Source organism: Coregonus clupeaformis, chromosome 36 (genome assembly GCF_020615455.1).
Source record: "Coregonus clupeaformis isolate EN_2021a chromosome 36, ASM2061545v1, whole genome shotgun sequence".
NCBI classification, from domain to species: domain Eukaryota; kingdom Metazoa; phylum Chordata; class Actinopteri; order Salmoniformes; family Salmonidae; genus Coregonus; species Coregonus clupeaformis.
Window position 1 is genome coordinate 2065608 of NC_059227.1, and position 259200 is coordinate 2324807.

At 44.0% G+C, this 259200-nt stretch overlaps 3 protein-coding genes, 1 non-coding gene and 1 pseudogene across 6 annotated transcripts; 3 read left to right on the forward strand and 2 right to left on the reverse strand.

Moving 5' to 3' along the window:
* Positions 1–15085: 15085 nt before the first annotated feature.
* Positions 15086–19023, reverse strand: LOC121552107 (annotated as a pseudogene).
* Positions 19024–32740: 13717 nt separating this feature from the next.
* grm1a (glutamate receptor, metabotropic 1a) lies at positions 32741–99095 on the forward strand. 3 transcript variants are annotated; one of them, XM_041865426.2, is made up of 9 exons: positions 32741–33054; positions 34016–34904; positions 45087–45339; positions 85513–85748; positions 87432–87678; positions 88263–88431; positions 89210–89336; positions 94635–95565; positions 98219–99095. In XM_041865426.2, the coding sequence occupies exons 2-9, from the start codon at positions 34178–34180 to the stop codon at positions 99048–99050; spliced, it is 3522 nt and encodes a 1173-aa protein (XP_041721360.2). In that variant the 5' UTR covers positions 32741–33054; positions 34016–34177; the 3' UTR covers positions 99051–99095. The 3 variants fall into 3 exon arrangements, with proteins under 3 accessions (XP_041721360.2, XP_041721358.2, XP_041721361.2); XM_041865424.2 differs by having other exon boundaries at positions 34037–34904; XM_041865427.2 differs by having other exon boundaries at positions 34037–34904; positions 98254–98463.
* A 3676-nt stretch (positions 99096–102771) lies between these two features.
* Positions 102772–131304, forward strand: LOC121552283 (ras-related protein Rab-32). The gene is made up of 3 exons (XM_041865080.2): positions 102772–103152; positions 121490–121767; positions 130394–131304. Exons 1-3 carry the CDS (start codon positions 102939–102941, stop codon positions 130541–130543), a joined length of 642 nt encoding a protein of 213 aa, XP_041721014.1. The 5' UTR covers positions 102772–102938; the 3' UTR covers positions 130544–131304.
* Positions 131305–142714: 11410 nt separating this feature from the next.
* adgb (androglobin) lies at positions 142715–237105 on the forward strand. Its single transcript, XM_041865892.1, has 36 exons — positions 142715–142887; positions 144205–144364; positions 150653–150745; positions 154171–154242; positions 154449–154631; positions 158192–158331; positions 162457–162543; positions 174544–174725; positions 175061–175159; positions 178886–178980; positions 179454–179628; positions 179894–179978; positions 182484–182634; positions 191230–191272; positions 193944–194100; positions 194215–194278; positions 195009–195122; positions 196744–196852; positions 198359–198494; positions 199753–199867; positions 200624–200791; positions 202222–202366; positions 202451–202576; positions 206383–206476; positions 209834–209965; positions 210128–210281; positions 212551–212738; positions 212943–213109; positions 221077–221252; positions 222230–222341; positions 226350–226501; positions 227629–227784; positions 227941–228031; positions 228177–228294; positions 236143–236326; positions 236661–237105. The coding sequence occupies exons 1-36, from the start codon at positions 142808–142810 to the stop codon at positions 236850–236852; spliced, it is 4695 nt and encodes a 1564-aa protein (XP_041721826.1). The 5' UTR covers positions 142715–142807; the 3' UTR covers positions 236853–237105.
* Positions 159148–159202, reverse strand: LOC121553016. The gene has a single exon (XR_005997391.1). It is a non-coding gene; the product is annotated as a U7 small nuclear RNA (small nuclear RNA).
* Positions 237106–259200: the final 22095 nt, after the last annotated feature.

Consider the following 259200-nt stretch of genomic DNA (forward strand, 5'->3'; position numbering starts at 1 on the left):
CCAAAACAAAGGTCATGTGGTTCCAAAATAAAGGTAGTAATCACCGGTGTGATTACTACCTCTGAGGGTTTACAGCTTGAGGTAGTCACCTCATACAAGTACTTGGGAGCATGGTAGACGGTACACTGTCCTTCTCTCAGCACATATCCAAGCTGCAGGCTAAGGTTAAATCTAGACTTGGTTTCCTCTATCGTAATCGCTCCTTTCACCCCAGCTGCCAAACTCACCCTGATTCAGATGACCATCCTAGATTACAGAGACGTCATTTATAGATCAGCAGGTAAGTGTGCTCTCAAGCGGCTATGTTCTTTACCATTTGGCCATCAGATTTGCCACCAATGCTCCTTATAGGACAAATCACTGCACTCTATACTCCTCTATAAACTGGCCATCTCTGTATACTGTCATGACTCTCTCCTTGGTGCCAGATCAGCTTGGCAAATGGCTGACAGATAGCTAGACCCCAACTTGAGTTGGGCCGGTTTTATGACTTAACAGCCGGTCATAAATAGTTTACAGAAAATGACTCCTTTTGGTCTCTAGTATGGGAAGAAAGAAATCTCTTTATTACAGAGACTCTTGCTGCCTAAAAACTCTAACGTCTAAAGATTGGACATTGGAACATTATTCCTGACCACCAAATGTTTGGAATGGTCAGTGGGGATCTAAAGAATAATCATGTCATATGTCAGGATGGTATCAATAAATAACTGTACATATTCTGTCTATCAAGTTTACATCTAAATGTTGAATAAAATATATAATTAAGTATGAGAGTTTTTTGGTGAAAATAGCAATGTGATTTTAGTCTTCTAATGAGATAATAGTTTTTCATATAAACTACGCACAGTGACTAGCCAAGCCCCGAGTGACATCAGAGATTGTGTCATCACGATGGAACACCCCTTGTACCCAGAGGGCATAAAAAGCCTTGAAAAATGAATCAACCTTTAGACCAGGAAGTGTGGAGCAGTGGCTAAATGGCTTAAAATGGTTAGACCAGAAAGACCAGCCGACGTGCAGCGGGAGCTGAACGTTACAAATGGTTGACACTCTACAGACCAGAAAACGTGAGATGGTAGTCCATACGTTTGAAATGGAGAAACTCTGAAATGTTCAATCTCTATACGAGAAGAAGACCACGCACTAGACCTTATCATATAAGTCTGCAGCTGATCAAGGTATATTTCTTCATGTGTCCGTGCGTTCTGGTAAACATTGTAAAAAAATAACGCAGATTAAGGGTGAACTTGAGACGTCATTAGTAAACCCCTGTTCCCTTGTTAAAGGGGACCCTGTTGTGCGTGGAAGTGAGATTCTTGTACAAGTAGGGCTAGCTTTGCACTAGTTGCCACACAAACCATTTTCAGGGTGATCATTTGGATAAGGACTATTAAATTGTTCCAGCCAATGAGACATTTGTAACTTTTCCACATTAACCTCGATACAGCGATGCTTTCAGGTTAATTAACGTTTAATTCCCAGATAGCCTATACAGGTATGATTGATCATTAACCTTGATTTATCAATTAAGTTTGCTTTTGCAAATTCATTCACGTCCAGCTCCCACATTACTGATCCAGTATTAATGGTTCATTAACGCCTATAAATAGATTTAAATCGTTTTTGCAGCTTCCAATGACTCAAAACCCAAACTTTGAAAAAAAAAAAAAATATATATATATATATATAATGTGCAAGCTATCAGATGGGATGGTCCCCATTACCCCGCTAATTAGTGAACCCTCACCCATAAAAGGATTGACCGCTGACCTCAGCAGCGATACAAACTCTGACTATGCCATTAGTGGAAAAAAAGCAGAAATTGCGACAAACACTCTCCAACATCAACCATTGGGCACATGCCTTGTAAAGGTTCTCTCCAGTTTAGCCCTGATGTATGGCCATCAGAGATTGGCATCTCTCCAGTACCTCAGTGCTCAGCAGAATCACGAGCAAGAAATGGTTGATATGAAGGGACAGGTGAAAAGGAACGGGAAACTAATGACAAAAGCAGATAAGGAAAACATTCTTCTAGCTGAGGAAAGGGTTTGAAAACTGAACAATTAAAAGTAATTGCAAAAACATATGATGATGAACGAGCATAAACTCTTCAACAAAATCGTCTTCTACAGGAACAACTCGATTTAGCCAAAACTAAATACGACGAGGTCCACACTAAATTAGATAAATCTGACAAGTTATCTACAAACAGGAGCGTGCAACTTCATAACATGCATGCAGTTTTGATGAACGTTACTCAAAGCAATAATGTTCTAGTCCAAATGCTGCAGACCAAAGACGATCAGTTAATGAACACAATGATGGATGACAAATCAGCAGAACTCATTGAAGTCGCTGACCAAATGAATGATGAGAGAACCCAGGTGATGAAGATGGAAATATTGATTTCGAAGCAAGTGGAGGAAATCTCATCACTGAATCTCTTGCTCTGTACTCAAGACCTGCAAACCATGACAGATAAGTGTGAGGCCGAACGGAGCAAGTGCGACACTCACCTGTCTAAAATATGTACTCTAAGCGCTCAAGTGGACTCTGCTATGCAGCAGAATACCACCCTTAGGTACCATCTGGAGGAATTCCAGAACAGTCACGCGCTACAGCGTGACTACACAGTCAAGCAACCAAACTCGCAACCGGAGCACGGTACACAAAGGACTGAAGACGACAGAAGGTTTCAGACGTTGCCTCTCTCAGGTGTCCCTCAGTCTTCTCCTCTTGGCCATTCGGCACAGAGTAATATGGCGCCTCCTCGCCAACAAAGCCAAAGCTTGGTTTCTAACTCTTGGCCTTTCGGCCCACAATTCCCCACAGGATGAAGCCAACCCTCTCCACGCACTTGGCACGGAACGCCTTGACAAACTCGTCAAAAACTTGCGCACCTTTGACCCCATTCCAGGTAAGCTAAAAGACACAGATGTTCCTAGCAGACATCGAGGACGCCTTGGATGGCAACCCGAAAGCTACGGGTTCTGACAGGCTTTACCTGTTAAAGCGAACGTCGAATAGACACGTGACAAGGTTCATTTGTCTAGAACAGCAACATGTGCAAAACGACTACGCTAAACTTCCCACCGCTTTGAAAATAGAATTCAGTGGTTCTGCGACTCGTAAGCACGACAGCTCACTGGCTAACACTCTCAAACAAGCTCGGAATGAACACCCACAAGCTTACTATCATAGGCTTCGTTCAGCTTACTTTGGCCTACTCACTGAAACAGGAATGGAAGACCTATTACCATTCAAACAAATGTTTCTGTCGAACATGTATCCCACCTTCATTACCTACTTGGGTCCTACAGCCGACGTTGGTTTGCCAATCTCAGATCTCAGAGAGCTTGCGAGCACAGATTTTGAGGCATCAAACGTGCACAACGCTAAGAGCCCTGTAATCTCGGGTTTGAAGATTGAACAGGAGCACTCACTCCAGTTAGCGGGTGCGTTATCAGGTATTAAAGCATTGAGTGATGACACACGACAACGGTTTCTACCACGAAACCAGGATACCAATACCCGCCATGGTCAAAATAACTGTAAAGTACGCCGCCAGCGAAACGACTACCGCTACAATGAACCTGATCGCTACGTTCCTGCACCCAACCCACACAAAGTGTCAGGGCACAAGGGTAACAAGGGTAACAAAGGGTTCAATGACAATCAAAACGTAAACAGATTCTCTCTAGAAGTTCTGCTAAGAGAAATACAGAAGCGCAAACATTTTGAGAAAGGGGAAAAAGATAAGTCACAATGACTAGACGTGGATTTGTCGGACAACAGGTCTGCCAAAATTTACACCTTTTGCGAGGATTTAAACGATCAACATACTCCCGCTCGATCTAGAAACAAGCCCACAGGCTTTGTCTATAGACTCTGAAACAAATGTTGCGAAGCAAAAGGTCAAAAAGATCGCAATAGCCAATTCCACTCAAAACCCGATAAGACTATCTGTTTTTACCATGAACACTAATGACACATCACATCATTGCGAACAAGCACTCCACTTTGTGCGGAATATGACCACAAAATGTGACTCAAACAGCCCATACCTGGAAACAGTCCTGGAGGACTGCTTATCCTGTCATGCGCTAATTGATTCGGGCTCGATAATATCGCTCATCTCTCAAACATTGTTCAATGATCTCAAAAGGGCTTTGAACCCAACTAAATGTTGGTTAAAAACGGAACGATGCAATATTAAACTTTGAGGTGTCACTCAGACTACCTCGCCTCTCACATTGAGACTCCTGCTGAAACTACACTTCCAAGACGTATCACTTGTTCACCCTATGTATGTTACCAGCCTTGAAAGTCAACCCCTGCTACTCGGAGCAGACTTGAAGGATCGTTTGATCCCACTGATGGATTGGAAAACCAACCAAGTATGGTCACAGGTAACCATGCCGTCTCCACTGACCACACTGTCTTCTCCGAACGTTAACTGCAACACAGTAATCCACAAGGGGTATCTATCGAAAGAACCCAATGGGAAAAATACATGTCGACACCTCTTGGTGCAGAATATTACCCAAGGAGATATTACGATATCTCGTCACATTCAATCAGCAAACCTGATTGACCATTCTTTCCATGATTCCGAGCCAGCAGTCTCTGTGAGTGAGCAACTTCCCTCCTCCTTGGAGTCATGCGATACTGTAGCTGAGATGAACTTCCCTTGTCCTTCTGACACTTGCGCAAGCACTGCGGCCGTCTCAGGAATAAAAGCATCGACGTGCAGAGTGTACTCCCACTGGTGAAACGCTGTGCCATATCGCAGAAAGATATTCTCGTCACAGTTCGCAGGTACTGGAACGGTTGCCACACGCGGACGCTGTCGTGACTGACATGCCACAACAGCCACTGAGCGTTTTCAAGCACAAACACCAGGAGATTTGGTTGAAAGGTTACAGCCAATCTAACACCACGGATGCTGGCGAATTGTTCAAAGGGTTCAACCTTTTCATTTGTGCCTCGAACACCAACACCAACCGCTGGTGGGGGGGTCCCGAGACACAATGGGGGAATACTAGCCCAGACCCATGATGAGCCTCATCGAGGCCGGTGGGGGGTCGAGACTACATGCAACACTGTACGAGGCTGCCAGAGCAGGAAACAAATCTAGTTGTAAACTTCTCCATGAGAACAGAGAGGAGCGGACAAGCCCCTCGACGGGGATAACACATCTGAGATATCACTGAGATGTACCACACTGGTCGTAAAAGAAGTCCAGTGGACTTTGCACCTCCAAAACAAATGGCAACAATAATCATTCCTTGCCATGTGTAGTTTCAGCTACAATGCAACTAGTAAAATGCTCTAATCATGTATTCCGGTAGAATAACATTTCAGAATATATCGGTAGGATAGCTGGTCCCCTTGAGTACAAGTACGAATGCCAGCAACAGTCAGTTCAGCCACACTCAGTAAGAAGGTCGAATTGTCCTTGATAACAGCGACAGAGGAGTTAGTAGTCACTCAGATTGCAACACATGGAAGGGAATCTCCCAAAACACTCTTCTGATGATTAACACACATGCCACAAATAAATAGAACCCTCCATTCAGGAGGAAAGTTATTAGAAGTCATGAACCACGATCACACCGCGTACGACTGGTTCAGTGCTTATAGAGTACTTCCGTCGTGAGGTTAGCTCCTCCATGGATAACATAGCTATGAAATAGACTCCTTCATAACTATCGCCACTACAATGGTGTAAGATACCTTAACTTGTAGTAAAACCACTGCAGGTCCCCTTGGCATATAGCTTGAGGTCGGCACCGATTCTTACTGACCTCGAGTTATTGACATGGAAATTATCTGATGACATCAGACTCATTCTGAACAGGTTGCAGACTACCAGGATACCTGGTTTTCTTTCCGTTGGCATGAGCGCTTGTGTAAGCATAAATGCACATGTACAACGGAACATTTAATGAGGATTTATACTATGATCACTTAAGGGTACGAGAACAAAACCCAGCCTTGGTAAAGTTGAAAATGTACCCTGAGGCCTTTGACTCTACAGCTACAGTACTCACCAGTTCCTCCCCAGAAGTCCATAGGTCATCCCTGTAGACTGTCCAAAGCTGGTGCCTTACAGCTGTAGACTTATCATGTACAGTGGGGGAAAAAAGTATTTAGTCAGCCAACAATTGTGCAAGTTCTCCCACTTAAAAAGATGAGAGAGGCCTGTATTTTTCGTCAACTTTGACAGACAAAATGAGGAAAAAAAATCCAGAAAATCACATTGTAGGATTTTTTATGAATTTATTTGCAAATTATGGTGGAAAATAAGTATTTGGTCAATAACAAAAGTTTCTCAATACTTTGTTATATACCCTTTGTTGGTAATGACACAGGTCAAATGTTTTCTGTAAGTCTTCACAAGGTTTTCACACACTGTTGCTGGTATTTTGGCCCATTCCTCCATGCAGATCTCCTCTAGAGCAGTGATGTTTTGGTGCTGTCGCTGGGCAACACGGACTTTCAACTCCCTCCAAAGATTTTCTATGGGGTTGAGATCTGGAGACTGGCTAGGCCACTCCAGGACCTTGAAATGCTTCTTACGAAGCCACTCCTTCATTGCCCGGGCGGTGTGTTTGGGATCATTGTCATGCTGAAAGACCCAGCCACGTTTCATCTTCAATGCCCTTGCTGATGGAAGGAGGTTTTCACTCAAAATCTCACGATACATGGCCCCATTCATTCTTTCCTTTACACGGATCAGTCGTCCTGGTCCCTTTGCAGAAAAACAGCCCCAAAGCATGATGTTTCCTCCCCCATGCTTCACAGTATGTATGGTGTTCTTTGGATGCAACTCAGCATTCTTTGTCCTCCAAACACGACGAGTTGAGTTTTTACCAAAAAGTTCTATTTTGGTTTCATCTGACCATATGACATTCTCCCAATCCTCTTCTGGATCATCCAAATGCATTCTAGCAAACTTCAGACGGGCCTGGACATGTACTGGCTTAAGCAGGGGGACACGTCTGTCACTGCAGGATTTGAGTCCCTGGCGGCGTAGTGTGTTACTGATGGTAGGCTTTGTAACTTTGGTCCCAGCTCTCTGCAGGTCATTCACTAGGTCCCCCCGTGTGGTTCTGGGATTTTTGCTCACCGTTCTTGTGATCATTTTGACCCCACAGGGTGAGATCATGCGTGGAGCCCCAGATCGAGGGAGATTATCAGTGGTCTTGTATGTCTTCCATTTCCTAATAATTGCTCCCACAGTTGATTTCTTCAAACCAAGCTGCTTACCTGTTGCAGATTCAGTCTTCCCAGCCTGGTGCAGGTCTACAATTTTGTTTCTGGTGTCCTTTGACAGCTCTTTGGTCTTGGCCATAGTGGAGTTTGGAGTGTGACTGTTTGAGGTTGTGGACAGGTGTCTTTTATACTGAAAACAAGTTCAAACAGGTGCCATTAATACAGGTAACGAGTGGAGGACAGAGGAGCCTCTTAAAGAAGAAGTTACAGGTCTGTGAGAGCCAGAAATCTTGCTTGTTTGTAGGTGACCAAATACTTATTTTCCACCATAATTTGCAAATAAATTCATTAAAAATCCTACAATGTGATTTTCTGGAGAAAAAAAATCTCAATTTGTCTGGCATAGTTGACGTGTACCTATGATGAAAATTACAGGCCTCTCTCATCTTTTTAAGGTGGAGAACTTGCACAATTGGTGGCTGACTAAATACTTTTTTCCCCCACTGTAGTTATCAACTTAGGATAGTGCCCTAAGCAACACACCGCTAAGTAGGAACGCCCTAGATATGACATCAGACAATGCCATGATAGAGTCGTTTAGCCAAGACTGTGGACGTACATAGAATACAGTCCATTTAAATCAAATCACATTTTATTTGTCACATGCGCCGAATACAACCTTACAGTGAAATGCTTAGATGATTAAGTTGTGGTAACTATTTTGTATATATTTTGTTTATGCTTTTATTCATTTTTGTTTAATTTTCTTTGACACTTAGGAAATGATAGAGCCATAAACAAGTTCCCCATACAACCATTAGTTAGTGCCACAGCGCCGCTCATTTGGGGAAGACATGTAATGATGTATTTCGTGAGTGTTGTGCGTTGTTAACATCTGCCTAAGTTACTGCCTAGATCTACCAGCCTGGACAACCGGGCGACAGGACCACAACGGCGATCCCCAACCTGGACATCCCCTGGCCATTCTTGTGGTGGTCTGCAGCTTGCAGAAACCCTACCAGGGTAAACCACCAGAGGGGGACGGCAACGATGATCCACAACCAGGACATCCCGTGGCCATTTTTATGGTGGGTTGCAACTTGCAGAATCCTTCCAAGGTTGAACCCACCAGAGGGGGGTGAGGATCAAAGGTGCCAGATCAGTTTGGCAAATGGCTGACAGATAGCCAGACCCCCCCCACCCCCACAGGAGAGGAGAAGGGGGAGTTGGGCCGGTTTTATGACTTAACAGCCAGTCATAAATAGTTTACAGAAAATGACTACTTTTGGTCTCTAGTATGGGAAGAAAGAAATCTCTTTGTTACAAAGAGACTCTTGCCGCCTAAAAACTCTAACGTCAAAATATTAGACATTGGAACATTATTCCTGACCACCAAATGTTTGGAATGGTCAGTGGAGATTTAAAGAATAATCATGTCATATTGTTTATTATTTTGTGATGTCATTAAGGATGGTATCAAGAAATAACTGTAACTCGGAAAGTGTACATATTCTATCTATCAAGTTCACATCTAAATGTTGTATAAAATATTTGATTAAGTATGAGAGTATTTTGGTGAAGATAGCAGTGTGATTTTAGTCTTCTAATGAGATAATAGTTTTTCATATAAACTATGCACAGTGACTAGCCACGCCCCGAGTGGCATCAGAGATCATGTCATCACGATGGAACGCCCCTTTTACATAAAAAGTATTGAAAAACAAATCAACCTTTAGACCAGGAAGCGTGGAGCTGTGGCTACATGGCTTAAAATGGTTAGTGTTACAGGAGGGGGTCGCAGTTTCGGAGGGATCCACTAGGTGTCATCCTCCGACAACCTTAGGCACCTCCTCACTCACAGTCTGGACTAATCATCATCCTATTGGTGTCGCCTGGGTCTATCTGTTCACCTGTGTATTTATGCCCTCACTTCCTTGTGTTCCCTTGCTCAGTTTTCTCTGCTAGTTTCTTGATGTCCAGCAGTACTACTCAGTGTCTGATCGGAGACCTATGTACAGGTACTTGAGAAGTGTTCTCCCTGTTTCGTTATTTGTTTCTGTCTTAGGTAGTATTTCGTATTTTGGCTGTCAGCCGTTTTTTTGGAGACTTATTTGCTCCGCCTTTCTTTTATCGTGATAAGTCCGTTATTTTGTATTCTGGCTTCGGGACCACCAGTAAAGATCCTTGTTTCACCATTTCTGCCTACTGCCTACTGTATATCCTGCATCGCACCTGGGTCACACCTCACCCCAACCATTACAGGTTAGGCCAAAAAGACTAGCCGACGTGCAGCGGGAGTCTAGAACTTTGACTAAAGACACGAGGTGGGAAGGACAATCCCTCTCAGGCAACCATTGGCACATCTGAAGTATCTATTCCCACGAACACTCCATTCGAAGACAAGCCGAGTCTCACCGAAGTGGGATAGGACACCCAAACCCTTTTTGAGAAAGTGGTTCAACAGAGAGACGACAATCAAGGACAGCTACGCGTAAATATGCATTGCATTTCTTATCCGAATGAGCGGTGGTTTCCAAATGTAACAACGGTAAGTTGAATCTCTGTCTCTCCCTTTCACTCTCTTTCTATTGACCCCTCCTTCCCCTAACCAAGCAGTCATGCTATTGTTAGTCCAGTCCACTAGGGACCTGTTTTCATTGTATTACGTTAGTAATCAATAACCTATACCGTGTGTGTGTGTGTTTGTATTCTGTGTTATTTAGTTAGTTAATAAATAAATAATTAAGCCAATTTGTGTATTGCTAATTCATCAATAAGGTTAGGGTTCTTGCAGGTTCAAGGATTATGTGACGTTCAGAATGAGACTGATGAGATAATGATTGAATAAGTGACTCTTATTGATATATAATATATATACAGTTGAAGTCGGAAGTTTACATACACCTTAACCAAATACATTTAAACTCAGTTTTTCACAATTCCTGACATTTAATCCTAGTAACAATTCCCTGTTTTAGGTCAGTTAGGATCACCACTTTATTTTAAGAATGTGAAATGTCAGAATAATAGTAGAGAGAATTATTTATTTAAGCTTTTATATATTTCATCACATTCCCAGTGGGTCAGAAGTTTACATACACTCAATTAGTATTTGGTAGAATTGCCTTTAAATTGTTTAACTTGGGTCAAATGTTTCGGGTAGCCTTCCACAAGCTTCCCACAATAGGTTGGGTGAATTTTGGCCCATTCCTCCTGATAGAGCTGGTGTAACTGAGTCAGGTTTTTAGGCCTCCTTGCTCACACACGCTTTTTCAGTTCTGCCCACACATTTTCTATAGGATTGAGGTCAGAGCTTTGTGATGGCCACTCCAATATCTTGACTTTGTTGTCCTTAAGCCATTTTGCCACAACTTTGGAAGTATGCTTGGGGTCATTGTCCATTTGGGAGACCCAAAGTGAAGTGCACCAGTCCCTCCTGCAGCAAAGCAACCCCACAGCATGATGCTGCCACCCCGTGCTTTAAGGATGTGATGGTGTTCTTCGGCTTGCAAGCATCCCCTTTTTCCTCCAAACATAACGATGGTCATTATGGCCAAACAGTTCTATTTTTGTTTCATCAGACCTGAGGACATTTCTCCAAAAAGTACGATCTTTGTCCCCATGTGCAGTTGCAAACCGTAGTCTGGCTTTTTTATGGCGGTTTTGGATCAGTGGCTTCTTCCTTGCTGAGAGGCCGTTCAGGTTATATCGATATAGGACTCGTTTTACTGTGGATATAGATACTTTTGTACCTGTTTCCTCCAGCATCTTCACAAGGTTTTTTGCTGTTGTTCTGGGATTGATTTGCACTTTTCGCACCAAAGTACGTTCATCACTAGGAGACAGAACACGTCTCCTTCCTGAGCGGTATGACGGCTGCGTGGTCCCATGGTGTTTATACTTGCGTACTATTGTTTGTACAGATGAACGTGGTACCTTCAGGTGTTTGGAAATTGCTCCCAAGGATGAACCAGACAATTTTTCTTTCTGAGGTCTTGGTTAATTTCTTTTGATTTTTCAATGATGTCAAGCAAAGAGACACTGAGTTTGAAGGTAGGCCTTGAAATACATCAACAGGTACACCTCCAATTAACTCAAATTATGTCAATTAGCCTATCAGAAGCTTCTAAAGCCATGACATCATTTTCTGGAATTTTCCAAGCTGTTTAAAGGCACAGTCAACTTAGTGTATGTAAACTTCTGACCCACTGGAATTATAAGTGAAATAATCTGTCTGTAAACAATTGTTGGAAAAATTACCTGTGTCATGCACAAAGTAGATGTCCTAACCGACATGCCAAAACTATAGTTTGTTAACAAGAAATGTGTGGAGTGGTTGAAAAATGAGTTTTAATGACTCCAACCAAAGTGTATGTAAACTTCCGACTTCAACTGTATATCTTCTAAGAGTTTAATTCGGGAGATGGTAACTCGTTAAACAACTTCTTCCGTGGTGCCTAATGAGTTAATTGTTACATGGTTAATTTAATTGAGTGGCAATTAAACATAGTTAGTTCATTCAATAAGTAACAGTCTTCACATTAATGTAAGTCACAAAACCAACTGGTTGATGCTTATTTATAAAACCTTCCTAGGCCTCACTCCCCCCTATCTGAGACACCTACTGCAACCCTCATCCATTTACATTTTAGTCATTTAGTAGACGCTCTTATACAGAGCGACTTACAGTAGTGTATACATTTTCATATTTGTTCGTACTAGTCCCCCGTGGGAATCGAACCCACAACCCTGGCGTTGCAAGTGCCATGCTCTACCAACTGAGCCACATATAACGTCCATTCAACACCCATTCTGCCAGTCACATTCTGTTAAATGTCCCCAAAGCGCACACATCCCTGGGTCGCTCCTCTTTTCAGTTCACTGCAGCTAGCGACTGGAACGAGCTGCAAAAAACACTCAAACTAGACCGTTTTATCTCCATTGTTGTCTCTACCTCTTTGCCCTTCTGTGCCTAACAATGTTTGTACAATGTTTGTGCTGCAACAGGTTGTGCTGCTGCCATGTTGTGTTGCTACCGTGTTGTTGTCATGTTGTGTTGCTACCATGCTGTGTTGTCATGTGTTGCTGCCATGTTGCGTTGTTGTCTTAGGTCTCTCTTCATGTAGTGTTGTGGGGTCTCTGTTGTCGTGATGCGTGTTTTGTCCTACATTTACATTTGTTATCCCAGCCCCCGTCCCCGCAGGAGGCCTTTTGACATCATTGTAAATAAGAATTTGTTCTTAATTGACTTGCCTAGTTAAATAAAGGTTAAATAAAATAAAAAGTGTTGCCCATTCACTTGAAGTAAATGTGCCATTGCTAAAGCAACTTGAATTGTCCTAATGGTCCTCTCTTTGTAGCTGTTTTCATTTTTACTGGTCAAACCTCAACTGAACGAGCCATGTAAAACTTTTGATTGTACTCAATCTCTTACACTAGCACCTCTATTGCAGTCTCGATAATTGTTTAATTATACACTTTTTTTGGTTGCGCCGTTGAAGGCTATTTCATGGTACTGCGTTGTATATTTCCATCGGCTTTAAAGGGATGAGTTTGACCATATATGGTTAATTAGGGGCGTTTTAAAAATAGCCAAGGTCGTGCATGAGCAATGAGGCTGAAAGGATAGGTGGGAGCTGGACAGCCCGCCGTGCCCCTTTGTGGATAACGACTTCCATTGTTAGGGCGGAGAAACATGTATCTTGTCAGTATATCCATAATCTTTGATAAATCACACTTTTTCTATGTGTACGATCTTTCTAAATTCCTTTCGTAAGTAGTATTTTATAATCGTTTCCACGCAACATTGATAAATGAGAACCGTGGAAACAGACTAGAGATGTGAAGATTAAGTTAGAAGTCTGGTCAAAAAGAGTATGACATTGTATGACATTGTTGCCGCCCCATAGCATTGAATGCAAGGGAAGACAGCAAGCATTTGGCCTCCCTTTATATATTTTTGAAGAAAGTAATAGCCAGTCAGGATTGAGCTAAACTGAGTGAGCTCAGCTGTGAATGGTCGTGGCGCACCAAAAAAAGTGTCAAGGGAAGCCCGTTTGGATTTGGCTTCAGACCAATCAATTCAGAAGCCAAACATCATTGACAGAAAAATACTTGAATTGTTGCATCTCGTTGTGTCATTGTCCTCCAGTGTCTAGCTAGCTAAAATCTGCCCTTTTCTAAATTGTGTATCCATGTGAGCCGGTTCATGTTACTACATGATTGAGCAAAAATGCATGCAAGCCCAGTAGTAAAGGACGTAGGAAGGAATATGCCCTGCTGCAAATCTGTTACTGTAATTATGAGCATTCAAGTGAAAATGTAATTTAACCTTTCTGTTTTTTTACCCGGTAAATTGACTGAGAACACATTCTCATTTACAGAAACAACCTGGTGAACAGTTACAGGGGAGAGGGGGGATGAATGAGCCAATTGGAAGCTGAGGGTGATTAGGTGGCCATGATGGTATGAGGGCCAGACTGGGAATTTAGCCAGGACACTGGGGTTAACACCCCTACTCTGATGATAAGTGCCATGTGATCTTTAGTAATAATTATAATAATTAGTCATTTAGCAGACGCTCTTATCCAGAGCGACGTACAGGAGCAATTAGGGTTAAGTGCCTTGCTCAAGGGCACATCGACAGATTTGTCACCTAGTCGGCTCAGGGATTTGAACCAGCAACCTTTCGGTTACTGGCACAACGCTCTTAACCACTAAGCTACCTGCCGCCCAACAGAGTGTCAGGACACCCATTTAATGTCCCATTTGAAAGACAGCACCCAACACAGGGCAATGTCCCCAATCACTGTCCTGGGGCATTGGGACATATTTCTTTTTAGACCAAAGGAAAGAGTGCCTCCTCCTGGCCCTCCGACACCACTTCCAGCATCATCTGGTCTCTCATCCAGGGACCGACCAGGACCAACCCTGCTTCCTTCAGAGGCAAGCAGGCAGTGGGATGCAGTGTGGTATGCTGCTGGCAATGGACTGATCTTGCCACAATGTCTTATGTGATCTCATTGTCCATGTTTTCTTGCAAGTGTTAATGAGTGAACTAACATTTTTCTCCTGATTGAGCATGTTCATATGTACTTTTAATGATCAAATAAATCAAATCAAACAGCTTGTCTGATTCACTGAAGCTTCATGGTGCTGATAGAAAAACAAACGGAATACATAGCGCTATACGAGCACAACGAAGATCATGAAAGGTGGTATTAAAGACCATTTTTATTAAATGGCAACAGAATCACATGCACCTTGTGTGACTTCTCTCCCTTTGTTTCAGTTTTGTGTTATGGTCCGATTCTGGTCCAACCCACCCAGAGAGCAGACTTGTCCTTCAGATTCATTTCATGGAGGACGATTTCTGTAAATTGAAAATGGGTTTAAGAGTGACCAGGGACTTGCAAAATTCATTAAAGTGCTAGCATAACTCTCTGTTATGCAAAAAATTGTGCGATATGGCAAACAACTTGCTCAGCCCATGGATATGAGTGAAAAACAAGAAAATATGTTTATTTCTTTCTCTGTATGGTCAGTATCTCACAGAAAATAACTAAATAAAACTGCAACTATCGCATGTTTCTCTCTCCAAGAAAATCATGTTACCAAAATAGGGGTACGATTTAAACAACACCAAATCATGCGAGGTAAATTGTTAAACAATACTGATTTACACCTTCTATTGACACATTGCAGGTCAAGAATCCTACTGGAACCGTGTGTCAAGCAGGTCAAGTGTTATTTCATACATTAAGACTCTTAACACGGCCATATAACACGGGTCAGTCTTTTTCAATGAAAAAAATTAATGTAACATCAAAACCTAAATTAAATTAGACAGTGTAGCTAACAGAGGTTAGGTAATGTGTTGCTCTTGGAGTTTCAAGACGGAGAGGAGGGATCTGTCTCTGGCTGTGCACATGGACGGCAGTGGAACGGCCTCCTCCTGCGCTCAACTGTGTTGTAGCGGCACTTCCTCAGGTGGTCAGACATACTGGAGACTTCGGCGAACCGCCACTCATTAACGGGGCTAAAGGCTGTGCTGAATCTCCACACCTGCCCGAACAGAACAGGTAAGAAAGCATTGGTAAAACAGGAGAGTTCAATCCAGTCAAGCTAACATTTAAAGGGGTATAGGGTAAGGAAATCAACATCAGTGCTATTGTACATACAAAAAGGCCTATATGGTGGCAGTGGCCCTTTAAAATCCTAGACTGGGGATGCAAATCCTCACATGGGGGTTATAAATATGGTTTTATACAACGGGTGGGTCTAATCCTGAATGCTGATTGGTTAAAACCACATTCCAGCCGGTGTCTATTCCACAAGTTATCACCTGACTGCGCAATCCACTGTCTCATCAGCCCTGCCAGGCAATTTATAAACATGATCTCCACTATAAAAAGCATCTAGATATTATCTCACATTTCTTTTAAACTAACATTTAGTTTTCAACAGCGGAGATTTGTATAAACCTTGCTGTCTGTCTCTCCTACATTCGCAACATTGTTACAATATTCAAATTCGATCTCCAGCTGTTGCATAGTAATGAACGTCCCGGGAGTCCGGGATGAGAAAGACAGGCAGTCGAAATCATGAATCAGCATAATTTTTTGGAAACAGGTAAAACGAAACAAAGTGCAGCTAGTTTGCAGTCTCCAGCTTCAGTTTGAAGTGATTGTGTTAGCTGTGTTGTTGGCTAGCTCCTCTGAACAACAGTGTCCTGATGCGAGAGCACATTTTCTATGCCAGGTGAAATCGTGACTCATTATCTCATTGTTATGGGATGTATCCAAATAAATGTCACTAGCAAACAGCTTAAACAAATTCAAATGCAGCTACTTTGTTGTTATTCTGGCTACACTGTTTGACGTGACCGTAAATTAGCCATAATTGGCTAGCTAGCAAGGGATGAGAACGTTGCCAGCCAGTATGGCAATAGAACATTTAGAACGAACGACTGGGTCGCGTCCATAGATACAGAATAAAAATACTTAACGACTGGGTTGCGTCTCTGGCAACCGAACTGATTGAACGAACGACCGGCCGGCTTGGGTAGCAACCCTAGATTTGTGTCGGGACTATATCTTGTGGAAGGATGAAATAGTATGAATAAATTAATCAAAATAAAGTTTCTAATGAAAATATGTAAATCATTATTTGAATATGTTGGTAACCCGTTGTATTAAAGTGATAATGCCCTCGAAGCCGGTGTTTGGAGGATATATTGGCACAGTTTGCTGGCCCTCGACTTTGTCTCGGGCCTAACAACACCCGTGCCAACATAGCCTCCAGACACGGCTTCTTGGGCATTATCAATGAAATAAACTATAATAATGGCGGTCCAAAAGGCAAACTTTTGCACATCTTACACATACTGTAAGAGTAACGAGTTGACATCACCTGGTGGCACAGTGTCAGCCAACAAATGTGAGTTTCTTACCCTGTCTTTGATCTGCCATGAGAAAGTGCCGTTTGGGTACTGCCTTCTCTCCCACCGTAGTTCCACTATTACCCGGGACTGCAGCAGACTAGCACACACGTCCCTCATGGTCCGCGACACCATGGACAGCTGGCACAGGCTGAAGCCATCCAGGAAGTGGGCCACATGCTGCAACACCTCAAAGGGAAGCCCACTGAACTGGTCTGATTGGGACTCGCCCAACGGTTCCCTCCCAACAGGGCTGGGCTTCACCCCGAATGACCTAAGGTTCAGGCTATGGATGACCTTTGACCCCTGGGATGAGGGGCAGAACCTGCACTGAGAGTAGGTGCAGCCGTAGTAGGCCAGGGGACAGCGGTGCTCCATCCAGCCGTTGAGGCCGTGGGAGGAGTACTCGTCCCTGCGGAATAGCTGGCCACAAATGAAGGAAAACATTTACTGGAGCCGATTACATGGGATGTTCCAGATCTGTGGAACCTCCTCTAGAACCAGGTCCAGGCGGAAAGGTGCGGAAGGGGCTGGGATAGGAGAGTTGTGGCGCATAGTCACAGGCAGCTGCCGACGCCACGTCGCCAACCCTCGTGCTGGTCACCAAGATGACCGCTGGGAAGGTGAAGGTCTGTGTCCGATGTTGACATGGAATCCGTCCACATAGGTAGTGTCGGAGATCCTGGGGCACTTGTGGGACTCCTTCAGGCAGAAGAGGATGATCAGGTGATCAGGTCAATCTACCCCAGGCCTATGGGGTCGTCCTCCTGCTCCAGGTCTGACGTATCCACTGCCTTGTCCTCCATTTTGGGTTTAAACCTAACCCGGACACTCCGTCCGTTGGACAGAGCAAACTGGCCCAAGCCTCTGAGCAACTGGTGGTTCTGGAACTTCCTCTCCAGCCCCTTTCCTCTAGGACCACATGACTGGCCCTGTGTGCAATACCCTGGTGGATTTGCAGGGGTGGTGCTAGTCGAGTTGCTGGGTGAGACTGGGGCTGCTGTGGCTGTGACTGAGAACCTGAGGGCCCTTGAGGCACAGGTGGAGGATTCATGTCATCTTGCACCTTGACTGGGCAAACTGCTTCACTGGAAGACCAACTGGTTCCAGGCTGATGCTGGTCTACTGAGTGTGAACCCAAGGCCTGCTCCCCTGGTCTCTTCTGGGAGCCTTATCCACTCAAACAACCCTTAGCTCTGTTCGTCCAGCCCCTCAACACTCCTCGAAGCCACACCTGAAAGCTCCATCCACGTCGCCATCTGCAACGACCTCCATAGCAACCTCACTGTCAGTTCCGCTGACCACTCTGAGCTCGCCGACTGATGACCCTGCCTCAGCATCTTTCATCTCAACATTCATCAAGTCCGCAGCTTCCGATTGGTGGAAGCTGCCGTTAAGCTCTGCTTGCGGGTGAGAGGGGGCTCCTATGATTGGGTCTGTATATTTGACTGTGTTGCCGAGGTCGCCCAGGACTGTGACCAGGCTCCTCCTCAGCTGGACCGCACTCCTTCACATCCAAACCCTCAGCTACAGGACCTTTGACCTCCAGCCTGTTGTGAAGCAGCAGCTCCTCATTCCTGTCACTGCTGTTCTCCATTTCCTGAGGCTCCATCACTGCTCCTCTGTTGATGTTGATGCGTTGCTCTGTGCTGTTGTCAGCACTGCTGAGGACGTCCAACGCTGCGGCAAGGCTCCGAGCCGTCTCCACCGTGGCCTCACACAGCTTGCTATACCGCTCCTCGTTCAAACCGTTTATACCATTAGCATTTTTTATCCTTCGCTGAGCTCAGTGGTGGTGACTGGGATGTCAATGGTGGTGATGACTGTGTCGTCAATGGTGGTGGTGACTGTGTCCCCAATGGTGGTGATGACTGTGTCGTCAAGGGTGGTGACTGCGTCGTCAACGACGATGACGAATCAGAAATGGCAGCTATATGGTCAGCCACCACTGGCACAGCTGAGTCCGAAGCAGTGTCCTTTTCACTCTCGCTCTCTACGGCGACAACGGGTGGCTTTCTCTCGACCGTGGGCGCCATGGGGGACTCGATCAGCGTGTGCTGGTCCTGCAGGGCCAGCTCCATGTCCAGCTGCTCTGTCTCCTCCACCCCCCAGCTCAAGCTCTTGTATGACGTGTAATCCAAGCAGCTGATAGACCACCTGTTCCACTCCATGGTGCAGCACACCACACCCGCTGGGCACACCTCCAGGTGCGCGGGCATCCGGGTCTGCATCAGAGTGGCAGGGCAGCCAAAACCACTGTTCAGGCAGGGCACTCTCTCCAGGGGGTAGGAGATACCAGGTTCAGGACTGGTCATGCACCTCTGACTCAGGCAGGTCACACAGTGGATATATTGCTGCTCCATCTTTAAGAGGGCAGGGAGGGTATTTAGAGTGCTGTAAGGTGGAGCTGGGAGTGGTGGTGGTGGGACCAGGAGGGTCCGCAGCTCTGTGAGGGAAAATACACAGGACTTAATTTAATTGAGTTTTGATGCATACAATACAAGTGAAGACATTACAATACAGTCAATACAAGAAGTATTCAAATGGAATTATGAGCTTTTTTTCAACACAAGTAATTTGGGTGAAAATGTACCAAAATGCAGCAATTTATTGTCAGAATCATGCAAGTAGCAACAGTATATCAAATAACAATTTGGATAGGAAAGTGGTCTGTCTAGCTCAGTTCAATACGTAAGCTAAAGAGCAAGCTAGTTTAGCTATGTTGAGTCATTGTAACACCAAATAAATAGTCTAATAACAACTTGACTGACCAGCTAGATAGCTACTTAGCATATATTAGCCGCTAGTTAGCCAGATTTGTCAACAAAGGAAAACAAGCTGAAGCTAGCTAGCAAATTAGCAATGTTCAGCTTGATAAACCCAAAGCAAACCTAACGAATGAAGGAATACTATTTGAGGGACTGATTTCATAGACTGGCCATGCTGACGTTGAGATTCAATGTAATTCATTGTTGAGATTAACTGTAGACAACTCCTAACAAGAAGACAGGGTCGCAGTATTAGTCGTGACGAAAGAGCCACCAACTTTCAGCTGTCCCATGAACAACTCAACAAGAAACTTCTATTCTTGGCTACCTACAGTACCGTGGCATTGATGTGACCCGATTGTTCAAACTCCACGACTATAGAAACATAGCTACTTTTCGGTTTATCTTACAGTGTTACAACTGGATATAAACTTGTTTCTATACATTTTTCCTATTTTCTTTCAATCAACCTCCTTTTGCCTTGTGTGCCTTTGTCGTATATGAAGATTATGACTTTGTTAATGTTTCTAAGTGGAACCTGAGAGGATGTTTATTTTAGTGTCAGAGGGAATTGTTTTAGGGTGACGCCACATACAACCGACAGGAAGTGTGTGTTGTGGACAGGGGATTGGACAGTAGAGGGAGCCACCCATATCTTGGGAAGATTATATATACTGGGTAAAAACGAAGAAGAGGTTAGAGCGGCCATTGCAATCTGGGACGCCGTTCTCCGGGTGATCTTGACACCTGTAAACTCATGCTGAAATCTTGTGATATGAATAAAACGTATGATCAAGGTTCAGTATGAGCGGACTCCTTTGTTTGACAGCAATAATTACCAGCATTGACTCGATACTACACCTTCTAAACTGAGAGCAGGGGCATATTCATTATGCCGATTGTGTTGCAAAACGTTTCTTAAACTGAAGCAAACGGAACGAAAAGGACCTACCTGAATTTGTCCAATAGAAACTCTTGTTTTAGGAACATTTTGCAACTGTTTGGACTAATGATTACAGGTCGTCACTAGTTACGACAGCCACAAAGTCAATTTTTGTTTACATTAATGTTTACGAAATAGCCAATTTTAACTTTGTGTCTATGGTAACTAGTGGAAACCTCCAAAGAGAGATGTGAGTTCCCATTGGACAATGAATGTCATGTGGGTCAGTGTTCTTTCCTTTTTCTTGTTTGGCCTGTGAAGTTTTCCTTAAACTATTTCACCACTAAGTAGTCATATGCCATATGTCCATAACACATTTTGATATTAGCTAGGTAGTAATGAGATTCGTAATTAGCAACTTGAAATTAGGAACTTGTATCATTTAGCTGAGACGCTAGTTGATGTCGTCATCACGCAGCAGTCACGTAATGATAAAATCGTCAACATCCGATTCGGGAACAGGCATGGCTCATTGCAGTGTAGCTAATGGACGGATCGAAATTTACAGAATGGTCACCTGGAGGAAAATGGAGGAGGGTCATGCTTTTTCAATTTCAGTCAAGGGGAGGGTTTAGTATTTTTTTTTCAATCTAGTCCAGGGGAGGGTCATGTAATTTGTAATTGATGACATTTCAATATTTCTCAGTGTTTTAGAATGAGTTGCTTATTAGGCTATATATTCATGTGTGCCAGATGCAGCCTCATCTCTGGTGCGGCCCCTCATCTCTGGTGTAGCCCCTCATTTCTGATGCAGTGTGCCTATATACATTTACATTTACATTTTAGACATTTAGCAGACGCTCTTATCCAGAGCGACTTACAGTTAGTGAGTGCATAATTATTATAATTTTTTCATACATTTTTCATATATATATATATATTTTTCATATATGCTATTTATTGTGGTCTCAATCAAATTATCCATAGCCTATAGGCTATAGACTACGAAGTGCATGCTCTGAGAAGCACAGAGCAAAGTTATATTTCTAAGATAGCTGCTGGGATGGTGTAAATAAAATTAGGCTGCATTACACACTGCAATGGATATTCCAACTCTGAGCCCCCACCTGCTCTGCTCTTGCCGATCAAAAACATTTTTGTGTGCTGCTTAACCAATGGCTGTGCTGTGCCGTAGCGGTGGCAGATCAGGAGGAGAATCAAAGGTTTCTTCCAACAATTATTTTTGGTTAGGCCCAGTCCAAAAAATGCATGAGGACTAACCTATAGCCTACGTTCTGTACAGTTTGAGAAGGAGAGCGCAAAGATGAGAAGGAGGACCGGAGGTCAACTTTGACAGCTGCTATTACTATAATGTATTTTAGTAAAAACAATATGTTTCTTGCCCATGATGTATTAATCAGAGTTATTGACCTCACAATAAGCCAGATTGTAGTAATTTACATTGTGGTGCTGAAACCTGAAGCAGCAGCCGTGGCACAATCAATCGGAAATGGACAGCTCATGGTGCTGAAAGTAGGCAAATTCTAGTAGGCATAATAGATTTGTCGGTCAATTCCTCCACCTACCATGCACTCTTTAAATAGCCTACCTCCATGTCAATGAAGGGTTGTTAAGTTAAAACTAAGACTTGAATGGAGGGGGTATGAGAGGGTATGCCATAGGCATACCTTTTATTAAAGAAAATGGCAAAAAGCACAGGCATTGTTAGCTTAAGATTTTGATGAAAATAAAACTGATCCGATTATATTAAGTGCTCTATAACAGCGCTTTGGTCCACGTTGCTTTATGCTAGAAACAAGCTGTAAAATACCAGGAAAAGGCGTGACTCCGATGCATATGGGGATATCATTGTTTAATTTCTTTGACATTCAGAGGCTGACTTTGCTTGGGAAGTAATCTAATTCTGTTACTGTCAATTGATTAAGATATTCACTTTCTGTACAATAGAAACAACCCAGACAGCTTTTAGGGAAACTCTCGCTGGGTTAAGCCACGGAAGAAGAGTAGCCAGCATTTGAAGCTTACATTTTTCTGTGTCGGTAGGCCTACTCTGTCTGGGGTGGAAAGGTAGGCCTAACTTTTGAAAGTACCATGCTCATATTCCTAATGATGTCTCAAATTAAATTATTTGCTAACAGGGACAGTTTCCTTGCAAACGAGACACACTGATTTGGCATTGGAGAAATATGATGAGATGAACACATAGGCCTATCTCTCTGTCCATTCTTAGCCTGTAATTTTTGTAATTTGTGTGGAATTAAAAAATATGTAAAATTACGTAGAATTGCATGACATTTTTATAAAAGTCAATTTTTTCTTGGACCTGCAAATACGATTGTAGAGTCATGCATTGCTTTTACTATAAAATAGATATTTCCACCCCTACTCTTGTCCACGGTGGTCTGCGAACCCACAACCTTCTGGTCCGCAGCCCTGTGCGATATCAAAATTCCCATGTTGTTATGTAATGCTTAATGGATGAAGAACAGTTTCTAAAACATCATATCTAAGGCTCAAGTCTGTCCAAGAAGTGAGGTTGAATGGTAGACGTGTTCTCTGCTATCCACTTTGTTTTAATTATTATTTTGGGTATAGGGGAGGGTCACTAGTTTTCTTTTAGAAGCATTCAGGGAGGGTTTATATAAAATATATTTTGCTGAAGGGAGGTCCGAATTTCTCCATATAACCCTTATTATAAATAACGTTCAGAGAGGAAGAGGCGAAGCGAGAGGCCCAACTCAACCAAAAATATGTCTTCTCCAGCAGGTGGTGTTGTTTTGTTTTTTCGCTCACCAAGCGAGTTTTTGCATGGAGGTCAATGAGAAAGTGTCGAAATTTGGTCAACAAAAAAATGTAATGGCTTATCTGCTACTTGAGGTTTATTTGCTTAGGTTCCTATGAGTTTACTGATATAAGTAGGACACGTGACATCCTGGCAACTTTGTGAAAATACATTTTATATCGGAGTTGTCTCGTGATGGCTATGCATATTTCATGACATGAAGCTAGTAACATAGCATTTCTCGCCATTGAATGCAGGCGGTTGGCGTCAACAACCCTCATCGAATATTCCAAAATGTATTAAAATAATGAGATGTATCCACCAATCCAAAGAAAGGAATATGCGGGAGCTTGACAATTTGCCGTGCCGCTTTGTGGACAACAACTCCCATTATTAGGGCGGAGAGACAAGTATCTTGTCAGTATATCCATAATCTTTGTATAGAGTCATTTGTTAGTACAGTGATCAATTGTAACAAATTAATAATAATGCATGTCGAAATATAAACCTATTGATAAAATAAAAAAGAAAGGCTAGACCCACACCTATGAATGCAGTCTTGAGAATGAATCTGCCTCTCCTAAACGTTAGCTAGCCAATTCAGCAAAGCCAGCACCACAATCGCAGACCTTCAAAGTCAAATTGCTGTACAGAATAGCCTATTGCAGTTTTTTATTAGCTATTATCTCTATCATCTTTTGTTTTGTTTACTACTGGTATTCCAGACCACGTGATAAGTAGACTCCACCTCCAGGGAAGGAATTTTCATCAGAGAGCTAGCTAGCTATGAATCTCTCTGCCTGTAAGTTATTGCATAACTACAACCTAGCTTTGTATTTTAGGTATATTGATATAATATGACTGATTATTGTTTTAATAGACTTTACCATTACAGAAACAATGCACCCTCAGTAGCCAAAGGAAAAATCTGAAGTTGACCTAGCTATTGTGGGAAGTAGTACGACTGCTGTTAGCTCAAGGGATGTAGCTCTCTTTAACGCCCATCTTGTCACCCAGTATTTTAAGCTCCTTGATGTGACCCTAGACTCCTACAATTTTATAGCTAAAACCCAGACAGATCTACAGTGAGGGAAAAAAGTATTTGATCCCCTGCTGATTTTGTACGTTTGCCCACTGACAAAGAAATGATCAGTCTATAATTTTAATGGTAGGTTTATTTGAACAGTGAGAGACTGAATAACAACAAAAAAATCCAGAAAAACGCATGTCAAAAATGTTATAAATTGATTTGCATTTTAATGAGGGAAATAAGTATTTGACCCCCTCTCAATCAGAAAGATTTCTGGCTCCCAGGTGTCTTTTATACAGGTAACGAGCTGAGATTAGGAGCACATTCTTAAAGGGAGTGCTCCTAATATCAGCTTGTTACCTGTATAAAAGACACCTGTCCACAGAAGCAATCAATCAATCAGATTCCAAACTCTCCACCATGGCCAAGACCAAAGAGCTCTCCAAGGATGTCAGGGACAAGATTTTAGACCTACACAAGGCTGGAATGGGCTACAAGACCATCGCCAAGCAGCTTAGTGAGAAGGTGACAACAGTTGGTGCGATTATTCGCAAATGAAAGAAACACAAAATAACTGTCAATCTCCCTCGGCCTGGGGCTCCATGCAAGATCTCACCTCGTGGAGTTGCAATGATCATGAGAATGGTGAGGAATCAGCCCAGAACTACACGGGAGGATCTTGTCAATGATCTCAAGGCAGCTGGGACCATAGTCACCAAGAAAACAATTGGTAACACACTACGCTGTGAAGGACTGAAATCCTGCAGCGCCCGCAAGGTCCCCCTGCTCAAGAAAGCACATATACAGGCCCATCTGAAGTTTGCCAATGAACATCTGAATGATTCAGAGGAGAACTGGGTGAAAGTGTTGTGGTCAGATGAGACCAAAATGGAGCTCTTTGGCATCAACTCAACTCGCCGTGTTTGGAGGAGGAGGAATGCTGCCTATGACCCCAAGAACACCATCCCCACCGTCAAACATGGAGGTGGAAACATTATGCTTTGGGGGTGTTTTTCTGCTAAAGGGACAGGACAACTTCACCGCATCAAAGGGACGATGGACGGCGCCATGTACTGTCAAATATTGGGTGAGAACCTCCTTCCCTCAGCCAGGGCATTGAAAATGGGTCATGGATGGGTATTCCAGCATGACAATGACCCAAAACACGGCCAAGGCAACAAAGGAGAGGCTCAAGAAGAAGCACATTAAGGTCCTGGAGTGGCCTAGCCAGTCTCCAGACCTTAATCCCATAGAAAATATGTGGAGAAAGCTGAAGGTTCGAGTTGCCAAATGTCAGGCTCGACACCTTAATGACTTGGAGAAGATCTGCAAAGAGGAGTGGGACAAAATCCCTCCTGAGATGTGTGAAAACCTGGTGGCCAACTACAAGAAAAGTCTGACCTCTGTGATTGCCAACAAGGGTTTTGCCACCAAGTACTAAGTCATGTTTTGCAGAGGGGTCAAATACTTATTTCCCTCATTAAAATGCAAATCAATTTATAACATTTTTGACATGCGTTTTTCTGGATTTTTCTGTTGTTATTCTGTCTCTCACTGTTCAAATAAACCTACCATTAAAAGTATAGACTGATCATGTCTTTGTCAGTGGGCAAACGTACAAAATCAGCAGGGGATCAAATACTTTTCTCTCACTGTATAGCTGTGAAGGATGTTGTCTCCAGATGGGCAGAGATCAAGCAGACCAGGGCACATTTTCACTGATGGTCTGCTACAATGCTGCAGCAGATGCAATACCACCCAGCATCATCTGCAAAGGGTCGGCCCAAAGTTATTTGACTCAGCTTACCCTGATGAATTTTTCCACTGGACTAAAAGATTTTCAAAAGGTGGCAAAATAAAACATTTATACTTTGCCGTGAAGGGCCTTCCTCTTGTGCTGATTGTCAAAGGAGAGACAGATCTGCTTGACTCTTATATTATCAATGAAGCGTACAGAGACAGTCATATTGTTCTGTATCTACCTGCCACCTGACGTTCCCCCTTTCCTGCAGCCACTAACCATGGAATCCTTTGGGCTCTTCAAGGCAGTTTTCCAGGGATGCTTGTGACATCCTCTCCTTATAGGGTTTTTGTCCATAGGCACATGGTTGCCAAAGTGTTGAAGCAGACGTATGATGCTTTTGAGACTGAGTGGACCGTAAGGATGGGTTCAGGAGGACAGGTATCTTTCAAATTGACCCACGTGTCATGGCTGGGTCAGTGTGGTGTGGGAGGGAAGAGATGAGGCCTGAGGTCTGATGTCAAATCTGATGTCAAACTGGTGCTGCCTGGATCGTCCCTGCCAGTTTCTATGCCAACAGAGTCTGTTGTGAAGCGAGAGGAGATATTAGAAGTAGTGCTTAACAAAGAGGAGGAAATTAAGGAGGAGGAGTTGATTGTTGTGTCAGACATATCCTCAGTAAGACCTTCATGTCACAGACTCCGGTGAGGTGAGGAGACAGAACTGCACAAAAATGTTAAATAATGCCAATAGTCAATGTTAGATGATAATTATCAAGGAAAGCCTATCGAGTGGGAGGGCAAAGGGGCAGGTGCTCAGGCACAGGTAGACCCCTATCTGTGCATGTGCCTGGTTTACAGTGTGGTCTAAATAAAGTAATGTTGGATCTTTGATTGAAATTCAAGTAGACCTATTCAATAAAATGACATTTTCTAAATCTCAATTCACTCGATAAGCTATGATGACGTATCCTCTTTAGTGCCCTATAAACTCTTCATAATAGTTCGGATGGGCCATCAATCTCATTGCAGAAAGAAATAACAAGTGTAACTTTGATGGATGGGTGTAGACTCGCCGTTTAAAGCCAGTTCCAGATGTCACTGATGACGTCAGGCCGAACATGAAGGATTGTCCTCTTAAAAAGGTGAAAGATTGATTGATAGGCCTTCACTTCACACCAGGACATTAAACGGCAACATAGCCTATGACTTGTTTTGAGATCAGACCATTTGTCACAAGTCGGGTCTAGATAGTGACATCAATATTGTTTTATTTAGAGGGATAAAACAATAGCCTACCAAGGCCACAAAAAAGAATGTGTGGCAAGAAGATGACATTACTTCACAGTTATGCATTCACTTGATGTAGGCAGTCTTAGCTATTGTCCTTGGACATTTGCCCATATGTTGCTATGTTGCAGAGACCGCATGTAAGCTATTTTCAGGTGGACCGTTCTTAATAATAGGAGCTGTATCTGGACTACGTCAGCCTTTAACCTCAAAGGAACTCGCCACGAAAAACACTGAGGTCCCCCCAAGCACCTACTCCACGATGTCTCCCTCCCTATCCCTCATAATGTCACTGTTAGTCTGGATTAATATCAGCTCTACGACCCTGGGGCAGCAGCGGTGGCAGTGTCATAGCGTCTAGTCTCCATAAATGTTTATTTGTGTTGTGGAGCGTAGGGCGGACCTGACTCACAGCTCGACCCTATCAAGCACAGAGAAGCGGCGGCCATACCCCGGGGTACGGGTGACCGGGTCGCATCTGTCTGGGGTCTGCGTGGGATGCTCCCGCGGGTTGTAGACTCACTCAGTTGGCATCGTCATTGGTGACCGAGAACCACATTTTTTCACTGTAGGCTAAAAATTTAAATAGCCTAATAAAAGTTAGCCTACTTCGTAAACTTGGTCGAGGAAAAACATAGACCTAGAGTGCTTTTTCATAATTAATAGCAAGCCTAAAACTATCTGACTGTAGCCTATTTGATGATTAGGCATAGTACTTTATCAGTAAAAACTTGTACATTTTCATGACATTTATTATTTAGGCTAAACGCCTGTCAAATTGTGAGACCTATGATGACTTTGTATCAGTGTCTGTGTGTGTAGGCCTACAGGCTGGTTGAAGCTATTTTGATTTGATTTTATTAGGATCCCTATTAGTCGACGCCAATGGCGACAGCTAGTTTTACTGGGGTCCGACACAACGAAAAAGACATTACAGACAAAATACAATTGACATACATTGAAGAACATGAACATGTAGTGTGCATGTGTGCATCTATCAGTTGCACACAGTGTAGGCCTACATGTCAGTACATACTGTACACACAACAAGTAGGTCACATGGGGGTGAGGCATTGTGCTGTAAGGTGTTGCTTTATTAGTTTTTTGAAACCAGGTTTGCTGTTCACTTGCGCTATATGAGATGGAAGGGAGTTCCATGCAATCATGGCTCTGTATAATACCGTTTCCTTGAATTTGTTCTGGACATGGGGACTGTGTCTGGTGTGGTATGGGTGTGTGTCAGTGCTGTGTGTAAGTTGACTACGCAAAGAATGTGGTATTTCCAACACATTCATGTTGCTTATAAAAACAAGAAGTCATGCAGTCAGTCTTTCTTTAACTCTTGGCCAAGAGAGACTGGCATGCATAGTATTGATATAACCACAAGAGGGCGAAATTGTGTCATAAACGATTCTTTGCTCTCAGACGTTCAGAAAGTTATTTGGCGAACACCAGAGGGCAGTCAAAAAGAAGGTGTATTGAGGTAGCTGTCGTTGGTGCTGAAACTGTCCAATTCACATGAGGTCATGGCTAGAAGGGATCCAGCTTTTGTCAAATTAACATCAAACCTTAACCTAATTCTCCTAACCTGCTATGCTAATTATTCTAACCTGCTGTGTAAATTATCCTAACCTGCTACTAAGAGACAAATATGTATGACCAATTCATGATGCCTGAAACTAATTTGAATCTGTGGATAAGAGTAGGGTTTTTTCTTCTGTTGCAGTAGGCTATACAGTGCCTTGACTTTTTCCACATTTGTTGTGTTACAGACTGAATTTAAAATGGATTTTAAAACATTGTCACTGGCCTACACACAATAGCCCATAAGTGGAATTATGTTTTTTGATTTTTTTTACAAATTAATTTAAAATGAAAATTGGAAATATCTTTAGTCAATAAGTATTCAGCCCCTTTGTTATGGCAAGCCTAAATAAGTTCAGGAGTAAAAATGTGGCTTAACGAGTCGCATAATAAGTTGCATGGACTCACTCTGTGTGCAATAATAGAGTTTAACATGATTTTTGAATGACTACCTCATCGCTGTACCCCACACATACAATTATCTATAAGGTCCCTCAGTCGAGCAGTGAATTTCAAACACAGATTCAACGACAAAGACCAGGGAGGTTTTCCAATGCATCGCAAAGAAGGGCACCTATTGGTAGATGGGTAAAAAAATATATATATATTAATTACACTTTGGATGGTGTATCAATACACCCTGTCACTACAAAGATACAGGCGTCCTTCCTAACTCTGTTGCCAGAGAGGAAGGAAACCGCTCAGGGATTTCAGTTTAATGGCTGTGATAGGAAAAAAATGAGGACAGATCAGCAACATTGTAGTTAATCCACAATACTAACCTAATTGACATTGTGAAAAGAAGAAAGCCTGTACAGAATAAAAAATATTCCAAAACATGCATTCTGTTTGCAACAAGGCACTAAAGTAATAATGCAAAAAATGTGGCAAAGCAATTCACTTTTTGTCCTGAATGTTATGTTTGGGGCAAATCCAATACAACACATTACTGAGGACCACTCTCCATATTTTCCAGCATAGTGGTGGCTGCATCATGTTATGGGTATACTTGTAATCAATAAGGACTGGGGAGTTTTTCAGTCTAAAAAATAAACAGAATGGAGCTAAGCATAGGCAAAATCCTAGAGGAAAACCTGGTTCAGTCTGCTTTCCACCAGACACTGGGAGATGAATTCACATTTCAGAAGGACAATAACCTTAAACACAAGGCCAAATCTACACTGGAGTTGCTTACCAAGAAGACAATTAATGTTCCAGAGTGGCCGAGTTACAGTTTTGACTTAAATCTCCTTGAAAATCTATGGCAAGACTTGAAAATGGTTGTTTAGCAATGATCAACAACCAATTTGATAGAGCTTGAATAATTTTGGGTAAGCTCTTAGAGACTTACCCAGAAATACTTACAGCTGTAATCGCTGCCAAAGGTGATTCTAACATGTATTGACCTAGGTGTGTGAATACTTATGTAAATGAGATACACGACAGGACCTAAAGTATGTGGATACCTGCTCGTCGAACATCTCATTCCAATGTCATGGGCATTAATATGGAGTTGGTCCCCCCTTTGCTGCTATAACAGCCTCCACTCTTCTGGGAAGTCTTTCCACTAGATGTTGGAACATTGCTGCGGAGACCTGCTTCCATTCAGCCACAAGGGCATTAGTGAGGTCAGGTACTGATGTTGGGTGATTAGGCCTGGCTCGCATTCAGCATTCTAATTCATCCCAAAGGTGTTTGATGGGGTTGAGGTCAGGGCTCTGTGCAGGCCAGTCAAGTTCTTCCACACTGATCTCAACAAACCATTTCTGTATGGACCTCGCTTTGTGCACGGGGGCATTGTCATGTTGAAACTGTTTCGCCAAACTGTTGCCACAAGGTTGGAAGCACATAATCATCTAAAATGTCATTGTATGCTGTACTGTTAAGATTTCCCTTCACTGGAACTAAGGGGCCTAGCCCGAACCATGAAAAACAGCCCCAGACCATTATTCCTCCTCCTCCAAACTTTACAGTTGTCACTCTGCATTCGGGCAGGTAGCGCTCTCCTGGCATCCACCAAACCCAGATTAGTCCGTCGGACTACCAGATGGTGAAACGTGATTCATCACTCCAGAGAACGCGTTTCCACTGCTCCAGAGTCCAATGGCGGCAAGCTTTACACCACTCCATTCGACGCTTGGCATTGCGCATGGTGATCTTAGGCTTGTGTGTGGCTGCTCGGCCATGGAAACCCATTTCATGAAGCTCCCGACGAACAATTCTTGTGCTGACGTTGCCTCCAGAGGAAGTTTGGAACTCGGTAGTGAGTGTTGCAACCGAGGACAGACGATTTTAAGCGCTTCAGCACTTGGCGGTTCTGTGAGCTTGTGTGGCCTACCACTTCGCCGCTGAGCTGTTGCAGCTCTAGCAGGATAGAAATTTGACAAACTGACTTGTTGGAAAGGTGGCATCCTATGACGGTGCCACGTTGAAAGTCACTGAGCTCTTCAGTAAGGCCATTCTACTGCCAATGTCTATGGCGATTGCATGGCTGTGTGCTTGATTTTATACACCTGTCAGCAACGGGTGTGGCTGAAATAGTCAAATCCACTCATTTGAAGGGGTGTCCACATGCTTTTGTATATATTGTGTATTTCTGTATTTCATTTTCAATACATTTTCAGAAATGTCTATGAACATGTTTTCACTGTAATTATGGGGTATTATGTGCATATATTTAAACCATTTTGAATTCAGGCTGTAACACAACAACATGTGGAATAAGTCAAGGGGCACTGTATTTTTCCATCAAGCAAAATGAATTCAAGTCAATGTCAATTGATTTCTGATTGAGGGGGGTTGCACTAGGCCTATATTGCTTTGTGGTTCATCTAAAGTGACTCAGGCTGTCTTGACTGTTAGGCTAACGGGATATGGTTGAGGGGGACAGTCACTGTGTGATAGTGACTTATACAGTTATTCTTGTGTGTTTTCTGACGGTTCTGTCTGGTCTATAGCGTCCAGTCTCCTAAATCCCTTTGACTCTTCTCAGTAGGCTATCAAAGAGTCAGGCTACATATAGGATAACAACGCATGACATCCGTTCCTAATAAGTTACGGTGTGTGTGTGTAATAGTGTATGTGTGACAGTGTGAGAGAGATTTGTTCGTCTCGATTCTATCTATCTATCTCTCTCTCAGACACACACACACACACATAATTACGCTTGCTCTCCTTGTTCACACTCCACAGGGCGCGTCAGGAAGACGTCCTAGTGTGCTCGCCGGTTGTTTACTTATTAAACGCCTGCTGCTGCTGCTGGCTCCCCGCGTGCCCACGCAAAGCAACCCTCTCTAGCTTTGTGGACTCCTTATTCGTTTTTCTTGTTTTTCCACAAGCAGTTTGATATATGTCGCCCAACCCCATTTCTTGGTGAAGAGAATATGGCACAGATAATATGGCACAGAAATAACCCAATTCTAAACCAAGCACTCCTCCACGATTTGGAAGACTTTCGCCTTTGCAAAATAACACTGTTGACCTTTGCCAATTAATTCAATCTATATCTTCTACTTTACTGTAGCCCTACAAGTAAGGTCTTCAACTTCAACTATAGGTGGGAAGACCATAGGTTTTTCAACCGTTGAGGTGCTTCGTTAAAATATCACTATTTGGATTTAAGTCAGACAGGCCAGTCGGAATATCTGGCATCCATCCCGTGCCCTCCGTTTTTAGAGGTCATATAGTGGATCAGAAGACATATAGCCTATAGGCAGATTAGCTAGGGTGAACCAGGACTAAGTACAATGTTGGACTCTCAATCCTTAATAAGAAAAGTAACATTTGATTGATGATTCCTCCATTATCTGGTCAACCATTGACAAAATAAATCAATGTATTCTCACACTGAGTGTTGTTGCTGTGAGACGGGTCCCGTTGAGGCATGGGGTAATGGACCGGATCACAATGCTGTAGACAAACAACATCTATATCAGCTGTCTAAGCGGCTTGCGCGCTGCTTAACTCTCCAATGCGGCACCACTCAGGTTGAGGCTGATTAACCCTCGCATGAAGAATGACACGACTATCTAAGAATAAGTTACCTGTAGTGTGGTTTTAAACGCCTACAATTTTGCCCTATTAAGACTGCAGCTTTTATGACCCGGATTTTGAAATGTGGTGACAAACTGGCAAAGAGAGAATGGAGATGAAGCCGAGGAGGGGTGGGGGGCTCTCGTGATCTCACTGAAGAGAGAAAAAAACGCCCGCTCGAGCGATACAAACTCAACTATCACAGCCAAGGACCACGCGGCACAGAAGACCGAGCAAGGCACGCGATATGTCTCGCAGATTCAGGTACGTCCCAAGTTCTTCCCCGAATTCATTTATGAGAGAAGAGATGTGAAGGCTAGAGCAGATGTCGGTTTTGATATGCTCGTGACACCGGCAGATAAAGTCTAAGGAGTGCGTATTGGCTTCTCCACCTTGTAATCATCCTTTTTCGATAATGGCATTTCATTGAATGTTTTGATTCAGGCCACGGAGGGTTGTGAGTGATGCATTCGGATGGTTGAGAGTGGAAAATATTGCATGCTGCGCATTGGATCGTATAGTGCATGATAGCCTATATGTTAGCCTATACCAAGAGGCAGTGTCTTGGAAATTCGATTTATGCTCAATTATAATTCCACACCACTCAGTGCAACGATCTCCAAAGCTCCATGTCATCAGACTGGGTATCAAGGATTTGTTCAGTAGTGTCTAATAAAAGGAATATACATTGCCATTGATTGGTTTAGGAACTCAGTGAGATACTTTCTCGACCGTGGAAATACCAGCACATAGCTCCAGTAGCCTACATAGGTTATCAGTAGCACCTACCTGTACGAAGGCGTTTCCTCAGTAATTGGCTGAGTTAGTGAGTGAGCTCTCCAGGGTGCTGAAATGTGCTTCTTGGCAGCTCGGGTTTCTCAATGGACGGTGGGAGCGATGCCATACGCTCTGGAGAGAGGGGGTGTGGGGGGATGGACATAATTGCCCCTTGTGGAATTAATAATAGTATATATAATTGAATCGAATTCTCGTTTTCTGTTATGCAGTCCATAATGTTTGCAAAGGGGTAAGGTATTAGCCTTATTTCTAGAAGGAATGTTGTGTTGGCCTACAGGCTATGAACCTCGTCAATCCAAGAACATCCTCCTGTTCATTGTGAGGGCCACCATTATTTTCAAACCCATGTAATGTAGAGACTATATGATAACTTAAAGGTTGCATATCTGTTACTGCCTTCACAATCTTGCTTAATATTTTATGACAGTGTGTTTTGATCTCTCTCCAGGTGTGTTTGGATATGCTCAGGGCGCTGTGTTCCCAAATCATGGTCACTGGGTTAAACGTGGGTATACTGAGAGACAGCCAACATTCCTGCGCTACTGCCAGGAGCGGATAGTATGCCCGCACAGCTGGCACCACTCACACGATGTGGAATATGGCAGACGTAAAGATGGCTTTCCTCATGCTCCTGTGTCTCCCGACGCTATTCTTCGATGTACTAGTGCTGTCCCACAAAAGCAACATCTTTGAGCGGTCGGCTGTTCCGAGAGCCGCGCCCCGCTCTGTGGCCCGGATGGATGGAGACGTGATAATCGGGGCCCTCTTCTCCGTCCACCACCAGCCGTCCGCCGAGAAAGTGGCCGACCGAAAGTGCGGGGATGTCCGGGAGCAGTATGGCATCCAGCGGGTGGAGGCCATGTTCCACACCTTGGACCGGATCAACGGCGATCGTTTCCTGCTCCCCAACATCAGCCTGGGCTGTGAGATCCGGGATTCCTGCTGGCACTCTTCCGTGGCTCTGGAGCAGAGCATCGAGTTCATCCGGGATTCCCTCATCTCCATTCGGGACGACAAGGATGGCTCCAAGTGGTGCATCGATGGGACGCCATCTAACCAGCCCCCGCCCTCCAAGAAGCCCATCGCCGGGGTGATCGGGCCGGGCTCAAGCTCCGTTGCTATCCAGGTGCAGAACCTGCTGCAGCTCTTCAACATCCCCCAGATCGCCTATTCTGCGACCAGTATCGACCTGAGTGACAAGACACTCTTTAAGTACTTCCTGCGGGTCGTGCCCTCTGACACGCTCCAGGCCCGGGCCATGCTGGACATAGTCAAGCGCTACAACTGGACCTATGTGTCTGCGGTGCACACGGAGGGTGAGTCACTCAACTCACTCAACACATGGGTTCAACTTCAAGGATAGGATTAGACCAAGTAGGCATAGTAGGACTAGCACGGATTTGGAGAGGTTTTGCACATGCTGTCAAGTTGATTTTGTCTTGTCTCTGTTCGGGTTTGAGGTTGAGAAATCTGGGATTATGATAAATAGGTCTAGCTATTGATATGTTTGTGGATTATGAGGGCGGTTTGTAAACAGTTAAGTACTTGCACCTAACTTTGTGTCCTCCCTGTGTGTGCTCCTGTGTGCATTGCATTGGAGGGAAACCGTAAAATGGAATTCACTCTCTCCAGACAAAACTATACATCCTATGCAGTATAACTATCCATACACACACCCCAGGCAAAGTATGGGGTTGTGACCTATATTGGATGTACGTCACAACTATCTGTTCTTCTGCCTTTTATCACATCCACACTCCAGCAACGCATCCAATCTCTCAAGCCACAATTCAGTCTTATTGTTGTCAATGTTCTCTGACTGGAAATGCATTTTGGTGTTTATTTGTATCTATTCATATTAGAGGAAATTAGATTGGACGCTAGATAGGAAAGAAAATTAGTCAGCACTGCTCTCTCTCTCTCTCTCCCTCTCTCTCTCTCTCTCTCTGTCTCCCAGGATGTTTAATTTGATGCTAATTCTATTCTATTAGAAAATAACAGGCGGGCTCCATCATCTTCATTATTTGCATTTCTAAGCATGTCTTACTAAATCAATCAGCCTATCAATATTTAACAGGGGCACTAATGGACTGTTTCCCCTCTGCCTTTGCTGTTCTTGTGCTGTGTAGCATACTATCAGGCTGGGGTTACAGGTGGTGGAACCATATAATTCAATTGTAATTTAATGTATCTCTATGCGAGGAATCATAGAAATAGAATCCGTCTGGTCCACTCATTTACATAACACTTGAAAAAAATGTCTGCTCTAGTAATTCTAATTCTATGGGTGTAATTAATACCTCCAAACGTCTCCCCCTGTTTTGGATATCGATATAAATAAACTCCCAAGTGTGTTATTTCTATTCAGATGTAGAGGAATTACTGTGTTGAGTGTGTTTCCATCCTATTTAACCCATGGTTGTGAGGGATGTCTAAGCACAGCTTGCAAAGGGGTTCTGGCAATGCCCCTCAATGCTGGAAATATCAGCACATTGCTACAGCAGCCCACATTAGCTTCTCAGCAGCACCTGTCTGAATGCGCTATCAGCAGAGTTTGTCAGTGCGCTGTCCATGGTGCTGAAATGGTTAATATACCAGTAGCGCTCCACAACGCAGACACACACTGCTTAAGCTTGAATCGCATAAAACTCTTCCATCAGTTTAACCACTACTGTAATTGGGAGAGGATATAATTAGATATGGAGATAGCTAAACTGTAGTTACAAGTAAATCTCTGCCATTAGCCATTAGCCGAGGCTCCTCAGCCTAAACCTTAGTGAAATGTAACCAGTGGTATGAGCAGGTAATGATTGACAGGCAGAGTGCATCTCTGCTCTGTAGTGGCCACTGATGAATTCTGGGAGTTGTTAGAGGGATATGTGATAGACAGGCCCTAAAGGGAGGATGGAACTTTGGAACACCTTGTAAAGGCGGAGCCTAGAAACCAGTAGGGGAGTCACAAAAGTTCAGCGGTCACGGTCAGGTTGAGGGGCATGCAGGCAGGGCCAGGAGAGAGTGGAGGTGAAGTGCCATGAGGCACAGCTAGGGGGTGCCAGGGATCTGATCTTCACCATACCTGCTAGGTAGAATATTGAGTGTATAGGGTAAGGTAAAGCGTATTTTGTGCACTTTGAGGAATGGTTACTGATGTGAAAATTGTGGTGGCTGTGAGATAAAACATATGGTGAATGTGTTAATTGATTTGAAAAATGTGACTAAAGTGTCTCTTGTTAGACTGAAATATTTTAATTGAAATCCTATGAATCGAAGGGGTTTAGAATGTATCAACCATAAAATGAATTCACCTGTTCAGATAACTGTCTCTCCCGATAGCTTTAAACAGTGGTCACAACGACAGACAGCACCTCCCCATGCAGCCATCTCTCTCCACCACCTAAGACAAGTAAACATGCAGCATGTTGCCCATAGCAACAGCTAAGGATCTGCGATTGCATAAATTACCTGGATTACCTTCATTAACATCAATTGTTTCAGTGAACGGGCGTCAATATACCTCCGCCTGCTTTCATCCATCCCTCCCTCCAAACTTAATCGAAAGAGAAAAATAATTGGATGTCATGATTCCCATTTTCCATCAGGAAAACAAAACGAGGGAATTCAAAATATCATCAGAGGCTGTATTGGAACACTAACAATTGTGGCCCAATCTAATAGCATCCCAGGGTAATGCATTAGTGTGCTGCCAATTCAGACCTTTTTTCTCATGTCAAACACAACCAGACTGTCAGAAGAGCACAAGGTGCTCTGGAAGATGCCTCAATTTGTCAGAATGAGACAGGTGTGTTTAAGGGCCATGATTGTGTAAACAAAGGTACTGCATTAACATTGCAGACAACATCTTTGATTGAAGCCAGCACTTTGAATATAACCAATAAAACAGAGTCCTCTGTGCATGACTAGGACTGTTTCCAAAATGGCACCCTATCCTCTATAGTGCACTACTTTTGGCTCTGGTCACTACATAGGGAATAGGATGCAATTTCAGATGCACCCTATGTACAGTGGGGCAAAAAAGTATTTAGTCAGCCACCAATTGTGCAAGTTCTCCCACTTAAAAAGATGAGAGAGGCCTGTAATTTTCATCATAGGTACACGTCAACTATGACAGACAAATTGAGAAAAAAAAATCCAGAAAATCCCATTGTAGGATTTTTAATGAATTTATTTGCAAATTATGGTGGAAAATAAGTATTTGGTCACCTACAAACAAGCAAGATTTCTGGCTCTCACAGACCTGTAACTCCTTCTTTAAGAGGCTCCTCTGTCCTCCACTCGTTACCTGTATTAATGGCACCTGTTTGAACTTGTTATCAGTATAAAAGACACCTGTCCACAACCTCAAACAGTCACACTCCAAACTTCACAATGGCCAAGACCAAAGAGCTGTCAAAGGACACCAAAAACAAAATTGTAGACCTGCACCAGGCTGGGAAGACTGAATCTGCAACAGGTAAGCAGCTTGGTTTGAAGAAATCAACTGTGGGAGCAATTATTAGGAAATGGAAGACATACAAGACCACTGATAATCTCCCTCGATCTGGGGCTCCATGCAAGATCTCACCCCGTGGGGTCAAAAAGATCACAAGAACGGTGAGTAAAAATCCCAGAACCACACGGGGGGACCTAGTGAATGACCTGCTGAGAACTGGGACCAAAGTAACAAAGCCAACCATCAGTAACACACTACACCGCCAGGGACTCAAATCCTGCAGTGCGAGACGTGTCCCCCTGCTTAAGCCAGTACATGTCCAGGCCCGTCTGAAGTGCATTTGGATGATCCAGAAGAGGATTGGGAGAATGTCATATGGTCAGATGAAACCAAAATATAACTTTTTTGGTAAAAACTCAACTTGTCATGTTTGGAGGACAAAGAATGCTGAGTTGCATCCAAAGAACACCATACCTACTGTGAAGCATGGGGTTGGAAACATCATGCGTTGGGGCTGTTTTTTCTGCAAAGGGACCAGGACGACTGATCCGTGTAAAGGAAAGAATGAATGGGGCCATGTATCGTGAGATTTTGAGTGAAACCCTCCTTCCATCAGCAAGGGCATTGAAGATGAAACGTGGCTGGGTCTTTCAGCATGACAATGATCCCAAACACACCGCCCGGGCAACGAAGGAGTGGCTTCGTAAGAAGCATTTCAAGGTCCTGGAGTGGCCTAGCCAGTCTCCAGATCTCAACCCCATAGAAAATATTTGGAGGGAGTTGAAAGTCTGTGTTGCCCAGCGACAGCCCCAAAACATCACTGCTCTAGAGGAGATCTGCATGGAGGAATGGGCCAAAATACCAGCAACAGTGTGTGAAAACCTTGTGAAGACTTACAGAAAACGTTTGACCTGTGTCATTGCCAACAAAGGGTATATAACAAAGTATTGAGAAACTTTTGTTATTGACCAAATACTTATTTTCCACCATCATATGCCAATAAATTCATAAAAAATCCTACAATGTGATTTTCTGGATTTTTTTTCTATTTTTGTCTGTCATAGTTGACGTTTACCTATGATGAAAATTACAGGCCTCTCTCATCTTTTTAAGTGGGAGAACTTGCACAATTGGTGGCTGACTAAATACTTTTTTTCCCCACTGTATGTAAAATAAGACAGCTTTGCAGTGCTTGATTAGGATGTCATCATATGACTAGAATGGCGCCGGAGGAGATGGCTAACTAATTGTGCTATTGTGTGTGTTTTTTTGCGTAATTTGTAACTTATTTTGTACATAATGTTTCTGCCACCGTCTCTTATGACCGAAAAGAGCTTCTGGATATCAGGACAGCGATTACTCACCTCGTACTGGACTAAGATTTTTTCTTTAACGAGTCAGACGCAAAGGATTTTCTTCAGACACCCGACAAGGCCCCGTCATTCGCATGAGAAAGAGAAGGATATATCGGGGACGTAGGTCGGGGTGCCTTGTAAGGATCCGACGGCGAGTGGGTAATCTGCCTCTACCATCAGTCCTATTAGCCAACGTACAATCATTGGATACCAAAATAGATGACCTATGATCACAGATATCCTACCAATGGGATATTAAAAACTGTAATATCTTCTCTTTCACCGAGTCATGGCTGAACGATGAAATGGATAACATACAGCTGGCGGGATATACGCTGCATCGGCAAGATAGAACAGCTGCCTCCGGTAAGACAAGGGGTGGTGGTCTGTATATATTTGTAAACAACAGACGGTGCACGAAATCTAATATTAAGGAAGTCTCAAGGTTTTGCTCGCTTGAGGTAGAGTATCTCATAATAAGCTGTAGACCACACTATTTACCAAGAGAGTTTTCATCTATATTTTTCGTAGCTGTCTATTTACCACCACAAACCGATGCTGGCACTAAGACCACACTCAATGAGCTGTATAAGGCCATAAGCAAACCGGAAAACGCACCTCATGGGTGCGTGCTCAGTCCCCTCCTGTACTCCCTGTTCACCCATGACTGCATGGCCAGGCACGACTCCAACACCACCTCCTGTACTCCCTGTTCACCCATGACTGCATGGTCAGGCACGACTCCAACACCATCATTAAGTTTGCTGACAACACAACAGTGGTAGGCCTGATCACCAACAACGATGAGACAGCCTATAGGGAGGAGGTCAGAGACCTGGCCGTGTGGTGCCAGGATAACAACCTCTCCCTCAACGTGACCAAGACAAAGGAGATGATTGTGGACTACAGGAAAAAAAAGAGGACTGAGCACGCCCCCATTCTCATCAACGGGGCTGTAGTGGAACAGGTTGACAGCTTCAAGTTCCTTGGTGTCCACATCACCAATGAACTATCATGGTCCAAACACACCAAGACAGCCGTGAAGAGGGCAAGACAAAGCCTATTCCCCCTCAGGAGACTGAAAAGATTTGGCATGGGTCCTCAGATCCTCAAACAATTCAACAGCTGCACCATCGAGAGCATCCTGACTGGTTGCATCACCGCCTGGTGTGGCAACTGCTCGGCCTCCGACCACAAGGCACTACAGAGGGTAGTGCGTACGGCCCAGTACATCACTGGGGCCAAGCTTCCTGCCATCCAGGACCTCTATACCAGGCGGTGTCAGAGGAAGGCCCTCAAAATTGTCAAAGACTCCAGCCACCCTAGTCATAGACTGTTCTCTCTGCTACCGCACAGCAAGCGGTACCGGAGTGCCAAGTCTAGGTCCAAAAGACTTCTCAACAGCTGCTACCCCCAAGCCATAAGACTCCTGAACAGCTAATCATGGCTACCCAGACTATTTGCACTGCCCCCCCACCCCCACCCCCCACCCCATATTTTTACGCTGCTGCTACTCTGTTAATTATTTATGCATAGTCACTTTAACTCTACCCACATGTACATATTACTTAAACTACCTCAACTAGCCGGTGCCCCCGCACATTGACTATGCACCGGTACCCCCCTGTGTATATAGCCTCCCTACTGTTATTTTATTTTACTTCTGCTATTTTTTTCTCAACACTTTTTTGTTGTTGTTTTATTTTACTTTTTTATTAACAAATAAATGCACTGTTGGTTAAGGGCTGTAATTAAGCATTTCACTGTAATGTCTGCACCTGTTGTATTCGGCGCATGTGGCCAATAACGTTTGATTTTATTTTATTTTATTTGATTAGCCACTAGACTCCCTATTTACAGTGGCTTGCGAAAGTATTCACCCCCCTTGGCATTTTTCCTATTTTGTTGCCTTTTGGGGGGTTTGTATCATTTGATTTACACAACATGCCTACCACTTTGAAGATGCAAAATATTTTTGGGGGTAAAACAAACAAGAAATAAGACGGAAAAACAGAAAAATTGAGCATGCATAACTATTCACCCCCCCCCCTTGGGGTATGTCTCTATAAGCTTGGCACATCTAGCCACTGGGATTCCCAGTCTCAAATCTCTGGAAGACAAACAGGTTTCCCTCAATAATTTCCCTGTATTTAGCGCCATCCAACATTCCTTCAATTCTGACCAGTTTCTCAGTCCCTGCCGATGAAAAACATCCCCACAACATGATGCTGCCACCACCATGCTTCACTGTGGGGATAGTGTTCTCGGGGTGATGAGAGGTGTTGGGTTTGCGCCAGACATAGCTTTTTCCTTGATGACCAAAAAGCTCAATTTTTGTCTCATCTGACCAGAGTACCTTCTTCCATATGTTTGGGGAGTCTCCCACATGCCTTTTGGCGAACACCAAACATGTTTGCTTATTTTTTTCTTTAAACAATGGCTTTTTTCTGGCCACTCTTCCGTAAAGCCCAGCTCTGTGGAGTGTACGGCTTAAAGTGGTCCTATGGACAGATACTTCAATCTCCGCTGTGGAGCTTTGCAACTCCTTCAGGGTTATCTTTGGTCTCTTTGTTGCCTCTCTGGTTAATGCCCTCCTTGCCTGGTCCGTGAATTTTGGTGGGCGGCCCTTTCTTGGCAGGTTTGTTGTGGTGCCATATTCTTTCCATTTTCTAATAATGCTCCGTGGGATGTTCAAAGTGTTGGATATTTTTTTATAACCCAACCCTGATCTGTACTTCTCCACAACTTTGTCCCTGACCTGTTTGGAGAGCTCCTTGGTCTTCATGGGGCCGCTTGCTTTGTGGTGCCCCTTGCTTAGTGGTGTTACAGACTCTGGGGCCTTTCAGAACAGGTGTATATATACTGAGATCATGTGACAGATCATGTGAAACTTAGATTGCACATACAGTGGGGAGAACAATTATTTGATACACTGCCGATTTTGCAGGTTTTCCTACATACAAAGCATGTAGAGGTCTGTAATTTTTATCATAGGTACACTTCAACTGTGAGAGACGGAATCTAAAACAAAAATCTAGAAAATCACATTGTATGATTTTTAAGTAATTAATTTGCATTTTATTGCATGACATAAGTATTTGATCACCTACCAACCAGTAAGAATTCCGGCTCTCACAGACCTGTTAGTTTTTCTTTAAGAAGCCCTCCTGTTCTCCACTCATTACCTGTATTAACTGCACCTGTTTGAACTCGTTACCTGTATAAAAGACACCTGTCCACACACTCAATCAAACAGACTCCAACCTCTCCACAATGGCCAAGACCAGAGAGCTGTGTAAGGACATCAGGGATAAAATTGTAGACCTGCACAAGGCTGGGATGGGCTACAGGACAATAGGCAAGCAGCTTGGTGAGAAGGCAACAACTGTTGGCGCAATTATTAGAAAATGGAAGAAGTTCAAGATGACGGTCAATCACCCTCGGCCTGGGGCTCCATGCAAGATCTCACCTCGTGGGGCATCAATGATCATGAGGAAGGTGAGGGATCATCCCAGAACTACACGGCAGGACCTGGTCAATGACCTGAAGAGAGCTGGGACCACAGTCTCAAAGAAAACCATTAGTAACACACTACGCCGTCATGGATTAAAATCCTGCAGCGCACGCAAGGTCCCCCTGCTCAAGCCAGCGCTTGTCCAGGCCCGTCTGAAGATTGCCAATGACCATCTGGATGATACAGAGGAGGTATGGGAGAAGGTCATGTGGTCTGATGAGACAAAAATAGAGCTTTTTGGTCTAAACTCCACTCGCCGTGTTTGGAGGAAGAAGAAGGATGAGTACAACCCCAAGAACACCATCCCAACCGTGAAGCATGGAGGTGGAAACATCCTTCTTTGGGGATGCTTTTCTGCAAAGGGGACAGGACGACTGCACCGTATTGAGGGGAGGATGGATGGGGCCATGTATCGCAAGATCTTGGCCAACAACCTCCTTCCCTCAGTAAGAGCATTGAAGATGGGTCGTGGCTGGGTCTTCCAGCATGACAATGATCCGAAACACACAGCCAGGGCAACTAAGGAGTGGCTCCGTAAGAAGCATCTCAAGGTCCTGGAGTGGCCTAGCCAGTCTCCAGACCTGAACCCAATAGAAAATCTTTGGAGGGAGCTGAAAGTCCGTATTGCCCAGCGACAGCCCCGAAACCTGAAGGATCTGGAGAAGGTCTGTATGGAGGAGTGGGCCAAAATCCCTGCTGCAGTGTGTGCAAACCAGGTCAAGACCTACAGGAAACGTATGATCTCTGTAATTGCAAACAAAGTTTTCTGTACCAAATATTAAGTTCTGCTTTTCTGATGTATCAAATACTTATGTCATGCAATAAAATGCAAATGAATTACTTACAAATCATACAATGTGATTTTCTGGATCTTTGTATTAGATTCCGTATCTCACAGTTGAAGTGTACCTATGATAAAAATTACAGACCTCTACATGCTTTGTAAGTAGGAAAACCTAAAAATCGGCAGTGTATCAAATAATTGTTCTCCCCACTGTAGGTGGACTTTATTTAACTAATTATGTGACTTCTGAAGGTAATTGGTTGCACCATATCTTATTTAGGGGCTTTATAGCTATGGGGGTGAATACATATGCATGCACCACTTTTCCATTATTTATTTTCTAGATTTTTTTTTTGCATGTTATTTTTTTTTCATTTCACTTCACCAATTTGGACTATTTTGTGTATGTCCATTACATGAAATCCAAATAAAAATCCATTTAAATTACAGGTTGTAATGAAAGAAAATATGAAAAACGACAAGGGGGCTGAATACTTTTGCAAGGCACTGTATCTGGTTATGTCAGAGGATAGATAAGGACTGCCGCACAGTCAGTCATTCACAGCCTGACGTGTCACAGTCATCAGACTACGACAGTGGTTTTGGCCTAAACTCACCAAATACGAGCGTGTGAGGCGTGTGTGTGATTTATTTTAGAATGCATTGTTTTGAATTATAATGACCCAACCGAAGCCGGACGGGCAGGTTGTCCTCATTGACGCCTCGCGTTTTATTGCTGGCACTGTAGTCACACAAAATAAATAGAAAATTGTCATTCACTTTTTTTTTAGCATATTTTAATTGGAAGAGCTAGCTAAGGGTTGAAGCTTTACCATACATGCTAAATAAGACCAAATCATCCACTTATGGATACACAACATCGCTATCAGCAAAGATGATTGGAGATATGGACTATCCTGCTAACATACAGTCACTGCTCTCTCTGCCTGTCCCATGCTTTCCACCCACCTCGCTCTGCTTGCTCCGCCCGTCCGTTTCTGGTGAGTTTTTCGCTTTAGTGTGGCAGAATCCAGTCACTGTCAGCCTGGAGGGCCTTGAGGAAGTATATAGAGAAATACTGAAATCAGTGCACACTGTAATAGACAGTTAGCTACAACTCAGTGAAATAGACAGTTAGCTACAACTCAGGCTTGGTTGAAATGAAAAGTAATGGTCATAGACTACATTCTTCTCATGATGATTCTGTGCTACGATTGTTATCCATTCCTTGATGGGAACTTGTTATGTAGGTTGTGTTTTCTATAACGACAAAACTTCCATTGTGGGTCAATGATGAGGATTTATTTCCTTTACCTGCTCCAAAATGGTGACTCCTCGTCGGTCATTTTGTGTGTCCAGTGGTGATTAACCCCTCTGTTTATCACTCCACCCTAGGAAACTATGGGGAGAGTGGCATGGAGGCCTTCAAGGAGCTGGCCTCCCAGGAGGGTCTGTGCATCGCCCACTCGGACAAAATCTACAGCAACGCCGGGGAGAAGCACTTTGACCGCCTGCTTAAGAAACTCCGTGAACGTCTGCCCAAGGCCCGCGTGGTGGTGTGTTTCTGCGAGGGCATGACTGTGCGCAGCCTCCTCATGGCCATGAGACGTCTGGGTGTGGCTGGAGGAGAGTTCCTCCTCATTGGCAGGTAAGGCACATGGCTGTAAGGTACTTCTTTTTGGGTAATGTGGTTTTTGTCTTGTATTCAACGGTGGGTGCAGGGTGGTTTTGTGCTGCCTGCTTCCCGACACACGTCACCAAGGCAACTAAGTGGAATTGGAGCAGATACAACTATTGCCAGTGAGAAATGGTCACCGGTAATGAATTATTTGTATCTCTGTAGATTTTGGAGACCTTGACAATTGACAAGGGCACATTTAAGTGATAATGCCAGAGAAGCCAGTGTTTGGAGGATATACTATACAATACAATACAATACAACTTTATTGGTACGGGTGGTCGAGGGCCGGCAAACCATGCCAATATATCCTCCACACACCGGCTTTGAGGGCAATATTAGTTTTATACAACGGGTTACCAACATATTCAAATGATGATTTAAATATTTTCATTAAAAACAGTCTGTTTTATGAATTTATTGATACTATTTCATCCTTCCACAAGATATAGTCCCGACACAAATCTAGGGTTGCTACCCAAGCTGGTTGGTCGTTCGTTCTATTGGTTCGGTTGCCAGAGACGTGACCCAGTCTTTTTGTTCTAAATCTATGGACGCGACCCAGTCGTTGTTCCATTGCCATGATAGCACACCCTTTGACTTTTTCCACATTTCATTGTGTTACACCCTGAATTTAAAATGGAATACATTTAGATGTTTTTTTTTGTCATTGGCCCACACACATACCCCATAATGTCAAAGTGGAATTATGTTTTTCATTTTTATTTTTTTATTTTATTAATTAAAAATGAAAAGCTGAAATGTCTTGATTCAATAAGTATTCAACCCCTTTGTTATGGCAAGCCTAAATAAATTCAGGAGTCAAGATTTGCTTAACAAGTCACATAGATGCACATAAGATGCATGGACTCACTGTATGTGCAATAATAGTGTTTAACATTATTTTTGAATGACTACCTAATGTCTGTACCCCACACATACAATTATCTGTAAGGTAAGGTCCCTCAGTTGAGCAGTGAATTTCAAACACAGATTCAACCAAGGAGGTTTTCCAATGCCTCACAAAGAAGGGCACCTATTGGTAGATGGGTAAAAAATAAAATAAAAGCAGACATTGAATATCCCTTTGAGTATGGTGAAGTTATTAATTACACTTTGGATGGTGTATGAATACACGCACTCACTACAAAGATACAGGTGTCCTTCCTAACTCAGTTGCCGGAGAGGAAGGAAACTGTTCAGGGATTTCACCATGAGACCAATTGTGACTTTAAAACAGTTACAGAGTTGAATGGCTGTGATAGGAAAAAACTGAGGATGGATCACAATACTAACCTAATTGACAGAGGAAACACTGGTTCAGTCTGATTTACACTGGGAGATGAATTCACCTTTCAGCAGGACAATAACCTAAAACACAAGGCCAAATATACACTGGAGTTGCTTACCAAGTGAATTATCAATTGAATGTTCCTGAGTGGCCGAGTTACAATTTTTACTTAAATGTACTTGCAAATATATGGCAAGACCTGAAAATGGTTGTCTAGCAATGATCAAAAACCAATTTGACAGAGCTTGAAGAATTGTGAAAATAATTATAGGCAAATGTTGCACAATCCACGTGTAGAAAGCTCTAAGAGACGTACCCAGAAAGACTCATAGCTGTAATCGGTGCCAAAGATGCTTCTACAAAGTATTGACTCAGGGGTGTGAATACTTAAATGTAAATGAGATATTTCTGTATTTCAATTTCAATAAATTTGCAAACATTTCTAAAAACATGTTTTTACTTTGTCATTATGTGGTATTGTGTGTAAATGGGTGAGAAAAAAATCTATTTAATCAATTTTAAATTCAGGCTGTAACAAAACAAAATGTGGAATAAGTCAAGGGGTATGAATACTTTCTGAAGGCACTGTATCCCTTGCTTGCTAGCTAGACAACTTCAGCTAACACAGTCATGTCAAACAGTGCAGCCAGAATAATAGCAAAGTAGCTGCAATTGCGTTTGTTTAAGCTGTTTTCTAGTGATTTTTTTTGGGATACATCCATAACAATGAGCTAATGATGAACGATTTCGCCTGGCATAGAACATTTGCTCTCTCGCCAGGCCATTGTTCAGAAGAGATAGCCAACTACACAGCTAACATAATCATTTCAAAATGAAGCTGGAATGACAGCAAACTAGCTGCATTTCGTGTTTTTCTATTGACATTTCTTTGTATATATCCTTAGAAATTATGCTTTTTACAGTGTTGATCTAGTATATAAATTGCCTGGCTGGGCTGATGAGACAGTGGATTGCGCAGTCAGATGGAACAAAGTAAATAGGCATTTCAACGTAATAGATTTAGCCGGTGGTAACTTGTGGAATAATATTGTATAATTTAGGATAATCACCTATATCCACTACATAAAACAATCCATAGAATAAGGAACTACCAGTATCACATACCATGTAAATATGCCAAAAGAAAGCCTTGATTTGTTTGATTATTGTTCATTGTTTATCTTTCTTTATCTTTACAAATGCATCAACAAAGCTTCCAGTTGCTCTTTGAAGTCGAGTCAGTCCCTCCCCCTCTCAATTCAATTCAATTCAAGGGGAGTTATTGGCATGGGAAACTTATGTTTACATTGCCAAAGCTAGTGAAATAGATAATAAACAAAAGTGAAATAAACAATAACAAATTAACAGTAAACATTACACTCACAAAAGTTCCAAAAGAATAAAGACATTTCAAATGTCATATTATGTCTACATACAGTGTTTAAACAATGTGCAAATAGTTAAAGTAAAAAAGGGAAAATAAATAAACATAAATATGGGTTGTATTTACAATGGTGTTTGTTCTTCACTGGTGCCCAATAGACATGGGAGTTGATCAAAATTTGATTTGTTTTCGAATTCTTTGTGGGTCTGTGTAATCTGAGGGAAATATGTGTCTCTAATATGGTCATACCTTTGGCAGGAGGTTAGGAAGTGCAGCTCAGTTTCCACCTCATTTTGTGGGCAGTGTGCAAATAGCCTGTCTTCTCTTGAGAGACAGATTTGCCTACGACGATCTTTCTCAATAGCAAGGCTATGCTCACTGAGTCTGTACATAGTCAAAGCCTCTCTCTCTCTCCTCCCCCACCCCCCTGTCTATCCTCTGATGGGCTCTTCCTTATGGCAGAGGGCACAGCCATGGTTGTCTGAGAGGCACTCCAGTGTCAACGCTGGTTGACACTGAGTGACTCCAGCTGTAATCTCTTTCATTAGAAGAGGAATAGGGGAGAAGGGCAGAGCAGCATTCACAGTGTGACAACCATCATTCGATGGGTCTGACAATCCTCTGTTGTCATCAAAATATATGCCTAAAACTTGACCTCCACTGCCACGCCACCTTTTTTTATTGCAAGATCCTGTCTATTTCTTAAAGATGTTTGGGGGTGAAGGTTGTTGTATGGCATTTGTCCTTCTGACTGTCAGGCTTATGTCTGAGGAGGAGGACATTGATGAGACAGGCAGAATGATAGGGAGGGAGTAGACTCAGAGCCAGGGTAAGCACCATTCTCAGTGGATTTGCCGAACTCTTCTCAAATGCTTCTCAAACACTGCTCCATCATCATGGTCATCTTCTTGGAGAGCCCTTCTGTTCTTCCTCTTATCTAGATGGAGGCTGTTATGTCTAAACAGCAGGGATGGAGGGAAAGCACTTGCTGTTCCATGGTTGCCGTGGTGCCTAGTGTGTTTTTTATCTGCATTGTTTTTATCTGCCCTCTTGGTTTCACATAAGAATAAGGAGACTGTTGAAAAGGCCTTAAGCAGCGAACTGACTAAAGTCAGTAAGTGATTATCCGACAATAAACTGTCTCTGCATTTAGACAAGACAGAATTCATCCTGTTTGGTTCCTAACACAAAGTGAGAAACTCTTCCAACTTCTCGGTCAAGCGTAATGGTGTAGCGGTGAAGGAGAAATGCTCTGTTACATACTGTACTTGGGACATGAACTGGACCAACACATGACAGGTGTACTCATGGCTCTGAAGGTCATTGGGAAGGTTCACTCCAGGATAAAGTTCCTCGCAAGGGTAGCCACGTTCATGGATACGGAGACTATGAGGACCCTGGCAACATCTCTGATACAGTGCCACTGTGACTATGCTTGTATCTCAAGGTTCAGTGGTATAACAAAAAATCTAAAGGACAAACTTCAAATGGCCCAAAACAAACTGCTGAAAATTATACTCAAGCTCAGCCCTAGGACGCAAATTGGTCCTAATCATTTCAGGGAAATGAACTGGCTTTCAGTAGATCTCTGTGTGGTGCAGATCAAACTGTTGATGATTTTTAAAGGTCCCGAACAGTGAAAATAATGTTTTTCATCCAATTGGATGATATTAGGATGAAACCCGTTCAAAGTAGGGTGATCCAATTATGAAAAAGGACTGTAGCTGGTACATTGATAAAGTTTGATCATAAAGTTACTGGTCCCCTCCCCCGTGTCAAATACATGGATTCAGGAGGCAGGCATTACCAAGGATTTACTTCCGGCTTTATGCAACGTCACATAAAGCCGGAAATGTAATACACCAATGGTAGCATCTTACCATCTTAACTGTAAGTCGCTCTGGATAAGAGCGTCTGCTAAAAAACCAATTATTATTATTATTATATTATTATTATTATTATTAACTAATTTAAATATGTGTCGGCTTAAAGCCATCATCACACGTGCGCCTACATCTTGCTTTGGCTTTGTTTACAAACCTGGAAGCTAGCTACTAGCTAGCTACTAGTAGCTAGCTCAAGCAGAACGTACGACAGTGTGCTTTTGCATGCCAGCAAAAGCACACTGTGTTGTGACTGGATGCCATAGTGTAAAATTAACCTTACACTATTTTCCGAAGGATGAAGACATCTGACATCTTTTCATTTCGGGTGGACAGGCTGCACCAATAATTATGATCATGTCACGCATGTGCAGTGCACATTTCGAGTGAAGTTGCTCTATCAATTCGGGAGAACATTTGATGGGTCTTGTCAAGAAGCTAATCCTGAAGACTGATGATGTACCATCATTGACAGTGGATCTTGCAAGCGCTGACCATAATGTAAGTATCAAAGTTTGATGAGTCTGACATGGTAGCCAACATTTTGGGGCGATTGGGGGGCTAACGTTCGATAATGCAACTGTGGCTGCTTTGACTTGTGAATGGTATATTTTCTGTAACACACCTGATAGTCACTATATGCTTTTTGTTCCTCCATCCCTAAGCCCCCTACATTGACTCTTAGAACTGCCAGCACACAGCTGGCACGAAGGAATGTTATCCACAAAAAGAGTTGCAGTGTGTATAGTATTTGTAATTTACCCCTGAAAATCATATTTTGCCATTCCATTGTGTGGGTTGTTATCTTACAGGTTGATGTAAGTAATTTGGGATAATCATGTCTTTCCACTATCATCAAGCTGTAATGATAGACATTTTAGAAAATTCAACATCTACTCTGTCTGCACAGCTTCCCAGGCAACCAACGCAGCAGGAATGCTGTGATACAAAATAATTTTTCCCAAGGCAAAGAAGGGGGAATATGCTGTGAACCCAACATACTGTAAGTCATAGTTATTCATTTAAAATCTGTATCAACTGAGCATTTCAGGCACACAAAAATTCTAAATACAAACATTGAAAAGTTTCACAAAAAGTGCATGACCAAATATTGCATATTTCAAATTGAGTACTTACAAAACACCAGAAAACACATTGTAGAATGAGTAGATCACTACATCATTGAATTGATAGCATCATAACTCAGAACAGTAAATAAAATGAAATTCTATTTGCTATCATTTAACTAACATTTCCCTTTTCAAAAACATTACAGGCTCCTGGATCTCCTCTTCAACAAGGTCACTTTTGATCCAGCGACGTATGTGGGGAAGCTGTTTGAGCTGTCCATCCCAGGACCCCTGTCTGACCAGTGTGAGAGCCCTGACAAGGAGGAGCCCATAGCTGGATTTGTCTCCCGCTTCAATCTTGGGGGTGACTGAAGCCAAGTAGGTGACTGAAGGCTGCTTGATTGAAGCAGGGTACATGGGTCCCCCTCTTCTCCCGCTCCCCTCCCCATCAAGCTCTGTAGTTGGTTGCATTTCTTAAAGCCTAAGTAATTCACTTTTTCGTGATATCACATTCTGTTACTTTGTATTGTTTTTTTTAAGCATGTGGATGGGAGATGAGTTTTACAGCTTGTACGAATCAATGGGTCCTGCACACTGTAGGGTGGTCGGGTACCTATACTAGGCTTATGCCTCTAATATTTGTTTTCATGCCAAATGATGTCTCCATTATTTCTCACTTTTATTTCTCATGAGTGTTCATGTTGATCAATATTTCGGCTATGCTGGCCTATTGTAAAATATCAAATAAATGTCTGATCATAACATACAATTCTGAACATATTGACTTTGTCATTTATAATGCTAATGCAAAGGCACCAATACATTTTCCAGTACACTTATTGTATGCTGTTTTCATGTACTGTACATTCCCTTATGTCTAAGCTTCTAAGGTGACTCAGGCACATTTTTGTGAAGAAATGTATCAGTGAACTGTATTCTGTAATTAGTGACAAAACAATAGAAATCCAGTTGTGTATTGATGCTGTTTGTCTGATAGCCAACAGTCCATGATCAGCTCTGTTGGCCATGAGAGCATTTTGCAGAGAAAATGGGTAAAGGCATACAATTTAGGCTCGGAATGACATGTGGCCCATTGTTTACCTTGTCATCAATGACATGTGGCCCATTGTTTACCTTGTTACCAGGCAATGACCACAAGGGTGTTTCAAAGAGCTGTCAGTCAAGGCGAGCTCATGAATATAAGCTCCCCGCCCACTCAGCCTGTTCTGTCAGGCTTCCTGATAGTTAGAGGAAAAGGTAACATTTCTTCAATTCTGAGCATTTTAATAGCATAACAATTGTATGGGGTGATTTTTTGATAATTCAAAGGCAATTTTTACATGGGAAATAGGATGATTGTGCGGGACCTTTAAAGTTATGCATGACCTTGCCCCCAGTTACCTGTCTGGTTATTTTCATTTAATTAGAGACTCTCATAGCTATCACACCAGAGCCAGTGTTGCCCTGTGGAGGCTCCTCAGAGGAGGAAGGGAAGGACCATCCTCCTCAGTGAATTAAAAAAAATTACAAAATAAACATTAAAAAAGTTATCCTTTTTAAATAAAACTATATTAAATATAATCACGTCACCAAATAATTTATTAAAACACACACTTTTGCAAAGAAGGTCTACAGTAGCCTCAACAGCACTCTGTAGGGTAGCACCATGGTGTAGCCGGAGGACAATTAGCTTCTGTCCTCCTCTGGGTACATTGACTTCAATACAAAACCTAGGAGGCTTATGGTTCCCACCCACTTACATAAACTTACACAGTAATTATGACAACTTCCGGAGGACGTACTCCAACCTATCAGAGCTCTTGCAGCATGAACTGAAATGTTGTCCACCCAATCAAAGGATCAGAGAATTAATCTAGTACTGAAAGCATAAGCTACAGCTACAGTGGGGAGAACAAGTATTTGATACACTGCCGATCTTGCAGGTTTTCCTACTTACAAAGCATGTAGAGGTCTGTAATTTTGATTTTGTATGATTTTTAAGTAATTAATTTGCATTTTATTGCATGACATAAGTATTTGATACATCAGAAAAGCAGAACTTAATATTTGGTACAGAAACCTTTGTTTGGAATTACAGAGATCATACGTTTCCTGTAGGTCTTGACCAGGTTTGCACACACTACAGCAGGGATTTTGGCCCACTCCTCCATACAGACCTTCTCCAGATCCTTCAGATTTGGGGGCTGTCGCTGGGCAATACGGACTTTCAGCTCCCTCCAAAGATTTTCTATTGGGTTCAGGTCTGGAGACTGGCTAGGCCACTCCAGGACCTTGAGATGCTTCTTACGGAGCCACTCCTTAGTTGCCCTGGCTGTGTGTTTCGGGTCATTGTCATGCTGGAAGACCCAGCCACGACCCATCTTCAATGCTCTTACTGAGGGAAGGAGGTTGTTGGCCAAGATCTCGCGATACATGGCCCCATCCATCCTCCCCTCAATACGGTGCAGTCGTCTTGTCCCCTTTGCAGAAAAGCATCCCCAAAGAATGATGTTTCCACCTCCATGCTTCACGGTTGGGATGGTGTTCTTGGAGTTGTACTCATCCTTCTTCTTCCTCCAAACACGGCGAGTGGAGTTTAGACCAAAAAGCTCTATTTTTGTCTCATCAGACCACATGACCTTCTCCCATTCCTCCTCTGGATCATCCAGATGGTCATTGGCAAACTTCAGACGGGCCTGCACATGCGCTGGCTTGAGCAGGGGGACCTTGCGTGCGCTGCAGGATTTTAATCCATGACGGCGTAGTGTGCTACTAATGGTTTTCTTTGAGACTGTGGTCCCAGCTCTCTTCAGGTCATTGACCAGGTCCTGCCTTCCTCATGATCATTGATACCCCAAAAGGTGAGATCTTGCATGGAGCCCCAGACCGAGGGTGATTGACCGTCATCTTGAACTTCTTCCATTTTCTAATAATTGCGCCAACAGTTGTTGCTTTCTCACCAAGCTGCTTGCCTATTGTCCTGTAGCCCATCCCAGCCTTGTGCAGGTCTACAATTTTATCCCTGATGTCCTTACACAGCTCTCTGGTCTTGGCCATTGTGTAGAGGTTGGAGTCTGTTTGATTGAGTGTGTGGACAGGTGTCTTTTATACAGGTAACGAGTTCAAACAGGTGCAGTTAATACAGGTAATGAGTGGAGAACAGGAGGGCTTCTTAAAGAAAAAACTAACAGGTCTGTGAGAGCCGGAATTCTTACTGGTTGGTAGGTGATCAAATACTTATGTCATGCAATAAAAGACAAATTAATTACTTAAAAATCATACAATGTGATTTTATGGATTTTTGAAGTGTACCTATGATAAAAATTACAGACCGCTACACTCTTTGTAAGTAGGAAAACCTGCAAAATCGGCAGTGTATCAAATACTTGTTCTCCCCACTGTAGCTAGCACTACAGTGCATACAATGTGGTGAGTGGTTGACTCAAAGAGAGAGAAAGACAATAGTTGAACAGTTTTGAACAAATTAAAATGAAGGAGAAGCAAGAGAGAAATAGAGAGAGAGATTTTGCAAAAAAATTTCACTTTCAGTTTCACTTACTTAGCTAGCAAATGCAGCTAGCTAGTTTAGCCTACTGAAACACCCTGCTCAAACAGAGGGATGCTATGTTATCTAGATGGTTATCACTATCCAACACAACACTGGAACTCTTCCAAGTCAAGGTGAGCTTTTGGTTTTACTAATTTATTGCCACCGGGGCCCGCCAGTGTAAGTGCTTACTGACTGTACACTGTAACGTTACTGCATGATTGTAGCGGGTTTACTAACATTTTAGTTCTATTAGCTATGCTGACTATGACGTTACTTTAGCTAATATGGTGACAACAATGTAGGCTGTGTGTAGCGGTTTGGCTTGGATAGGTTTTTTTCGCCTGGTCACATACAGCTGATGTGTTGTGCATTGAAGTCCACAAGCGAAGGGAAGAGGTGAGAGGAGGAGAGCGTATAGTTGCGAGAAGGAATACAACGTGGCTGCTATGAAAGTGAACTGTGTTTACGCGTGATCAAGGGTGTATTCATTCCGCTAATTCTGTTGAAAACATTTCTTAAACGGAAGCAAACAGAACAAAACGGGGATAAACATACCTGAATTTGTCCAATAGAAACTCTCGTTTGCAACTGTTGGACTAATGATTACACCCTATTTCAGCCAGATGCAGGCAAGCGTGTGCAAGGCGGTATTGAATGTCACTATCTGTCCATGTGTCACTATCTGTCACCTCAAATTTGTCTCTCGACCTGTGTGCACCTACATTGTAAACTTTCATTCATAGGCTAGGTTGTAGCAACCTCATGATGGGTATAAGGAACATTTGAGTATCATGTAGCCTAAAGCTATCGCTGTTACATTGTACTGGGTGAATGGAATATGATTGACAGCCAATATCCTGTAATAGAATTAAGGCCATGCTCATGAAAAAAAAATTGTCCTCCCTCATCATAAACGGCACTGACCGCCACTGGTGTTGCCAAATGTGATGAGGTGATGTCGAAGGAGTCAGGCGCAGGAGGGTAAATCACAGAATAACAGGCTTTATTCTGCAAATACAGAGTTACGCAGAAATGCGTCAAAACACTTTAGTGCGCAAAACAGGCGCACTGGAAAATACAAGGCACATAGGGAAATATACGGATCTCCACCGAGCTTTACTAACCTCCACAATAAACAATCACACACAAAGACAAGGGGGCAGAGGGAACACTTATACAAGTACTGATGACGGGATATGAACCAGGTGTGTGTAATAAACAAGACAAAACAAATGAAATGATGAGATGAGGAGTGGCAGTGGCTAGAAGGCCGGTGACGACGAACGCCGAAGCCTGCCGGAACAAGGAGAGGAGGCAGCTTCGGAGGAAGTCGTGACAGTACCCACCCAGCAATAGGGAGGGTTCGAGGATATCCCTCACCGGAACCCAGCACCGCTCCTCCGGACCGTACCCCTCCCACTCCACGAGGTACTGAAGGCCAGAGGGGGCGGAGGAACCTCCCGCACCTCAGACTCCTGGAGCGGACCAGCCACCACCGGCCTGAGGAGAGAAACATTGAACGAGGGGTTAATACAGTAATCTGGAGGGGGTAATAACCTATATGTAACCTCATTTATCCTCCTACGGACTTTGAACGGCCCCACAAACCGCGGGCTCAGCTTCCGGCAGGGCAGGCGGAGGGGCAGATTCCGGGTCAAGAGCCAGACCCGATCACCAGGTACCAAGACCGGGGCCCCTCTGCGGTGGCGGTTAGCGTTGGCCTTCTGGTGACGCACAGCGCGCTGGAGGTGGACGTCAGCAGCGTTCCACGTCTCCTCCGAACGCTGAAACCAGTCATCCACCACAGGAGGTTCAGTCTGGCTCTGATGCCACGGTGCCAGAACCGGCTGATAACCTAAAACACATTGAAAGGGCAATAGGTTAGTGGAAGAGTGGCGGAAAGAGTTCTGGGCATATTCTGCCCATGGCAAGAACACTGACCACTCCCCCGGCCGGTCCTGGCAGTAGGACCGCAGGAACCTACCCACATACTGATTTACCCGTTCCACCTGCCCATTACTCTCGGGGTGTAAACCAGAGGTCAGGCTGACGAGACCCCCAAACGTTCCATGAACGCCTTCCAGACCCTGGATGTAAACTGGGGACCCCAGTCAGACACTATGTCCTCTAGAACCCTGTAATGCCGGAAGACGTGAGTAAACAGGGCCTCCTCAGTCTGCAGGGCTGTGGACGACCGGGCAGAGGAGGCGGCAGGCTTTTGAAAAGCGGTCCACAATGACCAGGATGGTGGTGTTACCCTGAGAGAGGGGAAGATCAGTGAGAAAGTCAATACACAGGTGGGACCATGGCCGTTGTGGAACTGGTAAGGGCTGTAACTTACCCACTGGGAGGTGCCTAGGTGCCTTACTCTGGGCGCACACCGAGCAGGAGGAGACATACACCCTCACGTCCATAGCCAAGGTAGACCACCAGTACTTTCCGGTCAGGCAGCGCACTGTATGACCGATACCTGGGTGACCAGAGGAGGGGGACGTGTGTGCCCAATAGATCAGACGGTCACGGACAAGAGACGGCACGTACTGCAGCCCAGCTGGACACTGAGGTGGAGATGGCTCTGTGCGTAACGCCCACTCTATGTCCGCGTCCATCGCCCATACTACAGGCGCCACAATACAGGAGGCCAGGAGTATGGGGTTGTTGTCTATGGGCCTCTCCTCTGTGTCGTACAGTCGTGACAGTGCGTCTGCCTTCACGTTCTTCATACCCAGGATGTATGTTAGTGTAAAACCAAACCGGGTGAAGAATAGGGCCCACCTGGCCTGACGAGGGTTCAGCCTCCTCGCTGCCCGGATGTACTACAGGTTACGGTGGTCCGTCCAGATGAGGAAAGGGTGTTTCGCTCCCTCGAGCCAGTGCCTCCACACGGTCAGGGCTCGGACAACAGCCAACAGCTCGCGATCACCAACGTCGTAGTTCTGCTCCGCCAGGCTGAGCTTCTTGTAGAAGACGGCACAAGGTCGGAGCTTGGGCCGAGCGTTGAAATAGGACAGCGCCTATCCCTACCTCGGACGCATCCACCTCCAATACGAACGGTAGTGATGGATCGGGATGGGCCAGTACCGGGGATGAGGTGAACAGAACACTCAGGTTACTGAAGGCCCTGTCAGCCTCAGCAGACCAGCGGAGCCGGAACGGCCCAACCCTGTGATGGGAGCTGCGACCTTGCCAAAGCCCCGGATAAACCTCCGTTAGTAGTTGGCAAAACCAATAAAGCTGTCACAAGAATTTCTATCTCTAATTAATCAAACTTACTGCTCTGAATAATTCCCAGAGGGTGTAAGGCTCTGGTTTAATTATGAATTAAACAAAGGTCCACAACCAGCAAGAATGATCTGTATGTTTAATCATGGAGAGCTCTGCCGCCAAAAAACACATATACAGCTTTTATACCCCTTGACACACAAAGGCACTTTGCTCCGCCCACCTTTAGGAGGCCTTTAACCAGTTTCTCAGTCCCCTTCACCCTGGAATGTTTGTCTCAGCAGTTTCTAACTCACCCCCTCTGTTAGTGGGTTTATAATGATAACCCTAACACAGTTCACACAGTCATCATCAGAATTGGGGTTAACAATTTTAGTCATAATCATAATTCCTCTATCAAAAGCACTGCACCTCCTTAAACGTGGTTGAGTCGGCCAATTACGCGCGGCTGAAATGAGATCTCCCACCATCTCCACACCTGAGGTGGTAATGCGGTATCCGAGGAAGGAGACGGACTGTTGGAAAAACAGACACTTTTCTGCCTTGGCGTAAAGGTCATGTTCCAACAGTCGGGCCAGCACTTTGCGAACCAGGGACACTTGCTCGGCGTGCGTAGCGGAATACACCAGAATGTCATCGATGTAGACCACTACATCGCGATCAAGCATGTCCCGACACACCTCGTTCCCAAAGGACTGGAAGACTGATGGAGCATTCATCAAACCATACGGCATCACCAGGTATTCGTAATGCCCCGTGGTTTTGCTAAATGCTGTCTTCCACTCGTCCCCCTCTCGGACACGCACCAGGTTGTACGCACTCCAGAGATCTAATTTTGTGAAGAAGCGCACCCCATGCATGACTCGATCATAGATGGAATGAGGGGTAGAGGATAACTATAACGTATTGTCCCCTTGTTCAGTGCTCGGTAATCAATGCAGGGGCGCAGACCCCCGTCTTTCTTCTACACAAAAAATAAACTTGAGGAGGCGGGCGAAGTGGAGGGACGTATGAACCCCTGACGCAGGGACTCGGAGACGTATGTCTCCATCGCCTCTGTTTCAGCCTGCGACAGGGGATACACATGACTCCTGGGAGGCACAGCGTCTACCTGGAGGTTTATTGCGCAATCCCCCGCCTGATGAGGTGGTAATTTGGTAGCCTGCGTTTTGAAAAACGCGTGTGCCAAATCGAGGTATTCGGGGGGAATGCGCATGGTGGAGGTAGTGTCGGGACTTTCCAACGTGGTTGCACCAACGGAAACTCCTAGACACCTACCCTGACACTCTCACGACCACCCCGTGAGAACCCTCTGCGGCTATGAAAAGGTGTGTGATTCTGTGATGAGGTGATGTCGAAGGAGTCAGGCGCAGGAGGGTAAATCACAGAATAACATGCTTTATTCCGCAAATACAGAGTTACGCAGAAATGCGTCAAAACACTCTAGTCCGCAAAACAGGCACACTGGAAAATACAAGGCACATAGGGAAATATACGGAGCTCCACCGAGCTTTACTAACCTTCACAATAAACAATCACACACAAAGACAAGGGGGCAGAGGGAACACTTATACAGGTACTGATGAGGGGATATGAACCACCAATATCAGACCGCTGTGCTATAGGAGCATGGCTAGAAAAAGCGCTTTTTCCTTAACCCATAACAGTCTAAGCCCTGTCTAAGCTTGGGGAGGGGCGGGGGTTCTACTAAGCTATATGGAATTGTTTTAAGAAGGTCATACCAATCATACTATTTGATTTTGAATTGTAAGACCCCTTTAAGTTTCAAAAAAATATAAAGAAATTTGGCCTTACTGCTATTAGCCCATACAAACACATTGAATAACATATTCACTACATGGAACAAAAGATAGTAATCCCAAAAAAATCTAAAGGAAGTTTGTTCTGAAGTGTTTGTCCTATATCTGAGAGATATAAGAAAGATCAGGAAACATTTTTTATTTTTTTTTACATGCATTTAACCCCTTAGTTTTGGCACTAAGCAGTCTCCATAAACTGTATACTGTACTTCCATACATGTTTTCAACTGGTACCAGGGAACGTTCAGACGAGTCTTGTGAGGCCTGTGGGCATCCTAGAGCGACATTTATGTGTTCGTGAGAGTCTCACCTTTCCACAGAGGGGTCATATTGGTGTGTAGCCCAAACTGTTGGGACGCTACACACAGAAGTTGGCAGATCGGCTGTATCAACTTCAGACTAGTCCCAAAACGCTTGTGGGGGTCGTAGAGTAAAACGGAGAACACAATCGTTCTAATTTTTCCATAGAGGGGTCATACAGACGGTTTTGTAAGAAGACCGATTTTCGGGGTGTCTCATGGTCTGACAAACACCGCTCTAGCTCGGTCACCTTTCACCGGTTGGGGTGGATTGAGACGCACCCAATGCAGACATCCCTAGTTTAAACTGACAGATTTTTACGGGGATTTTAAAAACATATTTAATTAGATTTCCGCGGGGGCGCGGACATCGACTCTCAGGGGTTTTAACACTGGTACAGAGAAATGGAATGGTGTACCAAACCATATAAACCATACCTAAGCTAAGGAGTTTTAAGATAAACCTTAGGAAATGGTTTATGGGCAAAATGCTTTAAAACTGCTCAGGCTCAAATAAAATGTAATTGTAACAATAAACGTTAAATGTATTTGAGATGTATCATGTTTTTATGTTGTAATCTTTTGTATATTTTGTATATTTTGTACCTCTCTTGTGGTCCACTTGTATTTTCAAGTGGACCACAATGGAAAATATAGTTATTTTAAAAACGTGTTTTGTGTCATCCTCAATGATTTTAATAGCATTGTACTTTATCCACGTGTGATTGTATTGTGCATAAAATTGTCAAAATGTTGTGTTGTTCGTGTCATATTCTATGGAAATTCAATGCAAAGGTCTTTAGATCATGCCATGTGAATTATCCATTTTAATGAAGCTCCAGTGTTTTCCCTATCTAGTCTCTACTCTCTTACGTTCAGTTTATGCTCTCGATCCCTCCCTAAAGTCGGAAGTTTACATAAACCTTAGCCAAAAACATTTAATCTCAGTTTTTCACAATTCCTGACATTTAATCCTAGTAAAAATTCCTTGTTTTAGGTCAGTTAGGATCACCACTTTATTTTAAGAATGTGAAATGTCAGAATAATAGTAGAGAGAATGATTTATTTCAGCTTTTATTTCTTTCATCACATTCCCAGTAGGTCAGAAGTTTACATACACTCAATTAGTATTTGGTAGCATTGCCTTTAAATTGTTTAACTTGGGTCAAACGTTTCGGGTAGGCTTCCACAAGCTTCCCACAATACGTTGGGTGAATTTTGGCCCATTCCTCATGACAGAGCTGGTGTAACTGAGTCAGGTTTGTAGGCCTCCTTGCTCGTATACGCTTTTTCAGTTCTGCCCACAAATGTTCAATAGGATTGAGGTCAGGGCTTTGTGATGGCCACTCCAATTCCTTGATTTGGTTGTCCTTAAGCCATTTTGCCACAACTTTGGAAGTATGCTTGGGGTTATTGTCCATTTGGAAGACCCATTTGCGACCAAGCTTTAACTTCCTGACTGATGTCTTGAGATGTTACTTCAACATATCCACATAATTTTCCTTCCTCATGATGCCATCTATTTTGTGAAGTGCACCAGTCCCTCCTGCAGCAAAGAACCCCCACAGCATGATGCTGCCACCCCCGTGCTTCACGGTTGGGATTGTGTTCTTTGGCTTGCAAGCAGCCCCCTTTTTCCTCCAAACATAACGATGGTCATTATGGCCAAACAGTTCTATTTTTGTTTCATCAGACCAGAGGACATTTCTCCAAAAAGTACGATCTTTGTCAGTTGCAAACTGTAGTCTAGCTTTGTGCAGTTGCAAACTGTAGTCTAGCTTTTTTATGGCGGTTTTGGAGCAGTGGCTTCTTCCTTGCTGAGCGGCCTTTCAGGTTATGTCGATACAAGACTCGTTTTACTGTGGATATAGATACTCTTGCACCTGTTTCCTCCAGCATCTTCACAAGGTCTTTTGCTGTTGTTCTGGGATTGATTTGCACTTTTTGCACCAAAGTACGCTCATCTCTAGGAGACAGAACGCGTATCCTTCCTGAGTGGTATGACGGCTGCGTGGTCCCATGGTGTTTATAGTTGTGTACTATTGTTTGTACAGATGAACGTGGTACCTTCAGGCGTTTGGAAATTGCTCCCAAGTATGAACCAGACTTGTGGAGGTCTACAGTTTTTTTTCTGAGATCTTGGCTGATTTCTTTTGATTTTCCCATGATGTCAAGCAAAGAGGCACTGAGTTTGAAGGTAGGCCTTGAAATACATCCACAGGTATACCTCCAATTGACTCAAATGATGTAAATTAGCCTATCAGAAGCTTCTAAAGCCATGACATCATTTTCTGGAATTTTCCAAGCTGTTTAAAGGCACAGTCAACTTAGTGTATGTAAACCTCTGACCCAATGGAATTGTGATACAGTGAATTATAAGTGAAATAATCTTTCTGTAAACAATTGTTGGAAGAACTACTTGTGTCATGCACAAAGTAGATGTCCTAACCGACTTGCCAAAACTATAGTTTGTTAACAAGACATTTGTGGAGTGGTTGAAAAACTAGTTTTAATGACTCCGACCTAAGTGTATGTAAACTTCCGACTTCAATTGTGTCTCCCTCCATACCTTCCTCCATCATTCCCAAATCCTTCCTCTTTCTCTCTGCTCCATAGGAGAGAGGACATTTTTTTTGCTGGTGTGTAGGTCTCAATGGGCGAGAGAAAGAAGTGGTGGCTTAGCTCTATATGCTTCTGGGTCAGAGAGAGAGAGAGAGCGAGTGAGAGGACATTGAAAGAGGGAGATGAAGAAAGACTGACGGAGCATCGTTCTGGGCCAACACACATATGTGCGTGAGTGTTTGTGTGTCTAAAGCTTGGCTACAGTGTCATGGTCACACAGGCTTGGAGGTTGTCTGACAGATATTAGCTGATCAAAACACAGCCTGCTATTCCATGCTAATCTGTGCCCTTGCCTGCCAGCCGAGTGAGAAGCTGTTGATGTGTATGTGAGAAAGAAAGACAGAGAGAGAGGAAGAGAGATGGATGGAAATGGTATTAGACCTTAGGGTTGAGGGAGTGTGAAAGACAGGCAAAGATACAGAGAGGGAACATGGTTAGGCTCATAGTTGAAATAGGGAGCGAGATAGAGGGAGAGTGACTTGACTGAGACGTAGAGAGAACGAGAAGTGAAGAGAGAGATGACGAGAAATGGAGAGATAGAGGATTTCTTCCTATGACAGACAAAAATATTTAAAATCACAGTGAGAGAGCGAAACAGACTGAGAGATAGAAAGAGAATCAGACAGACAGACAGACAGACAGACAGACAGACAGACAGATGGGCAGGTTTAGAGTCTGAGAGCTCTTGTTTTAGAGCTCTGCTGTTGAACACTCGCCTGCTCTTCAGAGGAGCGCCAGGTGCACTCCTGCAGCCCCAGGCCTGCTTTAACACCCTACTCACACCACTCACTCTCCTCTAGTGTTATATTCTATTCTCGGTCAGATGGCTTGTCCTTTGTCTCCATCTCCAAGTGAAGTTGCTGAGGGTAACTAGCGGGGGAGGGAATCAGACAGTTGCAGATAAATCATCTCCATGGTTTCGCTACATCTCTTGCTCTTACCATTGTGTCAATCTTTTGGGTCCTGTCACAATCTGTGAATGACAGCCAGGTCCGTCTGTAGAGATCTCCAGGGACTCTAGTGCCTTCGTCTGTAGTTTGAATCAAGGTATTTTTCATGACTTCAGTCATTGTTTCATATCAGCATACAGTAGATAGATAGATGTATTCAGAAAGAGAATGTGATTCATGAGGAATTTCATCATGCATCAAGGCACAGCTAAAAAACAGTGGAATGTACTGTAGTTAGTTGAATGTAGTTAGGTTGAGAGCATTTTGTTGTATGTTTAATATCTCAGACTATCTCCCTTTTGACTATCATACAATTATGCAGCACTAGATCACAATAAATCAGCAATTTTTCATTGATGACATCCAACAGCCAAGAAAAGGAATCTTCCCCCTTTATTTTTGGATGAACATTAAAACATTACTCAGGATCATGTTAGGTAACTCAAATATTTACTTTCTTAAACAAAGTTTTGTGGAGCTTCATTTACATGGAGCACTTTTGATGAAAATGTGTCACCCATGGATTTGCCTTTCAAAGTGAATAATCCAAGCAGATATTTGAATGTCTGGTTCACTACCTTAGATTGTCTGGGTTGGCATGTGCCTAGCAATAGCATGAAAAATAGATTCCTTCAAATGAAAGAAACCAAAACAACTCTCCCTCTGTATCTTACAAAACACAAACCTCCATCTGTTTTATTTTTTTAAACATTTTTTGTCATTTAGCAGACGCTCTTATCCAGAGCAACTTACAGTTAGTGAGTGCATACATTTTCATACTGGCCCCCCGTGGGAAACGAACCCACAACCCTGGCGTTGCAAGCGCCATGCTCTACCAACTGAGCTACTCAGAGGTTAGTGAGTGTGAGGATATTGAAGCGAGGAGGAAATTTGTAAAAGTTTCAGGCCATTCTATCATTAGAGAGCTCTTGGATTTCCATTGAGCGCAAACAAGAATACATGAAGAATGCAATTTCAGCTCCCACGCTGAAATATGTTACTTGTAGCCTTATTTCTTCAATTACATTTTTGTGCCATGGCCGTCACTAGATAGAAAATTAGCAGAGAAAAATAAATGAATTTGATGCTGCCCGCTGTGTGATTGGCTTTGTCTAAATAGGTCTCTGGTTCTGTATGGGTTCCATTGTTCTTATCACTGCCATGAGTACCAGGACCGGCCCTGATCTGTGGGGTGTATGGTTCTGATGAGTGATTTGACCAACTAGCTCTCACAGTCTCACGTCAGAATTAGACGTTCATCCATGTTTCTCAAACATAACAATGTCGAAGTTGTTGCAAATGTCAAATTTGGAAGTGTTTAAGGTTAAGTTTAGGCATTAACTCTGAATTTTAAGGTTAGGGTTAAGTTTAGGCATTAACTCAGAAATCTTAAGGTTAGGCATTAACTCTGAATGGTTAAGGTAAGTGTTAAGGTTTGGGATAGGCTTAAAACAAAAATCTCAAAAATAACTTTCTATCACTGGAATTTAACTTACAACCTTTGGAATCAGAGGGAGATGTGCCATCCCCATCCATAACGCCTAACATGCTGTCCATACCGCTCGCGTCATGTGTGCGAGCGTTGCAAAATAAATGTACACATACATGTTATTCAATCATTGCACCCACACTGCTCGCGCACGTCAACGAGCGTCTGCATAGCCAGGTGCTAAAATAGAACTTGGTTCTATTTGTGACGCTTGACGCGCTGCAAGTCCTGCCTCTGCCATCTCCTCATTGGTTTTTAGGAGCATATACCCACGTGGGTGATTGAAAGATGAACTGAGGTACACTCTCCAGTCCAGTTGGTGGGGGTAATGCACCTTAAAGTTGGTTGCCAACCGCCATATAAAGTCCAAAGAAGAAGAAGAAGCCTGAAGGAGGAGAGATTACTAGAAACAAACTCTGTTTACCCTTTTATCTGTGGATTCATTGTCAGAGTAGAGGACCTTGTAGAGGACCTTGTGCATTTCAGGTCAAATATATCCCAGGACTAATTAGCTAGCAACAGCAAGGTAGCTAGCTAAATTGCCATAAATGTTTAATGCTTTTCGACCTGTCCCCAAATTAATATAGTTTGTTCAGAGTTCGTTTTGATATTTCAACCTGCGTGTCCTGATCGCGTCTGATGTGGGTGGACAAAATCAACACGCACACGCCCGGTCTGGTCAGCATGTTAGCAAAACCGAAACCTACTTGAAGGTAACAGCTCTCACTGTTGCCCCTAGTTTCCACGTCATCTCCCAATGTCCTCAGACACTAGATTGATGTCAAATACTGACTTGTATCACGGGTGATTTGATGTCTGTGATGTGATGTCTCGGGTGGTGTTGGAGGTATGAGAGGGACTACACACTGAGTTTACAAAACATTAGGAACACCTGCTCTTTCCATGACATAGACTGACCAGGTGAATCCAGGTGAAAGCTATGATCCCTTATTGATGTCACCTGTTAAATCCACTTCAATCAGTGTAGATGAAGGGGAGGAGACAGGTTAAAGAGGGATGTTTAAGCCTTGAGACAATTGAGACATGGATTGTGTATATATGCCATTCAGAGGGTGAATGGGCAAGGCAAAATATTTAAGTGCCTTTGAACGGGGTATGGTTGTAGGTGCCAGGCACACTGGTTTGAGTGTTTCAAGAACTGCAACGCTGCTGGGTTTTTCACGCGCAACAGTTTCCTGTGTGTCCAAAAAGAAAGGAGGACCAAGGCACTCTTCATGTAATTAATTAAAATGTATTTATTTGCATGGCATGTTCAATGGAAAACTCCAACACGTTTCGGCTGCATAGCCTTCATCAGGGAGTACAAAGATACGCTAATACAATGTCTTCTTTTGAACAGCATTTTCCAATTAACCCTGATTTGAAGAGGGAGTGGTTACAGAATTCATTGGACAACACCTACTAAACAATCCTATATATTAAAAAGTGAAATAGATATGTAATCAAAATGCAAATCAAGGCTAGAAGCATTAGAACCACTAGTAAAGACAAAGTAGTTCTAGCCTTGAAGGGGCTGGGCAAAGTGATGAGAGTAGGAGAGCCATACATTTTATGGGACACTAGATCACAGCAAACAACTGTGTGTATCAAGAATGGTCCACCACCCAAATGACATCCAGCCAACTTGACACAACTGTGGGAAGCATTGGAGTCAACACGGGCCAGCATTTACAGTTGAAGTCGGAAGTTTACATACACTTAGGTTGGAGTCATTAAAACTTGTTTTTCAACCACTCCACACATTTCTTGTTAACAAACTATAGTTTTGGCAAGTCGGATAGGACATCTGCTTTGTGCATGACACAAATAATTTTTCCAACAATTGTTTACAGACAGATTATTTCACTTATAATTCACTGTATCATAATTCCAGTGGGTCAGAAGTTTACATACACTAAGTTGACTGTGCGTTTAAACAGCTTGGAAAATTCCAGAAAATGATGTCATGGCTTTAGAAGCTTATGACATCATTTGAGTCAATTGGAGGTGTACCTATGGATGTATTTCAAGGCCTACCTTCAAACTCAGTGCCTCTTTGCTTGACATCATGGGAAAATCAAAAGAAATCAGCCAAGACCTCAGAAAAATAACTGTAGACCCCCAGAAGTCTGGTTCATCCTTGGGAGCAATTTCCAAACACCTGAAGGTACCACGTTCATCTGTACAAACAATACTACGCAATTATAAACACTATGGGACCATGCAGCCGTCATACCGCTCAGGAAGGAGACGCGTTCTGTCTCCTAGAGATGAACGTACTTTGGTGCGAAAAGTGCAAATCCATCCCAGAACAACAGCAAAGGACCTTGTGAAGATGCTGGAGGAAACAGGTAGAAAAGTATCTATATCCACAGTAAAACGAGTCCTATATCAACATAACCTGAAAGGCCGCTGAGCAAGGAAGAAGCCACTGCTCCAAAACCTCCATAAAAAAGCCAGACTACAGTTTGCAACTGCACATAGGGACAAAGATCGTACTTTTTGGAGAAATGTCCTCTGGTCTGATGAAACAAAAATAGAACTGTTTGGCCATAATGACCATCGTTATGTTTGGAGGAAAAAGGGGGTACTTGCAAGCCGAAGAACACCATCCCAACCTTGAAGCACGGGGGTGGCAGCATCATGCTGTGGGGGTGCTTTGCTGCAGGAGGGACTGGTGCACTTCACAAAATAGATGGCATCATGAGGAAGGAAATGTATGTGGATATATTGAAGCAACATCTCAAGGCATCAGTCAGGAAGTTAAAGCTTGGTCGCAAATGGGTCTCCCAAATGGACAATGACCCCAAGCATACTTCCAAAGTTGTGGCAAAATGGCTTAAGGACAACAAAGTCAAGGTATTAGAGTGGCCATCACAAAGCCCTGACCTCAATCCTATAGAACATTTGTGGGGCAGAACTGAAAAGGCGTGTGCGAGCAAGGAGGCCTACAAACCTGACTCAGTTACACCAGCTCTGTCAGGAGGAATGGGCCAAAATTCACCCAACTTATTGTGGGAAGCTTGTGGAAGCCTACCCGAAACATTTGACCCAAGTTAAACAATTTAAAGGCAATGCTACCAAATACTAATTGAGTGTATGTAAACATCTGACCCACTGGGAATGTGATTAAATAAATTAAAGCTGAAATAAATCATTCTCTCTACTATTATTCTGACATTTCACATTCTTAAAATAAAGTGGTGATCCTAACTGACCTAAGACAGGGAATTTCTACTAGGATTAAATTTCAGGAATTGTGAAAAAACTTAGTTTAAATGTATTTGGCTAAGGTGTATGTAAACTTCCGACTTCAACTGTATGTGGAATGCTTTCGACACCTTGTAGAGTCCATGCCACGACGAATTGAGGCTGTTCTGATGGCAAAAGGGATGCAACTCAATATTAGGAAGGTGTTCCTAATGTTTTGTACACTCAATGTATATTCTCCCTCACGATGTGGTTGGGGGTAAACACTGAACAGATGTCCCATCACAAGGGGGCACTAACACCTCATGTCAGGACAGGGGACGTCCCATAGAGGGAACCATAGATTTAGGGAGAAGGTTTGAAGGGAGTATTATCACACCGTGTGATGAGCTCTGAGCCCCGTAGAGAGCTGTGTAGAGAAGCACATCTGTGGCTCTAGAACCCTTGAGAGCTGTCTCCTCTCACTGAAGTATAACTACCTTGTATGGAATAATGTGCCTGATCTGCTTACTGACTTTACTTCATTACCCAGGGGGGCACAGAATGGGTAATTAACACGTTGTTACAGCAATCACTGAAATTCAATAGGCTACAGTTCTATTAACTCAACGGTGAATCACTCTTTTGACCATGATTGACACACAAAACTGCTAATAGATTACTTTCCCCAACAGCGTTGGCTGTTAGTTGCATCATATCTACCTTTAGTCACCACCACCAGCGCCTTTTCCATCCACTACCCAACCTCCCCACATTAGAATGACTGTGTGTGGGGAGCATAGTCAGTCACACCCACCCACCCACACGTAATTAGCACCATTCCTCTAGCTCCCCGTCTAATGCTGCCTGCCTCAATGCTGCTATTACTACACCCATTTGCATAAGCTGCTTTTCCAGTAATATTCTCTTAGAACACATGAGAATACTGATAATACAGTATTTACACTGTACTTTACCTCACCTCTGTAATCACTGATAGTGGTTAGGATTGAAAAAGGACCTAGGTAGTCAAAAGGCTACATAAGGAATATGTGATCGGGAGACTTTTCACCGTCTTGGCTGATTTTCCTCTGTTATGTTTACTCCTGTCCTTGCATCCATTTTCACCAGTGTTGCATAGGTATGCCTGGGACAGCCGAGGACAGCCTTGGCTACCGGCATGGGGTGCATTATAGTGAAGTAGGTCAGTATAGTGGGACAGAGGGAGCCTGCCTGCCTGTGATTCCTGCCTTACAGATTATATTTATACCATTTTCTCAGAAAAGGCTGTGAAGTGAAGGGTGCTGTTCTTTATGGGCGGCCCCTTCTCAGCCCCATCTCAGCCTTATAAAGATGATCTCTAAGTCTCTATTTCCCCCCTTAGGATTATCTCCCGGTGTGTGTGGCATGATCTCTGCGCCTGACAGGACCTGTGTGTGTGTGTGTGTGTGTGTGTGTGTGTGTGTGTGTGTGTGTGTGTGTGTGTGTGTGTGTGTGTGTGTGTGTGTGTGTGTGTGTGTGATTTAAGAGGCCCAGCTCGCTTTCATTAGACATATATTTTGAAGACATTACTGGCTGTTCCATTAGTCATGAGGATGGATGGATGGAGAGAGAGAGAGAGAGAGAGAGAGAGAGAGAGAGAGAGAGAGAGAGAGAGAGAGAGAGAGAGAGAGAGAGAGAGAGAGAGAGAGAGAGAGTTGAACCCCTATCTCTACTCCTCTCCTCCTTCTGCCATGTTGCTACCCTTTTAACCCATTGTACAAATCTAGGTTTAGATTCAGTTTATTGGGGCATGTTGTGGGGGTGTTGGCTAGTCGAGTGATGTCCCTTTCATGTTATAACTGTGATTTGTGTTTTTATTGAGAAAGTCAATTCTGCTCCCTGAAGTTAGTGTGTTGCTAACGTTACAATCACCATGGAGATTTGGTTTTGTTTGATGAGAGGCTAGGAGACTTGGGTGAATGGCTCTGAGTCTAGGCCTGTCAGTCAAACAATAGCCTCTCAGGAAAATATCTCAACACTGAAAGTCCACAGTTTTAAGATAACAGCACAGTTCTAGCATATATCACATAGAATGCCACAGAGGAAGCAACGATAGGTCTACAGCTTTTTTGTGGGATTATACACAATAGTAGTTCCACAAAGTCTTTCACAGTTGACTTATGAGTCTAAATTGCATCTCTTTATGTTTCACTGAACAGTAGGCTTTACATGTGGAATTTGAATATTCATAATTATACACAGACTTGAATTGAAAAGCAGAAAACATTGTCAAGGACATCTCTCTCTCCAATTGATGCCTTGTTTTCTTTCTAGTATGAAGGACTGGTGAATGACATTGAAATGATCAGAAAGAGCATGCTGGGTTGGCATCTGGATGTCATTGTCAGATCAGGACACACTGAGGCTTAAACAATTTCCTTGATGGCTCCCTAGCTCACTTTCCCCTTGTTATAGTTCTCACACATGCAGTATGCATGAATATGCATGCATACATGTGCATGCACACATACACAATTAAACAATTTCACACGCTGTGACGAGGTGTGAATGAAGGAGTCAGGCGCAGGAGGTAAAATACCGAAGTCCAGAGTTTAATCCGTTTACATAAATCAAACGCCCCAAGCGTCAAACAAAACTAGTTTGGGGCGTTTGATTTATGTAAACGGATTAAACTCTGGACTTCGGTATTTTACCTCCTGCGCCTGACTCCTTCATTCACACCTCGTCACAGCGTGTGAAATTGATCCACCTTGGCAATAACACAGTGAAATGTAGCTCAACCGAGTTACACGCTCTCACAACAAACAATCACTCACAAAGACAAGGGGAACAGAGGGAACACTTATACAGATACTAATTAGGGGAATGAGCACCAGGTGTGTGTGATTGACAAGACATGACAAGTGGAGTGATGAGAATGGGATCGGCAGTAGCTATTAATCCGGTGACGATGAACGCCGAAGCCTGCCCGAACCAGGAGGGAGGTACCCCCCTCCCTGACGCGCGGCTCCAGCAGTGCGTCGACCCCGGCCTCGGGGACGGCCAGGAGGACGCGGAGCAGAGCGAGTCGGATGGCGATGGTGGAAATCACTCAACAGGGAGGGATCGAGGATGTCCCGCCTTGGGACCCAGCACCGTTCCTCCGGACCGTACCCCTCCCACTCCACGAGATACTGAAAGCCCCCCACCCGACGCCTCGAATACAGGATGGAATGGACCGAGTACGCCGGGGCCCCCTCAATGTCCAGAGGAGGTGGAGGAACCTCCCGTACCTCAGACTCCTGGAGCGGACCAGCTACCACCGGCCTGAGGAGAGACACATGAAACGAAGGGTTAATACGGTAATCAGGGGGGAGTAACAACCTGTATGTCACCTCGTTTATTCTCCTCAGGACTTTAAACGGCCCCACAAACCGCGGGCTCAGCTTCCGGCAGGGCAGGCGGAGGGGCAGATTTCGGGTCGAGAGCCAGACCCGGTCCCCCGGTACGAACACCGGGGCCTCCCTGCGGTGGCGGTCAGCGTTGGCATTCTGACGATGCACGGCGCGCTGGAGGCGAACAAGTCTCCTCCACGCGCCGAAACCAGTCATCCACCGCGGGAGCCTCGGTCTGGCTCTGGTGCCACGGTGCCAGGACCGGTTGGTAACCCAAAACACATTGGAAGGGTGTTAGGTTAGTGGAGGAGTGGCGGAGAGAGTTCTGAGCATATTCTGCCCATTGCAGGAACACCGACCACTCCCCCAGCCGGTCCTGACAGTAGGTCCGCAGGAACCTACCCACATCTTGATTCACCCTTTCCACCTGCCCATTGCTCTCGGGGTGAAAACCAGAGGTCAGGCTGACCGAGACCCCCAGACATTCCATGAACGCCTTCCAGACTCTAGACGTGAACTGGGGACCTCGGTCGGATACTATATCCTCTGGTACCCCGTAGTGCCGAAAGACGTGAGTAAGCAGAGTCTCCACAGTTTGTAGGGCCGTGGGGAGACCGGGCAGAGGAAGGAGGCGGCAGGACTTTGAAAAGCGGTCCACAACGACCAGGATAGTGGTGTTATCTTGGGAGGGGGGAAGATCAGTGAGAAAATCAATACTCAGGTGAGACCATGGTCGTTGTGGAACTGGTAAAGGTTGTAGCTTACCCGCTGGGAGGTGCCTAGGTGCCTTACTCTGGGCGCACACTGAGCATGAGGAAACATACACCCTCACGTCCTTAGCCAAGGTAGGCCACCAGTACTTCTTGGTCAGGCAGCGCATTGTACGACCGATACCTGGATGACCAGAGGAGGGTGACGTGTGTGCCCAGTAGATCAGACGATCACGGATAAGCGCAGGCACGTACTGCAGCCCAGCTGGACACTGCGGTGGAGATGGATCTGTGCGTAATGCCTGCGCTATATCTGCATCCATCGCCCATACTACCGGCGCCACAATGCATGAGGCCGGGAGTATGGGGATGTTGTCTCTGGGCCTCTCCTCTGTGTCATACAGCGGAGACAGTGCGTCTGCCTTCACGTTCTTCGTACCCAGAATGTATGAGAGTGTGAAATCAAACCGGGTGAAGAAGAGGGCCCACCTGGCCTGGCGAGGATTCAGCCTCCTCGCTGCCCAAATGTACTCCAGGTTACGGTGAGCTGTCCAGACGAGGAAAGGGTGTTTCGCCCCTTCGAGCCAATGTCTCCACACCGTCAAAGCTCGGACAACAGCCATTAGCTCCCAATCACCAACGCCGTAGTTCTGCTCCGCCGAGCTGAGCTTCTTAGAAAAGAAGGCACAGGGGCGGAGCTTGGGTGGCGTGCCCGAGCGTTGGGATAAGACAGCTCCTATCCCTACCTCGGACGCATCCACCTACACTACGAACGGTAGTGATGGATCTGGGTGAGCCAGTACCGGGGCTGAGGTGAACAGACCCCGCAATCTACTGAAGGCCAATTCAGCCTCAGCAGACCAGCGGAGCCGGGACGGCCCACCCTTCAACAAGGAGGTAATGGGAGCTGCGACATTGCCAAAGCCCTGAATAAACCTTCGATGGTAGTTGGCAAAGCCAAGGAAGCGCTGCACCTCCTTTACCGTGGTTGGAGTCGGCCAATTACGCACAGCTGCAATGCGATCTCCCTCCATCTCCACACATGTGGTGGTAATGCGATATCCGAGGAAGGAGATTGACTGCTGGAAAAACTCACAGGTCTCTGCCTTGGCATAAAGATCATTTTGCAGCAGTCGGACCAGTACCATGCGAACCAGGGACACATGCTCGGCAAACGTAACGGAATACACCAGGATGTCATCGATGTAGACCACCACACCGTGACCAAGCATGTCCCGAAACACCTCATTCACAAAGGACTGGAAAACGGATGGAGCATTCATCAAACTGTAGGGCATCACCAGGTATTCATAATGCCCTGAGGTTGTGCTGAATGCTGTTTTCCACTCATCTCCTTCCCGAATATGCACCAGGTTGTAGGCACTCCTGAGGTCTAATTTTGTGAAAAAACGGGCCCCATGCATTGACTCAATCACTGAAGGAATGAGGGGAAGAGGATAACTAAATCGTACTGTCACATTATTCAATGGTCGATAATCAATGCACGGGCGTAAACCGCCATCTTTCTTCTTCACAAAGAAGAAACTCGAGGAGGCAGGTGAAGTGGAGGGACGTACATACCCCTGGCGCAGGGATTCGGTGACGTATATTTCCATAGCCTCCGTTTCAGCCTGCGACAGGGGATACACATGACTCCTGGGAGGTACAGCGTCTACCCGAAGGTTTATCGCGCAATCCCCCTCCCGATGAGGTGGTAATTTAGTCGCTTGCGTCTTGGAAAACGCGAGCGCCAGATCATGGTATTCGGGGGGAATGTGCACGGTGGGGGTACCGTCTGGACTTTCCACCGTGGTCGCACCAACGGAAACACCTAGACACCTACCCGGACACTCACGCGACCACCCTGTAAGAACCCTATGCGGCCATGAGAAATTGGGGTTGTGAAGGGCTAACCACGGGATACCCAAGACTACAGGGTAAGCAGGAGACTCAATAATCATCAAGGTGATCTGCTCAACATGCGTCTCCTGCGTAATCATGGTGACTGGTACCGTAACTTCCTTAACCAACCCGGACCCTAATGGTCGACTATCAAGTGCTCTGATGGGGAGTGGAATGGTTAGGGGAACCATGAAATGCCTTAACGGTGTGCAAATACCCTGTCCATAAAAATCCCAGCTGCGCCTGAATCGACTAGCGCCTTACACTGGGAACCTACCAAGTGATCGGGAAAGGAGATAGATAAAGTACAGTGCGCCGCAAAGGGCTCTGAATACGTTTGGGTGTTCGTTACCTGGGGTGATGCGTAAGTGCCCTGCCTACCGCCTCCAGACCCAAAAGAACATTGACTGCGACGTGAGATGGATTGTCCCTTCGTGCCACCAGAGTGGCACTTTCGCTGTCCTCCTGCGCTCTCTCGACCGGCGGCTCCCCCCAGCTCCATCTGCTCGGGGTCAGAGTCGTCCAGAGTGGGAACGGGCAGACCCCTACCAGGACGTCCTCTGGCTGCTAGCAGATTGTCCAGCCGGATGGCCATGTCCACCAGTTGGGAGAACGATAGCATGGCATCCCGGCAGGCTAGCTCCCGTCGGACGTCCTCCCTTAGGTGGCACCGGAAATGGTTGATCAGGGCCCGCTCGTTCCACCCAGACCCCGCTGCCAGCGTCCGGAACTCCAGCGCGTAGTCCTGAGCGGTCCTCGTCCCCTGCCTCAGATGAACCAGTCATTTGCCCGCCTCTCGACCCTCAGGCGGGTGATCAAAAACAGCCCGAAAGAGGCGAGCAAACTCCCTGTAGTTCTCCAACACGGTACCTCCCTCGTTCCACACCGCGTTGGCCCACTCCAGGGCTCTCCCACAAAGGCAGGAAATGAGGATGGATACCTTCTCCCACTCCCGGGGCTGCGGCCTGATGATGGAGAAATACAACTCCAGTTGGAGTAGGAATCCCTTACATCGCGCTGCCGTCCCATCAAACGCCGGTGGCCGGGATATCTGGATCCCTCCAGGGGCTGGGGTGTAGGTGGCTGGATCCGGTTGACCAGCTGGTCTCGATAGATCGGATCCTCTCCTCTCCAGGCGTTCTACCACCTGAAGAACCCGATCCATCGCTTCCCCCAAGCTGGCCAACATCGAGGAATTCTCCTGGACCCTTGCCCCAACTCCAGGCATGCGGTCTTCTCCTGCTGACTCCATATCAGATCAGGTGAGTGATTCTGTGACGAGGTGTGAATGAAGGAGTCAGGCACAGGAGGTAAAATACCGAAGTCCAGTGTTTATTCCGTTGACATAAATCAAACGCCCCAAGCGTCAAACAAAACTATACAAGGGAAAACATCCACCTTGGCAATAAAACAGTGAAATGTAGCTCAACCGAGCTACACGCACTCACAAAAAACAATCACTCACAAAGACAAGGGGAACAGAGGGAACACTTATACACATACTAATTAGGGGAATGAGCACCAGGTGTGTGTGAATGACAAGACATGACAAGTGGAGTGATGAGAATGGGATCGGCAGTAAATAGTAATCCGGTGACGACGAACGCCGAAGCCTGCCCGAACCAGGAGGGGGGGCAGCCTCGGCGGAAGTCGTGACACACGCATGCACGCACATACAAACACACACACACACACCCCCCAACCCAAGGCAGGAAAACATGAAAACAGTCACTATGGTTTGTGACAACACTTTTCCTGGGTAATAATCTTAAATATGGAGAACTGCCGGCAGGTAGCCAGCTAGCGGTAAATCTGGCTCTCCCAACAGTGTTCGCCATTGGTCCAAGGCAGAGAGATCTGTGAGATAGATCTCCAAACTGGGGCGTGATGAATAAGTAAAGGCTGCTGGATCTGGTTTTAATGGATCCCAGCTTGGCCAGGGTCGTTGAGCTACCTCGGGAGAGTTCTGGCCTGCCTACCGTCATCTGGCTAACAAACTGCCACTTCGCTCATGCAAAATGAACTGGATCAGGAAGAGAAAGGGAAGAGGGAAGAGAGAGTGAAGAAGAAGAGAAGAGGGGGGAGAGAGTGAAGAAGAAGGGAAGATGGCGGAGATTGGGAAAAATAGAAAAACAGGGGAAAAGAAGACAAGAGGAGAAAGAGGGAAGAGGGAGGGAAGGAAAGAGGGGGTGGGTTAAGATTGAGAGAAAGAAAGGAGAGAGTGAGTGGGAACTGAGGGGTGAGGAGAGGAGAGAGGCATAGGGTAGAGGTAGGGCTTGGCTCTATACATTACAAACGTTAATGTGGTTTGAATATAATCGGGTCAGTTGGCATTCTACTGGTCTTTAGACACCTGCATTTGTTTGGGTATTCTTATAGAGTGTCTGCTTGTGTCAAATGAGCCAAAACAAGGGAACAAGGGAACACATAATTAATCTCTTCCTTTTCTACTTTTTAGGAAACTATTTTAAAATCCATTCTCTCTCTCAGGAGATGGTGCATGTGATTAAGGCTCTACCCCGCCAGTTAATTCATGGCTTCATAAATATACAAATGCGTTAGCTATCAAACTGGAACTAGATCATCTGAAATAGTCAGGGGGATTTGTTAGTTTGTTCTCTCTCCTGGCACTCAGACCACTCAGCTGAAAGCTCTGTTGTGTTTTAGCTATTAATTATCTAACTGTTGGCTCAGAAGCTCCTCCACAACATTGTCTCACAACACTAAGCATCAGTCAATCATCTGGCCAATGTTCACACAAACACACACACACACACACACACACATATCTCTAATTGACCACTTGATGCATGTGTTAATTTGGCCTTGAGTATATTTCTCTAGGAAAACAGTTGAATTTGATAGCAATTTACTGGAATAACAGGGAGGGAATATGCTAGAAACGATGCTGCCTCCAGTAATTCAACTAGCCTAGCTGTGGTGTGCTGGGAGTAATAGTAATCCCATATGGAAAATACATAGACGAATCTAACAATATTCTTATATGGAACTTATAAGTACTACATATGGCAGCAAATACACATAACAGATTCATACAAAAATAATCATGAAAATATAATTATAATATTGTATGGCAGAGCAAGATAATTTTTTACAAAAAGCTAATAAGTAATCTAATAAGTATCTGATAAGATTATTTATGTTTTGCCTTATATGTTAGTGGTGTATTTGTATGTGTTTTTACAGAGACCTTTACAGAGAACATACACTTTATTACAATATTCATTGATGACTCATAGAATTAATATATTTTGACTCAAATATGTCGTACCATATCTATGTACCACAATCATGTATTCGGTTGTGTTAACACAAATACACCACTAACATATAAAGCAAAACATACGAAATCTTACCAGATACTTATTAGATTTTCTTTTACAAAACATCTTCTCCTGCCATACAAGATTCTTATGAGATTTTCATGATTATTTTCCATATGGGATAGCAGTGGTATGTGTTTGATAGTATTAGTGTAACTGTGGTGGGTCTGTGTTTTCATAAATATTTGATAAAAATGCTATTAACATTAGTCATGATACATGAACTCATGAAACTTAGGTAGGTATGAATTCAATCAAATTTGTCCTCCACTGGTTTGACTGTTTTGATGAGGTATTTAAACTAAGTATATACAGTACAGCAGGATCCAGCGACGGCATGAAGAGAGGGAGAGAGTGTAATTATTTCTTTATCACAAACTCCGATGTGAAAGCAGCAATGCATGTCTACCTTGGCAACAACTCATAAATTATTCATTGGGACGTTAAATAAATGCTCCACACACACACACACACACACACACCGATCTCAATCTCTCTCTGCCATAGTCTGCTGTTGCAGTTCTCCACGTCTGGGGACAAATATTGGAGGTCTGTATATAACACTGTATCAAATTTAGCACATCAAATGCAGTTAGCTACCTTGGGGCAGGGAATGGACTAGACTAGTGATGGGGAGGGAGGGAGGGCACATGGAACAATAATTTTGGTTGTTGGGATTGTGAATATCTGATGGGAGGAAGAGTGATAGTGGTTTGGGATTTGAGCATAAATGCACACACACACACACACACGCACACACACAAAGCCTCAGAGGAAAATGTGACAGTGACAAATCAGATGCATCTGTCTCTGGCCTAAACTCAATTAGGACAGGGAAAGATATGATTCTGTATGGCTAACACCCAGAATTCAGAAGTGTGTCAGTGGATTATCTAGTGGCATCACCTTAAATGAGCTCGAGAAAGCGGGGAAACATTTCCCTGTGTCTTTATCAGTGCTAAAAACCACTCCAAAATATTCAAGCAGCCCACTATATCACTCCTTATGCTTCATATCCCTTGGATTACAACGTTTCTCTCAGACCTCGTTTAAAATGGCCAAACATGACACACACCAACCTGGTCTAAGAGCATTTAGTATAATTCTGTACGTAAACCCGAGACGCCCCATTTAGTATGATATGTTACGTTTGGTATGGGTACATAAGACAGATTGTTACTTAAGGCGAACGTCTACACTCAAAAAATTAGGGGTTCAACAACGGTTCTTCTAAGATCCTCAAAGTTCGAAGAGCCTTAAGGTTCTTGGCACTGAAAATTGCCCCCAAAAGGTTCTTCCAAGAACCCCATGGGAGGTGGGGTTCATTGAGGAACCTCCTTAGTTGGTGGGGGTTCTTGCAGGAATCTAACTGTCCAACTGAAACAAAGGACAGCAGGTGTAGGAACTTAACTGAAAAATGTAAAGATCTCAATTTAAAGTAAGGTTTGTCCCTTGTATGATCTAAATTGATATTGTTTTATGATGATACCATCTATCTTTTCATATTTGTGCAAATCTTTCTTGTCACGACTTCGGCCGAGGCTGCCTCCCCTCCTTGTTCGGCAGGCTTCGGCGTTCGTCGTCACCGGCTTACTAATCACTGCCGCCCCAATCATCATCACAATTGTCTTGTCTTGTCAATCACACACACCTGGTTCCTATCCCCTAATTAGTCAGTGTATAAGTGATCCCTCTGCCCCCTTGTCCGTGTGGGTGATTGTTATTTGTGAGAGTCGCGTTGGAGGACTACGGGGAGTTCGCTCGCATCTTTCGGGCAGTCTTCGATCACCCGCCCGAGGGTCGAGAGGCGGGCGAGCGGCTGGTCCACCTGAGGCAGGGGACAAGGACCGCGCAGGACTTCGCGTTGGAGTTTCGGACGCTGGCAGCGGGGTCCGGGTGGAACGAGCGGGCCCTGATCAACCATTTCCGGTGCCATCTGTGGGAGGACGTCCAACGGGAGCTAGCCTGCCAGGACACCATGTTGTTCTTCAATAAACTGGTGGACATGGCCATTCATTTGGACAACCTGCTGGCAGCCAGAGGACGTCCTGGTAGGGGTCTGCCCGTTTCCACCCCGGACGACTCGGATCCCGAGCCGATGGAGCTGGGTGGAGCCGCCGGCCGAGAGAGCGGAGGAGGACAGCGACAGTGCCACTCTGGTGGCACGAAGGGACAGTACACCACACGTAGTAGTCAACGTTCTTTTGGGCCTGGAGGCGGCAGGCAGGGCACTCACGCATCACCCCAGGTATCGAACACCCACACCTGTTCAGAGCCCTCTGCTGCGCACTGTACCCTACCTATCCACTTTCCCGATCACATGGTACTTCCCCAGTGTAAGGTGCTAGTCGATTCAGGCGCAGCTGGGAACTTTATGGACAGGGCATTCGCACGCCGTCAAGGCATTTCATTGGTTCCCCTATCCATTCAACTCCCCATCAGAGCACTCGATAGTCGACCATTAGGGTCCGGGTTTGTTACGGAAGTCACTATACCAGTCACCATGATCACCCAGGAGACACATTATGAGCAGGTTATTTTTTAGATTATTGAGTCTCCTGCTTTCCCTGTGGTATTAGGTATCCGTTGGCTAGCACTCCACAACCCCACCTTCTCATGGCCGCAGAGGGCTCTCACGGGGTGGTCGCGAGAGTGTCAGTGTAGGTGTCTAGATGTTTTTCCGTTGGTGCAACCACGGTGGAAAGTCCAGATGGTACCTCCACCGTGCGCATTCCCCCCGAATACCTTGATTTGGCGCACACGTTTTCAAAGACGCATGCGACTAAATTACCACATCATCAGGCGGGGGATTGCGCGATAAACCTTCGGGTAGACGCTGTACCTCCCAGGAGTCATGTGTATCCCCTGTCGCAGGCTGAAACGGAGGCTATGGAAACATACGTGTCCCAGTCCCTGGACCAGGGGTATGTACGTCCCTCCCCTTCACCCGCCTCCTGGAGTTTCTTCTTTGTGAAGATGAAAGACGGCGGTCTGCGCCCATGCATTGATTATCGATCACTGAACAAGGAGACGATTAGATTTAGTTATCCTCTCCCCCTCATTCCTTCAGTGATTGAGTCAATGCATGGTGCCCGCTTCTTCACTAAGCTAGATCTCAGGAGTGCATACAACCTGGTACGTGTTCGGGAGGGGGATGAGTGGAATACAGCATTCAGCACAACCACGGGGCATTATGAATACCTGGTGATGCCCTACGGTTTGATGAATGTTCCATCCGTCTTCCAGTCCTTTGTGAACGAGGTGTTTCGGGACATGCTTGGTCGCGGTGTGGTGGTCTACATCGATGACATCCTGGTGTATTTCGCTACTCGTGCCGAGCATGTGTCCCTGGTTCGCAAAGTGCTTGCCCGACTGTTGGAAAATGCAGAGAAGTGTATGTTTTACCAGCAGTCCGTCTCCTTCCTCGGATACCGCATTACCACCTCAGGTTTAGAGATGGTAGGAGATCGCATTTCAGCCGTGAGTAATTGGCCGACTCCAACCACAGTTAAGGAGGTGCAGCGCTTCCTTGGCTTAGCCAACTACTATCGGAGGTTTATCCGGGGCTTTGGCAAGGTTGCAGCATCATTACATCCCTGTTGAAGGGTGGGCCGTCCCGGCTCCGCTGGTCTGCTGAGGCTGACCTGGCCTTCAGGAGACTGTGGGGTCTGTTCACCTCAGCTCCGGTACTGGCCCACCCCGATCCATCACTACCGTTCATAGTGGAGGTGGATGCGTCCGAGGTAGGGATAGGCACTGTCCTGTCCCAACGCTTGGGCATGCCACCCAAACTCCGCCCCTGTGCCTTCTTCTCTAAGAAGCTCAGCCCGGAGGAGTAGAACTACGACGTTGGTGATCGGCAGCTGTTGGCTGTTGTCCAAGCTTTGACCATGTGGAGACATTGGCTCGAAGGGGCGAAACACCCTTTCCTCGTCTGGATGGACCACCGTAACCTGGAGTACATTCGGGCCCTATTCTTCATCCGGTTTGATTTTACACTGTCATACATTCCGGGTATGAAGAACGTGAAGGCAGACACACTGTCCCGGCTGTATGACACAGAGGAGAGGCCCAGGGACAACACCCCCATACTTCCGGCCTCCTGCATTGTGGCGCCGGTAGTATGGGCGATGGACGCGGATATAGAGAAGGCATTACGCACAGATCCATCTCCACCGCAGTGTCCAGCTGGGCTGCGGTACGTGCCTGCTCCAGAGGAGGGTGACGTGTTTGCCCAGAAGATCAGACGATCATGGATAAGAGCAGGCACGTACCGCAGCCCAGCTGCGTACCACGTACCGCAGCCCAACCTTTACCAGTTCCACAACGACCATGGTCTCACCTTAGTATTGATTTTTTGACTGATCTTCCCCTCTCCCAAGGTAACACCACCATCCTGGTCATTGTGGACAGCTTCTCCAAGTCCTGCAGCCTCCTTCCTCTGCCCGGTCTCCCCACGGCCCTGCAGACTGCGGAGGCCCTGTTTACTCACGTCTTCTGGCACTACGGGGTGCAAGAGGATATATTGTCCGACCGAGGTCCCCAGTTCACGTCCAAGGTTTGGAAGGCGTTCATGGCATGTCTGGGGGTCTCGGTCAGCCTGACCTCTGGGTTCCACCCCAAGTCAAATGGGCAGGTGGAACGGTTAAATCAGGATGTGGGTAGGTTCCTGCGGTCCTACTGCCAGGACCGGCCAGGGGAGTGGTCAGTGTTCTTGCCTTGGGCAGAATATGCCCAGAGCTCTCTCTGCCACTCCTCTACTATCCTAACACCATTCCAATGTGTTTTAGGTTACCAACTGGTTCTGGTACCGTGGCACCAGAGCCAGACCGAGGCTCCTGCGGTGGATGACTGGTTTCGGCGCGCGGAGGAGACGTGGGACGCTGCCCACGTTCACCTCCAGCACGCCGTGCATCGTCAGAAGGCCAACGCTGACCGTCACCGCAGTGAGGCCCCGGTCTTCGTACCGGGGGATCGGGTCTGGCTCTCGACCTGGAATCTGCCCCTCCGCCTACCAGCTGAGCCCGTGGTTTGTGGGGACGTTCAAAGTCCTGAGGAGAATCAACGAGGTCACGTATAGGTTATTACTTCCCCCTGATTACCGTATTAACCCCTCGTTTCATGTGTCTCTTCTCAGGCCGGTGGTGGTTGGTCCGCTCCAGGAGTCTGAGGTGCGGGAGGTTCCTCCACCTCCTCTGGACATCGAGGGGGCCCCGGTGTACTCTGTCCGTTCCATCCTGGATTTGAGGCTTCGGATGGGGGGCCTTCAGTACCTCGTGGAGTGGGAAGGGTACGGTCCGGAGGAACGGTGCTGGGTCCCGGTGAGGGATATCCTCGATCCCTCCCTGTTGCAGGATTTCTACCGTTGCCATCCGGCTCACCCTGCTCCTCCCCTCCTTGTTCGGGCAGGCTTCGGCGTTCGTCGTCACCGGCTTACTAACCACTGCCGCCCCAATCATCATCACAATTGTCTTGTCTTGTCAATCACACACACCTGGTTCCTTTCCCCTAATTAGTCTGTATATAAGTGTTCCCTCTGCCCCCTTATCCTTGTGGGTGATTGTTATTTGTTAGAGTAGTGTAGCTCGGTGGAGCTACCTGTAACATATTGTTGCCAGGGTAGATTTCCCCCTGTGCCTATGTATTGTTGGATATCCATTACAGTGTCTTTGCCAGGGATGATAGTTTCCCCTGTGCCTGTTTCATTGATCGCTATTTGACCGCATTTGTGTGTCTACGAAGCAATAAACTCTGTATTCGGTGATTACCCTCCTGCGCCTGACTCCTTTCCATCACACTCAAACAGAAAATGGACAATTCAATGGATAACAATCAACAAAGAGGTAAGAATATGTAGGCTATAAGAATATGTTGAAGGCTAGCTGTATTGGGTGCAGATGACTGAACTGCTCATTGATGTGTCTGTGTCTGCAGGTATACAGACAAGGAGGCATATAAAGTTATGTCAATTGGTATTGGTATGTTATGCAGACCAGATTTACCATCCTCTTCCCTTATCTCTTCAATGAATATCCCATTGGCCTCTACATTATGGACAAGGTATGTGTATGAAAACCATTATCAAAACTGTTTTTTTTTCATTCACATTTACCACAAATACCAAGGTATGAATACTGCCGTGTGCATGTTTTGTTAATCATCTGTATAATTACTATTTTTTGGATTCACAGACTACCCTCCCTACACCTCTGATGAATATAACAAGAAACCTGTTCAATCACCATGCACTGCAAAATCATTCTGGATATGGATACGGAGAACATCAACACATTAGCATCAACACGCCAGATGATATACCCATTGGATTTGGGGCTCTGCTGGGAGTTTACCTCATATTTGGATTTTTTTAAATTCTGCTTTGCCACTAAAATATTGTGTTATTGTTATGCGTAATATTATTATTAATAATAATAATAGGGGAGGGGGATAGTTCAAAAATTAACCCCAGAATAACTTATAGGGGTTCCCCCACAGTTTCAATTTGAAGAACCTGTAAAGGATACTCCAGGAACCTTTTCTTTTTAGAGTGTAGCAACCCAAAGGTTGCAAGTTTGAATCTCATCAGGGACAACTTTAGAATTATAACTACTTACTACTTTTTTTAGCTACTTTGCAACTACTTAGCATGCTAGCTAACCCTTCCCCTAACTCTAACCCTAACCTTAACCCTTTAACCTAACTCCTAAACTTAACCCTAACCCCTAGCCTAGCTGACATTTTCCAGCTAGCTAACGTTAGCCCCCTACCCACCTAGCTAGAATTCGTAACATATTGTACGTTTTACAAATTCATAACATATTGTACAGTTTGCAAATTCTTATATTTTTACATGTGCAAATTCGTAACATATCATATGAAATGGGTGATGGAAATCCACAACTTAATACATTCCAGGCGAAACGTAACTTATCATACTAAATGGAGTGTCTCGGATTTACTTACATAATAATATGAAATGCTCTGAGACCAGGTTGCACACACTCCTCACACACACACTCACATATGCTCTTGTCTGTCAGAATATCCCTTCTGTGTGTGGTAATTGGCTGCTGGCTCACTTACTGTCTAATTGGAGGGTAGCTGTCAACTGTACAGGTATTCAAGGCTGCTGCATCCAGAGAAGAGAAGAGCACAGCTTAGAGAAGCTCTGTATATCTACTCATTTATTTTCTTTATCTCTGTCCCTAGTCTTTTTTGTCCATCCTTCTAAGGCTCTCCAGGCTTCAAATGCATGTCTAAATGAGCTTAGTTTAATGGGGATTCTGACACAGAGGGGAAGAAAACAAACAAACAAGGCGATTGGTGGACTGTAAGTAGAGCTGAAAATTAAGATGGAAGCCATTTTTGTCCTGTCTTTGATATTATCCACACCAGTGGAGGCTGGTGGGAGGAGCTATAGGAGGACAGGCTCATTGTAGTGGTTGGAATGGAATAAATGGAATGGTATCAAACATATGGAAACCACATTTTTGACTCCTGCTCATGAGTTAATGGGGAAATGTAACACAGACAATTATATTTTATTGTTTTTCCATTGTAATTAAAGTTTTTTTTATGCAGAATGAACTTGCTCTTCCCTCTCCAAAATATTGAACTGACTGTGCAGTGTGTGCACCAGGGCCCTGATTAAACTATGAAATAGCTTGAAACATTTATTATACTATATAAAGCTTTTCTTCATAATTAATTAGTTAACCATGTTTGATTAAAGTTTAATTGGGAGTTAAGTGAAATGGGGTGTTTACCAAAAAGTGCCTGATGTCCCTTTTATTGTCTTACATAAGCTTTGATCCCTCTCACAATCCAAATACAGTGCTTTGCCGGATGTAAAGTTCATTATCTGTGTGCTCAGTATTTTTTCTCTCTCGCTCTCGCTCTCTCTCTCTCTCTCTCTCTCTCTCTCTCTCTCTCTCGCTCTCGCTCTCTCTCTCTCTCTCTCTCTCTCTCTCTCTCTCTCTCTCTCTCTCTCTCTCTCTCTCTCTCTCTCTCTCTCTCTCTCTCTCTCTCTCTCTCTCCCCAGTGATGGATGGGCAGATCGAGATGAGGTGGTGGAGGGGTACGAACAGGAAGCAGAAGGTGGGATCACCATGAAGCTGCAGTCAGAGGAAGTGAAGTCATTTGATGACTACTTCCTGAAGCTGCGTTTGGACACCAACACACGGAACCCATGGTTCCCAGAGTTCTGGCAGTACCGCTTCCAGTGCCGGCTGGCCGGACATCCACAGGAGATTAAGAAATACAAGAAAGTCTGCTCCGGTGAGAACCACTAAGAAACGACATTAGGCTACTCAGAGTCATGAGGACTGAGCAGGGGTTAGGTTGGGAGGAGGAAGGAAATGCATATTTTAATCAACAAAAGCAATGGGACGAAAAAATATATAGAATCGTCAGATAAAGGTCATACAGTATTTTCTATTGCAATGTCAATGCATGATGAGTTAGGCTGAGGACAAATTAATAGTTCATGTTAATGTTTTGAACATAGGCTAGCAATTGTATGATCATGTATTGTCTCCCTTTTTTCCTCTCCAAATACGTTCTCTGCTTACGAACAAAAGGTGATCTAGGTAAATTGAGTTGTTGCCCCACCAAAATCACTAACAGATTTATTATGGATATTATTCACAACAAATCACAATGATTGACATAGTGATTACATTTAACACATGAAATTATGCTTGATAAGTATGCGTTCAAACATTTTGTTAGAAAAGCTATTTTAAGTATTGATGTTATTGTGAGTGTATTCACCTCAACATGAAGGTATTACACATGTACTACTGTGTAATACCCGACTCTCTTAAGACTTAAGTAAACCAAGCATGATCTAAGCATTCAAAACATTACAAAATTGCAGAGCAGTGTACTGTAGCTATAGTTTGCTGTATGTCTTATGTTATTTTCTCTTCCTAAAGATCTCCAAGGTGGTAAGTGTAAATTTCAAGATTAAAGAGATGATGACTTTACCTGCACCTGCACTGTACTGTATAAGCACTTCACTTTGGCAAGACTTGTAGAGTTTGACTGGTGCTAGCGCTGAGAATTATGTTGGCCTGTACTACCTCTAGACCAGTGAAATAAATAGAAAGCTCCAAATTGGCTGCTGTGTTCAGAGAAAGCCTGGGGTAGGGTCAAATCAGTCAAACTCTAATGCATAAACTCTTGGGTTGTTTTTTTAAAAGGTACTGCAATGTGGAGAGAGAACAAGGAAGAATGAGTCACTGAAACACACTGTTCACAACCCCTTTCGTTAGAACACCACTGTATGAGAGAGATGTGTTCTATATAGATTATCCCCTCTGCTGCCTATCTGCATGATCACCACAGGCAAACGACGGCCATTTTCTAAATGTATTGAGAAACAATGGGAAAAGATGGAGAGAAAAGTGATGAGATTTAAGCAGTTATAAGAAGAAAACAAATATGGAGTGGCACCTCACCTCATAGAAGGGTGAATGAATATATCTTTTAAAAAATGTCACTATTAGTGCTATGGTTGCCCTGTGCCTGACAATGCTTTCAGCTGGCTGACCAAAAATGCTCGTTACTCACTATGGTGTCCACAGACTTTATTGTTGCTCCCTCAAGATTTCTCCATGTTCTGTATCCTTTGGGGAAAACATGAATAAGCCTCTGGACACCTTATTATGATCTACTGTATAGTGTGTGCCAATTATATTGTGCTGCAAAAGAGAGAGATGTTTTGTTGTATTTTTTTGATTCAATTATAATTCCAAACTCAGTTGTTTATGGGTTGAGTGAGAAGGAAGTTGTACAATTCTTTTGCCGTACAATATTATGTTTGCCTACATTTACACATTGATACGACACTGTAAATCCAGCACAAACAAACAAAATGGCCACAGTCCTTAGAAAAACAACATCAACCAATCCCAAACCCCCATTTTGACATTCTGGTAATTTCCCACTAATCCCCAGGCAATGAGAGTCTTCATGAGAACTACGTCCAGGACAGTAAGATGGGATTCGTCATCAATGCTATCTATGCCATGGCCCACGGCCTCCATGACATGCACAGTGAGCTGTGCCCTGGCCAGCCAGGCCTGTGTGAGGCCATGGACCCCATTGACGGCAGCAAGCTGCTGGAGTACCTGCTCAAGACCACCTTCAGAGGGGTGTCAGGGGAGGATGTGTACTTCGACGAGAACGGGGACACTCCTGGCAGGTGAGGAGGGAGATGGGGATGGATGGGAGGGGGGGGACCAGATTCAATGTATCCATGTGCTGCAGCAGTCATTTCTACTTACAGTATTTGCAGTCAGTCCTCTCAGTGTCACAAATCAAATCAAAATCAAATCAAATCAGTCCCTGACAGACAGGTGAAAAACAGCCCCAGTCACCTGTTATTCAGCCAGATGTCAGGGCTAGTACTCAGACATGGTACCATAATCACAATAGATCTGGGTTCAAAGCCCAAAGCGGATGTTCTGTGCCCTGGTAAGTAGCTTTACCTGAAAAACGTTTAACTATATAGAATGTAAGATGTTAAAGTGATTTTGGACAAAGGGGTCTGCTCTAAGCAAGGGACTTGTTATAATTAAATCACCTGCTTCTTCTTTCCTTTTCCTTTCTCCATTTCTCTCTGTATCTCCATTTCTCTCCCTTGCTCTGTTTTTCTCTCGCTCTCTCACTCTCTCTCCCATAATCTCGCTCTGTGCCTCTCCCCCTCTTTCACCCCCTCCATCCATCTCCCACCAATCTCTTTAACGGTCTCTCACCCCTTCACCCTATCTCCTCTCCCCCTCTCAGGTATGACATCATGAACCTGCAGAGTGTGGGTGACGGTAGCTATGACTACCAGCAGGTGGGCTCGTGGCACGAGGGCATCCTGAACATCGATGACTGGAAGCTGTGGATGAACAACAGCGACATGGTCCGCTCCGTCTGCAGCGAGCCCTGCTCCAGGGGACAGATCAAGGTACAGACACAACCTGGCCAAACCAGGCTGAGCCAGGCTGGGCCAGGCTGGATTGGTTAAGGTCCTGAACCAGTCCGTCAGGAATACCCAGAGCCCAGTTTCATAGAGAACTGCTCTGACTATTTTTCTGCTCTGACGCTTTTGTTTAATTTGATTTGAACTAAGTTAGCTCTGTAAATTGATCCCTAGCCTAGGAATTGATGTGCAGATTCTGTCCCTGGTTGAAAATGAATGATTTTAATTGTGTATTAACACAATGTTGTGGAGCCTTCAGGATCTTGAGGAAACACCTTGAGTCTCTCCAACCAGGGCCAGTATTATTCAGCCTAGCTATACGCCCCCCATAGGGTGCATGCACACTCTCCTGTCTGCTTTACCTGGGCCTGCTAACACTTTGTTTACTGCCCTGTGCTGTGCATCACCTTGTTTTACATATCACATCTCTGAGAACATCCACTTTAGGAACAGGATCATGTAAATGCAACTGAGCTTGTCTTTTGGAATATCATTTGTGTGCGACTAAGGGAAAACTGTTACATCATATAGGTTTTTATAATATGCACCTGAATTGACTTATTTGTTTTAGCTCGGGGTGGAGCAAAGGGCCTAAAAATGCACCATCAAAGCCATATTAGACGCTAATACCTGTCTTTATATCTGATTGGAGTTGGTACTGTGTGGGTGTGGGGGTTGTGGTTTGTTGTGGTTTGGGTATTGTTATTGTTTTGACTGTAAGCTTGTGACTTCTGGAGTTGACCCCTGACCTCTGTGTGATCAGGTTATCAGGAAGGGCGAGGTGAGCTGCTGCTGGATCTGCACCACCTGTAAGGACAATGAGATCGTCCGGGATGAGTTCACCTGTCAGGCCTGTGACCTGGGCTGGTGGCCCGATGACGAGCTGGAAGGTAACTAACTAACAGGAAACAATCTATCTACAGTGGCTTGCGAAAGTATTCAACCCCCCTTGGCATTTTTCCTATTTTGTTGCCTTACAACCTGGAATTAAAATTGATTTTTTGGGGGTTGGTATCATTTGATTTACACAACATGCCTAACACTTTGAAGATTAGAAATATTTTTTTTTGTGAAACAAACAACAAATAAGACAAATAAACAGGAAACTTGAGCGTGCATAACTATTCACCACCTCAAAGTCAATACTTTGTAGAGCCACCTTTTGCAGCAATTACAGCTGCAAGTCTCTTGGTGTATGTCTCTATAAGCTTGGCACATCTAGCCACTGGGATTTTTGCCCATTCTTCAAGGCAAAACTGCTCCAGCTCCTTCAAGTTGGATGGGTTCTGCTGGTGTACAGCAATCTTTAAATCATTCGACAGATTCTCAATTGGATTGAGGTCTGGGCTTTGACTAGGCCATTCCAAGACATTTAAATGTTTCCCCTTAAACCACTCGAGTGTTGCTTTAGCAGTATGCTTAGGGTCATTGTCCTGCTGGAAGGTGAACCTCCGTCCCAGTCTCAAATCTCTGGAAGACTGAAACAGGTTTCCCTCAGGAATTTCCCTGTATTTAGCGCCATCCATCATTCCTTCAATTCTGACCAGTTTCCCAGTCCCTGCAGATTAAAAACATCCCCACAGCATGATGCTGCCACCACCATGCTTCACTGTGGGGATGGTGTTCTAGGGGTGATGAGAGGTGTTGGGTTTGCGCCAGACATAGCATTTTCCTTGATGGCCAAAAAGCTTAATTTCAGTCTCATCTGACCAGAGTACCTTCTTCCATATGTTTGGGGAGTCTCCCACATGCCTTTTGGCGAACACCAAACATGTTTGCTTATTTTTTTCTTTAAGCAATGGCTTTTTTCTGGCCACTCTTCCGTAAAGCCCAGCTCTGTGGCGTGTACGGCTTAAAGTGGTCCTATGGAGAGATACTCCAATCTCCGCTGTGGAGCTTTGCAGCTCCTTCAGGGTTATCTTTGGTCTCTTTGTTGCCTCTCTGATTAATGCCCTCCTTGCCTGGTCCGTGAGTTTTAGTGGGAAAACCTCTCTTGGCAGGTTTGTTGTGATGCCATATTCTTTCCATTTTCTAATAATGGATTTAATGGTGCTCCGTGGGATGTTCAAAGTTTCTGATATTTTTTTATAACCCAACCCTGATCTGTACTTCTCCACAACTTTGTCCCTGATCTGTTTGGAGAGCTCCTTGGTCTTCATGGTGCCGCTTGCTTGGTGGTGCCCCTTGCTCAGTGGTGTTGCAGACTCTGGGGCCTTTCAGAACAGGTGTATATATACTGAGATCATGTGACAGATCATGTGACACTTAGATTACACACAGGTGGACTTTATTTAACTAATTATGTGACTTCTGAAGGTAATTTGTTGCACCAGATCTTATTTTGGGGCTTCATAGCAAAGGGTGTGAATACATATGCACGCACCACTTTTCCGTTATTTATTTTTTAGAAATGTTTTAAACAAGTTATTTCTTTCATTTCACTTCACCAGTTTGGACTATTTTGTGTATGTCCATTACATGAAATCAAAATAAAAATCCATTTAAATTACAAGTTGTAATGCAACAAAATAGGAGAAACGCCAAGGGGGATGAATACTTTTGCAAGACACTGTATATGCCATGATGACTGACTACTGCCTCTACCTGGCTGTAGCTCCCCCAGCTCGTACCCCTTTTAACCCTACCATCTTCTCTAACCTGCATGTCTGCCCCCCTGCCCTCATGTCCTCCAACACTCACCTCACTAGTCTCCCAATCCACCATCACACACTGACAGTTATCTCCCAAGTTTTTTTCTAAATCCCAGTCCCCAACTCCCTGCAACCTGCACACTGCTTTGTTCTCCCTGTGAAGGGACTGCAAATATATGTATATTCTTCCCCATTCCTTGCTAATGTACTGATTTATATAGCCCTTTATTCTATCTGTGTCACTCTATCACCAAAAGACATGACTCTCTCCGCCATATACTATTTTTTTCCCCTATATTCATTTAGCAGCGGTGCCCCGCCGCTGCTAAATCGTTGCCGCCACTCCAAAAAGTATGATAGATACATAAAAAAATATGTCTATGATATTTCTGCCAAGATCCACTTTTAAAGGGATAGTGCCAGATTTGAGCAATTAATCCCTTGTTCTACTTACCCAGAGTCAAATGAACTCAAGGATACCATTTTTATGTCTCTGCGTGCAGTTTGAAAGAAGTTGCTAACTAGCATTAGCGCAATGACTGAATGTCTATGGGACAGCTAGCATGCTAGCTGGTACCATAGACATCCAGGCATTGTGCTAACGCTAGTTAGCAATGGCTCACAAAACTACCTTCAACTTCATTCAAACTGCACACAGAGACATACAAATGGTATCCATGAGTTCATTTGACTCTGGGTAAATAGAAAAAAGGCTTAATTGCCAAAATCTCGCGCTAACCCTTTTAAGATCAGTGACGTTTCAACATATATCTGTAGCAAAATAGAGTGAGCAGTGGCTCAAATTATAGCCACAAGCACACAACCAACACTCCCTACAGTGCAGTTCAGTTATATTTCAGATGGTTTTCTGCATTTTTGAGTATAATTTTCTTTTTTAAAGTCACCAAAACGGACCTTCTTACAGTCGTTCTACAAAAAATGTCCCCTCCCCACCGCTACCTTTGCCACAGCTGCTGAAAAAAATCCTAGGGGAAACACTGACTATGCCTTCCCCAACTGTTCTCTCCTTTCATCTCACCTCCCTCTCTCATCTGCTTTCTTTCAGTCTCTCTGTCTAACCTTCCCCCTCTCGGTGCCTCCCCCTCCCTCCCTCCCTGCCTCTCTCCTTCTCAACTCATCTCTCTCTCTCCACTGTCTTCCCGTTTTCTCATTGTTGCCATGACCAGTGTTCCCTCAAATTTTTGGGGGCACTGAGCAAAATGTAGGTCTCGTAAGCAGAAACTTGAACATTGTGAGACATTTTTGCAACTTCCGGCGAGCATTTACAGTGAACACTGAGGCTGTACCCTTACAGTTTTAGACAGTAGGCTATTGTGGGTATTTGAGCATAATGTAGGCCTACCAACAAAACCAATGGAGCAAATGCCATAACATGCACATGGAAATAGCTTTTGATTTCTATGATATAGCCTACAGTAGCCTATATGTGGTGTTCAATGCAGGCCTACATTGCATGAGTCTTTTAAAAATAATTTTTACATTATAAAGGGCTTGACATTAATTCATGATTTTATTTACTTGGTCTGCAACACCATGGGCCAGATAGGTGACTGTAAATTGCATTGTATTGTGTTGTATGGCACAAGAAACCACTTTACAAAATAAAATGCATTATTATTACCATACAGAGAATTAGACAATGTAGGCTACCCCTCTGCCTATGGGCTTATTTGCATATTCAAGACTGTCTCTAAATACAACACTGCCCCTTTAATTAAGACAAGCTTTTTACATGACTGGCTTTTTAAAGACAGCTTGAAATGTAGCCTACACATTTTGTGCTCTTGTAGGAAGCAGTAACTCCCCATTGCTGACCTATACTTATCTATAACTGGGCTAATAACTCTCTAACTAGCAAATAATATCAACAAATGTGAACACGTGCCGCACCACTCCGATCTGAACTGATCTGAAACGTGCTTTCACACGCGGGTGACCGCTCATGGGCTACCCCCGCAAATATAATTATACTCCGTTGCGCTCTGGCTCTACCTACAACATAATAACAGACTCAATCTTGCAAAGTTAGATTTGTTTTGTTTTGGGACTGATATAATGTTGATTCGATAACAGAAAAAAAACGTTGATCCATATAGTGCAAACTAATGGGACGAAGTTCAGTCTTGCGTCTCTGCGCAGCATGGCATTTATTCTGCGCCGCAGTCCAGCAGTTTAGCGGGAACATTGGTCATGACCCAGTCACCCAGGTGTTGTTTTGACAGTGATTCGAACCGAGCTGAAGGGAGCTCTCCTTCCTTCTCCCTGTCAGGTGGAAAATATAATTAGCTCATTGAGAGGCCTCTGATAGATTTCCAACAGTTTGTTGTCAGAGATTAAATTCCCCTCTTTCCTATGATTCATTATGCATGTCTGGGAATATCATAATCAGATCCAAGTGGAAAGGTGGCTTTTTTTAATCACTTGTCATTTTGGTTCCCATAACTCTGTCATTCCTGGTTACTGGGGAAACCAGTTTTGCACCAGTGTGCCTAGAAGGGAAGGTGTTGTGGCTTGAGGAGTGAGGAGAGAGTGAGTCTTTTATACATCATGTTTGAATTATTCAGAGGTCTACTTAGAGCTCTGACAGGATTGTGTAGGGAAGAGGAATAAGGGATTTGAAGCTTTGTGAGAGAGAGGATAAAGATAAGTGCATTTCATCTTTGCCACCCTTGTCCATTGGCAGTGTGTGAGCCTGATGCCTTGATAAACTAAGCTTGGTGGCCAAGGGGATAGAGATAACTTCACTCAGCAGTGAAGCTTCCACATGGACACATTTCTCAGGATCTAATTTTAGTACAGTTAAGATATTATTCATACAAGCACATGGGATAAACCAAGCACAACTTCAATCTCTTGCTTTTCGATTGGGGAAGCATACCTTATATCCAGATGAGATTTTGCGTTAAGTTAGCTAACTAGTAATTTTATACATACTTGTGATTTGGTTTATGAGGACTAAATGATACTGGTTGTGATGGCATATACGTAGGCAGGCATTGTCTGTGGTGGCGCTGACTGTAATGCTATTAGTTAGGAGTGCTGTGTAATTCAGGGGTTTTAAGAGGAGTCTGGGGATGTCACTTTTCTCTCATTAAGCCCTTGCGAGTCTAAGTGTGTGTCGGATGACAAATCACCACCAATGCAACATGATGGACAGCCACACACCAAGACACAGACACACACAGACACACACAGACACACTTTACACTGCAGCATAAGCATGAGAGGAAAATCTGACAGATTTGGAGCGTGTGTGTGTGTGTGTTGTGTGTGTGTGTTCTTGAGTAATTTAAGGCCATCTTTGAAGGGCTATGATCTTCCCTATATACCTCTTGACTTCCCCCATTTCTAAATCTGTTCACTAGTCATCTGCCTTCATCTACTCCCCCTCTCTTCAGTATACCCATGTTCCCCTCTTCTCCATTTACAGTCCTTCCTATTACTTTTCCAAAATTTACATGCTTCAATTATTATATAGGCAACAATAGCATCTCTCCTTTCCTCTGTCCTCTGCAGGTTGTGTGCCCCTGCCTCTGAAGTACCTTGACTGGTCAGATGTGGAGTCCATTGTGGCAGTGTGTTTGTCCTGCGTGGGCATCCTGGTCACCCTCTGGGTCACCTTAATCTTCATGCTGTACCGCGACACACCCGTGGTCAAGTCGTCCAGCCGTGAGCTGTGTTACATCATCCTGGTGGGTGTCTTACTGGGATACATCTGCCCCTTCACCCTGATCGCCTATCCCACCGTGACCTCCTGCTACCTGCAGCGCCTCCTAGTGGGTCTCTCGGCTGCCATGTGCTACTCCGCCCTGGTCACCAAAACCAACCGCATCGCCCGCATCCTGGCCGGCAGCAAGAAGAAGATTTGCACCAAGAAGCCCCACTTCATGTCGGCCTGGGCCCAAGTAGTCATCTCCTTCTTCCTCATCAGCCTGCAGCTCATCTTGGAGATAACCCTGATCATCCTGGAGCCGCCCATGCCCATCAAGTACTACCCCAGCATCCGCGAGGTCTACCTCATCTGCAACACCAGCACGGTGGGCATGGTGGCGCCGCTGGGCTACAATGGCCTGCTCATTATGAGCTGCACCTACTACGCCTTCAAGACGCGCAACGTTCCGGCCAACTTCAACGAGGCAAAGTACATCGCCTTCACCATGTACACCACCTGTATCATCTGGTTGGCCTTCGTGCCCATCTACTTCGGCTCCAACTACAAGATCATCACCACATCCTTCTCCGTGAGCCTGAGCGTCACCGTGGCGCTGGGGTGCATGTTCTCGCCCAAGATGTACATCATCATCGCCAAGCCGGAGAGGAACGTGAGGAGCGCATTCACCACGTCCGATGTAGTCAGGATGCATGTGGGAGACGGCAAGGCGGCTCAGCAGAGCAAGAGCATTCTCAACATGTTCCGTAGGAAGAAAAACGGAAACGGAAGCACCAAGTGAGTAACCTTCAGTGATGTTCAGAAATCAGGGTCTAGAGATGAGGGCATATAGAAGGATAGAATAGGGCCTGCACACTCGTTTGGATCCTAAAGTTGTCTTGTAACTACAATAAACATATGTTTTGGAGAATTAGAATTTGTATGCCCTATTCTGTCATTCTACTGTTTTTTCTGCCCACATTTGATGAATTATGAGGTGTGCTTGACTATACACTTCCTTGGTAGATAATCCAAAACAAAATGTGATAGATATTCAGCAAAGACACTGACAGTGTCTAAAGTAAGGATTGAGACGGGGGATGAGAGAATGTTGTCTTTGAGTGTTGTCTCTCACCTTTGCTCTAATATGTCCCACTTAACCTCTTCCAATGGACAGAGGTTGACTCTGACAGGATCATGTTTAGACACAGGACTTGGCAAACTCCTGTCCTTGAAGTCTGCAGTGTCTTTGGAAAATAATGTCTCAGTGGTTAGTAGGAGGAGGGTCTACTAATCTTTCTTCATAGCTCCAGACTGGTTGGTGATTACAAGGTATGCATGACAGCCAGTAGACTCTGCAGCCTTCAAGGGAAGGAGATGTGCACACCCCTGGTTTAGGTGATTTTAGTTTAGCCTGAATTGTCCTCACATTTATCCCAGTTCGAAGCATGAAAGCCTCTTTGTCTCCCTCACTAATCACATAAGAGAGACAAACCTAACCTATCCTGCTATGCACAGCACTATAACATTGTGTTATTACCTTGTGTCAGAGAGTACAGGCACCAGAACATTTTCACAAGTGCATGTTGCCCATCTCAGCTTGATAAGCACTTACTGTAGATAGGCAGGTCTACATTTGGTGGATGGCTCAAAGTACTTTGAATTCAGCCATCTACGGTTCATAATGCTGTTCAAACAGCACATTATGAAATTATGAATCACTAAGTATTTACAGTGCATTGGGAAAGTATTCAGACCCCTTGACTTTTTCCACATTTTGTTACATTACAGCCTTATCATAAAATTGATTGATGAGTAAAAAATGGTATTCAATCTACACACAATACCCCATAATGACAAAGCGAAAACAGGTTTTAGAAAACAGAAATACCTTATTTACATAAGTATTAAGACCCTTTGCTATGGTGCATCCTGTTTCCATTGATCATCCTTGAGATGTTTCTACATCTTGATTGGAGTCCACCTGTGGTAAATTCAATTGATTGGACTTTATTTGGAAAGGCACACACCTGTCTATATAAGGTCCCACAGTTGACAGTGCATGTCAGAGCAAAAATGTCTGCAGCATTGAAGGTCCCCAAGAACACAGTGGCCTCCATCATTCTTAAATGGAAGAAGTTTGGAACCACCAAGACCTTCCTAGAGCTGGCTGCCCGGCCAAATTGAGCAATCGGAGGAGAAGGGCCTTGGTCAGGGAGGTGACCAAGAACCCGATGGTCACTCTGACAGAGCTCCAGATTTCTCTGTGGAGATGGGAGAATCTTCCAGAAGGACAACCATCTCTACAGCACTCCACCAATCAGGCCTTTATGGTAGAGTGGCCAGACGGAAGGCACTCCTCAGTAAAAGGCACATGACAGCCCGCTTGGAGTTTGCCAAAAGTCGCCTAAAGGACTCAGACCATGAGAAACAAGATTCTCTGGTCTGATGAAACCAAGATTGAACTCTTTGGCCTGAATGCCAAGCGTCATGTCTGGAGGAAACCTGGCACCATCCCTACGGTGAAGCATGGTGGTGGCAGCATCATGCTGTGGTGATGTTTTTGAGCGGCAGGGACTGGGAGACTAGTCAGGATCGAGGCAAAGATGAGCGGAGCAAAGTACAGAGAGATCCTTGAAGAAAACCTGCTCCAGAGTGCTCAGGACCTCAGACTGGGGCGAAGGTTCACCTTCCAACAGGACAACGACCCTAAGCACACAGCCAAGATAATGCAGGAGTGGCTTTGGGACAAGTCTCTGAATGTCCTTGAGTGGCCCATCCAGAGCCCGGACTTGAACCCGATCAAACATCTCTGGAGAGACCTGAAAATAACTGTACAGCGACGCTCCCCATCCAACCTTACAGAGCTTGAGAGGATCTGCAGAGAAGAATGGGAGAAACTCCCCAAATACAGGTGTGCCAAGCTTGTAGCGGCATACCCAAGAAGACTTGAAGCTGTAATCGCTGCCAAAGGTGCTTCAACAAAGTACTGAGTAAAGAGTCTGAATACTTATGTAAATGTGATATTTCAGTTCTTCATTTTTTATAAATTTGCTAAAATTTCTAAAAAACGGTTTTTGCTTTGTCATTATGGGGTATTGTGTGTAGTGGATTCATGAGGGGGGGGGGAAACAATTTAATCCATTTTAGAATATGGCTGTAACGTAACAAAATGTGGAAAAAGTCAAGGGGTCTTAATACTTTCCGAATGCACTGTAGTTACTGTAAGTGCCCAGATTAGTCAATGCAATGCCACTTAGAGCTAACGAATGAAGCACATCACTGCTGCCTGTTAATAATGTTGTTAAAATGTCTTAAGCGTATTTTAACATGCGTATAGAAATGTTGAAATGCTGCTGTTCTGTTCTATTGTGCTATGTGTTGTTGTTGTTCACTAACCCTTCCCCCGGGTTGTCTCTGTTAGTAACGGCAGTCTTCATCTCGTTCATAGTTCTAATGGCAAGTCTGTGTCATGGTCTGAACCAGGTGCAAGACACCCTCAGAGGGGGGGGAATGTGTGGCACAGACTGTCTGTGCATGTGAGGAAACAGGAAGCCGGCTCGAATCAGACGGCGGTCATCAGGCCCCTAACTAACGCCCCCGTCGACCCCCACAGCTGTGACCCACACCACCAACACCACAGTCCTGGCACAGACTCCCACCTACCCCACCCCGGCACCAAGGCTCTGTACAACCTGGCGGAGGAGGAGGACGAAGGGGGGGAAGCACGCCCTCTCTGGACTCCCCCCCACTCCCACTCTGGAACGCTCCACGGGAAGGACTCGGAGGAGCCACCCTCTTATTCTCACTTAACGCACTGTACCACCGAGCGCTTGCAGGGGGTGATGGTGGACACGCACAGCTCCAATATCCTTGGATTTAACGACACAATGGGTGCCTCCGGCATCCAGGCCAGCTCCACCAACCAACCCCTAGGCTTCACCTTCTCTCAGCTTTCCTGTCCTCTGCAAGGTGGGGTTTCTTTTGGAGAGGATGACCTCATCTCGCCCCTGGAGGGGGCTGAGGGGGAGGCATTGGACCTCCTACACAGCTACACAGAGGAGGATGATGAGGAGGAGGGAGAAGAGGAGCTGGCTCAGAGTAAGCTGACCCTGGAGGACTCCTTGGCTCTGTCTCCGCCCTCCCCCTTCAGGGACTCAGTGTATTCTGCCGGGTCGGTTCCCGGCTCCCCCATCTCTGAGTTGGTCCTCTGCAGCCCCCCGAGCTCTGCCTACTCCTCCGTCATCCTCCAGGATTTCAGACGGAGCTCCTCGACACTGTGAGAGCCACCAGGCACTGACACACACACGCACACACACACACACACACACACACACACACACACACACACACACACACACACACACACACACACACACACACACACACACACACACACACACACACACACACACACACACACACACACACACACACCATGTTACTAAAATGTAACATCACAGATTTGATCATTTATTTGCTTATTTACTTATACATTTCTCCATTTGCTCTGTCATTCGCTTGCTTGGATTATATACAAGACATTTTACGTCATGGCGGAGTTGGGGGAGTGAGAGAAAATAAAAATTCATGGAATAATCCAGTAGCAATCATGTTTCTCAAGGGCTGTGAGTCCCCACCAACCTTTCTGCACACTTTGAGACTGGGAACAGTGCCAAAACTACCTGGCTCTTGTACCAAACGTATTAAGCAAAGCTGTCAATCACATTGAAGGCTGTAGCTAAATGATTTTGTTTCGCTATTGTTGTGCATTTTAATAGCCTATGAGACAAATGGAGGGAATGCTGTGTATAAGGTGCTTGGATCTTACCCTATGATGTCGGTAAGATACAGGGACCAAGATCCCACAATGCACTGCCTGTTTGGTCCAATACTGTACATGTGCAGTTGAGCTCATATTATTATGTGTAGCAGACGCAGCTGGATCAAAAGACTCTCTTTGCCTTTTTTCATAAAGACTTAGTCCTCAATAAGAAGCACTCGCCTCAGCTTACCAGTACTTTTCCTACTAACCTCATTGCATTTCAAACATTTGCTCTCTGATAAGAAACAAACTCTCTCTATGAACTGCAGGGTAGGCTACAGTAAAGTATATAAGCAGTATTAGGTGTCTCAGACATTGCATACAGGGCCCCAAGGAAGATGGAGATTGAAGATTGGGTATTTGAGCTGTATGCAATACTTTGCAACATGTTTTTTATTGTGCCAATCAAAGTCGTTTTCCAGTTCTCTGCATTCATATTTACTGTTTACTGATAAGGCATCTTCAGGAGATTCTAAGATTGTGTACAATATTTTACATTATGAGGTGGGTTTGATTGTAGGCGACTGTAATGTTATGACATAAGTTTAAACACATTATATGAAATCCTGAGACATGTGTGGTTCACACAGGATGCTATGAAGATAAGATTCTGTTTTCCATACTGTGTGTGTGATGATATTTTTAAAAATGTTTTCTGAGGTCGCTGTGTCATTGTAATGGAAATATACTTGTGTATGTTTTCAAAGTTTGTAATACTGTTAAGCCATCTCATTTCTTTCACACGGATGGTATGTTTGTAATATCAGTAAATGTTTATATATTTAGAATGTGAAACTATTTATACGTTTTAAAACTCATCTTACAGATGCTTGTGGAAGAGCTGTGTGTTGACATTGATTTTGGGTAACTTATCAAGTCAGCTGTGTCCTCTTGAAAATATTCAGTTGTAAAGCATACCAATGGATAGTTGCTTCTTGTGGTAAGATTATACGCGCTTCAATCTCGCTTAGATTTTGTATTATAAAATTGCAGTTGTATTGGTTTACTTGATCATAGCTTCTTAGTGCTTTATCTATAAGAATGCACTCCAACATATACAAACAAATATACAGTATGTATAGTTCTTTAGTATTGTAATTGTTACTACAAAATGTTATATTTAGTCTATTAGTGTAAGTTGTTTAAAGATTTTAACATTTCTTAAATGTAAAGGAACAGAAGGATCACATTTTACACGGTCACAGATAGAATGAGATAGGCCTGCTGTAAAATAAAAACCTTTTATAGTAAGATGACTGTTAATTGATTGAATGATTTCATAATGCTTTAATGTATAGGGGTTAAGGGGTACATTCAAGTGACAGCCCTGATCAACTTTGGAATGCATTTGGTCCAAATACAGTGGGGGAAAAAAGTATTTAGTCAGCCACCAATTGTGCAAGTTCTCCCACTTAAAAAGATGAGAGAGGCCTGTAATTTTCATCATAGGTACACGTCAACTATGACAGACAAAATGAGATTTTTTTTCTCCAGAAAATCACATTGTAGGATTTTTAATGAATTTATTTGCAAATGATGGTGGAAAATAAGTATTTGGTCAATAACAAAAGTTTCTCAATACTTTGTTATATACCCTTTGTTGGCAATGACACAGGTCAAACGTTTTCTGTAAGTCTTCACAAGGTTTTCACACACTGTTGCTGGTATTTTGACCCATTCCTCCATGCAGATCTCCTCTAGAGCAATGATGTTTTGGGGCTGTCGCTGGGCAACACAGACTTTTAACTCCCTCCAAAGATTTTCTATGGGGTTGAGATCTGGAGACTGGCTAGGCCACTCCAGGACCTTGAAATGCTTCTTACGAAGCCACTCCTTCGTTGCCCGGGCGGTGTGTTTGGGATCATTGTCATGCTGAAAGACCCAGCCACGTTTAATCTTCAATGCCCTTGCTGATGGAAGGAGGTTTTCACTCAAAATCTCATGATACATGGCCCCATTCATTCTTTCCTTTACACGGATCAGTCGTTCTGGTCCCTTTGCAGAAAAACAGTCCCAAAGCATGATGTTTCCACCCCCATGCTTCACAGTAGGTATGGTGTTCTTTGGATGCAACTCAGCATTCTTTGTCCTCCAAACACGACGAGTTTTGTTTTTACCAAAAAGTTCTATTTTGGTTTCATCTGACCATATGACATTCTCCCAATCCTCTTCTGGATCATCCAAATGCACTCTAGCAAACTTCAGACGGGCCTGGACATGTACTGGCTTAAGCAGGGGGACACGTCTGGCACTGCAGGATTTGAGTCCCTGGCGGCGTAGTGTGTTACTGATGGTAGGCTTTGTTACTTTGGTCCCAGCTCTCTGCAGGTCATTCACTAGGTCCCCCCGTGTGGTTCTGGGGTTTTTGCTCACCGTTCTTGTGATCATTTTGACCCCACAGGGTGAGATCTTGCGTGGAGCCCCAGATCGAGGGAGATTATCAGTGGACTTGTATGTCTTCCATTTCCTAATAATTGCTCCCACTGTTGATTTCTTCAAACCAAGCTGCTTACCTATTGCAGATTCAGTCTTCCCAGCCTGGTGCAGGTCTACAATTTTGTTTCTGGTGTCCTTTCGACAGCTCTTTGGTCTTGGTCATAGTGGAGTTTGGAGTGTGACTGTTTGAGGTTGTGGGCAGGTGTCTTTTATACTGATAACAAATTCAAACAGGTGCCATTAATACAGGTAACGAGTGGAGGACAGAGGAGCCTCTTAAAGAAGAAGTTACAGGTCTGTGAGAGCCAGAAATCTTGCTTGTTTGTAGGTGACCAAATACTTATTTTCCACCATAATTTGCAAATAAATTCATTAAAAATCCTACAATGTGATTTTCTGGATTTTTTTTTTCTCAATTTGTCTGTCATAGTTGACGTGTACATATGATGAAAATTACAGACCTCTCTCATCTTTTTAAGTGGGAGAACTTGCACAATTGGTGGCTGACTAAATACTTTTTTCCCCCACTGTATGTCCAACCATTTGTTTGAAAGTTTGATTGCATGTGTGTATTAATAGAAAACATTATGAGCAGCAATTAGGCTATTGCGTTTTAGTGTATATGTGGCTGTCAGACACACAAAGCACCCCTGGTTACCATGTAAACGCAGGAGGAGGAGGAGGCAAAAAAAACGTGATAAAAAAACTAACAGAAACTTGATGGACACTATACATTTCCGGGTCGTGTTTTTGAGCAAGTAGGAGGAGGAGGGGAAGTAGAGCACTTTAGTTACCATATTTCCAAACAGCACAGAAACAGAGAGGATAGTTTCCCATTGCCTCATCGTGTGAGAGAAAAAAAAGGTGTTGAATTTGAGAAAGTTGTCACTGTCATTCGGACGTTCACACTATGGCAGGCGGATCGGTATCGGAGTGTAAGGAATACTTGTTCAAAGTAATTGTCATCGGGGAGTTAGGTGTGGGGAAAACCAGCATTATCAAACGATACGTCCACCAGCTATTCTCCCAACACTACAGAGCGACTATTGGGGTCGATTTTGCGCTCAAAGTTATCAACTGGGACAGCAAAACGCTGGTGAGGTTACAACTATGGGATATCGCAGGTAAGACATATGGATGTACATGTTCTATATCAATACTTTTGAGATGCTACAAATGGAGTTACCCTATGCTATGCATTGTTTGGTGAAAGTGTAGCCTGTCCACTTTCTGAAAAGTGCTCGAGTGTGGTGACTGAGCACTTCTAGAGGGGAAGCTTTGGAATTCACACGTGTTCACTGTAATCAATGTTGTTAGCGCAGTAGTAATTACGTTGTTTATTTTTTCTTACATAAGTGAGCTTCATACTATGTACACAGGAGCACGTGCATATTTATATGAAAATTCCTGTTTATATTGGTCTGTTGTGTTTTCTCCCGCCCCGTGCGGAGTGAGTCTGTCGGGAATCCTACGTCAGTCCTTTGCCATTGGCATCTCATTCATACATGTTGAGTTACAGTTGGTTATGCCAGACCAGAAAGAGAGCCTGTTCCACTGTCTCTCAAGAATAGCCTACAGTCTAGTATGTGGGATGTTTTCCAAACGAAGTAATGCATGCAAGCCAGTGGCTGGTCGGTGACGTTTAAGAGGATTATATTTTTTTAAATGAGCATTGTCTTATTTCTACTACAACCGATTGGATGACTGTCATTCATATTCCATTCACCCAGCTCAATGTAACATCAGTAGGTTTAGGCTACTACATAATACTAATATTTTCCCTATACCCATCATGAGGTTGCTACAACCTAGCCTATGAATGAAAGTTTACAATGTAGGTGCACTGGTTGAGAGAAATCAAGGTGACAGACAGTGACACATTCAATACAGCCTTGCACATTCTTGCCTGCATCTAGCTGATCTAGGGTGTAATCATTAGTCCAACAGTTGCAAACGAGAGTTCCTATTGGACAAATTCAGGTATTTTTTATCCCGTTTCGTTCCGTTTGCTTCCGTTTAAGAAATGCTTATCAACAGAATCGGTGGAATGAATAGCCTACACCCCTGATCACACTCAAACACAGTTCACTTTCATAGCAGCCACATACAAACAGCATGATCATTTTGCTCATTGCATAATTCTTTCTGGCATCTACGCGCTCTCCTCCTCTCACCTTTTCCCTTTGCTTGTGGACTTCAGTGCACAACACATCAGCTGTCTGTGACCAGGCGCAAAATCCTTTCCAAGCCAAACCAGCCTACATCGTTGTCACCATATTAGCTATCGTCATAGTCAACATAGCTAATAGAACTAATACGTTAGTAAACCCACTACGATGATGCAAGCAGTTAAGCTGTTACACCGGAGGGCCCTGGTGGCAATAAATTAATAAAACCAAAAGCTTACCTTGACTTGGAAGAGTTGCAGTGTTCGATAGCCATAGCCAGCTAGCTAACATAGCATCCCTCTCTGTTTGAGCGAGAATTTGATTTGTGTTTGAGTAGGCTAAACTAGCTAGCTACATTCGCTAGCTAAGTGAAAGTGGAAAAAAATATACAATGAAATATAGCCAGCTATCTCTCTCTCTTGCTTCTCCTTCATTTTTAAAGAAATTAAATATTGTCTTTCTCTCTCTCTGAGTCAACTAATCACCACATTTTATGCACTGCTAGCTGTAGCTTATGCTGTCAGTGCTATATTCATTCTTTGATCCTTTGATTGAGTGGACAACATGTCAGTTCATTCTGCAAGAGCTCTGATAGGTTGGAGGATGTCCTCCGGAAGTTGTCATAATTACCGTGTAAGTCTATGGAAGGGGGTGAGAACCATGAGCCTCCTAGGTTTTGTGTTCAAGTCAATGTACCCAGAGGAGGACGGAAACTAGCTGTCCACCATGGTTTTACCCATAGAGTGCAGTTAAGGCTACTGTAGATCTTCATTGCAAAACAGTGTGTTTTAATTAATTATTTGGTGACATGAATATATTTAGTATAGTTTTATCTAAAAAGGATAACCTTTTTAATGTTTCACTATTTTTATTAAATTCACTGAGGAGGATGGTCCTCCCCTTCCTCCTCTGAGTAGCCTCCACACTTTCTCTGTTTTCTTTCCGTGACCCTTGTAACCCTCCATGCTCATTTTGTCAACCTTATGACAACCGATTTTGTCAACCTTATGACAAGCCTTTCGATCAGGATCTTATCATTCAACCATCTAAAATTAAAGTGAGAGACATTGCTGCAGGCCACTTGAAACTGTTTACACTGTTTGACTTCTCAAACATTTACAATGGGTTTGTGTACTATGACCTCAAAGCACTTTACTGCCAAATGAGACCTTACTTCTAGTGTGTGATAATATTTATTTTCTCCTTCAAAAAATCCTGCTCCCCAGTCCCTGACAAAAAGATGGTAATGCCATCTGCCAACAGGACTCTCAATGAATGGATACATTTAGTATTGGCTTCCACTATGCGTCACATGTGAGTCCTTTTATTAGGCCAGGCAGGAGTACAGGCAGCAGTATGGACACAGTTGACTCCCTATCAGATTCATGCCAGCTGACTACAAGTTAATCATTAGCCAGCAGTCACAGTCAGGGCCAGGAGTAAGGGCTCTGTGATTCAGTTTTAAGAGATTAAAAGGGTTGTGTTTGTGTGTGTCTGTGTCTATGAGAAAGAGGAAGAGTAAACTATAGGTTTCATATCCAATCATGAGGTTGTGAGATTGGAGTCAGGACATGCACAGTATAACTGTCGTGATTAGAATTTGTGAAGTATGTTGTGACATATGTTAAATCCACTATGAATGAGGTTGAATTTGAAACCAGATATAGGACTAGAGAACTGCAAAACCACTCTGAAAAGACAAGTCTGACACATTAGGGTGGCAGACAGGCAGAGACAGACAGGACAGACAGTTTTCACCAAGACCGTTGAAGGATGACTGCTGATTTATGGTGATCTCACTGGTAGCGCTGAGACAGGCCATCACGACAACCTGCATGTCTGTCACTAGCTCTGATAGGTGACACAGAGAGAGTGGGACAGCGTGCAGATACCCACATTGGTGGGTATGGTACAGTGCAGGGGAGGCTGGTGGGAGGAGCTATAGGAGGACTAGTTCATTGTAATGGCTGGAATGGAATAAATGGAACGGAGTTAAACTTGGTTTTCATATGTTGGATGTGTTTGATACCATTCATTCCATTCCAGCCATTACAATGAGCCCGTCCTCCTATAGCTCCCCCCACCAGCCTCCTCTGGTACAGTGTCTAAGAAGTACACCAGGGGAGGCAGCCTGTCACAGCCGGATTGCACTCTACCAGAGGAGCTGTTAGGGCAAAACACACACAAACACACAGTTCCTCATTCACATTTACTGATATCATTGCTAGAGACGCTGTGAGAGAAAACACACACTCTCACACCCACAGGGGGATGACACACACACACCTTCCCCCACAAACACACACACACACAATATACACACACCCTCCCACACACAGACACACACAGTCATCATTCACACCTGTATACCAAGTCTGGAGACGGTGAGGATGACAAGGAGTCAGAGAAGAGAAGGAATGATGGAGTGAAACAGAGAGAAAGTGAGAGGTGTATTGCCAAGTCATTAAGACCAGTCTTTAAAGAGTGATTGACTGTGTCGATTCCGCATGTGTTTTTCTGTTGTGTGGTTCGATGTGGCAGTTACTGATATTTGTCACCCATGAGACATAATAGGAACAAAGCCAGTGTCACTTCCTGAAAATAGTCAGAATGAATCTAAGGTAAGATCTGTAATTAAAAGCTGTTTTTGCAGAGGTTTTAGTCACGCCATTTTACATCTAGCAATAATGTTTTTGGTGCAGTATTTCTCAAGTAAAAGAAATTGCGACGTGTTGTCTTATGCAGTACTTAATTTGTAAATCAGGAGGTGCCGGAACAAAAAGTGAGCGTGACAGGGGGGTTACCTGGGGGGCTCTGAGGTATCGGAAAATCACCTTTAGAATAAAGCATTGCATGCATATCCTCACATTTGCGTAGTGGCGTAGAGCAGTAGAGTAGAGGTGCTTGCAGAAGTTGCACACATGGAGATTTGTTTTTGCAGCCTACGGTCAGGGAAAAATGTAGCCTTTTATAAATGCAATTATATGTCATTTTACACGACTGGAGACTTTAGTTGAATCTTTTTTAGTAATGCACAAATGATCGAAATGACCGGCTACTTTGACACTGAGAAGCTGGAAAAAGCTTTCCAGTTTCACTGACTCACCCAATGATGCACAGCTCACTCACCGGCAATGGCCGATGCGCTCGTGCCAAAAGCCTATCTCGCTCTTGTTTTACTTTGTAAAACAATACTGTTCGCCTATTTGGAAGTTGATAAAATATTTTGGTAGCCTACAGACAGATTAGAGAATTCTCTTTTTAGCAGGAGCCATTTGCTTTCCAACCTGTGTTTTCCCATGATTGTATTTGAAATATTGCGAAAGGCCTGTTTTGGCTGCATGCTGTTCACTGACAGATTTGCCGCACGTTCCCGACTGTCGGCTATGCCTTGTGATCGGGCTTAACAATCCACAGCTAGGCAATTTTTTTTTAAATAAGCTATTGATCCTCTGTGGCTAAAATATAGGCCTACTCCTGGTGTAGTGTTGTGAATTATTTCATTTATTTCTTAACAAACAGCAGTAATTCTATAACTTTGGCACATTTGTTTCAATTTATCAGGGATGCTGCAGCACCTCCAGCACCCGTCCCGCGGCTATGATTCTATAAGTAAATAAATGATGAAGTGTAACGCTGAAGGCTCATGTCTATCAGAGCAGAGAGCGGGAGAGAGATCATAGAAAGTTAATCTCATTCTAGTTCTGTGAGAGATACAGGCACGCTTCTCTCTCATCACAGCAATGCGTTGGTCCCTAGGCTACAATGTTGCGCAAACCATAAACTCGGCCAGCCCAACATGAATCAATTCTTAGAATGTCCAGCACGTTTTCACATTAAGTTTTTTTGGGGGAATGAACTCTGATCGCGTTTATTAGAATCTGTACATTGCAAACAGTGACAATAATTGTTTATTACATGAGAGGTACCAGATCCTGGCAAATAGGTTCCGGAAAGAAACAGTCCAAAACTAAAAGGTGCAGGGTCCTGTTCCGTCAGGATCCGGCTCAGATTAAGCACTGGTCTTATGTTAAAAAAGTCTGATCTGTTGCGCTGCTGGGCAGGTCGGTCTCACTGTCAATGTGTCCTGCGGTACGATTGGATAGAGTGCAATCACCGCAGCTGTTTATCCCGTATTAGTGGGCAAGTGGGCATTGTCGAAATCAAAACTCAGACCTCAAGTCCTGACGAACTCTTGTATTTAAATCTCAAAACTTCACCGCATCAAAGGGATGATGAACGGGGCCATGTACCGTCAAATCTTGGGTGAGAACCTCCTTCCCTCAGCCAGGGCATTGAAAATGGGTCGAGGATGGGTATTCCAGCATGACAATGACCCAAAACACACGGCTAAGGCAACAAAGGAGTGGCTCAATAATTTTTCAATTAAAATTATTATGCAAAACTTGCTACCAATAGAATGTTATTTATATGGGGGATACAATCTTCCCAGCCCTGCAGATTTTGCTGCGAAGAGACAGAATCATTAGATCATTTGTTTTGGTACTGTCCATTTGTAGCTTGTTTTTGGTCACAGGTCCAGGAATGGCTGAAGGATTGCAGTATTTACCTGGAGCTAACCCTGCAGATAGAACTACTGGGTGATCTGAAAAGTCATAGTCAATCGATCAATAATATAATAATACTTTTAGCAAAAACAATTATTTTCAATTTACAATCTGTAGAAACAATGAGAATAGAAGGGTTCAGAACTTTTGTGAAACAGTACAGTTGAAAATACAGTGAGGGGAAGAAAGTATTTGATCCCCTGCTGGTTGTGTACGTTTGCCCACTGACAAAGAAATGATCAGTCTATAATTTTAATGGTAGGTTTATTTGAACAGTGAGAGACAGAATAACAACAACAAAAAAATTGAATGAGGGAAATAAGTATTTGACCCCCTCTCAATCAGAAAGATGTCTGCCTCCCAGGTGTCTTTTATACAGGTAACGAGCTGAGATTAGGAGCACACTCTTAAAGGGAGTGTTCCTAATCTCAGTTTGTTACCTGTATAAAAGACATCTGTCCACAGAAGCAATCAATCAATCAGATTCCAAACCCTCCAACATGGCCAAGACCAAAGAGCTCTCCAAGGATGTCAGGGACAAGATTGTAGAACTACACAAGGCTGGAATGGGCTACAAGACCATCGCCAAGCAGCTTGGTGAGAAGGTGACAACAGTTGGTGCGATTATTCGCAAATGGAAGAAACACAAAAGAACTGTCAATCTCCCTCAGCCTGGGGCTCCTTGCAAGATCTCACCTTGTGGAGTTGCAATGATCATGAGAACGGTGAGGAATCAGCCCAGAACTACACGGGAGGATCCTGTCAATGATCTCTAGGCAGCTGGGACCATAGTCACCAAGAAAACAATTGGTAACACACTACGCCGTGAAGGACTGAAATCATGCAGTGCCCGCAAGGTCCCCATGCTCAAGAAAGCACATATACAGGCCTGTCTGAAGTTTGCCAATGAACATCTGAATGATTCAGAGGAGAACTGGGTGAAAGTGTTGTGGTCAGATGAGACCAAAATTGAGGTCTTTGGCATCAACTCAACTCGCCGTGTTTGGAGGAGGAGGAATGCTGCCTATGACCCCAAGAACACCATCTCCACCGTCAAACATGGAGGTGGAAACATTATGCTTTGGGGGTGTTTTTCTGCTAAGGGGACAGGACAACTTCACCGCATCAAAGGGATGATGAACGGGGCCATGTACCGTCAAATCTTGGATGAGAACCTCCTTCCCTCAGCCAGGGCATTGAAAATGGGTCGTGGATGGGTATTCCAGCATGACAATGACCCAAAACACACGGCTAAGGCAACAAAGGAGTGGCTCAAGAAGAAGCACATTAAGGACATCTGTGGAGGGAGCTGAAGGTTCGAGTTGCCAAACGTCAGCCTCGAAACCTTAATGACTTGGAGATGATCTGCAAAGAGGAGTGGGACAAAATCCCTCCTGAGATGTGTGCAAACCTGGTGGCCAACTACAAGAAACGTCTGACCTCTGTGATTGCCAACAAGGGTTTTGCCACCAAGTACTAAGTCATGTTTTGCAGAGGGGTCAAATACTTATTTCCCTCATTAAAATGCAAATCAATTAATAACATTTTTTACATGCGTTTTTCTGGATTTTGTTGTTGTTATTCTGTCTCTCACTGTTCAAAAAAACCTACCTTTAAAATTATAGACTGATCATGTCATTGTCAGTGTGCAAACATACAAAATCAGCAGGGGATCAAATACTTTTATCCCTCACTACTATATTGATGGGGTTAAGAGATAGATGGGAGGTGTTGAATGGCGCTGAAGGTTGGGACTAATAACAACTAAATAACTAATGTAAAACATACTGTGTCCATTATAAGTATATACAGTTGAAGTCGGAAGTTTACATACACTTAGGTTGGAGTTTTGGCAAGTCGGTTAGGACATCTACTTTGTGCATGACACAAGTAATTTTTCCAACAATTGTTTACAGACATATTATTTCACTTATAATTCACTCTATCCCAATTCCAGTGGGTCAGCATTTTACATACAGTAAGTTGACTGTGCCTTTTAAACAGCTTGGAAAATTCTAGAAAATGATTTCATGGCTTTAGAAGCTTCTGATAGGCTAATTAACATTATTTGAGTCAATTGGAGGTGTACCTGTGGATGTATTTCATGGCCTACCTTCAAACTCAGTGCCTCTTTGCTTGACATCATGGGAAAATCAAAAGAAATCAGCCAAGACCTCTAAAAACAATTTGCAGACCTCCACAAGTATGGTTCATCCTTGGGAGCAATTTCCAAACGCCTGAAGGTACCACGTTCATCTTTACAAACAATACTACGCAAGTATAAACACCATGGGACCACGCAGCCGTAATACCGCTCAGGAAGGAGACACATTCTGTCTCCTAGAGATGAACGTACTTTGGTGAGAAAAGTGCAAATCAATCCCAGAACCACAGCAAAGGACCCTGTGAAGATGCTGGAGGAAACAGGTACAAAAGTATCTATATCCACAGTAAAACGAGTCCTATATCGACATAACCTGAAAGGCCGCTCAGCAAGGAAGAAGCCACTGCTCCAAAACCGCCATAAAAAAGCCAGACTACGGTTTGCAACTGCACATGGGGACAAAGATCGTACTTTTTGGAGAAATGTCCTCTGGTCTGATTAAACAAAAATAGAACTGTTTGGCCATAATGACCATCGTTATGTTTGGAGGAAAAAGGGGATAACTTGCAAGCCGAAAAACACCATCCCAACCGTGAAGCACGGGGGTGGCAGCATCATGCTGTGGTGATGCTTTGCTGCAGGAGGGACTGGTGCACTTCACAAAATAGATGGCATCATGAGGAAGGAAAATTATGTGGATATATTGAAGCAACATCTCAAGACATCAGTCAGGAAGTTAAAGCTTGGTCGCAAATTGGTCTTCCAAATGGACAATAACCCCAAGCATACTTCCAAAGTTGTGGCAAAATGGCTTAAGAACAACAAAGTCAAGGTATTGGAGTGGCCATCACAAAGCCCTGACCTCAATCCTATTGAAAATGTGTGGGCAGAACTGAAAAAGCGTGTGCGAGCAAGGAGGCCTACAAACCTGACTCAGTTACACCAGCTCTGTAAGGAGGAATGGGCCAAAATTCACCCAACTTATTGTGGGAAGCTTGTGGAAGGCTACCCAAAACGTTTGACCCAAGTTAAACAATTTAAAGGCAATGCTACCAAATACTAATTGAGTGTATGTAAACTTCTGACCAACTGGGAATGTGATGAAAGAAATAAAAGCTGAAATAAATCATTCTCTCCTAATATAATTCTGACATTTCACATTCTTAAAATGAAGTTGTGATCCTAACTGACCTAAGACAGGGAATATTTACTAGGATTAAATGTCAGGAATTGTGAAAAACTGAGTGTAAATGTATTTGGCTAACGTGTATGTAAACTTCCGACTTCAATTTATGTGTATATATATTTATTTATTTATTTGCGAAAAAAAACATATTGGGGATTGGAAGGGATGCAGCAATTACATTGTGTGACGAGTACTGAGGATACGAAGAGGCATGACGCAGACGCAGGAATCAACAATGTAAAGGTTTACTTAACACTGGGCAAGAGAACAACAAAGAGAGAGTACACGACATGACACTAACAATCACACACAACAAAACACTGAACAGTCCAGGGCTATATAAGGGTGGTGATGAGATGATGAGGTGCAGGTGCACTGGAGGTGATTAGGGTGCGTTGGGTTTCCATTCCGGTGTTTTGCTTAGGTGGTGCTCTCAGACCAGTGGCTCAGTAGACCGGCGAATCAGAGCGCCGGTGTGGAGCAACGGGAGGAGACGTGAAACATTGATGGAAGTTCCAATCTATCTGCAATATTAAAGCTGATCTACCCCCTAAAAAATAAAAATAATAATAATTTTAATATATTAATAAAACAATATATAATTGGAAGATACTGACTTTATGACCAAAAGTTACGTACTTGCACTTTTAGTCAATTTTGGCACTGGAATAAATGTTTCTGACTAATATCGATGTCACATATGCCATTTTCAACGAGAGAAGTTGGTTCTCGAGTTCAGTTCTGCCTTAAGCCTTTTTAATCGTGCAGAAGAAGTGGGTGGGCTTGTCCTCATGGCAACGATAAGGACCAACCAACATTGAGTCAATGTCGTCCTTACTCTCCCATAATGATTACAATCTCGGATGGAATGATAGTAATCAGGGCCTAGTGGAAAATGGATGTACGTTGGAAGTCAGCGTGAAACCTGGGCCTCGCCCGCCCCCTCTGGCCCAGAATAGCTGCCTTCCTCTGGGCTTCTCTGATGCCAGGGACAGGATGATTACAACTATAGGGTGGTAATGGAGTAAGTAAGCCAGCACCTTTTGCCTAGGATTTAGACATCCTGAAGTTGGTTCTCGAGTTCAGTTCTGCCTTAAGCCTTTTTAATCGTGCAGAAGAAGTGGGTGGGCTTGTCCTCATGGCAACGATAAGGACCAACCAACATTGAGTCAATGTCGTCCTTACTCTCCCATAATGATTACAATCTCGGATGGAATGATAGTAATCAGGGCCTAGTGGAAAATGGATGTACGTTGGAAGTCAGCGTGAAACCTGGGCCTCGCCCGCCCCCTCTGGCCCAGAATAGCTGCCTTCCTCTGGGCTTCTCTGATGCCAGGGACAGGATGATTACAACTATAGGGTGGTAATGGAGTAAGTAAGCCAGCACCTTTTGCCTAGGATTTAGACATCCTGAGAGAAGGGCCACCTACCTCACTGGTTCACTAGAGGGGGAGGTGAGAAAGAAAATGAATAATGGGGGGATAGTCCAACAAGGGTATTACCCTTTTAGAGAATTGGATTATGTGACAATGTTCATAGTCTTAAAGACTAGAGAGTAACCCTTCGGCTCACGCGCTTCCTAGTGGAATGTGACTGTGGGGAGTCATGTGGTTTAGTTATGGTCTTTGTTTTCCAGCTTCTCCTTTGCCACTCACTCAGCATGTTGCAAACTTCGATTGGCTCTAGCTGTCTCGTAATGACCACCACATTTACTGTATCTCCACCAGAGAAAAGTTAGGCTATCATTTGAATGGAGTTCTGTGGAGGTTGGTTCACAGCCCCAAGCCTCTTAACAACTGACTGGTGAGACTGCCAGTGCCTCTGTTGCCGCTGCCACGTCTAGCTTGGACAGTTTCCATGGTAACCCGCCCACAGATAGCATCTCGACAGAGACCGTAGAGGAAACTCGGGTTGCTAGGGCACAGGATGATGAAGAGTTTCTCTCTTTCTCAGTGTTTCTGTCTTTCTTTATCGGTTCTTCCCTTTTTCATAGACAACTCCCACAAGGACCATGGAGAAGAGAGATGGACACTAACCAATATGTGTCTGTAGAAAATGACTTTCCCTCACTGAATAGCAATATGGATAGCTGTACACTAAATGCATTTAAAATGTATTCAATGAAAGTCATTGGTACTTGGAGTAGAAATTGCAAAAGTTCTTTGATAGTTGTCTCACAGGATCTTAAGTAATACTATTTTATTTTGCTTGGGGTTTTATATTAATATCCAGCATCTTGTGGAATTTTTCCCAAACAATGCAGTTTCAGTTGTAAATCTACTGAAATTCCCTAATGATCGTCTCTCCTCCCTGTTTGTTTTTGTAAATATTCCAATATTACAGACTTGGCATTCCACTTCAGGAAGTGATTAGAAAACTATATGAGAATATCTCACACTCTCTCACACACACACACACACACACAAACACACAAAAACAACCAGTAAAAGGCCGACCTGTCTTGACTCCATATTGTCATTACAGTCTCCGGCTCATTATTGTAGCCTGCACTGCGAGACACTCATACCCATCGCCTGTCGGAAGGCTAATTAGGTTAGCATTAGACACAGAATTTCTCAATTACAGCACATGACTCGTATTTCTTCCCATAAGCTCACTGTGTTATCCTGTTCTTCCTTAACAATGTTGAATCGCTGCCTACATCGAGGTTGTGCCATTGGGGGTTAGACCTTTTTCCAAGACTGGCTTGGAGGTTACAGTAGAATAGATAACAAGCCATCTGTTGTCTAACCATTGAACCTCATCATGGCTCTAATGGCCGAACACCTCAGCACAAACCACAATCATCACTATGGTGTGCGTGTGCGCCTGTGTGTGTGCACGCTGACGTGTGTGTGTGTGTGTGTGTACTGGGTTTATTGATCCGTTTAATCAATCTCTATGGCTGCGTTTACACAGGCAGACAAATTCTGATATTTTTTTCACTAATTGGTATTTTGACCATTCAGATCAGCTCTGAAAAAGATTTGATGTGATGTGATTGGTCGAAAGACTAATTAGTGGAAAAAAGATCAGAATTGAGCTGCCTGTGTTAAGCGCAGCCTAAGAAGCGTTTCGACTAGTTCTGTTTCCCCTGGGAAGGTGAGGGCTACTCCTACAGCATAGCAACGCTTACTTATCGATCACACACCATCTGAGTGGCACAGAATATTCAGCCAGGTGTTGAACGAAACAAGTAAAATTGGCTTCTGACATGTCCTCATCCCCTAAGCTCCCAATCTTATTTTATGAGGTAATTGACGAGATCAAATTCCAATGGCTGCCAATAAAGTGGAGCTTATTAAGTCTACCAGTGAAATCAATGGCTAACACAACCTTATAGCCTAGCTACTTATTAGTTTCATTACCACAAAGTTACTCCTATCCAGAGTAACTCCAGAGTCAACATAATCAGTACATGTGGCCCATGCGGGAAATGGACCAACAACAACCTTAGTTTTGCCAGCATTGTGTTGATTATAATGAAAACAGACTTTTAAAGTTCGGTACACTACCGTTCAAAAGTTTTGGGTCACTTAGAAATGTCCTTGTTTTCGAAAGAAAAGCAATTGTTTTGTCCAATAAAATAACATCAAATTGATCAGAAATACAGTGTAGACATTGTTAATGTTGTAAATGGCTATTGAAGCTGGAAACAGCTGATTTTTTTTTAATGGAATATCTACATAGGCGTACAGAGGCCCATTATCAGCAACCATCAGTCCTGTGTTCCAATGGCACGTTGTGTTTGCTAACCCTTTGCAATTATGTTAGCACAGCTGAAAACTGTTGTGCTGATTTAAAGAAGCAATAAAACTGGCCTTCTTGAGACTAGTTGAGTATCTGGAGCATTAGCCTTAGGCGAAAAAGCCATATCTCAGACTGGCCTATAAAAAAATGTAAATGTAAAATGTAATAAAAAGAAAAGATGAAGTCTGAGATATGGCTTTTTCTTTGCAACTCTGCATAGAAGGTCAGCATCCCGGAGTCGCTATTTCACTGTTGACGTTGAGACTGGTGTTTTGAAGCTTCCAGTTGAGGACCTGTGAGGCGCCTGTTTCTCAAACTAGACACTCTAATGTATTTGTCCTCTTGCTCAGTTGTGCACCGGGGCCTCCCACTCCTCTTTCTATTCTGGTTAGAGCCAGTTTGCGCTGTTCTGTGAAGGGAGTAGTACACAGCGTTGTACGAGATCTTCAGTTTCTTGGAAATTTCTCGCAAGGAATAGCCTTCATTTCTCAGAACAAGAATAGAATGACGAGTTTCAGAAGAAAGTTATTTGTTTCTGGCCATTTTGAGCCTGTAATCGAACCCACAATTGCTAATGCTCCAGATACTCAACTAGTCTCAACCGTTTTCAGCTGTGCTAACATAATTGCAAAAGGGTTTTCTAATGATCAATTAGCCTTTTAAAATGATAAACTTGGATTAGCAAACACAACGTGCCATTGGAACACAGGACTGATGGTTGCTGATAATGGGCCTCTGTACGCCTATGTACAGTGAGGGGAAAAAAGTATTTGATCCCCTGCTGATTTTGTACGTTTGCCCACTGACAAAGAAATGATCAGTCTATCATTTTAATGGTAGGTTTATTTGAACAGTGAGAGACAGAATAACAACAACAAAAAATCTGAAAAATTCATGTCAAAAATGTTATAAATTGATTTGCATTTTAATGAGGGAAATAAGTATTTGACCCCCTCTCAATCAGAAAGATTTCTGCCTCCCAGGTGTCTTTTATACAGGTAACGAGCTGAGATTAGGAGCACACTCTTAAAGGGAGTGTGCTCACCTGTCCACAGAAGTAATCAATCAATCAGATTCCAAACTCTCCACCATGGCAAGACCAAAGACTTCTCCAAGGATGTCAGGGACAAGATTGTAGACCTACACAAGGCTGGAATGGGCTACAAGACCATCGCCAAGCAGCTTGGTGAGAAGGTGACAACAGTTGGTGCGATTATTCGCAAATGGAAGAAACACAAAATAACTGTCAATCTCCCTCGGCCTTGGGCTCCATGCAAGATCTCACCTCGTGGAGTTGCAATGATCATGAGAACGGTGAGGAATCAGCCTAGAACTACACGGGAGGATCTTGTCAATGATCTCAAGGCAGCTGGGACCATAGGAACCAAGAAAACAATTGGTAACACACTACGCCGAGAAAGACTGAAATCCTGCAGCGCCCGCTGCTCAAGAAAGCACATATACATGCCCGTCTGATGTTTGCCAATGAACATCTGAATGATTCAGAGGAGAACTGGGTGAAAGTGTTGTGGTCAGATGAGACCAAAATCGAGCTCTTTGGCATCAACTCAACTCGCCGTGTTTGGAGGAGGTGGAATGCTGCCTATGACCCAAAGAACACCATCCCCACCATCAAACATGGAGGTGGAAACATTAAGCTTTGGGGGTGTTTTTCTGCTAAGGGGACAGGACAACTTCACCGCATCAAAGGGACGATGGACGGGGCCATGTACCATCAAATATTGGGTGAGAACCTCGTTCCCACAGCCAGGGCATTGAAAATGGGTCGTGGATGGTTATTCCAGCATGACAATGACCCAAAACACACGGCCAAGGCAACAAAGGAGTGCCTCAAGAAGAGGCACATTAAGGTCCTGGAGTGGCCTAGCCAGTCTCCAGACCTTAATCCCATAGAAAATCTGTGGAGGGAGCTGAAGGTTTGAGTTGCCAAACGTCAGCCTCGAAACCTTAATGACTTGGAGAAGATCTGCAAAGAGGAGTGGGACAAAATCCCTCCTGAGATGTGTGCAAACCTGTCTCTCACTGTTCAGATAAACCTACCATTAAAATTATAGACTGATCATTTCTTTGTCAGTGGGCAAACGTACAAAATCAGCAGGGGATCAAATACTTTTTCCCTCACTGTAGATATTCCATAAAAAATCAGCCGTTTCCAGCTACAATAGCCATTTACAACATTAACAATGTCTACATTGTATTTCGGATCAATTTGATGTTATTGTAATGGACAAAAAATTTGCTTTTCTTTCGAAAACAATAACATATCTAAGTGACCCCAAACCTTTGAACGGTAGTGTATGTACAGTATGTCAGTTACGATGTTATGGAACTCATAACTGAATAATGTTCCCAACTGGCCTGGTCTCTTTCTATTCACTGTAGTCAGACTAGAGTGCCGTTCACAAAGCGGTAAACCACATAATTTATTGCCTTCAGAAGCTTTTCAGAAAATCTTCATTTACCATTCCTCTTTTGTCTCTCATCAACAAATAGCTGACATTTAGAAAATATCAGAGCACTTGTTCTGTCAATATTTGACTCCATTGACTACCCAGTTCATTCGATTCATACTGGAAACCATTTTCCCACAAAGGTCAGACTGAGCCTGAGCCTTCAGTGTTTCTGTGTGGAGCCTGTTGATTGAAAGGCAAGAAATATGTCTGGAAAACATTTTTAAGTTAGGTTATTTTTTCTGGGGTTTTATTTCTTTATTCTTCTTCTAAGGCTTCTTCGATTGAATCTCTGGGCACCAAAAGGCCTGGAAATGAAAGCCTTATTTCAACCGATCGTCTCTCGTTCCTACTGTGCCGTGTCCCCAGTGAATTCACCTGGGGTTAAACCGACTAAATTTAGATCCTCAATAATGAGCAATTACTGAGCAGGCCTGTAGGCTCCTCAGTGTATTCACTCCCTCACTTACCTCGCGTACCTATAATGGACTAAAACTGCAGAGGGAGAAACTGCCATCACAGTTCCTGAAACAGTTCTCTGTATTTAACTTGGCTGCAGTGTATATCAGTGCTGTGAGGTGAGCTACTCCTAATTTAGTTTTCTTTAATTGGATGAAGTGTGCTGCAACAACAATGTCCATTTCTGTTGTGAGTAACGGAAAGCCTCTCGGTGGAAAAGTAAAGTGATTTGTCTAGAAGGCTTTTTCGACAGGAATGTGGACGACAGTGCCTTGAAGCAATCTAGGAAACATTCCTGAACGATAGAGAGACGCTTAATGTGGACTTAAGCTTGCAGATCGAAATCCTATCTGTGCAAATTCTTAATCAATGCAGCAGGCACTTGTTTGGCGGTTCAATATCAGTAAAGAGCTTTCCATCAAACCTTTTTATGCGAGTAAAGTACGTCAGGCCTGATGAAAAAAGGCACATTTGTCGGTAAACATTCCAGATGTCCACAAATAAAAATACATTAGATAGTGGGATGTTTTGGTGTCAGTAAAATTAATTTTGCGATAAATGGTGGTGGAAACGCCTTTATGCGAACATTGATATAGTAACCATCATATCGAAGTAAACTTGGAGTCACACGATCATATGTTGTGTGGTCCTCCCACTACGACTCGGGAAAGCATGCAGTTTTATTAGGCTACAGATTAAAATTAATTGTTATGAACATCACAGGGGGGTGAAAGTGCACAATGATGAGCTTGATGCTCCTTTTCATTTAATATCGAGGGTCTTATTTAGGTGACTTGATGCTTGGCTGCCATTTGACATCATGTAGGCTATACCCGCACTGTATCTGCGAGCTGTTGGCTACAGTGCATGTGCCAAGACCAGAGTGGGCACATTCACTATATAAAGGGCAATTCAACGGTAAAGTCTCAGATTTCTCAATTAAAATATATGCCAAACAAAAACCATTGATTTCAAAGTTTAACAAACCATACAACTATATGCACAAGGACTACTCTACTTTTAACAATTTACACAGAACATTTTACGAAAACACATCTATTGGAAGAACTGTGCAGATGCAAAGTTTGGTAATAGGATTTTGGTAACATCTCCCTCAGTTTTTTTTATGTGTCACGTTTTCCGCATTAAGATTCAACGATGTATGCAGAAAGAATGGGGGCTCCGCTATGATATGACACATTGACTTTGAAAAAATCTATTTTGGTTATTGAACTACAGTAAGTGAAGTGGATTTACACCCGGTAACAGAATTGCGGTAATGGAATTTCATCATGGGTCCCTGATCTGTACTACACAGACATGAATATGAAAGTAATTCTCTTCATGGGGATGTAACCTAAATAGGTACACAAAGGTATAAATATGCAATAACCTCCTTTGCATATTTGGGTATTATTCTATGTTAGTCTATTATTCTACACACAGGCTATTATTTTAATGAGCTCTGACCCCAAACAAGACTAAATTTGGTTGGACCGGACCAAATCTGAACCTATCATACATTTTAGGCATTTAACAGACGCTCTTATCAAGAGCTACTTACAATTAGTGAGTGCGTACATTTTTCGTGGGCCATACTGTATTTTGGGCATCAAAGTACAGCACATTAGAGCTCAGTAGAGCACAGAACGGTAGAGTACAGTGGAGTACATTATAGTGTATTATAGTGTACTGTACAGAACTCTACTGTACATTACAGTACTGAACTATACTCTACGTTTCTTCACTGTGCTGTACTGTACTGAACTATACTCTACTTTTCTGTACTGGACTCTACTGTACTGTGCTGTCCAAACTTGTGAACCCAACTGTGGTTTGTGACTGATTTCCCATTGTAGCCAATTAAATAGCCAAAATTCTGGTCGTTTTTTTGGGGTGGGGGGGAATTCCGTTACCAATTTTGTAACAACATTTTTGGTTGATAGTGGCACCCCAGATCCCAGTGGTAATTCCCCTTGCTTTGACTTCAAAGCATCACTCAAGATTTCTAGAGAGAATGGGTTCATTATCGAGGAGGCAGATTTCTTTCTTGGCTGTCTCTTTGGATTAGAGTCATGACAAATGAGAAAAAGTGGGTCAAGATCCGTTTTCATCATATTTGGTGGGGAAGGGGAACCACAATGAAGGGAAAAATACCACTCTTACACTCTAAATGCTGTATTAAGACTTCTCTTTGACTTGAGACTTTTGCCTTCCTTTGTCAAACGCTGTGGAGAACCCTCAATCAGTTTGATATCCATGTCTAAATTATTAACACATTCTTTGTAAACTGGGCTAATTCTCCCCAAACTGGCACCTTTAAATGTCTCAAATGTGAGTCTGGTGAGTTATTTAGTGGAGTAATCTCAGAAGCTGTCCTTGTTGTGGTGTGCTCACTGCGCTGGCTAATCGGGCCGGTGGAATGTCCTCTCACAGATCTGTCTGTGTGAGTACGGAGGGAACATGCCCTGCTTTGATGTCCCATTAGCAACACTCAAAGGCTTACTTGCTGTCACCCCTCTCCTATAGGCCTACTTCGACGTTTTGTACATCAAGATGTCTTGTTTTTCCTTGTACCCTTGCTGATGTCCACTTTTTGGGCTGTAACTGAACATCTACATTGTGTCCCTCATTGAGCATTTCAACCAAAAGCCTTATGTTTATGAACTCCATAGATACTACTAGGCCTACTAGGTTGCATTGTGTACTGTACCATTGAGTTACTGATCACATTCGTTTTATGTCCCCCATGCAGGTCAGGAGCGATTTGGGAACATGACGCGGGTGTATTACAAGGAGGCGGTGGGGGCATTCGTGGTGTTTGACGTGACGAGGGGCTCCACTTTTGAGGCCGTGTCCAAATGGAAGCACGACTTGGACAGCAAGGTGAAACTGGCCAATGGGAGCCCTATACCCTCGGTGCTGCTTGCCAATAAGTGTGACCAGAAGAAAGAGAGCTTCAACAACACTTCCCTCATGGACAACTTCTGTAAAGAGACTGGCTTCCTGGGCTGGTTCGAGACCTCAGCCATGGTGAGAGAGAGAGACACACACACACAAATACGCTAGGCCTACACCATAAGACTACAACAGTGTTTTGCTATTAGCTCTCCCCTAATCATAAAGCCTTAGCTACAGCCATACTACAAATAATAGTATAGCTAGTGTGTGCATTAGGCTTTTCTATCAGCTTGAACTGAAGGTAAATGTAGGTTTTTGTTTGTGAGGTTGTTTCCTAATGTTTTACAGGTTGCTTTTCAGTAAATAAAAAAACACTTGGATTGTCAACAAACAATGACAAACCTTTTTACTCTATTACTCGGATCAGTTCAGAGTAGCATGAAGTTGCCCATTTTAAGCCACATGTTTAAGATGGCTGACATACCTCAGCGTATCAAGGATAAACCGGTGCTTTCAGGTCTGTAGTTGCATGGTTGATTCACCGTGGCTTAAATGACATTTCACACACGTTACATTTCTGTTTTTCTGGTCATTTTTTTGCGCTACGTCAAACACTGAATAGATTAATGACTGGAAAACAAAACAAGGGCAAGAATAGCATAAAAAGGTAATGTAATAAAAGTGTAAAGGCCTGACTTGGGGGAGTTGAATCAGAACATTAGGTAGCAGTACTCCTCGTGCTGACAAATCAAATTATTTGTGCTGTGGGTCATTGTGCTGTTGAAATTAGCAGAGTGTGAAAACACAAGCGTACCCCACTGTGTCACTCAGAGCAGTATTAGTTAGGAAAGACAGAAGCATGCTAGCCAAGCAATTCCAGCCAGAGTCACAATCACAATGATAATGGCTGCTGTCTTCATTGCCATTCCAAGATATGTTAAATGCCTTCAGTTGAATGCTTATCCTAATCTGAAAACACTCTGCTTTGTTTACAGGCAATTTTATTGAACAGTTTTGAGCTTTTATTGGAGGTTGTTTGGCGAGAAATTCAGAATGACATTTATAATATTAGGGATCATAGACACAGGAAGTAGTTTGGGGGTGGGGGTGCTGCGATTGTTTTTATTCAACGGGGGGATTTGCCTGCGCTGCAGACGGCTGTATCGGTCCACTAATACAGGACTATTAAAGGCCCAGTGAACTACTTCTGTGATTATTTATTCAGAATAGTAAAAAAAGGGTGCTGCAGCACCCCTACTTCCTGTGGCTATGTTAGGGATCACTGAGCTGGATCTCGTTTAAGTGGCAGTTCTGTTTCATAGAGAGACATGTGGAGACACCACAGGAATATGTATTACAATACATATGCACTAGAGCTGACCCCATTTAGTCGACTGATTGATTGTTTGGTCGATAGGCTGTTGGTCGACCGAGATTTCTTTAGTCGAGTATTCACAATTATTATAATTTTTCTTCATGGTGCACCAGACACCTGTCTGATTCGCTCATGTCTGAGTGGACTAATCCATTGCAGAGACCACAGGGATACCACAGTCCATCACTCTAATAAGACGTGATACGGAAATTGTTTATGGTTATATTATGTAAAAGTAATGGTCCAACACTAGTAAATCTAATATTATTTTATAACAAATGCGCTTTCTCCTGCATTGGATATGGTCGCTGTCGCGGTTCTGAAACATAATCTTCAGTGCGCCGTAGAATTGGCGCCTTTCCCTATGTAGATATGTGCATAATAGCAAAGTTAACCAGCATATTGGGATTGAGAACAATGTGGCGGAGGCAGCAGTGGCAGAAACGAGGAAACAGTCCTTGCCTAAGCCTAATTGTCTAAGAAAATTGAGGAGAGGGGAAACCCCAACTTAATTAGGTCTATAATCAATAGCCTAACTATTAAATGTGCCTGGCTTTATAAATCATCCATATATATACAGTGGGGGAAAAAAGTATTTAGTCAGCCACCAATTGTGCAAGTCCTCCCACTTAAAAAGATGAGAGAGGCCTGTAATTTTCATCATAGGTACACGTCAACTATGACAGACAAATTGAGAAAAAAAAATCCAGAAAATCACATTGTAGGATTTTTAATGAATTTATTTGCAAATTATGGTGGAAAATAAGTATTTGGTCAATAACAAAAGTTTCTCAATACTTTGTTATATACCCTTTGTTGGTAATGACACAGGTCAAATGTTTTCTGTAAGTCTTCACAAGGTTTTCACACAATGTTGCTGGTATTTTGGCCCATTCCTCCATGCAGATCTCCACTAGAGCAGTGATGTTGTGGGGCTGTTGCTGGGCAACACAGACTTTCAACTCCCTCCAAAGATTTTCTATGGGGTTGAGATCTGGAGACTGGCTAGGCCACTCCAGGACCTTGAAATGCTTCTCACTCCTTCGTTGCCCGGGCGGTGTGTTTGGGATCATTGTCATGCTGAAAGACCCAGCCACGTTTCATCTTCAATGCCCTTGCTGATGGAAGGAGGTTTTCACTCAAAATCTCACGATACATGGCCCCATTCATTCTTTCCTTTACACGGATCAGTCGTCCTGGTCCCTTTGCAGATAAACAGCCCCAAAGCATGATGTTTCCACCCCCATGCTTCACAGTAGGTATGGTGTTCTTTGGATGCAACTCAGCATTCTTTGTCCTCCAAACACGACGAGTTGAGTTATTACCAAAAAAGTTATATTTTGGTTTCATCTGACCATATGACATTCTCCCAATCCTCTTCTGGATCATCCAAATGCACTCTAGCAAACTTCAGACGGGCCTGGACATGTACTGGCTTAAGCAGGGGGACACGTCTGGCACTGCAGGATTTGAGTCCCTGGCGGCGTAGTGTGTTACTGATGATAGGCTTTGTTACTTTGGTCCCAGCTCTCTGCTGGTCATTCACTAGGTCCCCCCGTGTGGTTCTGGGATTTTTGCTCACCGTTCTTGTGATCATTTTGACCCCACGGGGTGAGATCTTGCGTGAAGCCCCAGATCGAGGGAGATTATCAGTGGTCTTGTATGTCTTCCATTTCCTAATAATTGCTCCCACAGTTGATTTCTTCAAACCAAGCTGCTTACCTATTGCAGATTCAGTCTTCCCAGCCTGGTGCAGGTCTACAATTTTGTTTCTGGTGTCCTTTGACAGCTCTTTGGTCTTGGCCATAGTGGAGTTTGGAGTGTGACTGTTTGAGGTTGTGGACAGGTGTCTTTTATACTGATAAGAAGTTCAAACAGGTGCCATTAATACAGGTAACGAGTGGAGGACAGAGGAGCCTCTTAAAGAAGAAGTTACAGGTCTGTGAGAGCCAGAAGTCTTGCTTGTTTGTAGGTGACCAAATACTTATTTTCCACCATAATTTGCAAATAAATTCATTAAAAATCCTACAATGTGATTTTCTGGAAAAAAAATTCTCAATTTGTCTGTCATAGTTGACGTGTACCTATGATGAAAATTACAGGCCTCTCTCATCTTTTTAAGTGGGAGAACTTGCACAATTGGTGGCTGTCTAAATACTTTTTTCCCCCACTGTATCTACATAAATAAGACAGATCTTGCTTCTGTTGTCTGTTTGAGTGTTTGTTTAATTTCACAGAATCGGTTGTTTTTAATCTTTGCTATGCTGTAATAAAGTTTTTTTTTTTAATACTTAGAACAGACTGGTATTACTTATAATTTATTTAGTGTTGTTTACACTATTCCAAACAGGCAGAAAAATAATATTGTAATCTAAAAGCACCTGTTTGTCACACATAACATGCACACAGCTCTCGCTCCTATACCATCCTTTTTCTTAATCTCCTTCTTATTGTTATTATTAAAAATATTATTATGATCATCATTATAATAATAAGTAATGTCTTTATCATTAGTAGGCTTTGTATATAAGCCTTTTACAGTGCCTTCGGAAAGTATTCAGATCCCTTGACTTTTTCCACATTTTGTTACGTCACAGCCTTATTCTAAAATGGATTAAATAAAAACATTTCCTCAGCAATCTACACCCAATACCCCATAATGACAAAGCAAAAACAGGTTTTTTGAAAATGTAGCAAATGTATATGAAAAAAAACAAAACAGAAATGTCTTATTTACATAAGTATTCAGACCATTTGCTATGAGACTCGAAATTGAGCTCAGGTGCATCCTGTTTCCATTGATCATCCTTGAGATGTTTTTACATGTTGATTGGAGTCCACCTGTGGTAAATTCAATTGATTGGACATGATTTGGAAAGGAACACACCTGTCTATATAAGGTCCCACAGTTGACAGTGCATGTCAGAGCAAAAACCAAGCCATGAGGTCGAAGGAATTGTCCGTAGCGCTCCGAGACAGGATTGTGTCGAGGCACAGATCTGGGGGTGGGTACCAAAAAATTTCTGCAGCATTGAAGGTCCCCAAGAACACCGTGGCCTCCATCATTCTTAAATGGAAGATGTTTGGAACCATCAAGACTCTTCCTAGAGCTGACTGCCCGGCCAAACTGAGCAATCGGGGGAGAAGGGCCTTGGTCAGGGAGGTGACCAAGAACCCGATGGTAACTCTGACAGAGCTCAAGAGTTCCTCTGTAGAGATGGGAGAACCTTCCAGAAGGACAACCATCTCTGTAGCACTCCACCAATCAGGCCTTTATGGTAGAGTGGCCAGACGGAAGCCACTCCTCAGTAAAACTGAGTAAAACTCACATGACATGATTCTCTGGTCTGATGAAACCAAGATTGAACTCTTTGGCCTGAATGCCAAGCGTCACGTCTGGAGGAAACCTGGCATCATCCCTACGGTGAAGCATGGTGGTGGCAGCGTCATGCTGTGGGGATGTGTGTCAGCTGCAGGGACTGGGAGACTAGTCAGGATCGAGGCAAAGATGAACGGAGCAAAGTACAGAGAGATCCTTGATGAAAACCTGCTCCAGAGCGCTCAGGACCTCAAACTGGGGCAAAGGTTTACCTTCCAACAGGAGAGACCTGAAAATAGCTGTGCAGCAATGCTCCCCATCCAACCTGACAGAGCTTGAGAGGATCTGCAGAGAAGAATGGGAGAAAATCCCCAAATACAGGTGTGCCAAGCTTGTAGCGCCATACCCAACAAGACTCGATGATTTAATCGCTGCCAAAGGTGCTGAGTTAAAGGGTCTGAATACTTATTTAAATGTGATATTTCAGTTCTTTATTAAAAAAATTCTAACAACCTGTTTTTGCTTTGTCATTATGGGGTATTGTGTGTAGACTGAGTTATTTATTTTTTTAATCAATTTTAGAACGTAGCAAAATGCGGAAAAAGTCAATGGGTCTGAATACTTTCAGAAGGCACTGTATAACCACCATTGAGCTGTAGGCCTAAGAGCACGTCCTGTTTAGTCTTAATACCGTAACTAACTTAAGCCTATGTTTCAATATATAGGCTAATGTTTCAATCAATCAATCATTCATTCGTTTATGCCATCACACAGCATACAATATATTCATGCTTTGAAATGCAATCAAGCATTTTAGTTTTAAAATTAAATAACAAAGGGAGCTTTGAATAATTAGCCTAAACAATAAATAAACCACAATTCACGAATGCATTCAACAATTTTTTGTCAGCTGTAATAAAGGCTTTATAATATATGTTTTTCCATTGGAACAGACTCTCTGGTACACTTATTTAGTGTCATTAACACTGTTCGATATGGTCAGAGAAAATTATAATATTGTAATCTAACAACTGTTTGGCACACATAATACTCACACAACGCTTGCTCCTATGCCCTTCTTTTTCTTGATCTCCAGTAGTTTCCACAACTAAGTCAAATATCTTCCACAGATCTGACTTCCCCTTTCCCTCCTGAGCAACCAGTAAACATTTGCCCATTTCGAGTTTCTTTTTCATGTTCTCCGCATCCATTTTACTATCATGTGTTACTGTGTTCGGAGTCTGTTATAACCAATTTATTGATGTGATTATGATAGGGCCTGACCTATAGCCTATTGGTCACATGCATGCGATTTCCTAAACAAATGTGGGATTTCGGTAACAGAACTTTTCAGTCAGAAACAGGTAAGAAACTAAATGGCTGAAATGATGTTGCAGCTTCAGCACGGACAACGTGCAATAAACACTTGCTGTGCTGTGGTGCCGTTTCGCTGCAGTTGGGAGGAGAGCGAGACAACGTGCGCCAGTCACACATGCACTTGCTGTAATTGTTTTTTACACAGTGTGACCATCGTGCTGTGAACAATGAGTAATTTGTGTGTCTTAATTATTTAATCAAACAGTGTGCATAAAGCATCAGACAAGCTCAGTGCATATGTAGTTGTTTTTATTAAAACACAGGGTGTATCTGTCTATATATATATATATATATATATATCACACACACACACACACACACACAGTGGGGAGAACAAGTATTTGATACACTGCCGATTTTGCAGGTTGTCCTACTTACAAAGCATGTAGAGGTCTGTAATTTGTATCATAGGTACACTTCAACTGTGAGAGACGGAATCTAAAACAAAAATCCAGAAAATCACATTGTATGATTTTTAAGTAATTAATTTGCATTTTATTGCATGACATAAGTATTTGATCACCTACCAACCAGTAAGAATTACGGCTCTCACAGACCTGTTAGTTTTTCTTGAAGAAGCCCTCCTGTTCTCCACTCATTACCTGTATTAACTGCACCTGTTTGAACTCGTTACCTGTATAAAAGACACCTGTCCACACACTCAATTAAACAGACTCCAACCTCTCCACAATGGCCAAGACCATTGAGCTGTGTAAGGACATCAGGGATAAAATTGTAGACCTGCACAAGGCTGGGATGGGCTACAGGACAATAGGCAAGCAGCTTGGTGAGAAGGCAACAACTGTTGGCGCAATTATTAGAAAATGGAAGAAGTTCAAGATGACGGTCAATCACCCTCGGTCTGGGGCTCCATGCAAGATCTCACCTCGTGGGGCATCAATGATCCTGAGGAAGGTGACGGATCAGCCCAGAACTACACGGCAGGACCTGGTCAATGACCTAAAGAGAACTGGGACCACAGTCTCAAAGAGAACCATTAGTAACACACTACGCCGTCATGGATTAAAATCCTGCAGCGCACGCAAGGTCCCCCTGCTCAAGCCAGCTTATGTCCAGGCCCGTCTGAAGTTTGCCAATGACCATCTGGATGATCCAGAGGAGGAATGGGAGAAGGTCATGTGGTCTGATGAGACAAAAATAGAGCTTTTTGGTCTAAACTCCACTCGCCGTGTTTGGAGGAAGAAGAAGGATGAGTACAACCCCAAGAACACCATCCCAACCGTGAAGCATGGAGGTGGAAACATCATTCTTTGGGGATGCTTTTCTGCAAAGGGGACAGGACGACTGCACCGTATTGAGGGGAGGATGGATGGGGCCATGTATTGCGAGATCTTGGCCAACAACCTCCTTCCCTCCGTAAGAGCATTGAAGATGGGTCGTGGCTGAGTCTTCCAGCATGACAACGACCCGAAACACACAGCCAGGGCAACTAAGGAGTGGCTCCGTAAGAAGCATCTCAAGGTCCTGGAGTGGCCTAGCCAGTCTCCAGACCTGAACCCAATAGAAAATCTTTGGAGGGAGCTGAAAGTCCGTATTGCCCAGCGACAGCCCCGAAACCTGAAGGATCTGGAGAAGGTCTGTATGGAGGAGTGGGCCAAAATCCCTGCTGCAGTGTGTGCAACCTGGTCAAGACCTACAGGAAACGTATGATCTCTGTAATTGCAAACAAAGTTTCTGTACCAAATATTAAGTTCTGCTTTTCTGATGTATCAAATACTTATGTCATGCTATAAAATGCAAATTAATTACTTAAAAATCATACAATGTGATTTTCTGGATTTTTGTTTTAGATTCCGTCTCTCACAGTTGAAGTGTACCTATGATAAAAATTACAGACCTCTACATGCTTTGCAGGTTTTCCTACTTACAAAATCGGCAGTGTATCAAATACTTGTTCTCCCCACTGTGTATATGTATGTATGTGTATATATATATATGTATATATGTATATATATATATATATATATATGGAAAAATAAGTTTAGTTGAAATCCCATCTGCATTTATAATGGACTTTGTGTTTGATGACGTGCTCCATCATATTTCACCCCTCATTTCTGTTTGAAACACTTGTGTTGTCCAGTCATACTCACCCTGAGTTTCACTGCTCCCAAGGTGCCCTGGCTGTTTCTCTGAAGTGTCCCTTTGTGAATGTCTTAGCAGCAGTCGAGGCCTGGAGAAGATACATTAATATTCATAACCTCTCCAAAGCGAAGGATGACAGCTTTATGCTGTGATGCATTTGTCTGCCGAGGTGCGAAAAGACAAAATGAGGGATGACTGCTGTTTTCAAGGCCCGCTCTTTGATGCCTCTCAGCTGCCTATATGAAGTAGACTAAAGAGCTTTAGCAGAGTCATGAAAGAATATTAGCCAGACTGCCAATGTTGGAAGCCTAGTCACGGGCCATGGCTATAGGAAAGGTCCTCTTGAGTTGACAGCTGAGGATAACACAACCTCTGGTGCTTGCATAGAGGAGAGCGGTGGAGGAAATACTGTGGTTGATCTTTTTTATAGACTATTGTTCTGTGTGACAAATGGATGCGCCCAAACTTGTTTCACCAATGTTGCTCCTCATTAGGTAACTGCCTAAACTAATATCCCCCAGCAACTATATTCATGTTGAATTGATGTGACTTTAAGCCTGTTGTTGTTTGACCTTTCCCAGGACAACATCAACGTGGACGAGGCAGTTCGGTTCCTGGTGGAGAACATCCTGCTGAACGACAAGGGCCTGCGGTACGAGGAGAGCAACAGAGACCGCATCAAACTGGACCAGGAGACGGTGGCTGCTGAGAGCAAGCCAGGCTGCTGCTAGCACTGAGGACTCCTACTGCATCCACCATCCACCCTCCTCCCCCCGGATTGCACCTCAGCCCAGCTCACACAGAGGGCCTAGAGGTCAAGGACTGGGTCTCCGAGCACCAACCACCCCTCCCCTATGTCCGTTAACTCTGGACCCCCTCAACACCCTTCCAAACGTAGCCCCCTTCTTCTGTATCTACTATCACAACAGGGGCTGCTGTTCAGGAAGGGTGTGACCCTGAACCCCATAACCCACCCCAAGCTGTCATTACACTGGACTTCCTAACTTCCAACCCAATGCCCTCTGCCATACCCCGTCCCATGACCCTGCGGGAAGGGCTACTGTCCAGGGAGTGGGTCTCGGCACACCCCAGCCCACTGACAATTACACATCTAACTGTCATGTTTCATAATGGTGCGAAGAGTTCTCTTTTTTTCCATAGTTTTCGCTGAAGGCCTGAACGAAGGTGGGACTAAGGATGTGCCATAGGAACTCAGCGAGAAATCCCTGAGAGACTTGATGTCTTATTAATAGTATGAAAGAGTACATCTGAGATGTGTATTTTTTTAAACATTTCTGTTTGATCATGTACTGTACAATTCTTGGTGAGGTACATCAGGTGGGTGAGTGAACCCTCCCTCTACCCAAGAAGTTGAGAATCATAGGCAAGTGTAAATGATTTTTTAAACACAGTGCGTATTAAGTTTACATGTGAAAATATACTTTGAAACTACTACAAGAACAAAAAGTAATAAACATTTTAATTGATAATACTTTGTGTGTTGTCTTGGCTTAATTCTTTATTAGTGACACAATTGAATTGTCTGTATTGAGTGGAATTGAAAGAATGTGTGTGTTGGTATTACATTTTAGTCATTTAGCAGACGCTCTTTTCCAGAGCAATTTACAGGAGCAATCAGTGTTAAGTGCCTTGGAGTTGATCCCTGAGGCTCAACATGTGAGGAGAAACTGAAAATGGGATCAGAGAAATGGGAATTCACATTATAAAATGTATCACAACATAATTCCTTGGGCTATTGATGTGTATCAGGCATGACCATGCTGTACCACTTAGGGGAGGCTGTGTGTGTGTGTGATAGTCATCAGAATATTCTGCTCGTGCTCTCCCATGCTCCCATTATTACCAGAGAAGAAACCGACGTCACACTAGCCTCCAGGACACACACTCATGTCTACTATTGCAGCAATGTCTACTACTGCCCATTCACTTTGTCTCCACTGACTTCATTTAGACTGATATAAAAGGAAGTATGCCTATGCAATTTGAGCCATGGTCTATTAGAGCCAGTTTAACAGAACTAAGCCACTGAAATAAAGTGGACTTTTATAAAGAAGGCTGAATGTAATTAAATAATTTGTCTGTCTGTCATAAATGGCTTAAAATGATTATAAATCGAAAAATTTATCAGTTTCACTTAAAGTCAAAAGGTTTGACGGCAATACCATATCAAATTCAAGTCAGTTGGGAACAGCTTTTTGATGGCCCAATACCTTGTCATCAGGTCTATGAACTGACACAAAACAACAATTTACACATCAATCGTTTCAATTTAAGCTATTACATTATATAAGATACTTGTTACAAAAAGAATGCTCAATATATGGGGCATTGAACAGTCAGCCTTGTGCAGACTCTGCCACAAGAAAACAGAAACCATAGAACATATTTTCTGGTACTGTCCATCGGTGGCTCACTTTTGGAGTCCGGTTCAGGAATGGTTGTTATGTCATAAAATCAGGATTCAGATGGACCTGCAAAAAACACAGAAAATCTGAACACTGGATCTGGAAAAACACAATCGGTCAATGGGAAAATATCATTATACTCTTGGATAAAGTGTTTATTTTTAGGGCAATATCGGTAGAAATGTTACAAATAGGGAGGTTCAGGACCCTTGTAAGACATCACAGTAAAATGGAGGGATGTATTGTAAAAGGAAATAGCAAAATGGCATTATACTGGGAAAAATGGGTTAATCTGTGGACATCGGAGGGTTAGAGTTAACATCAGAATGAATGGTGGATTGGCCGCCCTGGTTGAAAATCCAGTACAGTACTTGAAGAAAGAGGAAATTAGGAATATATGTATAATTATTTAACTACAGGTACTGTAGTTGTGAGTGAAATAGCTGTAAGTAGCAGTAGAAGTATTGTTGTCCATTAGTTTACTCCAATTAGGGTAGGGATGGTATGGGGGGAAAAGTATAGAGAAAAAAAGAAAGAAAAGGGGATTAGAAATGATGCAAACAATTAAAAGAAGGCTGCTACTTCCCCTTTGAAATCTGTTTTCACATTAGGCCAAGCAGTCTGATACTAATAAACACACTTCCGTGTCTCTTGATTTAGTGTAATAACAGTAAATACTTCAACTCTTACAGTCCCACCGTGACGCTGGCGCGTTTTGGACTTCTAACCCCTTTTAAACATTGTGTTGGTTTGTTGCATTGGATTCATCAATTTTTAGTATGTGTGATTAACGGTACTGAGGTAAAGCAGTGTTTGTGAGACAAGGGCGTATCCCGAAAACCTTTCTCACAAAAAGGTCTGTAAAGTCCACAAACTATTATGACCTCTCTATGAAAAGCTGAGACTCACATGAACACGCACATGTTTTACTCTATGACACTCACAAGCTGCGCAAGAGTCATTAGATGGTAAGGGGTTCTTCTACATAGAAGATCATAGGAAATCCCAGGACATATTGTATAATACTGTAGCTCACATACTTGCTGTCACAAACTCCAACAGTTGTCAATGACTAGTTTGATATACATTCCCCACTGAGCAAACAATTCCTGTACTTAAAGCATTCTTATGAATGTATTTTTTGGGAAAAAATGTATTGACATTTGTCAATAAAACTCATCAACCCAACTGTTTATGTCAAATTGTTTTGTGTTCTACTTGTCGCCCTGGATGTCCTAAAGATGATAAAACACTTCAATGTGAGGCTAAATACAGTATATGTACATATATACATATACATATATGTACAGTGCATTCGGAAAGTATTCAGACCCCTTGACTTTTTCCACATATTGTTACGTTACAGCCTTATTCTAAAAGTGATTAAATCAATAAAAATCCTCATCAATCCACACATAATACCCCATAATGACAAAGCGAAAACAGGTTTTTAGAAAGTTTTGCAAATTTATAAAAAATAAAAAACAGAAATACCTTATTAATATACAGTGAGGGAAAAAGTATTTGATCCCCTGCTGATTTTGTACGTTTGCCCACTGACAAAGAAATTATCAGTCTATAATTTGAATGGAAGGTTTATTTGAACAGTGAGAGACAGAATAACAACAAAATCCAGAAAAACGCATGTCAAAAATGTTATAAATTGATTTGCATTTTAATGATGGAAATAAGTATTTGACCCCCTCTCAATCAGAAAGATTTCTGGCTCCCAGGTGTCTTTTATACAGGTAACGAGCTGAGATCAGGAGCACACTCTTAAAGGGAGTGCTCCTAATCTCAGCTTGTTACCTGTATAAAAGACACCTGTCCACAGAAGCAATCAATCAATCAGATTCCAAACTCTCCACCATGCCCAAGACCAAAGAGCTCTCCAAGGATGTCAGGGACAAGATTGTAGACCTACACAAGGCTGGAATGGGCTACAAGACCATCGCCAAGCAGCTTGGTGAGAAGGTGACAACAGTTGGTGCGATTATTCGCAAATGGAAGAAACACAAAATAACTGTCAATCTCCCTCAGCCTGGGGCTCCATGCAAGATCTCACCTCGTGGAGTTGCAATGATCATGAGAATGGTGAGGAATCAGCCCAGAACTACATGGGAGGATCTTGTCAATGATCTCAAGGCAGCTGGGACCATAGTCACCAAGAAAACAATTGGTAACACACTACGCCGTGAAGGACTGAAATCCTGCAGCGCCCGCAAGGTCCCCCTGCTCAAGAAAGCACATATACAGGCCCGTCTGAAGTTTGCCAATGAACATCTGAATGATTCAGAGGAGAACTGGGTGAAAGTGTTGTGGTCAGATGAGACCAAAATTGAGGTCTTTGGCATCAACTCAACTCGCCGTGTTTGGAGGAGGAGGAATGCTGCCTATGACCCCAAGAACCCCATCACCACCGTCAAACATGGAGGTGGAAACATTATGCTTTGGGGGTGTTTTTCTGCTAAGGGGACAGTACAACTTCACCGCATCAAATGGACGATGGACGGGGCCATGTACCGTCAAATCCTGGGTGAGAACCTCCCCTCAGCCAGGGCATTGAAAATGGGTCGTGGATGGGTATTCCAGCATGACAATGACCCAAAACACACGGCCAAGGCAACAAAGGAGTGGCTCAAGAAGAAGCACATTAAGGTCCTAGAGTGGCCTAGCCAATCTCCAGACCTTAATCCCATAGAAAATCTGTGGAGGGAGCTGAAGATTCGAGTTGCCAAACGTCAGCCTCGAAACCTTAATGACTTGGAGAAGATCTGCAAAGAGTGGAACAAAATCCCTCCTGAGATGTGTGCAAACCTGGTGGCCAACTACAAGAATCGTCTGACCTCTGTGATTGCCAACAAGGGTTTTGCCACCAAGTACTAGGTCATGTTTTGCAGAGGGGTCAAATACTTATTTCTCATTAAAATGCAAATCAATTTATAACTAAAATTTTTGACATGCGTTTTTCTGGATTTTTTTGTTGTTACTCTGTCTCTCACTGTTCAAAAAAACCTACCATTAAAATTATAGACTGATCATGTCTTTGTCAGTGGACAAGCGTACAAAATCAGCAGGGGATCAAATACTTTTTCCCCTCACTGTAAGTATTCAGATCCTTTGCTATGAAACTCGAAATTGAGCTCAGGTGCATCCTGTTCACATTGATCATCCTTGAGATGTTTCTACATCTTGATTGGAGTCCACCTGTGGTAAATTCAAGTGATTGGACATGATTTGGAAAGGCACACACCTGTCTATATAAGGTCCCACAGTTGACAGTGCATGTCAGAGCAAAAACCAAGCCATGTGGTCGAAGGAATTGTCCGTAGAGCCCCGGGACAGGATTGTGTCGAGGCACAGATCTGGGGAAGGGTACCAAAACGTTTCTGCAGCATTGAAGGTCCCCAAGAACACAGCGGCCTCCATCATTCTTAAATGAAAGAGGTTTTTGTATCACCAAGACTAACCGCCCGGCCAAACTGAGCAATCGGGGGAGAAGGGCCTTGGTCAGGGAGGTGACCAAGAACCCGATGGTCACTCTGACAGAGCTCCAGAGTTCCTCTGTGGTAATGGGAGAACCTTCCAGAAGGACAACCATCTCTGCAGCACTCCACCAATCAGGACTTTGTGGTAGAGCGGCCAGACAGAAAGCCACTCCTCAGTAAAAGACACGACAGCCCGCTTGAAGTTTGCCAAAAGGCACCTAAAGGACTCTCAGACCATGAGAAACAAGATTATCTGGTCTGATGAAACCAAGATCGAACTCTTTGGCCTGAATGCCAAGCGTCACGTCTGGAGGATACCTGGCACCATCTCTACGGTGAAGCATGGTTGTGGCAGCATCATGTAGTGGGGATGTTATTCAGGGACTGGGAGACTAGTCAGGATCAAGGGAAAGATGAACGGAGCAAGTATAGAGAGATCCTTGATGAAAACCTGCTCCAGAGTGCTCATGACCTTAGACTGGGGCGAAGGTTCACCTTCCAACAGGACAACGACCCTAAGCCCACAGCCAAGACAACGCAGGAGTGGCTTCGGGACAACTCTCTGAATGTCCTTGAGTGTCCCAGCCAAAGCCCGGACTTGAACCGGTTCCAACATCTCTGGAGAGACCTGAAAATAGCTGTGCAGCGACGCTCCCCATCCAACCTGACAGAGCTTGAGAGGATCTGCACAGAAGAATGGGAGAAACTCCCCAAATACAGATGTGCCAAGCTTGTAGCGTCATACCCAAGAAAACTCGAGGCCAAAGGTGCTTCAACAAAGTACTGAGTAAAGGGTCTGAATACTTATGTAAATGAGATATTTCTGTTTTTGCAAACATTAAAAAAAAACGGTTTTTGCTTTGTCATTATGGGGTATTGTGTGTAGATTGATGAGGGAAAAAAACAATTCAATCAATTTTAGAATAAGGCTGTAACCTAACAAAATGTGGAAAAAGTCAAGGGGTCTGAATACTTTCCGAATGCACAATATGAAGGCAGAGCAAGCAGATGAATGAAAGTAGTGAATTAAAGCTTTTTCACTGTGGTATTTCCTGGGACATACAGTGCCTTGCAAAAGTATTCATCCCCCTTGGCGTTTTTCCTAATTTGTTGCATTACAACCTATAATTTAAATTGATTTTTATTTGGATTTCATGTAATGGACATACACAAAATAGTCCAAATTGGTGAAATGAAATGATATATATATTTTTTTCAAAAATGTCTAAAAAATAAATCACGGAAAAGTAGTGCGTGCATATGTATTCACCCCCTTTGCTATGAAGCCCCTAAATAAGATATGGTGCAACCAATTACCTTCAGAATTCACATAATTAGTTAAATAAAGTCCACCTGTGTGCAATCTAAGTGTCACATGATCTGTCACATGATCTCAGTATACATACACCTGTTCTGAAAGGCCCCAGAGTCTGCAACACCACCAAGCAAGCGGCACCACCAAGCAAGCGGCACCATGAAGAACAAGGAGCTCTCCAAACAGGTCAGGGACAAAGTTGTGGAGAAGTACAGATCAGGGTTGGGATATAAAAAAATATCAGAAACTTTGAACATCCCATGGAGCACCATTAAATCCATTATAAAAAAATTGAAAGAATATGGCACCACAACAAACCTGCCAAGAGAGGGCCGCCCACCAAAACTCATGGACCAGGCAAGGAGGACATTAATCAGAGAGTCAACAAAGAGACCAAATATAACCCTTGTCACGAACCGGCTCAAGTTCGTAACAAAAGGGAGACACGTGGAGACAAGGAATACTCAAAGTATATATTTATTAACTAAAGTAAACTAAATCAAATAACAATGGTGTGTGTAATCAGTAATCAGTAGTGTAAGTGAGTGTTTGCATGCATAAATGTAATATGGAAAAGTGTCCCCCCATAAGACCGGGGACCAACAAGGACCCCGGACCAACGTACCAGCCCCTGCGTCCCAAACCGACAAATTGTACATGTTCACACCTCCACTTGCCCCACCCATCATCCTCCTCTCCAGACCTCAGCAACCTTTACACAGGAAGCAACCTTTAAGAGGAAAGAAGAACACAAGACTAGGAGGGGACAAACAGGAAAGATAGAACATGACAAAATCAAACAATGGTCGGTCACATCAACATTCATGAACAGGGCGCACGAGAGAGCGCATCAGCAATCACGTTATCAGTCCCCCGGATGTGCCGCACATCTAGATGGAAGGATTGCAAAAATAAACACCATCTCACCATCCTCTGATTAGGACACCTCATGGACCTCAAAAAGGTGAGAGGGCCATGGTCAGTGTAGACCACAATAGGCACCACACCCGACCCGACATACACTTCAAAGTGCTGCAGCGCCCATATAAGTGCCAATGCCTCTTTTTCAATGACCGAATAGTTCAACTGATAATGGCCAAACCCTTTGGAAAAGAAATCAACAGGCCTCTCAACCCCAGCCACATCTGCCTGCAGCAAAACTGCACCCGCCCCCACATGACTAGCATCCACCTGCAAGGTAAGGTAGGGTCACCCGCAACTCTTCTAATGTAGGGTCAGTCCATTGCGCCTCGATTAAATCGGAGCGAGATACAGATAACGGGATAACAGGGAAAACAGTAACAGACTTCTTTATGGTATTCTCGTTAGCCAGTTCCGTGACCAAGTCGTCAGGGATCATAGAACGCGTCACTGCACACGCAGAAAACACCTCTGGGAAATTCTGCGCACTCTCATCAGGAATCCCTACAATTGAAGGCTTAGTGGAAACCACTAAAGTTGTAAACACGATAGGCCACACACGCTCCCCAGCCAAGTTATTTCCAAGGATCACGTCAATACCCTCAATAGGCAATGAAGGACGCACCCCCACAACAACCTCACCTTTCACCAGTCCACAATCCAACATCAGTTTATGCAATGGAACTGACAGAGTGTTCAAACCTATTCCCCTAATTAGAACACTATTCCCCAAATCAGTCTCCGCAGAGAAGGGTAACACAGATTCCAACACAAATGATTCAGAGGCACCTGTGTCTCTTAGGATCTTTACTGGCACTAGGTTCTTACTTCCTAACATAGACACAAAACCCTCCGTAACGAAAGGTAAATAGTCGGGATCAATATAGCCCTTCACATGGCTCTGGGCATGAGACAATGCGTCAGGAGTGAACGGATGTGGAACAGGCGCTGCTAACGCTGTAGGCCTCAATTTACCATAAGCACCTGTACTGAATTTACCCCTAGACCTAAGAATCGGACATTCATTTTTCCAATGACCTAATTCTCGACAGTAGTGACACTCTTGACCAAAGTCAGTTTTACCACGGGTATCAGGCTCAACCCCAGTTGAATGAAACTCTGCCCGGGAACCGAAGTATCTCGGCGAGCGAGGCCCAAATCTCTGCGAACGCCCCCACTCACTCCGAATACGGGGTTCTGCAAAAAAATGTGTGTGAGTCAACACATATTCATCTGCCAAAACCGCAGCTTCAGCGACAGTCTTTATTTTTCGTTCGTTAATGTACGTCGCTATACGATCGGGGATTGTGTCCTTAAATTGTTCTAACATAATCAGATCACACAGCCCTTGGAAAGTCATAACTGCAGAGGCGGAACACCAGCGATTAAACTGTGAAGATATATTCGCGCAAACTCAACATGAGTCTGCTGATCATCCCTTTTTAAAGTTCTAAATCGTTGGCGGTAAGCCTCAGGGACCAATTCGTAACTCTGTAACACAGCCGTTTTAACCTTATCATAACTGACACTGTCGGCTACACTAAGAGCTGAATATGCTTCTTGCGCTTTACCAGTCAGCACACACTGCAACATCAAAGTGCGATCAGAATCAGGCCAACTCCTAGCGTCAGCAACACGCTCAAACAACGAAAAGAATGTCTCCGGGTCCTTTTCATTAAACTGGGGCAACAACCGTAAATTCCCAACAATATCAAATGTGTCTGGATTACGACCAAAAGAGGAACGACCCCTAGGTAACTCTGGATCACCTTCCCAGAGCAATCTCTCCCCTGAGAGCTTTCCTTCCCTAACCAACTCTAGTCGCTCTTGTTGCAGCTTGATTTTAGCACGCTCCATATCCTGTTTAAATTCCAATTCCCTTTCATATTTTACACGATCATGCTCCATTTTAGCTCTTTGTCCATTTTGTTCATGCTCTAGCTGTAACAGAAGCAGTTCTTTCTGCTGTTCAAAAAGAAGACTACTATGACTAACCGATGGAGCGGTCATTGTAACATATCGGGAAGACAACGTGTCCTCAGCAGAGGCTGCCCCAGTGGTAACATCCAGAATACCACTCTCCATCAAATTGGCCTTCAATATTAACCTAATAGAATTTTTTAGACGTTTATCACTAATTTCAACCTTGTAGTGTTCAGCAACCTTCAACAGCTGTTCTTTAGTACATACTTCTAACAGTTCTTCTGATGGATAGCGAATGAACTCGTCTACATTAGACGCCATAATCAGGGAAAAAATATATATATATATATATATATCATAATAATCTTGCTCAACCCCTCTGCTGAGCACACCAGACACAAGAGAAATGACAATCACACCGAGCACCACAGAAGAGAGCTGGGATAAGGAGCTTCCCCAAAACCTACAATAACTCAACCCTAGTCTTCGTGCAGATTCGCGGTGGGTAATTACGCACTGTAGCCCGCTGGCAAGGAATTAAACCCCCCAGCACGCTGGTAGATTCCCCCAAGCCACGGATGTGCCCCCGAGACAACTGCTCAGTCCACAGACACCACACAAAAATAACAAACATTTAACCATGCCCAACGTATCCCAAAACAAAACACGTCACTAAGCCTATCAGGGGAAAAGCTATAGCTCCGGGTAGCAAATGTCACTACCCTACCCAATCTCCCACTGAGGTACACAGCCGATTGTACTCACCTCCTCAGACCGATGTCCCAACAGCGAGTAGAGCAAGAGTTTCCAGGCTGGGCAGGGACTGGAAACTAACCAATGTACTCTCTCCAACGCAGTACACAACCCAAAGGCAACCAATACTGGGCCTATCAAACTCAAACAAACTAACAAAATTTACAAAGAAAGACCCTACAGAATTGGACATTAACTCCACGTTCTCCCAAACACAACCAGTTCAAGATCCCGGACGAGCCCCCACTTGTCACGAACCGGCTCAAGTTCGTAACAAAAGGGAGACACGTGGAGACAAGGAATACTCAAAGTATATATTTATTAACTAAAGTAAACTAAATCAAATAACAATGGTGTGTGTAATCAGTAATCAGTAGTGTAAGTGAGTGTTTGCATGCATAAATGTAATATGGAAAAGTGTTGAGAGGTGCCAAAGCAAACAACCAAAAAGGCCACAAAAATACCACAACCAAAGTCAAAGTATCTGCCTGGAGAGAGTCTCCTCCATGAATGTGGAAGAGGTCCATTTATGCTGGGACACACCCGGCCCAGGTGTTTCCCATGTAGCTGACGACCCTCCCAACTCCGCCCACCGGCATCCTAATAAGGAAACAAGAGCAAAGAGAGAATACGGCAGACAGAGTGGGAGGGTCGTCACACCCTGAAGGAGATGCAAAGCGCCACAGCGTGGATTGGAGTATCTGTCCATATGACCACTTTAAGCCGTACACTCCACAGAGCTGGGCTTTACGGAAGAGTGGCCAGAAAAAAAGACATTGTTAAAGAATAAAAAAAGCAAACACGTTTGGTGTTCGCCAAAAGCCATGTGGGAGACTCCCCAAACATATGGAAGAAGGTACTCTGGTCAGATGAGACTAAAATTGAGCTTTTTGGCCATCAAGGAAAACGCTATGTCTGGTGCAAACCCAACACCTCTCATCACCCCCGAGAACAACATCCCCACAGTGAAGCATGGTGGTGGCAGCATCATGCTGTGGGGATGTTTTTCATCGGCAGGGACTGGGAAACTGGTCAGAATTGAAGGAATGATGGATGGCGCTAAATACAGGGAAATTCTTGAGGGTAACCTGTTTCAGTCTTCCAGAGATTTAAGATTGGGACGGAGGTTCACCTTCCAGCAGGACAATAACCCCAAGTATTGACTTTGGGGTGGGGGGGTGAATAGTTATGTATGCTCAAGTTTTCTGTTTTTTTTTTGTCTTATTTCTTGTTTGTTTCACAAGAAAAAATATTTTGCATCTTCAAAGTGGTAGGCATGTTGTGGAAATGAAATGATACAAACCTCCCAAAAAATCCATTTTAATTCCAGGTTGTAAGGCAACAAAATAACAAAAATGCCAAGGGGGGTGAGTACTTTCGCAAGCCAATGTACTACCCAACCCAATGTATACAAATGGACTTGTTATTCACTTAATGAAAAGTCAATTTGGCTACATTCCCTGCTGTTGGGATCATTTGAATGCATAGATTTGGCTACTCATATAGTGAAGGTCATAGTTGTAGGATATGTTTGAGTAGCAAATTAACGTTTTATTTGAGAAATAGCAACAGTCAAATTAATCTCAATACCCAGAGATACACTTAGCTAGGAAACCGTATTTTGAACAGTGCAATTAATTTTGTCAGCATAAGCCAAACGTAAATGGAGAATAAGATGAGGCCTACACACAGGTGGAATCCATAAAACTGATCCAATTCCACAATTGAAGGAAGAAAAACTGGGTATGACCATTCTAATGTAGCCTATACCTTGTTTGTTGTGGTTTTCTCCTCAGTGTTTGAGAAGTAAAGTTCCGTGGTAAAGAGAAGAAAGAGATTTTGCTAAGTTGTATAATAATGTAGATGTGTATGAGGGCAGATGCAGTTCATTTGACGGGTGCAGTGCAATGATTTAAATGTACAGTGGATTATATACATCATTGGTGCAGTGAGAGCAGTAGGTTGTACCTTTGATAACCGACAGGCTTAGAGGCCTGGGAGGCTCGAGGAGGCAATTATCTCCTGCGGCTTGGGCTTTGTCGCTTAGCAACATATCAAACTTTCTCCAGCTGAGCTTCCAGTCAAAACAAACGCGCTAGCAAGCTAGCTAACACTGTCACTTATTTCAGCTAATAGTTCAGGTGAATCAACGTCTACGACACAGCCCGAATGTCAAAAGCTCCAGCAAAGAAAAAGGAGTTGTCCTCCAGCCGTGTCACTTCATCACAAGGACAGACACCAAATAAAGAGTAAGACTGGTTGATGGTCAAGCTAGCGTAGTATCTATGCTATAATGGTCGTTATTTATCATGTCAAGCAACACTTAAATACTCTGATTTCAAATTAACGTATATTTGCCATGGTGTTACATGTTATTTGTGGTTATCACTGTCATAGGTAGCTAGTCAGCTAATTACAAAGTAACGTTACACAGCAACGTTAGCTAGCTAAATGTCTGAACTTGTTGGCAAGGTACGACAGGTGTCAATCAATCATAATGCCCCCCCCCATTCTCTTTGGTGGGCCTTCCTATAGTACAGTAAATAGTATTATATACCGCCTTTGCCTACTTCAAACCATACTTCCTTCAGATTGAAATACTGTCAAAAATACTGTCAGACTGATTTGTAATAGACTGCCATAGGCCAAATTTAAAAAAGTAAAAATTGGCTGCTTTTTTTTACATGGTGGGGTCGCAAAAAGAAATCTATATCAAAATGGGGTCACAGGCTGACCTCTGACGTCACCTACTAAGGAAATGACCTCGATAACAGCATTTTCGACAGTTAAATGCAACAACAAAACATGATTTATTAAAATGCAATTTTTGAACCCTATAATGTCTTTACATGCCCTGATAGCTTTACCTTTAGTTTAGGGTTGACGCAGCTTGTTGGCCATTTGCCAAGTTCAAAGCACATGAATGCATCCAATTGGTATTTACCACCTCCCACTTGGTTATGAACGCAGCATTATGTAGCGTGGCCAGGGAGTTGTCTGACAGGGGCTAGCTAGCCTACTGCGTTTTGTGATTTGTCACTTCTGTCTACTTTGCTTGAGCCCACGAAATGTAAAACTCTGCCAGAAAAAAGTAGCTAGTCACCTAATTTTAAACACCACAGGGTTTAAACGCCCATTTTCAGCATCCTACTCACTAGCTAGTTCTAAAAGCACTGCTTCTTGATATTGTGGACCTTGATGTAGCTAGCCTGCAAGCTGGCATTATTTATCTGTAGCTTCAGGGCTCTTGCTCTGCTCTCACTTTACAAAAGCGCCCAACCACTGAGTTTCATGAACAAGCTGTACACGGGGCAATTTGCCAGGGTTCTGCTTTGAAATCCCTGCCCCTCGGCTCTTCCAATCCAAGTTACTGACTGTGTGCGGAAGGGAGTCAGTACATGATTGTGTCGATAGCACCACCAACTAAAATGCATCAGTTGTAATAATAATGTATAGCCTAAACATGTTTATGAATACCACAGCATCATGGCTGGTGTGGCACTACAACACACACCTGTTTATAGGTGTCAAACCTGAATCATGCTTGTTTGTGGTTACCCCCCCAGAGCATCGTCCCTGGTGGCTAGTGCCTCAGAGGGCCCAGGAGAGCTGAGGAGATGCCGCTACCCCATCTGGCCGGAGTGGAGTGAGGCAGAGGTCAACACAGAGAAATGGGATGCGGCCAAGGGCGCTAAGGATGGGAAGATGGGGAAGAGTCCATTTTTGGTTAGTATTGATGGATTAGGCCTAGTGAAATTCCTATAGGATCTAGGCTATCCATCTATGGATGGATTTCTTAGATACTGCAGCCTGCAGTGCCTCATGTTTCTTTGGCAGGTTAGCGTTTTTTGTCATGAATCTTGTTCTGGAGGCAGCACTGCAGAGTCGGTACTAACTGGCACAGCCACAAAGTCATAAACTCAGATTTTAAACCACACTGCTAACCCTAATGCCTAACCCTAACCTTAAAGTAAGACCAAAAAGCTCATTTTTGTTAGATTTTTTACAATATAATCAATTTTGACTTTGCAGCTGGCCTTTCTAAGGGAAACTCGCTCAGTTCTGCCTCCAGAACAAGACTCATGACAATGAAGGTCAACCTGAGTTTCTTTGGCTCTTTTGTTTTTTATTTGGGGGTGGGTAGATCAGCGTTAATACTGCAGATAGATTGTAGCTTCCATCAATGTAATTGTCTGCATAATTTCCAATCCCTCATATATATTTTTTGTAAATATATACACTACCGGTCAAAAGTTTTAGCACACCTACTCATTCAAGGGTTTTTCTTTATTTTTACTATTTTCTAATTGTAGAATAGTAGTGAAGACACCAAAACTATGAAATAACACATATGGAATCATGTAGTGACCAAAAAAGTGTAAAACAAATCAAAATATATTTTATATTTGAGATTCTTCAAATAGCCACTCTTTGCCTTGATGACAACTTTGCACACTCTTGGCATTCTCTCAACCAGCTTCATGAGGTAGTCACCTGGAATGCATTTCAATTAACAGGTGTGCCTTCTTAAAAGTTAATTTGTGGAATTTCTTTCCATCTTAATGCGTTTGAGCCATTCAGTTGTGTAGTGACAAGGTGTGTGTGTGTGTGTGTGTGTGTGTGTGTGGGGGGGGTATACACAAGATAGCCCTATTTGGTAAAAGACCAAGTCCATATTACGGCTCAAATAAGCAAAGAGAAACGACAGTCCATCATTACTTTAAGACATGAAGGTCAGTCAATATGGAACATTTCAAGAACTTTAAACGTTTCTTCAAGTGCAGTCACAAAAACCATCAAGCACTATGATGAAACTGGCTCTCATGAGGACCGTGAGAGGAATGGAAGACCCAGAGTTTCCTCTGTTGCAGAGGATTAGTTAATTTGAGTTACCAGCCTCAGAAATTGCATCCCAAATAAATGCTTCACAGAGTTCAAGTCACAGCAACATCTCAACATCAACTGTTCAGAGGAGACTGTGTGAATCAAGCCTTCATGGTCGAATTGCTGCAAAGAAACTACTACTAAAGGACACCAATAATAAGAAGAGACTTGCTTGGGCCAAGAAACACCAGCAATGGACATTAGACCGGTGGAAATTTGTCCTTTGGTTCGAACCGCATTGTCTTTGTGAGACGCGATGTGGGTGAACGGATGATCTCTGCTTGTGTATGAAAATGTATTTAAGATAAGAGTGTCTGCTAAATGACTAAAATGTAAATGTAAATGTGTATTTCCCACCGTAAAGCATGGAGGAGGAGGTGTTATGGTGTGGGGGTGTCTGCAGCGATACGCCATCCCATCTGGTTTGGGCTTAGTGGGACTATCATTTGTTTTTCAACAGGACAATGACCCAACACACCTCCAGGCTGTGTAAGGGCTATTTGACCAAGAAGGAGGGTGATGGAGTGCTGCATCAGATGACCTGGCCTCCACAATCCCCCGACCTCAACCAAATTGAGATTGTTTGGGATGAGTCGACCGCAGAGTGAAGGAAAAGCAGCCAACAAGTGCTCAGCATATGTGGGAACTCCTTCAAGACTGTTGGAAAAGCATTTCATTTGAAGCTGGTTGAGAGAATGCCAAGAGTGTGCAAAGCTGTCATCAAGGCAAAGGGGTGGCTATTTGAAGAATCTCAAATATAAAATATATTTTGATTTGTTTAACACTTTTTTGGTAACGACATGATTCCATATGTGGTATTTCATAGTTTTGGTGTCTTCACTATTATTCTACAATGTAGAAAATAGCAAAAATAAAGAAAAACCCTTGAATGAGTAGGTGTTTTAAAACTTTTGACCGGTAGTGTACATATACACAGTGCATTCGGAAAGTATTCAGACCTCTTGACTTTTTCCACATTTTGTTACGTTACAGCCTTATTCTAAAATTGATTAAATTGTTTTTTCCCCTCATCTATCTACACACAATACCCCATAATGACAAAGCAAAAACAGGTTTTTAGAAAAACTGAAATATCACATTTACATAAGTATTCAGACCCTTTACTCAGTACTTTGTTGAAGCACCGTTGGCAGCGATTACAGCCTCGAGTCTTCTTGGGTATGACGCTTCAAGCTTGGCACACCTGTATTTGGGGAGTTTCTCCCATTCTTCTCTGCAGATCCTCTCAAGGTATGTCAGGTTGGATGGGGAGCATTGCTGCACAGCTATTTTCAGGTCTCTCCAGAGATGTTCTATCGCATTCAAGTCCGGGCCACTCAAGGACATTCAGAGACTTGTCCCGAAGCCACTCCTGCATTGTCTTGGCTGTGTGCTTAGGGTCGTTGTCCTGTTGGGAAGTGAGCCGTCGCCCCAGTCTGAGGTAGTGAGCGCACTGGAGCAGGTTTTCATCAAGGATGTCTCTGTACTTTGTTCCGTTCATCTTTGTCTCGATCCTGACTAGTCTCCCAGTCCCTGCCGCTGAAAAACATCCCCACAAAATGATGCTTCCACCACCATGCTTCACCGTAGGGCTGGTGCCAGGTTTCCTCCAGACGTGACGCTTGGCATTCAGGCCAAAGAGTTCAATCTTGGTTTCATCAGACCAGAGAATCTTGTTTCTCATGGTCTAAGAGTCTTTAGGTGCCTTTTGGCAAACTCCAAGTGGGCTGTCATGTGCCTTTTACTGAGGAGTGGCTTCCGTCTGGCCACTACCATAAAGGCTTGATTGGTGCAGAGATGGTTGTCCTTCTGGAAGGTTCTCCCATCTCCACAGAGGAACTATATAGCTCTGTCAGAGTGACCATCGGGTTCTTGGTCACCTCCCTGACCCTTCTCCCCTTATTGCTCAGATTGGCCGGGCGGCCAGCTCTCAGAAGTGTTTTGGTGGTTTCAAACTTCTTCCATTTAAGAATGATGCAGGCAATTGTGTTCTTGGGGACCTTCAATGCTGCAGAAATGAATAGGTACCCTTCCCCAGATCCTGTGTCGGAGCTCTACGGACAATTCCTTCGACCTCATGGCTTGGTTTTTGCTCTGACATGCACTGTTAACTGTGGGACCTTATATAGACAGGTGTGTGTCTTTCCAAATAAGTCCAATCAATTGAATTTACCACAGGTAGACTCCAATCAAGTTGTTGAAACATCTCAAGGATGATGAATGGAAACAGGATGCACCTGAGCTCAATTTCGAGTCTCATAGCAAAGGGTCTGAATACTTACATAAATAAGGTATTTCTATTTTAGTTTTTTTATGAATTTGCAAACATTTCTAAAAACCTGTTTTCGCTTTATCATAATGGGGTATTATGTGTTGGTTTTTATTTAATAATAATAATATAATATGCCATTTAGCAGACGCTTTTATCCAAAGCGACTTACAGTCATGCGTGCATAATTTTTTTTTGTGTATGGGTGGTCCCGGGGATCGAACCCACTACCTTGGCGTTACAAGCGCCGTGCTCTACCAGCTAAGCTACAGAGGACCACATTTTAGGACCATCCATTTTAGAATAAGGATGTAACGTAACAAAATGTGGAAGAAGTCAAGTGGTCTGAATAATTTCCGAAGTCACTGTGTATATATATATATATATATATATATATATATATATATATACAATGGGGAAAAAAGTATTTAGTCAGCCACGAATTGTGCAAGTTCTCCCACTTAAAAAGATGAGAGAGGCCTGTAATTTTCACCATAGGTACACTTCAACTATGACAGACAAAATGAGAAAAAACAATCCAGAAAATCACATTGTAGGATTTTTAATGAATTTATTTGCAAATTATGGTGGAAAATAAGTATTTGTTCAATAACAAAAGTTTCTCAATACTTTGTTATATACCCTTTGTTGGCAATGACACAGGTCAAACGTTTTCTGTAAGTCTTCACAAGGTTTTCACACACTGTTGCTGGTATTTTGGCCCATTCCTCCATGCAGATCTCCTCTAGAGCAGTGATGTATTGGGGCTGTCGCTGGGCAACACAGACTTTCAACTCCCTCCAAAGATTTTCTATGGGGTTGAGATCTGGAGACTGGCTAGGCCACTCCAGGACCTTGAAATGCTTCTTACGAAGCCACTCCTTCGTTGCCCGGGTGGTGTGTTTGGGATCATTGTCACGCTGAAAGACCCAGCCACGTTTCATCTTCAATGCCCTTGCTGATGGAAGGAGGTTTTCACTCAAAATCTCACGATACATGGCCCCATTCATTCTTTCCTTTACACGTATCAGTCGTCCTGGTCCCTTCGCAGAAAAACAGCCCCAAAGCATGATGTTTCCACCCCCATGCTTCACAGTAGGTATGGTGTTCTTTGGATGCAACTCAGCATTCATTGTCCTCCACACACGACGAGTTGAGTTTTTACCAAAAAGTTATATTTTGGTTTCATCTGACCATATGACATTCTCCCAATTCTCTTCTGGATCATCCAAATGCACTCTCGCAAACTTCAGACGGGCCTGGACATGTACTGGCTTAAGCAGGGGGACACGTCTGTCACTGCAGGATTTGAGTCCCTGGCGGCGTAGTGTGTTACTGATGGTAGGCTTTGTTACTTTGGTCCCAGCTCTCTGCAGGTCATTCACTAGGTCCCCCCGTGTGGTTCTGGGATTTTTGCTCACCGTTCTTGTGATCATTTTGACCCCACGGGGTGAGATCTTGCGTGGAGCCCCAGATCGAGGGAGATTATCAGTGGTCTTTTATGTCTTCCATTTCCTAATAATTGCTCCCACAGTTGATTTCTTCAAACCAAGCTGCTTACCTATTGCAGATTCAGTCTTCCCAGCCTGCTGCAGGTCTACAATTTTGTTTCTGGTGTCTTTTGACAGCTCTTTGGTCTTGGCCATAGTGGAGTTTGGAGTGTGACTGTTTGAAGTTGTGGACAGGTGTCTTTTATACTGATAACAAGTTCAAACAGGTGCCATTAATACAGGTAACGAGTGGAGGACAGAGGAGCCTCTTAAAGAAGAAGTTACAGGTCTGTGAGAGCCAGAAATCTTGCTTGTTTGTAGGTGACCAAATACTTATTTTCCACCATAATTTGCAAATAAATTCATAAAAAATCCTACAATGTGATTTTCTGGAAAAAAAATTCTCAATTTGTCTGTCATAGTTGACGTGTACCTATGATGAAAATTACAGGCCTCTCTCATCTTTGTAAGTGGGAGAACTTGCACAATTGGTGGCTGACTAAATACTTTTTTTCCCCACTGTATATATATATATATATATTTAAAATGTATTTTCCCCTAACCCTACCACCCCTCCCCTAATTGGAGTAAACTAATGGACAACAACACTTATGCTTCTACTTCCAGCTTATACATAATATATACATTTTACGGACACAATGTATTTTACAATACTTATCTTTGTTTGTTTTTAATCCTATCCTTCAGCTACCATCAACCCCTCCCATCTCTCTCTGAAGACCATCCAGTTTGATTTCTATTTTGCCATGTATTTTTAACTGTGCTGTTTCACAAAAGTTCTGAACCTATATACATTTTACGGACAGTATATTTTACATGAGTTATCTTGTTGTTTTTAATCCCACCCTTCAGCTCCACTCAACCCCTCCAATCTGTCACTTAACACCATCCATATTATTGATCGATTGACTATGACTTTTCAAATCACCCAGTACTGCTATCTGCAGAGTTAGCTCCAGGTAAATGTTGCACTTCTTCAACCATTCCTGGACCTGCGACCAAAAACAAGCTACATATGGACAGTACCAAACAAATGATCTAATGTTTCGGTCTCTTCGTAGCGAAAACTGCAGAGCTGGGATGGTTGTATCACCCATATATATAACATTATATTGGTGGCAAGAATTTTGTATAATAAATTAAATAGAAAATTCAAAGTTTTAAATCCAGCGTTGTTTTGCGTATCAGTTCATAAACCATGTGCCATGGAATCGGTACATCGAAAATCTCTTCCCAACTATTTTGCAAGATATAGGCACAGCTGTACATTTTTTGGTCCTTAAATGAAACTGGTATACTTTTTTATTTATCACAACTTTCTTTAACGTTTCTTTGGTTCTTTGTCCACAGCCATTCTTTGAGGATCCAGAGGGAAAGGTCGAGCTGCCTCTGTCGCTGAAAGTGCACTCATGGAAGCGCCCTTCAGAGCACATACTCACCAAGGTAAGGGTACTTCAGGGCATGGCCTTGGATTGTGCATCACACAGTCTGCATCCAACATAGAGGACACATATGATGCACAGTACTAGATATACTCAGGGCCAGTGGTGTAAAGTACTTAAGTAAAAATACTTTAAAGTACCACATAAATACACTGCTCAAAAAAATAAAGGGAACACTTAAACAACACAATGTAACTTCAAGTCAATCAAACTGTCCACTTAGGAAGCAACACTGATTGACAATAAATTTCACATGCTGTTGTGCAAATGGAATAGACAACAGGTGGAAATTATAGGCAATTAGCAAGACACCCCCAATAAAGAAGTGGTTCTGCAGGTGGTAAACACAGACCACTTCTCAGTTCCTATGTTTCCTGGCTGATGTTTTGGTCACTTTTGAATGCTGGCGGTGCTTTCACTCTAGTGGTAGCATGAGACGGAGTCTACAACCCACACAAGTGGCTCAGGTAGTGCAGCTCATCCAGGATGGCACATCAATGCGAGCTGTGGGAAGAAGGTTTGCTGTGTCTGTCAGCGTAGTGTCCAGAGCATGGAGGCGCTACCAGGAGACAGGCCAGTACATCAGGAGACGTGGAGGAGGCCATAGGAGGGCAACAACCCAGCAGCAGGACCGCTACCTCCGCCTTTGTGCAGGGAGGAGCAGGAGGAGCACTGCCAGAGCCCTGCAAAATGACCTCCAGCAGGCCACAAATGTGCATGTGTCTGCTCAAACGGTCAGAAACACACTCCATGAGGGTGGTATGAGGGCCCGACGTCCACAGGTGGGGGTTGTGCTTACAGCCCAACACTGTGCAGGACGTTTGGCATTTTCCAGAGAACACCAAGATTGGCAAATTCGCCACTGGCACCCTGTGCTCTTCACAGATGAAAGCAGGTTCACACTGAGCACATGTGACAGACGTGACAGAGTCTGGAGACGCCGTGGAGAACGTTCTACTGCCTGCAACATCCTCCAGCATGACTGGTTTGGCGGTGGGTCAGTCATGGTGTGGGGTGGCATTTCTTTGGGGGGCCGCACAGCCCTCCATGTGCTCGCCAGAGGAAGCCTGACTGCCATTAGGTACCGAGATGAGATCCTCAGACCCCTTGTGAGACCATATGCTGGTGCGGTTGGCCCTGGGTTCCTCCTAATGCAAGACAATGCTAGACCTCATGTGGCTGGAGTGTGTCAGCAGTTCCTGCAAGAGGAAGGCATTGATGCTATGAACTGGCCCGCCCATTCCCCAGACCTGAATCCAATTGAGCACATCTGGGACATCATGTCTCGCTCCATCCACGCCACGTTGCACCACAGACTGTCCAGGAGTTGTAGGGCGGTCATACAGGCACACGTGGAGGCCACACACACTACTGAGCCTCATTTTGACTTGTTTTAAGGACATTACATCAAAGTTGGATTAGCCTGTAGTTTGGTTTTCCACTTTAATTTTGAGGGTGACTCCAAATCCAGACCTCCATGGGTTGATACATTTGATTTCCATTGATAATTTTTGTGTGATTTTGTTGTCAGCACATTCAACTATGTAAAGCAAAACGTTTTTAATAAGATTATTTCATTCATTCAGATCTAGGATGTGTTGTTTAAGTGTTCCCTTAATTTTTTTGAGCAGTGTAGTTTTGGGGTGTATCTGTACTTTACTATTTATATTATTTTACTCCACTATATTCCTAAATAAAATTATGTACTTTTTACTTCATACATTTTCCCTGACACCCAAAAGTACTTATTACATTTCGAATGGTTAGCAGGACAGGTAAAACCAGAGAAAATCGCTGGTCGTACATACTGCCTCTGATCTGGCCGACTCACTAAACACAGATTATTTGTTTTTTAAATTATTGTCTAAGTGTTGGAGTGTGCCCCTGGCTATCCGCAAATTAAAACAACAAGAAAATGATGGTGTCTGGTTTGCTTAATTTTTTATTTAATTTTACCTTTATTTAACTATGCAAATCAGTTAAGAACAAATTCTTATTTACAATGACAGCCTACTCCGGCCAAACCCAGAAGACGCTAGACCAATTGTGCGCCGCCCTATGGGACTCCCAATCACGGCCGGATGTGATACAGCCTGGAATCGAACCAGGGTCTGTAGTGACGCCTCTAGCACTGAGATGCAGTGCCTTAGACTGCTGCGCCACTCGGGAGCCCATATATAATATAAGGAATGTGAAATTATTTATACTTTTGATTCTTAAGTATATTTTAGCAAATATATTTACTTTTGATACTGAAGTGTATTTAAAACCAAATACTTTTTTACTTTTATTTGGTGACTTTTACTTTAGTCATTATCTATGAAGGTATCTTTACTTTTACTAAAGTATGACAGTTGTGTACTTTTTCCACTGCTCAGGGCCAGGGCATTCAAGTCGACACACTGCAAAGAGACTGCACAAGAACAGAATGTTCCACTAAACTAGGCTACATGTACAGTATTTCACAAAGTTCAACAGAGTGCTATAGATAGCCAGGTCACTCAGGGCCATCTTATCATGTAGTGTGCAGAAATGTATGGCTGTTATGTCTCTGTCTCTGTCTCTGTCTCTGTCTCTGTCTCTGTCTCTGTCTGTCTGTCTGTCTGTCTGTCTGTCTGTCTGTCTGTCTGTCTGTCTGTCTGTCTGTCTGTCTGTCTGTCTGTCTGTCTGTCTGTGTGTGTGTGCAACACTAAGCAATTAAGCTTCCTCTTATTTGTATTAGTGCTTACCAGCACAGGTCATGGGGCGTCTTCCGCTCAACAATGTGAAGAACGTTTAATTCATTCTGTATAAAATGAAACGCACAGGAATACGCAATCAAGCACAGATGTGGCACTGCTGTTCTGTCTCTTCCTTCCGCTCTTCACCATCCTATTCTAGAACCCCTTCATTGACGGAATGAGTTGAGGTTTTGGTTTTTATGTACGGTTGCCATGGCAGTGGAAGGGCTCTCCTTGGAGGGAGGGAAAGAGAGAGTGAGAGATCTTGAAGGCTATCTCTCTATGATCGGTGGAGTCTTTAATTCGTATTTGATTAGTGGGCTGGTGGAGTCTCTTAACTCTCTAATCCAATTTTGGTTGCAAACATGTCCTCTTGAGGAATCCTGGAAAAACTATGGTGGACTCTTTTAGCTAAGCATATTTGAAAAGTAAAATAATTGTTTCATGAATATTTCAATTTTACATGGGTAACCTGTTTTTCAGAGGGTAATCTAGTAAACTTCCCAATGCCGTTTTACAAAATGTGTCTGTGTAATGTTTCATTTTGCAGTTCAGTAACTTTCAGAACATCATTGACTGCACAGAGCCCAGGCGTCCATCACTTTAGAAGTGGGAAAGGGGGTTGTTTGATGCATCATAGAAAAGCATTGTTTCCATTCCATTATTTTGTTCCCATGTTAAAAACATATCATGCATTTTATACTAGCCTCCGGTAATAGTGGAGAACGAATCATCATTTGACCTGACCGCAGCCAATGAGCACCTGCTCTGCAGTGAGGTAAGCGCTCTCCACACACTTTACTTGACTTACCTTTTCGTAAAGGCTTATCACACTGTTGTCATCTAACAGTGATTTCTGATGGACAGTAATGAATTACATAGGGACACTTATAGATTAAGTGATTGATTGAATTGGTTCATTAAAGTAATTTAGTCATTGATCAATAGATTGTTTAGTTTTTTCCATTATGTCCCTCTCCCCAGCTCTTCAGGTGGATAGTGAGTGAGATCTACATAGTGTGGAAGATCTGTAATGGGACGTCAGTAGAGCAGGGATCTGACGTCTGGAAGCCTTGGGAACACATCTACTCCCTGTGTAAGGTGGTCAAGGGCCACATGCCTCTCTATAACGTCTATGGGAAGTACGTGGTCAAACTCTACTGGATGGTGAGTGATAGGTGTAGTCAAAACAGATTATAGGCCTAGTTTCTCTGACCCAGTTTAACCCTGCAGTACCCCTGGATTCAGTCTTCATTGAGAGCACTTTTTAGTCCAGGAATATAGGCTTAATCTGGGTCTGTTAATCTGGGACTGTGGAACTGGTCTGCCCTATGGAGTATAGTATTATTAGCATGAAATATTTTCCACTTTACAAGATACAGTAAATGCTACTCTATTTGTAGCTTCCAAGTGTTTTAATTTACCCTCATGTTCTTACCATGTTAAATCATGTCTGAACGTCCCGCATACCCTGAGGTTGTTAAGACACAAACATATTGTTGTATCCAAACTCCACCGGTCAGCTAATTTCCACCTGTTCACCTAGGAGAAAAAGACAATCCATCATTAATTTCAGAGGGCTACACAGAGAATAGAGGATGCAGCCCAGCCTCATCCACTCAGGCACGAATCAATCAGTCTCGCTGCTGTGTTAATGTGAGGAGGCTTTGCACATCGTCTGATGAATTGATAGGGTATAACAGGAGTCATCTGCCTCAGGATATCAGTCAGTGGGACACTTTTATGACAGCAAGGCGGTGGCACTCAGTCATGCTATGGGTCTTCCTGTATTGTGGGGTAATTCCAAAGCAATGTCAGTAGTCGGTATGAGGTATGATGATACATACAGTGCAGGCTGGTGGGAGGAGTTGTAGGAGGACCGGCTCATTGTAATGGCTGGAATGGAATAATGGAACAGAGTCAAACATGTGGTTTCCATATGTTTGATACCGTTCAATTGATTCCATTCCAGCCATTACAATTAGCATGTCCTCCTATAGCTCCTCCCACCAGCCTCCACTGATACAGTGCCTGCAGAAAGTATTCAAACTCCTTGGCTTTTTCCACATTTTGTTGTGTTACAGCCTGAATTTTAAAGGGATTACATTGAGATTTTTTGTCACTCGCCTACACACAATACCCCATAATGTCGAAGTAGAATTATGTTTTTCGTAATTTTTTACAAATTAATTAAAAATTAAAAGCTGAAATGTCTTGAGTCAATAAGTATTCAACCCCTTTTTTATGGCAAGCATAAATAAGTTCAGGAGTAAAAATTTGCTTAACAGGTCACATAATAAGTTGCATGGACTCACTCTGTGTGCAATAATAGTGTTTAACATGATTTTTGAATGACTACCTCATCTCTGTACCCCACACATACAATTATCTGTAAGGTCCCTTAGTCGAGCAGTGAAGGTTTTCCAATGCATCGCAAAGAAGGGCACCTATTGGTAGATGGGTTAAAACAGTTTTTTTTATTAATTACACTTTGGATGGTGTATCAATACACCCTGTCACTACAAAGATACAGGCGTCCTTCCTAACTCAGTTGCCGGAGAGGAATGAAACCGCTCAGGGATTTCACCATGAGGCCAATGGTGACATTAAAACAGTTACAGAGTTTAATGGCTATGATAGGAGAAAACTGAGGCTGGATCAACAACATTGTAGTTACTCCACAATACGATCCTAAGTGACAGAATGAAAAGAAGGAAGCCTGTACAGAATCAAAGGCATTAAAGTAATACTGCAAAAAATGTGGCAAAGCAATTAACTTTTTGTCCTGAATACAAAGTGTTATGTTTGGGGCAAATCCAATACAACACATTACTGAGTACCACTCTCCATATTTTCAAGCAGAGTTGTGGCTGCATCATGTTATGGGTATGCTTGTAATCATTAAGGACTGGGGAATTTTTCAGGATAAAATAGAAACAGAATGGAGCTAAACATAGGCAAAACCCTAGAGAAAAACCTGGTTCAGTCTGCTTTCCACCAGACACTGGGAGATGAATTCACCTTTCAGCAGGGAAATAACCTAAAACACAAGGCCAAATCTACACTGGAGTTGCTTGAACCGTGAATGTTCCTGAGTGGCCAAGTTACAGTTTTGACTTAAATCTACTTGAAAATATATGGCAAAACCTGAAAATGGTTGTCTAGCAATGAACAACAACCAACTTGACAGAGCTTGAAGAATTTTGAAAAGAATAATGGGCAAATGTTGTACAATCCAGGTGTGGAAAGCTCTTGAGACTTACCCAGAAACAATCACAGCTGTAATCACTGACAAAGGTGCTTCTACAAAGTATTAACTCAGGGGTGTGAAAACCTATGTAAATTAGATATTTCTGTATTTCATTTTCAATACATTTGCAACATTTTCTTGGGTGGTGAAGATAGGCCTATTACATTTTTATCAAATTGTTGGATTTTCAATGTCAAAAATATAAGTTTTTGAACATAAGCGTATCAAACACAGCAATACGAAAGGGATTGTGAGGTATAGGAGGAAGAGAGAGTGTAACAGTTAAACTCACTGGCATGCATGACAAGATTGGAGGCAGCAGCTCCCGTGCCAACACTAGCATGCTAACAGATGGATATGGAGACATAATACGCCATCCCCTCGCTTCCTTTCTCTCTTCCCCTCTCTCGACTCTCGCTTTCTCTCATCACCTCTCGCTCTCTCGCTCTTCCCCTCTCTCTCCTTGTTTATCTCTCTGTCTCTTTTCCTCTTCCTCCCGCCCTTTCTCTCACATACTCCTCTGCATCTCTCCCTCTCTCTTCATGAAGTTAGCTCCTTCACACCCTGTCCAGTCTCATCTGCAGAAAGGTTGAGCAGCTCCTGAGGGGGATGATTAGGATGGGGGAGGACAATGAGACCGAGAGAGAGGCACAGCTGTGATCAGTCAGTCAGATTACACTGTGCGTCTAAAGACTGATGCTGCACGTCACTATATTTCACTGTGTAACTCCCACAGACAGCCAGTGGACATAGAGAACACTGATAGGCTGCCTGTCTGCCACTGGGTAGAAGAGAGAATATGGATTCCTAGAAGGAGAGAGGCAGGGTAAATGGAATGGTAGGTGTAGGAATGTCCATCTTCAATAGCTAAATAGGTTAGCTATATGAATGAAAAATAAATGGGTTTCCTAGGAAGATTTTCACTTAGCAACTGTGCTGTGTGAAAGTGTCCCAGCTCACCACTTCTCCATCTCTTCCCATCTGTATTTAATAACTGTAGTGATGCTCTCTGGTGTTTGTGAATCATACTCAAGGGTGCTGCAATCAAATACAGTACCTACATGACAAATGGACAATAGATGTAATAAGGACCACTTATATAGTAGAGCTCCATTTCAAATAGCATTGCCTACACAGTGCTAGTACAGACCAGTCACTATTGGATTAGTCCCTGATGTTTCAAACAGCAAATCGATTGAAGTCAACACTCCCATATTCTACAGTTTTCTCAACATTGACTGCCTGGTCAGTGGAAATTGGATTATATCCAGCCTATTAAACAAATCTAAAGAATAAAGAACGATACACTGAAAGTATTGATACTGTAATGGGCTGGTAAATGAAACTCACTGTTTCCTCTGTCAATTTCCAATTTCTATCGCTCTCTCTCTTACTTGCCCTCTTGCTCCCCACCTCCCCTCGCTCTATTGTTCCCTCCTCATCTGTTGGCTCTTTTTTTCTCTCCCCCATCTGTCAGGGCTGCTGGAGGAAGATCACGGTGGACGATGCGTTGCCATTTGATGAGGACAACAACCTGCTGCTTCCTGCCACCACCAACCAATCAGAGCTGTGGCCCATGCTGCTGGCCAAGGCCATCATTAAACTGGCCAACACAGAGTGAGTTCAACCATAGTTAAATCCTACTGAAACCTCAAAACCATCCTAAAGAGGGGACACAAACCAACAATCAACTTCAATTACAGGGGGGGCACAAACCAATGACTGTTTATATGAATGGACAAAGCAATCGATCATATGACACCAGCCACATGAAAAAATAAATACTATAGTATTAACTGTAGTGTTTTTGTGGACTTTACTGTAGTATTCACTGTAGGGTTTTTGCAGACTGAAGTCTGCAGAAACACTACAGTGAATACTGTAGCATTTACTTTAGTAAACTGTAGTATACTGTAGTATTTACAGTTGAAGTTGCACTATGCAGAAACCGCTCCACCATTTCCTGGTTGCTAAAATGCTAATAATTTGCCTAATTTCAGTTTATGTGACAAAATAAGAGAGTATAGTGTAGAGAATAATTGTACCATCTAAACCGCTGTGAAATATATTTTATATTTTCCATAACCAAAAATATTGTTGTTTCAGAGGTTTGAAGCTGGTGTATAAAACCGAAAGAAAAGACGCAAAAACAAAACTTAAGAACGGGAAGCATAGAAATAGTGGACATAGAAAATATCTACTGCTTCTTAGACTTGCTTTCAAGTAGAATGATAGATCTATACTTATATGTGAATTTGATCGGGTCTCACAAAAAGTTTAATGTAGTGTTTTTACAGATTGTAGTATACTGTAGTATTTACTGTAGTGTTTTTGTGGACTGTAATATACTGTAGTATTTACAGTAGTGTTTTTTCTGACATTACTGTAGTATTTACTATAGTGTTTTTATTTTATTATCTTTGACATAGAAGTAGAAGCTTTCTCCTTGAGGAAACCTACTGGAAAAATACTAAAAGAGAAAATATTCCATAACCTGTAGGTAGGTAGGACTATCCATTTAGAGCTTCTGCTCTTTTCTATAACGTTTAAGGAACACAATATATGGTCTATACTTGGCATGTAGGTTTCTTACTTATGGGTGGCACAAATTGGGATATGTGGGAGGGGAATGGGCAGGGTATATGTGGCGCAGTGGTCTAAGGCACTGCATCGCAGTGCCAACTGTGTCACTAGAGATCCTGGTTCGAATCCAGGCTCTGTCGCAGCCGGCCGCGACCGGGAGACTCATGGGCGGCGCACAATTGGCCCAGCGTCGTCCAGGGTAGGGGAGGGAATGGCCGGCAGGGATGTAGCTCAGTTGATAGAGCATGGCGTTTGCAACGCCAGGGTTGTGGGTTCGATTCCCACAGGGGGCCAGTATAAAAAAAATAAATAAAAAATATATATATATATATATGTAAGTCGCTCTGGATAAGAGCGTCTGCTAAATGACTAAAATGTAAATGTAAATGTATATGCAAATGAAATACTATAGTATTTAATATAGTAAAAAAATTAGTGTTTTTGAGAAAATGACTAGTGTTTACTTATAGTATTCTACAGTATACTACAAAATGCTATAGTAAGTACTACACATAATCGAGGGATACTACAGAGTGTGGTATAGTATTCTACAGTTTAATACAGAATTGTAACAATAAGTACTGTAGTGTTCTATAGTAAACTGTAGTATTTATTTCATTCCTATGTGAAGACTCAATGGTGCATTGAAGCCAAGTTAAGTCGGTTAAGACGGCGTCTCATGGAGACAGAACATGCGCTGTTTGAGCTACTCCAGGAAGTGACATTGCAGTGCTGTCCCCTCTCATTGAGTAACTCAAATTGAATGCCAAATGGGGTACAGGAGGCTGCCATCAGCAACTAAATTATCCTTAACTTCTTCTGTGTGCGATTTTAAAATAATCGGTTCAAGGACATACATCTGGTGTATTAGAAGCAATTATTGGCACCATGATTGTCTTAAAAAATATATATTTACACAACGATTGACCACGAAGATTGCCATTTTTCAATTCACTATAATAGGGGATCCTGTTATCTGCAAACAATGCCTGCAGTACCAAGGTCGGCATTGAACTTCCGTGGCTTCAATGAGAGGTGGAAGCCGTTCTCCCCTGGCACACACCCTATTATCAGTCCTTAGTACTACCACGGTGCTTAGAAAGTACAACTCACATGTATTTTTTGTATAAAAATAAATAAATAATAATAATATAATAATAATAAACAATTATTATTGGATAGGACAGAAGTTGAGAGGGAAGGAGAGTGTGCTGAAATTCCAGTAGGCCGGAATTGAACCCATGCTGCAGCGATATATGTGCACCCAGTGTTTCACCTACATTCGTTTAGCAGCGGTGCCCTGCTGCTGCTAAATCATTGCAGCCACTCTAAAAAGTATAATAAAAAAATGAAGAATAAATAACTGTAAAAAAAATGTGTAGTGTGTATATATATATATATATAGAAATATTTCTGCCGCGCTTTTAAAGGGATAGTGCGAGATTTTGGCAATTAAGCCCTTTTTATTCTTACCCAGAGTCACATGAACTCATGGATACCATTTTTATGTCTCTGCGTGCAGTTTGAAGAAAGTTTCTAACTAGCATTGGCGCAATTACTAACTAGCATTAGCGCAATGATTGAAATTCTATGTTCCCGTAGACTTCCAGTCATTGTGCTAATGCTAGTTAGCAATGGCTCACAAAGCTACCTTCAACTTCCTTCAAACTGCATGCAGAGACATACAAATGTTACCCATTAGTTAATCTGACTGGGTAAGCAGAAAACGGGCTTAATTGCCTAAATCTTGCCCTAACCCTTTTAAATCTGTGACAAGTTTCAACATATATTTGTAGCAAAACAAAATGAGCAGTGGCGCAAATGAGAGCCACGAGCACACAACCAACACTTGCTCCTCATCATCTCCCTACAAGGCAGTGCTCGCATCAGTTACAGTATATTTCTGATGGTGTCAACATAATTAAACGTACATGCATTTTGGAGTAGAATGTCCTTTTTTTTTTTAAGTCACCAGAAGTGACATTCATACAGTCGTTCTACCAAAAATATATGACCTTTGTCACTGCTTCTGAAAAAAAATCCTCTGGGAAACACTGGCACCGTAGGCAGCGGCATAGACCGTTAGGCCATTCATTTCAGCCTCAGTATACCTCCCCATATGTTTACACAGGACTTTATTACTGTACATGCTTGGGAAGGTAAGTAAACAAAGCACTACAGCAACACACACACAACACACACACACACAAACACACTGCTGGGCTATTTTGTTGACATTATAGAAACAGACACACTGGGTCGATTCCCCAGTCTGTCACTCTACAATTTGGTGGCTTGTGCGTGCGTGTGATTGTAGGATTTACTGTATGTTGTTGTTGTGGTTTTATGGTTGTCAAAGGTTGGGACATAAATGTTTCATCTCAGACAGGAAATCCGGTGTCTCTGCTTGTGAATCTTTTATAACCCCAGTAAAAGTTCAAAAGAGATACAGCTCTGAAAAAACTTTGACCATGTGTCTGTCTGCATGGCATATCATAAAATCATAGTCTAAATCTTGAATCTTCCATATCCATTTTGGTTGGTGTGCTTTTGATAGAAATCACAGTGAAGCACAGTATGGAGTTCAGTCACATTTTTAGGATGGTTTATAGTTTTTCAGTGTTAGATATTGAGTAGGGCCATACAGTAAACATTGATCAATTTCCATTTTACGATTCATTACTGTCTACTGGACAGATTGGGCACAGTGTCCCATGAGGTGCAATTAGACCCACAAACATCTGTTTCAGTACAAAAACACTACCAGTACACCCGCACACACACACACACACACATACACCCACACAAACAGACGCATGCACGCACACACACACCCACAGACAGACAGACATACACACACAGATCATATGATAGAGTTCCCAGGGTTTCTCTGATATCAACTTCTATGTTTGTGTATTTCATAAACAATCAAGCATAAAATTACTTTGTTTTCCTCTGTATGCCTGAGAAGCTTCTGTCTGTCTCTGACTATCCCATCTAATTGCTGCTAGGTCAAATCTCCCTGCTGTGATACTGTGAATATCTCTGTGTGAGTGTTAGTCGGGACTACAGTAGTCAATTTAGCTGTGGTTTCCTAATGTGTGTTTTGTACATTGTGGTGTAATGTGTTTGTACAGTATATGTGTGTTTGTGTTGCAGTGTGGTGTCAGGACAGACGAAGGAGCTGGGAGAGTTCACTGTCATCCATGCTCTGACCGGATGGATACCTGAACTCATGCCTCTACAGTAGGGTCATCATCCACTTATCTCTTCACTTCTCCTCATCCATTTGTCCTGTTCTATTTCTGTTCATTCAAGTAGGGTTATCCTCCTTTTGTAGCTTTAGTTTTTCACATCCACACTTTATTAGACCCTTGTTTTATACAATATAATATTCTCTGTTGCTTTTGTTGTTAAAAACCAAGCAGTCCATTTTGACCTATGAGGCCTGGTACCTAAAGGCCTGGTACCTTTGTGGATGCAGTGAGGGACTGCAAGTGCTGGGGCTTGACTCCTCTTCAATTCAACTTTAAGAGGATAAACTGTGTTCGGGGAAGCAGGAGGGTGTTCTCTCCACCTCAGTAGGTTAGCTGTTGTTAGTGGACCCCCTGGGGACCCTATCAGCCAACACAGTCAGGGTGTGAGTGTGTGTGTGCTGAGGCACACAAAAACACACAGTCTTCTTCTCTCTCCCTATTTTTTCCTCTCTCTCCTACTTTCTATCTATCACACACAGACATACAGACACCCACCAGGCTAGTGTTAGTGTGGCAGTTCTACAGGGGTCGAGGGGCTGTGGGAGGTCCCATTGTAATTTACTCCATGTTAAACCTGGATGGGGGTAGGAACACACACAAACACTACCAGGAAACAGTACTGTGGGGTTGAGAACACACACACAGACATGTACACGTACACACACACCAGTGGCGGTCGGTGCCATTTAAGATTAGGAAGGACATTCTTTAATTTTTATTACAACATATTGGATGACCGTCATTCATATTCAATTCACCCAGCTCAATGTAACATCGATAGGTTTAGCTACTACATGATACCCAAATTTGCCCTATACCCACCATGAGGTTTCTTCAACCTAGCCTACAAATGAAAGTTTATAACGTAGGTGCACAGATCGAGAGACAAATTGGAGTAATCAAGGTGACAGACAGTGACACATTCAATACTGCCTTGCACACTCTTGCCTGCATCTAGTTGATCTGGGGTGTAATCATTAGTCCAAACTGAAGTCTAAAATTAGTTTATTTTGGACAAATTCAGGTAGGTCCCATCCCCGTTTCATTCCGTTTGCTTCAGTTAAAGAAAGTTTTGCAACAGAATCGGCGGAATGAATACACCCCTGATCACCTGCACACACAGTTCACTTTCATAGCAGCCACATACAGCATCTTTCACTTTGCTTGTTGTATAATTCCTTTTTGCATCTAAGCGCTCTCCTCTCAACTTTTTCCTTTGCTTGTGGACTTCAGTGCACAACACAACAGCTGTTTGTGACCAGGTGCAAAAACCTCTCCAAGCTTTATACCATAAACACATTTTTGTCACCATATTAGCTAACTTGTTAGTAAAAGTCTCCTGAGTGGCGCAGTGGTCTAAGGCACTGCATCGCAGTGCTAACTGTGCCACTAGATCCTGGTTCGAATCCAGGCTCTGTCGCAGCCGGCCGCGACCGGGAGACTCATGGGCGGCGCACAATTGGCCCAGCGTCGTCCAGGGTAGGGGAGGGAATGGCCGGCAGGGATGTAGCTCAGTTGATAGAGCATGGCGTTTGCAACGCCAGGGTTGTGGGTTTGATTCCCACGGGGGGCCAGTATAAAAAAAAAAGATTTATTCACTAACTGTAAGTCGCTCTGGAGAAGAGTGTCTGCTAAATGACTAAAATATAAAATGTAATGTAAATGTAAACCCACAATCCAATCAATGTGTACAATCACGCAGTATAGTGTACATCTAGCAGTTACACCGGCGGGCCCCGGTGGCAATAAATTAATAAAACCGAAAGTTTACCTTGACATGGAAGAGTTGCAGTGTTGGAGAGGCTTAGCCAGCTAGCTAACCTAAATAGCATTCCTCTCTGTTTGAGTCAGGTTGTTGAGTAGGCTAAATGACCTGCATTAGATAAGTAATTTACATTTACATTTGAGTTATTTAGCAGACGCTCTTATCCAGAGCGACTTACTGTTAATTGAAAGGTAAACTAAGAAGAAGAAAAGATTCAACGAAATATAGCTAGCACTCTCTCTTTTTTTGTTGTTGAATAAATTAATTTGTTCAAAAGTGTTCAACTATTGTCTTTCTCTCTCTTTGAGTCAACTACTCACCACACTTTATGCACTGCAGTGGTAGATAGTTGTAGCTTATCCTTTAAGTACTAGATTAATTCTCTTTGATTAGATGAACAAGATGTTAGTTCATACTGAAAGAGTTCTGATAGGTTGGAGGATGTCCTCTGGAAGTTGTCATAATTATTGTGTAAGTCAGTGGAAGGAGGTGAAAACCATGAGCCTCCTAGGTTTTGTATTGAATTTTAAAAAATCAAATGTATTTATGAAGCCCTTTTTACATCAGCAGATGTCACAAAGTGCTATACAGAAACCCAGCCTAAAATCCCAAACAGCAAGCAATGCAGCTGTAGAAGCATGGTAGCTAGGAAAAACTCCCATGAAAGGCAGGAACCTAGGAAGAAACAAGGCTCTGAGGGGTGGCCAGTCCTCTTCTGGCTGTGCCGGGTGGAGATTATAAGAGTACATGGCCATTAAGGCCAGATTGTTTGTCAAGATGTTCAAATGTTCATAGATGACCAGCAGAGTTGTAGAGGGTGCAACAGGTCAGTCCCTCAGGAGTAAATGTCAGTTGGCTTTTCATAGCCGAGCATTCAAATCAAAACACATTTATTGGTCACATACACGTGTTTAGGAGATGTTATTGCGGGTGTAGCGAAATGCTTGTGTTTCTAGCTCCGACAGTGCAGTAATATCTAACAATTTCACAACATATACCCGATACACACAAATATAAGTAAAGCAATTGAATTAAGAATATACACTGCTCAAAAAAATTAAAACACTTAAACAACACAATGTAACTCCAAGTCAATCACACTTCTGTGAAATCAAACTGTCCACTTAGGAAGCAACACTGATTGACAATACATTTCACATGCTGTTGTGCAAATGGAATAGACAACAGGTGGAAATTATAGGCAATTAGCAAGACACCCCCAATAAAGGACTGGTTTTGCAGGTGGTGACCACAGACCACTTCTCCGTTCCTATGCTTCCTGGCTGATGTTTTGGTCACTTTTGAATGCTGGCGGTGCTTTCACTCTAGTGGTAGCAAGAGACGGAGTCTACAACCCACACAAGTGGCTCAGGTAGTGCAGCTCATCCAGGATGGCACATCAATGCGAGCTGTGGCATGAAGGTTTGCTGTGTCTGTCAGCGTAGTGTCCAGAGCATGGAGGCGCTACCAGGAGACAGGCCAGTACATCAGGAGACGTGGAGGATGCTGTAGGAGGGCAACAACCCAGCAGCAGGACTGCTACCTCTGCCTTTGTGCAAGGATGAGCAGGAGAAGCACTGCCAGAGCCCTGCAAAATGACCTCCAGCAGGCCACAAATGTGCATGTGTCTGCTCAAACGGTCAGAAACAGACTCCATGAGGGTGGTATGAGGGCCCGACGTCCACAGGTGGGGGTTGTGCTTACAGCCCAACACCGTGCAGGACGTTTGGCATTTGCCAGAGAACACCAAGATTGGCAAATTCGCCACTGGCGCCCTGTGCTCTTCACAGATGAAAGCAGGTTCACACTGAGCACATGTGACAGACGTGACAGAGTCTGGAGACGCCATGGAGAACGTTCTGCTGCCTGCAACATCCTCCAGCATGACCGGTTTGGCGGTGGGTCAGTCATGGTGTGGGGTGGCATTTCTTTGGGGGGCCGCACAGCCCTCCATGTGCTCGCCAGAGGTAGCCTGACTGCCATTAGGTACCGAGATGAGATCCTCAGACCCCTTGTGAGACCATATGTTGGTGTGGTTGGCCCTGGGTTCCTCCTAATGCAAGACAATGCTAGACCTCATGTGGCTGGAGTGTGTCAGCAGTTCCTGCAAGAGGAAGGTACTTTGGTGCGAAAAGTGCAAATCAATCCCAGAACAACAGCAAAGGACCTGGAGGAAACAGGCCGCTCAGCAAGGAAGAAGCCACTGCTCCAAAACCACCATAAAAAAGCCAGACTACGGTTTGCAACTGCACATGGGGACAAATATATCCTACTTTTTGGAGAAATGTCCTCTGGTCTGATGAAACAAAAATAGAACTGTTTGGCCATAATGACCATCGTTATGTTTGGAGGAAAAAGGGGAAGCCTTGCAAGCCGAAGAACACCATCCCAACCGTGAAGCACGCGGGTGGCAGCATTATGCTCTGGGGGTGCTTTGCTGCAGGAGGGACTGGTGCACTTCACAAAATAGATGCCATCAGGAAGAAGGAAAATTATGTGGATATATTGAAGCAACATCTCAAGACATCAGTCAGGAAGTTAAAGCTTGGCCGCAAATGGGTCTTCCAAATGGACAATGACCCCAAGCATACTTCCAAAGTTGTGGCAAAATGGCTTAAGGACAACAAAGTCAAGGTATTGGAGTGGCCATCACAAAGCCCTGACCTCAATCCTATAGAAAATGTGTGGGCAGAACTGAAAAAGTGTGTGCGAGCAAGGAGGCCTACAAACCTGACTCAGTTACCCCAGCTCTGTCAGGAGTAATAGGCCAAAATTCACCCAACTTATTGTGGGAAGCTTGTGGAAGGCTACCCGAAACAATTGACCCAAGTTAAACAATTTAAAGGCAATGCTACCAAATACTAATTGAGTGTATGTAAACTTCTGACCTACTGGAATGTGATGAAAGAAATAAAAGCTGAAATAAATCCTTCTTTCTACTATTATTCTGACATTTCAAATTCTTAAAATAAAGTGGTGATCCTAACTGACCTAAAACAGGGAATATTTACTAGGATTAAATGTCAGGAATTGTGAAAAACAGAGTTTAAATGTATTTGGCGAAGGTGTATGTAAACTTCCGACTTCAACTGTACATATGAAATGAGTAATGCAAGATATGTAAACATTATTAAAGTGAATAGTGTTCAATTTATTAAAGTGGACAGTGATTTCTAATCTATGTATATAGGCAGCAGCCTCTAAGGTGAAAGTGAAGGCTATTTAACAGTCTGACTGTTTTTCAGTCTCTCGGTCCCAGCTTTGATGCACCTGTACTGACTTTGCCTTCTGGATGATAGCGGTGCGAACAGGCAGTGGCTCGGGTGGTTGTTGTCCTTGATTATCTTTTTGGCCTTCCTGTGACATCGGGTGCTGTAGGTGTCCTGGATGGCTGGTAGTTTGCCCCCGGTGATGCGTTGGGCAGACCGCACCACCCTCTGAAGAGCCCTGCGGTTGCGGGCGGTGCAGTTGACGTACCAGGCGGGGATACAGCCTGACAGGATGCTCTGAATTATGCATCTGTATAAGTTTGTGAGGGTTTTAGGTGCAAAGCCAAATTTCTTCAGCCTCCTGAGTTTGAAGAGGTGCTGTTGCGCCTTCTTCACCACACTGTTTGTGTGGGTGGACCATTTCAGTTTGTCAGTGATGTGTACGCCGAGGAACTTGAAGCTTTCCACCTTCTCCACTGCAGTACCTTCGATGTGGATGGGGGGTGCTCCCTCTGCTGTTTCCTGAAGTCCACGATCATCTCCTTTGTTTTGTTGACATTGAGTGAGAGGTTATTTTCCTGGCACCATACTCCCAGAGCCCTCACCTCCTCCCTGTAGGCTGACTCGTCATTGTTGGTAATCAAGCCTACTACTGTTGTGTCGTCTGCAAACTTGATGATTGAGTTGGAGGCGTGCTTGGCCACGCAGTCATGGGTGAACAGGGAGTACAGGAGGGGGCTTAGCACGCACCCTTGTGGGGCCCCAGTGTTGAGGATCAGCGAAGTGGAGATGTTGTTTCCTACCTTCACCACCTGGGGGCGGCCCATCAGGAAGTCCAGGACCCAGTTGCACAGGGCGGGTTTCAGACCCAGGGCCTCAAGCTTAATGATGAACTTGGAGGGTACTATGGTGTTGAATGATGAGTATAGTCAATGAACATATTTCTTACATAGGTATAACTCTTGTCCAGATGGGATAGGGCAGTGTGCAGTGCGATGGCGATTGCATCGTCTGTGGATCTATTGGGGCGGTAAGCAAATTGAAGTGGGTCTAGGGTGACAGGTAAGGTAGAGGTGATATGATCCTTGACTAGAACAATGGTGGCCATCTTGAAGCATGTGGGAACAACAGACTGGGATAGGGAGAGATTTAATATGTCTGTAAACACACCAGCCAGCTGGTCTGCGCATGCTCTGAGGACGCGGCTAGGGATGCCGTCTGGGCCAGCAGCCTTGCAAGGGTTAACACGCTTAATTGTCTTACTCACGTTGGCCACGGAAAAGGACAGCCCACAGTCCTTGGTAGCGGGCTGCGTCGGAGGCACTGTATTATCCTCAAAGCGGGCGAAGACAGTGTTTAGCTTGTCCGGAAGCAAGACGTTGGTGTCCGCGACATGGCTGGTTTTCCTCTTGTAGTCCGTTATTGTCTGTAGACCCTTCCACATACGTCTCGTGTCTGAGCCATTGAATTGTGACTCCACTTTGTCTCTAAACTGATGTTTTGCCAGTTTAATTACCTTGCGGAGTGAGTAGCTACACTGTTTGTATTCTGCCATATTCCCAGTCACCTTGCCATGGTTAAATGTGGTGGTTCGCTTTCAGTTTTGCGCGAATGCTGCCACCTATCCACGGTTTCTGGTTAGGGTAGGTTTTATTAGTCAAAGTGGGTACAACATCTCTATACACTTCTTGATAAACTCAGTCACTGTTTCAGTATATTCGTCTATATTATTCTCGGAAGCTACCCGTAACATATCCCAGTCTGCGTGATCAAAACAATCTTGAAGCGTGGATTGGTCAGACCAGCATGTATTGGTCAGACCAGCGTTCAATAGTCCTTAGCACGGGGACTTCCTGTTTGAGTTTCTGCCTATAGGAAGGGATGAACAAAATGGAGTCGTGGTAAAATTTGCTGACAGGAGGGCGGGGGAGGGCCTTGTAGGCATCCTGGAATTTGGAATAGCAATGGTCGTGTGTTTTAGCACCGCGAGTACTACAGTCAATGTGTTGATAGAACTTTGGTAGCCTTATCCTCAAGTTTGCTTTGTTAAAATCCCCAGCTACAATAAATGCAGCCTCAGGATATGTGGTTTCCAGTTTGCATAAAGTCCAGTGAAGTTCTTTGAGGGCCGTCGTGGTATCGGCTTGAGGGGGGATATACACGGCCGTGACTATAACCAAAGAAAATTATCTTGGGAGATAATACGGTCAGGATTTGATTGTGAGGTATTCTAGGTCTGGTGAACAAATGGACTTACACCATGAGTCGTTAATCATGAAACATACACCTCCGCCCTTCTGCTTCCCGGAGAGATATTTATTCCTGTCTGCGCGATGAACTGAGAACCCAACTGGCTGGACCGACTCAGACAGTATACCCAGCAGGCCGCTCCGAGTACCTCTCCTCCTCCTCTCCTCCGCTGGCGTTGTTTTGGGTTGGCCTCTGGAATCAGTTCAATTGTCCTGGGGGGAGCGAACAAAGGATCTGCTTCGGGAAAATCGTATTCCTGGTCGTAGTGCTGGTGAGTTACCGCCGCTCTGATATCCAATAGTTATTCCCGGCTGTATGTAAAACCCCCCCCAAAAATCTGGGCTAATAGTGTAAAAAATTATACATAAAAAAACAAAATACTGCAACGTTTCTTAAGAGCTAGTCGCAAGGCAGGCCTCTCTGTCGGCGCCATCTTCTGAATGAGGTCGAGACAGCAGGTGTGCGGTAGAGAGAGAAAGAGAGAGAGTCGAAAACAGCAGGTCCGGGACGAGGTAGCACGTCCGGTGAACAGGTCAGGGTTCCATAGCCGCAGGCAGAACAGTTTAAACTGGAGCAGCAGCACGACCAGGTGAACGGGGACAGCCAGGAATCATTAGGCCAGGTAGGCCTGAGGCATGGTCCTAGGGCTCAGGTCCTCCGGGAGGAGAGGGAGAGAGAGAATTAGAGGGTGCATACTTAAATTCATACAGGACACCAGATAAGACAGGATAATTACACCAGATATAACAGACTGACCCTAGCCCCCCGGCACATAGACTATTGCATCATAGATACTGGAGGCTGAGACGGGGGGTCGGGAGACAATGTGGCCTCGTCCGACGATACCCCCAAACAGGGCCAACCAGGCAGGATATAACCCCACCCACTTTGTCAAAGCACAGCCCCCACACCACTAGAGGGATATCAACAGACCACCAACTTACTACCCTGAGACAAGGCTGAGTATAGGCCACGAAGATCTCTTCCACTGCACGAGGGGGCGCAAAACCGGACAGGAAGATCACATCAGTGACTCAACCCACTCAAGTGACGCACCCCTCCTGGGGACGGCATGGAAGAGAACTAGTAAGCCAGTGCCTCAGCCCCCGTAATAGGGTCAGAGGCAGATAATCCCAGTGGAGAGAATGTAGTCGGCCAGTGCCTTGCCGTTCACCTTCACACCCCTGGGCCAGACTACACTCATTCATAGGACCTACTTAAGAGATAAGTCTTCAGTAAAGACTTAAAGGTTGAGACCGAGTCTGCGTCACTCACATGGATAGGCAGACCATTCCATAAAAATGGAGCTCTATAGGAGAAAGCCCTGCCTCCAGCTGTTTGCTTAGAAATTCTAGGGACAATAAGGAGGCCAGCGTATTGTGACGGTAGCGTACGTGTAGGTATGTACGGCAGGACCAAATTAGAGAGATAGGTAGGAGCAAGCCCATGTAATGGGTAAGGTTAGCAGTAAAACCTTGAAATCACCCCTAGCCTTAACAGGAAGCCAGTGTAGAGAGGCTAGAACTGGAGTAATATGATTACATTTTAGGGTTCTAGTCAAGATTCTAGCAGCTGTGTTTAGCACTAACTGAAGTTTATTTGATCATTTTTCCGGGTAGCCGGAGAGTAGAGCATTGCAGTAGTCTAATCTAGAAGTGACAAAAGCATGGATTAGCTTTTCTGTATCATTTTGGACAAAAAGTTTCAGATTTGTGCAATGTTACGAAGATGGAAAAAAACTATCCTTGAAATATTCTGGATATGTTCTTCAAAAGAGAGATCAAGGTCCAGAGTAACGTCGAGGTCCTTCACAGTTTTATTTGAGACGACTGTACAACCATAAAGATGAATTGTCAGATCAAACAGCAGATCTCTTTGTTTCTTGGGACCTAGAACTAGCATCTCTGTTTTGTCCGAGTTTAAAAGTAAAACATTTGCCGCCATCCACTTCCTTATGTCTGAAACACAGGCTTCCAGGGTTGGCAATTTTGGGGCTTCACCATGTTTCATCGAAATGTACAGCTGTGTGTCGTCCGCATAGCAGTGAAAGTTGACATTGTGTTTCTGAATGACATCACCAAGAGGTAAAATATATAGTGAAAACAATAGGGGTCCTAAAACGGAACCTTGAGGAACACAGAAACGTACAATTGATTTGTCAGAGGACATACCAACTACAGAGACGAACTGTTATCTTTCCGACAGATAAGATCTAAACCAGGCAAGAACTTGTCCGTGTAGACTAATTAGGGTTTCCAATCTCTCCAGAAGAATGTGGTGATCGATGGTGTCAAAAGCAGCAGTAAGGTGTAGGAGCACGAGGACAGATGCAGAGCCTTCACAAGTGCAGTCTCAGTGTCTTGTTGAAAAAGATGATCGAGCAGCAGTGAGGGCTCTTCAATATTGCACGGTACTGTCTTTCCAAGCTATTCGGAAGACTTTCAGTTTGGTGGAGCGTCATTTCCTTTCCAATTTTCTGGACGCTTGCTTCAGGGCTCTGGTATTTTCTGTATACCAGGGAGCTAATTTCTTGTGACAATTGTTTTTGGTTTTTGGGGGTGCGACTGCATCTAGGGTATTACGCAAGGTTACATTTAGATCCTCAGTTAGGTAGTTAACCGATTTTTGTACTCCGACGTCCTTGGGTGGGTGGAGGGAGTCTGGAAGGGCATCTAGGAATCTTTGGGTAGTCCGAGAATTAATAGCACAGCTTTTGATGATCATTGGTTGGGGTCTAAGCAGATTATTTGTTGCGATTGCAAACGTAATAAGATGGTGGTCCGATAGTCCAGGATTATGAGGAAAAACATTTAGATCCACAATACTTATTCCACGGGACACAACTAGATCCAGGGTATGACTGTGGCAATAAGTAGGTCTGGACAAAACCAACATGAGTCGATGATGGCTCCGAATGCCTTTTTGAGTGGGTCTGTGGACTTTTCCATGTGAATATTGAAGTCACCAAAAATGTGAATATTATCTGCCATGACTACAAGGTCCGATAGGAATTCAGGGAACTCAGTGAGGAACGCTGTATATGGCCCAGGAGGCCTGTAAACAGTAGCTCTAAAAAGTGATTGAGTAGGCTGCATAGATTTCATGACTAGAAGCGCAGTCATTTATTTTTGGGTGAATTGAAATTTGTTGTCGTAAATGTTAGCAACACCTCCGTCTTTGCGGGATGCACGGGGGATATAATCTAGTGCAACCAGGAGGAGAGGCCTCATTTAACACAGTAAATTCATCAGGCTTGAGACATGTTTCAGTCAGGCCAATCACATCAATATTATGATCAGTGATTCGTTTATTGACTATGACTGCCTTGGAAGTGAGGTATCTAACATTAAGTAGCCCTACTTTGAGATGTGAGGACAGGAATGGAGGAGTTCTTTATTCCAGTGAGAGTTCTAAGGCGAACACCGCTATGTTTAGTTTTGCCCAACCTAGATCAAGGCACAGACACGGTCTCAATGGGGATAGCTGAGCTGACTACACTGACTGTGCTATTGGCAGACTCCACTAAGCTGGCAGGCTGACTAACAGCCTGCTGCCTGGCCTGCACCCTATCTCATTGTGGAGCTAGAGGAGTTAGAGCCCTGTCTATGTTGATAGATAAGAAGATGAGAGCACCACTCCAGCTAGGATGGAGTCCTACACTCCTCAGCAGGCCAGGCTTGGTCCTGTTTGTGGGTGAGTCCCAGAAAGAGGGCCAATTATCTACAAATTCTATATTTTGGGAGGGGCAGAAAACTGTTTTCAACCAGCGATTGAGGTGTGAGACTGCTGTAGAGCTCATCACTCCCCCTAACTGGGAGGGGGCAAAGAGACAGTTACTCGATGCCGACACATCATTGAAGTCAATGTACCCTGAGGAGGACGGAAAATAGCTGTTCTCCGGCTACACCATGGTCCTACCCTAGAGGGTGTTGTTGAGGCTACTGTAGGCATTCATTGCAAACAGTGTGTTTTAATCAGTTATTTGGTGATTATTTTTAAATGTCTCACTCTTTGTATTTTTCTGAAATTCACTGAGTTGGATGGTCCTCCCCTGAGGAGCCTCCACTGACACACACACACACACACACACACACACACACACACACACACACACACACACACACACACACACACACACACACACACACACACACACACACACACACACACACACACACACACACACACACACACACACACACACACACACACACACACACACACACACACACACTGCCAGCAGCTAACGTTACTATTTTAACTCCAGCCACATCTTCACAGGGACTCCAGAGCAGGCAGCTCTAATGACAACCCAATCATAAGCATAATGACAACCCAATCATTCATTTATCCTAATTAAAAAGGCTTGTGTTGGAATCACCGGCAGGATATCTCTCAATAAAGCCTGAAATTAATTAATATGGAACATGTCCAGAGCTAAATAACATTGAGCACCACTCATAACAACACTCATCTGTTTTTAGATGTATTATGTATCATGGTGGCCAATCGACAGGATTGAAATTAGATACCAGACAAAAATAACATTTTAAATAGTTAAAAAGTGGTTTATTTAGAGCACCAGACCTGAAGTCACCAACCTTTTGTTTTAGCCCAGCACTAACACATCTGATTCTATTAATCTAACACTTGGTTAGATGTTAGTAAGTGCTTTATTATGTAACCAGTACATATCCAGTCATGTGGGATCATTGATAAACAACAGGGTAAATGGTTTTACAGTGTGATGTATCCCATCTCTCAGGTCCCGGTACCTGGGCAAGGTTTGGGACTTCCTGAAGGACACCATTCCCAAATTCCAGTATGTGGAGGAGAGCTCGGAGGAGAAGCCCCTGACCAGGGAAACCTCCGGAGTGAGGGATTCCAGACTCAACGAGTGCAAGAGCGAGTCTCCCACAGCAACCAGAACCCCGGAGAAAAGCAAAGGTGCTGCTCTCTGTCTCTCTCTCTCTCTCTGTCTGTCTTTCCCACTGAACCTGACACAGATAGCAATTTACACACGCACTGATTAAACTGCTTTGTTTACAGGCTGTCTAATTGAGAGAGTCAATTAAATCATTGATTAGATTAGGATCACTTGTGTGTGTGTGGGGGCTGTTTTATCTAATTGAGTGTTTGAGTTAATCAACTGATCAACGGATGATTGAACTGACTGTGGGAGAAAGTGTAGGTGCTGTGGTGGACCGTATACCACTGCCTTTTCGGTCTTCTTACTCACTCCTGTATTTATGTTTTCCTAATGAGTGTTATGTTGGTGTCAGATTCAGCCAAGAAGAAAGGGAAAGATGTGGATAAGGACAGAAAGTCATCTCAGCCAAATGCTGTCCAGCCCAACACTACCAATCAGCCCACTACAGACAGTAAGTTACACACACATAGTCAGGTCCAAAATGATTGGACTCTTGATAAAGATGAGCAAAAAATACTGTATATAATAACAATACAAATACTGAGCTACAGTTGAAGTCGGAGGTTTACATACACCTTAGCCAAATACATTTAAAATTAGTTTTTCACAATTGCTGACATTTAATCCTACTAAAAATTCCCTGTCTTAGGTCAGTTAGGATCACCACTTTATTTTAAGAATGTGAAATGTCAGAACAATATTAGAGAGAATGATTTATTTCAGCTTTTATTTATTTCATCACATTCCCAGTGTGTCAGAAGTTTACATGCACTCAATTAGTATTTGGTAGCATTGCCTTTAAATTGTTTAACTTGGGTCAAACATTTCGGGTAGCCTTCCACGAGCTTCCCACAATAAGTTGGGTGAATTTTGGCCCATTCCTCCTGACAGAGCTGGTGTAACTGAGTCAGGTTTGTAGGCCTCCTTGCTCACACACACTTTTTCAGTTCTCCCACAAATTTTCTATAGGATTGAGGTCAGGGCTTTGTGATGGCCACTCTAATACCTTGACTTTGTTGTCCTTAAGCCATTTTGCCACAACTTTGGAAGTATGCTTGGGGTCATTGTCCATTTGGAAGACCCATTTGCGACCAAGCTTTAACTTCCTGACTGATGTCTTGAGATGTTGCTTCAATATATCCACATAATTTTCCTTCCTCATGATGCCATCTATTTTGTGAAGTGCATCAGTCCCTCCTGCAGCAAAGCATCCCCACAGCATGATGCTGCCACCCCTGTGCTTCACGGTTGGGATGGTATTCTTCGGCTTGCAAGCGGCCCCCTTTTTCCTCCAAACATAACATTATGGCCAAACAGTTCTATTTTTGTTTCATCAGACCAGAGGACATTTCTCCAAAAAGGACAATCTTTGTCCCCATGTGCAGTTGCAAACCGTAGTCTAGCTTTTTTATGGCGGTTTTGGAGCAGTGGCTTCTTCTTTGCTGAGCGGCTTTCAGGTTATGTCGATATAGGACTCGTTTTACTGTGGATATAGATACCTTTGTACCTGTTTCCTCCAGCATCTTCACAGGGTCCTTTGCTGTTGTTCTGGGATTGATTTGCACTTTTCGCACCAAAGTACGTTCATCTCTAGGAGACAGAACGCGTCTCCTTCCTGAGCAATTAGCCTATCAGAAGCTTCTAAAGGCACAGTCAACTTAGTGTATGTAAACTTCTGACCCACTGGAATTGTGATACAGTGAATTGTAAGTGAAATAATCTGTCTGTAAACAATTGTTGGAAAAATTATGTCCTAACCGACTTGCCAAAACTATAGTTTGTTAACAAGAAATGTGTGGAGTGGTTGAAAAACGAGTTTTAATGAATCCAACCTAAGTGTATGTAAACTTCCGACTTCAACTGTATATTGTATGCTCCACATTTTTTTGTTATTTTCTGCTTATCACATCACCACTAGTGTGCCTGGCCAAAGAGCTCTATTTTCATGTAATCCAACAAATGTAAACACCTGGAGTTTGCTTAACGGCATTGGCACTTGGATTGGAACTGGTTCTATGGTCAGATAAAATGAAAATAGAACCAGTGGTGGGTTTGGCGTCGAAAGAAGGATGTGAAGCAGTAATACCTACTTTCAAATATGGTGGTGGATATTTGATGTTATGGGTCTATTTTGCTTCCACTGGTCCTGGGGCCCTTGTTAAGGTCAACGGCATTAGGAACTTTACCCAGTACCTGGACATTTTAGCCAAAAACCTGGTTTACCTCTGCCAGGAGGCTGAAACGTGGCCGCAAGTGGATCTTCCGGCAAGACAATAACCCCAAGCACACATCAAATTCGACAAAGAATGTATTAATTGACCACAAAATCAACATCTCAGTCTCCGGACTTGAACCCCATTGAAAATCTGGGGAGTCCGTAAGCTCAGCCGATGGATATCAAGGATCTGGATTGATTCTGTATGGAGGAATGGTGAAAGATCCCTCCCAGTGTTCATTTCTTTGTTTATTTGGATCCCCATTAGCTTTTGCAGAAGCAGCAGCTAATCTTCCTGGGGTCCACAAAAAACACAAAACATGACAAGTAACAAAACACTGATACACTGATAGACAAGGACAGTAACACATTTTAAATACAACAATATACAAACAATACAACAACAAAAAATAAAAAAAAGGTATTCACTAACTGTAAGTCGCTCTGGATAAGAGCGTCTGCTAAATGACTAAAATGCTAATATACTGCTAAATAATTTATAGAACACCCCTAAAACTCACCCCTCACCCCATCCCTGTGACCGCATGTGACATGACCAGGAAAAACTCTTGGAGGTGCGTTGGCGTATCTTTTTCAAGGTCAGGTTACATGGTCTGTAAAAAAAAAAACTCCCAACCCAGCTAGCAGGAAGTCGCCTAATAATGCTGCACTTGTTGAGGTTATGACTTCTGTGGTAACTGAAGTTAATATATAGAGTTTTCTATTTTATGTTGGCTTGAAGGTACTACATGTTGGACATCATGATGCAGGAAAGGTGGTTTGCAGTCATTCGCTCAGGAGAGTGATGTTTTGTGTATTTAAAACACTGCTGTGCTGGGTGATTTGTTTTGAACTGTTCTGTCTGCATGGGTTCTCTTTAGCTCATGCCCCCTCCCTCTTTCTCTGTCTGTCTTGGGGTGCATTTGTAAATTGCCTCCAGTGTGTCAGAGTGCGCTCTGGGCCGTTCATAAATTCAGAGCGTTGTCAGATTGTCCGTTCGTAAATTCTGAGCGTTTCGCTCTCGGAGCGTTCAGAGCACACACTGGACGCTCTGGCCGAGGAGTAGGGTCGATCCGAGCGTTCTGACCTCACAACGGCAGTCAAGCGCCCAAGCTAACTGGCTAAAGTTGGCTAGCTTGCTAGTTAGCTATTTCCAGACACAAATGAGAGAACACCTCACTCTGACCATTTTACTCGACCTAGATGAGCTAGTTAGGCTGTTTTCATATTATCTGGAGCGTTAGGGACTGTAACTGTGCTGCTAGCAACAATTTAATTCAGTTTTTTGCCAACCTTTACTGACACCTGTCATATTCAATGGGTGTTGCGCGTTTGTAAATTCATCAGCTATTCTGTGCTCTGGCACACTCAAACGAGAGTGCTCTGAAATCCGAGTAGATAGCCAAAATGAATTTATGAACGCACCCTTGTTTTCCCATGCACGCTCGCACACGCACACACTCTTTTTCAAACTCCCTTTTTTTTGTTTCTCTCTCTCATTCCCTCTCTCTCCCATTCCCTCTCTCTCACCCAATTAACATGTGGGAGATTAACATGCAGTGATATACATAATTTGGCACCAATCCCTAAATATTTTGTGCCTGACACACACACACACACACACACACACACACTAAAACATTATATTGATATCATAGATACATTTACCTTGCATTTTCATTCGGTTGTATTATTAACCTTGCATAGATTCAGCACGACTCATTCCTTCTCCATTCAATTCTCTATGAATGCAGCTTCTATATCACTCACAGATCCAGTGATTTTATTTATTTATTACCCTGTACTACTCAAATCTCTCACTCCCACTTTCCCCCCTCCCATTGTTGGTGTCATGCCCCTCTGTTGGACCTGTAAATGAAAAGCATGTCCCCTGAACCCTCTGTGTGTGTGTGTGTGTGTGTGTGTGTGTGTGTGTGTGTATGTGTCTCCTGCCCTGGTCAGGTATTTACCCCCCTCCTGCTCCAGAGATGGTGGTGTGTGCCAGCTACCAGCCTCTACACCTCCTGGAGAAGAAGACCTCTGTACTGGGGCAGATGGTACCGTCCAACATTCGTCATATAAATACCATAAGCACTACCAACTATCCAGCTGTGGTGATAAAAGTATATTTCTCGTTGTAAATTTGCCTGAGGCCTTATTTAAAAAAATGTGCACTGAAACTGATCACTTTCCATGTAACTTACAACCCGTAATAGCCTATACGAATGTACCCAGGCCTCAGAACCAGCGGGGGGGGCGGTGGAGATTAAACGTGCCAACGAAGGCTTCTGTTCTGGGGCATGTTCTGCCCTATATGGATCGTTACCCTTGCCACACGTCTTCCATAATTTATACACCGTTATAATTCCAGGATTCATCCGTGGTTTCTTAACTCTATATACTGTAGAACTTCCCCCTAAACCACAGACCCATACTCAATCCTAACGTTAGCCATTAGGACCATGAAGAAGATCTGACCCTGTATCAGTGCTTAGAAGCTACAGTCTTTCTATCTCCTGTGGTGTTCCAGGCGGATTCGTCGGAGCGGCTGCGGCACTACGGTCTGTCTCGGCTCTACAGCCACCCGGTCCTGGTGACCCGTACCCGCGCCTGCCCTCTGGTGCCGCCCCTCAAACCACCCCCTGTGCCCCGCTGGAAACTCATCCGACCCCGCAAGGAGACCACAATTACAGATGAGCCCCGGGGTGAGAGAAAGAGAGAGGGAGGGGTGAAAGTTGGTTAGGATGGAGGGTAAGGGGTGAAGCAGGGGAGGAAGTGTTGCGCAACAGTGGGGTGGGGTGAGGGGGTGAGAGAGGGTGGAAATGGAGGGAGAGGAGGAAAGGATGGTGAGAGGGAAGAAGGAGATTTAGTTAAGAGGTTGTGGGGGTGCTTTGACATCAGTACACTGTGACGAAAACAATTTACATCTTAGAAAACTATAAATCATAACACGTGTTGTTCTCTGCATAGAGCCATTGGTGGTGAAACCAGAGCAGTTCATCGAGATCTCCAGCCCCTTCCTCAACTACAGGCTGTTGACCATGCTTTCTGATATGTATGTACTATACACAGCTACAACACACAGTGGATTTATTCTGAATGGACAAATTGAGGCAGTCAGTGGAGTCTAACCAGACCAGACTCCTCTGCCCAGTGTGTGTGTGTGTGTGTGTGCGTGCAGTATACCCCGTAGAGTCAGAACATCTTGGTTAGGCTCTTTAGCAATGTGGGCCTAAGTAGTCTAGTTAATGCCTCAGATGCAGACAGCTACTGGACATAGTTATCTGTATGTCTCAGATACAGTGCCTTTAGAAAGTATTCACACCCCTTGACTTTTTCCACATTTTGTTGTGTTACAGCTTGAATTTTAAATTGATTAAATTGAGATTGTGTGTCGCTGGCCTACACACAATAACCCATAATGTCAAAGTGGAATTATGTATTTAGACATTTTTACAAATTAATAATAAATGAGAAGCTGAAATGTCTTGAGTCAATAAGTATTCAACTTGTTTGTTATGGCATGCCTAAATAAGTTCAGGAGTAAAAATGTGCTTAATAAGTCACATATGAAGTTGCATGTGTGCAATAATAGTCATTCAAAAATCATGTTAAACACTATCTAACCTCATCTCTGTACCCCACACATAATATTATTTGTAAGATCCCTCAGTTGAGCAGTGAATTTTAAACACAGATTTAACCATAAAGATCAGGGAGGTTTTCCAATGCCTCATAAAGAAGGGCACCTATAGGTAGAGCATAAATTAAAAAAAGGAGACATTGAATATCCCTTTGAGCATGGTAAAGTTATTAATTGCACTTTGGATGGTGTAACAATACACCCAGTCACTACAAAGATAGAGGCGTCCTTCCTAACTCAGTTGCTGGAGAGGTAGGAAATCGCTCAGTGATTTCACCATGAAGCCAATGGTGACTATAAAACAGTTACAGAGTTGAATGGCTGTGATAGTTGAAAAATGTGGATGGATCAACCACATTGTAGATACTCCACAAGACTAATTCAATTGACAGAGTGAAAAGAAGGAATCCTGTACAGAATACAAATATTCCAAAACATGCATCCTGTTTGCAATAAGGCACTAAATTAAAACTGGAAAAGGTGTGGCAAAGAAATTAACTTTATGTCCTGAATAGAAAGAGTTATGTTTGGGGCATATCCAACACAACACATCACTGAGTTCCACTCTTCATATTTTCAAGCATGGTGGTGGCTGCATCATGTTATGGGTATGCTTGTAATCGGCAAGGGAGTTTTTATGACAAAAATAAATGGAATAGAGCTAAGAACAGGCAAAATCCTAGAGGAAAACCTGGTTCAGTCTGCTTTCCAACAGACACTGGGAGACAAATTCACCTTTCAGCAGAACAATAACCTAAAATACAAATATATACATTGGAGTTGCTTACCAAGATGACATTGAATGTTCCTGAGTGGCCTAGTTACAGTTTTGACTTAAACCGACTTGAAAATCTGTGGCAAGACTTAAAAATGACTGTCTAGCAAAGATCAACAACCAACTTGACAGAGCTTGAAGAATTTTTTAAAGAATCATTTGCAAATATTGTACAATCCAGGTATGCAAAGCTCTTACAGACTTACCCAGAAAGACTCACAGTTGTAATTGCTGCCAAAAGTGATTCTAACGTATTGACTCAGGGGGTTGAATACTTATCTAATCAAGATATATTAGTTTTATTTTTTATTTGATTTGATTTTTCTTCCACTTTTAAATTATAATATTTTGTGTAGATCAATGACTAAAAATGACAATTAAATATTTTTGAATTCTACTTTGTAACACAACACAATTTTGAAAAAGTCAAGGGGTGTGAATACTTTCTGAAGGCACTGTAGGAGAGCATGTACTGTATGTCCACTAGGTGAACTAGACCTAATCTATGCTGAATGTTTCGATGCTCTCTCCCCTAACTCTTTCATTGTTCCCCCATGAATATTACAGATGTATGATCTTAATTCTAGCCAGTTTCCTACAGCAGGAAAATTATTCTGTAGCAACAGGAAAAGTGAATTATTATTTGGATTATAATGAATGAACATTTTTGTAGGGGTTGATAAATTTTTCATAAGGGAAAATCAAGTCTGTAATTTCAAAGTGAAAATTACAAACTTTAGAAGCCTTTTTAAAACTCAAATACACTAAAAGTTTTAAAATAATTCTGCAACAGGGTGATCAAATTAAGATTCTAAGTCTGTATGCAATATGTTGCGTTGGTGTGTAACAGTGTTCATTGACCTATCACTGTGGTTACTGTACCATATAGTGTAGTCTGTCATTGTATGTTTTGACATAATGTATTAGTGTGAATAACTGTATGTCATACTGCCCATGGTGCGTGATGTGTATGATGTGTGTATAGGCCTACGATGCGTGTATTTGCTATGACCTGTGTCTGTCTGTGTGTGTGATTCATGTTTGTGATATGTGTGTGATGTTCACATATGTGATTTGATGTGAATGATGTGTGTGTATATGATGTTTGTATGCGAAATGATGTGTATGACATGTGTTCCAAGGGAGGCCCAGCAGAGCAGTCACAGGAAGCATGCGTGCAGCTCCACGCTGATGTCCTTCGCCGAGACAGAGGAGAGTGAGAGCCAAGGGGCCCCGGAGGCCAGCACTGCACAACACAGCATCAACTCACTGTACGAAGTGGACACAGCTGAGGTAGAATGGACACCACAGCCACTGAGCCACACCTGACCTGGTCAGTGAGAGGGGGTCTAGAAAAGAGAATAGTGTCCCCCAAACCCCCTCAGAGATATGTACAGTACTAGACTTCCTGCTAGACCTCTCGCTGTTAGTAAACATAAACTCATACACTGACCAAAAGCATTAGGCTTACAGTGGGTCATAGATCTCTCTCTGCTCTAGTCTCTCTCTCTCTCTGCTCTAGTCTCTCTCTCTCTCTCTCTCGCTCTCTCTCGCTCTCTCTCTCTCTCTGTCCTTTCTCCCTCCCTCTCTCACTCTCTCATTCTGCTAGTCTGTTTAGGGTTCATCAGGGCAACTTCAGTCGTAGTGACAACACGATACTCACGCGCCCCCGTCCCAATGTCACTTCTGCTGTCTCCCAGGCGACCGGTGACCAGGGGGAGATCTGTACTAAAGACAGAAAAAAGAGATGGATGGATAGAGAGAGAGAGAGAAAGTCAAAGAGTGGCTCGTCATCACATAAAGGGAGAGGTCGTATGCTCTGGCGATAAAAAAGCAGCTCAATTAGATGGTTAGCCATCGGTGTCCATGTCTCCTAGGGGGTTCATTACACTTCACTCCTATCTGCTGCCTGCTACCAACACAGAAAAAATGCATTAATAAAAATCGCGCTCTTGCGTAACGATAGCCAGTTATAGAGGGGTTAGCACTGTTTCAGCAGGGTCATTTGGTGTGTGTGTGCTTGCGTGTGTTTGTGTTCCTGTGTGCTCAGGGCCATATGTAATGTAAAGTATAAAGGGTGTTTTTCTATAATAAACCACCCAGCCCAACCTTAGCCCAGCAGAGTGAAGTGAACCTTTGTCTCTCCCAAAGGTGACAATAACGTGATCTCCCTAATAACATGATCTCCCTAATGCTCTGGACTACAGGGCCCACTCGGCCAATTTAGAGGAGAGCTGAAGTAGACTCTCCTATCAAAGAGCTGTTTTTACCTCAGGAATGCTAAGAATGTGGTTCACCACCTAAGCCCACTACAGTGACACAGCATCATCAATACTACATGACTAGAGATCCCAGATTGCAACAGGCCCCATAATGCTGCAGTTTCGTCCATGTAACTGACCCTATTGAACTACGAGCAATTAATGAATAAACTACTACAATTAACTTCTACATTTCACACAGTGCAGCTAGAGTTCTCTTGAGTTTTCAATAAGTCTTTCATTGCAGACACTTACAGTAGGAAGTAGCTTAAAGGTTAAAAAGTGTGTCTTAAGATGACAGACCAACTCTGGCTGACACTTGCTGCTGAAAATTAATGCCAAGTCACTTCATGGTTGTATTGGAGTCGTCCCCATGAAGGATGGGATTGAAAGACAGGACCCATGCAGGGTTCTCCCCTTGATTTTTTAACAAGGTGGTGCTGCTGAGTACGGTGGGGGGGAGGCCATTTCCTGCAATCTAGAGCAAAAAAAAACCCTGGCTTTAAATGAAAACATTATTGTATTTATTACATAGTGGCGCTGCCAGTGCACAAGGTGGCGCAGTGCCACTCTTACATTCTTTGGGGAGAACTGTGCCCTACCAACTGTAGGCCTACTGCCAGAGGGAAATAACATACTGAAGTTGTGTCTGTTCACTGAACCAAGGTTAATATAATTTTCTTATTTTATATTAATTTTTATTTCTATTAGTTAACATGTTTTCTGATTTACCCGTTTTTATTTAGTAAAGAAAAAAGTTTATATTTAGTTTTATATTTAGTTTCAGTTTAAATTTTAGTGTTAGGGGCAGGAAGTAGCATATGCATGGGAGGCTGGGAGCCATTTATGTGTTTTATAGTTTGTGTATTTTTTGGGATGTCAGTTTTTGCCACCGTGGGCCAGTAATGCATAAGGTGATGGGTCAGGTCATAGGTTAGGTTAGGTTTAAAGGTAAACTCAGCGAGATGACATACAGTGCCTTCGGAAAGTATTCAGATCCCTTAACTTTTTCCACATTTTGTTACGTTACAGCCCTTTAAAAAAATGGATTTTAAAAAATCATCCTCACCAATCTACACACAATACCCCATAATGACAAAGCGAAAACAGATTTTTATACATTTTTGCAAATTGATAAAAAAATAAAAACAGCAATACCTTATTTAAATAAGTATTCAGACCCTTTTCTATGAAACTCGAAATTGAGCTCAGGTGCATCCTGTTTCCGATGATCATCCTTGAGATGTATCTACAACTTGATTGGAGTCCACCTGTGGTTAATTCAATTGATTGGACACACCTGTCTACAGTTGAAGTCAGAAGTTTACATACACCTTAGCCAAATACATTTAAACTCAGTTTTTCACAATTCCTGACATTTAATCCTAGTAAAAATTCCCTGTCTTAGGTCAGTTAGGATCACCACTTTATTTTAAGAATGTGAAATGTCAGAGTAATAGTAGAGAGAATGATTTATTTCAGCTTTTATTTATTTCATCACATTCCCAGTGGGTCAGAAGTTTACATACACGTATTTAGTAGCATTGCCTTTAAATTGTTTAACTTGGGTGAAACGTTTCGGGTAGCCTTCCACAAGCTTCCCACAATAAGTTGGGTGAATTCTGGCCCATTCCTCCTGACAGAGCTGGTGTAACTGAGTCAGGTTTGTAGGCCTTCTTGCTCGCACATTATTTTTCAGTTCTGCCCACACATTTTCTATAGGATTGAGGTCAGGGCTGTGTGAAAGCCACTCCAATACCTTGACTTTGTTGTCCTTAAGCCATTTTGCCACAACTTTGGAAGTATGCTTGGGGTCATTGTCCATTTGGAAGACCCATTTGCGACCAAGCTTTAACTTCCTGACTGATGTCTTGAGATGTTGCTTCAATATATCCACATAATTTTCCTTTCTCGTGATGCCATCTATTTTGTGAAGTGCACCAGTCCCTCCTGCAGCAAAGCATCCCCACAGCATGATGCTGCCACCCGCGTGCTTTACGGTTGGGATGGTGTTCTTCAGCTTGCAAGCAACCCCCTTTTTCCTCCAAACATAACGATGGTCATTATGGCCAAACAGTTCTATTTTTGTTTTATCAGACCAGAGGACATCTTTGTCCCCATGTGCAGTTGCAATCCGTAGTTGTCACACCCTGACTCTGGGGACTCTTATATGTTGAGCCAGGGTGTGTAGGGTCTATGTTTTGTGTTCTATGTTCAGTTTCTAGTTCATGTGTTTTCTAGGTTGGCCGGGGTGGTTCTCAATCAGAGGCAACGAGAATCAGCTGTTGCTTGTTGTCTCTGATTGGGAACCATACTTAGGCAGCCTGTGGTGCACTTGTGTTTTGTGGGATCTTGTTCCGTGTTGGTTTGTGTTGTTAACCGAGGACTTCACGGTTCATTTTGTTGTTTTGTATTTTGTATCGTGTTGCCAGTACACTATTAAAAAGATGTACGCATATCACGCTGCGCCTTGGTCCAATCATTATGACGATCGTGACAGTAGTCTGGCTTTTTTATGGTGGTTTTGGAGCAGTGGCTTCTTCCTTGATGAGTGGCCTTTCAGGTTATGTCGATATAGGACCCGTTTTACTGTGGATATAGATACTTTTATACCTGTTTCCTCCAGCATCTTCACAAGGTCCTTTGCTGTTGTTCTGGGATTAATTTAGTACGTTCATCTCTAGGAGACAGAACGCGTCTCCTTCCTGAGCGGTATGACGGCTGTGTGGTCCCATGGTGTTTATACTTGCGTACTATTGTTTGTACAGATGAACGTGGTACCTTCAGGTGTTTGGAAATTGCTCCCAAGGATGAACCAGACTTGTAGAGGTCTACAATTTTCTTTCTGAGGTCTTGGCTGATTTCTTTTGATTTTCCCATGATGTCAAGCTAAGAGGCACTGAGTTTGAAGGTAGGCCTTGAAATACATCCATAGGTACACCTCCAATTGATTAAAATTATGTCAATTAGCCTATCAAAAGCTTCTAAAGCCATGACATCATTTTCTGGAATTTTCCAAGCTGTTTAAAGGCATAGTCAACTTAATGTATGTAAACTTCTGAGCCACTGGAATTGTGATACAGTGAATTACAAGTTAAATAATCTGTCTGTAAACAATTGTTGGAAAAATGACTTGTGTCATGCACAAAGTAGATGTCCTAACCGACTTGCCAAAACTATAGTTTGTTAACAAGAAATTTGTGGAGTGTTTGAAAAACGAGTTTTAATGACTCCAACCTAAGTGTATGTAAACTTCTGACTTCAACTGTATATAAGGTCCCACAGTTGACAGTGCATGTCAGAGCAAAAACCAAGCCATGAGGTCGAAGGAATTGTCCGAAGAGCTCCGAGACAGGATTGTGTCAAGGCACAGATCTGGGGAAGGGTACCAAAACATTTCTGCAGCATTGAAGGTCATAAGAACACAGCAGCCTACATCATTCTTACATGGAAGAAGTTTGGAACCACTAAGACTCTTCCTAGTGCTGGCTGCCCAGCCAAACTGAGCAATCGGGGGAGAAGGGTCTTGGTCAGGGTGGTGACCAAGAACCCGATGGTCACTCTGACAGAGCTCCAGAGTTCCTCTGTGGAGATTGGAGAACCTTCCAGAAGGAAAACCATCTCCGCAGCACTCCACCAATCAGGCCTTTATGGTAGAGTGACCAGACGGAAGCCACTCCTCAGTAAAAGGCACATGACAGCCCGCTTGGAGTTTGCCAAAAGGCACCTAAAGACTCTCAGACCATGAGAAACAAGATTCTCTGGTATGATTAATCCAAGATTGAACTCTTTGGCCTGAATCATCATGCTGTGGAATGTTTTTCAGCGGAAGGGACTGGGATACTACTCAGGATCGAGGGAAAGATGAACGGAGCAAAGTACAGAGAGATCCTTGATGAAAACCTGCTCCAGACGCTCAGGACCTCGAACTAGGGCGGATGTTCACCTTCCAACTTGACAACAACCCAAAGCACACAGCAAAGACAACGCAGGAGTGGCTTCGGGAAAAGTCTCTGAATGTCCTTGAGTGACCCAGCCAGAGCCCGGACTTGAACCCGATCTAACATCTCTGGAGAGACCTGAAAATAGTTGTGCTGCAACGCTCCCCATCCACCCTGACAGAGCTTGAGAGGATCTGCAGAGAAGAATGGGAGAAACTCCCCAAATACAGGTGTGCCAAGCTTGTAGCGTCATACTCGATGCTGTAATCGCTGCCAATGGTGCTTCAACAAAGTACAAATTAATGGGTCTGAATCCTTTTTTACTAATATGTAAATGTGATATTTCTGTTTAGAAATAAAAAATTTGCAAGAATTTGTAAAAACCTGTTTTTGCTTTGTCATTATTGGGGTGGATGAGGGGGCAAAAAATGATTTAATCAATTTTAGAATAAAATTACAAAATGTGGAAAAAGTAAAGGGTTCTGAATACTTTCCAAATGCACTGTAGATGCACCAAATAAACAGTATTAGTGGGTGAATTTCCTCAATAACCATGAGCTTTGAAGCGTGAGGTTAAACGTCTCAGCTGTTTTGGTCCAATAGCTACCACATTGTAGCGGTGTGAAGTGCACCCGGGCACATGCGCAAACACTCTGTTTGACTGACTTGCATTACTCTCATCTCAATGGGCACGTTCCTCTGCTTAGACGTAGCTGACGCCTGCCAGATCTTACAACATCTGGATAGGTATTTTACGTATCAGCTAACCACATCATGGTCGCGTTCCCCTGTTTAGATGTTGCATGCGTCAACCAATGGTTGCATATCACGTTATTGACTGTGCAGTCGGCACAAGACTGCTATATCATATGATGTGGTTAGATGATCAAATCAAATCAAATTGTATTTGTGACATGCGCCGAATACGACAGGTGACCTTACAGTGACATGCTTACTTACAAGCCCTTAACCAACAATGCAGTTTTAAGTAAACAATAGATAAGTAAAAAATAAAAGCAGTAAAATAACAGTAAAAATAACAGTAGCGAGGCTATATACAAGGGGTGCCGGTACAGAGTCAATGTGCGGGGGCACCGGTTAGTCAAGGTAATTGAGGTGATATGTACATGTGGTATAGTTAAAGTGACTATGCATAGATCATACATTTAGAGTAGCGTCAGCATAAAAGAGGGGGTGGGGGGACAGCGCAAATAGTCCGGGTAGCCATTTGATTAGCTGTTCAGGAGTCTTATGGCTTGGGGGTAGAAGCTTTTAAGAAGCCTTTTAGAACTAGACTTGGCGCTCCGGTACCGCTTGCCGTCCGGTAGCAGAGAGAACAGTCTATGACTAGGGTGGCTGGAGTCTTTGACAATTTTTAGGGCCTTCCTCTGACACTGCCTGGTATAGAGGTCCTGGATGGCAGAATACTTGGCCCCAGTGATGTACTGGGCCGTACGCACTACCCTCTATAGTGCCTTGCGGTCGGAGGCCGAGCAGTTGCCATACCAGTCAGTGATGCAACCAGTCAGGATGCTCTCGATGGTGCAGCTGTATAACTTTTTGAGGATCTGGGGACCCATGCCAAATCTTTTCAGTCTCCTTAGAGGGAATAGGCTTTGTCGTGCCCTCTTCACGACTGTCTTGGTGTGTTTGGACCATGATAGTTTGTTGGTGATGTAGACACCAAGGAACTTGAAGCTCTCAACCTGCTCCTCTACAGTCCCGTCGATGAGAATGGGGTCGTGCTTGGTCCTTCTTTTCCTGTTGTCCACAATCATCTCCTTTGTCTTGGATCACGTTGTGGGAGAGGTTGTTATCCTGGCACCACACGGCCAGGTCTCTGACCTCCTCCCTATAGGCTGTCTCATTGTTGTCGGTGATCAGGCCTACCACTGTTGTGTCGTCGGCAAACTTAATGATGGTGTTGGAGTCGTGCCTGGCCATGCAGTCATGGGTGAACAGCGAGTACAGGAGGGGACTGAGCGCGCACCCCTGAGGGGCCCCCGTGTTGAGGATCAGCGTGGCAGATGTGTTGTTACCTACCCTTACCACCAGGGTGGCGGCCCGTCAGGAAGTCCAGGATCCAGTTGCAGAGGGAGGTGTTTAGTCTCAGGGTCCTAAGGGATAATGGTGTTGATGTGAGCCATGACCAGCTTTTCAAAGCACTTCATGGCTACAGACTTGAGTGCTACAGGTCTGTAGTCTTTTAGGCAGGTTACCTTAGTGTTATTGTGCACAGGGACTATAGTGGTCTGCTTGAAACATGTTGATATTACAGACTCAGTCAGGGACAGGTTGAAAATGTCAGTGAAGACACTTGCCAGTTGGTCACCGCATGCTCGGAGTACATGTCCTGGTAATCTGTCTGTCCCTGCGTCCGGATGTTGACCTGTTTAAAGGTTTTACTCATATCGGCTATGGTGAGCTTGATCACACAGTCGTCCGGAACAGCTGATGCTCTCATGCATGCTTCAGTGTTGCTTGCCTCGAAGAGAGCATAGAAGTGATTTTTCTCGTCTGGTAGGCTCGTGTCACTGGGCAGCTCGCGGCTGTGTTTCCCTTTGTAGTCTGTAATAGTTTGCAAGTCCTGCCACATCCGACTATCGTCAGAGCCGGTGTAATACTATTAAATCTTAGTCCTGTATTGACGCTTTGCCTGTTTGATGGTTTGTCGGAGGGCATAGCGAGATTTCTTATAAGCGTCCAGGTTAGAATCCGGCTCCTTAATATCGGCAGCTCTACCCTTTAGCTCAGTGCAGATGTTGCCTGTAATCCATTGCTTCTGGTTGGGGTATGTACTTACGGTCACTGTGGGGACGACGTCATCGATGCACTTATTGATGAAGCCATTGACTGATGTGGTGTGCTCCTCAATGCCATTAAAACTACTAATTAGAACAGTATCTTTCAATGTAATAACAAAACAACTCACAATGTTCTATTGAACTCATTGTGTAAAAAAAAAAGTTTATGAGTCAGGGTTTGGGACAGGCACCTCTCAATAGAAATATGTGTATAAACACTTCTACAGAAGTGGTGCAAATTGCAGTTCCACCCCCAAAAAGTCTCCAAACTAAGGATATTTATTTACATCATGATACGTTCTTATTCAATCGAAGGCAATAACAAACATATCTTTAAATGAATATAGCACTACTTTTGACCAGAGCCCTATCGGTATGTACTACTATGTAGTGAATAGGGTGCCATTTCAGATTCAGCCTCTCTATGTCTTAATTAGCTTGTTGAGAGGAACATGACATGTAAGTGTTTTCATAATCCCTGGAACAGTTTCATAATCCCTGGAACTGAGAAACATGCTCTGGTACACAACACAATGCCTGCCCTCTACATCTGTTAACAAGCTAAGTAACACGATTACAGTCCACATGCAGTGTTCATTTAGCTGGGGAGGAAGGAGTCCCCTTGCCTTGTCACATTAAGGCATGTCTGCCTGGTGTTCCCGCGCCAGATAGCTCTCTGCTCTGTCTCTCACTCTCTCTCTCTCTTGCTCTGTCTGCAGTTCAGTTGGGATAGGAGGATCGCAGGCATCTACTGTATAGACCCTCTGCTGCTCAACTCTCACTCTCTCTCTCTCTCTCTCTCTCCTTGTCTCTTACTCTCCCCCAATGTTTGTAACTGGTTTTCTCTCCCCTCCTTCTCCCCCCATCAATCTATCCCTTTAGGTTATAGCAGAGGACAAGAAGAAGGACGACAATACCACCAATGGTAAAGACCATCTCAATTCCACCCAACCACCACACAGTACATACACTACATCATACCACAGCGCTACACACTGATCAGTCTGATTCTTTACTATCACTGAAAGTGACAAGAAGATATTGTGAAAACCAACCTAGATTTCATTAATGGTACTTTAAGAAGTGCATCCATTGATTTGATGGTGGTTTGTAAAGCTACTGGATGTCACTATTAGTGTAATGTACAGATGTGTTTAGGAGTCGTGTGTCTTTTTCTCCTTCCTCTTCCCCCCTTCCTCTCCTCCTTCCTTCCCTCCTTTGGTTCCTTGACTGAGACTCTTTGAAGATGCATCTGGAATGATGCCTTATGACAACCGTCCAATTATCCGGCCTCCCTCTTCCTCTCTTTTTGTTGCTTAGTAACACCTGACATTGGAGGAACAGGATGACCATTGCTCAGCACGGCGCTTTGCCTATAGCCCTATATACACTACCGTTCAAAAGTTTGGGATCACTTAGAAATGTCATTGTTTTCGAATTTTTTTTAAAAATATTGTCCATTAAAATAACATCAAATTGATCAGAAATACAGTGTAGACATTGTTAATGTTGTAAATGGCTATTGTAGCTGGAAACGGCTGGTTTTTAATTGAATATCTACATAGGCGTACAGAGGCCCATTGTCAGCAACCATCGGTCCTGTGTTCCAATGGCACGTTGTGTTTGCTAATCCAAGTTTATCATTTTAAAAGGCTAATTGATCATTAGAAAACCCTTTTTGCAATTATGTTAGCACAGTTGAAAACTGTTGTGTTGATTAAAGAAGCAATAAAACTGGCCTTCTTGAGACTAGTTGAGTATCTGGAGCATCAGCAATTGTGGGTTCGATTACAGGCTCAAAATGTCCAGAAACAAATAACTTTCTTCTGAAACTCATCAGTCTATTCTTGTTCTGAGAAACGAAGGCTATTCCATGCGAGAAATTGCCAAGAAACTGAAGATCTCGTACAACGCTGTGTACTACTCCCTTCACAGAACAGCGCAAACTGGCTCTAACCAGAATAGAAAGAGGAGTGGGAGGCCCCGGTGCACAACTGAGCAAGAGGACAAATACATTAGAGTGTCTAGTTTGAGAAACAGGCGCCTCACAGGTCCTCAACTGGCAGCTTCATTAAATAGTACCCGCAAAACACCAGTCTCAACGTTAACAGTGAAGAGGCTACTCCGGGCTGCTGACCTTCTAGGCAGAGTTGCAAAGAAAAAGCCATATCTCAGATTGGCTAATAAAAATAAAAAATTAGCATGGACAAAAGAACACAGACACTGGACAGAGGAAGATTGGAAAAAAGTGTAATGGACAGATTAATCGAAGTTTGAGGTGTTCGGATCACAAAGAAGAACATTTGTGAGACGCAGACCAAATGAAAAGTTGCTGGTGGAGTGCCATCTGTCAAGCATGGTGGAGGCAATGTGATGGTCTGGGGGTGCTTTGGTGGTGGTAAAGTGGGAGATTTGTACAAGGTAAAATGGATCTTGAAGAAGGAAGGCTATCACTCCATTTTGCAACGTCATGCCATACCCTGTGGACTGCGCTTGATTGGAGCCAATTCCCTCCTACAACAGGACAATGACCCAAAGCACAGCTCCAAACTATGCAAGAACTATTTAGGAAAGAAGCAGTCAGCTGGTATTCTGTCTATAATGGAGTGGCCAGCACAGTCACCGGATCTCAACCCAATTGAGCTGTTCTGGGAGCAGCTTGATCGTATGGTACGTAAGAAGTGCCCATCAAGCCAATCCAACTTGAGGTGCTTCAGGAAGCATGGGGTGAAATCTCTTCAGATTACCTCAACAAATTGACAACTAGAATGCCAAAGGTCTGCAAGGCTGTAATTGCTGCAAATGGAGGATTCTTTGACAAAAGCAAAGTTTGAAGGACACAATTATTATTTCAATTAAAAATCATTATTTCTAACCTTGTCAATGACTACATTTCCTATTCATTTTGCTATATTTCCTATTCAAACAAATTTCATATATGTTTTCATGGAAAACAAGGACATTTCTAAGTGACCCCAAACTTTTGAACGGTAGTGTTTATTTTTTTTATTTTACCTTTATTTAACTAGGCAAGTCAGTTAAGAACAGTGTAGCTCCACAAGCATCATCATCTTCTCTTTGAGTGGAACTTCACTGATGTATGATCAGTGATATGTGTGTTTAGATGGAAGCATTATGTGGGAGTGAGCAGTGTTGAGCTGAGTCTCCTGAATATATGCTAATGTATGGGCCCCAGATGCCACATAGCCTACTGTAGATCAGCACAGACCAAGTTCCTTATGAGTCACTAGAAAAACACTGCTATTTATATTTAATAGCAACACATTATCTCAAAGCCATAAAATGGGTCATAAAAAAGTCAATATCCTATCTATTCAGCTGATACTTATTCATTTCCTTAGTTTTGGGGTTTAATTTGTAAAGGCTTCAAATTTTGCTATAGGGATTTATTATGTTTGATCTACTGTATAGTTAATAACTCTCATATACTTTATAGCTCACAATAATATAGATCAAAAGCGGCTAACAAATCAATTCTATAGCTTACACAAAGCTTTCTCATCATGATCTGTGTCAGTTTGAGATGATCTCTAACATTTCAGTGATAGTCAGTTTGTGACATGTCCTCTCTACAGATCAGGAGGTGTGGGAGTCAGCCCCTGCCCCAGAGCGGGCCAAACAGGCTAAGGAGCCCAGCCCGGCGCTGCTGAAGTCTCAGGATATGATTGTTTCTGAGAAGCCTATGTTACAGGAGTCCTGGGTAGACCTGGATGACTTCTCCAAGTGCTTCCAGTAAGACCCACTGGCTTATATCTATGTAGTACTGTATTTATATGGCTCTGAAGAGCACTACTCTCTTTCTTACAGTCCAGGGGGTTGATGCAAAATACTGCTTTGATTTTTCAGGACACTTGTGGTTTTCCACAAGCCAAACACATATCCAAACCATTTCCAGAAGTCCCATTTCAAGGTAAATGTATTTCTAAGTAGGGTCTAAGCCTTTTTTCAAGGATATCTACTAACCTAACATATGGAATTGTTTTAGGATATTAATAAAATAGATTTTTATTTTAGGACCCCTGTAGGTATAAAAAATATATGTAAACATTATTTGATGAAACATTGAATTTGCCCTAACAGCTATAATCCCATAGAAAAAGATTAAATAACACACAAATACATGGCAAAAAAGATAAATCAGAAAGAAGTATGATTTGACAGAATAAGTCTATAATTGTGTATTATATTTTACTGCACAGTAATTTTGTAGGGAGTTGGGACGGTGGCGTCCTTGGGTCCCTTGCTGCTTCTGAACATCGTAAAACAGATAACACGTACATATTCGTGAGAGTCTAAGCTTTTCAGAATGGGATCATAATAGTTTGTAGCTCAAACCATTCAAAGTTTACAGACGTTTGTCTTGAGCGAAAGCGCTCGGAAGATCCTCCCTCGTCTCACAAAAAACACTCTACCGCAGCTCCCAGCCATCACACAGGCTAATGGCTGACATCTGCGGGCTCAGTTGATTGAGACACACCCAATGCAAAAATAATTATCAAGCTCAAACAAACAAACCTTTATTGATAAGAGAGTTTTAAGGGCATTTTAAACAGATCTTGGTCATCCATACAATACATGGAGTGAAAACTGTATGATAGTGTTGATAGATGGAATGACATCCCTGGTTTTGTCATCATCAGAGCACCATCTCATCCAAAGTGTCATCCATGGCTCTCAACTGCCCTGTGGGCTCCACCCACTCTGCTGCTACACCTGTACGCCACCCAGGTTCCTCTGCTGCTGCTCATATTCAGGTACAATACAAACCTGTACAGCTACACCTGTACAGCTACACCTGAACAGCTACACCTGAACAACTACACCTGTACAGCTACACCTGTACAACTACACCTGAACAACTACACCTGTACAACTACACCTGTACAACTACACCTGAACAACTACACCTGTACAGCTACAGCTACACCTGTACAACTACACCTGAACAACTACACCTGTACAGCTACACCTGTACAGCTACACCTGTACAGCTACACCTGAACAACTACACCTGTACAGCTACACCTGTACAACTACACCTGAACAACTACACCTGTACAACTACACCTGAACAACTACACCTGTACAGCTACAGCTACACCTGTACAACTACACCTGAACAACTACACCTGTACAGCTACACCTGTACAGCTACACCTGTACAGCTACACCTGAACAACTACACCTGTACAACTACACCTGAACAACTACACCTGTACAACTACACCTGAACAACTACACCTGTACAGCTACACCTGAACAACTACACCTGTACAGCTACACCTGAACAGCTACACCTGAACAACTACACCTGTACAGCTACACCTGAACAACTACACCTGTACAGCTACACCTGAACAACTACACCTGTACAACTACACCTGAACAGCTACACCTGTACAACTACACCTGAACAACTACACCTGTACAACTACACCTGAACAACTACACCTGTACAACAACTACACCTGAACAACTACACCTGTACAGCTACACCTGAACAACTACACCTGTACAGCTACACCTGAACAACTACACCTGTACAGGTACACCTGAACAACAACACCTGTACAGCTACACCTGAACAACTACACCTGTACAGGTACACCTGAACAACAACACCTGTACAGCTACACCTGAACAACTACACCTGAACAACTACACCTGAACAACTACACCTGTACAGCTACACCTGAACAACTACACCTTACTGTAACATCCATTCTATTCAGGCACAATAACCATCCGTGCACCTAAACTTCACTGTGTCTGCAGCGTCACCTATCATCCTAGTACAATAAATACAGGGGGCAAAATGCTGCAGCCTGTATCCAGTAATATCTTATAGCTACCTCTATCATTTGCATTTGTACTGTGTTTGTCAAACTCAAAGCTTCTTTAAATGGTACGGAGCTAACTCTCCCCTTCCAGTATACATGCATGCCTTGACACACTGCCATCTTCCCAATCTGCCTTCCCTGTCGCCCAGCCACGCCTCACAGCGCCCTCTGCTGTTGTGTTTCCACAGGTACACCTTCTCTACTGATGGGCTTTACTGTCCAGCACACTGCACTGCACCTGAGATTGTAATCAGCCCACAGTGTTAGGACTGCAGCCACCCTCTCTGGGGGCCTGTGTGTGCATGCATGTGGCATTGAGAAGGAGCTCTTTATCTGTCTTTTTCTCTGTGGCTCTCTGTCCTTCCATACTCCCATCTCCCTTCTCATTCCTTATGTTGCTGCCTTGCATGCTTCCCCTCTTCCTCTCTTTCTTTCTCTCTCTCTCTCTCTCCCTCTCTCTCCCCCCTCTTTTCCTTCTCCTCCCCTCCATACTGATGAGTGTAGCTTGGTGCTGTCTGTCTGTGTGCTTCTCCAGTCTCCAGATGAGAAGGGCTCTCACTACCTGTTTGTGGACAGCCTGCAGCCTTCCCACATCCTCATCAGCTTCTCTGCTTTGGTACACTGGGGAGAGACAGCCGATGAGAGTAAGGGCCTAACATACAAAAACACACACCGACATGCATGGACACACACACACACACACACCCTCTCACTCACATATGCTCATGCGCACACACACAGGTATGCAGTGTACACACACACACACTTGGACGTGCACACATGCACACACCCATGCGCATACCACAGACACATGATTATATTGCACTCAAACATGCACATGGTGTACACATGTTTCATAATACAATTAACACAGCACTCATACCCATCCATGCTCACTCAATCACAAACACACGCACATCACACACGTCTCCATATCAAAAGTATGTGGACACCCCTTCAAATTAGTGGATTCGGTTATTTCAGCCACACCCGTTGCTGACAGGTGTATACAATCGAGCACACAGCCATGCAATCTCCATAGACAAACATTGGCAGTAAAAATGGCCTTACTGAAGAGCTTAGTGACTTTCAACGTGGCACCGTCATAGGATGCCACCTTTCCAACAAGTCAGTTCGTCTAATTTCTGCCCTGCTACAGATGTCCCAGTCAACTGTAAGTGCTGTTATTGTGAAGTGGAAACGTCTAGGAGCAACAACGGCTCAACCGCGAAGTGGTAGGCCACACAAGCTCATAGAACGGGACCGCCGAGTGCTGAAGCGCGTAGCGCTTAAAAATCGTCTGTCCTCGGTTGCAACACTCACTACCATGTTCCAAACTGCCTCTGGAAGCAACATCAGCACAATAACTGTTCGTTGGGAGATCATGAAATGGGTTTCCATGGCCGAGCAGCCACACACAAGCCTAAGATCACCATGTGCAATGCCAAACGTCGGATGGAGTGGTGTAAAGCTCGCCACCATTGGACTCTGGAGCAGTGGAAACGCGTTCTCTTGAGTGATGAATCACGCTTCACCCTCTGGTAGTCCGACGGACAAATCTGGGTTTGGCGGATGCAAGGAGAACGCTACCTGCCCGATTGCATATTGCCAACTGTAAAATTCGGTGGAGAAGGAATAATGGTCTGGGGCTGTTTTTCATGGTTCGGGCTAGGCCCGTCGTTCCAGTGAAGGGAAATCTTAACGCTACAGCATACAATGACATTCTAGACGATGTTTTGCTTCTAACTTTGTGGCAACAGTTTGGGGCCCTTTCCTGTTTCAGAATGACAATGCCCCTGTGCACAAAGCGAGATCCATAAAGAAATGGCTTTTCGAGATCGGTGTGGAAGAACTTGACTGGCCTGCACAGAGCCCTGACCTTAACCCCATCGAACACTTTTGGGATTAATTAGACGGCCGACTGCGAGCCAGGCCTACCTCACTAATGCTCTGGTGGCTGAATGGAAGAAAGTCCCCATAGCAATGTTCCAGCATCTAGTGGAAAGCCTGTTATAGCAGCAAAGGGGGGACCATGTTCGACGAGCAGGTGTCCACATACTTTTTGTCATGTAGCGTACCATTATAACCCATCAACAGCACTGTGCTTTTGTGTACGGCCATCTGTTTATCTCTCTTCTGTCTTCCTGTAGAGAAGGAGAGTCCTGTGTGCAGGTCTGGAGTTCTCATAGCAGAGCCCTACTCCTGGAAGAGTCTGCTGTGTCAGCTACCTGTACTCCACATCAAGACCACTGCCTGCAAGGCTGCCCTGCTGGTCCTCCCCCCTGGGTAAGACCTTGCCCAACCTGGCCTGACCACCCTCACCACCAGCCATACATATACAAACTGTTGTTGGCACCAGACATTTCATGACACTCTGAAGCAGTAACATGGTGCCCATGTTCCAAATTTGGCCATCATCAGGGTGCATAAAAGCCTCACCACACCCTCCTGATGTTTGCAGGTTGAACTTGTGCTCTCATGAGACCAGTATTTTATAAGGTATTACTGATTAAAATAACCCAACATAACCTTTACACTATTAACTTAACTGCTGATTTCCAAAGCTAAAGCTGAAACCTCATACCGTCGATATATCTTATACAGTTAGATCTGATGCTCTGAGAAAATAACTTGCCCTAGTCTCTATTAATGGCTTCTGGTTGGCCTAGAAGCAGGGGGCCTAGTTTCTGGGGTCAGGCGGAGGTACAATTACCACTGTGCCGTGGTGTAAACGTAACACTTAGCGCACCATGCGTCCCTGAGCACTACTACGTGATTGAAGTGTGGGGGAGGGGATGCTGATTCCGCCAAATTATAATGAACTCAATCTCAACCTCTCACTCTGGGGTATCTCTCTCTCTCTCTCGTTTGCACTCTCTCTCTGTCTATTCAATCCTTTTCTATCTCTCGATCGTTCCCTTGATCTCTCTCACACACACACTATCAATCTACAGTATCTCTCCCTCTTTTATATTTCCCTCGCTTCGTTTTATCTCGCTACCACTCCCCTCTCCTTGTCCCTCTATCCATGATCCTATTCTCTTAAGCCCAACACCAATCAGGTCTATTGTCATCGATCACGTTTGGCTGTGATGGCTGTATTATGCTAAGCTAATGGGATGGAGGAGTCCAGCTCCACTCTGTCAGGCTGGCAGTGTTCCATCAGGGCTGTGAGCTGCTGTGGGCCAACGGTGCATTAGCCCGACTACTCTATGAGTGGACCACACTTGACCCAGGCAGCCAGGAAGACATTACTGCAAGACGGAGACATGGCTTTGTAATTGGGGCTGAGGGGAAGGCATTATTAACCTGCTGTATATGGAAATGACCCTGTAAAGTTGACTAGCTCTTGGTGCAGCAGCTCTAAGCAGGCTAGCGCTATCATTGGGTTTTTATCAATTCAAAGTTTCATGGTTTGTTATCTGGTGATGGGGGGTTGCTTTCACAGAATGTTAGGGCTAATCTGATCCCGCTCTCTTTCCTCTCACTCACCGCTTCTCTATCCCTCCATTCTCTACTCTCTCATTCTCCTCCCCTGCCCTAGGCGTCATGTCCTGTGCATCCACACGAGGGCGCCTCTGGGCTACCACGTCCACCTGTACAGCATGGCACCCTTCGTCTTCGGAGACGAGGAGACCGTCATGCCTCACCTCGACAAGGTAAGTTAGAGGACACCACCGTCACCATGGAAACGCCAGCAGACAGCCATACCATAATAGCCACTTGGTTTCTCCTCACCTTCTGTTTATACGCCCACTCAGGCATGGGGATACCTCCTCATCCTCCTCTTCTTACCTCTCCTCTTCCTCTCGGATGCGCGTCTGATGTTAAGGATGATATCCACTCTGCACTCAGGCCTACAGTGGGTCAGAGATCTCTCTCTGCTCTAGTCTTTCTCTCTCTCCCCTCCTCTCTCTTGCTCTCTCTCTCTCCCCTTCTCTCTCTCTTGTTTCTCCCTCTGTCCGTCACGGAAAGCTGATGCTGGTCACGATACACCAAAAGCCGGAGGGGAGGGGAGGGGAGGGGAGGGGAGAAGAGGAGAGGAGAGGAGAGGAGGGGAGAGGAGGGGAGAGGAGGGGAGGGAGGAGAGGTTAGATGCTCAAGCAGGCAGGCAGTGTACTGTGGCTGCTCAGGCTACAGGGACTTTCTCTTATAGAGCCAAGACTGTGTGAACATGTTGACTTATTCATGCCACATGCAGACTCAGGCAGTTGAAAAATGACTAGTGAGGCAGTATTTGCACAAGAAGTGTGTTTGATAACTCTTCTCCATGGGATGCGGTAAATAAGCAGAAGGAATGGACAGAACCGAGGAGCATTTTCTCTGTTTGTCTTTGAGTCTCCACTTTCACCTCATGTGTCCTTACCCCCACCCCCTCCTTTCCCTTCCTTCCTCCCTCTCCTCCCCACCTCCAGGAGAGTGTGCGTTTTTGTGAGCAAGCTCTGTCTATTCTGAGGCTCCTGGGCAGAGTGGTCAGCTCCTTCTCAGACGAGCTGGAGCTCCCAGCAGCCTCCGGGGCTCTGGGGGACGCCCACTGTCCAGCTCAGCTCAGCACCGTCGGAGGGCTGCGAGACCACCAGAGGGTAGGACACACACACATACACATACACACGCACACTGACACTAACACTGGACACACACACACACACACAAACACACACACTCAGGGCTGGACTACCACATTTGGGGTCCCGGGGCACCTACCTCCGAGTTTTTTTTTAGGAAAACAGCTAACTTCCTGCCTTTTCTACATGAGGCGCAGAGAAACATGTTCTGTTTTATAGCTCCTCTCATGCTATTCTTCCATTATGCTATGAGGCTGAGAGAAAATAATGCAATTTTAAAGCGAATTTCCTGCTATTCAACACATTTTGACATTGCTTTCCTGACGACACCAGGGTTGTAGGCCTGATAACCAAAAACGACAAGTCAGCCTATAGGGAGGAGGTAAGTGAACTGGCATTGTGGTGCCAGGACAACAACCTCTCCCTCAACGTCAGCAAAATATTGATTGTTGACTTCAGGAAGCAGAGGAGTTAACATGCTCCGATCCGCATCAACGGGACTGCAGTAGAAAGAGTCACAGGTTTTAAGCTCCTCGGCGTCCACATCACCAAGGATTTGTCATGGACCAACAACACCACCACTCTTGTCAAGAGGGCACAGCAGTGTCTATACTTCCTAAGACGGCTGAAAAAATGTGGCATGCCACCCCCAGTTCCTCTCCAAATACTACCGCTACACCATCGAGAGCATCCTGACCAGTTGCATCACGGCCTGGTACGGGAATTGCTCCGTCCACGACCGCAAAGCCCTCCAGCGGGTGGTGAAGATGGCCCAGTACATCACTGGGACTGTGCTCCCACCCATCCAGGACATCTACTCGAAACGGTGCCTGCAGCATCATCAAGGACCCCACACACCTCAGCCATGAGCTTTTCACTCCGTTACGGTCGGGCAGACGATATCGGAGCATGAGGTCTGACACCAACAGGCTCAGAGACTGTTTCTATCTACAAGTCATCAGACTGCTGAACTCTTGAACTGGACTGACCACCTGCTCTGATTTTCCGCACCTTAGCACACATGCACTCACCCACACAGACATCCACAAAGACATCCACACACACACACACACACACACACACACACACACACACACAATAAATGTAGCCATTTACTTTATGTTCGTATTCTTATATTTGATAATTTCTTATTGTTGTTGCATTGTTGAGAAGGAACCTGCAAGTAAGCATTTTGTTGGAAGGTGTATACCGTGTGTATCCCGTACTAATATAACTTGAAACTTCATATGCTATTTGGGGGGCCCACAACCTCCTTTTTGGTTGGGGGCCCCCTGGAGGTCGGGGACCCCAGGGCACGTGCCCTGCGTGCCCGGTCGGTAAGCCGGCCCTGCACACACACACACACACACACACACACACTCACACTCACACTCACACTCACACTCTCTCGGTGCACGCACTGACCTCCCCGACTCCTGTCTGTGCAGGTGTTTAATGAAGCAGTGTATCACATGATCTGCGTTGCTCTGGACAGGAAGCTGTCAGCAGAGGAGCTGTTTGCTGTCCAGGCCCTCACCAACGACCCCTCGCTCTGCACAAACGAGACAAGGGGACCATCCCCCACAGATACAGGTACAGGTGTGTGTGTGTATTTATTTTTCTCCAAGAATGTGAGTGTATGTGTAAGCATTGTGTGTATCATTGTGTGTTGTACAGATTGTGAGGCACCAGAGGGTTGGGGCAGCAGGAAGCCCACAGAGCAGGAAATCCAGGCAGTCAGGATCCTCCAGGCCGGCTTTAAGGGACATCTAGTCCGCGAGATCCTCAATGCTACTAAACCAGGTAATAATGGGTTAAGACTGTCCTCATCCTCAATGCTACTAAACCAGATAATGGGTTAATACTGTCCTCATCCTCAATGCTACTAAACCAGGTAATAATGGGTTAATACTGTCCTCATCCTCAACGCTACTAAACCAGGTAATAATGGGTTAATACTGTCCTCATCCTCAACGCTACTAAACCAACTAATAATGGGTTAATACTGTCCTCATCCTCAACGCTACTAAACCAGGTAATAATGGGTTAATAATGTCCTCATCCGCAATGCTACTAAACCAGGTAATAATGAGTTAATACGGCCTCACACTCACAATCAAACTTCTCAATGTTATTCAATTCAATTTTCCAATGGCCTCAGGGACAATTTTACAAGGTACAATCAGAGCACAATTAGATAAATTATTTACTATAGCTGGATGATGGTGTTAGAGTGATGCATGGCCACACAGTCTTGGGTGAACAGGGAGTACAGGAGGGGACTAAGCACACACCCCTGAGGGGCCCCGGTGTTGAGGGTCAGCATGGCAGATGTGTTGTTACCTGCCCTTACCACCTGGGGGCGGCCATCAGAAAGTCCAGGATCCAGTTGCAGGGGAGGTGTTCAGTCCGAGTGTCCCGAGCTTGGTGTTGAGCTTGGAGGGGACTATGTTGTTGAATGCTGAGCTGTAGTCAGTGCACAGCATTCTCACATAGGTATTCCTCCAGGTGGGAGAGAGCAGTGTGGAGTGCAATAGAGATTGCGTCATCTGTGGATCTGTTGAGGCGGTATGAAAATTGGAGTGGGTCCAGGGTGTCTGTGATGATGGTGTTGATGTGACCAGCCTTTCAAAGCATTGCTTGGTTACAAATGTGAGTGCTACGGGACGATAGTCGTTTAGGTTGGTTCTTAGGAACAGGGACAATGGTGGTCTGCTTGAAACATGTTTGGATTACAGACTGGGACAAGGAGATGTTGGAAATTCTGTGAAGACACTTGACAGCTGGTCTGCGCATACTCTGAGAATGCGCCCTGGTATTCCGTCTGGCCCAGCGACCTTGCGAGTGTTAACCTATTTAAAAGTCTTACTCACATCGGCCATGGAGAGCGAGATCACACAGTCGTCCGGGACAGCAGGGGATCTCATGTCTGGTTCAGTGTTGTTTGCCTCGAAGCGAGCATAGAAGGCATTCAGCTCATCTGGGAGATTTTGTAATAGTCTGCAAACCCTACCACATCGGACGAGCATCGGAACCGGTGTAGTAGGATTCAATATTAGTCCGATATTGACCTTTTTCATGTTTGATGGCTCGTCGGGGTCATAGCAGGCTTTCTTGTAATCATCCATGTCCTTGTCCCGTTCATTGAAAGCTGTAATCCATGGCTTTTGGTTAGGGTACATACGTACAGTCACTGTGGGGACGACATCATCGATGCACTTATTGATGAAACCCATGACTGATGTGGTAAACTCCTCAATGTTATCGGATAAATCCCTGAACATACTCTGGTCTGTGCTAGCGAAGCAGCAGTCTTGTAGCTTAGCGTCTGCTTCATCAGACCACTTCCATACTGAGCGCGTCTCTGGTACGTCCTGTTTGAGTTTTTGCTTGTAAACAGGAAGCAGGAGGATGGAGTCAAGATATGATTTGCCGAAGGGAGGGCGATGGGAGGCCTTCATTTCTGTTCTAAGAGTAAAAGTGGTCCAGAGCCTCTTGTGGCACAGGAGACGTGTTGGTAAAGGTGGGATAAACCACATTTCAGGCATTAAAGTCTCCGCCCACTAGAAACGCTTCCTCTGGGTGAGCGTTTTCTTGTTTGTTTATGGCCCGGTACCACTCGTTGAGTGCCTGCTTGGTTCCATTCTCGTTTTGTGGTAGGATGTAGGCAGCAGTGATGATTACAGATAAACTCTATTGGTAGATAAAAAGGTATGCAATTTACCATGAGGTATTCTAGTTCAGGTGAGCAAAAGCTTGAGAGTTCCTTCACACTGGAAGCAGCGCACCAGATGTTGTTCACAAAGAGGCACACCTCCCCCTTTTGGTTTTACCCGAGTCCGCTTTCCGGTCGCGACGAAGCATGGAGAAACCCTTGAGTATTATGTCCATATCGCCTGTCAGCCAAGTTTCTGAAAAGCATAGAATATTACTTATTAGCTTTTCACATCCCGTTGGTAGGAATCTCTCGAACAGAGCTCATCCATCTTGTTCTCAAGTGACTGGACATTTGTCAGTAAAATGGAGGGGAGTGCCAGTCTAACAAATACTCCAGCACTCCTCCCTCGTCTTTGCTTGCAGCGCTTCGGTAGCCCGAACAATGGAGTAGGGTCCGGTGTAAACAAGGGAAAAGCTGAGTTGAAGTAGGAGCTGAAATCGAGGTTGAAGTTAGTAGCTGTCAATTCGTAATTGAAAAGTACTCGGCGGTCATAGGTGTGAGCTTTCTGTACAAAGAAATTATGGATAAACACTAAAAAATAAAAAATAAATAGCAAAGTCGGGTTGGAGTACATAAGATGTCGACCTTCTCCATCGATGCCATCTTATTATTCTCTCTCTCTCTCTCTCTCTCTCTGCCGAGAGTTAGCCCTGTGCCCTATCTTTGGGACTCTGGGCTGAGATAGCGACTTATTATGAGTCTGCCACTCTCACTAATACACCCTGACAGGTGTGGTGGTGGTGGGGGGGGGACAACACACACATACATTCATACACACACACACATCGACCCACCCACCTGCACCCCGTCGAACATCCAAACAGCTCTGTTGTGACATGTTTACGAGTTGAGGGAAAGTGTAGCGAGGGGGGATAGAGGAGGATGGAGAGCTAGAGAGAGGGAGAGAGAAAGGGATAGAAGGAGGGAGGGCGTTTTTTAGGTGAGCGACATGAACAGACTCTATTTATTGCCAGGGCTTGAGGGTTACTCTGTCCTGTCCAGCCTGTCAGAACACAATAGTGATGCCAGGAGCAGAGACATGAGACATCGGATTCCAGTACTCACCAAACTCCCCTCTCCCTGATACACTACACTCCTTGACTTGTCATTAGGACAACACACACAGATTCCATCACTGGTACTACACACTGGTTGTTCAAGAAACTCATTTGTTTTGGTATAGAGCCCCCCCTCCCCCCCAATACCTAGATACTATATTTAAAACGATGACGATTCCAGTCTGTGTATTACCAAGCCTTACATTTTAAACCCACTGCATGCCTCAAAGCACTTTAGGAACACATTTGAAAAATAATGAATTGGCCCCTCATTTTTTCGTCTGACATCAACAACTGATGTCTCAGGCTCATTAGAGGCCACTCTGTCCGTTTTTAGCATTAACTACCTCAGATGCCCTGTCTGTCACAAACAGCCGTCTCTCTACAAGATTACTTTTTCATCTCCCAAACCAGAGCCCAGCCCCATAATGGCTCTGTTGATTTGGAGAAGATGAGAAACGCCTGTCATTGAGACGTCCCTCGACTCTGTCACACAGGCTTGCACGGAGACACACACACACACACACACACCCCTACCCCTCAGTGGCAGGAGATACAGTATGAAGTATTACATCTTTTATGAATTTCTCCAGTACAGGGCTAGTGTAACAGGGTTGGAGATGAGTGAATTTGAAGTGTTTTTTCACTTCCGTCACAATTTTAATACAAAAATGCATCTGGCACTCTCCCTCATCTTTTTACCTTCAACTAAGTCAAGTTTTATAACAATGTGTTCATGTCTTTGGCTTCAAGGTGAATGTCTTTCATCTTTTATGTATGTCTGCTACTACTTAACTGAGTGTGTGTGGTGTGTGTGTATATGTATTATCTAGGCACAAAGGAGAATCTCAGTGCCTCAAAGACACTTCAGGAGATGTGGGCTAGTGTGGAATCGGATGCAGAGAAACATGCAGTGTCTTTATTGAGGTAAATTATTAATCAGCTAGCTCAACATCACACACATTCACAGCAGAGCACACAACACAAAAACCCAATCTCACACAGCACACGCAAACATGACACATCTCATTTAGCCAACACACTGCATACTTGTGTTTTCTTCCCTACACTGTAAAGGGCTCACTGTGAATTTGACAGTAGCTTACAGGCAGCTTGGTGGCAAGACAAATTCTGTATTTCATATTACGGTACACCTTCTGTAATATAAATACGGTATCGAAGCAAGTACTGCGTAATGACATACAGTACAATAACGTAAAATTGACTGTATTATACTGTAAGAAAGTATGCTGCCGTAATCGGAATGAATTAATGAATGAATGGATAAATGCATTAAATTCATTGAGGGGAGGAGTTTGTATTTCACAGTATTTTACTGTAATTACAAGGGATTGGTTCAAGCAAGTTGGCTGCTAGGTGTTTACACATTACAGTGTATTAATGAATATTTGGTGTTTTAAATCACTTGCACTTCTAGAGGCCTTAACAAAGGCATCCAACTGACAGCAACTACAGGGCAAAACAGACTCACGGTCTCACTGCAGAATTAGACGTCCATCCACTTTCTCCAAACGTCAAAGTTTGAAGTTGGTCCAAACGTCAAAGTTTGAAGTTGGTCCAAACGTCAAATTTCGAAGTTGCTCCAAACGTCAAATTTTGAAGTTGCTCCAAACGTCAAATTTTGAAGTGTTTCTGTTGCTCCTGCTGCTCTATATCGTTCCATTTCTCAAATGTCAATTTTCTAAGTTACGGGTTAAGTTTCCCGAATAAAGGGATTTTGTCAATGAGGCCCTTCATTACATTTTTACATTTGAATCATTTAGCAGACACTCTTATCCAGAGCGACTTACAGTTAGTGAGTGCATACATCTTCATACTGGCCCCCCGTGGGAAACGAACACACAACCCTGGCGTTGCAAGCGCCATGCTCTACCAAATGAGCTACAGGGGACCCCTTTATCTTTATCTACTTCCCCAGAGTCAGATGAACTCGTGGATACTATTTTTATGTCTCTGTGTCCAGTTTGAAGGAAGTTAGAGGTAGTTTCGCGAGCCAATGCTAACTAGCGTCAATGCAATGATTGCAAGTCTATGGGTATCTGCTATCATGCTAGCAGATACCCATAGACTTGCAGTCATTAACGTTACTCATAGACTTGAAGTCATTGCACTAACGCTGGTTAGCAATTGCGCTAGCGCTAGTTAGCAACTTTCTTCAAACTACACGCAGAGACATAAAAATGGTATCCACAAGTTCATCTGACTCTGGGGAAGTAGATAAAGGGCCTCATTGCCAAAATCTCGAAGTATCTCGTTAAGGTAAGGGTTAAGGTTTGGGATAGGGTTAAAACATTATGTTTAGGCACTCATTCCAAATGGTTAAGGTAAGCATTAAGGTTTGGGATGAGGTTAAAACTCCCCCCAAAAAATCACTGTGGAACACGCAGGGATTCTGATCCCTTACCCAAGCCTGCTTGATGGTAATAGCGCTCACTGTTGCCCGTAGTGGCCGGTTTTGAAAGCATTTCCCGTTGTCTTCGGGACATGGATAGACGTCCAATTTTGACGTCAATCTTGAAAGACCTGCCTGCCAAAATGACATGGGGCACTAGAACCAGATAGTTAAATTGGTGCAGCATTCTCACTCACAGGTGCAACAAATATAGCCTCTTACAAGTCACGCCTCAAAATATGTTAATGAGCCAGAAACAACAATACCATGCACCCACTAGTGGTCAAAAGGTTTTTGGCGCTCCAAAGATACGGTACGGTACTGTATCTGTCGGTGTGCCCTTGAGCAAGGCACTTAACCCTAATTGCTCCTGTAAGTCGCTCTGGATAAGAGCGTCTGCTAAATGACAAAAAATGTAAATGTATTCTGTTGCGTGTAATTACAGTACCATTCAAAATACAGCAATTATTTCCCCGCCCGTAACATTTTCCCACAATGCACCATAATTTACAGAGTCAGATCCTCCAGTAAAACACCCAAAATGACCGTATAATTTACAGTTTTCCGTTACCAAAGCGCCATCCATTGTTGGGTACGTACAACAATATGGCTTGGCACACTGTTGTGACACTGTGCCAGCTAGGTGCATTGTGTGCCATGGAAGCAATTCATTTAGCCTCTTTCCATGCATGCCCAGAGTCTGTCCCTGTCCTCCTCAGTGAGTCCTATAGCCGTGGCTCAGCCTCATGGTAGAGGGGAGGGGAGCAGTTTTCCACATTGTGTTCTATCGTCTCCTGGTGGTACCATCTGCTGTTTATCCTCTCTCTGCTCCAATTGGTTCGCTGAGTCTTCTGAATGATCCACTGGGTGAGGGGTGTTTGTGTGTGTGTGTGTGTGTGTGTGTGTGTGTGTCCGTGCACGCGCGCATGTGTGTGTGTGCGCGCACGTGCGTGCGCATGTGTGTCCGTGCGTGTGTTTGTTTGTGTGTAAGTCAGATCTCACTGATCAATGGAAGCCCCCAGGACTGAGTCCGAGCTGTGAAGTGTTTTCACACTCCTTAGCTTTGTAACCCAAAGAGAAGCTCCCCATAGTATACCGCGCTTAAATAAAATGACCAGGTTGGTGTGATGAAGAAATATAACAATGGTAATACATGATTGTAACTAATAAATGTAACTGTATTCTTCTAGAGAGCTCATAAGGAACTGATTACGCACATGACCTGTTTCACACATTGATTATGCCTGTTAGTTCAGTGTCATATCTGAGGGAATTCTGGCCAAATGTATCTGCCTCATTCTGTTTAACCCCTCATTCTCTGTGTGTCCCTCTCTCTGTGATTTTTTTCCCAGTCTGTTGAGCCCAGTGACAGGATCCAGATAGGGAATGTACAGTCTGAAGGCACTGGGTCACCCTGGTACAAATCAATAATCATCCTCCACTTCTAACATGATGTGTGTCCGTGTCCGCACCTTGTAACTCTTACTCACTCATAGCCTCCTGTGTGCTCGTCTCACCAAACACAGATAAACCCTATCTTTGTCAACTCCAAACTCTTTGAGTGAAGTTGACAAAGTGAGGTTACAGTGTCATACAGTAACTCTCAGCCCTCTCAGGAGTTTTAGGGCAGCATGTATCAAGTGTCTCAGAGTAGGACTGGTGATTTAGGATCAGTTTCACTTTTTAGATTACACTGAATAAGATAAGATGGACAGGGGGGGGACCTGATCCTAGATCAGCACTCCTATTCTGAGATGCTTCATACATCCGGCCCCTGATCTCGTCCTTTGTTCATGCAGTATTGGAGTGGACCCCCATATGCAGCATCTCTTTTTCCTGATAGTCATGGTTGTTGTATCTCTATTGTCTAGGTACATCTTCAGTAACGATGAGAGGACAGCTGAACTGTACCCCTGTCAGGAGGATGAGTGGACCAGAATCACATACACTGACTACTCTGTCCCTCTGCCTGAACTGGCCAACTCCTGGCTACTGGTCTTCAGGTAGAAAACACACACACATACACACACAACACACGGATAAAGCACTGAATCATGTCATACATGAATGTAAAATGTTTTGCTAACACTCTCCATGATCCTCCATTGTTAGTGTTTTGTATGTGATAGTAAAGCTTCATTGTGAGTACTGTGTGTGTGTTCCAGAGAGGTGTTCGTGGTGCCTAAAGACATGCTGCTGGTGGCTAAGGTCTACTCCCCAGTCTCCTCCTGTCTGCTCCACGTCATAGACAACAACACAGGAGAGGAGCTACCCAGGGTCTTCCAGAGAGTAGAGCCCCACGTCTACAAACACAACCAGGTCTCAACGTTTAACAAACTAGAACCTCTCACTAAAACAAACACATACTGTATATTATACTGTACATAGAAACGCATATACAGTTGAAGTCAGAAGTTTACATACACCTAGGTTGGAGTCATTAAAACTCGTTTTTCAACCACTCCACAAATGTCTTACCAAGCATTCAAATCAAATCACATTTATTGGTCACATACACGTGTTTAGGAGATGTTACTGTGGGTGTAGCGAAATGCTTGTGTTTCTAGCTCCGACAGTGCAGTAATATCTAACAAGTAATATCTAACAATTTCACAACATATACCCAATACACACAAATCTAAGTAAAGCAATGGAATTAAGAATATATAAATAAATATATGGATGAGCAATATCAGAGCGGCAAAGACCAAGATACAGTAGAATAGTATAGAATACAGTATATACAGTTGAAGTCGGAAGTTTACATACACTTAGGTTGGAGTCATTAAAACTAGTTTTTCAAACACTCTACAAATGTCTTGTTAACAAACTATAGTTTTGGCAAGTCGGTTAGGACATCTACTTTGTGCATTACACAAGTAATTTTTCCAACAATTGTTTACAGACAGATTATTTCACTTATAATTCACTGTATCACAATTCCAGTGGGTCAGATGTTTACATACACTAAGTTGACTGTGCCTTTAAACAGCTTGGAAAACTCCAGAAAATGATGTCATGGCTTTAGAAGCTTCTGATAGGCTAATTGACATCATTTGGGACCACCCATACATAAAAAAAAATGTATGCACGCATGACTGTAAGTCGCTTTGGATAAAAGCGTCTGCTAAATGGCATATTATATTATTATTATATAATTGGAGGTGTACCTGTGGATGTATTTCAAGGCCTACCTTCAAACTCAGTGCCTCTTTGCTTGACATCATGGGAAAATGAAAAGAAATCAGCCAAGACCTCAGAAAAAAAGATGTAGACCTCTACAAGTGTGGTTCATCCTTGGGAGCAATTTCCAAACGCCTGAAGGTACCACGTTCATCTGTACAAACAATAGTATGCAGCTATAAATACCATGGGACCACGCAGCCATCATACCGCTCAGGAAGGAGACGCGTTCTGTCTCCTAGAGATGAACGTACTTTGGTGTGAAAAGTGCAAATCAATCCCAGAACAACAGCAAAGGACCTTGTGAAGATGCTGGAGGAAACGGGTAGAAAAGTATCTATATCCACAGTAAAGCAAGTCCTATATCGACATAACCTGAAAGGCCGCTCAGAAAGGAAGAAGCCACTGCTCCAAAACCGCCATAAAAAAGCCAGACTACGGTTTGCAACTGCACATGGGGACAAAGATTGTACTTTTTGGAGAAATGTCCTCTGGTCTGATGAAACAAAAATAGAACTGTTTGGCCATAATGACCATTGTTATGTTTGGAGGAAAAAGGGGGTTACATCATGCTGTGGGGGTGCCTTGCTGCAGGAGGGACTGGTGCACTTCACAAAATAGATGGCATCATGAGGAAGGAAAATTATGTGGATATATTGAAGCAACATCTCAAGACATCAGTCAGGAAGTTAAAGCTTGGTCGCAAATGGTCTTCCAAATGGACAATGACCCCAAGCATACTTCCAAAGTTGTGGCAAAATGGCTTAAGGACAACAATGTCAAGGTATTGGAGTGGCCATCACAAAGCCCTGACCTCAACCCTATAGAAAATTTGTTGGCAGAACTGAAAAAGCATGTGCGAGTAAGGAGGCCTACAAACCTGACTCAGTTACACCAGCTCTGTCAGGAGGAATGGGCCAAAATTCACCCAATTTATTGTGGGAAGTTTGTGGAAGGCTACCCGAAACGTTTGACCCAAGTTAAACAATTTAAAGGCAATGCTACCACATACTAATTGAGTGTATGTAAACTTCTTACCTAATGGGAATGTGATGAAAGAAATAAAAGCTGAAATAAATCATTCTCTCTACTATTATTCTGACATTTCACATTCTTAAAATAAAGTGGTGATCCTAACTGACAGAAGACAGGGAATTTTTACTAGGATTATATGTCAGGAATTGTGAAATATGGAGTTTAAATGTATTTGTCTAAGGTGTATGTAAACTTAATATGTATGTGTATATAAAAAACTAATCAGGTTTTTGTGATTTACAGTGTGGGAATGTGGCTCTATGATTGTGTTATTGTGTGATAGGTAGGTACAGTATATGTGTGTGGGTGTGCATGTATTTGTGTGTGTGTGAGAAACTGACCCTCATGCCTCATAACCACCTCCCTGTAGCATGGATACACCTTTGTGGCGGAGGCCCACACACCTGACACACCCCTTGTGGGTGCCAAGTGGAGGATGCGTCTGATTGGCTCACATGATCCGCTTCCTTGTCTGGGACGAGAGACTCCTCTCAACAACTTCTCTGTGAAGGAATTCCAGGATTACTACATTCCCAATGACAGGAACGTCATCTGCAGGTAGCATAACGGAATAATGACAGGGTAAAACATACGTACTTAGGTTGGAAGGTGCCTCATTTAATTGTAATCAGTTATATGATTAATCAGGAATTCATAATTGATCACATATAATTGATTGAGGGCTTAGTCGTTCCTGGTCAGATCACATGGTTAGGAAAACCTCCTGGCACTACCAATAATAAACTCTGTATATTACGACAGGTATTCTGTGAAGGTGACCGCGGACCACGCCGGTACGGTCCAGTTCCAGACGTCCAAACCGGATGTTCACATCCGCCTCTCCGTCCTGGACCATGAGGAAGTGGTGGCCAGTAACACTGGGAAAGGCCATGTGCTCATCCCGGTATTCCAGTTCCATCCTAACAACTGTGAGTAACAATGTTTTAAGGTCGGATGGAAGAAAATACAAAAAGTGCTTCTTAGAGGAGTCATTGTGTTTTCAGGTGACTACCTCATGAAGTTGGTTGAGAGAATGCCAAGAGTGTGCAAAGCTGTCATCAAGGTAAAGGGTGGCTATTTGAAGAATCTCAAATATAAAATATATTTTGATTTGTTTAACCCTTTTTTGGTTACTACATGATTCCATATGTGTTATTTCATAGTTTTGATGTCTTCACTATTATTCTACAATGTAGAAAATAGTAAAAAAAAATAAAGAAAAACACTTCACTGAGTAGGTGTGTCCAAACTTTTGACTGGTAGTGTACATCCTTTAAGCAGGGTTCATACAGACATTGGCAAGTCAAATTCAAGGACTTTCAGTGACCGAAAACCAGGTTCCTTTTTTAATGGAAGGATTTGTATGGAAAGCCAAGTTGAAGCCAACGTTAGATGTTGTCATCATCATAATAACCGCATGTGGTTTTACCGTAGCAGAGTAGCGCAACACTCTTCAATTGAAACGGCGGGAAACAAACAAAAGTAGCCACATCTCTCACAAAAACAGATCAAAAATGAAATCTCAGATAATTATAAGGGAGCAGGAGAACTTATATATTGGCTACAATAATTACATAGATTTTCATATTCAAGTAGGCTACTTCAAGCATTTACATTTAAATAATTTAGCAGACGCTCTTATCCAGAGCGACTTACAGTTAGTGAGTGCATACATTTTCATACTTGTCCCCCGTGGGAATCGAACCCACATCCCTGGCGTTGCAAGCACCATGCTCTACCAACTGAGCTACACGGGACTACCCTTGTATTGTTTAAAATTGCAGTTGTAACATGGAAAACAAAATGTATTTGTCATGTTATTTCATTACCAGATCATAATGTGAATAAGCCCACTAGGCTATGTCATTTGTTGTCATTATATCCAGAATAATGAACAGGAATAGTGTTGGGTGTTGCGCAATAGTCTGTCCTACACAATTGCGCACAGTAGACTCTGTGTCCAATCCGAGGCACAAAACCATGAAAACATGAACTCATTACCTTGATGCTTTCTCTGTTAAATCTAACGCACCCTTCTGTAAATCAAGCAGACAACAACCGATGGTCAACATCAATTCACTATGTGGATCCAGGCACAACTGTCTTAACCGGCGTAACAAATGAGACACCAAAATATTCTTTTCCAGCACTTGGGCTTTTGTTGCACAACAGCTGTTCATCACTTGACTGTCATTCGGAAAATTCCTTCCTGGATCAGATGATGATGTGTGAAAATGTCTCACCATAACTAATCAGCTAGACACCAAATGCTCATCCAACATGTATTATGCATAATTATTGAAGAACCACGTTAATGATAGTATCGATTTAGGTTTTAAGTATCAAGGTGACTCTTTCGGTTAGAAGCATTCGATTTCGCAATCGCATACATCATTTTGGATTTGTGTGCCCATGAAAACTGTTTTCACCCCGTAACATATGGAGACACAAAATGTTATGTAGTTACACTGCATTTCTGAGATCTCTATACAAAAAACTGTCAGACAGATAGATTCAGGATTTTTACAGGGTTCAAGTGCCATAAATGCAAGGACAGAAAAGTAATATTTGATGTCACACAATTTTGAACCAATCCGTCAAAACGCCAACCATGATAAAGGTTTAAACATAGGTTTTAAATCAACTTGTGCATTTTATTGAATATACAGTAGCTATGATCCCCCCTTATACCTTAATTTAGTGACATGATTTGTATTTTGCAGATTATCAATGATTTATCAACAGCTGTAACAAGTTGTCCAGTGTAGGAAATCCTCACTGGTACCCTAGTTTATAGAAAGACCCATATACTGTGATGTACCTATCGTTTTAAAGAGATATCTGCCAGCTCTCACAGCCAACCTTATACACAGTGTGTACAGTACATCATGGTCACAGTCTGAATCGTGCTGTCCCTAGCCTCACACCAGGCAAGTGTCACCCTAGAGTAGTGACTTTCTGATGGCCAGGGCCAGCCTCCCTCCCTTGCGCACACACACACACAAACACACACACACGCCGATACTGCCATGTTTGTTGCAGATACTGTAGATGACGATATACACTCCCGTCTACATACAATGCATTCGGAATGTATTCAGACCCCTTTACTTTTTCCACATTTTGTTACGTTACAGCCTTATTCTAAAATTCATTACATTTTTTTATTTTACAAATAAATAACCGAAATACCTTATTTATATAAGTATTTGCACCCTTTGCTATGAGACTCGAAGTTGAGCTCAGGTGCATCCTGTTTCCATTGATCATCCTTGAGCTGTTTCTACAACTTAATTGGAGTCCACCTGTGGTAAATTCAATTGATTGGACATGATTTGGAAAGGTACACACTGGTCTATATAAGGTCCCACAGTTGACACTGCATGTCAGAGCAAAAACCAAGCCATGAGGTCGAAGGAATTGTCCGTAGTGCTCCGAGACAGGATAGTGTCGAGGCACAGATCTGGGGAAGGGTACCAAAAAATGTCTGCAGCATTGAAGGTCCCCAAGACCACCGTGGCCTCCATCATTCTGAAATGAAAGAAGTTTGGAACCACCAAGACTCTTCCTAGAGCTGGCCGCCCAGCCAAACTGAGCAATCGGGGGGGGAAGGGCCTTGGTCAGGGAGGTGACCAAGAACCCGATGGTAACTCTGACAGAGCTCCAGAGTTCATCTGTAGAGATAGGAGAACCTTCCAGAAGGACAACCATCTCTGCAGCACTCCACCAATCAGGCCTTTATGGTAGAGTGGGCAGACGGAAGCCACTCCTCAGTAAAATGAACATGACTGCCTGCTTGGAGTTTGCCAAAGGCACCTAAAGGACTCTCAGACCATGAGAAAAAAGATTCTCTGGTCTGATGACACCAAGATTGAACTCGTTGGCCTGAATTCCAAGCGTCACATCTGGAGGAAACCTAGCACCATCCCTACGGTGAAGCATGGTGGTGGCAGCATCATGCTGTGGGGATGTTTATTATTATTATAGTTATGTTTTTCAGTGGCAGGGAGACTAGTCAGAATCGAGGGAAAGATGAACGGAGCAAAGTACAGAGAGATCCTTGATGAAAACCTACTCTGGATCTCAGACTGGGGCGAAGGTTCAGCTTCCAACAGGACAATGACCCTAAGCACACAGCCATGACAATGCAGGAGTGGCTTCGGGACAAGTCTCTGAATGTCCTTGAGTGGCCGAGCCAGAGCCCGGACTTGAACCCGATCGATCATCTCTGGAGAGACCTGAAAATAGCTGTGCAGCGATGCTCCCCATCCAACCTGACAGAGCTTGAGAGGATCTGCAGAGAAGAATGGCAGAAACTCCACAAGCTTGTAGCGTCATACCCAAGAAGACTCAAGGCTGTAATCGCTGCCAAAGGTGCCTCAACAAAGTACTGAGTAAAGGGTCTGAATACTTATGTAAATGTGATATTTCCGTGTTTTATTTTTACAATTTCTAAAAAACAGTCATTATGGGGTGTTGTGTGTAGATTGATGAGGAAAAAAATTATTGTATCAATTTTAGAATAAGGCATTAACGTAACAAAATGTGGAAAAAGTCAAGGGGTCTGAATACTTTCCGAATGCACTGTATGTATTTGGACAGTGATGCTAAAATTGTAAATTTGGCTGTATATACAGTATTTTTTAAAATACATATCTGATTTACCAAATATAAATGAAAGCACTTCATATACTGTATCTAGACCCCCATTTGAAGATTGAAGTATTTGGACACATTTCACTTATAGCATTTTAACCCTCATCAAATCACATTTTATTTGTCACATGCTTCGTAAACAACAGGTGTAGACTAACAGTGAAATGCTTACTTACGGGCTCTTCCCAACAATGCAGAGAAGAAAAAGTGAAATAATAGAAAAACCTCATACTACTGACTGGGGTCATTTTGACCCAGAGGTATATTTGTTATCATAGCCCAAATGTGGTTTATTCAATTCTTCCTATTTTTCATGACTCTGTCTATCAACTTGTTCTTAACAAATATAAATAATTGTTTCGTGTTTCTGTATCATTATGGACTTTGGGGTAATTTAGACCCAGGGCTCTAAAGTGCGACCAAATGCTGTGCGACCAGTACTTTTATTTTGAGAGAACTGTGCGACAAAAAAATTATAAAGATTTGACCCCAGCCAAAAACACCTAATTCCGCCTATAGTAATTTGATAAATAGGACCTTTATTTGAATCTAGTTTTCTCTGGAGACATAATTACAAGTTATCCATACCACCAGAGGGTGGAGGGGGACCTGTATCAGCGATTTTGGCCATATAGACAGATCGTCTGCCAAGATATAGCACCCCATATACTCTCCTAAGATTGTACTTTTCTATACCACGTATTGTATGACTGTGTAAAAAAAAAAAAATAAGTACCTTATTTTTGTGCATAAAGAAATCTGCCAATGGTATACATACTTAATAGAACTGCAGTACAGAACTCAGATACACTCTGAAAGCTGTATTGGTGTGCATTCTCCGAAGGTAGTTATTCTAGGGCAAATCTAAAAAAGTGTTTATTTGAATCCAGGTTTCTCTTAAGTTATAAGATATACAGTAAATATCCTCAGAGGGTGGAGGGGGACCTGTATCAGTGATTTTAACCAGATAGACAGATCACCTGTAAAGATGGAGCACCTTATGTACTCACCTATGGTTGTAACTGTTTATAACTAGGTATGACCGTGTAGAAAATCTAAATTACTTTACATAGATGCTTAGTTGCAGTCAAAACAGTTCATAAAAGCTTGCCAGTGGTATGAATACTTGGTAGAACTGTAGTACAGAAACCAGCTACCCTCTAAATGTTCACATATTGATGTGTATTCCAGAATTGTACATTGTAAAAACCAGAATTCCTATAATATCCTCCAATATTCTAAATGTGCAACATGTAATGGTATTTGGGTTGCTATAACATTTGGTTTGAAGTGATTTTGAGGATATGAGTATGCTTATTAAAGCATACTGCCATAAGCCCTATCACTCCCATTGTTTCACTAGCAGTGATGCTAATGCTGGTTGTGGGGTAAGTAAATAACAAAAACTAAGCTATATTCTTGGTCATTGTGTACCGCCCCTTTAAATGACAGTCGTATTTACCACATCAATATGACACTTAAAAATTCTAAAAACGAAATGATACTACAGTCAAGTGATGGTAAATCTGCTTTTTAGTACTTACGTTGGTTGTACTTTGTAAAAAAAAAAGCTGCACGTTATTTAAGAGACACATTTATATTTATATGCAAATTAACAGTAATTTTGCTAAAATACCAGGCTGTTTTGGTAGTTTGTATTTCAGAAAACATTATTTATATGTCTTATGATGTTTTGATAAGAATTAAGAATTAAGCAACAATCATATTTTGCTATGATTGTTGCTTTTCCAATAGTTTCTTCTTGGGGTCAAAATGACACCAGTTGGTGATCCATGTATGTAAAATATGTTGTTAGGATGAGGGTTAAAGTAGTCAAAAGTGTAGTATTTGGTCCCATATTCCTTGCACACAATGACTACATGAAGCTTGTGACTCTACAAACTTGTTGGAGGCATTTACAGCTTGTGTTGGTTGTGTTTCGGATTATGTTTTGTCCAATAAGAAGTGAATTGTGAATAATGTATTGTGTCATTTTGGAGTCACTTTTAATGTTAAAATAATAGAAGATGTTTGGGTACATTTCTACATGAATGTGGATGCTACCATGATTATGGATAATCATGAATGAATCATGAATGATGATGAGTGAGAAAGTTACAGAAGGACAAAGTAAGTAGAGGTTAGCATGCTTTGTTGTAGCCTCTGTAACTTTCAGAAACATCTCATCTACTCACTTAGAAAGAAAATTACTCCAGTCATCAACCCAAAACACAACTAAAACAAATGCATCCAATGAGTTTGTAGCGTCACAAGCTTAATGTAGTCATTGCGTGCTAGGAATATGGGACCAACTACTAAACTTTTGACTACTTTGGTACACTATAAGTGACATTTGTCCAAATACATCTTATGACATCTTCAAATGGGGGGGGACTAGATCTATAAAGTGCTTTCATTTCTAAACTGTATATAAAATATGTATGGAAATACCCTCAAGTAAAAGGTGACATTCTGTACTGTCACCTCATATGAAACAATTGATCTTGAATCCAAAATGCTGGAGTATAGAGACACATTTAACATTTTAGCATCACTGTCCAAATACATACGTAGGGGAGGGTAAGGTATTCTGTTTTTGCGAGTCTATGACATTACCCATTTGTTTTCAGTGTAATGGTGACTGTGCGTCTCCTGCTCATATTCTGCAGTGCCAGCCTTTCTCTCTCTCTCTCTCTCTGCCACACTGTGAACACAGCAGCAGCATCACGCCATGGTGATGTCTGTCTGTCTGTCCGCCTGTCTGCCTGTCTGCCTGTCTGTCTGTCTGTCTGTCTGTCTGTCTGTCTGTCCGCCTGTCTGCCTGTCTGCCTGTCTGCCTGTCAGCCTTTAAACATGCCCTGAATCAATGAATAGTCTATCAGCCAGGCCTGCAGCCAACCTGTCAATCGCAATCAGATCCAGTCCGGAAGGCACAACATTTATCATGCAATGCTGTTTTCTGCTACTTAAACTATAGTGAGGGGAGAGTAAACAACCATTTAGGGTGAATATCCCCTGTAGGGTTGGGCAAGGGGCTAAGAGTATCTCTGAGTTGCGTAATTTGTTATTAGTGAGTTGGCCTGGGGACAAATGATAGAGAAGTAAAACTGAGGACTAGATATTCAATCTAACCTGCATATAAACATTTGAGTATGTTCACTGTAAAGGGGTTGCCGTGAATTTGACAGTAACAGGCATGCTCAGTGGAAAGGAAAATTCTGTATTTCATACTGTAATATACATACGGCATCAAGTACTGTGTAATGACACACAGTACAATACCGTAAAATTGACTTTATTATACTGTAAAAAAGTAAATGCTACGATAATCGGAATTAATTATTGAATAGATGGATGAATGGATGTATTTTACTGTAATTACAAGGGATTGGTGCAACAGGTTGGATGCTAGGTAAAGTTTTTACACATTACAGCATGAATATTTTGTGTTTTATATCACTTGCACTTCTAGAGGCCATAAGAAAGTCATCCAAACTGGCGGTGACTACAGGGCAAAACAAGCCAAAAGGCACATGGCAAAATGCTCAACCATTGAAGGTTCAAGACTTGCAGCCACTCCAATCTGTCCCCTTTACATGTTAAATTGTAAGTTAAATTGTTACAGCAACCTCACTCATTCGTGTAACTAATATAGCCTCTTACAAAGCACGCCTCCACATATGTTAATGAGCCAGAAACAACAATACCATGCACCTACTAGTGGTCAAAAGGTTTTTGGCGCTCCAAAAGTACGGTACGGTACTGTATTCTGTGGGGTGGAATTACAGTACCATTCGAAATACAGCAATTCTTTCCCTGTCCACAACATTTTCACACAATGCACCATCATTTACAGTATACTGCAGTAAAAAATTTCAGAGTACAATTTTTACTGTGAAGAATACCCCAAATATCCGTATACATGACAGTTTTCCGTTACAGTGTATAATGCTGTGAAATAACCAGGTCGACTCCCCTCAAAGGTAGATGTGTCAAGATTTGAGACTAAGATAAGCATTTTGGCTGGTTTGACCGATTGTCATTGTCACTAAAATACTCTGACACACAGACAGGCAAAAACCCTGACACTCCAAGACTGCTCTCTCAATCTATGTTTCCACTCACGTTCATCTGTCTGAAAGGTCTAAAGCATTTTTCTGACATTTTTATTTTTATTCTTATTTTGTTTTTTGGAATTGGAACTTCTATGAAAATCCATATTGTGTTTTGCGTGTCACAGCCGCCTCCTGCGGACCCCCCCAGGCAGATGGAAAGCAGAGCCAGGAAGAGGCCAGAGTGACAGGCTCTACCCAGGGAGGAGGGGGCCAGGAGGGCATGGCCACGGAGACTCCCCCCCTGACCGACCAGACCCAGAACCAGCCTCACACCCAGACCCAGCCACCCATGGAGACTATGGTATCAACGCTGACAGCTCACCTTTCAACCATCGCCCATATGATAGATTATGCTGTCACACACACACACACACGCTATGGAGGAGGGGAAGGAAGAAGGAAAGAGTTTGATGAGGAGTGAAGATACAGAAGAATTGGCGAGTTGTTTTGTTATCTTTTGCTCTCGTATCGCTCTACCTATAAGGGAAGCTCTGATTTCCACATTATTTATGAGTTGCTACTGAGTTTGCCGCCAGACCTCACAGGCTCCCCTGTTACAGTCAAACAGACAGTATGGGATAGTTTGGTTCACACACTCAGTTACTGGTTATCTGAGTCACATTGTACCCTTCCAATGGACATCGCTGTCTTTGGGTGAAACCTCTCTTCAGAGGCAGATTATTGAGCATTCTCTCAACTCTGTTACATCAAACAACAACAGCAAAAACAACCCTGTAGCATCAATGGTAATGAGCTATTAGCGAACCTCTGATCTGATGTAGTGATGTTCAGGTGCGACAGATCAGAATGAAGAGGTATCGATCAGGATTATAGTGGCTTGGTGCCCCAGTCAATGATCAAGATGCTGCTTGCCCCTACACCAACATATTGATTCTCACTGGCAAACTGCTTTTACACCACTCTAAACAGCATACTGTTAGAACTATATTATACATGTATCTAAATGATCACAAAGGAACAACTAACTAAATGTGATGTTTACTGTGTCTGTATCTCTTTGACTGTCTCTCTTAGGGTCGTTCAGTACATACTGTATCACTGACAGTGGCTTAGGTGCTGCTGATATTTCTCTGTGGTGGTTGTGTTGTTGTTATGATGTTTTTCTCTATTTCTCTCTCATCTCAGATGGAAATGCTATTACTGTTATTGTTGACTGTATTGCCTGAATTTGAAGGTCATGTATATAGTGCAGGTGTACTTGTTTGTGTGTGTGTTGTTGTTTTTGTTGTTGTTGACTGTTGTCTCTCGTTCTCTCAGGGCCATAAGTACATAGTGGTGGCGGAGGTGTTGCATAAGAGCTGGGCTCTCGACAACTCTCAGATGGCCTTTGTCCATACGCTCAGGGACCTGGAGAGGAACGAGATGAAAGGTACTCACACCAGCCAATCATAGACGCACAATCCCCTTCAGCCGGACCCCTAGAGAACACACCAACAAATCACAAATGCACAATACCCACAATCCTGCCAAAGAGTGAGCCCAGCTGCCAATAAGAGGCTCAGAATTATAATATTATCTTCTGCACAGACATTCAGAAAGGCCATCCGATGATTCACAAGTCCCAACCGACAAATGTGTTTGTAATCTGCGCGAGTGAATGACATGAAGGGGGATATGACATGTACTGAGTTCTTGAATTTAGTCTCAGACCCCCAAAAAAAGTTTGACTCCTCTCTTCTGTCTCGGACAGTTACTCACTAGCCAGTGACACACTTTGTCCACTCTGGTCACCTCACTTCACCCAATCTGTGGTCAGGTACACTACTCTGCAGTCTGAAGCAATAGGCTATTATCCCAAAGAGATATTGGGGTTATTTTGGGTCAGGTTTCAACTTCACTTTAAAATAAACTGAATATTTGGGTTGGAATCACATAATTCATTCATATTGCAATTCAGATAATGCCCCCAATATGCATGAGGTTAGTAATCACATTTCCATATTGCATATTGCATTTCAGATGCCCCCAATGTTCTCCTCTGAATCCTGATCGGATGTCGCATCCCTGTGTTTGTTTTCCGAGCGTATTGTTTTGCATGTTGCATCTGAAATGTGCCAGATATGCAGCAGGCAGGCAGGTCTCTGTCTGTTCGCCCTGTGACTAGCCATGGGGCTGTATTCACATCCCTAATGAAAGGCAGATGAATATAGCTGCTTTAGCAGATCACTAGATGTGATTTGGGAGGCCCTGTGGCCCCTCTGATTGAGGCAATAACCCCGTGTCATTGCTACTGCCTCTCAGATGGCTTTGGATGCTGCACAAATTAGACGGGCAAGGGAAGAAACAGAAAATTGACTAAAACTCAGAAAAGCAAAAAATACTTAGGGGATAAATTAATTGAGGGATGGATATTGGTGGGGTGAGGGGGAGGTGGGACTAGGCGAGTGCAGTCAGATTTGCATGATTGCCTGAAGATAATTGCTTGCCTAATAATATTAGAATTCCTTTTGTCTTCTCAATCTTGCAATCTGGAAAATAACTCCTATACCCATTCAGTTTGCACAGCAGAAAATCGGAATAAAGGTTCTCTCTGTACATATGTGCGTGTGTGTCAGTGTCCATTGAGGCAGTCTTGAATTCTCATGCCTACCGGTATGTGTGTATTGATTCTAAAGGAAAAGAGAGTCCTATTTGTCTATTAGATATGACAGAATGTTTTAAAGTGCTGGTCGTTAGTGTAAAAAATATATTGACAGAAGGAAAGTGAATTAATTTCGCCCAGTTTAACTCTGTGTCTCAGTGGTGTGGGAACAGATCATGGTTACAGCTCTATGTAGCTGCTACTGGCCTTTCAAGCCTCTCAGCCATGCCCTCAATACACTGAGCAGGTTCTTCATTTACTTGGTCCTGGTTAAATGACTAGGAACTGGGCTGCTTGATGTTTACTTACAGGAGGGCAAGGTTTATAGTCTCTTTAGGATATAGGTTAGATATAAGTGTACATACCAAAGACAAAAATACATCTTCCATACTGCATTCGGAAAGTGTTCAGACCCTTTCCCTTTTTCCACATTTTGTTACGTTACAGCCTTATTCTAAAATTGATCAAATAAAATCCCCCATAATGACAAAGCGAAAACAGGTTTATAGAATTTTTTTGCAAATATATTAAAAATAAAAAACTGAAATACGTTTGGAACCACCAAGACTCTTCCTAGAGCTCGCCGTCCGTCCAAACTGAGCCATCGGGGGAGAAGGGCCTTGGTCAGGGAGGTGACCAAGAACCGGATGGTCACTCTGACAGAACTCCAGAGTTCCTCTGTGGAGATGGGAGAACCTTCCAGAAGGACAACCATCTCTGCAGCACTCCACCAATCAGGTCTTTATGGTAGAATGGCCAGACGGAAGCCACTCCTCAGTAAAAGGCACATGACAGCCCGCTTGGAGTTTGCCAAAGGCACCTAAAAGACTCTCAGACCATGAGAAACAAGATTCTCTGGTCTGATGAAACCAAGATTGAACTCTTTGGCCTGAATGCCAAGCGTCACGTCTGGAGGAAACCTGGCACCATCCCTACAGTGAAGCATGGTGGTGGCAGCATCATGCTGTGGGCATGTTTTTCAGTGGCAGGGACTGGGAGACTAGTCAGGATCGAGGGAAAGATGAACGAAGCAAAGTACAGAGAGATCCTTGATGAAAACCTGCTCCAGAGTGCTCTGGACCTCAGACTGGGGGTGAAGGTTCACCTTCCAACAGGACAACGACCCTAAGCACACAGTCAAGACAACGCAGGAGTGGCTTCGGGACAAGTCTCTGAATGTCCTTGAGTGGCCCAGCCAGAGCCCGGACTTGAACTCGATCGCACATCTCTGGAGAGACCTGAGAATAGCTGTGCAGCGACGCTCCCCATCCAATCTGACAGAGCTTGAGAGGATCTTAAGAGAAGAATGGGAGAAACTCCTCAAATACCGGTGTGCCAAGCTTGTAGCGTCATACCCAAGAAGACTCAATGCTGTAATCGCTGCCAAAGGTGCTTCGACAAAGTACTGAGTAAAGGGTCTGAATATTATTTATAAATTTGCAAATGTTTTTAAAAACCTGTTTTTGCTTTGTCATTATGGGGTATTCTGTGTAGATTGATGAAAAAAAAACAATTTAATCAATTTTAAAATAAGGCTGTAACGTAACAAAATGTGGAAGAAGTCAAGGGGTCTGAATACTTTCCGAATGCGCTGTAGTACAGGGCGATTTCCAAGCTAGGTCTGTGGCGCAGCACTGCTAGCCGTTGCCATGGTTTCACTTCCTTGATATTATTGTCTGTGATGTGGACAAGACAGAGTGACTTCTATTAAATGTTTAAAAAAACAGCATTTTTTACTAGACAGGAATGTTATTGGTAGTGGTGAGTTGTGATCACAATGGCTTGGTGAGGTGAGCATCATGCTCTGTAGTTATCAACCCCTTCAGTACATGTTACAGGTTGTCAGTTAAAATGAGGGATTATCAAGCATTCCTATTGGAAAAGGGGGACTTGGAGAATAGCAGTGGTAGTGTTGCATTGATTTACAGTAGTAGTAGCAAACACAGTGCAACAGTGCCATCTAGCACACACTCTGTCTCCTACACACGCTGACAGGTGTTGTGTTGTACGCTTAATCTTTACTCAATTGAGTGTGAACGGACTAATGAGAATGACTACGTTGGTCATAATACTTTTGGATTAAAAACACAATTTTGCTTAATTTTAATGGCTGGAGAATTGCTTGTCATTTATTGCCCTTTCATGCAGTAATGGTAATGCACGTCAGTTGTTTTTCTAAGCAATGATGGTATTGCACAAATGGCGTTCCCTTGTGGAAATGTTGTTTGGAATGGCTTGATCATTGCCATGTGTCGTGATTCCACTGTATAAACAGCAGGAAGGCATCAGACCTTGACAGGAATATAGACCTAAACAAGTCAGATACACAATGCACAGATTACTCTCACAGAACAATGCACAGAATACTATCACAGAATAATGCACAGAATACTCTCACATAATCTCTATGCGGCATGTAGCTTAGTGGGTAAGAGCGTTGTGCCAGTAACCGAAAAGTCGCTGGTTCTAATCCCCGAGCCGACTAGGTGAAAAATCTGTCGATGTGCCCTTAAGCAAGGCACTTAACCCTAATTGCTCCTGTAAGTCGCTCTGGATAAGAGCGTCTGCTAAATGACTAAAATGTAAATATAAAATATAATCAAGACTAAGAAGTTATTAGAATACCAATGTATCTATAAGGCTTGGATTGCTAAGTGCTTTTTTGACATACTGTATATATTTGTAATGTAATGAGAGCTATACAAATACATTTGATTGATAGGTTCAGTGCGTGTACCTGTCCTGCTACTGACCATCTGATCGTTGACCTCTTTTCTCATTGGTCCTTGGTCATAGTGCACGGGGAGAAGCACGAGGACCAGACAACTCCGGTCAGTGGTGACGCCCAGAGCAGCGAGGGCCAGAAGTCATCCACCCCCAAGGGCAGTCGCAAGGGCAAAGGCGACAAGGACAAACCCCCAGCCAAGCCTGGCTCCAGGATGGAAACGGTAGGTAACACTACAAACTGACAGCTGACCACCACTGATTATTATACCCTACGCTGTTTACATAGACATTATAAAGCGAAATATGGGCATTACTTGATAATAACTTAGTAGTTGTTCCTTTGTTTCTTTGGGATTCAAAGTATTAGTTGTGCATCTACTAAATGGTTTTGTTACATGTAGCTTTGGATAAAAGCCTCTGACTAACCTAATAAGTGTATTATATTATCTCATGACAGAGCAGACCAGTGATCCTGTCATCCCTGTATATATTTATTTTTATTTATTGAATTTTTTAACCAATTTTTCTCCCCAATTTTCATGAAATCCAATTGGTAGTTACAGTCTTGTCCCATCGCTGCAACTCCCGTACGGACTCGTCTTGACACACTGCTCGCTTAACCCGGAAGCCAGCCGCACCAATGTGTCTGAGGAAACACCGTACAACTGGCAACCGAAGTCAGCGTGCATGCGCCCGGCCCGCCACAAGGACTCGCTAGAGCGCAATGGGACAAGGACATCCCGGCCGGCCAAACCCTCCCCTAACCCGGAAGACGCTGTGACACAGCCTGGGATCGAACCCGGGTCTGTAGTGACGCCTCTAGCACTGAGATGCAGTGCCTTAGACCTTTGCGCCACTCAGGAGGCATGCCTGTATTGATTTAATAGATCTAACTACAGCTCTGACCATGCTCTGCTCCCTTCATAATTGCTTTTCTCCACTGCCTCTTTGTCACAAACACTGAAGACAATGCGATTTGCAAGGCAGATTTCTCTAAAACCGCTCTCCTTGACAAAATTTAAATGTTGACGTTGCCGTTGTTTTGCTGCACCGTTGATGAAGCGCGAGCTGAAAGAGAGAGAGAGGATATGATTTGTGAATAGATGAGCTGAGAAATGATCCTCCATTATGTGCATGGATGAGATAGACAGGTGAAAACATCATGACTTGGAGCTGTCTCTCTTCTCTCTTCATGCAAGAAGGGCTGTCTATAGCACCATAAGAAAGAGATATCAGGAGATATCTGTAAATTCCCTCTGAAGCTTATGAAGGCAATTTGTGTGCGTGTGTGCGTGTGTGAGCGTGTGTGTGTTTGGGTGTGTGTTCACATCCGTCTGTGTGTGTGTAGAGCCTGGACCAGTCGAAGCCTTACTGGACACTGCGTGTGGTGAGCGACCAGTGTGATGCGGAGGTCATCGAGGTGAGGAAGGACACAGAGAGACTGGATGAGATCAGAGCTATGAAACAGGCCTGGGAGACCGCTGAGCCTGGCAGGTGTATCAAGGTAGAACAAACTCTATAGTCTCTCTCTCCTTTTTTGTTTCTCTCTCTCTCTTCTCTCTCTCTCTCTCTCTCTTCTCTCTCTCATTATATGGTGATTGAGTATTAATCAATAGTAATAGATGTGTAACAGTATTGAGGATGTTGTAATGTGTTTCAGGCCCTCCAGTCCAGACTACAGTTCATTAACAAACTCCTATGTGGGGCCAATGCAGACACACCCACTGATAGGACAGAGAGTGGAGATCCAGGTACCACACTCTGCAAACTCACCTACGCACACGTGACCTGAGTATTTCATTTTATACAGTATTTTGTAGAACAGTTGATGAAAGGAATGTTCACCTGTTATGAACAATAGGTTTAGTGATTTGTCCATTTCTGGTTCTCCTGCAGCTATCCACTCCCAGTCTCCTGATGCTCATATTAGTCCGTCCAATCAGGAGCTGGCTCTCCTCAGCCAACCAGATCCCTCCCAGCCCTACTTACCCATGGACTACACCCCCTTCATCAGGTATCTCACTCTCTCAGTACAATGCACTCTCCTTCATTCCTCCCTCCCCCTCACTCTCTTTCTCTTTCTCTCTCTTTCACTCCTCTACATTACGGCTTTTGGTGATACGTTTTTCCAGTTTGGTAAGAGGAAGAGTGGTCTCCCTGGCCCATAGAGTACAATCCACTGAAGCCCTTTAACCAGCTGTCCTGCCCTCTCCTCTCCAGTCCCCTCCAGTCCCCTAGTTTCCTCTCTAAGTAACCCACAGTAATGAGATGTTTCCCCTCACCAGCCCAGACTAGCCCATCGTACAGGTCCCTCTTTGCAGGGTCGGGAGGTGATACACAGCCTGGTCTGGCTCATTTCCTGCTGTCACTGGACAAGCTGTTTTCATCTGCACCATGGCTCTCTGTTGTGCGTGCGTGCGAGGAATGGATAATGCACCCTCACATGTTATCCTTCCTCGACAAAGGTAGTGGGTTATAATCTGTGGAGTTTTAATACAGCTGGTCTGTGGACTCTGTGTTGTGTATAGAGAAACACATTTCACCGACCTGGAGTCACAGGGGTAGAAGGCGAGAGGAGGAGAATTCCAATCTCTAGCTGAGACCTGTACACTATTACTCAGTGTTTTTGTTGAAGACACTGTTTAATTTTCCTCTGCTGAAGGTAATAGTGGATAGAACGTCTACTGTCTCCTTCCTTCAGAGTGTGTGTGTGTGCTTGCGTGCGTGCCTACTCAGCAGCCCTCCCGGTCTCCATACATCAGCAGGTTTAGCCTCGCTAGCTTTTCTTTCTGGTCCTCTCTGGGGTCGCGACCCCAGCATCCATTAGAGCTGTAAACAGCAGCATGACAAGATGCCAATGTTTGGAGGATATATTGGCACGGTTTGCCGGCCCTCGACTTCGTCTCGTGCCTAACAACACCCTTGCCAGTACAATGCATTCGGAAAGTATTCAGACCCCATTGGTTTTTCCACATTTTGTTTTGTTACAGCCTTATTAAGTAAAATAAAATCCTCATCAATCTAGACACAATACACCTTAATGACAAAGCGAAAACAGGTTTTTAGACATTTTTGAAAATACCTTATTTACGTTAGTATTCAGACCCTTTGCTATGAGACTCGAAATTGAGCTCAGGTGCATCCTGTTTCCATTGATCATCCTTGAGATATTTCTGCAACTTGATTGGAGTCCAACTGTGGTCAATTCAATTGATTGGACTTATTTTTAAAGGCACACACCTGTCTATATAAGGTCCCACAGTTGACAATGCATGTCAGAGCAAAAACCAAGCCATGAGGTGGAAGGAATTGTCCGTAGAGACAGGATTGTGTCGAGGCACAGATCTGGGGAAGGGTACCCAAAAATGTTGCCAGCATTGAAGGTCCCTAAGAACACAGTGGCCTCCATCAATCTAAAATGGAAGAAGTTTGGAACCACCAAGACTCTTCCTAGAGCTGACCGCCCGGCCAAACTGAGCAATCTGGGGAGAAGGGCCTTGGTCAGGGAGGTGACCAAGAACTGTTACCCAAGAATGGTAAAGCGGCCTTTACTGGTTCTAACAGTAGACCTATAAGCTTGCTGCCAGCTCTTAGCAAACTGTTGTGTGTTGACCAAATACATTGCTATTTCTCTGTAAACAAATTAACAAGAGTCTTTCAACATGCTTATAGGGAAGGGCACTCAACATGTACTGCACTGACACAAATGACTGATGATTGGTTGAAATAAATTGATAATAAGAAGATTGTGGGAGCTATACTGTTAGATTTCAGTGCAGCCTTTGATATTATTGATCATAACCTGTTGTTGAAAAAACGTATGTGTTATGGCTTTTCAACCTCTGCCATATCGTGGATTCAAAGATATCTATCTAATAGAACTCAGAGTTTTATTTAATGGAAGCTTCTCTAATGTCAAAAATGTAAAGTGTGGTGTACCACAGGACAGCTCTCTAGGCCCTCTGCTCTTTTCTATTTTTACTAATGACCTGCCACTGGCATTAAACAAAGCATGTGTGTCCATGTATGCTGATGATTCAACCATATACGCATCAGCAACCACAGCTAATGAAGTCACCGAAACCCTTTACAAAGAGTTGCAGTCTGTTTTGGAATGGGTGGCCACTAATAAACTGGTGCTGAACATCTCTAAAACTAAGAGCATTGTATTTGGTACAAATCATTCAATTTCTAGACCTCAGATGAATCTGGTAATGAATGGTGTGGCTGTTGAACAAGTTGAGGAGACTAAATTACTTGGCGTTACCTTAGATTGTAAACTATCATGGTCAAAACATATAGATTCAATGGTTGTAAAGATGGGGAAAGGTCTGTCCGTAATAAAGAGATGCTCTGCTTTTTGGACACCACACTCCAAAAAGCAAGTTCTGCAGGCTCTAGTTTTGTCTAATCTGGATTATTGTCCAGTTGTAATAATATAATATGCCATTTAGCAGACGCTTTTATCCAAAGCGACTTACAGTCATGCGTGCATACATTTTTTTTATTTTTTTTTATTTTTTTTGTATGGGTGGTCCCGGGATTGGAACCCACTACCTTGGCGTTACAAGCGCCGTGCTCTACCAGCTGAGCTACAGAGGACCACAATGGTCCAGTGCTGCAAGGAAAGACCTAGTTAAGCTGCAGCTGGCCCAAAACAGAGCGGCACGTCTTGCTCTTCATTGTAATCAGAGGGCTGATATAAATGCTACGCATGCCAGTCTCTCTTGGCTAAGAGTTGAGGAGAGACTGACTGCATCACTTCTTCTTTTTATAAGAAACATGAATGTGTTGAAAATCCCAAATTTTTTGCATAGTCAATTTACACACAGCTCTGACACACACACTTACCCCACCAGACATGCCACCAGGGGTCTTTTCACAGTCCCCAAATCCAGAACAAATTCAGTAAAGCTTACAGTATTATATAGAGCCATTATTGCATGGAACTCCGTTCCATCTCATATTGCTCAAATAAACAGCAAACCTGGTTTTAAAAAACTGATAAAGCAACACCTCACGGCACAATGCCTCTCCCCTTTTTGACCTAAATAGTTCGTGTGTATGTATTGATATGTAGGCTACGTGTCCCTACATGTATGTAGTTCTGTCCTTGATCTGTTCTTGTCTATTAATGTTATGTATTATGTATCATGTTTTGTGTGGACCCCAGGGAGAGTAGCTGCTGCTTTTGCAACAGCTAATGGGGATCCTAATAAAATACCAATACCAACCCGATGGTCACTCTGATAGAGTTCTTCTGTCGAGATGGGAGAAACTTCCAGAAGGACAACCATCTCTGCAGTACTCCACCAATCAGGCATTTATGGTAGAGTGACCAGACGGAAGCCAATCCTCAGTAAAAGGCACATGACAGGCAGCTTGGAGTTTGCCAAAAGGCACCTAAAGGACTCTCAGACCATGAGAAACAAGATTCTCTGGTCTGATGAAACCAAGATTGAACTCTTTGGCCTGAACTCCCCAAATACAGGTGTGCCAAGCTTGTAGCGTCATACCCAAGAAGACTTGAGTCTGTAATCACTGCCAAAGGTACTTCGACAAAGTACTGAGTACTGGTCTGAATACTTATGTAAACGTGATATTTCAGTTGTTATTTGTAATACATTTGCAAAAATGTCATAAAAACAGTTTTTGCTTTGTGATTATTGGGTATTGTGTGTAGATTGATGAGGGTAAAAAACAATTTAATCAATTTTAAAATAAGGCTGTAACGGAACAACATGTTGAAAAAGTCAACGGCTCTGAATACTTTCCGAATGCACTGTATATCCTCCAAACACAGGCTTTGAGGGCATTATCACTTTTATACAACTGGTTATCAACATATTCAAATAATGCTTTACATATTTTCATTAAAAGCATTATTTTTATTAATTTATTAATTTCATCCTTCCACGAGATATAGTCCCGACACAAATCTAGGGTTGCTATCCAAGCCGGCTGGTCGTTCATTCTATTGGTTCGGTTGCCAGAGACGCAACCCAGTCGTTCAGTCTTTTTGTTCTGTATCTATGGTGCCATGCTGGCTGGAAACTTTCTTATCCCTTGCTAGCTAGTCAACTACGGCTAACAGTGCAGCCAGAATAACAGTAAAGTAGCTGCATTTGCATTTGTTTAAGCTGTTTTCTAGTGACATTTATTTGGATACATCCATAACAATGAAGTAATGAGGCGAGATTTCACCTGGCATGATCAAATGTTAATATTGAAACAATGTTGCAAATGTCGGAGAGACAGACAGCAAGGTTTATACAAATCTCCGCTGTTGAAAAACGAAATGTTAGTCTAAAAGAAATGTGAGATAATGTCTAGATGCATTTTATAGTTTGCATTTTTATTTCAAGTTTATATAAATTGCCTGGCTGGGCTGATGAGACAGTGGATTGCGCAGTCATATGGAACAGAGTAAATAGACATTTTAACGTCATAGCCGGTGCTAATTTGTGGAATAGACACCTGCTGGAATGCGGTTTTAACCAATCAGCATTCAGGATTACCACCCGTTATATAAACAAACACACACACACACACTGAAGGAAGTAGCTACACTAGGGCATGACTGTACACCCAACCGCTCAGCTACAGAAGCTACACAAGGGTAGGACTACAGCTTTTCCGCTGATGCTGATGTTGAACGTTCACATTGGTAGAGATGGGTGAGTGATTTCAGGCAACGTTGTGAATGCAGTAAGTACGAGCAGAGCTCCCTCTAGAGTTCACCCCAATGTCTCCTCTCCTCTCATCTCCTCTCCCTCCCACTCCCCTCTCTCCTCTCATCTCTCTCCCACTCTCATCTCTCCTTTTTCCTCTCTCCTCTCTCCTCTCCTCTCTCACCCTCTCTCATCTCCTCTCCTCTATCCTCTTCTCTCTCCCACTCTCCTCTCCTCTCTCTGCTGGTTCTACAGTCGTGGTCAAAAGTTTTGAGAATGACACAAATATCTCTTCAGTTCACACACAGAGAATGGACCATAGTGAATACGGTTGCTTCTCTTGAGTGTCTGTCTGTCTGTCTGCCCTGAAGCTGCCCTTTGTGTGTGTATGTCTGTCTGCTCTAGAAGCTGCCTTGCTAAATATCAGTGGGCTTAGCGCCCCAGGCTTAATTAAAAACAATTAGCTTTGGTTTTCGTGGGCGACCAACAGGGATGGGAGGAGGGCTAATCTGGTCGTTAGTGTGACAGACCTTTTTAAGTACACACACAAATATATACAGTCGTGGTCAAAAGTTTTGAGAATGACACAAATATTAATTTTCACAAAGTCTGCTGCCTCAGTTTTTATGATGGCAATTTGCATATACTCCAGAATGTTATGAAGAGTGATCAGATGAAATGCAATTATTTGCAAAACCATGAAAATGAAGTTAATCCCCAAAAAACATTTCCACAGCATTTCAGCCCTGCCACAAAAGGACCAGCTGACATCATGTCAGTGATTCTCTCGTTAACACAGAGAGTGTGGAGAGAGACACAAGACTGGAGATCACTCTGTCATGCTGATTGAGTTAAAATAACAGACTGAAAGCTTTAAAAGGAGGGTGGTGCTTGAAATCATTGTTCTTCCTGTTAACCATGGTTACCTGCAAGGAAACACGTGCCGTCATCATTGCTTTGCACAAAAAGGGCTTCACAGGCAAGGATAATGCTGCTAGTAAGATTGCACCTAAATCAACCATTTATCGGATCATCATGAACTTCAAGGAGAGAGGTTCAATTGTTGTGAAGAAGTTTTCACAGGGCGCCCAAGAAAGTCCAGCAAGCGCCAGGACCGTCTCCTAAAGTTGATTCATCGGGGCACCACCAGTGTAGAGCTTGCTCAGGAATGGCAGCAGGCAGGTGTGAGTGCATCTGCATGCACAGTGAGGCGAATACTTTTGGAGGATGGCTTGGTGTCAAGAAGGGCAGCGAGGAAGCCACTTCTCTCCAGGAAAAACATCAGGGACAGACTGATATTCTGCAAAAGGTACAGGGATTGGACTGCTGAGGACTGGGGTAAAGTCATTTTCTCTGATGAATCCCTTTCCGATTGTTTGGGGCATCCGGAAAACACCTTGTCCGGAGAAGACAAGGTGAGCGCTACCATCAGTCCTGTGTTATGCCAACAGTAAAGAATCCTGAGACCATTCATGTGGGGTTGCTTCTCAGCCAAGGGAGTGGGCTCACTAACAATTTTGCCTAAGAACACAGCCATGAATAAAGAATGGTACCAACACATCCTCCGAGAGCAACTTCTCCCAACCATCCAATAACAGTTTGGTGACGAATAATGCCTTTTCCAGCATGATGGAGCACCTTGCCATAAGGCAAAAGTGATACCAAGTGGCTCGGGGAACAAAACATCGAAATGTTGGGTCCATGGCCATGAAACTCCCCAGACCTTAATCCCATTGAGAACTTGTGGTCAATCCTCAAGAGGCGGGTGGACAAACAAAACCTCACAAATTCTGACAAACTCCAAGCATTGATTATGCAAGAATGGGCTGCCATCAGTCAGAATGTGGCCCAGAAGTTAATTGACAGCATGCCAGGGCGGATTGCAGAGGTCTTGAAAAAGACTCTTTGCATAAACTTAATGTAATTGTCAATAAAAGCCTTTGACACTTATGGGATGCTTGTAATTATACTTCAGTATACCATAGTAACATCTGACAAAAATATCTAAAAACACTGAAGCAGCTAACTTTGTGAAGACCAATACTTGTGTCATTCTCAAAACTTTTGACCACAACATGATAAATGGGATGATATTTGGGTTTATTAATTAGGGAGCTATTTTGGGGTTCCAATGAGCCCGCCACTCCTGTGAGACATGCCCCTCTCTTCACCCCTCCCCAGCCCACCCCCTTTGTCCCAATGTGTGTGCGTGTGTGTGCCGCCGTCTGCTCCTCTGGTTAATGGCTGATGACACCCACCCTGATTCACACACACCTGCAAACACACAATTGCAGACACCCACACACTTCTAGACACACACTCTTCCAGACACACAGACATACTCAGACATACTCAGAGGGAAGAGAGGGCGATGTTCATTAACTATCCTAAGTCCATTAGCCCCCCCCGCCCCCCCTCTTTAATCAAGGTCAGTGTATGGGAAATAGACAGCCATATTTAGCCTTTTCTAATCTACCTTTAAGTACCTCACCCCTCCTCCCCAGGCCTCAGGGGACATATTACACTCAGTCATACCTGGCCCTGACCGGTTACCTCGACTCTGCAGCACTATCCTACAGTCTATTTCTGACATCTCATCATACACCAGCCAAGTGCGTAATCTATCCTTCCATATGAGGATAGATGGGCATCTCAGAGAGAGGGAGGGACAGAGGGTGCCTGTGTGTGTGTGTGTGTGTGTGTGTGTTGGAAGGTGGTGTAGGATCTGGGATAGGAGATAAGGAAAGGCCAATGATATGCAGTTCATGAGTTCACCTATGGAGGGGAGGGGAATGTGTACTCCAGCGGATTATCATTTTGATCATTCTTGAACTCCCTCGCCTTATCCTTGCGTTCCCGTTTCTATTTGTCTCATTGGGCTTCTTGCTCCCTCTACTTTTTTCTATTCAAATTGTGTCATAGTCTTACTTCAGATAAAAGCTTATGATAAGGAAATGTTCTCTGTTTCAATGTCTTCTGTTTTATATAGACCATTATGAGGCTGTATGTACGAAGCATCTCAGAATAGGAGTGCTGATCTAGGATCAGGTCCCCCCTGTCCATGTCATCTTTTTAAGTGTGATCTAATAGGCGAAACTGAGCACTCCTACTCTGAGACACTTGATACATATGGCCCCAGATATTCTACCTAACTAAGCATGTTGCTCTGTGTGCTGTGCTCTGCTGTGTAGGAGGCAGCGGAAGGTTCCTGTTCTGAAGGACCAGGTGATGGAGGAGGCCCAGCGGAGGGAGCGCTTAGAGCAAATCCAGGGCTTCAGGTTGGTGAGAGACACTGTGCTGGAACACCGCAGGCAGGAGCAGGCTAACAGGAAAGAGCTCAAGAGACGCCAGCTGGAGATGTACGACGGCCTGCAGGTCAGCACAGGGTTAATAGGGTTGTACATATAACGCACACGTACTTGCGCACGCATACACACACACACACAACACAGAAAACAGAATAACTACACAAACTGTAGAAAACGATGATTCATACTGTTATGACTTTGAGAGGAAAAGGGACAGGACGTGATATCAGTAGTCTTGCGAGCTGCTTGATCTCGCGAGCTTACATGAATGGGTCGCCATTCATGTAAGCTTGCGAGATCAGGAGGCTCACGAGGCTAGGATATCAGTTGACCGTCTCTCTTTCTCTCTGTCCTTCTGTCTCTTCCACCTTCTTTGTCCCCTTCCCCCTCTCTCTATCCAGGTGGCGTTGGGAGCACAGCGTCAGAATGTGCTGGCGGCCCGGGAGGTGTTCCGAAACCGGCTACTGGAGGCAGAGCTTCGTCGTCAGGAGAAGGAGGAGGTGGCTCTGGACGCCGCCAGGCAGGTGGAGCTAGAGAAGAACGCCGCCCAGCAACCCAGCAAGCAGGCCAAGAGTGCCGGCAAGAAGAAGTGATCCCATTGGGTACGCCATCACTGTCCCTTACTCCTCCTTGACTGTCAGCCAATCTGAGTCAGTCATTATGATATGGAGCAATATTTATAGAGAGCAATATTCACCTAAAGTGTTTTTGCTTCAGTGTTTAGAAAATATTATTTATTATTGCAAATAGTGCTTCATTAAATACTATTCACATGTATTTGTTATTCCAGTCTGATTCTGATAGTGTTGCAATGTTGTCTGTTCTTTCTGTCTGTCATTAAAACAATGTGTCAGCTATCTGGAGGACTCAAACCTCAGGTTGCTTACTTGTAACTCCTATACAGTGAAACATATTGCCCATTGCAAGAAAACACATCACAAACATCAAAATGACAGAAATGGCAAATGTACAGAACCCAGTCGCCAGTCATTTCCTCAACTATTGATCACTTCCCTCTAGAGAACGTCAGTGACATCTTTAACACCTACACATTGTTGTTTTTACTTTTATATTCATTAGCCGTTTTGAAGGTCACAGTATTGACTGGATCACCAGATCAATGGAAGCCACAAGTGTTGGGCGCAACCAAACCTCCGTGGGCTGACTGACTGACTGATTGGTTGGTTAAGACTGCCCTGCACCAATCGTGTTACGGCCTGGTTTGGTTCATTCCCAATGAGCCACTTTGCTGATCAATGGTAGTGTGGTAGTGTTGATGGCAGGCAAACCAGCTTTTGTGAAAGTAGAAGGGAACAGAGAAATATGTTTGAACTACGAGTATCATCTGTTGATCATAGACAGACACAGCTCTGATGCCCTGAGTTAGAGACAGTGGTACAGCACAGTCAAAGCCTGTATCAACAATCTTAACAACACCTGTGGGACAGCTTCTCACAGGTAGACCATGGCCCTGGTCCAATACTTCAGAGATTCATCCTTCCTTGTTCTCTTGAGTTAAGCACAGATCTAGAAGTGACTGGATAGGATAAAGCAAACTGCTGCCGTATTGCTTCCACCAATCCAATCAACTCAGATTCATGATGACTTCAAGTAAGGTAGGAAGGAAGGATGCATTTCTAAAGTATTCAAACAGGCTCCTGAGGAGAGGAGAGCCCAGTCAGTGTTGTCCAGGTCAGGTGACTGTCTGCTGAAGAATGGGAAAGCAAATTGAAAATGAAAGGGACAATGGTGCCATCTACTGGTGTTAATGCTTAATAAATCCTCATCAGCGCTCTAATCTATACACATTCTAAATGCTATAGAATTCTCAAGGTTGACAATAATGAATAGTTCAATTTTGTGCCACTGCGCTCAGAAGAAATTATTGAGTGAGTGCACATGTTCATGCATGCAAATGTATGTGTGTGTGTGTTACAGGTTGAGCCAGCAGTGCAAGGTTGTACAGAGCGATTCCATTGTTTGGTTGTAGATGGCTCACCTCACGCATCCTTATGGAGAATTCTGGCATTTTCTATGGCCTACAACAACACTATATGACCGTGTCGTTAATGTAGGCAAGGTCACCACAGACCTCTACATTGTGTGACAATAGTCTTACATATGTACGTATGTATCATGTGAGTCAGTGTGTCTTCTACCTAGCGGTAGACAGTAATAAGAGAGTGTACTCACACACCCCTGTGCTGTCCAGACTATCTGTGTGTACGTGTGTGAGTCTGTTTGTGTGTGTGTTTCTACGTGTGTGTACGTGTGTGCATGCATGCATGCGTGTGTGTGTGTGTTCAGCCTGGCAGTCAGGCCTCATCCAGCCAACACAACCCCGTAGCCGCATGACGGAGCTAATCCACTAAGCCCTGTTCCAGGCACAGAGCATTCCCCCCTTCGCTCTCCTCTGCTCTCCCTCGCTTTTCATTTTCTCCTTTTCATATCATCATTGTTATTTTCAGTTTTTCTCTTGTTTGTTTCCCTTTCCACTGAGGTGCAGGAAAACCCTGTGTGCTTGGCAGACTCCTGCATGTTGAGTGTGTGTCTTTCTCAAGATGCAGTAGCTTGTTTACCTTCTTTCAATGAAAAGCACGATGGCAAACCTGTCCTCATTATGAAATTCTCTAACAGTGTAATTGCCGTTGACGTGTGTGTTAATTGTAAAGCCGTCTGTTAGTCGGCAGCTGTTGTGTTTATGGTTTGATATAAATATGTTGTGAGGGAAGGATAACTACGGAACAACCTTGAGCAGAAGGGAGGTTTAGTCTAGCCTAGTCGTGTGTGTGTGTGTGTGTGTCTGACTAAACGTGTGTCGGTGTGTAACGAGAGAATCTGTGTGGGGCTTAATTGGAGGCGTAGAGAAAGGGATGATGAAATCAGGTGAAACAGGAGCAACACACACACAGACAGAGCAGTCCTTGAGTGACGTGTGTGCTTTGGAACCCCTTTCCCTCCCTGCTGAGCACCATGACAAATAGGAATCGTTGAGTCATCCATCTACATGCAGAAGGACATGGATCGGCCTGTCGGAGGGTATTCTCTCATACTTGCTAGTCTTTGACACAGACAGGGAGAGAATAACAAGGGGATGACTCATTCAACCTGTCAATATATCCATACACTCTGACTCCATACTTCCAGACCCATTCACACATTTACTGAGTCACACACTTACACATGAAGTACTGAATCTTCTTTACTTTTAACAAGATCTCGAAGCATTTTCTTTACATTGTATTTTATGTATTTGGTTGGTTGACTCATGCACACAGACTCCTCTGTGGGCTCAGTGAGGTGAGAGAGGGTCATTTGGATCGCTGGTTCCACATTGTGCTGCAGCATGGCCCTCTGGGAATTGAAATCCTCCAGGGGCTACAGCCTTTGGTCACCAGAGAGAGAGAGAGGACTGCTTCTCAGTCCTGTTTGATGAGGAGGGTTAGGCAGGGTGCCAGAGCCTTGATGTAGATGGAGCGATCGCACCATAGACAAGAGAAGGTAGGCTTCCAGGATTGAGGGCGAGGTTTTACTGCAGTAATCTGATACCTCCTGACACACTCTCACAGACAAACACACACTATCACACGCACACACATCTTTGGCGTCGCCAAGATGATGAAAGCTGGACAGCACCCCAGACTAGCAGCAAAGAAATGCTGACCTGGATACAGCTTCACCTCAGTAATCCTGCTCTGACTTCCCTGTTACTCCCCTCCCCCCCCTCACCTCCCCCTGATGCTCAGTCAAGGAGCAGAGCTCAGGACACACAGGAGTGATAGCACAGCAAGATGTAAAAGAAATGAGGGTGAGAAACAGAGGGAAAAGAACATACCTGAATGTCAGAAATACAGGAGGAGAGAGAACACAACAACAAGGTCACTGCTGAGGAAAATACATAATGGTGCTGCAAACAGACAAGCAAACACATCCTCATCAGAATGTGTTTTAAAAATCTAACTCTGTTAATGCTATGACAATCCTTTGGTATCTCTTTTTGCAGATATGATTCCCATTGGACCTCCCAGCCTGGTCTTCTAGACTAGACGTAACATAGTAAATGTAAATCCGGGACACTCAAATTAGTATGATATGGTACATTTGGTATGGTTAGACAGAAGGTTACTTATAGCAAAAACGAAAGTAGGGTGGTTGGTCAGCCTGGATGGGTGAACGTCTAGGAACCCAAAGGTTGCGTGTTCAAATCTCATCATGGACAACTGTTGCATTTTAGCTAATTAGCAACTTTGCAACTACTTAGCATGTTAGCTTCCCCTAACCCTAACCTAACCCTTTAACCTAACTCCTAACCTTAACCCCTAACCTCTAGCCTAGCTAGCATTATTTGTAACATATCATACGTTTTGCAAATTCGTAACATATTGTACAAAGTGCAATTCGTAACAGATCATACAAATTGTAATTCGTAACATATCATACAAAATGGATGCTGGATATCCACCGCTAGCCTAGTGGTTAAGAGCATTGGGCCAGTATCCGAAAGATCTTTGTTTCGAATCCCTGAGCCGGCAAGGTGTAATCTGCCGTTCTGCCCTTGAGCAAGGCAGTTAACCCCCAACAACAAGTGCAACCACCCTGGGGGGGTCAATGGATGGATAGTGGAGTGGAGACACGTTGTGGTGAATCTCTGTGTTCTGACCATCAATCGTCCAGCTGCTTCCTGGGGTAGAACAGGAAGAGACAGGAGAGGTGGCAAGGTGACTGGGAATATGATTGAATACAAACTGTCCAGTAATGCCCTTCGTAAGGCAATCAAACAGGCAGAACGTCAGTACAGAAACAAAGTGGAGTCGCAATTCAACGGCTCAGACACGATACGTATGTGGCTGGGACTCCAGACAATCATGGATTATAAAGGGAAAACCAGCCACGTCGTGCACACCGACGTCTTGCTCCCGGACAAGCTAAACACCTTCTTCACCCGCTTTGAGGATAACATAGGGCCGCCGATCCTGAGGACTGTAAGCTCTCATTCTCAGTGGCCGATGTGAGTAAGACATTTAAGCGTGTTAACCCTCACAAGGCTGCCGGCCCAGACGGCATCCCTGTCCGCATCCTCAGAGCATGCGCAGACCAACTGGCTGAGTGTTTATGGACATATTCAATCTCTCCCTATCCCAGTCTGCTGTCCACACTTGCTTCAAAATGTCCACCGTTGGTCAAGAAAGTGAAGGTAACTGAACTAAATGACTATGTGCTTTCAGAGGCTATTTCTTTGAGGTGCTTTGAGAGGCTAGTTATGGATCATATCACCTCCACCTTAACCGACACCCTAGACCCACTGCAATTCGCATACCGCCCCAATAGTGCCATGGATGATGCCATCGCACTGCACACTGCCCTATCCCATCTGGACAAAAGGAATACCTACAGTGGGGAGAACAAGTATTTGATACACTGCCGATTTTGCAGGTTTTCCTACTTACAAAGCATGTAGAGGTCTGTAATTTTTATCATAGGTACACTTCAACTGTGAGAGACGGAATCTAAAACAAAAATCCAGAAAATCACATTGTATGATTTTTAAGTAATTAATTTGCATTTTATTGCATGACATAAGTATTTGATACATCAGAAAAGCAGAACTTGATCATATGTTTCCTGTAGGTCTTGACCAAGTTTGCACACACTGCAGCAGGGATTTTGGCCCACTCCTCCATACAGACCTTCTCCAGATCCTTCAGGTTTCGGGGCTGTCGCTGGGCAATACGGACTTTCAGCTCCCTCCAAAGATGTTCTATTGGGTTCAGGTCTGGAGACTGGCTAGGCCACTCCAGGACATTGAGATGCTTCTTACGGAGCCACTCCTTAGTTGCCCTGGCTGTGCGTTTCGGGTCGTTGTCATGCTGGAAGACCCAGCCACGACCCATCTTCAATGCTCTTACTGAGGGAAGGAGGTTGTTGGCCAAGATCTCGCGATACATGGCCCCATCCAACTTCCCCTCAATACGGTGCAGTCGTCCTGTCCCCTTTGCAGAAAAGCATCCATCATCCTTCTTCTTCCTCCAAACACGGCGAGTGGACCATAAACAGATATGGCTCATTAACCTTTACGGACCAAATAATGATGATCCACAATTCTTTGACAATATATATAATAAATTATCAAGCCTGCAAGCAACTCAAGACAATATTATTATGGTGAGGGATTATAATACTGTTTTAAATAGCTCAATGGACCGTAAAGGAAATCACACCACAAACAATCACACACATGCTCTTAAGGAAATTGTGAATGTCATGGATACATTAGAACTAGTAGATATATGGAGGCTTAAATATACTGATCTAGTGAGATATACATGGCGGAGACTGAATCAAGCTAGTCGTCTTGACTTCTTTCTTATCTCATTCTCGTTGGCACCAAAAGTAAAAAAAAAAGTGTTGATAGGGGACAGAATGCGGTCGGACCATCATATAATAGGCATATACATTACTCTTACTGAATTTCCACGTGGGCGAGGATATTGGAAATTTAATCAAAGCCTATTGGATGATAATTTATTTATAATTAGAAAAAGGAATTTATAACTGACTTTTTCCAACATAATATAGGTACAGCGAATCCCCTTATTGTATGGGACACCTTTAAATGTGCCTTTAGAGGCCATGCAATTCAGTACTCATCTCGAAAACAAAAGCAATTTAGGTCAAAAGAGTTTATACTAAGAAAGGAAATAGAAAGTCTAACAGAACAGATAGATGGCAATAAAAACTGTAACATAGAGGCTCAGAATAAATTAGAGGAAAAACAAAAAGAAATGGAGAAACGTATTCAAGAAAGATCAAGTGTTATATATTATAAAAATAAAGCAAACTGGATGGAATATGGGGAAAAATGCACAAAATTATTTTCTAATCTTCAACATAGGAATGCTACCAAAAAGAACTTAATGAAACTGGTTACAATTGACGGAGTCACCCATAATTCACCAAATGATATTTTGAAGGAAGAAACAAAGTACTTTAAGCATATGTTTTCTTTTCAGTCGCCTCCATCTCCTCTAACTGAAGCTAATTGTAGAGATTTTTTTTCTATTGATAATGTCAAATTAACAGCCACACAGAAAGACTCATGTGAAGGTGAAATTACAGAGGAGGAACTTCTGGATGCAATTAAATACTTTAAGTCTGGGAAAACTCCAGGGTTGGATAGCATACCAGTCGAGGTATACCAAACCTTTTTTGATATACTAAGAGGACCGTTATTAGCATGTTTTAACCACTCCTATGTAAATGGTAGATTATCTGACACTCAAGAAGAAGGTCTGATCTCATTATTACTGAAACAGGATACAAGTGGAAAATATAAAGATCCAGTCCATTTACAAAATTGGAGGCCCCTTACACTTCAGTGTTGTGATGATCCTAGCAGAATGTATAGCGCATAGAATTAAAAAGGTATTGTCGGATATTATTCATTCTAATCAGACAGGTTTTTTACATGGAAGATACATTGGAGATAATATAAGGCAAGTATTGGAAACAATAGAACACTATGGAAAATATGGGAAACCAGGCCTGCTATTCATAGCTGTCAGTGTAGCTGTAGGTGGGTGTGGTGGTGGAATTAGGCGCAGGACGCACAAAGTAAGTCCAAAAGACTTTAGTTGTTTGGCAACAAAACACAGCACGAAAACAAACGCCCTGAGGCGAGAAACTCCGCACACAGGCGAAATAAAGCGGGCGCACAAAATACGTGCGACAAAATACTCCAAACACACAGAATGGAGAGCAGCTCAACCGAGCAAACTGTACATACAAAAGCTAAACGCACGACAGTGAAAACAATCACACACAACACTAGACAAACACAACGAGAACTTATAGGACACTAATTACACTAAACGATAACAGGTGTAACAACAATCAGACAAAAGCAAACGAACATAGAAACATGCAACGGTGGCAGCTAGTATTCCGGAGACGACGAACGCCGAAGCCTGCCCGAGCAAGGAAGAGAGGCAGCCTCGGCCGAAACCGTGACAGTACCCCCCCCCTTGACGCGCGGCTCCAGACGTGCGCCGACTCCGGCCTCGGGGACGACCAGGAGGACGCGGAGCAGGGTGCGTCGGGTGCCCACGATGGAATTCCGTCAGGAGAGACGGGTCCAAAATGTCTCTCCTCGGCACCCAGCACCGTTCCTCCGGGCCGTACCCCTCCCACTCCACTAGATATTGGAGACCCCCCCATCCGACGTCTCGAATCCAAGATGGACCGCACGGAGTACGCCGGTGCCCCCTCGATGTCCAATGGGGGCGGAGGAGTCTCCCTGATCTCACTTTCTTGGAGTGGGCCAGCTACCACCGGCCTGAGAAGAGACACATGGAACGAGGGGTTAATACTTTTATACTCAACAGGTAGTTGTAATTTGTAACACACCTCGTTCAACCTTCTCAGGACTTTAAATGGCCCTACAAACCGCCGACCCAGTTTCCGACAGGGCAGGCGGAGGGGCAGGTTTCTGTAGAGAGCCAGACTCGATCACCAGGTGCGTACACCGGTCCCTCACTGCGGTGGAGATCGGCGCTCGCCTTATGACGACGGAGGGCCCGCTGCAGGTGGCGTGTGCAGCGTTCCATGTCTCCTCCGAGCGCCGCGCCCACTCATCCACCGCAGGAGCCTCGATCTGGCTCTGCTGCCAAGGTGCCAGAACCGGCTGGTAACCCAACACACATTGGAAAGGGGTTAGGTTAGTGGAGGAATGGCGTAGGGAATTCTGGGCCATTTCGGCCCAGGGAACGTACCTTGCCCACTCCTCCGGGCCGGTCCTGGCAGTATGTTCTAAGAAACCTACCCACATCCTGGTTTACGCGTTCCACCTGCCCATTACTCTCCGGGTGGTAACCCGAGGTGAGGCTCACCGAGACCCCCAACCGCTCCATAAAAGCTCTCCAGTCTCTGGAGGTAAATTGGGGACCTCGATCAGACACAATATCCTCGGGTACCCCGTAGTGCCGGAACACATGGGTGAATAGTGCTTCGGCGGTTTGCAGGGCAGTAGGAAGGCCCGGCATAGGGAGCAAACGACAGGCCTTAGAAAACCGGTCCACAACGACCAGTATAGTGGTATTCCCCTGTGAAGGAGGAAGGTCAGTGAGGAAATCCACCGAGAGGTGAGACCATGGTCGTTGTGGAACGGGCAGGGGTAGTAACTTACCCCTAGGCAGATGTCTAGGCGCCTTACACTGGGCGCACACCGAGCAGGAGGAAACATAAACCCTCACATCCCTCGCCAACGTGGGCCACCAGTACTTAGCACTAAGACAGTGCACTGTCCGGCCGATACCAGGGTGTCCAGAGGAGGGTGACGTGTGAGCCCAATAGATCAATCGATCCCGAACCTCGAGCGGAACGTACTTCCGACCCTCCGGGCATTGAGGTGGACTAGGGTCGGTGCGTAACGCCCGCTCGAGTTCAGCATCGACCTCCCACACTACCGGTGCCACCAGACACGACTCCGGCAGTATGGGAGTGGGGTCCACGGACCTCTCCTCCGTGTCATACCGCCGAGACAGTGCGTCTGCCTTACCGTTCTGTGACCCAGGGATGTACGTGATCTTAAATGTGAACCGGGTCAAAAACATATTCCACCTCGCCTGGCGAGGGTTCAGCCTCCTCGCTGCCCGGATGTACTCCAGGTTACGGTGGTCCGTCAAAATGAGGAAAGGGTGTTGAGCCCCCTCAAGCCAGTGCCTCCACACCTTTAGGGGCCTGTACCACGGCTAACAGCTCCCTGTCCCCCACGTCATAGTTTCGCTCCGCCGGACTGAGCTTCTTGGAATAAAAAGCACAGGGGCGGAGTTTAGGTGGCGCGCCGGACCGTTGCGACAGCACGGCTCCTATACCGGCCTCTGACGCGTCCACCTCTACCTGAAATGGCAAAGAGGGATCCGGATGCGCCAGCACCGGAGCCGAGGTAAACAGGTCCTTCAGCCTCCCAAACGCCCTGTCCGCCTCGGCTGACCACTGCAGACGCACCGGACCCCCCTTCAAAAGAGACGTTATGGGAGCTGCCACCTGTCCAAAACCCCGGATAAACCTCCGGTAATAATTCGCAAACCCCAAAAACTGCTGCACCTCCTTCACAGTGGTTGGCGTTTGCCAATTACGCACGGCTGACACCCGGTCTACCTCCATCTTCACCCCTGACGCAGACAACTGATAACCCAAAAAAGGAGACCGACTCCTGGAAGAACAGACACTTCTCTGCCTTGACATACAGGTCGTGCTCCAACAGTCTCCGCAACACTCGGCGCACCAGGGCCACATGCTCGACTCGGGTAGGCGAGTACACGAGAATGTCATCGATGTACACGACCACCCCCTGCCCCTGCATGTCCCTGAAGATCTCATCCACGAAGGATTGGAAAACTGAAGGAGCGTTCATCAACCCGTATGGCATGACAAGATACTCGTAATGGCCCGAGGTGGTACTAAAGGCTGTCTTCCATTCATCGCCCCCCCCCCTAATGCGCACCAAGTTGTAAACGCTCCTGAGATCTAATTTAGTGAAGAAACGCGCCCCGTGCAATGACTCCGTCATGGTCGCAATCAGCGGGAGTGGATAACTGTACTTCACCGTGATCTGATTGAGACCACGGTAATCAATGCACGGGCGTAATCCTCCATCCTTTTTCTTCACAAAAAAGAAACTCGAGGACGCAGGGGAAGTGGAGGGCCGTATGTATCCTTGTCTCAGAGATTCGTCTATGTACGTCTCCATAGCTCTCTTCTCCTCCTGAGACAGAGGGTACACATGGCTCCGTGGGAGCGCAGCTCCTGCCTGGAGGTCTATCGCACAATCTCCCTGCCTATGGGGAGGCAACTGCGTCGCCCTCGACTTACTGAACACAATAGCCAAATCCCCATACTCAGGGGGAACGTGCAATGCGGACACCTGGTTTGGACTCTCCACCGAGGTAGCCCCTACGGAAACGCCTAAACATCGACCCACACACTGGGCAGACCACTCCATCAGAGCCCTCTCCTGCCACGAAATAGATGGGTTATGGGTACTCAACCAGGGCATGCCCAGCACCACCAGATACGCAGGCGAGTCGATCAGAAATAGCTGGATCATCTCCTGATGACCCCCCTGCGCACACATCCTAAGTGGCGCAGTGACCTCCCTGATCAAGCCCGCCCCCAACGGACGGCTATCTAGGGCATGAACGGGGAAGGGAGCGTCAACAGGGAGAAGGGGAATCCCTAAGGCTAAGCAAAACTTCTTATCAACAAAATTCCCAGCCGCGCCTGAATCTACCAGCGCCTTATGCTGGGAATGAGGTGCTACCTGTGGAAAACGCACAGGTATACAGAAATGTGCAACAGAGAGCTCTGGGTGAGTGGGGCGCCTACTCACCTGGAAGGACTCCCCAGTGCGGGACCTGTCGTCCTCTCCCCTAGGAGGCCATCCCCAGCACCTAGCCGCGGTGTGTCCTCCCCGACCACAGTTGGTGCAGGAGATGGACCCCCTCGTAAGCCGACCCCTCCTCTCTCTAGCGCCAGCGCCCCCGAGCTCCATGGGGCACGGCTCGGAGGCGCTGGAGGGTGAAATGGACGGACCCCCCTCGGGACGTCCGCGGGTAGCTAGCAGGGTATCCAGCCTGATGGACATGTCGACCAACTGGTCGAACGAGAGGCTGGTGTCCCTACAGGCCAGCTCCCTACGGACGTCCTCGCGTAGACTACATCGGTAGTGATCGATGAGAGCCCGCTCATTCCACCCTGCATCCGCCGCTAGAGTACGGAATTCCAAGGCGAACTCCTGGGCACTCCTCTTCCCCTGCCGGAGGCAGGCCAGACGCTCCCCCGCCGCTTTCCCTCCCGGGGAGATGGTCAAACACCGCCCTGAAGCGGCGGGAGAACTCGTCGTAGGTGATGGTGTTCGCGTCGATTCTCCTCCACTCTGCGTTGGCCCATTCCAACGCCTTCCCGGAAAGGCAGGAGATCAGGCGGACACGCTCTCGTGTCCCGAGGGCGCCGGGTGCACGGTGGCCAGGTAAAGCTCCACCTGGAGAAGGAATCCCTGACACCCGGCCGCGGTCCCATCGTAGGCCCTCGGGAGCGAGAGCCGAACTCCTCTGGGTTCCGGAGCGGGAATGGGCTGACCTGCCGATGGTGCGGGCAGGGAGGATGGCGGTGGAGGAGTCCCTCGGGTCTCCCAGCCTCGGATGGTGGTGATCACCTCCTGCAGTGCGGACCCCATCCGCAGGATCTGGTCATTTTGTTCGCGGATCCTGTCCTCCAACGTCGCCTGTGCTGCTGCGGCTCCTGCTGACTCCATCAAGTATGGTGTGTGATTCTGTCAGTGTAGCTGTAGGTGGGTGTGGTGGTGGAATCAGGCGCAGGACGCACAAAGTAAGTCCAAAAGACTTTAGTTGTTTGGCAACAAAACACAGCACGAAAACAAACGCCCTGAGGCGAGAAACTCCGCACACAGGCGAAATAAAGCGGGCGCACAAAATACGTGCGACAAAATACTCCAAACACACAGAATGGAGAGCAGCTCAACCGAGCAAACTGTACATACAAAAGCTAAACGCACGACAGTGAAAACAATCACACACAACACTAGACAAACACAACGAGAACTTATAGGACACTAATTACACTAAACGATAACAGGTGTAACAACAATCAGACAAAAGCAAACGAACATAGAAACATGCAACGGTGGCAGCTAGTATTCCGGAGACGACGAACGCCGAAGCCTGCCCGAGCAAGGAAGAGAGGCAGCCTCGGCCGAAACCGTGACAATAGCAGACTTCGAAAAGGCATTTGATAAAGTTCGACTGGGGTTTATATATAAATGCCTGGAGCATTTCAATTTTGGAGAATCTCTTATAAAATGGGTCAAAATCATGTATAGTAACCCTAGGTGTAAAATAGTAAATAATGGCTATTTCTCAGAAAGTTTTAAACTGTCAAGAGGAGTGAAACAAGGTTGTCCACTATCGGCATATCTATTTATTGTGGCCATCGAGATGTTAGCTATTAAAATCAGATCCAATAATAATATCAGAGGATTAGAAATACAGGGCTTAAAAACAAAGGTGTCATTGTACGCTGATGATTCATGTTTTCTTTTAAATCCACAACTAGAATCCCTCCACAGCCTCATAGAGGATCTAGATACATTTTCTAACCTCTCTGGATTACAACCAAATTATGACAAATGTACTATATTACGTATTGGATCACTAAAAAATACAATTTTTACATTACCATGTAGTTTACCAATAAAATGGTCTGATGGTGATGTGGATATATTCTGAATACATATCCCAAAGGAAATAAATGATCTCACTTCAATAAATTTTAATAGAAAGTTAGCAAAAATAGATAAGATCTTACTACCATGGAAAGGAAAATACCTGTCAATTTGTGGAAAAATCACCCTGATTAACTCTTTAGTATTATCCCAGTTGACCTATTTGCTTATGGTCTTGCCTACGCCTAGCGAACAGTTTTTTTATTATATGAGAAAAAAAATATTCAATTTTATTTGGAACGGCAAGCCAGACAAAATTAAAAGAGCATATTTATATAATGAATATGAATTCGGAGGACAGAAATTATTAAATATTAAAGCATTAGACCTATCACTAAAAGCTTCAGTCATACAAAAGTTATACTTAAATCCGAACTGGTTCTCAAGCAAATTAGTAAGATTGTCTCACCCAATGTTCAAGAAAGGCCTTTTTCCCTTTATTCAGATTACAACCTCTCACTTTCAGTTATTTGAAAAGGAAATATTCTCCCAAATGTCACTATTTCTAAAACAAGCCATAGAAAGTTGGTTGCAATTTCAATTTAATCCTCCAGAAACTACAGAACAAATAATGCAACAAATATTGTGGTTAAATTCAAATATACTAATTGACAAAAAATCTTTATTTTTTGACAGAATGTTTAAAAAAGGTATAATCTTCGTAAATGATATCATCGGTAGGACTGGTGGAGTTATGTCGTACATGCAGCTAACAAAAACATATGGAAATGTCTGCTCTACCCAAAATTACAACCATTACAACCATAATTGCAGCCTTACCGCAAAAGTGGAAGAGGAAAGTGGAAGGGGGAGAAAGTAAGGAACTTGTCTGTCGGCCTTGCATTAAAGAACATAATTGGTTAAGGAAAACTGTGATAAATAAAAAAGTATATCATTTTCACTTAAGGACCAAAGGATTGACAGCCGTCCCATATAGATTGCAAAGTAATTGGGAAGAGATCTTTGACGTACCGATCCCATAGCATAGTGTTTATGAACTGACACGCAAAACGACACCGGATTCAAAAATTTGAATCTTTCAATTTAAATTATTATATAAAATTCTTGCTACCAATAGAATGTTATTTATATGGGGGATACAATCTTCCCAGCTTTGCAGATTTTGCTGTGAAGAGACAGAATCATTAGATCATTTGTTTTGGTTCTGTCCATTTGTAGCTTGTTTTTGGACACAGGTCCAGGAATGGCTAAAGGATTGCAATATTTACCTGGAACTAACCTTGCAGATGGCATTACTGGGTGATCTGAAAAGTCATAGTCAATCAATCAATAATATAATAATACTTTTAGCAAAAATGTTTATTTTTAATTCACAATCTGTAGAAGCAATGAGAATAGAAAGGTTCAGAACTTTTGTAAAACATCAGAGTACGGTTGAAATATATATGGCAAATAGAAATCCTATATGGATGGTGTTAAGAGATAGATGGGAGGTATTGAATAGAGTTGAAGGATGGGACTAATAACAAATAACAACAAATAATAACAAAGATAGCTAATAATGTAAGCATACTGTGTCCATAATAAGTATATAGGTTGTATGTTGGGAGCTTTTGGGAAAGAGCACAGTTAGAAAGATATGGCATATAGAAGCAAACCGGATGGACATCATGAAAATGATCGGAGAGGTTGAGTTTAGAAGAAGTTGAGGAGCTAAAATATATATATATATATATATATATATATATATATATAATATAATTATTGTAAAATGAACTCTGTCCATAAGGTGTAGATAGTAAGTATAGACCGGAAGTAGAGGCCTGGGCATTGTTGTTCACTAATTTACTCCAAGTAGGGAAAGGATGGTGGGGTTGAAAAGTAATAAAGGGGAGTATATATATAATAAAAAACAAAAAAACATGGGGGATTGGAAGTGATGCAGACAATTACATTGATAGAAGAGACAATCTATCTGCAATATTAAGCTGATCCATTCCCCCCGAGAAAAATAAAAAAATAAATAAATAATAATAATAATTTTAAAAAACACGGCGAGTGGAGTTTAGACCAAAAAGCTCTATTTTTGTCTCATCAGACCACATGACCTTCTCCCATTCCTCCTCTGGATCATCCAGATGGTCATTGGCAAACTTCAGACGGGCCTGGACATAAGCTGGCTTGAGCAGGGGGACCTTGCGTGCGCTGCAGGATTTTAATCCATGACGGCGTAGTGTGTTACTAATGGTTTTCTTTGAGACTGTGGTCCCAGCTCTCTTCAGGTCATTGACCAGGTCCTGCCGTGTAGTTCGGGGCTGATCCCTCACCTTCCTCATGATCATTGATGCCCCACGAGGTGAGATCTTGCATGGAGCCCCAGACCGAGGGTGATTGACCGTCATCTTGAACTTCTTCCATTTTCTAATAATTGCACCAACAGTTGTTGCCTTCTCACCAAGCTGCTTGCCTATTGTCCTGTAGCCCATCCCAGCCTTGTGCAGGTCTACAATTGTATCCCTGATGTCCTTACACAGCTCTCTGGTCTTGGCCATTGTGGAGAGGTTGGAGTCTGTTTGATTGAGTGTGTGGACAGGTGTCTTTTATACAGGTAACGAGTTCAAACAGGTGCAGTTAATACAGGTAATGAGTGGAGAACAGGAGGGCTTCTTAAAGAAAAACTAACAGGTCTGTTAGAGCCGGAATTGTTATTTGTCACGGTTCAGACAGACGACAAGAGGACCACAATTGCGTCACACCAGAAAGTTTATTTAAACTTCAGGGAAAAGGGAAGTAGGGAGTGAGTGAAGGCTCCAGGGGTTATCCCGTCCAATGTGCTGGGTCTGTGCCTCCCCCCAGTGGCAGCGATGCGTCCGATGACGCCGGTGGTTGGTGGTCCAGAAGTCCTGGGGGGGGAGGAAACACAGACACAACGGGGCGGATGAAAACAGGCAGAAGTACAGTTCTAGGGAAATCCAAATACGTAGTAGCAAGGCAGAAGGCTGGTCAGAGTTACCGGGTCGAAGAGTAGTCAGGAGTCGTAATGGCAGAAAGCAGGTCTGGTTTTCCTGGGGCAGAAGAGTATCCAAGAATCAGGCAGGTCCGGGGTCACAAAACAAGGGTGAGCCAGAAGCGCGAGCACACAGGTTCCGGGTGTGAGCTTTGCAGACGATCTGACAAAGGAGAGCTGAAAGACGGGACTTTAAATACTGGGAGAGGTTAGTGGGTAATGCAGCGCAGCTGGCAGAGTAATTAGAGCCGAGCAGAGCAGGGACAGGTGGAGCTCGTTAGGCTGAGTAGAGAGAGAGAGATGAGCAGAGTGGAAGATAGTGGAAACACATTAAGGTGGTAACCCGGTGGAGTGAGAGGGCTCATGACAGAACCCCCCCAAGGGACGGCCCCAGAAGTCCCAAGAGCAACACCACGCCGGGCGGGAGGAGGGGAGCCGGAGGAGGGCTAGAACTCCTCCGAACGGTCCGAGCGAACGCCTCATCCTCGGAGGAAGCCGGAGGGCCGTGGTCGGGAGATGGGACAGGTCCCGAGACAGGATCAGGCACAGGACAGGAAGCCGAGCGGGCAGGACGGTTAGGGATCCCTCTGGGGCGGCCCCTACGGATTGCAGGTTGATCAGGATGCCGTTGGTGGAAGGCGGTGATGAGAGTCCTATCCACAATCCGACTAGCTGGCACCCAGGTCCTTTCCTCAGGTCCATAGCCCTCCCAGTCAATGAGGTACTGGAGACCCCCTACCCCTCCGTCTGGACCGAAGCAGGCGGCGGACGGTGTAAACCAGACCACCATCGACGAGCCGTGGAGGAGGAGGACAAGGCGCAGCAGGGACCAGCGGACTCTCATGAATGGGCTTAATCTTAGACACATGGAAAGTGGGGTGCACCCTCATGGAATTAGGCAGTTGGAGCCGGACAGCAGTTGGGCTAATCACTCTTATGATAGGGAATGGGCCAATGAACCGAGGTGCCAACTTCTGCGACTCCACCCTGAGTGGCAGGTTCCTTGACGACAACCACACCCTTTGACCAACATGGTAGGTGGGAGCAGGGATTCTCCGACGGTTGGCCCCGGTAGTGTAGCTGGCAACGGATCTGAGAAGTGTGGCTCGGGCCTGTGACCAGGTGCGGCGACATCGACGGGCAAACGCAAGTGCAGATGGGCAAGTAACCTCCCCTTCCTGACTGGCAAATAGAGGAGGCTGGTATCCATAAACACATTGGAAAGGGGACATACCGATGGCAGAGCAGGTCAGAGAATTGTGTGCGTACTCCACCCATGTCAATTGCTGCGACCAGGAGTGGGGGTTGCGTGAAGTCATGCATCGCAGTGCCTTCTCGAGCTCCTGATTTGCCCGCTCTGACTGCCCATTGGATTGGGGATGGAATCCGGAAGTCAGACTGACTGTGGCTCCCAGCAGGTGACAGAACTCCTTCCAAAAAGCGGAGGAGAATTGTGGACCACGGTCAGAAACTACATCCTTTGGCAGTCCGTGGATCCGGAAGACGTGTTCCAGGACCACCTGGGCGGTCTCCTTGGCGGTTGGGAGCTTGGGGAGGGGAATGAAGTGTGCCATCTTGCTGAATCGGTCAACTATGGTGAGAATGACGGTCTTGCCCCTTGAAGGGGGCAGCCCCGTGACAAAGTCAAGGGCGATGTGAGACCAGGGACGTCTGGGCACAGGCAGGGGCTGCAGCAATCCGGCTGGGGGGCTGGCAGGACGACTTGTGTTGGTTGCAGATGGGGCAGGCTTGGACGAATTCCCGTACATCCTTTCTCAGAGCGGGCCACCAGAACCTCTGGGCGAGCAGGTTGTAAGTGCGGGTGGAGCCAGGGTGACAAGCTAGGCGGGAGTCATGTCCCCACTGAACGACCTGGGACCTTAGGTTTTCGGGGACAAAAAGGCGGTCAGCTGGGCAAGTGCTGGGACCGGGCTGGTTACGGAGAGCTTCCAGCACCTGTTCCTCAACAGCCCAGGTCAGAGCTGCTACGATGCAGGGACTAGGCAGAATCGACACAGGATCCTTGGAGGGGTTGTCATCCTTCTGGAATTGACGGGAGAGGGCGTCTGGCTTGGTGTTGCGTGATCCAGGCCGGTATGACAGAGTGAAATTAAACCTGGTGAAGAACAGGGCCCAGCGGGACTGCCTGGAGTTCAACCGTTTGGCCGTGCGGATGTACTCCAAGTTCTTATGATCGGTCCAAACGAGAAATGGAATGGTGGACCCCTCCAGCCAGTGACGCCACTCCTCCAAGGCAAGCTTCACAGCCAGCAGCTCTCGGTTCCCTATGTCGTAATTGCACTCAGAGGGGGACAACCGACGTGAGAAAAAGGCACAGGGATGGAGCTTCCTATCCTCCGCAGCCCACTGAGAAATCACAGCACCAACTCCCACATCCGAGGCGTCCACCTCCACAATGAATTGCCGGTCCACGTCAGGCATCTGGAGGATGGGAGCGGAGGTGAACCTTACCTTGAGGGTACTGAAGGCCTTGTCGGCTGCTGGGGTCCAGGTGAAGGGTTGCTTGGTGCTGGTTAGAGCAGTGAGAGGGGCAGCAACGGTACTGTAGTTCCGGATAAACTTTCTATAGAAGTTAGCAAACCCCAGAAACTGTTGCAGCTTCTTTCTGTTCTCCGGAACTGGCCATGACGTGACTGCTGATACTTTGGCAGGATCCATTTGGATACTTCCCTCTGCCACTATGTACCCCAGGAAGGCCACTGTCTTGACGTGAAACTCACATTTCTCTGCCTTGGCGTAGAGGGAATTCTCCAGAAGACGATGAAGGACTTGCTGGACATGGCGGGTGTGTTCAGACAGGTTTCTGGAGTAGATTAAGATGTCATCCAGGTAAACGAAGACAAACTTGTTTAACATGTCCCGCAGTACATCATTCACTAGAGCCTGGAACACAGCAGGAGCATTGGTGAGGCCAAAAGGCATAACCAGATACTCGTAGTGGCCTGTTGGTGTATTGAATGCGGTCTTCCATTCATCTCCCTCCCGGATCCGCACTAGGTGGTAAGCGTTTCTGAGATCCAACTTGGTAAAAACAGTGGCTCCCTGGAGCAACTCAAAAGCAGAGGTGAGCAGAGGGAGAGGGTAACGGTTTTTCACTGTGATGTCGTTGAGTCCCCTGTAGTCGATGCAGGGGCGAAGAGATCCGTCCCTCTTCCCCACAAAGAAGAAGCCAGCACCAGCCGGAGATGAAGATGAACGGATCAATCCTGTGGACAGAGAGTCATTGATGTAGTCCTCCATGGACCTTCTTTCAGGAGCAGACAACGAATAAAGACGGCCCCTTGGAGGGGCTGTTCCAGGGAGGAGGTCGATGGCACAGTCGTACGGTCGGTGAGGGGGCAGAGATGTGGCTCTTGCTTTGTTAAACACTTCTCTGAGACCATGGTAGCATTCTGGGACATGGGAGAGGTCAGGGGCGGAGTTAGTAGGTACTGGCCGAGGGGGTAGTGCGGCAGCAAGCAGGCAGGTTCGGTGGCAGTCCTCTCCCCACTCCCTGATCACCCCGGTCACCCAGTCGAGCTGAGGGTTGTGCCGGGCGGAGCCATGGGTAACCCAGGATGAGGGGTTGGCCTGGAGAGGGGAGCAGGTGAAACTGGATAGTTTCTTGATGGTTTCCGGACAGACCCATCAAGACCGGGGCCGTGACATGAGTGACCGATCCGAGTAAGTGTCCGTCCAGTGCCCGGGCAGGAATAGGAGGTGTCAAACGGAGGTTCTCCAGTCCCAGTTGGCGTGCCAGCTTGATGTCCATTATGTTGGCTTCGGCGCCAGAATCCACCAGAGCAGCCAGGGTGTGAGTAGAGTCAGAGAGGCGGAGGTGAACTTGCAGCAAGGGTTTGCGGTCGGAGGACTGGATGGTCATTGAGCTCAACCGGACTCCCCCTATGCCCGGTGAGCTTCGGCTTTTAAAGGGCAGGTTACCACACGATGTCCATCACCTCCACAATAGAGGCAGAGGTTTGAGGTGAAGCGGCGCTGGCGCTCTGCAGGAGTGAGAGAGGCTCGCCCAATCTCCATAGGCTCAGACTGATCAAGCTGACTTGGGTGAGTGGCAGTAGCTGACAGGAGCCCAGTCGGATCTCTCCGAATGCCGGTAGTTGGTGGACCTTGGCGCCCCCTCTCACGACGACGGGTCTGTATCCTTCTGTCGATCCGGACAGTCAGTGCGATGGCTTCATCAAGAGTGGAAGGCAGTTCATGGGAGACCAACTCGCCCTTGATATAGTCAGCCAAGCTATGGAAGAACGCGTCCACCAACGATGGTGTGTTCCAAGAACTTCGTCTTGCCAGGGTTCGGAAGTCGATGGAATGGTCTGCGACTGTACGTCTGCCTTGTCGAATACTGAACAGTTCACGAGACGCCTCTGCGGTTGGTGAATCCAGGTCAAACACCTTCAGCATCTCCTCAGCAAACAGGTCGAAGGTTGCACATGCGGGGGTTTGACGTTCGAACTCTGCTGTTCCCCAGAGTCGAGCTCGGCCCGTCAGGTGAGTGATGGCATACCCGACCCTAGCCCCCTCCGTGGCGAAGGTCCTTGGCTGCAAGGAGAACTGAAGTCGGCAGCTAGTCAGGAATGGCCGGACCTGGGTAGAATCGCCGTTGAACCGCTCGGGGTTTCCAATCTTGGGTTCCGGGGCAGCGGCTGAAATGACCGGGGCAGGTAACTCGGAGGCAGGGCTGGTGGGCAGACTGGCTGGGGTAAGGTTGGTGAGGAGTTGGATGATCCTGGCGAGTTGTTGTTGCTGCTGCTGGGACTGCTGCTGGTGCTGCTGGAACTGCTGATGCTGTTGGTAGCCGACCTGAAGCAGAGAGGTGATGTCGCCGCTCATGCGGCCTAGCTCTCTCTCAGTGTGTTCCAGGCGTAGCATGGCGGTGGGTTGCTCAGGTTCTTCGGTTTCCATGTCGGGGGAAGTGTGCGCTGAGTCCATAATGGTCAGATCGTACTGTCACGGTTCAGACAGACGACAAGAGGACCACAATTGCGTCACACCAGAAAGTTTATTTAAACTTCAGGGAAAAGGGAAGTAGGGAGTGAGTGAAGGCTCCAGGGGTTATCCCGTCCAATGTGCTGGGTCTGTGCCTCCCCCCAGTGGCAGCGATGCGTCCGATGACGCCGGTGGTTGGTGGTCCAGAAGTCCTGGGGGGGGAGGAAACACAGACACAACGGGGCGGATGAAAACAGGCAGAAGTACAGTTCTAGGGAAATCCAAATACGTAGTAGCAAGGCAGAAGGCTGGTCAGAGTTACCGGGGTCGAAGAGTAGTCAGGAGTCGTAATGGCAGAAAGCAGGTCTGGTTTTCCTGGGGCAGAAGAGTATCCAAGAATCAGGCAGGTCCGGGGTCACAAAACAAGGGTGAGCCAGAAGCGCGAGCACACAGGTTCCGGGTGTGAGCTTTGCAGACGATCTGACAAAGGAGAGCTGAAAGACGGGACTTTAAATACTGGGAGAGGTTAGTGGGTAATGCAGCGCAGCTGGCAGAGTAATTAGAGCCGAGCAGAGCAGGGACAGGTGGAGCTCGTTAGGCTGAGTAGAGAGAGAGAGATGAGCAGAGTGGAAGATAGTGGAAACACATTAAGGTGGTAACCCGGTGGAGTGAGAGGGCTCATGACAGTTATTGGTTGGTAGGTGATCAAATACTTATGTCATGCAATAAAATGCAAATTAATTACTTAAAAATCATACAATGTGATTTTCTGGATTTTTTTAGATTCCGTCTCTCACAGTTGAAGTGTACCTATGATAAAAATTACAGACCTCTACATGCTTTGTAAATAGGAAAACCTGCAAAATCGGCAGTGTATCACATACTTGTTCTCCCCACTGTATGTAAGAATGCTGTTCATTGACTACAGCTCAGCCTTCATCACCGATGGTACTCTCCAAGCTCATCATTAAGCTTGTGGCCCTAGGTCTATACTTGCATACTATTGTTTGTACAGATGAATGTGGTACCTTCAGGCGTTTGGAAATTGCTCCCAAGGATGAACCAGACTTGTGGAGGTCTACAATTGTTTTTCTGAGGTCTTGGCTGATTTCTTTTGATTTTCCCATGATGTCAAGCAAAGAGGCACTGAGTTTGAAGGTAGGCCTTGAAATACATCCACAGGTTCACCTCCAATTGACTCAAATGATGTCAATTAGCCAAAACTATAGTTTGTTCACAAGAAATTTGTGCAGTGGTTCAAAAACAAGTTTTAATGACTCCAACCTAAGTGTATGTAAACTTCCGACTTCAACTGTACATAGACATGGAATGCTGGTCGCTTTAATAATGTTTACATACTGTTTTACCCATTTCATATATACTGTACAGTCGTGGTCAAACGTTTTAAGAATGACACAACTATTGGTCTTCACAAAGTTCGCTGCTTCAGTGTTATGAGATATTTTTGTCAGATGTTACTATGGTATACTGAAGTATAATTACAAGCATTCCATAAGTGTCAAAGTCTTTTATTGACAATTACATTAAGTTTACAGTGAGGGAAAAACGTTTTTGATCCCCTGCTGATTTTGTACGTTTGCCCACTGACAAAGAAATGATCAGTCTATAATTTTAATGGTAGGTTTATTTGAACAGTGAGAGACAGAATAACAACATTTTAATGAGGGAAATAAGTATTTGACCCCCTCTCAATCAGAAAGATTTCTGG

Bases quoted from the DNA above. Each gene is read 5' to 3' on its own strand.
- grm1a (XM_041865426.2), top strand. From the start codon at position 34,178: ATGTGGAATATGGCAGACGTAAAGATGGCTTTCCTCATGCTCCTGTGT. The intron at 85,749-87,431 runs GTGAGAACCACT...ACTAATCCCCAG, and splicing joins ATACAAGAAAGTCTGCTCCG to GCAATGAGAGTCTTCATGAG. The intron at 87,679-88,262 runs GTGAGGAGGGAG...TCCCCCTCTCAG, and splicing joins AACGGGGACACTCCTGGCAG to GTATGACATCATGAACCTGC.
- LOC121552283 (XM_041865080.2), top strand. From the start codon at position 102,939: ATGGCAGGCGGATCGGTATCGGAGTGTAAGGAATACTTGTTCAAAGTA. The intron at 103,153-121,489 runs GTAAGACATATG...TCCCCCATGCAG, and splicing joins ACAACTATGGGATATCGCAG to GTCAGGAGCGATTTGGGAAC. The intron at 121,768-130,393 runs GTGAGAGAGAGA...GACCTTTCCCAG, and splicing joins GGTTCGAGACCTCAGCCATG to GACAACATCAACGTGGACGA.
- adgb (XM_041865892.1), top strand. From the start codon at position 142,808: ATGTCAAAAGCTCCAGCAAAGAAAAAGGAGTTGTCCTCCAGCCGTGTC. The intron at 182,635-191,229 runs GTAGAATGGACA...CTATCCCTTTAG, and splicing joins ACGAAGTGGACACAGCTGAG to GTTATAGCAGAGGACAAGAA. The intron at 199,868-200,623 runs GTAAGTTAGAGG...CCCCACCTCCAG, and splicing joins TCATGCCTCACCTCGACAAG to GAGAGTGTGCGTTTTTGTGA.